The sequence below is a fragment of the Rana temporaria genome, chromosome 1 (genome assembly GCF_905171775.1).
Source record: "Rana temporaria chromosome 1, aRanTem1.1, whole genome shotgun sequence".
Lineage (NCBI taxonomy): Eukaryota > Metazoa > Chordata > Amphibia > Anura > Ranidae > Rana > Rana temporaria.
Window position 1 is genome coordinate 86,280,674 of NC_053489.1, and position 288,358 is coordinate 86,569,031.

Here is a 288,358-nt window from a genome sequence, read left to right on the forward strand (position 1 = left end):
TTTTTTCTGAGAGTAATCTCATGTTGTGCAGGGACATTTCTAAACACGTGCCACTACTATAGACACCCAGCAGATACGATATTTAAAGGAATTTTTATTTTCTTTTTTCTCTTTAAGCATCATTAAAATCGCTGCTACAGAAAAAAATACAGTTTTTAACATTTTTTTTTCCATTGATACATATTCCCTGGGGCAAGACCCGGGTTCTCAAAGACATTTTCCAACAATAACTTGAATATTGGGCTTTAAAATTAGCACTTTTGAATTCGAACGTTCGAGTCCCATAGACTTCAATGGGGTTCTAAATGTTCGTGCGAACGTTCGGTCTGTTCGAACGTTCTGGTGCGAACCGAACGCGGGGGTGTTTGGCTCATCCCTATTGCTGACCATGTCCATCACTTTATGACTACAGTGTACCCATCTTCTGATGGCTCTTTCCAGCAGGATAATGCACCATGTCACAAAGCTCAAATCCTCTCACCACTGGTTTCTTGAACATGACATTGAGTTCACTGTACTCCAATGGCCTCCACAGTCACCAGATCTCAATCCAATAGAGCACCTTTGGGAAGTGGTGGAACGGGAGATTGGCATCATGCATGTGCAGCTGACAAATCTGCAGCAACTGTGTGATGCTATCATGTCAATATGGACCAAAATCTCTGAGGGATGTTTTCAACACCGTGTTGAATCTATGCCACAAAGAATTAAGGCAGTTCTGAAGGCAAAAGGAGATCCAACCCAGTAATATAATTGCTCCATGCACATCAAGTGTGTGTAATTGGGGGAATCGAGTACCGTATTTGCGGGCGTATAAGACGACCCCCTAATTTTCCAGAAAAAAAATTGGTTTTGGGATATACTCACCGTATAAGACGACCCCCTTCCTACTAGTCTGTCTGGAAGCTGAGCAGTAGCCGGAACCGCTGACAGAAACAGGCTTTTTTCAAATCTCACTGTGCCATTACATTACATGCCTCACTGTGCCATTACATTACATGCCCCACTGTGCCATCACTTGCCCCCACCGTGCCATCACTTGCCCCCACTGTGCCATCACTTGCCCCCACCGTGCCATCACTTTCCCCCACTGTGCCATCACTTGCCCCCACTGTGCCGTCACTTGCCCCCACTGTGCCATCACTTGCCCCCACTGTGCCGTCACTTGCCTACACTGTGCCGTCACTTGCCCCCACTGTGCCGTCACTTGCCTACACTGTGCCGTCACTTGCCCCCACTGTGCCATCACTTTCCCCCACTGTGCCAACAGTGCCATCACTCACGGTTTGCTGATTTGTTTCCAGGCCGGTGACAGTCTCCGTGCTGCGAGCGTCCATGATTTGAAAGCGGCGCCTTCTTCTCAGCGTGTCCTGTGATAGGCGGAACACAAATTTTCCCAGCAGCGCCTCTGTTCTGTGTTCCGCCTATCACGGACATCCTCTCGCCCGAGGATGAGAAGGCATCTGTGATAGGAGGAACACAGAACAGAGGCACTGCTGGGAAGATTTGTGTTCCGCCTATCACAGGACACGCTGAGAAGAAGGAGCGGCTTTTAAATCATGGACGCTCGCAGCACGGAGACTGTCACCAGCGTATAAGACGACCCCCGACTTTGGATGCATTTTTTTGCATCCAAAAAGGCGTCTTATACGCCGGAAAATACGGTCATTTTCTTTAGTTCAACTAGCAAGTTAAGCAAAAAAAAATAACTTGTGTTGTGTATGGCCAGCCTAAGTGGTCAATGGACAGAGACAGCATCAGGGAAAGATATGTAGGCAATCTTTGGAGACCAATATAACCAGACAGGTGTGTTGCCATTGCTATTTGTAGCGATTTTATAGCACTAATATGGATTTAGGTTTTAAGACCATGTGCTGTTTTAAAAGCAAAGCCTCCCACATTGATATGCAAATGAAACAGTCGGATTGGTTTAAGTCAGGTTACAGGAAGTATGGGGGAGGAGAGTAGGGCTTTTGAACAAGTAAGTGGTCAGACAAAGGACAAAGTTGTTTTGGAACACAAAGGAGTAACGTGTGCTGGAAGACTTCGAAGGAAACAGATGTTTGGTGTTGGACTCCAGGAGATTATGTCATCATAAAGAAGATGAGTACAGTAAAACCTTGGATTGCGAGCATAATTCGTTCCAGAAACATGCTTGTAATCTAAAGCACTTGTATATCAAAGCAAATTTCCCCATAAGAAATAATAGAAACTCAAATGATTCGTTCCACAACCACTTATTCATAGGTCCTTCAGTTTATAGTCCATATAAAAAGATTATAGCAATGTGATAGGTTGTGTAACCATAAAATGTCCATCCACAAATGGAAGCCTCCACAAGGGGATTAGAAGCAAAATCCAGCAGGAGCTACAGAGTATAAAGAGAAGTGAGGTGTCCTGTACACATGATCGGTTCATCCGATGAAGGTCTGATGGATTTTTTCATCGGATATCCGATGAAGCTGACTTTCATCAGTCTTGCCTACACACCATCAGTTAAAAAAACGATTGTGTCAGAACAGGTGACGTAAAACACAACGACGTGCTGAGAAAAATGAAGTTCAATGGTTCCAAGCATGCGTCCACTTGATTCTGAGCATGCGTGGATTTTTAAACGATGGACGTGGCCACAGACGATCGTTTTTTTTCTATCGTTTTTTTTAACCATCAGATAATTTTAAAACAAGTTCCTAGTTTTTTCACCGATGGATAAAAAACCGATGGGGCCCACACACGATCGGTTCGTTTTCATCAGACGAACCGATCGTGTGTACGCTGCATAAGTGTAGCAATATGTTACTAAATGTTGTACCTTCATTAAATGTAACCATATTGCTACACTTAGAGGCGCCTCTCTTCTCTTTCATACTCAGTTGTGACATGACGCTACTCTTATATCAAGACATCGCTTGTATATCAAGTCAAAATCTATTTAAAAATGTTGCTTGTCTTGCAAAACACTCTCAAACCAAGGTTTTACTGTAAGGCCCCGTACACGCGGTCGGACAAAACTGATGAGAATGGTCCGACGGACCGTTTTCATCGGTTCACCGCTGAAGTGGCCTGATGCGTGTACACACCATCATTCCAAAAACCGATCGGGTCAGAACGCGGTGACGTCAAACACACGACGTGCTGAAAAAAACAAATTTCAATGCTTCCAAGCATGTGTCGCCTTGATTCTGAGCATGCGCGGGTTTTGAACCGATGCTTATCTGTACTAACCATCGGTTTGGACCGATGGGGCAGTGGTCCATCGGTTCGGTTTTGAAGCATGTTTTAAAATTTTGGACCGAAGGAAAACAGACCGATGGGCTATACACACCGTCGGTTTGGACCGATGAAACTGAACCTCGGTCCATTCTCATCGGTTTTGTCCGACCATGTGTACGGGGCCTAACTGTTAAGTTTACTTATTGCATACATATTTGTACATGCTTATTTTTCTAGAAAGGATAATTGGCTTGTGCATGTTGAAGGCATATTTTGCAATACTTTGCATGCTATAAATTGTGTATCCTGCAGTTGTATGTGCAGCTTTTCTGTTTAGTAAAAGTATTAATACACTATAGAGGCTTAAGCTTTCTTGGCTTATACCAAAAATACCCTTTAAGAAAAACAATTGGGGCTCGTCCGGGATTTGCGCTAAGGCTCATTAAAGCAGATCTGTTTTGTGTGGTGTGTTCTGTTGCATGTGCTGCATATACTGTTTAGGAAGAGTAAAGCCTCGTACACACGGTCGGACATCCAACAAACTTTCCCTTGGATTTTTGTCCGAAGGGAGTTGTCCAGTCACACCCATAGCATACACACGCTCGGACTTTTCTGCAAACTTTTCTAAAACTTTCCCAACATCACGTGTTTTTTCTGCTCTTTTCTGCTCTTTACCGCCACCCTTTGGTTAACTTCTGCTATTGTTGGTTGATTTTAACATTGGTTCTGAGCATGCGTATTTGCACTTTGTACAAAAGTCCAATGGCTTGCTGTACACACGGTCGGAATAGGCACCATCGGACTTTTGTTGCCGAAAAGTTTGTCCGTTTGCAGACCGAACTTTTTGTCCGATGAAACCCGAAAAAGTTGATCCGATGGAGCGTACACGCGATCGGACAAATTTGAAAACCTGTTGATTTTGAAGTTTGTTGGCCGAAAGTCCGACCGTGTGTACAGGCCTTTAGGCTAAAAAGGTCTCTACTGCCCAGGAGGAGAAGGCATGCACCCTTCTTACCTGGGCCAGAGATAGTCAGTGAATGTCTGTTGCAATTTCTAATGCCGCGTACACACGATCGGTTAAACCGATTAGAATGGTCTGATGGACTGTTTTCATTGGTCAAAACCGATCATGTGTGGGCCCCATCGGTTATTTATCCATAGGTTAAAAAAAGCAATCTTGTTTTAAATTTAACCGATGGATTCCTAACCGATGGGAAAAAAACGATCGTTAGTAGGCACAACCGTCGGTTAAAAATCCATGCATGCTCAGAATCAAGTCGACGCATGCTTGGAAGCATTGAACTTAATTTTTTTCAGCACGTCGGTGTGTTTTAAGTCACCGCGTTCTGACACGATCGTTTTTTTAACCGATGGTGTGTAGGCGCGACGGACCATCAGTCAGCTTCATCGGTTAACTGATAAAAACGGTCCATTGGTCCGTTCTCATCGGATGGACCGATCGTGTGTACGCGGCATAAGTTTTCCTTGCTTTAGTGCAACGTGACCTTACTAGACGCAACCAAAACAACAGGTTATGGTGAGGGTAATAACAGGTCAATGAGCAGACAGGATTTGAGATGGATATACAGTCAGGATATAAAGAGATACTAAACCCAATATAAAAAATGGAATATATTGCAGCTCACCAATCATTAATTGTGGTGGCTGCATTTGTTTTGTATTTTTTAGCATTTTTCCTTTATTTTCACCTGATCTGACCAGCAACACACTTCCTGTCTTAGGGTGGGTCCACTCTATTGAGGAGCAATGTAGAAACCTTTGGTCAACAGCATTGTCAGTCTGGGGGGAGAGTAGAGTTAATCCTCATACACACGATCGTACTTCCATCTGACTTTTCCTTGGATTTTTGTCCGAAGGAGCGTTGGCCATAAACTTGGTATGCATACACACGGCAGAACTTTTTCAGGCAACTTTCACCAAATCATGTGGTTTTTCAGCTCTTTACCGCTCTTTACCGCAACTTCTGCTATTGTTGGCTGATCTTTAGCATTGGTTCGGAGCATGCGTGTTTGTACTTTGGACTTTAGTCTGATGGACTTGTGTACACACGATCGGATGATGCTCCATCAGATATTTGTTGTCAGAAAGTTTGAAAGCACGCACAGCGAACATTTGTCCATTGAAAAACCGAAAACAATTGTCTGATGAAACATACAGACGGTCGGATTGTCCGATAAAACACGACCGTCGGATGGTTGTTGGCGAAAAATCTGATCGTGTGTATGGGCCTTTAGATACACCAGCAACTCTGCAAAGGACCTGACTAACAAAATTAAAGCTCCATACTCCATAAATATAAAACTTACCGGCTGGATGACTAGGAAAACATCATGGAAAAAGCCTTGTAACGGAATGACCCGGGACACCCAGAGACTTTGTGAGGATGGGGGATACTCCTGTGTCAGCGTCACTGATAACTCTTGGGTCTGAGTCCACCCTGTGCTGTTTGGGCATGGGGTGGCAAGTGAATCATAATTCATGTATTACATGAGATAGGACATCACTGATAGTTTGTATTGTAGGATTTTGAGATACTGCAAGATGTTGGCCCAACCAGTCAATAGTGACTCATTCTATGCTTAGCCCTGACTAGTGACATGCTAATTGAGTCAGGGCTCCTGGAAGACATTCCATTGTCCTTGTGTAAAGGTGTTAACCCAGGTCTGCTCCCAGAACTCTAATTATGCATGCTAAATACTGTTTATGTGTGATAACACTGTCTACAGCCTAGTGATGCTCAGAGGTGTGAATAGGTGTCAAGCTGTATGCGGAGATGAAACGTCTGCCTAGGGAATTCAGTGTGTGAAGGTGTTTTGTTGTTATGCTGTTAATTAAGGAATGTTTAGTAATTAGCCTTAGTGTGTGATTAGGGGGGTGGAGATCTCATTGTTGCTTTAATGCCTTGTACTGTATAAAAAGCTGAGAAGAAACCATTAAAGTATCATTACATTTGGAACAAGCACAGAGCTGTGTCTCGTCTTGATTCTGGGCAAATGAAATGGGATCGGGTCCTGTCGGTTGGAGTGTCGATAAGCTGTCTTGGATGTGATGGAAGGTCGTAAACGGTGGTGACCGTTACAAGCCTTATAGAAGAAAACGAATGCAGTCACTACATTTAAGGATTAGTAAGCTGCAATGGTGCCTGATAACAGTCAGTACTATCAGTGCCTAATGGATTAAAACCAGTACCAGCCTAAAGGCTTATTCACACTTTCAGGCTACTTAGCTATCATCAGTCCAATGTATGGTAAAAATGGGGTCTATGGAGTAAGGCTTGGCTGACCAATACGGTGACAGGCTATGGTGATTGGAGTAAGAGTCCAATGGGCAGAGACAACATAAGGAATAGATATACAGAAAATACTTATTTTCCACCATAATTTGCAAATAAATTCTTTCCAAATCAGACAATGTGATTGTCTGGATTTCTTTCCACATTTTGTCTCTCATAGTTGAGGTATACCTATGGTGACAATTACAGGCCTCTCTCATCTTTTTAAGTGGGAGAACTTGCAGAATTGGTGGCTGACTAAATACTTTTTTTGTCCCACTGTGTATAGTCAGGATTAAAGCAATATGAAACCCAAAATTGTAAAGCATTGCAGCTTACTGACACATAATTTTGGCTGCATTCATTTTCAATTCTTTTTCCTTTGTTTCCTCCTGGTGATTTGGCTAGTAACACACATCCTGTCTTTGAGTGGCTCCATTTGGGATGAGGAGAATTGGAGCCACCCTTGGGCAGCAGCATTGTCTATCTGGAGAGAAGGTAGTTTTAGATGCATTAGCAGATTTAGATGGACTTGACTAATGTAGCCGGGTGCTGGGCTACAACAACATGGCGACATTGCTCTTTATTTGTCTCTCACCCTCTACTGTGATATTAATGTTATGCTGCACCATCCTCCTCCAGTCAGCAGGGGGAGAGCTAGGGCCAAGCAAGCCTATAGACTTCTATACAGAGCGATAAGAATGCTGGGAGTTGTAGTTTGAGACAGCAGCCATATAATTGCTACAATATAATGGTTACATTACAGATCCCAGTGTGTATTGTTGAACAGGAGGAGTGGGAAGGGGATTTTTATTAAACTGCTCAGGAAAGTTCTTCCTCTTGGTATTGAGGGAGCAACTCTGTCTGGATATTTGCCTGCCAGCATGAGACCATACCAGCAGAGATCTGAGCCTGACATTGGGAGTGAGGACACTCGGGGGATGAGCGACATCGCCCACATCACAGCACCTGCACCGCTGCAGCAGGGAGACTGACTGACTTGCCTCACCCTCTGCTTCCCACCGCTGATCACCAGAGGCTTTCTGGGAGAGGGTTGATACTGCTTGCAGGGACTGAGCCATTGAAAGCAGGACACCAATTGTACCCAATCAACACGGCACTTATTCAGAACCAAGACCTCACCTATACCGCATTATACAGAACCTTTGCCCCATCAGAACCACATCTACTTTGCACCCAAGATTATACCGTTCCTATACTGTACTTTTACTGCATGCAGGTAAACTGCTCTTAAAGGGACCCCAAGATAGCCAACAAAAGAACATTTCAAATAACTGCTCCTCCCATTAAAATTATTTAAGGCTGTTACTGATTAAAATTTTTGTGTTTGATTAATCGATTTTTTTTTTAATCAATTAGTCGACTAATTTCGATTAATTATAACGCACACACAGATCCAACTACTTTTAGCTGATCTCCTTGCAGGCTGATTCCCAGTGCAGGTACCAACCACTGGAAAAATGGATAGCAGGATACAAAAAACACAAAGGCAGCGCTCGATGGGAATAGCATTAAAACTTTTATAGTCTTCAAGTAGGTAACCAAATAAATATCGCACTGGAGATAAAATCGATGTAGCTACATAAACTGTAAAAATGGTGCGAGCAATACCAAACGGTAGCAAAAGCCAGTGTCATCTTAGGAGCATTATAGGCCCCCGGGCAATAGAGTACACCGGGGCCCTGTCTACACAATTAAGCACGAGAATTTACTGACAAAAATCATGAAATTTACTGGCAGAACCACATTTTTTTACTTTCACTGCAAAAAAGTACCTAAAATTACAGTTTTCAGTGCCAAACAATGAAAATGTCAGTATTTAAACTATAAACACATAGCTAGTGCTATTAGCATGAAGGTCAGGTTACTATAACCCAGCCTGCATAGAGTTTCCTCTTACATCAGAGTCTGCAGGATTCCCCCTTACAGTGAAAGGGAACTCTTATGTAAAGGGGAACGCTGCAGATCATGATCTAAGGGGGAACTCTGATGTGGAGGGGGGCTCTGGTGACAAGAGACCACCTTATATCAGAGTTCCCACTTACATCAGGGTCCTCAGACTAAGTTCCCCCTTGCATTGTAAGGAGGAATCCTGCAGACTCTGATTTAAAGGGGAACACCAGGAACTCTGATGTGGGGGGCACTCTGGTGACCAGAGACCACCTTCCGTAGAGTAAATACACTAAGGTAAGGGGGGGTCACTATTTTTGTATTCACTCCCTCCTTACATCACTGACCTCCTCTCAGGTGCACCGTGCAAGGCTCAGTCAGATGGCTCCAGCTTGGCTGCTCTGATTTTATCCTACAGTCTCCCCATGTCTGACTTCTCCCGTGACCCCCGTCTCGTCGGCACTCCCACTCCTGACTCCTCTCCAGACTCTCCCTCAGAGACTGTAGACACGATACAGTTCTACAGTTCTGACCTTCCGCTCTCCACCATTTTTTACTGGGGTCGCTGGGCAGCTGATGGGGCCCCCAGGCAAGTGAGGCCCCCGGGCAACTGCCCAGCGTGCCCAATGGAAAAGACAGCCCTGGCAAAAGCAGTCATAAAAACATGTAGCTAAGTATGATACTGGTATAAAAATGTGTACGATACCACTGCTGAATCCAGATGAGGAGGGCTTAAAGCGGGGGTTCACCCTATTAAAAAAAAAATAGGACTAGACATAAGATGACATTTGCCACCCAGATCAGCATAAACAGTAGCAAAGCCGTCTCAAATGCAGCAGTGAGCAGTAGTAAAGTTTAACCTACTAAGTGCTAAAATTATACTGCCAAAGCGCATTTATGGCAGTGATGCTAGTCTTACACCAACTGGGTATGCCCTGTCCAAAAGAAAAGGAGGATGGCAGCGGAAAGGACAGGGGAACAAAAGGGCCTTAAATAATAATTTTAGGGCTGTGGAAATTAACTATTAATTCCTCGATTAATCTTGAATCTTTTTGATCGATCAGAATGTTTTTGATCGATCAGAATGTTTTTGATCGATCAGAATGTTTTTGATCGATCAAAATGTTTTTGATCAATCAAAATTCTTTTGATTGGTACTCACCTCTCCGCCGGATTCCGGGCCTTCAGGGAGTTCCGTCGGAGATCCGGTGACATCGCGGACACCGGCGGGGCTTGCCGTGTCCATCTGAAGGGCTCTTTTGCTGTGCCTTCATATCTGCATGCCGGCGGGCCCTTACTATCTGCCACACGCATGGGCTGTTACACTTCCCTCTATCACTTTCATCTATCAACCTGGGATTCTACAGCCATCCACTGGGAGTTCTGATAGTTCCCTTCAGGGGACATCTACATGTCGACGGACTGATGTTAAAGCGGTGGTTCACCCTCCTTAACATCATTCTAGCATTACATTCGGCATTGTAGCGCGAGCTACAGTATGCCGGTCTTACATTTTTTATCCCCGTACTTACTGTGCTATTGTACATTGAAGATTCCGGGGAATGGGCGTTCCTATGGTGAGAGAAGGTGATTGACGGCCGGCCCTGGCACGTCACGCTTCTCCGGAAATAGCCCAAATAGGCTTGGATCTTCACGGCGCCTGCGCATAGCCTGTGCGCAGGCGCCGTGAAGAGCCGAGACCTACTCCGGCTGTCTTCGGGGAGCGTGACGTGCCAGAGCCGGCCGTCAATCATCCTCCCTCTCCATAGGCACGCCCATTCCCCGCGGGAGTCGGAATCTTCAATGTGCAATAGCACAGTGAGTACGGGGATAAAAAATGTAAGACCGGCATACTGTAGCTCGCGCTACGATGCCGAATGTAATGCTAGAATGATGTTAAGGAGGGTGAACCACCGCTTTAACATCAGTCCGTCGACATGTAGATGTCCCCTGAAGGGAACTATCAGAACTCCCAGTGGATGACTGTAGAATCCCAGGTTGATAGATGAAAGTGATAGAGGGAAGTGTAACAGCCCATGCGTGTGGCAGATAGTAAGGTCCCGCCGGCATGCAGATATGAAGGCACAGCAAAAGAGCCCTTCAGATGGACACGGCAAGCCCCGCCGGTGTCCGCGATGTCACCGGATCTCCGACGGAACTCCCTGAAGGCCCGGAATCCGGCGGAGAGGTGAGTACCAATCAAAAGAATTTTGATCGATCAAAAACATTTTGATCGATCAAAAACATTCTGATCGATCAAAAACATTCTGATCGATCAAAAACATTCTGATCGATCAAAAAAATTCAAGATTAATCGAGGAATTAATAGTTAATTTCCACAGCCCTAAAATTATTATTTAAGGCCCTTTTGTTCCCCTGTCCTTTCCGCTGCCATCCTCCTTTTCTTTTGGACAGGGCATACCCAGTTGGTGTAAGACTAGCATCACTGCCATAAATGCGCTTTGGCAGTATAATTTTAGCACTTAGTAGGTTAAACTTTACTACTGCTCACTGCTGCATTTGAGACGGCTTTGCTACTGTTTATGCTGATCTGGGTGGCAAATGTCATCTTATGTCTAGTCCTGACTGTTAATCACCGTTGGTAATTAATTTTATGTTTGCCCAGTTACCAACCATATTGGGTGATAATATATTAAGTTTGCCTTTTACTACCTGGTTTGATGACTGTTTTCTTTAAAATAGCACTACTATTACTTTCAGTATTTTCCTGTGATATTATATATTTGTATATTCAACGTCGTGTGTTAGAGGGGCTAAGGTTTTTGAGAAGGTCGAGGAAAAGAACAGAGGACCCATCCGATCCAGTGCCTTCTACGGGGGTAGTGCTACACTGACAAATGAAAGCAGAACTCAAAAAAAAAAAGGAATAATAATACATTTTGAGTGACAGCACATAAACAATGATTAAATACACACAAAATAGGGAAAAAACATAAATACAACAAACAATATATAAAATACCGTATTTTTTGCACCATAAGACACACTTTCCCCGCCCCAAAAAATGGAGGGAAATGCCTGTGCGTCTTATAGAGCGAATATAGACCAGTTCTTGTTTTTTTTCCTCCAAAGCTTGGGTGCATCTTAGGCACCGTACACACGACCGAACATGTCTGCTGAAACGGGTCCGCGGACCGGTTTCAGCAGACATGTTCGGTCGTGTATACGGCCGACCAGACAGGTTTCCAGCGGACATTTGTCCAGCCGACCGCTTTGCAGCGGACAAATGTTTCTTAGCATGCTAAGAAACATGTCCGCTGGAAGCCTGTGCGTCGGACATGTTCAGTCGTCTGTACAGACTCACCGTACATGTCCGCTCGGCCGCCATCCCTCGCATGCGTCGAAGTGATTCGATGCATGCGTGAAAGCATTGACCTTCCAGGGCCGCGCACGTCGCCGCGACGGCGCGGCCACGTCACCTCGGATCGTGTACGCACGGATTTCTGTCTGATGGTGTGTACAACCATCAGACAGAAATCTCCGGGGGGAAATGTCCGCTGAAAACGGTCCGGCGGACCGATTTCAGCGGACAGTCCGTCCTTCTGTACGAGGCCTTATGGAGCGAAATATACAGTAACCAAAGCACAAAAATATACTCCCAAAAACAGAACCTCGGTTTTCAGCAAATCTGACAATTTTCGATGATGAAAATAAATTTGCCAAGATCACTCATTGTATCCCTATGTAAAGGAGAAGTAGGTTCTGTTCCTGAGTGAGCACTTGGATGCCCTATAATTAGCCTAGGATTATAGATAAGGGGTGTTCTGGGTGTACAGGTGTTAGGTATGTAATTTGTAACTGTACAGTTATTATAACACCGGGACATGTGATAACATTGCACAAATATGAACAATTTATTTTTATTACCTAGACAGTTCTTTATTTATTAAATAACATTTGCTGTACTTTATTAATGAGATTGTAATTAATTTTCACAATGACACCAATTTATTTGTCTTGTTGCACACAGAGTAATGTATCACCCAGAAAACCATATCCACCCCCACACACATTTTCGCTACAGCGGTATTTAGTATATGCCAGTGCATTTTGTTGCTGTAAAGTGCAGTAAAATGTGTTTTTTCTATAAGGCCCCTTTCACATTGGGGCGTTTTTCATGCGGTACAGCGCTAAAAATAGCGCTGCTATACCGCATGAAAAATCATGCCCTGTAGTGTTCAATGTGAAAGCCCGAAGGCTTTCACACTGAAGCGGTGCGCTAGCAGGAGCGCTCCAAAAGTCCTGCTAGCCGCATCTTTACCGCGGTATAGGAGCGGTGTGTTCACCGCTCCTATACCGTGCCTTCCCATTGAAATCAATGGGAAAGCGCGGTAATACCGCGGTATTAACCCTTTTTCGGCCGCTAGCGGGGATTAAAACCTCACCGCTAGCGCCCGAATATCGCGGTAAACACGACGGTATAGCCTCGCTACAAATAGCGCGGCTATACCGTCACCGCGGCTCCACGCTGCAATGTGAAAGCAGCCTAACACTATAATGTAAATCCAGCCATACACATAGGTCTTCTATACTATAACCCTGGGCATCATATACTCTGCTACTAGATCACAATTCGCAATTTTTGCATATTTCCTGATAACATAGCAAAGGGAAACACCAAACTTTATTTTCCCTGCAGACAACCAGATCCACTTTGAGCTATAGTGATGGGCAGATCTATTGGATTTAATTGTATCCACCTAAATACCACCAAAAGAAAGCTCTATTTGTGTAAAAAATTCTAAAAATGTAATTTGTGTATAGTGTTTCATGACCGCGCAATTGCCATTTAAAGTAGCACAGTGCTAAATTAAAAAAAAAAGCTTTCAACATGAATATAGTAAAACCTTCAGGAGGTCAAGTGGTTAACCACTTGCCGCCTGCCATATAGCAATATGATGTCGACAAAGTGTTTCTGTTATCCTGACCGGACGTCATATCACGTGATCAGGATAACAAACCAGAGCGCAGCGAGACGATCGGACATGCTGTGTGTCAGTCTGACACACCGCAACTCCGATTGTGGTATGGAGCCTCTGAAAGAGGCTTCTTACCATGTGATCAGCTGTGACCAATCACAGCTGATCATCGCGTGAACCAGGAAGTGCTAGTAAACGGACGGTTCACGCTGACAGGGAGAGGGGGGGGAGGGGGTCTGGGCTGATAATCAGCACATTGATTATCTGTGCAGCCCCCATCAAAGGTGCCCATTAGCAGCCAATCAATGCCCAACAGCTGCCTGTCAGTGTCCCACAAAGAACGCCTGTCAGTGCCCACAACAGTGCCCATAAAAGTGCCAATCAGTGTCCCGTCAGTAATGCCTGTCAGTGCCGTTCAGATGCAACTCAGTAATGCCTGTCAGTAGCTCCTCATCATTGCTGCCTATCCAGTGCCGCCTATCAGTGCAGTCAGTGCTCATAGTTTTTTTTTCTCTTTTTCAAAATTATCATTTTTTTTTGTTTACAGCACAAAAAATAAAAACTGCAGGGGTGATCAAATACCACCAAAAGAAAGCTCTATTTGTGGAAAGAATTTTTGCTTGGGTACAGTGTTGTATGACCGCGCAATTGTCATTCAAGATGTGGCAGCGCTGAAAGCTGAAAATTGTCCTGGGCAGGAAAAGGGGACAGTGCCTGGTATTGAAGTGGTTAAAAAAATAATTTCAAAACTAAAATATACCCCCCCCAGCCCACAACTTTAAAAAAATATGTTTATGAAAGTTCAGTTATTTAAAAAGACATCACTTTTCCCTTGTGGATTGTTCTTGCCTAGATGTCGGAGCTTCATTTTAGTATTTCACTGGACAGCAGTTTCAGTGATTTCCTAATGCTCTTCGCATTGTGTGTTTACTTAAACCAATAAAGAATGTGATCCATGAATTAGGAAAGAATTTGTATTGGCCAGGATGTCACATCTAACCATCAGGTGAAGGACAAACTCTGGACATCCCTGCCAAACCTAACAAGAACACTGCAGTAATCTGCTTTCTCCCAGAAACGTTGTATTACAACATACTGAGATTCATTTTCTGCCATTCACTTCACAGGAAAAGTCCTTCTGAAGAGACAGACATGCCATGTCTGCAAGAATTTATCTCTTAGGCCCCATTCACACGTGAGCGCTTTGTCGCCTGAAGCGCGACGCTCCAAAACGCTAGAGGGGAAAAAATACATTATTCTCTATGGAGATGGTTCACATCTCCACTCCAAAACGCCTGACGCCGAACGCCTGAAGCTCAAACAAGTTCCGGACCCTTTTTTGTCGCGCGAATTGGGCGGGTTTTTGAGCGTTTGTATTTCCCATAGAAAGTAATGGAAACGCTCGATTCAAGCGTCTAGCGCGACAACGAGCGTTCCTACGGGCGTTTTGACGCTTTAATCAATAGAACATTTCACCCAGGCAGAAGATAAAAAAAATCTACAAACATAGCAACAAGTGATGAAAAGATGATAATTTTTCCTATTGGCTAAAATAAAAAACGTCGAAGTACAAAAACGTCGGACGACGATGTATACAAAACGCCGGAAAAAACGACCAAAAACTTGCCGCGATTGTGCAGCGTTTTTAACCGCGTTTTTTACCGCGATTTTTTGCAGCGTTTTTTCACGATTTTGGACAGGTCTAGTGTCACCAATTTTAAAAACAGAAAAATGCCCAAATCTGCCTAAAAAAAAGTCCAAGAAGTTGTTTGAGCTTCAGGCGTTTTTGAATTTCTGGCTTTAGGCGTTTTGTAGTGGAGATGTGAACCATCTCCATAGAGAATAATAGATTTTTTTTTCCCCTCCAGGCAGCGTTTTGTAGCTTCAGGCTTCAAGCTACAAAACGCCCAGGTGTGAATGGGGTCTTAGGCCCCTTTCACACATGCGGACTGTATGTCCGCTTTTTCATTCATCCGTTTACGGGTGAAAAAGGGACGTACATTAATCCCTATGAGATAGCGGGTGTCAGTGGATGAACATCCACTGACACCCGATCTCATCAGTGTCCGCAATCCTCCGATTCTGCAGATGGGGGAAAATCCTATTTTTCCACCCGTTTGCAGAGCGGATTGGGTGAACACGGACAGACGGTCCGTGTTCATCCGATCCCCCCATAGGGGAGAGCAGAGATCTGACAGGGCGGTCCCTGCACAGTGTGTGGGGACCGCCCTGTCATCTGCCGGCTCAGCGGGGATCAACGGAGCGATCCCCGCTGAGCAAGCGGATACACATGTACAGATCCTCACGGGATCCATACATGGGAAAGGGGCCTTAGCCAACAAATGAAAGAGCAGTCTTCATTTAACAACTACCAAGAAACGTATGTTCCTTGCAACTGCAGGAACTGTGTTCATTCTCTAGGTAGGAGTTTCCAGAATCCTCATTCCCCTGCTCCTGTAATTGTCACTCGGATTCTACACAGAACTTGAAGCAGACTTGAGTAGGAGAATATTTAGGATATCCTGTTTTCTTGGTTGCCTTACTGATCATGCGAATACAAAGTATACAGATCAGGAGGCCTGGCGTCAATCTTATGCTCGTCTGTAAAAGCGTTAAAACAGACAGCTGAATTACTAGCATCCTCAGAAGGAAGACAGCAATGACACATTTCCCCTCAGTGCAGGCTATCTGTTAACCACTTCAATACCAGGCACTTACACTCCCTTCCTGCCCAAGACAATTTTCAGCTTTCTGCGCTGTCGCTGTTTAACCACTTCCATACCGAGCCTATTCTGGCACTTCTCTACTTCATGTAAAAATCATATTTTTTTTCTAGAAAATTATAATATAAATTATACAATATATATATATATATATATATATATAATATATATGTTTTTTTAGCAGACACCCTAGGGAATAAAGTGGCGGTCATTGCAACTTTTTATCTAGCACGGTATTTGCGCTCTAATTTTTCGAACACCTTTTTCTGGGGAAAAAAAAAAACGGTTTCATGAATTAAAAAGTAACAAAACATTAACGTTAGCCAAATTTGTTTGTATAATGTGAAAGATGATGTTACCCCGAGTAAATAGATACCTAACTTGTCACGCTTTAAAATTGCACGCGGTGATACATCACATGTGTGCTTTGAATGGCGTTTACATATGTGGGCGGACTTACGTGGGTGTTCTCTTCTGAGTGCGAGCACACAGGGTCAGGGGCGTTTTAAATATTTTAGTTTTTTATTTTACACTTTTGTTTTTGATCACTTTTATTCCTATTACAAGGAATGTAAACATCCCTTGTAATAGGAATAGTGTGTGACAGGTCCTCTTTATGGAGAGAGGCGGGGTCAATAAGAGCCCACATCTCTCCTCCAGACTGGAAAGCATGAGATTGGGAAAAAAAATTCACGATCTCACGCTTTCAGCTGCGATTGCGGCTATGTTTACTTCCGGGTAACATTGCACCCGGGCCTCCGACGATCACCGTAAATCTCTATCCTCCTCATCCGTCGGCGGCCGATTCGTTCTCTGGGCCTTCGATTGCATGGGACAGCCCGGAGAAGCACCAGATGGCGGCTGGAAGGGGGGAACCGCCGCCATGATTGTTCTTATTGTGTGCAGAATCGCCGCCTGAATAGGATATCTGAATGATGCCTGTATCCCCCCCTAAAGTCCAGGACGTCATATGACGTCCTATGGTAGGGAAGTGGTTAAATGACAATTGTGTGGTCATGCTACACTGTACCCAAACAGAAATTGTATGGTGGTATTTGATCACCTCTGGGGTTTTTATTTTTTGCTAAACAAATAAAAAATAAAAATTTTGAAAATGTTATAACAAACAAAAGAAAAACTTTTTTTTGTTATAAAATTTTGTAAATAAGTAACTTTTCTTCTTCACTGATGGGCACTGATAAGGCAGCACCAATGAGGTGGCACTGATAGGCATCCCTGGTGGCACTTGTAGGCATTGTGGATGGGCACTGATTGTCAGCTGCCTGGGCACAGATTGGCATTTCCCTGGTGGTCCAGTGTGGTGGCCACCCCTGGTGGTCCCGGCGTCATCATGGTGGTCCTGGACAGGCATCCGAGGGGGGGGGGCTGCACTGATAAACAATCAGCACAGTCCCCCCCCCCCCCCAATCGGCTCTTCTCTACTCATGTTTGTCAGACGCGAGTGAGGAAAAGCCGATCAACGGCTCTGCCTGTTTACATCGTGATCACCACGTGATCAGCCATCAGACTGACACACCGCACCACCGAGCACCGTGATGCGCGCCCCCAAGGGCACGTGGCGGCTGTTATCCTGCTGGACGTCATATGACGTCCAGTCAGAATAACTGAACCACCACCCGGCCATTTTTCTGCTATAAGTCGGGTAGGAAGTGGTTACAGTAGAACTAGACACAATTTTTTTTTTTTGGACAGAGTAAGGGAGCGTTACAACCCCCATAAGTTTGTTTTTCCATATGTGTTCTATTGGGGAGATATACCCATAGACAAAACAGAAAGTGTCCTCATTGGAAGATTTACCATTACTTTTCTGGGGACAACCCAAAATTTGGGGCTCCCTTTACTTTCACTTTTGATAATTATGGTAAGGGAGGACAAATAGAGCTGGCGAATCTCCCTAACGGGGGAACAGACGGCCATAAAAACCTAATAGATGATCTAATCTAGGGGTGCAGTGGACGCAAAAATAACCCCCAGCATTAATTGAACAAAAGACACAGTAGGGCTTATTTTGGGGGTAGGTCTTATCATGTAATGTGCCGTCTTCTCTCCCTGCCTGACAGGAATCCCCAGTGTGAACTGAGTTAAAATGCTTGTAAAATCCTATAATCCACTCTATTACAGTATTATATAATGTACAATGTGTGTATTTCTGTAATATAATTGTATCAAATACCTTCGTTATAGCGCTGCTCTGTGCTTCTGTGACCCGCTGGAGCTCTCCTCCCTGCAATTATATTACAGAAACGCACACATTGTACATTATATACTACTGTAATAGAGTGGATTATAGGATTTTACAAGCATTTTAAACTAGGGCTTATTTTCGGGGTAGGGCTTATATTGCAGCCCTCCTGGAAAATAACACTAGGTCTTATTTTCTGGGAAACACGGTAGGCACTAGCAATGATCACTGCCTGTGTTGATGGGGAAAAATCAGGAAAGAAAATGTACATCATCTATGTCCAAACTTCGACAAATTGTATTTGGGGGGTGGGTACCTGGTTTTGACAGGTAGCCACTCCCACTTTTTACCCAGATTGCCTAGCTGATCAGGATTAGCAGGTATTTTTCTGTACTTGGTGTAAAACATATTTAGCCTGAAAATACTTGCAGGACTGGTAGGGGAGGCAGACAATTATTGAGGCAAAGAATTAGCAAAGTTACCAATCAACTGAAAAACAGGTAACACATCATGCCAATTCTGGGTGATCTGAAGTGGTCACAATGAATGACATCAGTACCGAGTTTAGAGCTACTGAGTGTAACATGACCTAAGCCACCCACACATGACTTTGAATCTGTGTGCTGCAAGTTTTGCTTTCCTAAGCTCATAGGTCAGTTTCTATTGACTTTTCCACCCATTACCCCACAGCTATTTATTCATAATTTTAGGCATGGAGTGACTTAGTGCAGCCCATTGCTTTCAATTTATATATATATATATATATATATATATATATATATATATATAGAGAGAGAGAGAGAGATACAGGCATACCCCACTTTTAAGTACACAATGGGACAAGAGCATGTATGTAAAACGAAAATGTACTTAAAGTGAAACGATACCTTTTTTCACTTATAGGGTGTAGTGGGGGGTCAGGGGGTGTAGTGGGGGTGTTAGGAGCTGTCGTTAAGGTCTCAGGGGCTGTAGTGGGGGTGTCAGGGGCACACTGTAACAGTGCAGGTATGCTCTCTGAGCTTCAGCTCCTTCTACTGCGGCTGCAAAATGTCTGTACAGTGCTTGTAAGGCACTTTACATACACTCACAGGTATGTCCTTACTCGCGAGTGTATGTAAAGTGAGTGTACTTAAAACGGGGTATGCCTGTATATATCTCAGTAAGCAAGAGCTGTGTTTAGAACAGAACACAAAAAAAAAATATATATGCGTGTAAATCATATTTTTCCTGTATTTAACATTGTGGGAGCAAGAAGAATCATTGTGTGTGATATCTGCACACTATATGGACCACCCACACTCACATTTCATTGGACAGGAACTTTGACAGGAAGATCCGGCATTAATACATTAGTACTGTACCCTTAAAGTGGTTTTAAACGCTTACACATACCCAGTGAAGTGACTGACCTTAGATAACACAGGAGATTAAACAAATCCTCCTACATAAGTTGTACCCGTTTATCTACAGTATTCTCTACATCTGTTCAACGTGCTGAAGTTTGTCTGAGGGTTCAGAGAAAAGTGGATGGAGAGCTGAAGTTACACTCTGCAGAGCTCAGCTCTGAGCTTATTGGAGGGAAGGAACACCCCCCCCCCCCCCGTCACACAGGAACAGAGCTGAGGCCATCAATCAGCTGGAGGTCCCTCCCCTCTCATTTCTCTTCAGCTCCGTTCACACATGAGCGATTAGGATCACGGGCAGAACCACCCCTATTCTGCCCACAATTCCAGTATCACGGCAGAATGCGTTTGCAATGCCATTATTTCTTAATGGCACCCCAAACAGGGGTGATTTTGCCACGATTTGTCGCTCGGTACAATCGTGGCAAAAAAAAGACACAAATGCTCCTGGCTCTGTGCCAAGATTTGATACACAAGCTTCTTTTTGAGAATTTTTGTAGCAGATGGAGGAATATTCAAATGATCAAGTAAAAAAAAAAAAACAACAAGCGGCTGCAGCTGACGCCGCTAATCGCTCAGTTGTGAATGGAGCCCAAGTGTCAGGAAAACTTGTCAGGTGATTCATGCCGACAGCAGAGGAATGAACAGCAGACAGAAATTACACTGAGTGCTCTTAACCTCATCCCATCCGACCACTGCATATATACGGACGGGTGGGTACTTCCTCTCCCTGAGTGGACTTTCAGGAACGTCCCTCAGAAGAGGGATAGCGCCGCATGATCCCGATGCGCTTGTGTCACCCGGACACAGCGCATCTCCGATCGGCAGGAGAACTCTGCGATTGGCCATCCTAAAAACAAGACGGCTGTGTCCAATCACAGCCGTCATGTGATGTAAATCGAGCCAGTTGCTAGGCGATCGGCTCTCCTCTCCTCACACGGAAGTAGTCAGTGAGGAGAGGAGAGTGGATCTCTGCAGCCGGCTGGTGATCAGTGAGTATGAGCTGTTTTTTTACACACTAATCACTGGCTCAGTGTCCCCACACAATGTCTCCAAAATAGTGTCCCCACACAGTAAAAACATATGTAACAATAAAATCACATGTCCCAGTGATCATCTGCACACATATGTCCGTGATCACCTGCACACAATCATCTGCGTTCATATGTGCGTGATCACACAAACCATTATACACTCAACTGGATTTTTTTTTACCAAAGACATGTAGCAGAATACATTTTGGCTTAAATTAAACGACAAAGTTTGATTTTATTGGATTTCTTTTACAAGAAAAAAAGTTCCCAGTATTGAAGTGGTTAATGGAGACAAGTACACACTATAGAGAGATATGCTTTGTTCATATTTCATATCTGAGGCTTACAACCACTTTAAAAAGAGGACATAACCGCCATTACAAAATAACGGGCAGACAACGTCATAGTTTTCAAAACAATCTTTATTTTGTTTGAAGGTCTAATACAATGTTTTAAAGCAACTTAAAACGAGACACAGAGCTTTATCAAAGCTATAGCTCAAAGTTTCAGAGGCACAACTTTATTAAATTGCCTTGTAAAGGCAAAGTACTACTAACCATCCTTTCCTCCCCCAAACAAAAGACCAAAGTATTAATGGTGTTTAACAAAGTTAAATTTCTTTAATGTTTTATAAACATTGAACAGAATTTCTGTTTGAAATAGGAATAATAAAAATAAAAAATAATAGCAGCACATTGGGCAGCTAATGCAGTCGTACGATGACACGTAATCATGAATTTAGTGACGTAGCAAGTCATAAAGAATAACGCATTCAGCTGTTGATATAAAATTTGGCATGTTTTGCTTCTGCCAGGAAATGAGCACAAAAACCGCTCAGTTCCAAAGAGAACCTGAACACCACATAAAAAAAAAAGATGTGACCAACACAAAATACCATGAGTACCCGGGCCTACAGGTGACAAGACAGTCGCCCAGATTTTGAAATTCATAGGAGATGTCAAGTTCAGCTCACTGTGTAATACAGAGGTGCCTTTATATGAGAGATCTTCTAGAAACATTCACAAATATAAATGTAAAACATTTTAGACATGAGTTGGAACTGGAGATATCGACGGTAGCATACAAAAAAAAAGTCACTCCACGCAACATGCTTCAAGCCAAGTTATCTCTGAAAACAGGTGCAAGCCATCTATTTAAACCATTAGCATGGTCTCTGTTACATTTTTTTTTTTAGAAAGCGAAAAATAAAAGGAGACAATAGACACATAGGTCGGTCTAAGGCTGAATTCACACCTAGGGATTTTGTTGTGCTTTTTGCAGATTTGCACTACAGCTGAACTAACATGGTTTCCTATGGAACACGTTCTGTAGAGCAGATCTGCAAAATGCCAAAAGCACTAAAATTGCATAGGTGTGAATCAAGCCTAAAGCCTCGTTCGTACACACGATCGGATTTTCCACGGACAAAGTGTAGGATATTTGACAAAAGGGCGTTGGCCGTGAACTTGTATTGCATACACACGGTAAAGAATTGTTGGCCACCCTTTGGGCAACTTCTGGTATTGTTGCGTTATGGTGAGCATGCGTGTTTGTACTTTGGATTTTTTTCGACGCCACACATTTGTTGTGGGAAAATTTTAAAGCAGGCTATCCCACATTTGTTTGGCGGAAAATTCGACAATTGTCCGATGGAGCATACAAACAGTTGGATTTTCTGACAACAGCCTGTCATCACACAATTCCCGTCGGAAAGTCTGATCGTGCGTATGAGGCTTAAGGGTGGACTTGTATTTTTTTTTTTTTCAAGAGACAACTTGGTGAAATCTGCAGTGGTGTGGGGGAAAGCTTTTAAAATATGCTTTTCTTATACAACATAAGGATAGCACACCTATCAATTCACCAGGATACAATAAAGTCACTATGTCATGAGGCAGAAAATTGCATCATATGACGGCAAGTGCATACAAGAAACAGGCCACGTTACCTAAAGTATCATCTTTACATAAAAAAAAAAAGGCCTGCTAGCACCACTTATGGCAAATCGGTATACTTTTACATTATAATGTACATTCTAATTTTGCCAAAATTACAAAAAAAGAAGGAACAGAGGAAGCAAATTCTCACGGGTAACCACAAAACGAGCAATGTGCAATACCCATAACAAATCAAAAAATCCACTTCCACAGGTCTTGAAATCCGATTGCTTGCTTTGACTTCCACTGATTTTTGCATATGAAATAAAGACCAAAGTCTTGCATTCAGCTTGCCACTTGTAATGGTACATTTAGATATCTTATGTTCCAACCCAATCTAACTTATCTCGTCATATAGTTTACCTTACATTTTAGGTACATAGCTTTAAGTGTTATTTACAATATGAAAAAAAACAAAAAAACAGTGAGCTTTGGCACTCCAGAAATTGCTTAAAACTTGAACATCAGATTTGTGTTGAGCACCGAGGGGCACGTAGCCCAGCTTATGGCTAGATTGCTGAAAACTACTCATGCATATTCACAATGATTTCATAGATTAAAAGGACTACTAAATGTAAAAACACAAGTTGTCATACAAAAAGTTTTTTTTTACATTCGTAAATACAGTTAAACTGTCTGTAAAACCACTGTATGCAGCCTCTTCTAGGCAGTAGTTCACTAATAAGAGACAGCAATAAGCTTCAAAACACATCAATAGGTTAATGATCTGACATTCTGCAACTCTGAGAATTTGGGCTGATCTGTTTCTGAATGCAAGATGTCTTAGCATAGCGTCCCAACTGGTATTTTACTTTTAGTAGCCCTTTAAAATTGCTCTCCGCCAATTGATCTCTCTATCCTTCGCAAACACATTATTCACGTCGTTTTGAAAGAAAAAAAAAAAAAGTCTCTGCTGAAACGATTGCGCATAGTGTTGTGCTTCAGAAATCAGCATGGTGTACCTTAAAAATAGAATGAACAGTGCATTTCATAAATGTGGATTTTCCTTTAAATGTAAAGAAACTTCCTTTCAGCTATTCATGTTCTATTACCGGTATGAGAGATTATAATAAAAAGGGGAAAAAATATGGCTTAAATCGGGAAAAATAAAATAAAAATCAAGTATGCTTTTCCCGGAGTCTTATTGAGAACTGCATATGAAAAATAATTGTCTTAAAACCTTAAAATTATCAAAAATGTTTATAGTTCTAGTACCAAACATCTGCTTTTATCATTGTGAACCAATGATACAGGGTTACTATCCACGCTTACACTAACCGTGCCATATGATTTCAGCACTTTACATTTCTGAAGAAATTAAAAAAATTCAGGATTTAGAGGTTTTAAAAAGTTTAACACGATGGCATTAACACGCAATTGATTTACATATTGCGGAAGCAAAAAATACGTTTGTTAACAAGAGTAGGAATTAAACAAAAAAATAAAGTCTGAAAAATCCACAGACCCCAGAGTAAAAAGTTTTTGTGTTTTTTTTTTTTTTTTTAGAATACGCCATGTAGTTCGTATAAACAAGTATGTGTCCAGGCCTCGAAAGTTTGCAAGCTATTTGTGAGTCCTAGAGCACCGACAATGCACAATAACTGAATATCGCTGTGGGGTACTATTCACCCCGGGTCTTACGTGTAAAGCAATGTACAGTGGCTAAGGTACGGTAGTCAAATAGCCAAAAAATATATTGTGTCAGTAAATACAAGGCAGGCAGTTGTAAATACTATAGAATACAAAACTTGAGCAGAGTGTACCACTGCTTGAAACAGCCACCAATCAAAACAAAAATTAAAAAAAAAAAAAAAATTGACCTGTGTCACAGCAGGGTTAAAAGTGCTAAAAATGGTAAAATGATATGGTGCAGCCAACGACACTTTGTATCCTACAGTATGTCACACTCATCTGGAAGTCATTCCATTAAAATCTTTGGATACCAAAACTGGGAGGACAGAAATTCTGATTCAGAAAAAAACAAAACAAAAACACAAATTTAAATCGAGGGCGCTGAACAAAACCAATTCGATAACCATGGGCGTCCCATAAAAAAAATTGCCCCCCCCCCTTTCCTTTTTTCCAAAACACGTTTCAAAGTTTCTTTTAAAACCATTGCAGTGACATCATCTTATGGCAGGATTAGCATGCTACACATTGAAATGATGGGTCTAATCTTTCAGAATGAACGGGAGAAGGCAGAAAGATGTTTTGTGCGTGCTTTCTACCTAGTTAGAAGCAGTAAGGACAGAGGACGAGAATGCCCTAAGCACATTACCGAAAAGAAAAAAAAAGTACCATAAATTCGAAACAAACCATTATACAACACTGTCAAACGCTGATTCTTTGTTATATATTTATATATCTTCTTTTTTTTTGTGTTTTTTTTTTTTATTTCTTCTTTATTAAGAAAGCAGCTTTGAAGCTTATTAGGCACTGCCCAACAATGCATTAAATCAAATATTTGTATTGAACTCTCAATCTTTTTTTTTTCTTCTTTAATCTTGGGCTTAAACCAAGTTCTCTATACATTGTATGGTAAAATAGCTCTTGTTTTAAAGTTCCTTGATTCTATCCACTACGACCACTCTCCTCTTTCTTTCAACATACTGCACAATTCTTTAACACGGGAAAAAAAAAAAAAAAAAAAACACACAACAAAAACTAGAACAAAAAAGGTAACATTTCACGAATAGAACGGTATGTTATTGATACGTATAAAAAAAAAAAAAAAAAAACAACAGCTTAAAGAAAAATGGATGTTGCATAGCATTAAGGATTTAGCAGTCAGCAAAATAAAAAGTAGACAGTTTGGTATTGGTAGGTTCCATTTTGATAGCTATTCCCCAGTTGCTATGTACATATATATATTTATTTATATATATACTGTTTATAGTCTTATTCCATCTTGTCATCATCCATGTTAAATAGGTTCATTTGATTCAAGACTAGTCTCAATAAAACACTTCCTGGCACTTTTCTGCATACACTTGGTGGGGCTGAATTGTGAACCAGTGTCCTTTATGCAGATTTCTCTTTAGAAAACCACGAAAGTGCCATCCGTTCTGCTACATATTTGTGTTTTCGGTTCGGAAACTGAAACAATCTGCAAGGCTGTGTGGGTAGATCAGCTGAGCGCTAGGCCACAAGTCCTCCAAAGGCTGCAATGGAACGTTGTGTGTCCCCCTCCCCGCCCCTCCCCCCAAAAAGAAATCAGTACTCTACTAACAAAAAGACACCTTGGCTTCTTGGATCTGCGGTGACCAACATTCAAGCTGGTAAAGCTTCAAAAGAATGTAAACAAGCACCATGGTGAAGGCCTCGAGGAACCTGCAGGCCTGGGAGATAGGCTTGTAATACCATATCTTTCTGTTGCTGTGCTTCTTGGGTTCTTTCAAAGCAAGCACAATAGCTTAGAAACATACATTCACAGCTTAACACTCATCTCCTGCTTCCATGGCGATAGAAAGCTCTTTTCTCATCTGAAGGTAGCTTTGATACTGCAGCTCAATCTTGTGAAGTAGGCGGACGAGGGAGCTTTAGGATTTTATTTTATCCCTTTTGCCGAAACCGGCATCAGCTTAGTTGATGAAGGAGAGTCTGTTAGGTGTTCATCGCCTTTGCTGTGCATATACTGGACATGCTAGTGTGACGTTCAGAGAGTCATTGTGCTGTACAAGTGACGTATGTTGGTAATGTAGCACCAGTTCTTTCAAAGAGTTATACAAGTTGTATGGTTCTGCAAATCCAAAGCCTGTAAGGGTCTTGTTTATGACACAGTGCTTGACCTCGCCATCCGCTCTGCAAAGGGAATAAAAAAAAAAGATCTATGAACAACCTTGATACTGAAGAAATGTAAGGCAGCACAGAGCATGATTTACATAAACTGGAAGAGACATTCGTTTATTGGGTCCCACCGCAAACTAAATCTTTGGCTCTAAAATCATACAACTTCGCTTGAACTCGGATTTGGTGTGAACAGGTGCTAAATGTTGAATCTACTTTAAAACCAAACTCTAGCCATACTGTTGTGTTCTGGACAGTTAGGAAGGGCTTAGATTAGCATTGCACCAATATAGGTGCCAATACTAAGCATTTGCATGAGTACTCATACTGGTGCAAATGCTCCGACACTAAAATCGATACCATCAGACTCGGTTCACATGAGTATTTGCAGTGTGATTTCGTTCAGCAGTTTTAAGTGCAATTCCCATGCGAATTGTAGTGTATGATATTAGAAATCCCATCTGAACCAAGCTGAAATCGCAAAGGACTCTTTCAAAATCGCACTGCGGCCGACTTGTGCATATGTGAACAGGCTGTAAAAACGTACTGAAAAATTATGTGAAACTGAGGTCTCTGCAAGTGAAATCTGTGCACTTTTCATGCATGTATGGTGTGAATGAGTCACATGACACTATAAATAGGCAATAATTGGTATCAGCGAGTACTTCAGAAAATATTGCTACTCGTACTAGTTCTCAAATGTGATACTAAAGTCTCTTTTTTTCCTTTAAAAATAAACATGTTATATTTACCTGCTCTGTGTAGGGTTTTGCACAGAGCAGCCCCAATCCTCCTCTTCCCGGGTGCCTCTTCAGTGACCCTTCCCCCTGTTGAGTGCCCCCCACAGCAAGCAGCTTGCTATAGGGGGCACACAAACCAAGATACAGCTCCCTGTGTCCATTCAGACACAGAGCCGCGACCCGATAAGTATTGGGGGGCTGAGGGGGGGAGCTGCATACAGAAGGCTTTTTATCCTAATGCATTAAGATAAGATAAACTTCTGCCTTTACAACTACTTTAAAAAAACTGGTACTGGTGCATCCATAGCTTAGATCCTCTGTCAGATCTTTATAGCTGTCTGTGTCCCCACTGAGATATCCCCTTACCTCCTGCTGACAGGGGACAGAGGAACAGGAAGTGACAAATTGTCCTGATTGGGAATAGACTGCAACAAAACTTTAGTAAATCAGGGTGTGGCTATGTAATGCTGTCTATACTTCCTATCCCAGTGTCCCCTCTCATTTTCTGTCCCAGTATCTCCAATGGAGTCCATACACTCCATTCAAATTTAAAAACTAAAAAACATTCCTAGTGCTGGACATTGATGTAAAATAAAACAATCTGAGAACTTAAACATTCAAAGTATGGTAAAATTAATAAAATATACGTACACCACAGAGCAGGCGAAGCACCCTTGTTTGCTGCTCTCCCGCACAAGGAATGTACCATCACGCTTTCCGCGTAAAAGATTCTCGGCTTGACTTCTGTTAATGTTTCCTACGTTCCATGTTCTCTCATCGTGGTGAGGCAAGTCCTCATCTTCCACTGTAGAGTACTGACTAGAATGGAGAACATTTTAAAAAGGTTAACCTAATGAAGCAGCACAAAAAAAATATATCTATGCATTAAAGTGGAACTTTAGTCCGAAAGATTGATCACGTCAGGCTGGCTCCTTTTGCTGGTATAGCCATGTAAAACATTAAAAATAAGTGTCTATGCTATTCAAAAACCCAGTAATACACAATCTCGCCCCTGCTCTGCACATGCTCAGTTGCTCTCTATTTTTGGCAATGTGGCAAAAACCAGAGCCAATAGAGGCCGATCTGCTGACCGCCTAAAGATTTACTCGGGAGCTCTGGGCTTCAGCAAAATGGCAGCCTTTAGCATGAAGAAACAGGAGCAATTCTGGAGGCAGTTTACAGGACTCACTAATTTTGGCAGCATAATTAATAATGTGGAATGTATGTTCCTTGCTGGAGGTTTTATGCTTCCGATTTGCATTTTCAAAGCAGTTTGGATTGCCTTCTTTGAATTTTGATCTAATGGAGCAGTGTTAATTTATATTGGCTGATGCGCCTCCTGTTCATCTAAGTTTGAACTGCTGTTGCTTCTCATACAAATCAACATGAATGCAATCAAAAAGTCAGAAGTATTTTAATTCCTTACTAAAGAATGTTCTCCAAAAATGAAGCATTTGACTTTGATTCTGATGCCTTTGTGCAGAAAAGTCAAAACTGCATTTCTACAAAACTGTCCTGGTTTTAAATCTATATACAAATAGGCTAATAAGATTTGTTATTCTACTTAGATCTGGCAAATAAAAATCAAACAATTCTGATAACCCTGAAGTCTAAAATAAGCTACAACATGACATTTATGCAACAGCCAAGATTTTTAATTTGTCAAAGAAACCGATAAATCTGTAAAGTGCCGATTTATACGTTTCGTCCTAGCTGTCGTAGTTAGGTCTAAGTGACTTTGTATTACTTACTCTTCTGTGTTCTCGTTGCCCAGCCACTCGTTTAGCTTCTTCTGTCGAACACCTTTTTGTGTCAGCCACCTGAAACAAAGACGCACAAAATTAGGTGAACCGGTTTTACTTTCACAGGAAAAATCATATACTTTAAGAAGAAGTGAAATGTAAATCGAAAAATAAATACAAGGTGCTCACATTAAGTACTGGTCTCTGGTCTTTCTCAACTGTATGAGATCGGGCTTAATGCTGTTCATACGTTTGTCAATCTCACGATATTCTGCAGCCTGCTTCTTTAGGTCTTCTTCGAGTCTGCGCTTACTGTCAACGATTTCACTGATTCGGGACTTCAGCTTCTCATAATTGTGTAAGATCCTGGGGGGAAAAATTAACTGGTTAAGGTCTAAACAAACAACCAAAAAAAAACAACACACACAACATCTTTGCAATACATGCACATTCCCCATCTTCTATCTATTTAAAATGCTACAAGTATTTGTTGATCTGCCAGAAAGCCTGTGTGCTCCTTACTTCCTGTTTGGACTGACAACACAGAGCCTCTGCTGCACTAAAATCCTAAGCAGTGTTGTCAGCTCTACCCGCTTTTTTCTCTGCTGAATTACAGAACTCCATCTGTCTCTGCCACTCCTTGGCCCTTTCCACATGTAGAGTGATTTACTTTCAACTTCAAGCAAACCAATCCTGCTTCTTCAGGTCACAGGGTCTGCCCACACATTGGGGTTGATTTACTAAAACTGGAGTGTGCAAAAGCTGGTGCAGCTCTGCATAGAAAACCAGTTTCCTGTTTTTTTTTTTTTTTTTCAAAGCTTAATTGAACAAGTCGAAGTTAGAAGCTGATTGGCTACCATGCACAGCTGCATCACCCACGCGCCCCCCCCCCCCCCCCCCGTGTAGGGAAAAGGCACTTTGGGAAATGTAGTTCTGGATTCATGCATGCCTGCATCAATCAGGTTCCAGCAGCCCCTGCAAGAATTTTACAAGCCTGGTAATGACATCACAGAAATGAATAAAAGCCATTTCTGGTTACAGGAATAAAGTAAAAGACAAACCTTTAGGTAGGAGGCGGGGGGGATTGTGTTGGTCGGGGTAAATTTGGGTCAAGCCTTTAGAACTGCTTTAAGATTCTCATACTCTACAATAGATGTTGCTACCCTCTAAACTAGCTAAAAACAGAGTCCTTCAAAGGGCCACATTACTCCACAGATTAGCAAACACTTGTCTTGGTTGTAAAGCCCCTCTTTCAAGGAAGAACACAATGTTCTGCATCTTTACAAGAACTTGTATCACTGGGAAAAAAACTACTCTTTTTATAAGAACGTCCATCTGTTAGAGGTCAGCTTGTTCCTGAACTTCAACTTGAAGTTCAGTCTCTTGTCAAAAGCAATCACAATACATTGCTAGGTTGGAATCGTTTGCAAATTAAAGTCCCTGTATTTGCATCCTTCAATATCCTTTATAAAAACAACAATGTCCTTCCAAAACGCAGAGATTCAGCCTTTAACACGGGAGTAAAATAAACCAGTAACTTGCTTACCTCTGTATTTCCTTCTCATTCCCCTCACGGCGAAATTTGTCTATGTACTCCTTGCTGTACTTCTCTTGCGTTTGACATTGTTCTTCAAATATTTTAATGGTTTCATTAAATGCTTCAATGGCTGTTCTTTTCATTTGAATTTCCTGAAAGAATCGAAAAAGCTTTTTGTTAAATTTGGCACAGAAAGCGAAGGCCTCACTAAGCAGTCATGAGTTTCTAGGCGCTCCTTTTCCCTATGCCATCAGGCATTTAGCAATCCTTCCAACATCTTATAAGCTCTTTTAGGGCACTAGTAAGGCAATAATTACTGTCGCATTTTACCTGAGATGTCCTGGTGTAGTCCTCGTATAGTCTATCATACTCCTGATTTTTTTCTTGGAATTGCAAGTTATACTCGTGTAACTTCTTTCCAACGGCTTCTATACTGTCTTCTTTTACTACTTGATCCTTAACGAAAAAGAAACAAGGCCATTATTGAAGGATTCCAGGCGAGAACATTTTGAGACAAAGTAATGATAAACAGCACAATTTGTGGAATGCTTATCAAGTGTTTCCTACCTGTTGTAGCCTGGATACTGGATACAGGAGCTTGACATCCAGCTTTGGGTTGTACTGGGCCAAAGACTCGTTTCGGTAATGGATGATGAGTTCGACCACAGAGTTAAACGTAAATGGTTCAGAAAAGCCATATTTTCCGTCTCGGTGAAAGATTTTAATGAGTTTGTTATTTCCCCCTTTCCTAAAAAAATAAACAAATACACTGGGGTTAAAAATCAAGTCCTGAGTAACACAGATGTGACCATAGGATAACTGACTGAGACAGTACATGCAAATCCCCCTTTCTCACCTTAGTGTAAGCGTGTAGTCGCCATGCATTTTTGTAGATGCATCTCGTACCAAAAAGGTACCATCAGTGGTATCACGTAGCTTCTCATTAACCTCCTCCCTGGCGAAAACAAAAAAAACAGTCATTTAGAAATCTTCAACTACACTTTTATTTCTGAGAACATAAATTACTAAAACAACATTTGAATCTCACAATACAGTACCTAAGACAACAAAGTGTGCAAGTCAAAATAAATCAAACTCCCACAAACATGGCTAGACATGTTGTAACCGGATATCGCCTTTTGCCGGCTAATATGCTCCATTCAAACAACTATTTTTGACTATTCATTTGATCTCAAAGTATTTGGAGCTGCAGTCAAGTAGTCTGACACTTGAATCATAAGTGGGTGTTGTGTGGAATCTGGAGTGGAGGAACAGTTGCTAGATACAAATTCTAAAATAACATGACTTGTAGGTAAAGTGGGCCTTCAAACTCAAAGACCCAAAACTGAGCACAAGGCTTCAAGTATTTAGTGTCTGTAGCCTGGTGGAAAGGGAAAGAAGGAAAAGAGAAAAGGAAAGAAGGGTAAAAAGGGAAAGGAAAGAAGGGAAAAAGGGGGAAAGGAAAGAAGGGAAAAAGGAAAGAAGAGAAAAAGGGGAAAGGAAAGAAGGGGAACGGAAAGAAGGGAAAAAGGAAAGAAGGGAAAAAGGGGAAAGGAAAGAAGGGGAAGGGGAAAAGGGGAAAGGAAAGAAGGGGAACGGAAAGAAGGGGAAAAGGGGAAAGGAAAGAAGGGGAAAAGGGGAAAGGAAAGAAGGGGAAAAGGGGAAAGGAAAGAAGGGGAAAAGGGGAAAGGAAAGAAGGGGAAAAGGGGAAAGGAAAGAAGGGGAAAAGGGGAAAGGAAAGAAGGGGAAAAGGGGAAAGGAAAGAAGGGGAAGAGGGGAAAGAAAAGAAGGGGAAAAGGGGAAAGGAAAGAAGGAGAAAAAGGGAAAAGAAAGAAGGGGAAAATGGCAAAAGCAAAGAAGGGAAAAAGGCAAAAGGAAAGAAGGGAAAGGCCAGAAGGAAAATTAAAAGAAAGGAAAAAAAAAGGAGTAGAAAAGGAAAATGAAAAGAAAGGAAAAGAGGATAAAAAGGAAAAGAAAGGAAAATAGGATAAAGGGAAAAGGGCAAAAGGGATAAGAAAAGAAAAGAGGAAAAAAAGAAAAGAAAATCATCTGCGAACAAATCTGACAACAATTGCAAATTCCACAAACAGGAAGGGCATACCTTGAAATATCGCCCCAGTACCATTCAGCATCTTGCAGAGACATATTGTGGTTAGTACCGTTGTTTATTACAGGACTGGGTTTGGGAGGTTTTGGTGGCAGTGCTGAAAGAAAAATACACAAAATTTTATTTTGTCCACTAAATGTTGCAAGTGACAAAAATTAGCAAAATCTAGAACATATTGAATAATAATTGTACATTTCTCAGAAAAAAAACCTCTGCACTGTAACTCCAATTAGCGAATCAGGAACTATACAATGCACTATGTTGCTAGGCAGAGTCAGCCTTCATTGACTTGCAAAAGAGGTGACGAAATGCAGCCTGAAGAAAGAAGTACTTTGAAGAGCAGATAAATGAATGCATGTGCTTCAAGCCCTGAATACGCCACCACGTCAAACTGCTAAAAGCATCAATCTGTGACCCAAATATGTCTGATGCTAATCTCCGAATAAAACACGACAATTTAATCTGCCTTAATATCACGCAAGCTGCCTCTGTGCCAGTGTAGCAACAATGAAAGACAATATACAATGCAGTTAAACCCACAAGAGAACCAACAAGGTGAAGATCTCATCCAGTGCCAAATCACAGAGCTACTGCTGAACAAAAGACTGCCACTGATAGAAATGTATGACAAGCGTGGACAAAGAGATACTCTGTGCATTGGATATATAGATATATCTATGTATCTTTACACACAAAGATATACATCAGTTGATCATTGAAAATAGTACTGTAAATGTAATGGCACCCTACATTTTGTGCATACCCTACATAAATCAGATTTCGTTTCAGTGCAGAAAAAGGTTGCATTGTTACCTGGTGCATCCATCTCTATATAGAAAATCAGATCAGCCTCGTAATGTATGTCTATCTTGTCATAATCCGGGTTGCCTTCATCTATACGCCACATAGTGTTGCACATAGTCCAGATAAGTATTACAGCCCAGAGCTCCTTTGAAATGCTGTCTTGGAATTAATTTTAAAACCTTTAAGGGGCTGCACAGAAACCTATTACATCATCCGAGCCGTCCAATCGAATGTACTAAAACATGGGCCACTCCTTTGTCTCTGTCCGTCTTCCACACTAACCTCACATTTGCAGTGGAGGAATGTGATTTGCATGGGATGGGAGCAGAAAATGCCAGTAATAAAAATAAAATAATAAAAAAAAAATTCATGGGGCTCCTTGCCTCGGACAGAGGAGCTGGCACAATGTGATTCCCTTTTTTTATGAGCGTGCTGAATGGTATGTTCCACTGCTGGAAGCCTGCTGAGCTGATCGGCTGCAGCACGTACCACCGACAATCTTCTCTTGTGTGAAGAGCAGGCACAGCGACATGCAGCAACGTCTCACTAACATGATGTCATGCAAATAGCCAGACAGCTGACCAGACGAGCTAGAACTTGGCATTCCTGATACAAAAACGCATGGATATTCATATAATGGTAAGGCATGATCTCCACCACAAGCCGTGTCATTTCCTCAAGGTGCAATGACTAACATGTCAAACAAAGCTTGAAAAATTCCCACGCCAACACTGTATGAAAAGCACCTTGCTGATAATTTTTGTATTGACCAGCCAGGTAAGGAAGTCAAGCCCTCAAAGATAAACGCAATTTACAGCAGATGCTAACCTCCATGGGTGAAGTTTCATCATTTTGTGGCAGGAGATTAACCTCTTTTTGGGGGGGAAACCTCATTGCCATCACATTGATCATTACTACCAAGTCAAATCCCAATCCCCTGTGTGGTTTAGACCTGCTTGGCTCAAACAATGTATTTCAATCACACAGACAGGGTGGGAAAACTTACAGAAACAAAGGGTTGAAAACCCACCCTGAACATTCAACTCCAAGGGTGGCCATTACATTATACAAGTTTCTTGCACAACTTTCATTTAGATTTACCAAAACCATATAATAGGAGGTCAAACCTAAAATTGTATGCAATCAGGTAAGACTTGCACTACATAGTTAATGGGAAATATAAATGAAAAAAAAAAAAAGAAAAAAACGTATGATGTGTAGCCAGCTATACAATTTTACTTTATATTTACCGAAACCATACAAAGGGAGGTCAAAACTAAACAAGCTTCATTTTGGATGCAGTCAGGTAGGCCCTTGCAACGCATTGTATAAATGTAAGGCCACATTATACAATTTTCTTATTCAATTTCCTTTAGATTTTCCATCAACTATGCGATGCAAGGGCCTGCCTGACTGCATACAAAATGAAAATTGTTTCGTTTTGACCTCCTTTTGTATGGTTTCGGTAAAAAATAAAAGGAAACTACTGAATTCTCCACAAATCCATACAATGAAACTATCCTGAGCTACACTTTGTCACTGCCTACATGTAACGTGTCCTTTGACAAACCGTATATAGCAGCCACGCTCAACCATGAAATCTTAGGGTTCCTACAAAGCAGCCATGGTCAATCAGGGCTCAGTGGAAGTCTAGGGTTCAGAAAAAAAAGTTGCTTGCCCTGAGGCCGATTGACCTGCCATTTGATTGTGCCTACCTTGTTCTGGGGGCAATGCCGCTCGGCCAACCCAGCAGCATGACCCAATCATCTTATTTGCAGTTTTTTTTTTTTTTTTAAAGGGGGCCCATTCTGACCACCAATGTAAGGCTGGCCATACATTGTACAAAATTCCTTTACATTTATCAGAACCTACATAAAAGGAGGTCAAACCTAATCGCTTTCATTTTGTATGCAGTCAGACAGGCCCTTGCACTACATAGCGGAAGGTAAATCTAAAGAAAGTTGATGGCTAGCTTAAGGGTTCCCGCTGACCACCAATGTAACAGCATTTTCTCTCATTGATCCTCCCAATGATTTCAGTAAGGTTACCCTGTCACCTGAAAACTTATTTCTGGGGTAAAAAGGCTGCTACATAGGTTGCTAGAGCTTCTCTATAAGCAGTTTCTGCCTCCCAGTAAGCACTGAAACCAATGGATATTTTATTGCCATCTGTGAGGATGGGGGTTCTTATTACTCACCACAAATTTAGGGGTGTTCTTCCCCAATGACAATCATACTAATGTACCATAAGCTCTCACAGAGATAGATATATAGATATCTATACATCTCTACCTCCCCCATCTCTCCATCTATATATCTCTATCTCCCCCCCCCCCATCTCTCTCCCTATCTATATGGGGTTGATTTACTAAAGGGAAATCCACTCTGCACTACAAAAATGCACTTGTAAGTGCAGTCTCTGTAGATCTGAGGGGAAGCTCTGAAATGAGGGGAAGCTCTGCTGATTTACATCATCCAATCATGTGCTGTTTTTTATTTTTCTTGCATGTCCCCCTCAGATCTACAGCGACTGCACTTAAAAGTGCACTTGTAGTGCAAAGTGGGTTTGCCTTTCGTAAATAACCTCCAATATCTCTAGCTCTCTTTCTCACTCCCTCTATATCAATATCTCGCTCTATATCTATCGATCTATAGAGATAGATAGATAGATTAGTAGAGAGATAGATATATAGATATATATAAAATATATATATCTCTATCTATCCTCTATATATTATGAATTATCAAAGATTCCCTGAAACTGAAGTTATTCTAAGTGTCTTGTCATGTTAAAAAGGTTGATAAAGGCTGGTATACTGTATAAAACACTATTGAAATGTACTAAACACATCAGATGTCACAAAGGCCTGGCATTTTGGGCTATGCTTGTGAATGGAAGTAGAAAGAAGAAAATTTACAGATTTGGCACACAATTTGTAATTATAGATCTTTAACCCTATAAAAACAGGGTGACAAGACACAAAAAATAATAAAAAAAAAAAACAAAAAAAAAAAAAAAGTATACACATACGCTATAAAATAATTATTAAAATGAACTTGGACCTGCCTGTGACCCCAATGGTAGCAGTGAACATGACAAAGCAGAGCTGCCGGTTGGGCGCCAGCCTGTGCACACCAGACCTGTCTATCTGGCTGTAGCAGAATGTAGTAGGGCAGAGGCCGGTATGTTTCCAGTTTCCCTGAACAGACAGAACACATCACAATGCAGCCAACACAGGCTCAGTAAGATTAAACTCTCGAAAACCCACTCTGCAACTTGCTGGTTCCTAGTCTGTGCTGGTCGCTGAGCCTCATCTGCACAAATATAATGTGAAATCCTTTTGTGCCAGGCTCCCTTTCTAGTGCCTTTTCTGTTATTAATACACAGCTATCATTACAACTCTAGTATATTTTCACTTAATACAACAAAGTAGACGTGGGCACTAAATTATGCAAAAATGACAAATAAATAAAGAAACCAGATCAAAGTCAAGATAGTCATCAACTATCCAAAAATGACAGCCACAGGCCTGGAGTTATTAAACATCTCTAATGAAAGAACCCCGAAGAAAAAAAAAAAAAGCGTAAAAATGTACTTACTTAGAATATCGTGCATTGTCCTGTTTTAAGAATAAATCCAAAAAACGATTTCCAGTACAAATTCCGCAGTGCTGTGTTTCCCCCCCCAAAAAAGTGCTTAAAGTGAAAATTCTCCAGTGTTGAACAAAGCCTCCAGTTAGCGTTGATTAAATCCCATAACAGGTGAAATTTCGGCAGGACTGACAGAGCTGTTACTGTGCAGGGAAATCAGCCGCCAGAGGTAGTGCAGTGGAATCTAGTCCTTCATATCCAGTTAATGATTAAAAAGTGAAGGCGATTTTCAGTACAGTACTCAGAGGAGGGGAGGGAGCAAAGAGGAGGGGGGGGGGGGAGGGGGGTTGGGTGAGAGACTCTGGCTTGCACGTCTCTCCGAGATAAAGATCTCAGTTTCATGATTAACTCGAGCAGGTTCAAATATTTGCTGAGCTATGGATTTTGGGAGGGGGGGGGGGAGGGGGAGAGAAGAAGCTGTCAATCACAGTGAAAGCTGTCATCAGCTAACAAGTGGCTGATGTGGGGAGCACGCTGGTTTTAGCTCGGTAACTGAGACGGCCATTGTGCGGGGGACTTAAAATAACCTCAGTCGCTGGCTGTTCAAGAGGTGGCGAGCCGAGCCGAGCTCTGTCAGCAGCCAGATCCAGGAAGTGGCTCGCCTTACCGGCAAAAAATAGCAGCAAAGAACTGGCGTGCAAAAAAGGTTTGTGCCTCCAAGAAAGAGAGACTGACGTGTCTGTGCACAGCCCTCTTCCCTCTGCCACATCGCTGCTCCCAGCCCTAGGCACAGCAGAACAGGTACACCACGACCACAACGCCTGCTTAACCTCTGCACACAGCATGTTCCCCCGCGACCAATCGCTTTACTGCAGCGCCACACATGTGCATTATTCTGCACGTACTCCTTAGTGACACAGCGGCCAATCTGCTGCTCATCCCTGTGTGACACAAAGCTGCTCCCTACAATCTCCTGACAGCCATTCAAATTCACAGCCACGCGTACGACGTGCAGATTGATGGGAATCTGGGTAAAAGGCGTACGTTTAATGAGATCAAAGGTCTGTGTGCTGGTTCAGCGACCCAAACTGAATATACCATATAAAACCATCAATGTGCAGACACCAAATTCAAAATGACGTCACTCTTTTCAGGTCTAAATGTCTAGTACACATGATCAGAAAAAAAAAGAAAAGGAAAAAAAAAAATACCGCTTTTGGAGAGATCGTCTGGTAATCTGATCGTTTGTGCACAGCTTTCAAGAGCTGACAGTTCATGCAAAAGGGACAAGCACAAAAATGTGGTAACAGAACGAGCGATTTTTGTGCAATTAGAATGCATGAAGGTGAAAAACCCTGAGACTTTACAACGCCTATTGTTTTTTGATATGCGACTAGCCTGCGGGGGAAAAAATAAATAAAAATGGACGATCATTCGTCCAATATTCTTAGTGTGTGTATGAGGCTTAGGATTTGTAAGTCTATCACATGGGTGCTCAACCCATAGCTCCTCCAGTTGTTGTGGAACTATATGTCCCATCATGCCTCTGCTAGTCATGCTTCTACCCGTCCGCCTTGCAATGCCTCATGGGACTTGTAGTTCCGCAACAACTGGAGGGCCACAGGTTGTGCACCCATGGTCTCTCAGTTCCAACATTGCTTGTTCAGACACCAACATGTATCAATCATAGCAGATGTAACAGTAATTGGTGCAAACCTTTTTTTTATGTAGGCAAGGACTAAAGTGGAGCTTTATTGCCCACGCCCAATTTCCATAATGTTTCTCCGCCCCCCCCCCCCCCCCCAAATTTATACCTTTTCATTTTATATATGGTGTGGTGGCCAGCACTTCTGGATTTCTCGCCTGGCCAAGAATGACATAGCCCCGAAGCTGCCAACAGCTTCCCAATATATTCCCGACACGTATCACAGGAGGGTTTGGCTCAAACAACCAGAAATGTATATGCGGTTGGCTACGTTTGGGATGGGCGGCCTCCTCGGCCCCTCACCCCCAATGATGTGTGGTGCATGTGCATTATCAGGGAGAAGACTACCAGAATCCATTTTCCCTTTTAAAGTGGTTTTAAACCCTTAGGAGACCACTTGACTACAGGTAAGCCTATAAAAAGGCTTACCTGTAGGTACCTTGGATATCTCCGAAACCTGCAGTTTAGGCGACAGCCACTGTATCAGCATGTGCCAACATCATCGGCACATGTGCACTGAAGAAACTGACTGCGCGTGCCGTTTCTTCAGCTGATGTGCCGTTACCGGTCAATGCGGCTCTGGCCAATCGCATCGCCGGAGCCCGCGATACCCGGAAATAACTCCGGGAGTCATGTCGCCGACCAGAACAGTGTGCCGGGACCACTTTGATCTATGGTGAGTATTTCATAATGATCTAGTATGCTATGAATACTGGCTCATTACAACCACTTTAAGTGAAGACAAACCAAGAAAATAAATATGTGAAAGCAAGCAAAGCTGTGAAAATGACAAACCACAAGACAGCCGATTGGTCAGATTATGCTACCTCTCACTTTTTTCCTTTAGTCTCATTTCCATAATCGTTCAAGGCCGAGAACGGGGTTTGACAACTCAAGTGTGCTCAGGGGTAGTCAATACGTTAAGTGACAGCGGAGCCATTGTCCACATTAAACAGTCTTATGAAATATACAATGCTCTATATAGCTTCAACATATACTCCAGAGCTGTACAAGAAAGGAGGGGGCTGGGCGATTGTGTGCAGTACTAACACGAGACACAGACAATGAGTACCGATCTCCTCCCTGTAAAACGTGTTTGAGTGGGTGTGTCAGATTACAGGGATCCTCCGAATACACAATGGAACCGTCTTGTCATATCACTCTCGCTAATGGCATTTTAAGTGGAGGACATAAACCTATAGTTCCAGAGTCAGTCCTGGACTATATCTATTGACCTCAGGCCTCAAAAACATAAATATGGTATAGTCTGCTGACCTCAGGCCTCCAAATATAATATGGTATAGCTCCTGACTTCGGGTCTCCAGATATAATGTAGTATAGTATAGTCTGCTGAACTCAGGTCTCCAGATATAATATAGTATAGTCTGCTGACCTCAGGTCTCCAAGGTATAGCACCTGACTTCAGGTCTCCAGATATAATATGGTATAGCTTCTGACCTCAAGTCTCCAGATAGAATATGCTATAGCCCCTGATATCAGGTCTCCAGATATATGGTATAGCCCCTGATATCAGGTCTCCAGATATAATATGGTATAGCCCCTGAATATATCTGGAGACCGGAGGTCAGGGGCTAGACCATATTATATCTGGAGACCTGAGGTCAGGGGCTAGACCATATTATATCTGGAGACCTGAGGTCAGGGGCTAGACCATATTATATCTGGAGACCTGATGTCAGGGGCTAGACCATATTATATCTGGAGACCTGAGGTCAGGGGCTAGACCATATTATATCTGGAGACCTGAGGTCAGGGGCTAGACCATATTATATCTGGAGACCTGAGGTCAGGGGCTAGACCATATTATATCTGGAGACCTGATGTCAGGGGCTAGACCATATTATATCTGGAGACCTGAGGTCAGGGGCTAGACCATATTATATCTGGAGACCTGAGGTCAGGGGCTAGACCATATTATATCTGGAGACCTGAGGTCAGGGGCTAGACCATATTATATTTGGAGACCTGAGGTCAGGGGCTAGATCATATTATATCTGGAGACCTGAGGTCAGGGGCTAGACCATATTATATCTGGAGACCTGATATCACGGGCTATACCATATTATATCTGGAGACCTGATATCACGGGCTATACCATATTATATCTGGAGACCTGAGGTCAGGGTCAGGGGCTAGACCATATTATATCTGGAGACCCGATATCAGGGGCTAGACCATATTATATCTGAAGACCTGAGGTCAGGGGCTAGACCATATTATATCTGGAGACCCGATATCAGGGGCTAGACCATATTATATCTGGAGACCTGAAGTCAGGACTATGCTATATTATATTTGAAGACCCGAGGTCAGCTATATTATAATATGGAATAGCTCCTGACTTCGGGTCTCCAGATATAATATGGTATATATAGTCTACTGACCTCGGGTCTCCAAATATATGTTATAGCCCCTGACTTCAGGACTCCAAATCGAATATTTTATAGTCCAACTGCTATATCCTTTACTGCTGTACTTTTATCCTCGTCATCATCTAGTCATACATACCAACCATTTAGTCATAGCAGAAAATGGCATATAGGGAAAATATGGAACGCCATCTTGTCAGGCTAGTACAAACCAAAAAACAGGAAAGCAACAAAAAAATTAAGAGGGGAGAGCTCAAAATAATAGAAATGCCTAAAATCAAATGGAAGCAGAGTGATCAGCCATACTGGTACAACAAGAGGGTCACCCATACCATTCCAAAAATCATCATTAAAGCGAAAAACCATTAACAGGCAGCAATTCAATACATAATTGAAAAAAGGCACCCAAGCACAGCAACCAATTAACAGCCATTATTCATTGGTCAGCCAATATCTGATTGGCAGCTATGGATAACTGCTCTTTGCACATTGCAATGGCTCCTTGTGCTACTCTAGTAATGCTGCGAAGATAGGACCCTGGCTCACGGATCGGCCATACTGGTAATAAGAACCCTTATTAGCACCACTATGGCCAATCCACCAGCCTGTATTCTTTCTTTGCAGGATTACTAAATAAAGGGGCTATCCACAGCATTCCAAGATTCTAAAAACATTAAAGTGTTAGTAAACAATCACCTTGTAAAATATCCCATTTAGTTTAAAACAGAAATGAAAAGGCAAAACATGTGTGTACAAATAAAATTATCACATTCCGTCTGTTCTCAGCTGCATAAGAGCTGGGGGAGGAGAAACAGCAGTACATTGAGCTTCACAGTGAAAAAGGCTGTACAGGGAGGCATGTCAGGACATGTCTGATCATTGGAGAACAGGCTGGGTTCCCAGCATAGCTAGAGAACTGACCACAGCATGCACTTCTGCATAGTGTGGTCATTTTTCCCCCCAGAGGGACTGGCAGGAACATCAGGGATTTCACACAAAGGAAGCAATACAAAGAACAGGATACTCTCTCATACAAGTACATAGTACAGCAGGCACAGATCAAGAATATGAAATGTTTGGGTAACAAACACTTTAAGGCTGGAATCACACTGCTCCATGTGCATTGCATTACACATATAGTTATGGAAAGACCTCTATAGTCTCCCCTTTCACAGTAAACTGCAGTACATAGATGTGAACCAGACCCATAGAAAAGAATGGGATGTCTACTCCATGTGCATTTTAATGCCGCAAAATGAATGAGTTTTGCTGCATGTAAAATAGACAAGTGTGAAGAATCCCTAAAGGTAAAAAATAAATAAAAATCAACATTAACAGGCATCAACCCAATACTGTACAGTAATTAAAAAAGGGCACTCGAACACAGGAACCAATCAATAATTATTCACCGATAAGCTGAACTCTGATTGGCTGCTATGGATAACTCTTCTCTGCACATTGCCACGGCTCTTTGTGCCATTTTATTGAGCAATTCTGAAAAGGCATCACACTGATTGGTGGAGACTCGTACAAATAAAAGGGAATCTGGGAACAACTGTTGATACCTTAAATTTTCTCCATTATTTCTTTAGATCTATTAGAAGATACGGCTATCGCTGCTGTGAGCAACGCACTCAATATTCACAATGCCTTAAACAAGTCAGATGCAGCAGGTTAAACACTTGGGAAGCACATTACACGCCGGGAGCTCATCACGGCTCTGCGGCCAGCGAAATAGAACAAAACTTGCAGAATGAGGACCTCTGCTGGATAAAGTTTATACTGACCAATGAGCCAAAATAATGAGAAAATCAAAGCAAAACTCTAAAGTATATTTCACAAAGCGCTAATCACCAAGTATGGACAACAAAACACCACTAGATGAAAGTGCCGACAACGTCCGCATAGTTACCACCGGTTACCCGTTCTCAAAAATGCTTGCTGCCTGGCTGACTCTCCGGCTTCAATACTTTGAGTTACAAATGGCCAACGCCCCACCTAGAACTGTCCTTCACAGCAAGGATCACATGGAAGGGCAACGCATGCAAAACAAAAGAAAATTCCCGGCTCAACTCACCAGCCAGTCTGCTACCAACCGACATATCCGGTCTAACAGTTTGCGATATTAGAATGAGAAAGGAATGTGATGTGCAGGGGGTGATGGGCGCCCTTGCAGGTGTATGAAATGTAAGACACCAAGTTATTTCAGGAGGAGAGCATGCAAGGACACACATATAGATAACTTACACTGCGGCACAGACTGTCTCTGGATGCCAGTATAAAATATGTACAGACACATCTTGGTTTACAGCTCAATCAGACAAGTAAATGATATGCACCAAGAATATATAATTGCATGCGATGACTACAGCCCAAGGTATGAGGGCACAACAGATTTTGTGTTATCAGTAAAAACAAACAGACACGCCCCATACGCCACCGTCCAACCAACCAGAATCCAGAGGATAGGAGACCGACTGCCTAACAATTAACAAAAGATCTGAATATATATTTAGGAATTGGAGAGATGATCCTATGGGGGAATGTGTTACATGGCAACAGAAGCCACAGTGATCTTAGACATCACTGGATATCATGCTAGCACTTATAGGAAATACATGGTACTTCCGGGTATGAAGGGACATGCGACAGCGCTGGTCCACTCAAGAGTGGTCACTTAGAGGTCACACCTCTCCGTAGGTCTTCTAACCTCATTGACTTGTGGTGAAAGCTGGCCATACACGGCTCCGTTTGGCTGATAAAAAAATGGCTGAACTGGGTGAAGTTTAAGTTAGGTTAAAGTGGATGTAAACCCGATTCATGAAATTTGAGCTGGGCACATATCTGCAGTGTTTTCTTATCCCTCTTTAAAGCACTATGTCCCATTGGTTTCTCCTGCTCCATTCTTTTATTATCAACATGATAACTTCTCACAAGTTCTCTGTCAAATGTGATAAATTTGTGTCAGGGTGGGCGCTATAAATAAATTAGCAGAGAGCTGGTCTTTTCACAGCACAGCTCTGCGAGTCTTTGCCTACATGGAGATGGGGTGTGTGCTTTTCCTTCAATCAGCCGTCTCACATTGTATGGCAAGAATCCACACCCACAGGTGAATCAGGAATAGAAAATTCTAACACCATGTGCACTTTCTAAACAGTATATAAAGCTGAAGACAGCAGATATATTTATGTAAAACTTATGTAGGGAGATTTATTTTATCTCTGTGTATCATCTGAGGCCGTTCTCTTTACTGGGTATACAGTATGTGAGGGTTTACATTCACTTTAAAATGGGTGGTTGTAAACCCTCACATATACCCAGTGAACCAACTGGCCTTAGAGATAAAACAAATCCTCTTACACAAGTTGTACCAATTTATCTATAGCGGTCTTTCCCCTACAGGGTCTCTTGGCTCCGAAAAACAGGGGGCGTGGAGCTCTGAAAGCTAAGGGGAGGGAAGGGGAGGGAAGGGACCCCCCCCCCCTTCACATGGCACACAGGAACAGAGCTGAGGATGCCAACACAGACTGTTCCCTCCCCTGTCACCATTTTTCTCCTGGTGTCAGGAAAACTTGCCAGAAGGGATTAATGCTGATAGAGGAACGAAGCAGCAGACTGCAATGACACCAAGTGCTCTGGATTGAGACAAGTACACACTATAAAGAGATATGCTTTCATGTCAGACAACCAATAACTTGTCATGCTGGCAGGGCCCACCAATGGCTCAAATTTCTGCCGATTCAGCAGGAATCAGACAACATTCGAGCTGTCTATAAGTGGCAGAGGAGTGGAATGAAGGCAAATATTTCCCTCAAGGCCTGTCAATGGGCTTTTGTTCAATTCACACAGGTTTTGCCTTTCCTCTCAAGCATATGAGAATGCAAACCCGCTCGAGGCAGGTCAAGATCTGAATGAGCTCAGAAGCGTCTCCATCTGAGGTCGAGCTCATGGCATTGACACATGCCGACAGCCCATGGACACAGGCCTTTATACAGAAAAGAACAAGTGACCGCAGTACATGCATTTATGGCTGTCTTCAGGACAGGAGTGCGGCAGGCACCAGCAAAAAGGAAGGGTAGGTGTATCGCTTTTCATCTCACCTGGCCTAAAACTATTAACCAGCAAAAGACAGGCTGTGCTGCAAAGAGACATAAATCAAATCTCTTAATATATGGGTTATTTTACATGCATTCCTTTGAGGGATCAGCAGGTCTGTAGGCTTAGCGGCTCTTCTTCAAACAAGAGTAGATAATTTCCTCCTGACATGTAGGAGTGGCAGCAGCGTGTGGGCCTACCAGCGCACATCCCATTGGCTGCACAGCCCTGTCATTATGGAGGTCAAGGAGCAGCATGAATTAAACAATAAATCCTTGTGGTGCGACTAGCAGAGAAAGACACCTGGCTAACCACGACATTCCTGTGGGTGGGGCGTGCTACCGACATTGTCTGCTAATGCTCTCTAATACTTGGATGTACTCTCTGCTTCCAGCAGCTCTCAAAGTACAAGAACTTGACACGAAGCAACGTCACAGCCAAGGCTTCCAATGCTTTCCTTGGTGTACCGTCATTGCCACATTCTTACATGAGATTCTAGCAGATTCAATGATCAGCAATGATAAATAGAATGACCATCTACAACAGGGGTGTCAAACTAAATTTCATCGTGGGCCGCATCAGCATTATGATTGCCCTCAAAAGGGGCAGTTGTATCTGTAATATTAGATGTCCAGTGCATCCCCTCCCCTTTACATTCGATGTCAATAGCCCCCCCCCCCCCCCACCATCAGAAGTTGAGTCCCCCACTCTCCCTTACATCACAGTGCACCCCCTTTCCTTATGCTGCTGCTGGGAAGAAACTGGATGCATTGCTTGAAAGCAAGGGTCTAGAGTAGGAATGGAGGAGGGCTGGAGGTGCGAGGGCCACATGAAATGGCCTGGAGGGCCGTGTGTTTGCCACCTCTGATCTACGACATGGACTTAAAGTGGTCCTAAAGCCTCAAGTTTTTTTTTTTACATTAATGCACGCTATGCATCAAGGTGTAAAAAAAAAAACTTCTGTGCTGCAGGATTCCCCAGACCCCCCCCCCCATTCTTACCTGCGGTCTGATTCAGTGATGTGCATGACTGTCTTCCTCCTTATTTGGCAGATTGATAGCAGTGGGAGCTATTGGCTCTCACTGCTGTCAAATGCTCTGACGAGGAAGTAGGGGGCAGGGCCGAGTCACTTACCGGTCTGTGCCAATAGACGCAGACAGGGCGGCTTAGGAGCGAGCTCGCAAGGGGGCCCTCGTGGAAAGCGACTTCCATGGGGACACTCTCTGAAGAGGAGCCTAGAGTGCTGGCGGGGGACCCCAGAAAAAGATGATCGGGGCTGCTATGTGCAATATCATTTCACAGAGCAAGTAAGGCCTCGTACACACCATTAGATTTTCTGCAAATTTTTGTCTTCAGACCATGTAGTGCAAGGGCCTACCTGATTGCATACAAAATGAAACTCTTAAGGTTTGACCTCATATTATACGGTTTTGGTAAATATGAAGACAAAAATCTAATAGTGTGTATGGAGTGTCAAAATATGAAATTTTTAACAACAATAATAAAAAATGTAAAAAACACACCACAAAAGGGTCCCGTTTTTGTTGACAACAATGTCATACTTGCCTCCACTGTGCAGTTTGTTTTGCAGAGTGGCCCCGATCCTCCTGTTCTGGGGTCCCACTGCGGCTCTTGTGGCTTCTCCCCACATTAGATAACCCCCTCTGGGAAGCTCTGTCCCGAGGGGGTTACTTTGCAGGCGCACTCGTGTCATACACTCGGCGTCCATAGATGCAGAGTGTATGACTCGGGCCCGCCAATGATGCCCACGTAATTGGATTTGATTGGCAGCAGCCGGAGCCAATGGCTGCGCTGCTATCAATCTATCCAATCAAAGCCGGGACTCCGAGGAGAGAAGGACAGCGGGGACGCGCCAACAGAAATTCAGGGCTCAGGTAAGTAAAACGGGGGGGGGGGGTATGGACACTGCAAGGTGTTTTTTCACCTTAATGCACAGGATGTATTAAGGTGAAAAAACACGAAGGTTCAAAACCCATTTAATGTAACTCAGCCCGGTTCACACTATTTGCGATGCGGGAACCAGTGCGATTCCAGTGCCGATTCCCGCATTGCATCTCCCTCGCAGGCAGTCCACACTGCCCTCTGCAAACCGCTGTGGGCGTCAATACAAAGTTAATGACACCCCCAGATCTGTTCGCAGATCACAGTGTGAACTGTGAATTCAGACAGAAATCGGATTGCATGGGTGTGAACATGTGATCCGATCCAGTGCGGGGGAAAAAAGGTTCCTGCAGCATTTTCGTGTGAATGCAATGCGAGTTAAGCTATACAAAATCTGCACGGCTGAATTTACATTGCACAGACATCGTAGGTGGTCGGCACAGCAATGCGGTGCGAATTACATGCAATGTCTGTGCTCAGAAGTGTGAACCTAGGCTGAAACCATATGTCTTGAAAGGGACGACAAATATGCATGATCTTTCAAACACGGGTCACAATGCCTGTGCATTTTGTAGTTGCATTTTTTTTTCTTGGCCTGCAGCTGGGAGTAAAAAAAAAAAAAAAAAGGAACTACTTAAACATTGGCTTTCTGTATTAGTCCACATCTGGTTGCTCACTCAAGATTTTGCTCAGTCACAAAGGGAACTGTAAAACAATACTAAAGCTTAGCTTCCCATGCCAATATCAGATTACCATTAGGGAGAACGTGTAACCTAAAACATCAATGCTCCAAGCCGTCCGCACTTCATATCTATGAAATGAAACCGCTTACATTCATGCTCCCGCTCACATGCACAGCAACATGGGCAGGGAATTCTGCTGCAGGACAAGTCCCAGGCCATGAAAAATACACTACGCCCTACACACAGATGGTTAAGTCATACTAGATTTTTATTACCCGCATTGTATCTCTAAATCCCTAAGGCAGTCAGAGGTTTTCTGAGAAATGTACAAGCACACCAACATGCCCAAGGGGAAATGTCACTGCAACAATATTCAAAACCGAAGAAAGAAGACTGGTGTACCTGGTGCAGTTTGACGTTCACTCCATTCACTTCCTATGAGAACTTCCAGAATTTGGGCGCTGTAATCTGGACTTTCCGAGCTGCGAAATAAAGAAGAACGTGGCTTAGATAGGAACAATACTGAGGGTATCAAATATGGAGAAGGAAAATAAAAAACGTTTTAACACAGCCTAAGTGACGAAATCCATTTCTAAACTAACATTTTCTGTGAATCCCTGTAAGAGGAGATCAAGTATAGAAATATACACACACACACACACACACACACACACTATATTATAAAGGTTTATTGTATACACACACAAATATATATATATATACATACACACACTATATATATATATATATATATATATATATATATATATATATATATATATATATATATATATATATATATATATTCGATATAGAGGTGCACTAAATAGAAATTTTGGTGCCAAAACTGAAATTTCAGGATGCACTTGGCCAAAACAGAAAAAATAAGTGTGTGTGTGTTGAAGAAAGGATGAGTATGGTCTCTTTTATACTAAGAATATAAGAAGTGGGCATGTGCCTTCGTCCCAATTGATATATGAAATAAATAGACCTGATTAATTGAGACACCATTGGCTGCTTGAAACCAAAAGTTTGTCACCAAACTTAAAATAAATCTGCGTGTCGAGGCGATCAACTCCTTACACGCAGATATAGTTTGTGTTTAACTTACTGTTGTGCAATGTGGGGATTGTTTTTAAATGTTGTTTTATGATACCTGTTTTATGTTCAATAAATACTTGTTATTTTTTACGTAATTGTGTTTAACCAGTGCCGTGAATAGTCCCCCCCAAAATCCCTTTTTTCCCTTTCCCTTGACTTAGTTGGTGACAAACTTTTGGTTTCAAGCAGCCAATGGTGTCTCAATTAATCAGGTCTATTTATTTCATAAGTGTGTGTGTGTGTATATGTGTATATATATATATATATATATATATATATATATATATATATATATATATATATATTTGTATTATATTCAACTTTTTAAATATCATCATGCATGAATATGAAATTTGTTGTCGGCCACCTTTAGCGCAAGAAAAATGCATCCCTTTGTATTCTGTGCATGTCTTCACACTGGTCCATTGCGCTTCCGTTGTGGTGTTAAAAATCTTACTTGCTGCATTTTGGGTCAGTAAAAAAAAAAAAAAACACACCAAAAATGCACCACCCTATTAAAAATGCAGCAAGCACACATCAAGAACGCACCAGTGTTACATTTTCGAATCACATGACCTATGAAAAACACACCATAAGCACAGTAAAATTGTGGTAAAGTTGCGGCAAAACCGTGTACCTTTTCTGCGCTTTTTTTATTGACAAAATGGCAGAAAAAATAAAGTTGGTCGCCGAAAATTCAGTGCATTTCAAATATCCATCTAGATCTAAGCAATGGGGTTGTTGGGTCAACTCCCAACCATGGCACTACAGTGTTCGTATCCGCTGGGGTACTCTGGTTTCTCCCACACTCCAAAGAAACGCTGGTATGTTAATTGGCTCCTGTCTAAATTGGTAGTAGTTTGTGTATATATGAATGTGAGTTAGGGACCTTAGATTGTAAGCTCCTTGAGGGCAGTAAAAGATGAGAGTACACAAAATATATGTGAAGTGCTATGTATATTGACAGTGCAATATAAATATGGTATTAATAGTAATAATACCATACACAAACACACTTGAGAGAGAGAACGTGTGTGAATATATATGTGTGTGTGTGTGTGTGTGTGTGTAAAAAGTTGGCCATGATCTACAACTAAAAAGTTCATGCATGGACATTTTTAGGCACAAGGATGTTTCACACTGAGGAAATTATGTAATATGTGGGCAAAGCAAATAAAGCCATGCCCTGCTATGGCCGGCTGTACGCACCACCTGCGGCTCCTCACCCATGGGAAAACCCAGCGAGTTTTACGCCAGTGCTCCCTTGTGCTTGCATGTACCCCAACACTTTCTAAACTCCACGTACTGCCTTTATTAAAAAAAAAAGAAAGTCTACAACACACAGACATATACAACTACATCAATGTATTAATGTAGCTGCCCAAGGGAAAGGTGTAATTTTATGAAAGGTTAAATACAAATATATGCATAGACAGACAGATTGTTTAGCTGCTACTGAAGAACCACAAATCCCAGCATGCCTAGAGATGCCCCTTGGTACAAGCACCCCCCCTCTGCCCCAATAGACCAAAGCCATTTGCTCACCTTAGTATCTGGTTTCTGAAGAGAATTGGGCTGAATATTTCTGCCAACAACTTTGCATTCAGCAGGTTCCTGTTGGAGTTCTGACAGAGCTGAAAGAAGTGTCTCAGCAGGTACTGAAGAGTGAGCCAGTACTGATTAGGAACGTTTGCGGATTGGATGATCTTCCTCAGCAGTTGTGCATAGTCGTCAGAGTTTAAGGAGTCTGCAGACAGAATATGAAGAATAGATGAATATTCCACTGTGCATGTATACATTGAAGGTGTAGATCCTGAAATGACGGACAATACAGACTGCATAGGAGAACCTGCATCTACATGCAGATCAGACCACACAATCTAGGAGGTGTGATTGTTCCGGCCCCCGCAGGTCATTGGCTAGAGAACAGTAACTCCAGGTCTTGTACTTATTTGAAGGTTATCAGATCGATATCCTGTTTCTGCAGCATGTGACTGAACTTTCGGCTTGTGGGTTAATGCTGCGACGCCCTACATTTGCTCTGTATGGACTTTGTGAAAAGATAAGGCTTCCCACAGAGCAGCAGGTGCCGATTTCTGCAGAAGCTGCTCAACCTGGGAACACCATGTCCTCCCCGTAGAGCGAGCATTTGCCAGCACAGATAAAAAGGTTAACAATTACCCTGCACTGCACAGACAGGAAGGCCTTCGTATTGTTAAATATTACACATCAAACGTCTCTGAAGAGAGTGTGAAGCTCCCACTGATACAGGCATTGGAAATCTGCTATCCAGAAGGATCCAATAAACAATGCAACTACGCCGTACGCAGACACGCATTCTTATCCGTTAAGTTAGTGGAACGTGCATTAACCCACAATAGCCAATCGACTTTCATCTTGTGGCAATCAGAGATTATAATCGATTGATACTGGTTATTATAGAATACAGGTCATCACTGTGGTTTGCACAGTGTACACAGTTTTTTCATTCTGAACTGAAGAGCTCGGGAGGAGATCATGTGCCAACAATCTGATCTTAGTACAGCGATCTACCCCACTGAGCTATTGTGTTCTGATAGGGGGACACCCCCCCACCAGAACACACCGGTCAGCGCTCTCCGCCATTCGGTCGTGCTCCTCCTGCCGTGCAGATGGGCCGAATGTCGGCCGGTTTCTACTGAAACGCCCAATATTCGGCCCGTGTACAACCTGTTACTGAATGTGTGGGCTACTCCAATCATCTTGCATCTCCTAGAATATGAGAGCAGACACACTTGGGACGGACCAAACAAAGATGATGACCAATACTTAGGGGTGTGTGTAGATAGACCTATGGTTCAATCGCTATTTGAAACCGTATGAATATAATATACATTATTTTAGTCAGTATGTACATGAATCCTTTAAATCTGAACTGGGGGGGGGGGGGAGAACAATCATTGCAATTGGGCTCCCCATGGACAGTTAAAGGTTTCTTTATGCCTATGCCTAAGGTCTTATACTTATCCAATTCCCTGCTTCTACAGGCTCCCTCCATGCTATAAGACCTGTCCCTTCTCCAAGGTGCTCCACTGGCTGCAGGCACTCTGATGTCATCAATTACAATGCAGGGCCAATAGCTCTGCATGGTACATGAGGTCACAGAGGGACCACCTACAAGCTGAAGCGTCAGAAAGGGTTTAGCGCCAAGCTGCTGGGAAATGAGGGGTACAAGTTTTTTTTCCTGGTACCCTATGCATAAGTGCCAGTGAGACCCAGAAGTGAGGGGAGAGAAGAGTTGCAGATGTGTACAGCGCTGGATCGAATGAGGGCTCAAGTATAAGGGGAGTGATGGGCCAAATGTGATGTCTAAGCATTTTTTACCTTAAAGTGGTTCCATTCTGTGTGCAGTAGCCCCCCTAACACTTACCTGCGCCCCATCTCGATCCAGCGATGTTGCACATGAGCCTTGGCTGTCCAGGACTCTCCCTCCTGATTGGCTGAGATACGGCAGCGGGCGCCATTGGCTCCCACTGCTGTCGATCAAAGCCAGGGAGAGGGGCAGGGCGAAGCGGCAGCTCAGTGTCTGAATTGACACACAAAGCAGCGACTCCGCTCGGGTGCCCCCATAACAAGCTGCTTGCTGTGGGGACAGGAGGGAGGGTCAAAGAGCACCGGCGAGGTGCCCGAGAGGAGGAGGACCAGGGCTGCTCTGTGCAAAACCATTACACAGAGCAGGCAAGTATAACTTGTTTAAAGTGGTTGTAAACCCAACCAGACAACTTGCACCTACAGGTAAGCCTAGATTAAGGCTTACCTGTAGGTGCAAGAAATATCTCCTGCAAAACTCTGCACCGATGTCTACGGCGCAGGCACACTGAGTGTGCTGGTTTTAGCAACGGGATAATGCTGAAAACCCGCGCATGCGCAGGGATCACGCCGGTCCCGCGCGCATGTGCTGGAGTGTCATCGCCGCTCCGGCCAGTCACAGCGCCGATACAAGGAAGACGCTCCAAGGGGACATGGCGGCAGAGGGGAACGAGGAGCGCTTTGATCTCAGGTAAGTGCCACATAATGAGCTAGTATGCTATGCATACTAGTATATTATGTCTTTTTCTTGCATGGGTTTTTTTTTTTTTTTTTTTACTGGAATTTTTTTTGGAGGTTTACTTCCTCTTTAATATCACTTTAATGCAAGGAATGCATGAAGGTAAAACATGTTTAGGCTTTAGAACCACTTTAAGCACCAGTTAAAGGTAAAATCCCACTCTTCAAACACCAATGAATATTTTATCAATACAGATCAGAAAAGAGTCGCTTTGTTCCTCACCTCTTACAGCGGAAAGCATCTCATTGTAAGTAGCTGCTGGAATGACTGGGTTTGGGAGATCCAACAGAAACCTCTTCAAAGCGTCACCCAGAGTAGGTAAGTCGAGATGCTCAAAATCGGCTGCAGCTGAATCTGTAACATAAAAGAAAAAAAGACTTGTGATATCAAGCTTCAAAAATGCAGAATTTTGTCTTTAGCGTCCAATCCGTGTCCACACATCCCATAATACTTTCCTAACAGCCCCGCATTCACTCAGACTTGTGCTGTGTTGCTTTCACTAGACACCAGTTTTAGCTTAAAAGCCGATGCAAAAGTAACAGATTGTACAACTAAAAACTTGTTGCAAAAGTGCAAGCAGGAAGGTTAGAAAAGCCGATTTTAACAAGTCTGTGTTTTGCCTGTAAATATTATGTATAGACAGACACAACAGACTGTATTCAGGGTGGGGGAAGCTGGCTGGCAACTTCACGGAAAGACATGCAAAACATAGCTAAAGTAACAACCTTGCAGCAAAAAAAAAAAACTGACTCCAAAACATTTCTTACTTTAGTTTTGCATGGAGTTTAGTTTTGTCTGGAGTTCAAAAAATAACTAAAATAATAAAATTGTTTGGAAACAAAATATGTTCCTAGCTCATATTTGTTGAATTATGTAAACTTTAAATCATCTGATTGCATGAAAATATTCAAATCAAAAGCTCTCAAACCCTCAAAGTGCAGATTTATTCCAATCCAGTTCAGAGAGACACAACACCGATGTAAAAGGGGATTATTGGATGGTCTGCAGCGCCATCTACTGGCAGCAATGTCATTGTGCACAATTCTTGGAAGAAGAAAAAAAGGGATTTCCAGGAAGGACAGCTGGGCCCCGACTATTATGCACCAGGCAAGCTAAAACGAATACAGGTGCTGCGCACATTTACACAGCATTTCTAACACATGAACTGCTAAATGGCTTCTGCCATGAAACACCCCTTTAAATCCACAGCTCCCAAACGGTGCAAGGAAGGAATGACCTGGCCGGCAACTCATTGAAGTAGAAAATTCATCTCTGAATAAATTGTACTATTTAGCTACCATATGTGTTCCATTACAATACACATTTCACCCAACCTCCAAATTATTATTTGTCATTTGAACAGGCAGTAATCAGGAATAGTAAAGTTCTCCTTTATACCTACAAGTATTTGAAGGGCGATCATGTTTAGGAGGAGATCTTTTCTGTATCTACAGGTAAAAATCAACATCGTGACTTTACTACCACTTTAACCACTTCAGCTCCGGAAGAGTTTAACCCCCTTTCTGACCAGGTAATTTTTTTGCAATACGGCGATGCGTTGTTTTTACTGACAATTGTGCGGTCATGCACAAAATAAAATGTATGTCTTTTTTGCCCCCCACAAATAGAGCTTTTAGGTGGTATTTGGTCACCTATATATTTATAAATATATTTTTTTCCTTTCTGCTATAAAAACATCAGATTTCTTCATAAATTTAGGCCAATATGTATTCTGCTACATATTTTTGGTTATAAAAAATTCCAAGAAGCGTATATTGATTGGTTATTGCATCTACAAACTGATACATTTTACTTTTTTAATGGTGGAGGTCAGCGATTTTTAGCAGGACTGCGACATTGCAGTGAACATATCTGATGCCAAGTGACACTTTTTGGGGACCAGTGACACCAATACAATGATCAGTGCTTTAAAAAAAAAAAAAACTCTGTACAAATGACATTGGCAGGAAAGGGGTTAACACCAGGGGTGATCAAGGGGTTAAGTGTGCTCCTAGGGAGTGATTTCTAACTGTGTGGTGGACGGATGCACTTGAGGAAAAGATAGATCTGTGTTTCAGCTTAGCTGAAACACAAGATCTCTCTTTTACACTCTGACAGAACAGTGGTCTGCCCCGTTTACATAGGCAGGCCGCTGTTTGTTCTTTCAAACGATCCCGGTGGCCATCATAGTTGCCAGACCCACCAATTGGCTCTCACTATGCCCAATCAAATCGGGAGTGGCGCTCTCCCAATGGATCTCTGTGCACAAAATCAATGTACGTGATTTTGCGCAGCCGGGCCACCCTGCCGCACTATATATGCGGTGGGCGGTCCGGAACTGGTTAATATAATTCAATTCACCCTAGCATTAATGCTGGTAAATTTTGTTCATCCGCTGGTTTGCGAATGTAAGGACCTACTTACCACATTCAATGATTTGGCGGAGCTCTGGTACACTGCTGGCACTCTGGGTTCTGTACAATGATGGGGATTCCAGACCTGTAAAAGAAAACATGTTAAGTTTCCAATGTAAACTAGAACATTTCACTACCAAACAACATCCAGTGCATGAGCTTCTAACCATGACAAATTATTGGGCTGCCATACAGGCTTTCCTACACTAACTCATATCATCGAAGGGGACATACCACCCAGGACAACTGTATACATAGCAAGGATTGTTGAAAACCTTACTGTAGACCAGGGCTTCTCAACTAGGGTTTCCTCCAGAGGTTTCTAGGGGCTCCTTGAGCAATTTTTGCCTCTCAGATAAGTTCCCATTGACACCAGTGATCGATCTTTTTAGTTATCCATTAAAGGGGTAATCCTTCCAAATGATAACAAGTGTAAGGAGCATTCCTCCCAGTGATCTTCAGCCTAAGTTCACACGGATGCAATGCGGATTACAGCACTGGTTCCTGCATTGCTCCTCTCCCACAGGCAGTTCACACTTCCTTGTGCGAACAGCTGCGGGTGTCATTAAAGTTAATGACACCCCCAGTTTCGTAGACAGATCGCAGCGAACTGTGAACTCGCACAGGAATCGGATCGCATAGGTGAGAACACTCATGCGATACGATTCTAGTGCGGGGAAAAACAAGTCCTTGCACTATTTTCTGTGCGAATCTAATGCGTGTTCAGCCATACAACTGTTGTATGGCAGAACTTGCATTGCTCAGAAATTGCATGTGATCGGCACCTGCAGTGCGGGTCCGAATCACATGCGATCTTTGAGATCGCAGCAGTGTGAACCCGGACTCACACCAATATATCATGAGTTGTAACTAAAGTAATTTCTAGCAGGGTCCCCGAGAACTGGAAAGTTATTTGAAGGGTACATCTGTGCTGCTGTAGACTGTAGGTGCCCAGATGTCATGTCATTAATCTTGCTGCAACCTTGCCAAATATGTGCCAAGTTTCTTTACCATCAAATCATGTGATCAGTCTGCTCTCCTATTTAAAAAAAATTGCATCTCCATATGTTCTAAAACCCCAGGAAACTGTCAGGGTCCGTTCACACTGGGGTGACCCGTCATGCGACTTAGCCACCTGACAAGTTGCTCACCATGCATTGCAATGGAACCGTTCTAAAATCGGACTGACTCGAGTCGCTCTGACTTAGAAAAAAGTTCCTGTACTACTTGGGGGTGACTTTGGAGCAGCTTGCATTGACTTCTATTAAAGAAGTCGTTAGCAAGCTACACTGGTCGCGCTGGGCGGGGCAACTTTAGAGTCGGGCGACTTTGAAACTGCCCCAATGTGAACCGGCACCAACTATAGGCTTGGCTAGAGATGTCATGCTTCATCTAATAGGCTGCCTGTAATTTGAGTTCAGGCTCTGTTAAGATTCAGAGAGAGCCAGTTGCAAGGACATAAAGGAGAATTCTAAATTAATAACTAATAAACCCACCAACATGCATGACAAAAACACAAACACTTTGACCATTACAGCTAAATAATGGCTAGCTGAGAAATAAAATGGCAATGAATCACAAAAAACTGTTTGGAAACAGTGTATAAGATTATTAAATACAACAAAAAAACAATTGCCAAGATTGGGGGATTGTTGCATTACAAATAAATAAAAAATAATACATATATATATATATATATATATATATATATATATATATATATATATATATATATATATATAAATAAAAATGTTTTAATAAGGAACTTTGCCAAACTAATATTTTTTTTTGGAGTGATATGCAGAATTACAAAGTCAGTGTACAGGGGGGCTGCATGTGATAAATAGCTATGACTACAATTCACTATAGAAAAAGATGATCATGCAATGGGGAAGGATTACTAAATCCAGGACACTCAGAATCTGGTACAGCTCTGCATGGTAGCCAATCAGCTTCTAACGTCAGCTTGTTCAAATAAATCTCACAAAAACGTGGACGCCGATTGGTTTCTATGCAGAGCTGCACCAGATTTTGCACTCTCCCGTTTTAGTAAATCACCTCCAATTTGTTATTTAACATGCTGACACTCTAATGAGCAGGGCCACCCGATTCCTATTAGTATAAAACTGTATTATAATTGTACTGTCTGCCCTTATGATGTAAAGTGCTGTGTAAACTGTTGATGCTATATAAATCTTGTATAATAATAATCTCTAAAAAGAACATTCTTCCACAAGGAATGCTTTCAATATTGATGCAATTTCGAGCCCGGAAACCGCAAGACCATATAAATGTGTGTGCCATATCCATCAGATTTTTATTTGACTTGCAATAAAGAGGTGCAGGAATAAAAGAATACTTTGCGGCACTCCGGCTAGCAGGCCACGAATAAATCCTGAACATACCTTTTCTTTCTACAGACTCCACCAGCTTGACGATGACCAGCGGGGCAATCTCTGGTGGCGCAAACTGTTCCGTCAAATCAGGCAGTGTGAAAGCTGCAAGAGAGAAAAAAAAAATAGGAAAGTCATTAGTCCTCAGCTTGAAGCACCAGCCTACATCGAAACCACAGTGTGCGAGTTAAAGTTTAAACTCCGAGCAAACATTTGGCATTTGACATGTCTGAGCAAATGTTGCATTCATCGCTTCTGTCTACAAGGGAGGCTGAACAATTAGCATGGCATACTGCACAACGTTATCAGAAAACAAACTAGGCAAGAGCTGTGCAAACATCTACAGGTAGAGGGCGCCACAGACACACTTATGTACAGAGGGAGAGGAATCGTGGCCTGAATTTTCGGAGAGAAAGCTGTACGCGTTTTCATAGGTTAATCGCCATAAGAAAAATCCTGGATGGAACTCTATTTGAAAATAATTACCGATATGGCATTATACAGATTTTTTTTTTGACAAATAAAAAAAAATAAAGCTAAAACTATTGGCAAATATATAATAATCACCAAAATGGCATTATGATGATTTTTTTTTACATAAAAAAAAAAAAAAAAAAAGAAGAATATAAATATAATTATATAATACATTTTTTTTTTTTTTTTTTAGGTATATGCACGTACACACACACACACACACATTTATATACATGCATACACACACACACACACACATTTATATACATGCATACACACACACACACACACACACACACATTTATATACATGCATACACACACACACACACACACACACACGCAAAGTTGCGGTTCAGAGTTTGCGGCCTCAGTCATTTGCCGACTTCTTTTCCCCAGCCTAGCACTCCTGCATCAGGGTGGCCTGACAAATTGCACTTCATGCAGTACAATGGAACATTCTAATTGGAGCAACTCAAGTCACTCCGACTTAGAAAAAGGGTCCTGCACTACTCTGGCGGCGATTTCAGAGCGGCTTGCACAGACTTCAATACGGAAGTAATTTTGCAAGCCTCGCTGTACGGGGCGGCTTCAGAGTCAGGCGACTTTTCGAACCTTTTATCAACACATCTAAAATTCGAAGATTTTCACAATTCACGGGTGTTCAAAGAAGGTAACCCCCACTAACTTTGGCGGTCGTGTGTTTATATATATATATATATATAAACACACATATATATACACACACACACACACACACACACACACACACACACACACACACACACACACACACACACACACACACATATATATATATATATATATATATATGTGTATTACACACACACACACACTTTTTAAAATTATAAATATTTTTTTTTTTGACCTGCGCTGTAAGGTTTTCTTTCAGATTTCAGAAGCCCGTCACCCACCCACCACCGTATCTTCCCATACACCAGTAAAATTCCCCAGATTATCGCACATCTCAAATATTTACTTTAAAAGCAGATCACAAGGGAAGAAAATGGAGCGTCTTTTCTTCCCCCCGCGTACCAAAGGGGGCTGGTTAAAATTATTGAAAAGGATGTTTACAGAAGGGCTGATCGCTGCTGAGCAGCTGGCAAAGACATCTGTTTTCTTATAAACTCCCATTCATTCCAAGACTGTAGCAAGATGGCGGCCATGTTTGAGCAGAAAAATGTTCCAGCCGGGGCCCCGCTTCGGCAGCAAAATCCTAAAAAAAAAAAAACCTGCTGATTGTGGAGGAGCGCACCGACTGGATCCAACATAAACATGATTTGAACAGGAAAAGCTCTTACAAGCTTTCAGGCTGAAAAGATGCATTATAAGAGGAACACAGCTGTAGCAACAAGAGCCGGGGAAGGTGAAGAGCGGGATTACTGAGTCCGGCGGCTCGCACTCTGCTGTGTTTAATGGGAATCCACCCCACAGAATGCCATTCTATCCAGGCACGTATGGACGCCGTCTTTCGGGGGCTTGTAATGTGTCGTGTGCACATTTCACCATCCTCTACATTACTCTTTGCTGATCTGCACAGCGGGGGGGATTTACTAAAAATGGGCTGAGGCTGTTCACTTAGCGATGTGAATGTACAAGGTGAACTTGGACTCTGCAATCATAAGCTAGCAAAAGTATGGAGTACCAAATAACAACACATCCCGAGTCACAGGCCTGAAACCATTGTGGAGCAAGCAAAATCTGTCAAATCTGCACAGCTATTCCAGGTTACGATCGAGGGCCAATTCACAATAAGGGCGTTTCCACTCGTGCGACTTGTCATGTGACCTTTGACACAAAGTCGCATTACAAGTCACAGCCCATTGATTTCAATGGCACCCGTTCCAATCTATGCGGCTTAAAGTTGCAGCAACTTTAAAAAAAAGTGCCTGCATTATTTTGATGCGACTTTGATCCAGAGGGTGGGCTGATCAAAGTTGCACTCAAAGTAGCAGAAGTGGAAATGGAGCTAATAATCTATTGCAGTGTGTTAGTGTATGTGTGTGATTTAAAGTGTTACTGAACCCAGGACCCTGCATTCACTATATCTGGTCTCCCACAGTACACAGAGCATGGAGCTCACGTTCACATTTGGGCCAATTTAGCATGCGATTTGACATGTCAAATCGCATTGCCAAATCACCAGCTATTGTCGGCAATGGCACCATCCGAAACGGCCGATTTTGCAGCACTGCACCGATTCCCAAAAGTAATTCCTGTACTACTTTTGGCAAATTCCAGGGCGATTTGAATAGACATCTGTGCATGAACCCCCACAGATGTCTGTTAAGTTGCCCAAGAAGTCTGACTGCATTGCCAGTTTGAAATTGTGCAAACGATTTCTAACCCGTAGTCAGTGTGAACCCAAGCAGAAATGCACTCGTTTTAGTAAATACACACTGCTAAACACCTTTTCTTATTGGCGGTATATAGCAGTGCTGTGACTTCTATCAGTTCCTGGTTAAAGCTTGTAGGAGTTTTCATACTGCACTGAGCTGTCCTATCATGATCAAGGACCCCTGGCTCTCTGTCTGGACAGTGGTGATTGGCCCTGTGCTGATCAGATGCACTCTTCCAAGAAAAAAAAACACTTGCAATACACAGCAAACTGAGCATGTGCAGTCTGACTCAAGCTGCTCTGTCTTATCTGGCCTGTCCTGGAGTCAGTAGAAGAAGAGGATCTGTGCATACAGGATCAAACAGCCTTTTTACACAATACAAAGGATTAACCCCTTAATGCCCTGTACACACGATTGGATCTTTGTCTGACCAAATTCACATCGGAATTCCATTGGAGGAAAAAAAAAAAGAACATGTTCTCTATGTAATCTCCAATGGAATTTCTCCGATGGGGCATACACACGGTCAGAATTTCCGATGGAAAAGGTCCATCCGACTTTTTCCATTGGAAATTCCGATCGTGTGTACGAGACCTCGGGTTCCACAGTGAGTATAACAAACATGCTGTACTGCATATACAGACTGATTTTACTGTTGTGGGTTTAGTAACACTTTAAAGCTGATCTTCACTGCATCTGAGCATCACAAACCCAACACACTATTTATTTCATTTCTAATACTCAAAGCAAACTCTCCTATCCAACCATGTCTCCATGCTTTATTTGTTTTATTAGAAATCACTTTGAAAAGCTTCCCCTAGCATTTCCAGCCGTTGCCATCTTGAGTAAGGGCAAATGATTCACACGACCACAAGCCATACCACAGCAATCCCTGCTGAATTCTACATGAGAGAACCATGCCCCAGATAAACCTCATGCAAGCGGTCCTGATTCAGGCTGCACACACTACACAAACTAAACTAAGGTTGACCGCACATGGAGCGAATTCTTGTGGTTGCAGGAAAGAAATTAGCTCGATTCCCCCAATAACACAGTGTTGATGTGGCAATCCCTTCTGTCAGGCCATTGTCTTCTCCCGGTGGGGGTGCAGGGGAAGCCATGATTATTGCTAGAGGCTATATAAAAGGTAAAACCTGACATGCTGGTAGTACTCAAGCTGTTTGACCAACTTGGTTGATTCAGCCTGCTCATACATGGTTTGAATCTTCTGCTGAAGTTTCCTGCTGAACTGGCCGAGATTCGAACCGTGTATGGCCGGCCTAAGGTGATAAACCGCACCCAGGCAGAGTTATAGGAGAATCACAGGAAAAACTCGATTGGCTGTACTCCTCTTGTGGGTCACAGGAGTGCAGTTCGCTCTGCACTCCTGTGACCTACTTTCAGCAGACAGCGGGCTGAAGTCAGCTGGCGTCACAGAGCCGGTCCAGGCTCAGGCAAGATCACGACAATGGAGTCGGGATCTACCCACTTGCTTGGATCAACAACTGTCTCAGCCTCTTACCAAGCCGCTGAGAGCCTGAGCCAGCCGCTCCCACCTCCTCCGCAGCTCAACGCTCCAGTGAGTGTGGGGCCAGCTCTCTGCTCAAGGAGCTGAGCAATTGGCAGTGCTCGATTCTCAGTGTCAGAGGCGCTGGGGGTAATCAAGCCAATTGCTGCATCCACCTAGATAGGTACGATAAAAAAAAAAGGAAACATACATCTCTTTTAACCACTTGAGGACCGCCGCACGATATACGGCAAAATGGCACGGCTGGGCACAAGGGCGTACATGTACGTCCCCTTTAGGAGCCCAGCTGTGTGCGCTCGCGACCCGGTCCTCTTCTCAGCGGACCCGATCGCCGCCGGTGTCCCTCGATCGGGTCAGAGAGGAAGAACGGGGAGAGGAAAGTGTAAACAAACCACTCCCCGTGCTTCTTAGTGTGGCTGTCGCCGATTGTCTGTTCCCTGTGTTAGGGAACGACGATCAGTGGCGTCACACGCACAGCCACGCCCCCCACAGTAAGAACACTCCCTTAACCCCTACAGCGCCCCCTCCTGGGTTAACCCCTTCACTGCCAGTGTGATTTTTACAGTAACCAGTGCATTTTTATAACACTGTTCGCTGTAAAAATGACAATGGTCCCTAGATAGTGTCAAAAGTGTCCGATGTGTCCGCCATAATGTTGCCGTCAAAAAAAAAGTTAATAAAAATGCCATCAAACTATCCCCTATTTTGTAAACGCCCTAACTTTTGCGCAAACCAATCAATAAACGCTTATTGCAATTTTTTTTAACCAAAAATGTGTAGAATACGTATCGGCCTAAACTAAGGGAAAAAAGTTGTTTTATATATTTTTGGGGGATATTTATTATAGTAAAAATGTTTTATTTTTTTCAAAATTGGCGCTCTATTTTTGTTTTTAGTGCAAAAAATAAAAACCGCAGAGGTGATCAAATACCACCAAAAGAAAGCTCTATTTGTGTGAGAGAAAAAAAAGGACGCCAATTTTGTTTGGGAGCCACGTCGCATGACCGTGCAACTGTCAGTTAAAGCGACGCAGTGCCGAATCGCAAAAAGTGGCCCGATCCTTTACCAGCATAAGGGTCCGGGTCTTAAGTGGTTAAAGCGATTTTCAATCTTTTTTTTTTTTTTTTAAAGGAAAAAGTTCTTGATTGCACTTCCTGTTATAGAATGACAACGTTCTGTTCACATCCCAATTGTTCTTAAGTGTTGTCGTCCTGCCACATGCTCTCCCAATAGAGGATTACAAACTGAAGTAAATTGCAGTCGTGGCCTACTGTTTTCACTATTGGGAAACTTTCCCTAAGAAAAGCAATGCAGTGGAATTCATACAGGCAAGAAGTGGAAGTAAATTAGAAGCACTGTGGTAAAACAAAGGATTAAAACAAAACAAAAAAAGGGGGTCATATATATATATATATATAAATAAAAATAATAGGAACCGCTTATGATCCACAGAACTTTGGCAAGCTAAATGCCATGGAGTTACGGTTTAGATCTACTTTTACAAAACTAAACCACCTGGGAACCATATATGCCCTACGACAGGGCTCGACAAATCCCGGTCGCCAGGGCGACTAAAAATAGCCTTCTGGCGACTTGGCTTTTTTTTTTTGTGAAGTCCCCAGCTCTTCCTTGTGTGAGCGGGCGCCATCTGGTGGTGACCGTTGGTATTACAAGTTAAGCATTACAAGTTAAGCAAGTTAAGCATTACAAGTTAAACAGCAATTCTAATGTCATTTTTCACCATTTTCACTGCCATCTTCTTCCCTCTAATTAGAACCCCCAAACATTATATATATTTTTTATCCCAACACCCTAGAGAATAAAATAGCGATCATTGCAATACTTTGTCACGCCGAATTTGCGCAGCGGTCTTACAAGCGCACTTTTTTTAATTAAAAAAAATAAGACAACAGTAAAGTTATCCCCATTTTTTTTAATATTATGAAAGATAATGTTACGCCGAGTAAATTCATACCCAACATGTCACGCTTCAAAATTGCGCCCGCTCGTAGAATGCCGACAAACTTTTACTCCTTAAAATCTTCATAGGTGACGTTTAAAAAAATCTACAGGTTGCATGTTTTCAGTTACAGAGGCGGTCTAGGGCTAGAATTATTGCTCTCGCTCTACCAATCGCGGCGATACCTCACATGTCTGTTTTGAACACCGTTTACATATGCGGGCGCTATTCACATATGTGTTCGCTTCTGCGCGCAAGCTCGTCGGGACGGGGTGCGTTTTTTGGCTCCTAACTTTTTTAGCTGGTTCCTAGATTCCAAGCAAATTTGTCAAACCCTGCCCTACGAGCTACGCCACGTAGACACTCGGAAAAGTCCATTCAACTTACCACAGGCCGAAACGGAACCTAACTAAATCTGCACCAAACCTGGCCGCGTTATTAAAAATTCCAAATCGCCAGTTGCTCGAAAAGATATTTCCAAATGACTTGCTTCCTTTGTCCTGTAACCCATTTAATAACCTAGGCATCCAAACGAAACAAAACCAAAGCCCCATAAAGAAAAAAGCATTCATTATACTGTCAGGAGACAAGAGAACAATTAATCCTCTGCTTACAGGAATTAAACAATAACCCCTCTTAATCCCGTGCAATTTACAGGCAAGCAGCTACCTCGGACCATATTGCAAGCGTTTAATCTTTCTGCTCCCACAGGCCGCTGAGACTTGCATAATCAGCACTGGAGTGAAGGGCAAAGTGCACCCCGTGCTTCTCTTCAAAGGTTCATTCCTTGAAGGAGAACCGCATGCAGATATAAAAACGCGCCCACATGGCTGTCTGGAATTTCCACAGAAAAGTGGAACCTATTCAGCTTTGAAGATTACGAGGCTAAAAGCTCATATTATCAGCTAACTCAATAAATGTTCTTTTGAAAAAAACTATTTGGAACAAAAACTTTTTGTTTTGCTATAGCAAAGTTACAGATTGGTAAAAGGTGATCATATAGATATCTTTAGCAACTCACCTCCACAAAGTCATTACACAGTAAAAGAAAGGGCGGCACATATAGGGGTTAAAACTTGCATTTCTACTATATACACATGTTTCAGATCACACTGGCTAACGCAAAAAAAAAAAAAAAGAGAGAAGACTACAACAAATATTTTACAACGCTGAATTCTGAACACAATAAATTCTTGTTCTGTAACAATAGACCACCCTTAAGGGTTTGCATTCCCAAACTTGCTACATGCCAAGACATAGGGGGTTATTTACGAAAGGCAAATCCACTTTGAACTACAAGTGCAAAGTGCACTTGAAATTGCACTTGGAAGTGCAGTTGCTGTAAATCTGAGGGGTAGATCTGAAATGCGGGGAAGCTCTGCTGATTTTATCATCCAATGTGCAAGCTAAAATGCTGTTTTTTTTTTATTTTCCTTGCATGTCCCCCTCAGATCTACAATGACTGCACTTTCAATTGTAGTTTTCACTTGTAGTGCAACGTGGATTTGCCTTTCGTAAATAACCCCCATTGGGACAATATATCCATGTGCTTCAATCCACAATTCATTCTGTACCGTTAGCAGTTTGCACAGGCTAAGACAGCCTTTCTCAACTCAGAGGAACCCTTGAAATAATTTTCTAGTCTCAGGGAACCCCTGCTAAAAGTGACTATATCTAGAACTCATGATACATTAGTATGGTGGTCAGTGGGAAGAATGGTTCCTTACACTTGTAGACATTGGAAAGAATAACCCCCTTACCTAAAAAGGTCAAGGGTGTCAATGGGAACCCAAGAGGCAGAAATTGCTTAAGGAACCCCTAGCCACCTCTGGGGGAACCCTAGTATTCCATGGAACCCTGGTCTAAGATGTTGACGATTCAATTGTGCAAGCTTATATAGCACACCAATGTTCCTTAGCTCCCATTCACACTTGAGCGTTTTCAGGTGATATTGGAGCCTGTACACATGTACTTTGGGCATTTTCAGGTTGGAGCATTTTTGTTTTGGCCAATGAAAAGCTGGTTACTAGGAGAGGCTAGAAATCAAACAAAAATACATTTTCAGGCACTGCCATGGAGGAGAGCAGGGGGTCTTAAACTGGCGGCCCTCCAGCTGTTGCGCAACTACAAGTCCCATGATACATTGCTTGGCTGACTGTTACAAGCATGACTCCCACAGGCAGAGGCATAATGGGACTTCTTGTTTCGCAACAGCTGGAGGGCTGTCAGTTTGAGACCCCTGGGTCCAAAAGAATGCAACTCTGGCCAAAAGAAGTTCACGTACTTTGAGCTTCAATCAACAAGCTATAATACACACTCAGGTGGGAAGGGCACGACTAAATATAATGGGTAGCTGAAGTGCTTTGGGAAACACAATTTAAAGTAGTAGAATAATAAATAATAAACAAATCCATATTAAACCAAGATCAAAACTGCTAAACAAAACTAGATACAGTAAAACCTTGGTTTGAGAGCGTTTTGCAAGACAAGCAAAAAAAAAATCCATAAATTTTGACTTGGTATACAAGCAATGTCTTGATATAACCGAGTATAAAAGAGAAGAGAGGCTCCTCTAAGTGTAGCAATATGATTACATTTAATGAAGGTACAACAATCAGCAACATATTGCTACACAGAGCTGGTTCACACAGGGGCGACTCGTCAGACGACTCAGCCGCCTGACAAGTCGCACTCCGCTCTATTCAACAGAACCGTTCTAATAGGAGCGACGCAAGTCGCCCTCCGACTTAGAAAAAGGTCCTTGTACGACTTTGGGGGCGACTTGCATTGACTTCAATACAGAAGTCATTTTGCAAGTTGCCTCTCAAGTCTTGAGATCGCCTTGCCGAGTTGCCCCCAAAGTCGTGCCGCCCCTGTGGCACCTTTCTTCTCTTTATTCTCTGTAGCTTCTGCTGGGTTTTGCTTCCAATCCCCTTGTGGAGGCTTCCATTTGTGGATGGACATTTTATGGTTACACAACCTCACATTGCTATAATCTTTTAACATGGACTATGAACTGAAAGACCTATGAAGAAATGGCTGTGGAACAAATCATTTGAGTTTACATTATTTCTTATGGGGACATTCGCTTTGATATACAAGTGCTTTGGATTACAAGCATGTTTCTGGAACAAATTAAGCTCGCAATCCAAGGTTATACTTGTACATTCAGACAACAAAATAAACACACTTTTCAAAATTTAAGGCTTCATTTCATGGACGTTTTTACAGCCACTTTTTTTTTAGCCTTTTTTACAGCTTAAAAATGCCTGTCCATGTTTTGTTTTTTTTTGAGCTGGAGCTCAAAAACGCTGCGGTAGCGTTTTTGCGCGTTTAACGCCTGGCGTTTTTACAGCTCTAAGGCTGGAGCTTCAGAACGCACTGGTCTTGTTTTTTGTTTTTTTTGCAGCTTAAAAACGGCTCAGCCATCTACAGCTCAAAAACGTCATGGTGGGCATGATGCCATAGACCAGGGATAAGCAATTAGCGGACCTCCAGCTGTTGCCAAACTACAAGTCCCATCATGCCTCTGCCTCTGGGAGTCATGCTTGATGCTGTCAGAGTCTCGCTATGCCTCATGGGACTTGTAGTTTGGCAACATCTGGAGGTCCGCTAATTGCTTATCCCTGCCATAGACCAACATGGAAAGCCGTTTTTAAGCTGCAAAAAAAGCTCAGAAAAGTGGCTGTAAAAACGCCCAAAAACGTCCATGGAAATGAAGCCTAAATCTCATAAAAAAATGTCCTTTTTAAAGAATAAAAACATTTTTTGCATGCTCAAAATAACAGAACCAACGTCAAGCACACATGAGAAAATCGGACCAAAAATACCACTTTTGATGTGACCATGCGATAATTTGATCATTCATGCACAGCTTTCGAAAGCCGATCACGACAGCTCCTCCAAAACTGTCCAAAGGGACAAAGAGAAAAAAATAATAATCTTGTTGTGCAATTAGTATAGTATTACTACAAAAAAAATTAAAAATAATATGCGCTTGAAAACGACAGCATACATTACTTCTAAGTCGTATTCGTCATACAAGAACTTTCATAACATTAGTAACCTATTGGTTTTCGGTATGCAAAAAAAAAAAAAGGGGGACCATCATTAGTCTAAATCTTATATGTACTAGGCATAAGTAACAATTCACATCTCTGTAGTAGACTCAACCAAGACCGGCCGTTGATGAGCACGTGGCTAGCTCTCTATGCAATCTGATGAATATGAAGTGCCTGTAGTAGAGTATATGTAGAGTAGACTGCAATACTAGCTATAGAACAGACGCTATACTGTCTTGAACCCCCTTCCCCACCCCATGAAAAGCATGGAAGTGCCGGAAAAGTCTACAGGCATGAGTATGAGCTGTGAAAATAACTCCCTCTGAAGCTCATTGCTAGCTGTAAATGCTAATGCAAGATTCAGGAATGGGATTGTGAATAGTGCCTTTTCATTTAGGAAAGCAGACAGGAAATGATAATCGCTGAATTGTAAGAAGGGGGGTAGGGAACACGCTGGCAAGTCAAAAGCCAACGAAAAAAAAAAAAAAAAAAAAAGAGGAAAAGAAGGCCATTAAAATGTAGAAGTCCCCAGCATGAATAACGTGTCCGCAATGCAGGAAGAGGAAGCCGGAACTGGTTTGTAACACACAGATGACTTTTTTTGCCATTTCTTTAAGCCCCTCAGCAGTTTCCCCGCAAACACCACACCAAGCACTGGCGAAAATAATATTCTGGAAATCAAGGAAAGCGAACATCTTATACCTGCCAACAACATTTTAGCTTGCTTGGCATTTTGAAAAGCAGCCTGAAGCTTCGGAGCACCAAATCCTCCTTTGAGAAACTTTGCCACCTTGTTAATTCCTTTGCTGCAGTCCGCAATCAGCTTTTCGCTTAGGGCAATCATTTTTTCCAAAGGCCGATGGATTTCTTTAAAAGCAAGGAGACACCGCCAGCGCCCGAGCACCGTAAGGAGCTCCTGGCTCAGGACGTTGATCGGTGTGAGCCGTCTGAAGCTGCAGCAGGTAGTAGAAGAAGCCCGTCTGACATGTCATCCACGCAGCATTTTCCACTAACTCTATTTTTACTTTCATGGAGTGGCAGGGAGCAAATCAGTTGGCCTCATAGCTCAAGATGCCCTCCAATCCCCTGGCTCTTGTCTCCTGGTAACAGAGACCGGCCTGAACAGAGACAGTGGGGCCGACGGCATACCTTACATTTAGAGGCTTGCCAACATAGCTACACAGTGCAAGATGAAACCGGTTCACAGCTGCACCTTTTGGAGAGCTTCTCAGTAGAAAGAGATATTATAAAGCCAATACCTGGCACAGTCAAGTGGAAACTTAAAGCTTCTATATTTGTTTCAGACTCGCATACCTGAGCCATAGCACTAGTGCTGTCTGATGTATGGGGAGATGTCAAAGGATAAATGTAGACGTGTGTGCAAGTACAAAGCAGATCATCAGCCTAGGAAATATTACAATTAAATGCATAAACCTGCAGAGAATACCCAACAAAGGTGGCTTTGTAGACCAGAGCCCCAGTTGTTACCATGCAGCCTGCATTAGAAGACCGGACATCACCGATCACATGGGCTGTGCCATCGAGACCGACAGACTGCATTCAGTTCAAGTGTCACCGACGACACATCATAAAAAACTATCAATAAATTGTGTAGAAGACCCCTTTCACACTGGGGCGCTTTGCAGGCGCTAGAACGCTAAAAATAGTGCCTGCAGAGCGCCCTGAAACAGCCGCTGCCGTCTCTCCAGTGTGACACTGGAGCGGTGCGCTAGCAGAACGGTAAAAACAAATAAAAAAGTGTTTGGAGTGGTGAAGGAGCGGTGTGTATACCACTCATCCACCGTTCCTGCCTATTGACATCAGTGGGCACCGCCAGGGCTGTGGAGTCGGAGGAGATTTTGGGTATCTGGAGTCGGAGGAGATTTTGGGTATCTGGAGTCGGAGGAGATTTTGGGTATCTGGAGTCGGAGGAGATTTTGGGTATCTGGAGTCGGAGGAGATTTTGGGTATCTGGAGTCGGAGGAGATTTTGGGTATCTGGAGTCGGAGGAGATTTTGGGTATCTGGAGTCGGAGGAGATTTTGGGTATCTGGAGTCGGAGGAGATTTTGGGTATCTGGAGTCGGAGGAGATTTTGGGTATCTGGAGTCGGAGGAGATTTTTGGTATCTGGAGTCGGAGGAGATTTTGGGTATCTGGAGTCGGAGGAGATTTTGGGTACCTGGAGACGGAGTCTGCAAACAATGCACCGACCCCAACTCCGACTCCTACTAAATTTAGATTGTCAGAACATTTAGGAGTCAAAACATTTATCTACCGACTCCACAGCCCTGGGCACCGCGGCTATACCGCCTCTGCAGAGGCTCTTTGTGGTGGTTTTAACCCTTTCTCGGCCGCTAGTGCTGCAAAATTGACGGTACAGCTCCGATAAAAATAGCGGCGCTTTACCGCCGCCCCGGTGTGAAATGGGCCCTACATGCTGTTCATGCTCACTCAGTCACTATGAGATTTATGTTCTTCTGGGTTTGCGGCTCAGGCTGGTGCCGCAATGACGTCGCTCCCACACATACGCACGGAAGTCCTCTTTTCGGTGTCTTGTCACATTTTGGCTCCCCATCACAGATAAAAATGTGAAAGCGGGGTACACAACCGCTTTAAAAACAGTGTGGCTCCGCCCACATGGCCATTTCATTCATTTATAGAGTTCTGTAAAAAAAATTAACTACAAGTACCTACATATCTTGCAGCTGTCAGCTTGTAGCTTTCAATAAATTCCCAGGGCGCTTTCGCGCACTCTAGTAGTTTATTGATTCTTCCTGTCTTTGTGAAACTGCTTGGTCATACAAGGTACATGCAGACATTGTACACCGACAGTCTGTAGGAGACCTGCATGGCACCCGCAATCTGCTGATCACAGGTACAATGCTTTCCAGGCTCCTATGGGGGAAAAAAATACATTTTTTTTAACCTGTAAAAATGATGTGCATTTACTTTATTTTTTAAAGGTGAACTTATCCTTTAAGTCTGGGTTCACATAGATGCAAATAAAGACATTGCATGAGATCCACACCCGCACGGCTGATCGAATGCGATGTCTGTGCAAGGAGAGTTCAGCCATACAGTTGTATGGCTGAACTCGCATTGGATTTGCATAAAAAAGGTGCAGGGACTGGGTGTTCACACTCAATCGATCAGATTCCTGTCCGAATCCACAGTGCGCACTGCAATCTGTTGGCTGATCTGGGGGTGTCATTGACAGGTGTCATTGTATTGACACCCACAGAGGTTCGTAGAGGGCAGTGTGAACTGCCTGCGGGAGAGACGTGATGGGGGAACAGACGCTGGAATCACGTTGGATCACGCATCGCTGTAGTGTGAACCCAAGCTAAATACAGACTATGAAATATTTGTTGCGGTTACTTTTCCTCTGAAGTTTCACCAATGCCTACTCCTGGAAGTAAGCGTATCTTATTTCTTAGCATAGAGGAAATCTCTGCAAGCACTGAAGGAGAGCTGTGGTTTTAAAAGAGAACTTTAAAAAAGTGCAACCCACTCCATTTTTTTTTTTATATATATACTGTTTGGCCTGTAAGGGGTTGTCAAAGGTCTCAAACAACCAAGGATTGACACCTGCAGTAGAATGAAGGTTTGAGTCATCTACAGTATGGCCATTATTCCTGCCCCTGTGCACCTTGCCTTTCTTAAAAGTGGATGTAAAGGTAAATGTTTTTTCACCTTAATGCATTCTATGCATTAAGGTGAAAAACAACCGAGTATTAGCGGCCCCCCGATTACTTACCTGACCCCTCGAAAGTCCTGTGAACGTGCATGTTTCTCGGCCGTCTTCCCTACTCATTCATTGGTTGATTGATTGAAAGTAGCGCAGCCATTGGCTCGCGCTGCTGTCAATCACATCCAATAACGCGGCACAACGGGGGGCAGGGCCGAGTGATACAATGAGCGGCTATGGCCGCCGACTGTATCACGGGAGCGCGCCTGCAAGCCCTCAACGCCATACGAGCTCGCATTAAGGTGTTGAGTCCTTGCGGGGGGAGCCGAGACAGCCGCCGAGGGACCCCAGAAGACCAGGTTCAGGGCCACAAAATGAGCTGCACAGTGGAGGGAAGTATAACATGTTTGTCATTAAAAAAAAAAAAAATCTTTAGTGATCCTTTAAAAGGTGAACGCTGACATAAAAAAATGCTGCATAAATACAAGAGGCATGTGTGTTCTTGTGTATTTCTTCATTATCCATGCAGTCATTTAGGATAAAAACTCCTGTATTTTGCCTCTGTGCAGGAGTCCCGGTAATGAAGATCAGTCAGAATTGCTCTCTCTGGTGCCGGGTGACAGGTCTTACATCAGCCAGCCATAGCGCGCATCCCCCCCCGCCCCCCAAACACTTTTAGCACAGGTAGCAAAAGTTCTAAAATCTGTTCTGTAGCACCTAAAAGCAGCATAGTCTATGGGGAGTTTGAGGGACCTGTGTGTTCGGAGTGGTAGGAGTACCTGAAACACATCAGATTTTAATGAATTTTAGTGGTTTACCTACAGTTCAGAGTCACCAAAAGGAGTTGTATGAGATCTTTGTAGCTTATTTTTGCACTGTAAAACTTTAATAAACACTATTGAAACATAAAAGGAGTTTAATTCTATGCATTAAGGTAAAAATTATTGTGCTGCAGCTGCCCCCCTTTTTCTTACCTGAACCCGATCATTCCAACGACGAGCCCAGCAGCTCCAGCCACTGTCTCGGGTCCTCACTGAACAGATTGATAGCAGCAGGAGCCATTAGTTCCCTCTGTTGTCAATCAAATCCAGCAACACGGGAGCTGGGGGCCGAGTCCTGCTGTCTGTCAATGGACACAGCAGCAGGACACGGGAGCGCATCCGCACGGGTGCCGCCATGGAAAGCATCTCTCCGTGGGGGTACCCAATGAAGAGGAGGGGCCAGGAGCGCAGCCGGGGGACACTAGTAAAAGGAGGATCAGGGGCCCTTGCACCGAGCAGGTAAGTATAACATGTTTGTTAAAAGTGGAGTTCCACCCATAAATATAACATTACATCAGTAGTTTTAAAAAAATGTCATTAGTCCTTAAAGAAAAAAATATTTTTTTTAGATGCCTTCAAAGTGTTGTTGCTAGGCAGAATAGTTAATCTTCCCACTTCCTGCACCTAAGTGCTTAAGCTTCCTAACCTACACAGCACAGACTCCTGGTAATGTAGTGGGTGTAACTTTCCAGGAGTCTGTGCACTCCCCAGTCTCGAAGAATCATGTGACTTGGACAGTACAGGTGCTGAAACCTGATCTGAAACCTATTACACTGCTTGTGCAGCACTGAGCATGTGCGAGATCTGCAAGGCTGAAATCCAGGAAGTCATACAGTCTGGCTTCATGATGCCCACACTTAAGATGGCCCCAGTCAATTTCTATTTTATAAAGTGTCTAAATGCTGTAACAACCTAACAAAACGGACCTTAGTTTACAGACTAACTTTACTAGAATACATTAAGCTTGTGGTGAAAAAAACACCTTTCACTGTCCGGCCCCCCGAGCCCCCGTTTTACTTACCCGAGACCTGAACTTCCGAGGGCGCGATCCCTCGTCGTTCTCTCCACGGCTTCTCGGCTCTTCATTGGATAAATTGATAGCAGCGTAGCCATTGGCTCCCGCTGCTGTCAATCAAATCCAATGACACGGCCGCCGGGGGCAAGTCATACACTCGGTGACTATGTACGCGGAGTGTATGACACAGGAGCGCGCCTGCAAAGTAACGCTTCCCGGGGGGGGGGGGGGGTAGCTATTGTGGGGAGGAGCTGCGAGAGCTGCCGTGGGACTCCAGAACAGGAGGATCGGGGCAACTTTGGTGCAAAACGAACTGCACAGTGGAGGCAAGTATGACATGCTTGTTATTTTTTTAAACGTGAACCCATAGTATCACTTTAAGCATATGATGTTGAAAAAACTGTTAGAACATCTTCCCAATCTATGGCAAATCAAGATCTTGCTTGAACCCCAGGAAAAAATAAATAAAAAAGGGAGGGGTTCTGCTTTAACCGAATTTCAATTCCTGTTATTGTTGTATAACCGCCTATTATGCCTGGCCAATACAAGCTGTCCTTTTCTGGGCAGTAGGCACCGTCTACCTCTGATGCCAAGTCGTCAGAGAAGTACTGCTTTCCTAATCAGAATCAGAACTCAGGTCTAAAGAGCAAATGCAGGTGAATGGTCTGCGAGGTGTTGTACATCATGTTCGACAGTTGAAGCCTCAGTAAATTCATAAATTATGAGCTGTCACCCACGTTTTATCTGCTATAGAATCTACTTCTTAGAAATGGGAGCTATAAATACGAGAACAGATGGCTTTTGTTGGCTCCAATCAAAGCAGACACTTTCTGGAAGGAAGCCCCAAGGAATTAACGATGGACTTCGTTATGCTGCCCCCTACATGTGTCCTCTGGATTAAGCAGCTCACGGAACTTCAGATCAACAGCTAAAATAATGCCAAAAACAGAGATTGCTCCAATTTAGGTTTAAACCCCACACAAGCATCTTTATTCTTTAAGCAGATTTGTTGGAACAGTTAAAAGAACCACAGTTCTAAAGACACAGCAGGTCTTTGACATCAAGGATTCGGAAACCTAAAATACAGCTTGGGAAAGAAAAGTTAAGACATCTAAAGTATTTCCAATACCGGAACGTTCCATTGCGGGTCACTTGTGGGGCGTGAATAATGGGAGCATACGGAGCAGTCGTTCGATAATCTATACCTTAGTACACAGCGATCATGACAATCCATGCAAAATATCTGACGGGACAAGCACAAAAAATGTGTTCTCGCACGACGATAGAAAAAAATAAATTTTCATTTAATCAGTACTGTATTTCAAAGCCGGGCACCCCTTCCATAGACTCCCATATTAAATGTCAGTCTAGTCATGGGCACAGCGAGGCATGGGCACAGCGAGGGATGGGCACAGCGAGGGATGGGCACAGCGAGGCATGCAGATGGACACCCAAGGCTCATACTCGAGTCAATGCGTTTTCCCATTTTTTTGGTGTAAAAATTAGGTGCCTCGGCTTATATTCGGGTCGGCTTATACTCTAGTACATGGGTCTTCAAACTACGGCCCTCCAGTTGTTCAGGAACTACAATTCCCATCATGCCTAGTCATGTCTGTGAATGTCAGTGTGTTACAATGCCTCATGGGATGTGTAGTTCTACAACAGCTGGAGGGCCGTAGTTTGAGGATCCCTGCTCTAGTATATACGCTATTCTAAATAGGAAACCTTCATTTTATTTGCAAATATTAAAGTTTCTAACTACCAGCAAGAATGAGTCCTTACATTTAAAGGGCACCTGTCATTTTAGATCCATCATGTCAGCACCTGTTAGCGGGCATCCAATCACCTGCTTTACACAACAGTAAAATCAGTCTGTATATGCAGTAAAGCATGCTTGTTATACTCACTGTGGAACCCAAGGGGGTAATCCTCTGCATTGTGTAAAAAGGCTGTTTGATCCTGTCTTCTCTGATCCTCCCCTTTTCCACAGTCCCCAACCAATCTCTTCATAGTACAAAGGCTAGGGGACAAGCTGCACATGCTCAGTTTGGTGTGTATTACTAGCACTGTCCAGACTGATGGCCAGGGGTCCTGCAGCCTCATAGGGCAATTAGGGCAGAATGAAAACTCCTCCTACAAGCTTTAACCAGACACTAATAGAAGTCACAAGACTGCTCTAACTGCTGATGAGAAAAGTTATTTAGCAATTTACTTAAATTATTGCATTTCCATGATCTGTGTGAGACCAGATATAGTGAATGCAGGGTCCTGGGTTTAGTAACACTTTAATTTAAAAAAAAAAAAAAAAAAAAGCAAAATTTTGAAGCCAATTGGCTACTATGCAGAGCTGCACCACATGTCACACTCCCCAATTTTAGTGACCCCCACAGTGTGCAGGTCACCCAAATAGGAATAGAGGAATAGCCATCATTATCAGCATCTGATTGTAAAAGCCTCTTAGGTGATCTGCATAGATCAACGCAGCTCAACAGACATGGCGTTAGCGAGTCCTACAACATCCAACCTTTGTACCAATACAGACCAAAAAAAAAAAAAAATGAAAATAAGGATTAAAAAATAAAAAATAAATCCACAAACTGGGTCATTTTAAAAATTGTGAAGGACACCCAAACGATGGGTATAGTCATGTAGTAGCTGTAGGTCACCCTTGCACGTTACCCACCTTGGCGGGCAATAGGTACAATTCTTCGTTATCTTGTGCTTCCCTGGATACCAGTCCCATACTTTTATAAGCGATGACAAGAGGATGTGCTTTTTGAAAGGGCAATGCTGCAACGTAGTACTGTATCTGCGCAGGGAGAAGGTGACCCGAGCTCAGGGTAGAAAAGGAGCCCAATAAATAGATCGGGTCAAGTCAGGCTTTCTGGTGAAGTTATTTTTACACTCTGCATCAGGTTCTTCTGCACTTAGATATTTTCCATAATAAATTGTATTTATTATTGAGTGAACCATAAAGGTGAACTACCCCAAGCTTGTGTCATAGACGTCTACACTGCATGCTCTGTACAAGTCTCCCAGCAGGGTGGGCCTCAAGGCTCATTAGGAAACTTCTGTAGGATCATTAATAATTAAAATGACAAGTAATCCTAGCTAATAGCAGCTAAACTGTATCCATGCCACCTTCCGGCAGCATGTACAGAGGGCTCTGCCGGCTTCCAGGACTCCTCCACAGTACTACACAAGGAAGCCAAAAGCAGAAAAGGTTCATCGCTGGCCAAACAAAACCTTCTAACCTGCGCTTAAAGAAATAAGAGCGCCATTGCCACTGCGTCCTATGGACTGCCCAAGGCATGCCCATACATATCAACCTGACCGAAGAAGAGGCAAGCTACTCAGTATGGTGCTATGAACTATATTCTATAGCTGACCAAAGTACTAATTACTAGGGCTGTGGAAATTAAAAGATTAATTCCTCGATTAATCGTTCATTCTTTTGATTGATCAAAATTCTTTTGATCGGTACTAATGGTGCAACGGATCGTAAATGATCGTTCCGAGCCACATTCCTGTCTGAATAATGTGTCCGGGTTTCAGGTAGACTGAAACCTGGACACATGATTTAAAGCGGATGTTTCCTGGAAAAAAAATATTAAAAGCCAACAGCTACAAATACTGCAGCTGCTGACTTTTAATATTAGGACACTTACCTGTCCTGGAGTCCAACGCCGTCCGCAGCAGAGGACGAGCGATCGCTCGTCACTCTGATGCCCCCGCCATCCTCAGTGAGGGAACCAGGAAGTGAAGCGCTCCAGCTTCACTGCCCGGTTCCCTACGGCGCATGCGAGAGTCACGCTGCGCCTGCCGATTGGCTCACAGGCTGTGTACTGGGAGCCAAGTGTTCCCAGCACACAACGGGACTGGACGGGAGGTGACGTAATGTCTGCAGTCTGCCCGAGACTGTTGTGGCCGGAAGTGGGTGCAAATACCTGTCTTTTGACAGGTATCTGCACCCCCCTCCCCCCTGAAAGGTGTCAAATGTGACACCGGAGGGGGGGAGGGTTCCGATCAGCACGAGTTCCACTTTAGGGTGGAGCTCCGCTTTAAAGCCAGACTGGTGGCAACCTTAACTAGGGCCACTTACACTAGAACGCAGCTGCCGGTTTGGGGTAGGATGATGGCGGTGCCAATTCCAGTGCATCACATTTAATTTTTTTTATGCAAACTTTATTGAAATGTCACAGACATTTCAACTGCTGGCAGCTTTGCAATACAGAGGAAAAAAAAGGGGGGGGGGTCTGCATGCAATACATTAATACATTTTTTCAGCGCACACCATGACAATAGGATGGTGTGAAGTGGCCAAACCGAAAAATAAGGGCCATTCTACATGGTCTTGCAGTGGCACCACCATACTTGGTGCAAGCAAATCCTAAAATAGTAAAATAAACACTGCAAGCTCCATAAATAAAAGAACAGTCAGAACTATCGTTTCTGAAAGCCAGTGTATCCATTCTACATATTTGTAAGAATACATTGCCTAAGGCAGAGTAAGCCGACGCTTTCAATGTCCTTTACATGGAAAATAAAGCGGTCAGAACAAACTGTCATCTGTCATCTTTGTCTGCCAAGATAAGGCTTACACTATCTTGTGTGTACAGCCGCCTCCTGCCACATGGAATAATGCACACCCCCAAGCGGGGGGGACGTTATGCAAGTGGCAATATAATTGTAAAGGAGGGGTGATTGGGCTACTAGGTCATAAACAGTGGGGTGCTTGGAAAATTCACTCGAGTTCTGCGCTTACTCACACCAAGGAGGCCCGGAAATCATACTAGCCATTAGGAGGCTGCCAACAAAACTAACAGCGACTTCTTCATTTTCCACCAATCTGGAAATAAACTCGGAACATTTTTTATTACTGAAGTACTGTCATCTCAAGCCCAGAACAACAAATTGAAACCACATTCTACTCTACTGCTCTGGGAATGTTACAGTAATCCTGCTCTGCCCCAGCAGCAGACACAATGCACCCCTCTCCCCCGATAAGCCAAAAGCGGGTCCATACACACAGGCGTTCGGTCAATGCTCTCCGACATTGCCATCTTGCCAACAGACTGCCCTTTTTTATCGTTCAATGAAAAAAAAAAAAAGTCTTGCCGACTTAAACAGCAGTCTCCCCAGGCAATTAAATAATGAAACGCACATGTAGTTGCTTGCACGAATTTGACAGATGAGAACCTCTTAAACTCGGTTAAACTGTTGCGCAATTCTTGCACTGGGGGAGGAGGAGGAATGTTCTCTGCATTGTACACACTAAAAGTAGCACTGATATGCAAAGAGTAAACATAGGGAGGATACACCATTTTGAAATGTGCTTTCTGCTAGAATACCAGACTGTCCCATCGCCTCTGTTGATGGATTTGCTAAACCCTCTCCATGAAGGTTAATCCTATAGTCTTAATGTTTTCGTGAGACGGTTGTTAAATTGGATGAGACTTTATACACCCTTTGCCAGTCTCCTATACTGGAATTTATAATAACATCAGTAACACAAAAAGGTGGAACCTCCTGTTTGGAAGCAAAGTTTTACTGGTTGAGATGCTTTCATAACTATTGTACAAGTCTGCCAGAAAAAAAGGGGGGGGGGTGGTTTAGGTTTTCTCCGCAGGGCTCTAAATGTACAATATCTCAAGCCAACAATGAAATAAGTCATTATGTGCTACAGCACTGCATACCAATCCCTTTGGTTTTGCAAAGGTATTCAATGTTGGCCGGCTTTTGGTGGGGCACTTCTTTAGATGGTGCGCTATCCCTTTAAGTGTGTTAGTAGAAGACAGAGGATAAAGCCTAGGCCTGGTATTGGCCAGTTCAATAGAAGCCAGCTGCCGCCGGTCTGACAGAGGCCGGTCTAATCGGCCAGCTTCTGTCGATGGGGCATGAGCGAAAAAGGTCAGCACTCTTAGGCCTCGTACACACCAGGGCTGTGGAGTCGGTAGATAAATGTTCCGACTCCTCAGTTTTATGTACTTCCGACTCCGACTCCTCTGTATTAATATGCGAATGTATTTTATACATTCCTTGAGGGAAAGAAACGCAACCTACCACAGGACTACTGGCTGGGAAGCCAACAGTCTACTGTATTGCACAGTTTAATCAAAAGACAAACACAATGAAAACAAAGTTTTTTTATTCTAAAACATGATTTTCCTATGAGAATCCCATAGTCATGTTTAAAGTTTAGGCTAACAATCGGAGTTTACAAGTTTTTATAGCCTTAGCTAAAGGACAGCAGTTTTTCCAATGGTTTACAGCTTCAGTCTTGAACTATTGGCCCTCCATTCCCTTCACTTATACAAGTGTCTCTAGTCCTGCAAAAAACATATTTATTTAATCCCTCATCAGTGAGAGGCTAGGTTACACATGGACGCTGCGTTCCCTGTAAAAGCAGAACACAACACTATGGAAAGTATAAGTATTGCAGCTCCTAATTGTGCGTTGCGTGCCATATAGCGAAGCACATGAAAAGCATGCTTCTTCACGGTCACTTAACGTGTTCGTTTTGCGGTTACGTGAGGCACTGCATGCATTGGTCTTTATTCTTACAGTAGAGAAGTCATTAATTATAACTTTTTGTGAATTGGGACATTTAAACTTGCTTTTTTTTTTTTTTTTATTCCAATCTAAATTTAGTAGGAGTCGGAGTCGGAGCATTGTTTGCCTACTCCGACTCCAGGTACCCAAAATTTCCCCCGACTCGGACTCCTCGACTCCGACTCCACAGCCCTGGTACACACCACCGGATCTATCCGCTGGGATTTATCCGCAGATCAGTTCCAGCGGATAGATCCTGTGGTGTGTACGGCCCAGCGGATATTTATCCGCAGATATTTTTCGGGCCGATGGATTTCCAGCGGATATAAATTTCTTAGCATGCTAAGAAATCTATCCGCTGGAATCCTGTCCAGCGGATTGATCCGGTGGTCTGTACAGACTCACCGGATCAATCCGTCCGCTCCTCTCCCTCGCATGCGTCGTAATGATTCGACGCACGCGTGGAAGTCTTTATCTTCCAGCGTTGCGCACGTCATCCTCATGACGACGGCACGACACGTCACCGCGGATGGATTCCGCGCGGATTTCGATCTGATGGTTAGTACAACCATCAGATCAAAATCCGCCAGAGGATTTGTCAGCGGGAACGGTCCGGAGGACCGTTTCCAGCGGATAATCCTCTCGTGTGTACGGGGCCTTAGCCATATATACATATACACACACACACACACACACTAGTGTGTACTAGGCTTTAGCCTGCACCATTACAAAACTGACTGCTAGATTCTGGTTGGTTGCTACAAACACCTATATTTTCTTCCAGGGTTTATCACAAAAAAATACCATTGCCCAAACCTCAGTGTATTACTGGGCTGAACATCTGACCATTGACAGGACCTCCGAGTATTAGGCCAAATGTTTGACCGTTGACCAGAACTCAGTTTATTAGGCTCCCACTTTTTCGGGTGCAATGGTTCCTGTGCGTTGCGTTAAGGCAGCTTATTCAAATTAATGGCCTGGTACTGGTAAAGCACCAAAACCCGGAACTGCAGGGCGCTCAGCAAAAACACACAATTGAAATAGAATTGATGTTACTAGTTTTATCCATCACAGAATTCCAAATTTTGCCCACAAACCTCTGTAGAGCCAGAGACGGGACACCACAATGTCCTCATTGACCGTCAGGCTGTGTTGCCTGTCTGTTCATTAGCACTGGCCAAGTTATTTGAGCGAAAAAGCCAAAAATGTACATCTTTTTATCATATGCTGACCAGATTCTATGAGATATTGTCTCTATGTCTATTTAAAACCTGACAATAGGGGTGTGTCTGTACATTAGGAACTTGTTATGTAAAAGGACCAAAAGGCTACAAAACTTGTAAAAACTTCAGCCTTAAAAAAAAAAAAAAAAAAAAAAAAAAATTCATGTGCTCCTCATAGCATTTCATCACCTTCTGCTTTTTAAGCTTGTCCGTGCAAACGTGGAGAAGCTGACTGGGTGCCATGAGTAACAGTTCCCTTTTCAGAGAAAAAAACCCCAATCTAACGACCGATCTGCAAGCCTGGAAGATTCAACATCTTCATACTTACTGTGGTATTGTGTGGTAGAGTAACGGTATGGTCTAAACCAGTGGTCCCCAAACTGCAGCCCGAGGGCCAAATGTGGCCCTTGGGGGCACTACTCAATTAACTGACACCAATGATGCTGGGGCATTTTCTACTTTTACTGGCCACAGTCTGGTCCCCATAAATTCTGAAGGACAGTAAATTGGCCCTTCGTTTAGAAAGTTTGGAGACCCCCTTGAAGGCAGAGGACCGGCAGAGAAGACAGGTAAAGGCAGATAAAGTGCATCTTCCCAAGATAAATGCAGCTCCGAAGTTTGATTTGGCATGATCACTGACCAGGCAGATTCATTGTGTACAGTAAACACTGCAGCTGGTCTTTCTGGTGCGAAGTCTCATTCATTTTGCATTTCTTTATTTATTTTTTACAGCAATGGAGCTGAAGGTGAGAAGTCTTACCCTGATTGGCTAGCCCAATAATGCCTTTTCTATGAACAGTCCTAGAAAACAATTCAAACCCGATATGCTACAACCCTGCCCTACACAAGCGCATTTTTATCTCCAGCTAAATGTAAGTGCGATAGCTGCAAATAAATAATTTTAAGTTTTTTAAGACGGGATTATGCTATGTGGCCACTTTTTTCTCTTATCTCTATATATATTTGATACACTGTGAGAAAATCAGCCTGGGGACCCCATTTCCAGTACAGCTCCCAGTTTTTTCCACCCATCTATCCAATAGAAGATATGACGATCGGTTAAAAGTGCAACTCTGCTATGGATCGTTTATGACATCAGTCATTACAAGCCTTCTTTGACTTTCGGTGGCATATGTCATCCGAAGTCAACGTGCTCTGGTAAGCCTGCATTGCTTTCGGTGGCGGGATTATTGCACATTGGAGAAGTCACTTATTTCATCTGTTCACTCATTCACCTGATTGACTTTTTGATGTATGCGGACTTCACATCTAGCAGCAGTTGATTTTATTTGTTTTGTGTTGCTAGCCAATAGGTGCAACAGTCCACGTTGTATCACGTGCCTAGCGGCACATTGTTTGTTCCTTGGAATACGGACTTTCACATCATTGATGCACATTCTTAATGTTTTTAATTTTATATATTGTTATGTGTTTTTACAATTTTCACATTCACTAGTTATTGATTTTCTTCATTGAGCCCCGATTCACACTGGGCTGCGGGAGTGAAGCCGTGCGAGTTCAGCTGAACTTGCACGATTTCACTCCCGCTGGCAGTCCCGATTTTGGACGCGATTTAAGAGACATCTGTGCAGGGTTCAATGTAAATCGCGGCCCTAAATCGCAAAAAGTAGTACAGGAACTACTTTTTGAAATCGGTGCAGCGCCGCAGATGCGACGTCGCACCGATTAGGACAGTGTCATTGCCGACAATTGCTGGCAAATGCCGCCGATTTGAAATGCAATTTCACAAGTGAAATCGCATCTCAAATCAAACCAAATCTTACCCAGTGTGAACCTGGGCTCATGGTCATTTCCAAGCACTACACATTTATTTCCTTCTGCCCTACACCATCAAAAACTTTTTTCTGTTTTCTACTTTATTATATTTGCTAGTGGCAAAACTGTTCACAGAGCACAAACCAACTTCTCTCTGAAAACCTCATTTTCATGTAAATTGTGTTGTGTGTCACCTTGGTCACATGCATTCCTGTGAGAGACAATACACTGCTGCTATGATACAACCAAAAAGGGACCTGGGCCAACATTCACTGGACAGGGACCATTCACATTTATACACAAGTGAATCTCAATTCATCTGGAGACCGTTAAACCAGGTACACACAATATTATCGGACAAACAATTGTCAAGTTTTTTTGGAACGCTAATCTCATATCGAAAACAAAATCACTAAAGTTACGAAAATTCTTGTACAAAAAAAAGGGGGACAAAAACTGTATAGATTAAAACGAACGGATACATTTTCATTCTTCTCCCATCAAATAATTTCACATGACCTGTTGCGATTGGCTCTCGATAGCCATGTATGACCAGATTATTTTACAATCACTGTGAAAGCGGTATTTTTCGTACAAATTTCTGATCGTGTGTACTAGGCTCTGGCTTTCTCAATTCTGGGAAAGATAAAAAGTCACAGAAGACTCGGGCTGGGTTTGCACTAGTACAGAACTGGATGTGAGGGATTCTCCACATCCAATTCACATGACAGGAGACTGTGACCGGCTCTCTATGGGGCGGGTTTACATATCTCCATGGCGGCTGCGCAGTGGCTTGTACCGGAGTCCTGTGCGTCTTTGGCTCCGTTTCAGGGCTGAATTCAGGAAAAAAAATTGGGCTCGATTCATCCCTGAAACAGAGAACAGGGACGCGTGCAGCCATCTCCCCTGCTGTGCTTTTGTGTTTTGACTTGGGTACTGCCCCCCCACCAGAACACACTGGTCAGCGCTAACAACCATTGGCTGTCAGCGCTGATTAGATGCTGGTTTTACAGCATGCCCATTCGACAGAAGCCGATCATGAGACCGGCATCTGTGGGTCAGGGAGCTGTACACCTAACAAAAACCCAGTTCCTGCCGAACCAACCATTTTTGGCCCGTGTGTACCAGGCATACGGCTCCTTGCACACGTGGCTTCTAGCCAATGCATTCAATTTTAGGGTGCCCAAGATGCACAGGGGCAACGACTAGCCCTGCTGCCTACAGCCTTTCCAAATCTAAGACAGGCTGGATAGGCCTGAACGATGAACCGGGTGGTGCATACGTTTATGGTCCTATGCATTTAAGGACAAATGCATGGACCACAGGTCTAGCCCCATCCAGCCACAAACTTTGAAAGTCTAGAGGCAATGGGGATGGACACTGCATCTGTGTGCCTTCTGGACGCACTAAAACACCAGGACTGCACACACACACACACACACACACACACACACACGCACGCGCGCGCACAGAGGCTAGACAACCGTGCAAGGGGCCTGATCTGCATTTACAAATAAGCACGGCCTGGTCCAGTCTTGGAACCAGATGAACTACAAACGGTGCCAACATTACAGAGCAATCTACTGGATCTCAATGCAAATTTCTTGACAACATACTATAAATGTAGTTTAAAATTCATGCTCCATTTGTTGGCATTACCAAAATACATAATTTTGTGAAGAATTCTAACTTTTACTGTCATGATGTGACATGAAACCCAGACAAAAAATTAGATGGTCTTTTTTCCTCAGACAGACCCTGTTGAGTAGTCTTGCAACTAGATTAAAAGGAACAAAGTGCAATTAGTCTGAAGTAACTGATCAAAAAAAATCACAGCTTGCATATGTAATGAACAAATAGGATTGCCCCATCTATACACATTACTGAAAACTACACATAAAAGATTTAGAAAATATTAAACACTTACAGAAGAGACTTTACACAGAACTCATCACAAAAAAATCTAAGTGCAATTTCCCTTTACGCCTCCGAGGCACGATCTGTATACATAAATTGTACACCAAAGATCACAGAACAAAAGAAAAGAAAAAGAAGGAGCGGTAGACGGTATGTAAGAGGTTACAAACTGAAAGGCCATGGCTACCCCACATGTAACATTTCAATTGATTGTTGCCAAGAGATTTAGCCATTCGATGACAAGCTGTAATGTCTTGCGAAAAAAAAAAAAGCACATTATATTCTTCAGCCTAAAATATACCGTATGTACAGCTATAGTTTCACACCTTGCCCAATTTCCTCTTGTTTGCCCACCCACAGTATATTTGTTGGTGTGTGACATCAATGTGTCTCAGGCCTTACAGAAAGCTGACAAACCACACAAAACACAATAAAGCTCAACACCCGCTGTATAACTATAAAAGTAAAAGGTCATTTTTTTTTTAAGCTTTAGAATATAAAATAACTTGTGTAGCATTTCCAAGTTATGTTTCATGAAACCATGGGTTTATTTTTGAAAAATGATGCAATGGATGTATTATTTATATATAGATATTGGTCTTGGGGCCTGTACACAGAACTATGCCCACGTGATACCTGGCTCAGATGTGCTGTATTGAGCCAAGTGGCTCAGAGTCAGAACACATAGAAATAGGCTTTGCACTGTGGACCATAAATTACATGCATTTTCCTGCAGACCAGGAGCCCAAAACCCTGGGCAACTGTAACAGGCAAATTGCTTGTATTGCCATAGATCAATGGCGACCGGATGTGGCCCTTTACTTGCTTTTATCTGACCCTTGGAGCACGGTTTCATTCACTGGGCACCAACAAGGGGGAACAATTCCTCCCAGGGACGCAAGCGACAGGGCACAATTCCTTCCAGTGGCGCCAGCGACGGGGCACAATTCCTCCCAGTGGAGCCAGCGACGGGGCACAATTCCTCCCAGTGGAGCCAGCGACGGGGCACAATTCCTCCCAGTGGAGCCAGCGACGGGGCACAATTCCTCCCAGGGGCCGCCAGCGACGGGGGCACAATTCCTCCCAGTGGCGCCAGCGACGGGGCACAATTCCTCCCAGTGGCGCCAGCGACGGGGCACAATTCCTCCCAGTGGCGCCAGCGACGGGGCACAATTCCTCCCAGTGGCGCCAGCGACGGGGCACAATTCCTCCCAGTGGCGCCAGCGACGGGGCACAATTCCTCCCAGTGGCGCCAGCGACGGGGCACAATTCCTCCCAGTGGCGCCAGCGACGGGGCACAATTCCTCCCAGTGGCGCCAACGACGGGGGAACAATTCCTCCCAGTGGCGCCAGCGACGGGGCACAATTCCTCCCAGTGGCGCCAGCGACGGGGCACAATTCCTCCCAGTGGCGCCAGCGACGGGGCACAATTCCTCCCAGTGGCGCCAGCAACGGGGCACAATTCCTCCCAGTGGCGCCAGCGACGGGGCACAATTCCTCCCAGTGGCGCCAGCGACGGGGCACAATTCCTCCCAGTGGCGCCAGCGACGGGGCACAATTCCTCCCAGTGGCGCCAACGACGGGGCACAATTCCTCCCAGTGGCGCCAACGACGGGGCACAATTCCTCCCAGTGGCGCCAACGACGGGGCACAATTCCTCCCAGTGGCGCCAACGATGGGGAATGGTTTACTCCAACTGGGGCATTTTCTACTCATAATAGCCACAGTCCAGTCCCCCTCTAAAGCCTGAAGGACTGTAAACTGGCCCTTTGTTTAGAAAGTTTGGAGACCCCTGCCATAGATGGTCCCGCTTGTTGAATAACCCATATAAATTGGTCAAGCGACAGAAGTGTGCCCGCACGCATTAATCAACAAATCTGTCAATTCTGCATGATCAAACTATTGGTGCTACAGGGTCGCACATTTTTTCTGATAGCAATAAAAAAAAGTGTTCGTTAATCCATGCTAAAGATAAAGCTTTTACCGATTGGCACATGGTATAAAGTAACAAAGTGAGGTCAGGATCAAAACCTCCTCGGATCGTTAATGTAAAATGCGAACCAGATGGCTGGCATATGACACCTGATGCAAGACAGCAATTAACTTCACAATCAGTTTTCTTGGCCACTCAACTAGTAAGGCAGGTTTTGGGAGAGGATATTTTTTGACTGATGGATGCAAGCCAACGGACTAAGAAGATCATAGCTCAAAGCTGCCAGGGTCATTAAAAGAAATGTAGCCAACATCAAGGAAAATCTAAACCAACCACAAAAAGCTAAAATGACCAGAGTGGGATCTGCAAGTAAAATGAACTTTAAAAAGGCCTATACAACATGGCAGGCTCGGAGATTTTTGGCACAAGCATTCAGTGGGTGCATTGGCTTTTCATGACCTTACAAATGGGAGCTGTAAATCAGGTCACAGCATACAGAGGACGACAAGAACTTTATGCTAGAATACTATAGACATCTGGTTTTGGAATGCAGCAAAGGTTTAAAAATAAGAACACAATGTAGGTAATAGAGGGGTTAATGTTGTATAAGTGCCAGTGCACAAAATATAGATTATGCTGAATTTTGCTAAAAATTTGAACAAGGCAATCGGAAATTACACTTCAAAAATGAACCTCTGTTGAGACTTTACAGAACTAAGCACTTCACAAGCTATAGGAAACCACTAGAAAATGCGATACAACTGGGCTGTGAAAAAAAATAACTAAAAGCCCCGGTTAAAAGGCTTATTAGAAAAATCGAATTTAAAGGAGGACCCTGTTGAAAGTGCAAGGTACAATGCTGCGCAAACAGTTGGCGTTATTATAATAACAAAATATAAGCCAACTGTATAAAAATGGGGCATTTGGCTGTTATCAGGTAATCGCCTTTACTCGCATATATTTTTTAATGAAAGTTCATCAAACTACATGGCACAACACACAGGCACCCCATCTATTTGCACTGATGCCACCGCCCTAATGTATTCCAATGTTTCTAGAAAATACTCATACCACATGAGATCCGGGTTTACTGGAACATCTGATGCTTGCATGTAATGTCCAAGTCATAACAATTAGTTGACTTTACCCAAAAGGCACCAATTACAGTCAACGTCAGGTCATATTCAACTGCATCACTGGTATATCAGGTTCCTGAATGTTACTGAAGTACTTAAAGTGGAGTTCCACCCATTTTTTTATGTTTGTCTGTGCTGCATGCTCTAAACTCATAGTGTTCAGAATGGACAATTTTTATTTAATTTGTTGCTTGTAAATACCTTTATTTTGTAGTCCTTCATTACTTCCTCCTCCTTATTTGCCTAGGCTATTTGCAAGGGTTTCTGGGATAGGCATCATGTTTCCCAGTAGTCCTTGCAAACCTGACTGAAACCTATTACATTGCTTGTGCACTGAGCATGTGCGAGATATGCAAAGCTGAAATCCAGGAAGTCATACAGTCTGGCTTCATGATACCCACACCTAAGATGGCCCCAGTCAATTTCTATTTTATAAAGTGTCTAAATGCTGTAACAACCTAACAAAACGGACCTTAGTTTACAGACTAACTTTACTAGAATACATTAAGCTTGTGTATTACAGGGGTATTTATATTTAAAAAGTGAAATTGTGGGCTAAACAGGATCTGAGGTGCTATGTATGCAAGTCTGATCATATCCAATGTTTGGACCTACTCCCAATGCTGGCCAGTGAGGCTGGCCATCACAAGAATGGCAGTGAGGTGAAGGTCCAGAGCTAGACTCTTCACTATGGATGCTGGTGGAAATGCAGATACCCGAAATGCAGATACCCGAGTGCCCTGGGGTCCTGATGCACACGATCTTTTTTTTTTTTTTTTTATTCCAACCCCACCGGCTGAATGAAAAGAAACGGAAGATCTTGCTGAACTAGCGGACGTCAGCAAAGCGCTCTCCCCGCTAGCCGCCGACAGCAAAGCGCTCTCCCCGCTAGCCGACGTCAGCAAAGCGCGCTCCCCGCTAGCCGACGTCAGCAAAACGCGCTCCCCGCTAGCCGGCGTCAGCAAAACGCGCTCCCCGCTAGCCGGCGTCAGCAAAGCGCGCTCCCCGCTAGCCGGCGTCAGCAAAGCGCTCTCCCCGCTAGCCGACGTCAGCAAAGCGCTCTCCCCGGTCATCCTGGCCAACCAATTCCTCAGTCACGCGGAGGGGGGGGGGATTCAAATACTAGAAGAAACCAAAAGTAATTTTACATTCTACGTAAACCATTTTCTTCATTGTACTAGTAATAAATAGCCGCTAGATGCTCCTTACCATTTCAGTGTTCTAGCAATCCCTTTACACAAAGCAGGTAATCAATACATTAAAGTGTCATCTTTTGGGCAAGACAGGCAACATATTTGACAATCGGAAGCATGCCTGGACATGCCATAATGGAAGAGGGGGGTTCTATTTATGTGAACTGTAAGTAAGAGAACACTCCTCACTTATCTGGAACTAGAATTTCTGGTGTGGTCTCTCTAGGAAGAACGAGGCATTCTCTTGATTACAGTTCAAGAGAAAAAATGAATTTGAATGTCTCAGAGGAGATCACATGAGAACTAAATGTTCTGGTTATCTGGGCTGACCGCATTCTCAGTAGATGAAGAAAATCATTTCACTGGAAAAAAAAACACCTACTGTATATTATAAACCTATTATAGACGCCCAATCAGTACAGTGTCCGATTCATCGTGAGGGCAAAGCTGGGACAATCACACCTATTATGGTCCTGTGCGGCCTACACATAGCAGTGATAAAACCAGTCACATAATGCTCACAAGGCCCCTTGTATAGCTAAAACCGGGCCTCATGATGGAAAGTGTCTAATAAAAAAAGATGTGCAACACCTGTATACTAATTATGTTTTTTCAAGCTGCCCCAGATATATGAAGCATATTGGTTGCTGTTGGCATATTAAAACCAAAATGTTTAACTGGCAGCCACCATGGACTCCAACACAACTTAATCACTGTGTGAAGCCAGGAACTGTGTGCGATGTTTCCACAACTCCGGACCTATATTTGGGCCTTGGGTGGCATTACCCCTTGTTTACAGGGTTATCTCAGTCTAACATGACTCTGCCCGAGGACCAATCTAAATGGTGACATGTTGCAGCTGTAGAGCCAGACAAGCGTAGGCTTCGGCTCCATTTAGCGCACAGGACTGCACGAGAATTTAACAAAGACGCTCTCTGTATGTGCACAACTAAATACAGAAATGAATCCACATCTTATTTTACACAACTACGCGGGGCTTCGAGGATTAAACCGCCAGTCACGCAGAAATTCTAGAAGACTACATGCCTCTAGTCTTTTTTTTTTTAATCCAACATATAATTTGTGTATTAATTTGCACCTGTCACCCTGACAGCGGAGGCAGCCATTTTGCAGTCTGATCCAGTACTAGAGACAATTTTACAGACAAGGACAGGCAGGGCAAAAAACAAAAGCTGCATAAATTGAATTCCTGCCAAGTCTTCGAATGGCCTGCACATGTATAAAACAAGGGTATCAATGAGTAATGGACATGACAGTGCAGAATACGTGCTCTAAAAACCTACTGTCTGGAATTCACCAGACGCAAGCTGACATTTTCAAACTACAGGCACAATAACATTTGGGGGCAGCAATACACCAACAATATGCAACCTGCAAGGTGGGTATAGGTATAACAGGGTGACCAGCATAGCGCTCTGTTGACTAAAGGGCTCAAAGTATTTTTCAAGGCAAAAGCCAAGACCTCAATGGGCATAGTATGGAACATACAGTGAACACTAGCTTTTCGTCCAAGTCCATTTACCTGTTGATCCTGCCAGTTCCTTGTAATTAGGGGTGCGCCGAATGGAAATTTTGGTACAGAAAGTGAAGGATGCACTAGGCCGAAAACCAAAACCAATAGCCAAAATTACAGTTTTATAAAAAATATTAATATTTTTATATACAGTTGTATTATATTCGACTTTTTAATTAATATCAATTTAAATGAATCTGAATTTATTGTTGCCCATTATTGGCACGTTTAGTGCAAGAAAGGCTCAAGAAAAATGCAGTCTGCAGTCTCTAACCATCTGATACAGGAGGTGGCCAGAGACTGCAGACATGATACAGGTAGTGGCCAGAGACCGCAGACATGATACAGGAGGTGGCCAGAGACCGCAGACATGATACAGGAGGTGGCCAGAGACTGCAGACATGATACAGGAGTTGGCTAGATACTGCAGACATGATACAGGAGGTGGCCAGAGACTGCAGACATGATACAGGAGGTGGCCAGAGACTGCAGACATGATACAGGAGGTGGCCAGAGACTGCAGACATGATACAGGAGGTGGCCAGAGACTGCAGACATGATACAGGAGGTGGCCAGAGACTGCAGACATGATACAGGAGGTGGCCAGAGACTGCAGACCAGGGCTGTGGAGTCGGTAGATAAATGTTCCGACTCCGACTCCTCAGTTTTATGTACTTCCGACTCCTCGACTCCGACTCCTCTGTATTAATATGCAAATGTATTTTATACATTCCTTGAGTGAAAGAAACGCAACCTACCACAGGACTACTGGCTGGGAAGCCAACAGTCTACTGTATTGCACAGTTTAAGCAAAAGACAAACACAATGAAAACAAAGTTTTTTTATTCTAAAACATGATTTTCCTAGGAGAATCCCATAGTCAGGTTTAAAGTTTAGGCTAACAATCGGAGTTTACAAGTTTTTATAGCCTTAGCTAAATGACAGCAGTTTTTCCAATGGTTTACAGCTTCAGTCTTGAACTATTGGCCCTCCATTCCCTTCACTTATACAAGTGTCTCACTCTCTAGTCCTGCAAAAAAACATATTTATTTAATCCCTTATCAGTGAGAGGCTAGGTCACCCATGGACGCTGCGTTCCCTGTAAAAGCAGAACACAACACTATGGAAAGTATAAGTATTGCCGCTCCTAATTGTGCGTTGCGTGCCATATAGTGAAGCACATGAAAAGCATGCTTCTTCACGGTCACTTAACGTGTTCGTTTTGCGGTTACGTGAGGCACTGCATGCATTGGTCTTTATTCTTACAGTAGAGAAGTCATTAATTATAACTTTTTGTGAATTGGGACATTTAAACTTGCTTTTTTTTTTTTTAATTCCAATCTAAATTTAGTAGGAGTCGGAGTCGGAGTCGGTGCATTGTTTGCCGACTCTGACTCCAGGTACCCAAAATTTCCCCCGACTCCGACTCCTCGACTCCGACTCCACAGCCCTGCTGCAGACATGATACATTTTCGGCCTTTTTTTTGGCAATGTGCCGAAAATACAATTTTCGGCCAATATGTTTGTTTCGGCAGCAGAAATTTTGCTGCATCTCTACTTGTAATGCATTTGATTTCTGGTAGAGTGACAGCAACACTTGCTGACTAGCACAGACGTTTCCTCTACATTGTATGCCCTCTACCACACCTCTGCCTAATGGCAATGGGATGTCATTTGATGGTCACGGAGTGTAGAGCAGTCCCACAGCTCCTCCATCCCTTTGGCTTTTAGGAGCGGTGGGGGGGCTACAAGTCACTTCCTGCTATGACGTCAGTTCCCAAAAAGTCCACAAGTATCATCTGCAGAGGAACAGGGGGGGGGGGGGGGTATTACCTGGCGGGTTAGCATTCACTTGAATAGATAGACAGACAAAAAAAAAAAAAAATTAAAAATGTATTGCAAAAGACTAACAGAGCAATGATGGAGGCATCATTCAGCCATTTGGGATACATAGTCTTGTCTAATACTCATTGTGCCACAGAAATGTTCAGCATCGACTCAGCAGACTCCTTCTCCTGAACATTTCCTGATTGCAAGCTCTCTCGACAGCAAAAATATTCTACTCCAACAAATCCAAACTCGAACCTACAGCCTGGAATCGCACCTAACCATCAAGGTAATCGTGTTAAACAATCATTCCCACTATACACCTTTAGAAACAAGATTAAAGGACAGTGAGAAAATTATAGATTTAACTTCAGAAGGCTGAAATTGCCTAGTCATGATGCGACGCCTTACCGTTCTACTAAACCAACTGCAGACAATCTGGAAAAGACTATAATTGGATTTTCTGTCACCTTTCTGCAATCCACATTGAAGAGGCGGACAGTTCAACTTGTCTAACCTTTTTCCTCACATGGTGACGGGATAAGACAGGACTAGGGAGAATAGAGCAGAAAATAGGATCTAGAGCAGTGTTTTAGTTCCAGTCCCCAACGGGTCATGTTTTCAGGATTTCCCTCACAAGAAACAGCTGTAGTAATTACTAAAGGCAGCGACAAACTGATCAAATCACCTGTGCAAAATAATGAAAAGCCTGAAAACATGACCTGGTGGTGCGCCTTGAATTGAGAAAAACTGATCTAGAAAACTCCAAGGCCCCTTTCACACTACCACAACTTCAAAGTCACGCTTTAAGGGAGACTTGAGGTCTTCTATGAATCTGAACTTGCATCAAAGTCTGACCAAAGTAGTGCAGGGACTACTTTGAAGTCGGGGACAGCTGTTACTGCACAGTATGTAAAGTGTTGAAGCGATATAATTATCTCCGATGCCCCCGCACCTCTGGCCACATGCAGTACAGCATACACCGATGCCCCCCTCACCTCTGGCCACATGCAGTACAGCATACACCGATGCCCCTCTCATCTCTGGCCACATGCGGTACCGCATACACCGATGCCCCCGCACACCTCTGGCCACATGCGGTACCGCATACACCGATGCCCCCGCACACCTCTGGCCACATGCGGTACTGCATACACCGGTGCCCCCGCACACATGCGGTACTGCATACACCGGTGCCCCCCTCACCTCTGGCCACATGCAGTACAGCATACACCGATGCCCCTCTCATCTCTGGCCACATGCGGTACCGCATACACCGATGCCCCCGCACACCTCTGGCCACATGCGGTACCGCATACACCGATGCCCCCGCACACCTCTGGCCACATGCGGTACTGCATACACCGGTGCCCCCGCACACATGCGGTACTGCATACACCGGTGCCCCCGCAAACCTCTGGCCACATGCGGTACTGCATACACCGGTGCCCCCGCACACCTCTGGCCACATGCGGTACTGCATACACCGGTGCCCCCGCACACATGCGGTACCGCATACACCGGTGCCCCCGCACACCTCTGGCCACATGCGGTACTGCATACACCGGTGCCCCCGCACCTCTGGCCACATGCGGTACTGCATACACCGATGCCCCCGCACACCTCTGGCCACATGCGGTACTGCATACACCGGTGCCCCCGCACACATGCGGTACTGCATACACCGGTGCCCCCCCCACACCTCTGGCCACATGCGGTACCGCATACACCGGTGCCCCCGCACACCTCTGGCCACATGCGGTACTGCATACACCGGTGCCCCCGCACCTCTGGCCACATGCGGTACTGCATACACCGGTGCCCCCGCACCTCTGGCCACATGCGGTACTGCATACACCGGTGCCCCCACACCTCTGGCAACATGCGGTACTGCATACACCGGTGCCCCCGCACCTCTGGCCACATGCGGTACTGCATACACTGATGCCCCCGTACCTCTGGCCACATGCGGTACTGCATACACTGGTGCCCCTGCACCTCTGGCCACATGCGGTACCGCATACACCGATGCCCCCTCACCTCTGGCCACATGCGGTACTGCATAGACTAGCAGTGGCTGTGGAACAGATCCATCTGAGTTTCCATTATTTCCTATGGGGAAACTCGCTTTGATTTACAAGTGCTTTGGATTACAAGCATGTTTCTGGAACAAATTATGCTCGCAATCCAAGGTATTACTGCACTACCCATATCGAGTAAATCTGTATTCTAAATAACCTTCAAAGAATTTCTAAAGCTTTAAAAAGACAGAATCCAAAACATGAGGAGAGCACGTTTTCTGTTTGCACACAAGAAGATTATATAGGGATGGGTAAGACACAATGTGATAAGTAACCACAGAGCTGTTTGTTTATTCGGCAAGCCTACTGACGCAATAAACACAACATGTGCTTGACTTTGGTAGTCTCCCTTTTCTTGTTGTAGTGTGTCTCTGCAGAAATTCACGTGCGCCAGAAACGTTTGGGGTCATCCACAAAGAGAAATGACTCAGCCCGTGTTTTCTATAAAGGTTCCGTAGACTGACCCCATGGATCCCTGCCAAGAGCAGATAAGCATATGTGATTGATTCCATGGCCACCTGTACCAGAGACATCTGTTTCGGCTTTGGGAGGTCAGCACAGAAGTCACTGCATTAGAGGCGGCACCATCAGAGTTGTACTTGGAACATCAGCATTGAAAGTCCTTCAAGAAAGAACATTACAACTCTATTCTCCAGAAAGGCCATCACAAAGCATAGAGAATCAGCCCAGAATGTAGAAAAGTCAATGGGATAAACATGAGCCAAAACGTTGGCACTTTGTGACAAAGCAGTAAAAAAAAAAAAAAAAAGATATATATGTGAGAATCCCTAAAAGTTAGCACATGCTGTTCTTTTTAAGGAGCCATTTTTTTTTTTATTATTCCAAAAGGCCTATATTAAAAGAAACAAAGGAATAAAAAAAATGAAAAATAATAATAATATTTTTTTTCCCCCCAAAGAATAAAAGATGAAATCTGGTCAATAAGGGAAAGTTCTCAATTTTGTTAAAAGTTTATTTTATTACTAATTAATGTAAGGCCTAAAACAACTAATTACAGTTAAAGCGGGGGTTCACCCTGTTAAAAAAAAAAAAAAATGTTTTTTTTTATTAGACCATTACATTCGGCATCGTAGCGCGAGCTACGGTATGCCGGTCTTACATTTTTTATCCCCGTACTCACTGTGCTATGGCTCATTGAAGATTCCGGGGAATGGGCGTTCCTATGGTGAGAGAAGGTGATTGACGGCCGGCCCTGGCACGTCACGCTTCTCCGGAAATAGCCGAAATAGGCTTGGCTATTCACGGCGCCTGCGCATAGCCTGTGCGCACGCGCCGTGAAGAGCCGAGACCTACTCCGGCTGTCTTCGGGGAGCGTGACGTGCCAGAGCCGGCCGTCAATCATCCTCCCTCTCCATAGGCACGCCCATTCCCCGCGGGAGTTGGATTCTTCAATGAGCGATAGCACAGTGAGTACGGGGATTAAAAATTTAAGACCGGCATACCGTAGCTCGCGCTACGATGCCGAATGTAATGGTCTAATGATGTGAAGGAGGGTGAACCACCGCTTTAAAGTGGAACTTTACCCCGAACAACTTGATAATAATGTTCTTTAGCTACTTCCTGACCGCCCACTGCAGATATATTGCGACAGGGCGACCACTCTACCAAATCATGTACCTAGTATGTGATCTGACACTTCCAGGTCTGAGGGACCCGCTGTGATCACATACACACACAGCGGGAGCCCAGCGGCGGGTACCTTGGACGCCATGTCCGCTGGCACCCGCCGATCGCACATGACAAAGGCGCACAGCGGTCAGTAGAGAAGGTATTGAGCCTGTGTTCCTGCAAAGCAGAGACATGGATCCATGCCTTTCCCTAGGAAAAGCAACTCCCCCACAGTGAGAATGCACAAGCTAGGCACACCGTTAACCCTTTGATCACCCCCTTGGTGTTAACCCCTTCTCAGACAGTGACGGTGCATATTTTTAGCACTAGCATTAGTGTCACCGGTCCCTAAGTGTCAGTTAGGTGTCCGATTTGTCTGCCGCATATCGCAGTCCTGCTATAATTCACTGATCACCCCCATTACTAGTAAATAAATAAAAAAATATATACCATAGTTTGTAGATGCTATAACTGTTGTGCAAACCAATCAATATGCGCTTATTGGAATTTTTTAACCAAAAACATGTAGCAGAATACATATTTGCCTGAAATGAAGAAATTTGATTTTTTTTTTTTTTTGATTGGATAGGTTTTAAAGCAAAAAAATATTAATTCTAAAAAAGATAAAATAAAAATAAAATAGTTTTTCTTTTTATGTTTATAGCACTAAAAAGAAAAAAAAAAAAAAAAAAAAGGTTGAGGTGATCAAATGCCACCAAGAGAAAAGCTCCATTTGTGAAAAAAAAAAAAAAAAAAAAAAAAAGGAGAGATACATAAATTTTATTTGATCAATTGTGAGTAAGGCCTCATTTACACTTGGCGGACTCCGTCGGCTCAGCGGGAGATCAGTCCGCAGATCTCCGCTGAGCCGACGGATGACAAGCTCCTCTCTGCTCACTGAGCGGGGAGGGGCTTGTCAGGCACCGCTGTGTCCTATGGAGCGATCTGACAGCATGTCCATTTTCATCAGATCTTACCCGATCCGCACGGACGGATGGGGACGTGGCCCCCATACGTCTGTTTTTAGCGGGTCGGATGTCAGCGGAAATGTCATCCGACGCTCCATAGCAATGCATGGAGCGGCCGTTCAGGCCCAGTGTAAATGAGGCCTAAGGCTCGATTCACACCTATACATATTGCTTTTGAGCGTTTTTTGCAGAGTTTTTTGTGGTGCTTGCAGCGTTTTTCGACCACGATTGCTCCTGGTTCTTCTTGCTGGAGGCTGCCATTTTGCTGAAGCCAGGATCCCCTGAACAGTAGTAAAACTTTAGGCGGTCAGCGGATTGGCCTCTACAAATTTGTCACAGTGCCAAAAAAAAAAAAGAAGAGCAACTGAACATGTGCAGAGCAGAATAAGACATTGTATTACGGCAGTGGTTCTCAACCTTCTAGTGCCGTGACCCCTTGATAAAATTTCCCAAGTAGTGGGGACCCCCAACAGTAAAATTATTTTCATAGCGTAGGTTGAAAGCACCCAAGGCAAGACAAGTAATTTGCGCCCCTGACCCACGGACATTTAGCGCTCCCTGAGTCCCTTCCACTTGTACAATATTAAAACCCCCTACAGTACATTTTAGGATGTACCACTCTTTTTCTTGGTTCTCCTTTCTTTCCCTTTCATCTCTCTCTATCCTAATTCCTTGTCCCCCCCCCCCCCCCCAATCCCTCTCTCTAACTGTCTTTCTTACACTCTTTTTTCTTTTCTCTCCCTTTTTCTTTGTTTCTCCCCCTTTTATCATCTCCCTTCCTGGGAGAACCGTGCAGGCTTCAGGAACAGCCCAGGATTTGGTGACCCCTGGCAAATCATAATTTGACCCCCAGGTTGAGAACCAGTGTATTACGGGATTTTAAACAGTAAAAAAAAGTTCCCCTTCAAGTACGGTTTTGAATGCATTTAAATATAAATAGATTAACAAATCCAAACCTGAATGAGATATCTCTCTCTGTGTGTATTTATATATATATATATATATATATATATATATATATATATATATATACATACATACATATATATATATATATACATATATACATACATACATACATACATACATACATACACACACATATATACATACATATACACACATACATACACTTTATATTATATTATATATAGAAAAGGTTAATAGAACAGCCAACAGGGAGTCTCTAATATCATCAATACGGCACAATACAGATCCACATGAAGAGTCACTGGTTGATACTTGGAAAACATTGGACATTTCCCACCATCATCCTTTCATCTTCATATGTAGGACATCTACAGATGAAAGGATTAGCACAGCAGAAAGGACTTTTCAACTCTGCAACCAATTTTATTCCCCCCAGGAAAGAAGCATCTTTGATTTGAAGCATTCCTATGCCTGGGGAAGTTTCGTATATACAAGTTTCTCATACAGTACTTGTAGAACTCGGAGCTTCTGACTGCTAATCCAGCAAGTCTAGAAGGTCAATAAATTCTGCGTATTGCTCATTTCTTGCATACGCTTTTCTCAGGGGAAAAGTATTTCTCAGGCACAAGTCCTTTAATGTCATTGCATATTGTACAGTAAAATGCTAAATTAGACTTTAATATCCGTTTCAATGGCTGATTTCAATGTATTTTTTTTCCCATTGACCTAGTGCTGATCTATTCTGCAGAACATAACCATGAACCACATGGATCAGTCTCAGCTTAGAGATATCTTACTGTGTAATGTTACTGCTGTAGAGACACAGGCCTCATCTCATGTACACTGGCATAAAAAATGTGTCTGTGCCCAGTCTTGCCACACAGAGTTAATCCAGCTCTGAGCAATCCTCTTTTATTGTTCAGTGAAATAAAAACGGACTTACAGAGAAAAACCTTTGTCCGTTCCGCCCCCTTGCTGTGAGTGACAGGTTATTTACATATCTCATGCACTAGCCTGGAGACAGGCATTATTTTTTAATTCCCACCCCCACTCCTTTTCTGAAGTCATGTGGTTACTTTTCTGGATTTTGACTGGATGTTAGTGATCATAGCAGAATTTAGTGTAAGGAATACACAGGAAAAAATGCATGTTGGGAGTGTAGAGGAGGGCGGGGAGTCTACTGACATCACGACTCCACCCCCAGATCTCCAGACAACAGATCCACCCACAGAATCTGCAGTTTTTCAGTTCTTATAACACACAGAGATGAGACATTTGACAGGTAAGGATACATGCAGGAGGCATGTATATCCTTATGCCGCGTACACACGGTCGTTTTTTGTGATGAAATAAAACAACGTTTTTAAAAACGTCATTTAAAATGATCGTGTGTGGGCTAAAACAATGTTTTAAACCCGCGCATGCTCAGAAGCAAGTTATGAGACGGGAGCTTGAATGGAACAGAGTGCCGTCGTACGTGTTGCACGTAACCGCGCTTTGCTAGAGCATTTTCAGAAAACGATAGTGTGTGGGCAACGTCGTTTTTTTACGATGAAGTTAGAAAAACTTTTTTTTCCATGATGAAAAATGTCGTTTTATTTCATCACAAAAAACGACACAGTTTGTACGCTGCATTAGGCTGCATTAACACCTGAGCGTCGCATGAAGCTCCAAAACGCTAGAGGGGAAAAAAATGCATTGTTCTCAATTGAGATGGTTCACATCTCCACTCCAAAACGCCTGACGCCAAACGCCTGAAGCTCAAACAAGTTCTGGACCCTTTTTTGTCGCTCGAATTGAGCGCATTTGGGCGTTTTTCTGTTTTTAACATTGGTGACCCTAGACCTGTCCAAAATCGCAGTAAAAAACGCCGCAAATATCGCAGCAAAAAACTCTGCAAAATCGTGGCAAAACGCTACGCTCAGGTGTGAATGCAGCCTTATAGATCAGCACTGTAGTAGAAAGGATGAGAGTGGGTTTACATCCACTTTAAGGTTCAATGCGCACACTGGAGCTCATAAAACAGACTTTTTTTGGAGTTTGGGCGTTTTTTTAACAGCCCATAAACTCCCCTCGATGTTCCTATTTGCCCATGCACATGTGGACGTTAATCAGCAGGGGAGTTTATGGGCTGTTTTCTGAACGCGCTATAGATCGTGTTCAGGAGTCGTTTCTGACCACAAAAAATGCCAAGCACTCAAGAACGCTCAAACCCTGAAAAATGTCGATAAACGCTCAAAAATGTGGCTCACCAGCGCTTAACTTTTTGATCCATTGGGGAGAAAAACTCTTAGAACGCTAACGAGGAAAAACGCAAAAAAAATGTTATTGCAAAAACGTTAAAAAAACGTTGCAACTTGTAGAAGCAGCGGCTCAGCTGCCTGACGAGTCGAGTCGCGTCCCATTCAATGCAATAGAACCGTTCTAATAGGAGCGACGCAAGTCGCTCCGACTTAGAAAAAGGTTCTTGTACGACTTCGGGGGCGATTTGCATTGACTTCTATACAGAAGTCATTTTGCTAATCGCCTCTGAAGTCGTCTTCAGGACGACTTGCAGAGTCGCCCCCGAAGTCGTGCCGCCGCAGTGTGAACCGGCTCTTAATCCGTACAGCCGTCATCTGAAAAAAGAATACAAATACATTCCAACACATGACATCACTTCTGATTTTTTATTCTGCTGTACGAGAATTTTGGTAACTTTAGTAACCTCCATTTTTAATATGCGACTAGCATGCAAAAAAAAAAAAAAAAAGTTGATCTGCCGTCTGATTTTCGGATCATGTGTACGGGCCACAAGTCCAAAAAGAAAAAAGTTAGCAATACTTGAAGCAGGAAAATAATAAAAAAAAAGTGCGTTCCATTATTACATGAAAATATACATCTTGTGTATACGGGAAGCCATGCTGTCTTCTCGCATTATTCTCCCTGCAAAGTGGAATATCCACGTCCTTGCCTGTCTCAAACAGGACTACACCAGCTCAGACAGGATCGCTCCGGTATCGGATTACTGCGCAGCCTGTAGATTAATCCCATGACTGTGGATGGAACGGCAGCACAATGCTCTAAAGAGATCACACTATATTACTATTACTTGTAGTCTAACAAAGGACAATACCCGACCATTTACTCCACATCACAAGATTCCCCCAAGCAGAAGAACGCCACATTTCTACTCTCTATGTCAGGGGTCCTCAAACTTTTTAAACAGGGGGCCAGTTCATGGTCCCTCAGACTGTTGGGGGGCCGGACTATGGTTTAAAAAAAATATGAACCTATGCACACATCTTATTTGAAGTACAAAAAAAACAGGAAAAAACAATACAATATTTAAAATAAAGAACAATTTTAATCAACATAAACTTATTAGTATTTCACAGATTCCCCTCATCACAGAACCCCCCTATCACAGAACCCCCTCCCTATCACAGACCCCCTTATCAGGGAACCCCCCCATCACCGATTCCTCTCCATTACAGATCCCCCCATCAAAGATTCCCCCGTATTAGGTCCCCCCATCACAAACTTCTCTCCGAGCCCCCAATAACAGGCCCCCCCCATCACACAGACCCCTAACACAAAGGGAGGGGAGAGGATAGGACAGAGAAGGAACAGTCAGGTGGAGGGTAGGACAGAGTGGGAGCAGCCAGATGAAGGGGAGGACAGGGTGGATGCAGCCAGGTGGAGGGGAGGACAGGGTGGATGCAGCCAGGTGGAGGGGAGGACAGGGTGGGAGCAGCCAGGTGGAGGGTAGAATAGAGTTGGAGCAGCCAGGTGGAGGGTAGAATAGAGTTGGAGCAGCCAGGTAGAGGGTAGAACAGAGTGGGAGCAGCCAGGTGGAAGGTAGAATAGAGTTGGAGCAGCCAGGTGGAGGGTAGAACAGAGTGGGAGCAGCCAGGTGGAGGGTTGAACAGAGTGGGAGCAGCCAGGTGGAGGGTAGAATAGAGTTGGAGCAGCCAGGTGGAGGGTAGAACAGAGTGGGAGCAGCCAGGTGGAGGGTAGAACAGAGTGGGAGCAGCCAGGTGGAGGGTAGAATAGAGTTGGAGCAGCCAGGTGGAGGGTAGAACAGAGTGGGAGCAGCCAGGTGGAGGGTAGAATAGAGTTGGAGCAGCCAGGTGGAGGGTAGAACAGAGTGGGAGCAGCCAGGTGGAGGGTAGAATAGAGTTGGAGCAGCCAGGTGGAGGGTAGAATAGAGTTGGAGCAGCCAGGTGGAGGGTAGAACAGAGTGGGAGCAGCCAGGTGGAGGGTAGAATAGAGTTGGAGCAGCCAGGTGGAGGGTAGAACAGAGTGGGAGCAGCCAGGTGGAGGGTAGAATAGAGTTGGAGCAGCCAGGTGGAGGGTAGAACAGAGTGGGAGCAGCCAGGTGGAGGGTAGAATAGAGTTGGAGCAGCCAGGTGGAGGGTAGAACAGAGTGGGAGCAGCCAGGTGGAGGGTAGAACAGAGTGGGAGCAGCCAGGTGGAGGGTAGAATAGAGTGGGAGCAGCCAGGTGGAGGGTAGAACAGAGTGGGAGCAGCCAGGTGGAGGGTAGAATAGAGTTGGAGCAGCCAGGTGGAGGGTAGAACAGAGTGGGAGCAGCCAGGTGGAGGGTAGAACAGAGTGGGAGCAGCCAGGTGGAGGGTAGAATAGAGTTGGAGCAGCCAGGTGTAGGGTAGAATAGAGTGGGAGCAGCCAGGTGGAGGGTAGAATAGAGTTGGAGCAGCCAGGTGGAGGGTAGAACAGAGTGGGAGCAGCCAGGTGGAGGGTAGAATAGAGTTGGAGCAGCCAGGTGGAGGGTAGAACAGAGTGGGAGCAGCCAGGTGGAGGGTAGAACAGAGTGGGAGCAGCCAGGTGGAGGGTAGAATAGAGTTGGAGCAGCCAGGTGTAGGGTAGAACAGAGTGGGAGCAGCCAGGTGGAGGGTAGAACAGAGTGGGAGCAGCCAGGTGGAGGGTTGAACAGAGTGGGAGCAGCCAGGTGGAGGGTAGAATAGAGTTGGAGCAGCCAGGTAGAGGTAGAATAGAGTTGGAGCAGCCAGGTGGAGGGTAGAACAGAGTGGGAGCAGCCAGGTGGAAGGAAGGATAGGGTGGATGCAGCCAGGTTGAGGGGAGGACAGAGTGGGAGCAGCCAGGTGGCGGGTAGAATAGAGCTGGAGCAGCCAGGTGGAGGGTTGAACAGAGTGGGAGCAGCCAGGTGGAAGGTAGAATAGAGTTGGAGCAGCCAGGTGGAAGGTAGAATAGAGTTGGAGCAGCCAGGTGGAAGGTAGAATAGAGTTGGAGTAGCCAGGTGAAGTGGAGGACAGAGTGGGAGCAGCCAGGTGGAGGGTAGAACAGAGTGGGAGCAGCCAGGTGGAAGGTAGAACAGAGTGGGAGCAGCCAGGTGGAGGGTAGAATAGAGTTGGAGCAGCCAGGTGGAGGGTAGAATAGAGTTGGAGCAGCCAGGTGGAGGGTAGAATAGAGTTGGAGCAGCCAGGTGGAGGGTAGAATAGAGTTGGAGCAGCCAGGTGGAGGGTAGAACAGAGTGGGAGCAGCCAGGTGGAGGGTAGAACAGAGTGGGAGCAGCCAGGTGGAGGGTAGAACAGAGTGGGAGCAGCCAGGTGGAGGGTAGAACAGAGTGGGAGCAGCCAGGTGGAGGGTAGAATAGAGTTGGAGCAGCCAGGTGGAGGGTAGAATAGAGTTGGAGCAGCCAGGTGGAGGGTAGAATAGAGTTGGAGCAGCCAGGTGTAGGGTAGAACAGAGTGGGAGCAGCCAGGTGGAGGGTAGAACAGAGTGGGAGCAGCCAGGTGGAGGGTAGAATAGAGTTGGAGCAGCCAGGTGGAGGGTAGAACAGAGTGGGAGCAGCCAGGTGGAGGGTAGAATAGAGTTGGAGCAGCCAGGTGGAGGGTAGAATAGAGTTGGAGCAGCCAGGTGGAGGGTAGAATAGAGTTGGAGCAGCCAGGTGGAGGGTAGAACAGAGTGGGAGCAGCCAGGTGGAGGGTAGAATAGAGTTGGAGCAGCCAGGTGGAGGGTAGAACAGAGTGGGAGCAGCCAGGTGGAGGGTAGAATAGAGTTGGAGCAGCCAGGTGGAGGGTAGAACAGAGTGGGAGCAGCCAGGTGGAGGGTAGAACAGAGTGGGAGCAGCCAGGTGGAAGGTAGAATAGAGTTGGAGTAGCCAGGTGAAGTGGAGGACAGAGTGGGAGCAGCCAGGTGGAGGGTAGAACAGAGTGGGAGCAGCCAGGTGGAAGGTAGAACAGAGTGGGAGCAGCCAGGTGGAGGGTAGAATAGAGTTGGAGCAGCCAGGTGGAGGGTAGAACAGAGTGGGAGCAGCCAGGTGGAGGGTAGAACAGAGTGGGAGCAGCCAGGTGGAGGGTAGAACAGAGTGGGAGCAGCCAGGTGGAGGGTAGAACAGAGTGGGAGCAGCCAGGTGGAGGGTAGAACAGAGTGGGAGCAGCCAGGTGGAGGGTAGAACAGAGTTGGAGCAGCCAGGTGGAGGGTAGAATAGAGTTGGAGCAGCCAGGTGGAGGGTAGAATAGAGTTGGAGCAGCCAGGTGTAGGGTAGAACAGAGTGGGAGCAGCCAGGTGGAGGGTAGAACAGAGTGGGAGCAGCCAGGTGGAGGGTAGAATAGAGTTGGAGCAGCCAGGTGGAGGGTAGAACAGAGTGGGAGCAGCCAGGTGGAAGGTAGAACAGAGTGGGAGCAGCCAGGTGGAGGGTAGAATAGAGTTGGAGCAGCCAGGTGGAGGGTAGAATAGAGTTGGAGCAGCCAGGTGGAGGTAGAACAGAGTGGGAGCAGCCAGGTGGAGGGTAGAATAGAGTTGGAGCAGCCAGGTGGAGGGTAGAACAGAGTGGGAGCAGCCAGGTGGAGGGTAGAACAGAGTGGGAGCAGCCAGATAGATGGGAGGTAAGTTGTTACCTTGGAGGGTAATAAAAGAATCACTGACTCCCTCAATGCCTCATGGCATTTCTTCTCCTCTCTTCCTATTTCCCCTCCCACTCGGCATGTTGGGGGCTGAACTCCTCTCAGGGAATCATCATGGAGCCTGCTGGTATCCAGGACTACAATTCCCATAATGCTCTAGTTTCCCAGCTATTGGCTCTGAATGTAGCCAATAGGAGCAGGCATTGTCAGGTGAATTCTCTGCTCAAAGAGAGGGAGGGGTGGAATTCCCCCGCAGCTGCGGCTCTGCCTGTGTCCCTCCTCAGAAACTGTCAGTTTCATTGCCACTGCCCTGTCACTAGTTTCAGTCCACGGGCCGGGTAAATCACACTGGCGGGCCGGATACGGCCCGCGGGCCGTAGTTTGAGGACCCCTGCTCTATGTGCTGGACTGCGGTTTGTAGCTTTTGTTTTGCATACAAAGTAAAGTGATTTTCCACTCTTCTAAATGTGGCTTTTCAGGAACACTCCACACACACACCAACAAACGTTTGTGCACAGAGAGAGTATATACTGAAGTATATATCATCAATCTCAGCTCCAAGTATAAATGAAACCCCAATGTTACCACAAATACGTGCATTAGTGGATCCAAGCGAGCGATAACATGCATAGATTTTTCATTCTGCTGCTTTGGGACTGAACAATAGAAATCTGAGGATCTCTCCAGTCACACTAAACAGCACAGATGGATGAATCAGCTCTGCAGGCCATTGTATTCTGACAGTTGGTGCACGTGGCTGTCAGAATATCCAGTGACTGCATCTGATTGGATGCAGTCACCTTTCATACAATCTTCTACATTAATCTTCAGATCGATGTTTGTCAAGCTGGCTGGTGCCAAAAGGGCCACCTAAGAAAAGGGCCACCTGAGGCCCCTTTCACGTGGGCGGCTTCCGTTTTGATCACTAGGGGATGTCTGCAGAGCGGTTAGAGGACAGGTCCGTTTAAGCAGAGAGGACAGGGGCATAGCCCCACTCTGCTCTATGGGCGGCCGGGTGTAAACCATCCGCTTACACAGTGGAGAACCAATTCCCTTCCGTTTTAGCGGACCGGCTGTAAGTACGTTTACACCCACCGGACCATAGAGGTGAATGGAGGGTCATCAGATATCAGATTTATGACACACAATAACTACTTTAGCCCACTTCCTGACCAGGCAATTTTTTGCGATACGGCACTGATATGATTGACGAATAATTGCGCGGTCATGCGATGCTGTACCCAAACAAAATTGACGTCCTTTTTTTTCCTACAAATAGAGCTTTCTTTTAGTGGTATTTGATCACCTCTGCGTTTTATTTTATTTTTTTGCGCTATAAAGAAAAAAAGAGCAACAATTAAAAAAAAAAAAAAAAAAATTAAAATTTCTTTCTGCTATGAAAGATTTCCAAAAAAAAAAAACCCGAAATATATTTATGTTTAGGCTGATATGTATTCTGCTACGTATTTTTTTCATTTACCAAAATCACAATAAGCGCATATTGATTGGTTTGCACAAAAGCTGTCACGTCTACAAAATGAAGCATAGATTTATGGCATTTTTATTATTTATTTTACTAGTAATGGCGGCGATCAGTAATTTTTAGCTGGACTGCGACATTGCAAAGGACAGATTGGACACCAGTTTTTACACGTTTTAGGGAACCAGTGACATTATTACAGTAATCAGTGCTAAAAAATATGCACGTTATTGTACTGGCAGGGAAGAGGGTTAACATCAGGGGCGATCAAGGGGTCAAACGTTTTCCCCGTTTGTGCCTGACCGACCTCAAACAGCAGGACCGCTCCAAAAGTCCCGCTAGCCGCATTTTTTGAGTGGTGAAGGAGCGGTGTATTTACCGCTCCTTCCATTTGAAAACAATGGGAAACCGCGGCTATACCACCGGCAATGCGCCTCTGCAGAGGCGCATTGCCGGTGGTATTGACCCTTTTTCGGCCGTGAGGGACAGAACCGAACGCATCCGCACCGCATCTGCACCGCAATTCCGACGGTAAAGCGCCACTAAAAATAGTGGCGCTTTAGCGCCACCGCACCTCCCACCCCAGTGTGAAAGGGGCCCAACTGTATGGGGAACTGTATGACTGGGGAAATGCACAGATCCATCTTCCTGCAAAGGAGAAAGACAGAATCTGTGAGATCTCCCTGTCAGAAGGGAGATCTGCCTGGTTTACACAGGCAGATCCCTGTCCTGTCACTGCAGGGAACGATTGCGGGTGGCCAGTGGACATGCCGATTGGCTCCTCCCTGGCCAATGGGACTGCGTGCACGAGCCGACGTACAGCGGGATTGTGCCAATCTGCCGCAGTATAATGACAGCGGCTGGTCGGCAAGTGGTTAAAATATGGAACACTCTACCTGCATTTTTTTCTAAGCTGACTTAGGACTATTTGCACAAAACCAAACTCCCTTTCAAGCAATATATTTGCATATACAGACATCTTGGGTAACATAAGTTGCCATGCGGCACTGCCAGGCAGTGTAAATATCTCCTAAATGTGCACCGTTTAGGAGATATTTACTGTACATGCAGCCAGTGACATCACTGGAAGATGAGCTCTGAAGGAACAGCCACCCGTGCCAATCGTTCAGAGCCCTGTGCCGTGACACTGGCACATGCGCGGGAGTGACGTCATTGCAGCTCTGGCCAGTCACAGAGCTAGAGTCTGCACCCTGGAAGCAAGACGGGTAAAGATGGAAGCTGTCTCCAGCATCTCAGGAGGGCTTCATTTTCAGGTCCACTGATGCACACTAGTGATGCAAACTAGCACATTATGCCTTTGCCTTGCAGGTAAGAAAACAAAAAATAACGTGCAGCGGTTTACAACTGCTTTAAGCAAAAAAACGAATAAGCGCTCTTATGTCCACATGTGTACTACCCCCCTCCAGACATTTCCACAGGAAGACGGCTCCATTTTACCTAAATAAAGCTTTCTAAAGCTATGAGTGAGGAGCCCAATTACCAGAAAGAAGTGGAAGGAACGTTCTCTGACAATTATGGTTCTTCACCTCCAAATAGCTCAGACTTCTAGTTGGCTTTTCCAGACCTCGCCACAGCTGTGGCGGTGACACTCGGCATCCATAGGAAACTGCCAGTCACGCCTCTGACTGCCATTTAACAACGAAGCTTGCCTGACAGGAAAAAAACTGGGACCGACCAGTCTGAGGTCCATGGGGACATGACATACTAGATTGTAACCCTGCTGCCGCCTTCACATTAAATACACAAATTCCAAGGAAAACATTAATTCTGTAATCTGGACCTCTTTACCCATTTTAAAGACATTAAAAAAAAAAAAAAAAAAAAAAGGTATTGCTGCAGAAAGTTGAGGGTTAGTGACAGGAAATGAAAGCCTTCGACAACATCCTAGTTATGTGTTCTCTGGGCAAGCTAGCCATGACACAAACACAACGTAGGTCGATGTAAGCAGAGGACAGCGACTGGTTCGCCAACATTTGGGGAACTTTTTTCCTCACAAACTATCTGTTTCCAAAAAAATAAAATAAATAAACTTGCACACATTATCAAATAATGGACTTCAGCTGGTTAACTAGACAATGCAAATGTTACATAAGATGGCGTTTATACTACATCATGGGGGGGCTAAACTTACCAGAGCCAGGTAAAAACCAGCATGGAATGTTCAGTAAGGAAGGACTAGCCCTAGTAAGGAGGACTGGTACCCACTGAGGATTTCTGAGGGCCTTAGTAAGTCGCTCATTCAAGGAGGAAACCATCAGCGCCGTGTTCTTTGGTGAATGCTGCCGTTGACAATAAGAAGCTTTATTTAGGTTGAGGGTCTCATGTGGCCAATTTTCCACATCCAGCCCTAAACCGTCATGTCACATGCATATATGTTAAAGAGATGTTTACTTGCCCACCATGTGACTCTCCTGTCAGTTGGCATGTTGTTCTCACAGCTGCTTCTATTAATATTATGCTAGTTCCTCATTTTGAAGCTTTTCATACATGGAGACTCAGGGCTCAGTTTACTTTTATTAACGAATGTTGTACAGTTGTGTGTCCGTTTTTTAGTCTTTGATTAGTAACTCCACTTTTAGCGTACTTGTACATTTAAGGCCCACTTTCCTCAGCACTGTGAGGTCCAAGCTTCCCGTACTCCAGCTATCCTCGCTGTGGTCACGTTCTCTTCCATCTGCTGTGGTCATATGTTCTTCTCCTCTTCCATCTGCAATCTTCATGCTATAGTCATTGGTCGGCAATGATGATGCAACTCCCAAAGCATATTACAAAATAATATGCCGGTGATCTGCCGTGCTGGTTCCATGTATCATGGAAGTTCCAGCGCATGCGCGAACTGATGCGCAGGTATGGTTCCAGCTATCGGGACAGTTCCTTCAAGCACTGCGCAGGTGCAAACTTGCTGACGGAAATCCCTGAACGGCGGCCGGCATCCAGGGCGACGTGGACTTAGAGGAAAGTGGCCAGTCGGCCTCACGTCCTCGCTGCACTCGGACGGCTCGCTCGGCCTCCTGGCTCTTTTTTTAACATCCTCCAATCCACGGGGATGTTAAAGAATGAGCCTGGATGCCGGGCAAGGTTCGGAGATTTCCGTCGGGAAGTTTGCGCCTGCGCAGTCAGTGAAGGAACTTCCCCCATAGTGGAACATTGAGGACAAGTCACCGGGACTTTACACTATAATGCATCTGCACCAGAGCTCCACGATTCTGGATAAAATAGAGAATCGCAATTTTTTTTGCTTAGAATAAAGATCACGATTCTCTAAGGATTCGCTGCGTAACAGGTTTCAAATTATACAAAAAAAATTGGGCTAACTTCACGGTAGAGCTGCACGATTCTGGACAAAATGAGAATCACGATTTTTTTGCTTAGAATAAAGATCGCTATTCTCTCACGATTCTCGCAGCGTAAAATTTTTCACATTATATAAAAAAGTGTGGGCTAACTTTACTGGTTAGTTTTTGTTTTTTAAGTAATTTTTCTCCAAAAAAATGCAATATTTTATGTCACACTCTACTTGCGCTTTCAAATGCAACAACCACCATTTTATCATCTAGGCAGGTGGGGTGTTCCCCATGCATGAGGAGGAAGGTGGGATCTTCTCCATGCATGAGGAGGAAGGTGGGGTCTTCTCCATGCATGAGGAGGAAGGTGGGGTCTTCTCCATGCATGAGGAGGAAGGTGGGGTCTTCTCCATGCATGAGGAGGAAGGTGGGGTCTTCTCCATGCATGAGGAGGAAGGTGGGGTCTTCTCCATGCATGAGGAGGAAGGTGGGGTCTTCTCCATGCATGAGGAGGAAGGTGGGATCTTCTCCATGCATTAGGAGGAAGGTGGGATCTTCTCCATGCATGAGGAGGAAGGTGGGGTCTTCTCCATGCATGAGGAGGAAGGTGGGGTCTTCTCCATGCATGAGGAGGAAGGTGGGATCTTCTCCATGCATGAGGAGGAAGGTGGGATCTTCTCCATGCATGAGGAGGAAGGTGGGATCTTCTCCATGCATGAGGAGGAAGGTGGGATCTTCTCCATGCATGAGGAGGAAGGTGGGATCTTCTCCATGCATGAGGAGGAAGGTGGGATCTTCTCCATGCATGAAGAGGAAGGTGGGATCTTCTCCATGCATGAAGAGGAAGGTGGGATCTTCTCCATGCATGAAGAGGAAGGTGGGATCTTCTCCATGCATGAAGAGGAAGGTGGGATCTTCTCCATGCATGAAGAGGAAGGTGGGATCTTTTCAATGCAATGCATGAGGTGGAAGGTGACATTCCTCCTCATGTATGGAGTCTGGAGAAGTCCGGAGAGGCTGGCAATGAATGGGGCCCTGTGTGACTCACCGAAGTCCAGGAACTGCTTCATAGAGAGGGGTGAGGGGGAGAACTTGGAGTAGTAGTCCACCAGTCCCTGGGTGATTCTGCTGGTGAGGGAGGCCCTTCTCATGAGGGCCCTGAGCAGCCTCATAGTGTGAGCAGATGGGGCTCATCTCCAGCTACCACATTGGCACACACCACTTCCCTGCCATAGGTCACACGTCCCGGGCTCCCTCTGTGTCCGTTCTCCGTTACAAGGATGCAGCTTCTCCATTCGCACACTTTCCTCCCGCGCTATCCAATCACAGCCCACAGCAAGTTACAGCCAGGGGCCAATCGCGTTATCCAAAAGAGCTTTGTGTCTTACGTCTCTGCTAATCACAGATACTGCTGCTGACGGCTTCTCCTCCGTTCCAGGCTACATCCCGAGAGACCCATAAAATCGTGGTAGTCCAGCCTGGAGATCGCACGGGGTGGGGGGGGGGGTTGGGGTGGTGTGAATCGAGATCACGATTAATCGTGCAGCTCTACTTCACAGTTTATTTTATAATTCATTGAAGTTTATTTTTTACCAACAAAAATTGCGTTTGAAAGACGACTGCACAAAGTGTGAAATAAACCATTGCAATGACCACTATTTTATTCTCTAGGGTCTCTGCTAAAAATTATATATAATATGTTTGCAGGTTCTACGTAATTTTCTAGCAAAAAAAAAATACTGATTTTAACTTGTAAACAACAAGTGCCAGAAAAATTTAAAAAGTCAGCAGTTACAAATACTGTAGCTGTTGACTTTTAATATTAGGACTCTTACCTGTCCAGGGTTTCTGCGATGTCGGCACCCCAGCTGATTTTCAGATCGGCTGTCGGGCGCTGGTAAGGGACAGCTGGCAGTGAAGCCTTTTTGGCTTCACAGCCAGTTCCCTACTGTGCAAGCGTTGCGCTTTCCGATTCGCCCGGCGGTGGAGAAAGGAGGGTGATGCAGGGGCCGAACTTCCAAAGGACGGCGTCGTCTCCGGAAATGGGACCTGTCAAAAACCAAGTACCCGTTTCCCCTTTTCCCCAGAAAGGCGCCAAATGTGGCACCGGAGGAGGGGAGGCGACATAAGCGGAAGTTCCACTTTTGAGTGGAACTCCGCTTTAAGTGGTTAAACTGATCTCATTTGCAGACCGAAGTTCATCACTTTGATCTTTAAAAAAAAAAACAGAATGATACAAGGTTTCATTTTATCTCTCTTTCAGTGCTGAGCTGTGACAGCTGTGAGCAGAGAACGGCTTTGCACTGGTTACATGAATCATGGAAATGCTGGATTAGGAAGAGACAAATTACACAGCACAAGCACTGTGCTATGGACTATGCCTTAAAGAAATAGGGTTACAACCACGTTAAGTGCACTTTACAAGCAATTACAAAGTGGTGGATTACTTTTCAGCAGGCAAACGAGAGGCGGCTGAGAAATGACGTTTTTATACTGCCTGCTTTAAAGGGTCACTAAAGGAAATTTTTTTTTTTACTAAATAGCTTCCTTTACCTTACTGCAGTACTGGTTTAATGTTCGTTTTTGCTTTGAAGTAGCTGTAATTCTGCTGTGATCTCCACACTTCCTGGTTGCCTGTTTCCTTATAACCACAGTACTGGGAGCTTTCTCACGGTGGTCTAAGCTGTCATTACTGTGTGTCTAAAACTGCTCAGAACCAATCAGATTCATTTTAAAAACAAAACACTGCCCTGGATTTGTTGTTTTTGTTCTGTGAGTCTTCCCGACTCACCTCTCACCCGGAAATTCATGTATGTACCTTTAAAACCAAAAGTGAAACTAGAGGCACATTATATGATAGATTAAATTCAATTTTTAATCATTTTTAAAAGCAATCAGTTAACTTTTATGTCTCTATACCCAATAAACAGTCATTTCAGCAAAAAATGTTTTACCTTTAGTGACCCTTTAACCTTAAATGCTGACCCACCACACCATGCACAGTTGCAGCGTTTCCCCTTTAACTTGAATAGGATGTGGTCAGTGGTGGTCAAGGGCAACAGGAGGTTTACATTTTGGTCATCCGAGTTACACAATGAATGGTTGTTAGCCTCTTACTTACATTAGCTCTGCCACAATATCCTAAGACCCGGTTCACTGGCCTAACCAAACACGCATGTGAGAAGATGGATCATGTTTGCCAAGTATGAGCTCAGTCCGCATGGGGATTAGCAGAGTGCTAGAAATCAACCCTCATCAAGTGAAGGAGAACGCAGGATAGGTGTGCATGTTTCAACTAGTTTGCACAGCTAAGCCTTGCCAACTCTGAACTCTTAAGGAGTGGAGTCGAAATACAAATGCAACATACATAAGAAACTGTTGATTAAAATGTTTAACGTCTGTGTAGCTTAGAACTCAAGTAAGCAATTAAACACCTGTCCTATCACTTCTTATCCTCATTAGCGCTCGTTAAGGGCTCATAGGAGATTTAGCAGAGCAAGTAATCAGTGTAAGTGGGAACGATCGGATCGCTTTTATTACTGGCATGGCTGGCTCGGTAACACATTAAAGCGGGGGTTCACCCTATCGACGGGAAAAAATTTTTTTTTTTTTATTTTACCTTAAAATCAGGCATTGTAGCGCGAGCTACAGTATGCCTGTCCCGAATTTTTTACCGCCGTACTCACCTTGTAGTCGTCCATCGAAGATTCCGGGGAATGGGCGTGCCTATGGAGACGGAGGATGATTGACGGCCGGCTCTGGCGCGTCACGCTTCTCCGGAAATAGCCGAAATAGGCTTGGTCTTCACGGCGCGTGCGCATAGCCTGTGCGCAGGCGCCGTGAAGAGCCGAGACCTACTCCGGCTGTCTTCGGGGAGAGTGACGTGCCAGGGCCGGCCGTCAATCATCCTCCCTCTCCATAGGCACGCCCATTCCCCGCGGGAGACGAAATCTACGATGTCCGAGAACAAGGTGAGTACGGGGTTAAAAAAATCGGGACAGGCATACTGTAGCTCGCGCTACAATGCCTGTCTCGATGGTAAAATGTGTCGGGGGGGGGGGGGGGGAACTACCGCTTTAAGATGCAACAAATTACCTTTTAGAAGATCCGCTCAGAAGGTTTGTGAATTGTCTTCTCCAAGGACAATGCCACACAAGTGCAATGATAAAAAATAAAATAAAAAATTCAGATTGAAATCCATTTCCAAAGCTTGTGGCCGATTTCAAAAGGAAGTAAAGTCTTCCTCTTTAATTGTACCTACAGGTAAACCTATAGTAAGGCATACCTGTAGGTACTGCAAATATCTTATACTTGCACCGTTTAGGAGAAATTTAATATATACGCTGCCAACGTCATCAGCACATGCGCACTAAAGGAAAGGCCCACTCGTGCCGTTTCTTCAGTAACCGTGCCATGACTGGCAGCAACCACGCGCAGGAGTGACATCATTGCAGGTCTGGCCAATCACAGCTCCGGAGCCAGCGAACCCAGAAGTAAATCTGGGAAAGATGTCGGCCGTGGGAGTGGAATGCGACGGCACTGCAGGACATCATTCTAAGGTAAGTATTTTATAATGAGCTAGTATGCATCACTAGCTCATTATGCCTTGCTTTGTCTTGCAGGTTTGTTTCCTGGAGGTTTACAACCTCTTAAAGAATTTGGAGCACAGATCCTGCTGCAAGATCCTTGACAGATTTAAAACATTTAATGCCATATTTTTTTTGTATAATTACCTTATGAATATAATCTGCATATCATCTCAGTGTTCAAGTCAATGAGAAAGGCTATGATCCTGTCACACATGTAGCATTGTTTGGAAGAACGTTCTCCCTATGAAATGATAGGCAGGATAAGCTCATGACGCAGCCCAGTCAATGGGTGGGACAAAACATCAGTTTTTCATGGAATGAACCTTTAGAAGCTAACTGTCACTCCTGACTTTAAGGAAATTTCTGGTTTAAGGGAACATCAGCCATTCTCAATCAGAGTATGGCTCCGGATCAGCGCAAATTCGCACGGGAGCCGTAGCGAAGATATGTGAAGCGGCTCCAAAGAGAGCCGGTCACAATTTTCTACCAAGCAAACTGGATGCGGAGAAACCACATCCAATTTGCATAGGTGTGAACCCACCCTTAAACTTATTTTTTTACATTTCTTCTAGAGATCGACCAATTATTGGCCGCTGATATTCACTTTTTTAGATGTATCGGTCAAAAAACTGACCGATGATGCTTCAAGGGGTTTTACCGGGGTGATGCATGCACATGTGCTGTTCTTTAGAGCGGACGGTCGGCTTTATTGTAAGAACAACCGATGTGGCTCAGCAACCGCTCGGCTGTTATTACAAGCAACATGAAGGGATGTTCCCCCCCCACCACCGCATTCCGCCGCTTGCCCCGGCTCTCCCATCCCACCGAGAAAGCCTGAGCAACCAGCCCGACACGTCAACCGGCTGGCAGAAGACCCAAACAAAGCTGATGCTTCGTTCGGGTCTCGGATCTAGTAACTCGGAAGCAATGTCATGACATCACTTCCTGAATTACTGGCATCTTAAAAGGCGCCAGTTTTAAAAAAATAAAGTATTCAAAAACGCCGTACTTGACGTTTTGAATACTTTGAAGTGCGGAGGAGGGGTTTGGGGGTCTTACAGACCACCAATCTCTCTATAAAGAGTATGGGCTCTTTCACGTGGGCGGCCCGTTCAGGTCCGCCTGACAGTTTTTTTGGCGGACCTGAACGGGCGCTCCGTGCTCCTCTATGGAGCCGCGGATGTCAGCGGTGACATCCCCGCTGACATCCGACCAGCTCCGCCAAAGTGTGACGGAGGAAAAACCTACATTTCCATCCGTCTGGCGGATCAGATCGGATGAACATGGACAGACGGTCCGTGTTCATCTGGTCCCCCCATAGGCGAGAGCGGAGAAAAAGACAGTGCGGTCCCTGCACAGTGTGCGGGGACCACCCTGTCATCTGCCGGCTCAGCGGGGATCAACGGAGCGATCCCCGCTGAGCAAGCAGAGGTTCACGGGGGGGATCATTAGTGATCCGCCCCGTGTGAAAGGGGCCTACCCGTCACTGCCCATTACTGTCACAATTGATGTTTACATTCCTCGTGACAGCAATACAGTGATAAATAAAAAATGTACAAAATTATATATATATATATTCATTCAGCAGGAGAGATCGCCGAAATATCGTATCGACACAGAAAAAACTATATCGGTCGATCCCCAATTTCTTCTGTAACTTCCTAATTTATTGCCTAAGCAAATGTCGTCATCTCAGAGAAGCACACCCCCCCCTACAAGCATTCTTGAGCTAAGGGCAGATGGATTCCAGGAAGTAAATGCTACATGAATCATTAGCCCTTATTTAAAATGGCCACGGACAGAAATGCTAAGGGTTTTTATTTTTTTATTTTTTTTTTTAAGTAATTTCTCAACAAAATAAAGCATAGAAACATGGGTGGATGGGCAAATTTGCTTTGTTAAAAATGTATTTAAAAAAAAGTGTTAATGGTTTGTGGTGCGCAGATGCAGTGAAGATCCGCTTTCATGTATTGCGCCACGTTTCTACATACTTTTTGTGTACAGGGCACATCAAGGGTTAATACAACAAAAAATATTTAAATGGTAGTGCATTGCAAAAAAAAAAAAATGCAAATAAACTACATTTTTTTTGTAGTGCACCTATATAGCGTGAACAAGGTACATAGAAAACAATGGTGGTTTCACACGAGTCCCTTTACTTGTATTCTGTTGTGATGCTTTATTACTTTGTGTGTGGTCCGTTGGGACCGGCTTCCTGATATAAATAAGAATAAAAAAAAAACAATGGTGTGCTTGAGCTGAGCTTGCATTGAATGATGCAGATCAATAGACATGGTGTAAATGAGTGAAAAAAAAATGAACATATAGAACAAAGTTACTCCCCATGCAAAGTGATCACTAGTTCAACTCTAATATAATACAGCCTTGCATTACGGACAACCAGTAGGTGGCAGTTTTAAGCCAGGAAACCGCTTTTCTGCAGATTCTTTATAAATGATTTTAGAATATAAATAACTCAATGTCTGTATAACTGCAAAGTGAACACAAGTTAGTGACAACTATCATTCGATAATTCGAAGCCAGATATGTTGCAACATACCTACAAAATAGACATCCAAAATATTTGTTGCCAAAATACAAACTTTGTTAGATGTAATTAAGAGAGATCACGTGGCAGAACCACGCATACTTGCAACGCTTCGGTGGAAGAAACGTTTCAGTGCGTTTGTAACTAATTGGAAAGATATAAAAAGTCATCCAAGCACATCTGCTCCTTTATTATCCTCCATCATGGAGAGGACTGGACGGGTTCCTATAAAGAAAGCAGAACTAAGCAAGCATTGCATAAGAGCCGGTCCCCCCATAACGCGCCTCTTCCGTCTGACAATGCAGACAAGCTGTTCCCCTCCATATAGCAAAGACATGCATGCTGCTATTACAAAGCTGCATTCCAGTTCCTATGAAAACTTTGGATTACTGACAGCTTTTACTTTAAATCCTAGGTAGGCAACCAACAGCCTGCCAGCTGTTGTGGAACTACATTTCCCATGAGGCATTGCAAGGCTGGCAGTTACAATTACTCGGAGGCATGATAGGACTTGTAGTTCTGCAACAGCTGGCGGGCCCCCCTGCTTTAAATGAAGCGTTGAGGAGACCCAACAATCGTGTCAAACATCAAAACGGTCTACAGTCTCCAACATTGTCCAAGCCGCACATAGAGCCAGAAAGCAATGGCGCTGTCACCCGTCCACCGATAAAAGAAGAGGCCTCTGCCCCATTGTCTTCTACACAAAGCTCGGCGATCTGCATACAGCACAGGAAAAAGGAAGAGAAAACTCAATAGCCAACTACAGGAACTGGCCCTTCTTTGTGCAAAGCCAGCACATTCCACTGCTTCACAGTTCAGATAGGCTCAAGAACGTCTAGAACAAAGCCTACAGAAATATGCTTCAAATGAGAGATCGCCCAGACTGACAATTTAATAAAAAAAGAGAAGGATAGACGGGGCGTCTCACGCAGCCACAAGATTTGCATATTACATTACCAAGTAGAAACGATAATATCTCACAAATTCAATGCCCAGGGATCACCTAGAGGCAACAAAGCAGCACATAGATGGGGGGGGGGGGGGTCATGTGTCAAGGCTATTAGTTCACTCTACTGTAATAAGAGATTCACGGCAGAAACATTGAGCAACTGCTACCCAAGTCATTCTACAGTGTTTGTAAACATTGTTTCTAAATTGGTGTGCAGTGTAGAGTTTCTATAAACATAGCACAGAACGCCAGCAACACTCCCACACCAGGGCCATACATGTGCGGGTTATAGAAGATAATAGAAAGGAAGTTCTGTGGCTGTCATTAGAGAAAACTGTGCCAATGGCGAGGTTGAACTACTGCTAAAAGGGGTTTCCACCCAGAGAAGGGGGTGGGGGAGGAGAAGGGGGGGGGGGGAGAAGACAGAAAGAGTTTGAGAAGGGGGGGGGGGGACAAGAAAGATGGAGAAGGGAGAAGAAAGAGATGGAGAAGGGGAGGAGAATAAGAAAGAGATGGAGAAAGGGGGGGGAGAGAAGAAAGAGATGGAGAATAAGAAAAAATTGGAAAAGGGGAGGGGGGGAGAGATGGAAAAGGGGAGGGGGGGAGAGATGGAAAAGGGGAGGGGGGGAAGAAGAAAGAGATGGAGGGCAAAGAAGAAAGAGATGGAGGGCAAAGAAGAAAGAGATGGAGGGCAAAGAAGAAAGAGATGGAGGGCAAAGAAGAAAGAGATGGAGGGCAAAGAAGAAAGAGATGGAGGGCAAAGAAGAAAGAGATGGAGAGCAAAAAAGAAAGAGATGGAGGGCAAAAAAGAAAGAGCTGGAGAGCAAAAAAGAAAGAGATGGAGGGCAAAGAAGAAAGAGATGGAGGGCAAAGAAGAAAGAGATGGAGGGCAAAGAAGAAAGAGATGGAGGGCAAAGAAGAAAGAGATGGAGGGCAAAGAAGAAAGAGATGGAGGGCAAAGAAGAAAGAGATGGAGGGCAAAGAAGAAAGAGATGGAGGGCAAAGAAGAAAGAGATGGAGGGCAAAGAAGAAAGAGATGGAGAGCAAAAAAGAAAGAGATGGAGGGCAAAGAAGAAAGAGATGGAGGGCAAAGAAGAAAGAGATGGAGGGCAAAGAAGAAAGAGATGGAGGGCAAAGAAGAAAGAGATGGAGAGCAAAGAAGAAAGAGATGGAGAGCAAAGAAGAAAGAGATGGAGAGCAAAGAAGAAAGAGATGGAGAGCAAAGAAGAAAGAGATGGAGAGCAAAGAAGAAAGAGATGGAGAGCAAAGAAGAAAGAGATGGAGAGCAAAGAAGAAAGAGATGGAGAGCAAAGAAGAAAGAGATGGAGAGCAAAGAAGAAAGAGATGGAGAGCAAAGAAGAAAGAGATGGAGAGCAAAGAAGAAAGAGATGGAGAGGAAAGAAGAAAGAGATGGAGAGCAAAGAAGAAAGAGATGGAGAGCAAAGAAGAAAGAGATGGAGGGGAAAGAAGAAAGAGATGGAGGGGAAAGAAGAAAGAGATGGAGGGGAAAGAAGAAAGAGATGGAGAGGAAAGAAGAAAGAGATGGAGAGGAACGAAGAAAGAGATGGAGAGGAACGAAGAAAGAGATGGAGAGGAAAGAAGAAAGAGATGGAGAGGAACGAAGAAAGAGATGGAGGGGAAAGAAGAAAGAGATGGAGAGGAAAGAAAAGAAAGAAAAAAGGAGAGGAAAGAAAAAGGAGAGGAAAGAAGAACTGCAGAACGTGACCTAGAACTTCTTCCTCTTGGATGCCCCACCAATGCTTCTAGCTCCTCCTCTTCATGTGCCACCACAGGAAGTCAATTGCTATGGGGGAAAAACCTGCGGGCTCAATCCCAAGCTGCGCTGCCTGCGTCCACAGACACAAACAGTGCAGCTTGGCATCGCCCCCCACTGCCCCGACACAGGATTTGACTGACAGTAGTGGGAACCAATGCACTCCCATTGCTCTCAGCCAAGCCTGTAAGAGCAGAGAACACCTACAACTGGGCACAGCGCTGGATCGAGTGAGGACTCGGGTAAGTATAGGGGAGCTGATACTTTTACCTAAACAATTTTTACCATAATGCAGACAAGGAATTAAGGGGTAAAAAATGTTCAGGGCTTGAAAGCACTTTAGAAATCCGTCTCTAAACTGGCTGCGGTCCTCACTCCTCCAGGTGATCTCCCAGTCCTCAGACCTCTAACCATTAGATACGTCATGGAACGTCTGTGAAGTCATCAGCAAATGTTTCAATCATGGTGCAGGACGTTAGAGATGAGTGTGATGGAGCATTGCAAAAAACGGACACACAGAGTGCTCAACTCCCCGCCACCTATAGGGGGACCACCACTAACCCCAGCATGTAGGACTCCCCGCCACCTATAGGGGGACCACCACTAACCCCAGCATGTAGGACTCCCCGCCACCTATAGGGGGACCACCACTAACCCCAGCATGTAGGACTCCCCGCCACCTATAGGGGGACCACCACTAGTCCCAGCATGCAGGACTCCCCGCCACCTATAGGGGGACCACCACTAGTCCCAGCATGCAGGACTCCCCGCCACCTATAGGGGGACCACCACTAGTCCCAGCATGCAGGACTCCCCGCCACCTATAGGGGGACCACCACTAGTCCCAGCATGCAGGACTCCCACCACTAGTCCCAGCATGCAGGACTCCCACCACTAGTCTCAGCATGCAGGACTCCCCGCCACCTATAGGGGGACCACCACTAGTCCCAGCATGCAGGACTCCCAGATGTTTTCTATCTGGGAAAATTGATCAGAATAGTCAATCGATAGTGGACGATACATTCGGTGACTATCACACTCACAGGGGAGGTATGGAAGATAGGCTCATAGGTTATTGATCACACCCTGTCTTGGTGGCCATACACGCTTCAATAAACGATAAGTTATTTTTCCAATCGATCTCCCCTGATAGGAAGAATTGATCTTTAGTTGTTGACCCATTCAGTGGATACGACACACAAAAGTGAAGCGGATTCCGATTGATCCAATTATGATCTATGACCGGGTTTCACAACGTTTTTGGTGTGCTGCCATGGAACCCGATTACACTGTGGGGGAGATTTACTAAAAGTACAACTCTGAATAGTAACCAACCAGCTTCCAGGTTTTATTGTAAAGCTTCATTGAACAAGCCGACGCTAGAAGCCGATTGGCTGCCATGCACAGCTGCACCAGATTTAGTAAATCTCCCCCAGAAGTGCATCAAAGTCCTGTGAGATGGGATCAATAACTTCGAATCGTATCGTTCGATTATCAATCAGGGTCCATTTCGCGCGTGTGTCAAATACTTCCAATGGGTCATCATGTAAAGATCGATTATTCCCATCAGGGGAGATCGATTGGAAAAGACACTGACGGCTGATTGAAGGGTGTATGACCACCGATACAGGCGACACAGACATGAGAACCTGGCCTGATAAGCAAATCATCTCAGCAACACGATCGATCATTCTCCATCCTGGCCGATTAAATCCGTTCAATGCAAATCGATTGGAAGGGAAGTGATGGTTGGTTGATGCGATCATTTTAATAATAAGATCGTACGGTCACCTGGCAGCGTACACCATACAACCTTATCATCCGATTGATCAGCAAACTTGCTCAGTGCTGTCAATCGCTGCAACACGATCGATACAGGGTTGCCAATATTGGTCATTTTGGTGGATCAGATGATAAAAAAATTGTACGCCCAACTGGCAGCATACACCATACAACCTCATAATCTGATTGATCATCAAAGTGCTGCCGATCGATGCAACATGAAAGATCGCTTTTCATCCTGGCCGATCGACTCAGTTTAATGTAATTCGACTGGATGGGTTGCCGATGCGATCATTTTTGATTGCACGATCGGATAATAAAATCGTATGGGCACCCAGCACTGTACACAATACAGCCTTAAAAATCCGATTGATCGGCAAATTCTCTCAGTGCTGCCAATTGATAAATGATCCATCCTGGCCGATCGATTGGAAGGGAACTTATGGCAATTTGATGGGTGGTCGACGCGATCATTTTGGCTGCATGATCAAATCGTATGGGCACCCGACACCATACAACCTCATGAATCGGACTGATCAGCTAATCAACTCAGAGCTGCCAATCGCTGCAATACGATTGATAATTCTCCATCCTGGCTGATCAGTTAATTTAAATCAATCAGGAGGGAAGTTGTAGCAATTTGATCATCTTGATCGTACGTCTCATGGATCGCATAATAAAATCGTTCGGCCGCCCGGCAGCATCTACTCTCATAATCGGATTGATCCAAATATAATAATCGATCAGCGAATTGTCTCCATGCTGCCAATCCATGCAACACGATCGATCATGGGTTTGCCGATACGATTGTTTTGGTGGATTGCATGATAAAAATTGTATGACCACCTGGCAGCGTCCACCGTACAACCTAATTGATCAGCAAATCGTTTAAGTGCTGCCGATCGATGCAACACAATTGATAATCCTCCATCCCGGCCGATGGACTCAGTACAATGTAAAATCAATCACAAGGGAAGTTATGGCAATTTGATTGTGCCCATCACATGATCAGATAATAAAATCGTTGGTCGCCTGGCAGCATCCACCACACATACAATCTAATTGATCAGCAAATCGCTGCCAAGGGATGCAGCCTGATCAATAATCCTCCATCCCGGCCGATGGACTCGGCACAATGTAAATCTATTAGAAGGGAAGTTATGGCAATTTGATTGTGCCCATCACATGATCAGATAATAAAATCGTTCGTCCACCATACACCCTCCTAACCCGATTGCTCCAAATACAATCTAATTGATCAGCAAATCCTCTCAGTGCTGCCGATTGATGCCAGCATGATCAATAATCCTCCATCCCGGCCGATCGGAAGGGTAGTTATGGCAATTCGATTGGGCTGCCGAAACCATCGTTCCGATCAACCAGCTGGCGACATACACCATACAACCGCCTAATGCGATCGATCCAGAGAAGCGTCAGGCCCCATTCACACCTTTTTTGCACACCTTTTTCTTTTTACGCGTTTCCTTGCGTCGCAATGACAGACGCGCTGTGGCACGTCTCGGGGGGCTGATCGCCACGCGTTTCGGGGGCACTGATCGCCACGCGTTTTCGGGAAGCCTTAGCGCTTTTATTTTGCAGGTTTTGCATGCATTGGTGGAACACGGAGGTGTGAATGGGGCCTGCGATGGCAATCGTACAATCACAGCATACACACATCAGACCAGATCGGGGACTCACCCTGCGATTCTGCTCCAGCCTCGGTCCGGGGGGCCCCAGGGGCCACAGGCAGCGGTCTAGGGGGGCGTGGTTTGGGGGTCGGGGGGCTGATCTTCTTCCGGCCGATATACTCCACGTAGGTGCCCGGGAAGTCGCCCCTCTCCCCCGTACTCTCGTTGAAGCCGTTCAGCCATCCGATCTGCTCGGGCCGGGCCTCTCCGCCCTCCCCACAGCCCAGGGCCACCAGAGTCCCTCTGTTTACGGTCAGGATGTCTCCCACCCGCAGGTCAATGTCCTCCTCCCGCTCCTTCTTGTAGGCGAACAGGGCCCGGTACTGGTATCCCTCCGCGGCCATGTCTCCGGGATCTCACACACACAGCGATCGGAGTCTTCCGTGCAATGCCGAGGAGCCGATCACAGCACAGCCAACGTGCCCGGGGACTGCCTGGAGTCGGAGGCGCGGCACCGAGCTCTCATGTCTTTACTGTCCGCCCCGATCGCCCCGCTCTTCCTCCCACACTCGTTACACACAAGGCGAGGGAGACGCAGGCAGCAGCGGTGGGAGGGGACCGGGAGCGGAGGCTCCACGCGCATGCGCCACCATCGCGCAGCTGTCACTCAGAGGCCGCGGCGCGCCGCTCGGATTGGTTGTACGTCGCCACGTAGGCGGGGTTGCGAAGGGGGGGGGGCATCTTTCTGATGGGCAGTCGGCTTGTTGCCATGTGCGTGAGAGATTTTTGAGGAAGATTTCAGTTGCCGAGCCTCCCGTGTGTGTGTGTGTGGAGCTCAGGACTCCTCCCCACACGTTCATTAGCCAGTCCAATGCACGTAGTATAGGTGGCTGTACATTCATTGGAGGGCGGGGGAGTGGCTGGACAATAAAAGCCATACACACAGCGCTCAGCCCATTCATAGTACGTTCCAGGGGCAATCCTGCCGTACTCTGCAGCTCTTCAACCGTGGGGTTCATGGAAAGTTCTAATGGAGGATGCCGAACATGAACCCAGAACAGGGGGGTGCATGGAAAGTTCTAATGGAGGATGCCCATTTCTATACACACTTATTGAAAGTGGAGGTTCACTCGATTTAGTGACTTTGTCTTAAAGGGGTGGTTCACCCTAAAAACTATTTTTTTTTAATTACAATGGCCCCCCACATTACAATTTGATTAAGGCTATTATTATTTTTTTGAAGCTGTAGATACCTTTGTACAGCATATTCACCCGTTGCAAGTCCCGCGGGAGTGGGCGTTCCTCACATGTCTGTGATTGACATTTTGACCAAAAACGAGCTCCCCCCCCCGTCGCGTAAGCCGCTACACGGTTGGCGAAAGGAGCCGAACGGCGAATCGGCGCTATACTGCGCATGCGCATCGCCGTTCGGCTCCTTTCAAGAAGATCTCGGAAGATTACACAGGAGGGCTTCAGAGTGCCTGCAGTTAACATGGCAATGTCCATCACAAATTTTTATAAAATATACTTTTGGGGGGAAATTGTTCTGCTAGTGCAGTGGTTCTCAACCTGGGGGTCGGGACCCCCTTGGGGGTCAAATGACTATTTGCCCGGGGTCACCAAATCCTGGGCTGTTGCTGAAGCCCGCAGCACTCACAGCCTTTTCGCAGATGCCCAGCAGGGCAGTTTCTGGAGCCTGTGGCCGCCCATTCAGTTCACAACATGGCTGTGGGGCAGGCAGAGACTAGAGGTCAGCTGACTGGTGAGAATTGTGAAGTGGGAGGAGCTGGAGAAGACCCTATCTTCTGATTTCAGCATAGGGGTCACTGCTGCGAGACACTACAGAGCTGGAGACACAGTGGGTAACACTACCTGTGGTTAGAGTTGCCATTTAAAGTCCCTTCTGCAGTTCTCAGGTCAGCAGGTGATCTTGATCAAGAGCACCCAAGTTGGCTGATCAGAACTCCCCGCCAGCACTGCCACTCACCCCAACTCCCCCCAAGGAGTAAGAGAAGGCAAAAATAGAGAATACATAGAAGGGAGAGGGAGAGAATGAATAAGAGAAAGAACAGGAAAGACAGCTAGAGGGGATTGGGGGGGAAAAGAATTAAAAATAAATTAAGATAGAGAGATAAAAGGGAAAGAAAGGAGAACATAAAGAGAATGTAACATCCTAAAATTTACCAGAAGGGGTTTTAATATGGTACGAGTGGAAGGGACTCGGGGAGTCCTAAATGTCCGAGGGTTAGGGGCGCTGACAACCCACGCTACGAAAATTCTACCGTTGGCGGTACCAACGAGAAATGGGAATGGGAAATTTTTATCAAGGGGTCACAGCACTAGAGGGGTTGAGAAACACTGTGCTAGCGGCTGCGACAATGAGACTGGTGAGTACAATTTTCTTTGTACCATCAGCGTCACAAAAACGTATTTAAAACATATTAAAAAAGCGTATTTAAAAAAGCGTAACTCCCGCTTTAATACTCCTTACTCATACTACTACTACTAGACCTCTCAGGCCTTTCATACTGCTGAGCACCCGCTCCTTCTCAATAAACTCCATTCCCTTGGCCTTCAAGATTTGTCTTTATCCTGGTTCTCCTCCCACCTATCACAGCGCTCCTTCAGTGTTACCCACAACTCTCTCCTCCTCTCTATTGCCCCTTTCTGCGGGGGGACCCCAGAGCTCTGTTCTTGGACCCCTTCTCTTCTCTATCTACACCTTCTCCCTTGGTCACTTGATAACTGCCCACGGCTTCCAATACAAATATATGACGATGACACCCAAATCTATCTGTCTACTCCTCGCCTCACTCCTTCGGTCTACTCCTCACCTCGCTCCTTCGGTCTACTCCTCGCCTCGCTCCTTCGGTCTACTCCTCACCTCGCTCCTTCGGTCTACTCCTCACCTCGCTCCTTCGGTCTACTCCTCACCTCGCTCCTTCGGTCTACTCCTCACCTGGCTTCTTCTGTCTACTCCTCACCTCGCTCCTTCTGTCTACTCCTCACCTCGCTCCTTCTGTCTACTCCTCGCCTCGCTCCTTCTGTCTACTCCTCGCCTCGCTCCTTCGGTCTACTCCTCACCTCGCTCCTTCGGTCTACTCCTCACCTCGCTCCTTCGGTCTACTCCTCACCTCGCTCCTTCGGTCTACTCCTCACCTCGCTCCTTCTGTCTACTCCTCACCTCGCTCCTTCTGTCTACTCCTCACCTCGCTCCTTCGGTCTACTCCTCACCTCGCTCCTTCGGTCTACTCCTCACCTCGCTCCTTCGGTCTACTCCTCACCTCGCTCCTTCGGTCTACTCCTCACCTCGCTCCTTCGGTCTACTCCTCACCTCGCTCCTTCGGTCTACTCCTCACCTCGCTCCTTTGGTCTACTCCTCACCTCGCTACTTCGGCCTACTATTCACCTCGCTCCTTCGGCCTACTATTAACCTCACTCCTTCGGTCTACTCCTCACCTCACTCCTTCGGTCTACTCCTCGCCTCACTCCTTCAGTTTACTCCTCGCCTCACTCCTTCAGTCTACTCCTCACCTCACTCCTTCAATTTATTCCTCACCTCACTCCTTCAGTCTACTCCTCGCCTCACTCATTCAGTCTACTCCTCGCCTCACTCCTTCGGTTTCCAATGGCATAGTTCATACCAGTGCAGTCAGTTCCAGAGCTTTCCAGTTCCACAAAAAACAAAAAAAAAAGAGTAGAACACGCTACATTTTCCTGCACTCGACTGTACTGAAACACAGTAAAATGCATCAAAACAACACCGGAATGCACTGGAACCCAGTACGGGAAAAAGAAGAAAAAAAAGCACATGGAATGCACCTGGAAACGCATAAAAATCACACGCCGAAACATGCCCAAACGTGTGCTGGAATGCATTTGGAGTGCGTTTTTGAGGAGTAAACCAGCCCAGTAAACCAGAGTTTACTATGCTTCAGTTTTGAATGAACACAGTGAGTGATTGGACCAGGGAAGCAGGGGGGGGTGCCCAGGCAGCAGAAGGAAGGTCAACCTGGAGGGTAGGGCATTTACTGTTACCAAGCTCCTCCAGCGACTGGAGGCAGAAGAGGAGATCTATCTTTCAGTTGGTGGGGGGGGGACTATAGGGGATCGTTCCTCCTGTGCAGGTTCCCTTTCCTTCTGTTTGTCCGCTGCCTCTAGTCAACTGGTGGGGCCTGGGCCTCGCACAGGGGGATCAGTAGTACCCCCTTATTGGTGACCCTTGCCCTATATGGTGGCCACCTCACATTCCCTCATTGGCAGCACGCCCGTGTACACAAATCGCTTTTAAAGTGAGCTGACACAACAACACAGAGAACATTGGTGATTTGGCCAATGGAAAGTGCGTGATATTCACAATAAAAATGATGTATTTCCAGTTGTTAATCACCCCACAGGGTCTATGTATAAGGCCTCTTTCACATGGGAACGTAAAGCATGAACAGGACATTTTTTCAGCGTCTGTAACTCCCAGGTGATGCGTGCAGGCAGCCTATTAAAGTCTATTAGGCCTCAGAGGATGACTTTGCAAAGTGCTTCAGGAGGACACAGCGTCCAATGTTGAGTCTTAGGGCTTGTTCAAACCATAGTTCATGCCACAGCATGCACAACACACACTGGCTTGTGTTTATTAGCTTGTAATGCATTTTAACACACGTTGCATTGTGTTTTTTTTTTTTTACTTCTTTTTTTTTTTACCTAATGTATTTACCCAACTTTATTTTAAAATGTATCAACGCCATACCTTGGTGAGAACTGAAGCTCGATAGCATTTGCCTCATCCTTGCGTTTGGGCTGCTTTGGTCCACACAGCCCTATGATGTGAAGGAGCAGCCCTTACAGAGGCGGCTACACTGGATCGGAGTAAAGGTAGAAGACATGGCTGACAGAGAGGTCATTATAATGCCTCTTCTATTGCACAGAATAGCTGGAATGATTCAAGTGACTGACAGGATCTCTATAAACAGATCTAGGCAATCTATCACTATCGTGGTTTCTATACTAGATATTGATAGTAGGTTGTTTTTTTTTTTTTTTTTTAGCATTGGAAGTTGCTGAAATTGGCCAACAATTGCAGTTCACATGCAAAATTACATTTATTTATTACGTTTTCTTTGATATTTTAAAGGGTTAGTTTACCCCCATGGGAGCCGCTGGTAATGATGGGTCCTCTGTTCTGCCACAACTCTTTCAACTGCTCGGTCCGCACTGACATATACTAAAGATGTCTACACCTGTGGATGTAAGGATTTGCTGTCTACCACTCTTTTAAAATACTCAGAAATAAGGCCACAAATAGCTTAACGATAAATCAATTGAATATAATAAGGCAATTTAAAGCAACATTAAATAAATCAGTACCCAGACAATTATACCCACATAAAGGCACTGTGGTCAATTACCCACTTACTGACATTCAAAGGCTATATCCACTCATAGGTAAAAGGGTCCCTTATGCGCATGCTCTGCATGCAATCCCTAGAGCGTGTAGATGTTTGTGTCTCTAGTCAGGGCCGCCATCAGGGGGGTACAGGCAGTACATCTGTAAGGGGCCCGGAGGTCCCCAGGGACCTAGATGACACCCCCCCCCCTTATTTATTTTTATAAAAAAAAAATGTTTTAATATATTTTTATTTTATTTTTTATTAAAGGGCCATTTTTTTTTTTAGAGGTCCGGAGGGCCCCCAGGGCCCCGGATGGCAACCCTCCTTGTTTTTATTTTTTTTTATAAAAAAAAAAATCATATATTTTTTTATTTTATTTTTTATTAAAGGGCCATTTTTTTTTTTTAGGGGTCCAGAGGGCCCCAGGGGCCCGGAAATTCCCAGGGCCCCGGAGATCCCCAGGGCCCCCGGATGACAACCCCCTTTTTTGTTTATAAAAATACATATATTATTAAAGGGCCCAGAGGTCCCCAAGGCCCTGGATGGCAACCCCGCTTTTTTCTATATTTTTTTTTTATTTATTTTTTTATACAATTTTTTTTAGTTCTTTATATATATATATATATATATGTGTGTGTGTGTGTATATATATATATATATATATATATATATATATATATATATATATATATATATATATATATATTTCTTTATTAAAGGGCTCAGAGGTCCCCAGGGCCCCATGTGACAAACCCCCCCCCCCTTTTTTTTTATAAATGTTTATTTTATTTTTTTGTTTATATATATATTTTTTTTTTTTAACGTGCCCAGAGGTCCCCAGGGCCCTGGATGGAAACTCCCCTTTGTTATTTATTATTTTTTTATAAATGTTTATTTTTTTTATTTTTTTTATATATTTGTTTTTATTTATTTTTTATTAAAGGGCCCAGAGGTTTACTTTTTTTTCTTTCTTTATTAAAGGGCCCAGAGGTCCGGGATGGCAACCCCCCTTTTTTTGTAATTTCTTTTTATAAAAATTAATAATAATTTGTGTATATATATATATATATATATAGCCCAGGGCCCCAGATGGCAACCCCCCTTTTAAAAAAATAAATACTTTTTATTTCTTTTTTTTCTTTTTTTTATTAAAGGGCCCAGAGGTCCCCAAGGCCCCGGATGGCTACCCCCCTTTTTTTATATATATATTTCTTATTTCTTCTTTTTTTTGTAAAGGCCCCCCCTCACCGCTTCTCAATTTCAGGCAGTAGCACACCCCCCCCCGGTTCTCTGCAAAGCTGATGGCGGCCCTGTCTCTAGTAGGGATGAGCTTTATGTTCAAGTCGAACATGAGTTCAACTCGAACATTGCCTGTTCGGCGAACAGTGAACAATTTGGGGTGTTCGCGGCAAATTTGAAAAGCCGCGGAACACCCTTTAAAAGTCTATGGGAGAAATCAAAAGTGCTAATTTTAAAGATTAATATGCAATTTATTGTCATAAAAAGTGTTTGGGGACCTGGGTCCTGCCCCAGGGGACATGTATCAATGCAAAAAAAAACTGTGATTTTAATAATGCTTAAAGTGAAACAATGAAAGTCAAATATTCCTTTAAATTTCGTACCTGGAGGATGTATAGTATGTCTGTAAAGTAGCGCATGTTTCCCATGTTTAGCACTGTCCCTGCACAAAATGTAATTTCTAAAGGAAAAAAGGTAATTTGATTGAGTGAGTAACTTGTATAGCGCTACAAATGTGAACTAAATCGCCTCAAGGCGATTAAAACGACTTAAAACTACTCACGGCTATTCATGAATTGGCACCGCCCCCTCCTGAACCGTACCAGGCCACATGCCCTTAACATGGGGAGGATGTCCCCATGTTGATGGGGACAAGGGCCTCATACCCACAACCCTTGCACAGTGGTTGTGGGGGTCTGCGGGCTTATCAGAATCTGGAAGCCCCCTTTAACAAAGGGGACCCCCAGATCCCAGCCCCCCTATGTGAATTGGTAACAGAGTACATTGTACCCCTACCATTTCACAAAAGAAAGTGTAAAAAATATTAAAAACCACACAGACACAGTTGGGATAAGTCCTTCATTAAAAATCAAAAAACCATTCCAGCGATGTAATCCAGTCTGTCCTGCGTTGTAATCCATTCTCGATGTCCCACGGTGATCTATTCTCCAGCGATGCTCCAGGAGTGGAGTGGACACTGAAGCATCGCTGGAGAATGCATCATCCTCCCATGTTGAGGGCATGTGGCCTGGTACGAGTCAGGAGGGGGGGGGCGTTCTCTTGTCCCCCCCCCTCTTTTCCTGCGGCCTGCCAGGTTGCGTACTCAGATAAGGGTCTGGTATGGATTTTTGGGGGGAACCCCACGCCATTTTTTTTAAATAAATAGGCATGGGGTTCCCCTTAATATCCATACCAGACCTGAAGGGCCTGATATGGAATTTGGGGCAACCACACCCTTTTTTTCTTTTTTGGTTCGGGGTTCTGCCGTTTTTTTCAATGACCTTGATCTGTATTGCCGGGACCTGAAAATTCATGAATAGCCGCGAGTAGTTTTAAATGACTTTTTTTCCTTTAGAAATTACATTTTATGCAGGAACAGATCTAAACATGGGAAACATGCGTTACTTTATGGGCATACTATACACACACCCCAGGTACAAAATTTAAAGGAATATTTAACTTTTATTGTTTCAATTAAACATTATTAAAATCACTGCTTTTGAAAATGGAAGTTTTAAAACTTTTTTTGCATTGATACATGTCCCCTGGGGCAGGACGCGGGTCCCCAAACACTTTTTATGACAATAACTTTTATATTAACCTTTAAAATTAGCACTTTTGATTTTTCATGTTCGTGTCCCATAGATTTTAACGGTGTTCACGTGTTCAAACACATTTTTTGCCTGTTCGCATGTTCTGGTGCGAACCGAACAAGGGGGGTGTTCGGCTCATCCCTAGTCTCTAGTGAATGGGGTACCCCTGAACGTGTCTGGAAGTACCAGGAACCTGGTATTCAACATTGGCCAGCTTTTGGTGGGGGCCGTGGGGCATATCTGTAGATGGTGCACTGTCCCTTTAAAAGTGTTAGTAGTTGACGGAGGCTAAGCTGCTTAGCAGAGGCTGACAAAGTGTGGCGGGCAATTTCCAAGGCATAACGGTAGGAGATATGCGGCCGTTTCCTAGCTTCTCCACAAAACTTCTAGAGTGGCCAACCAACCATCCCCCTAGGTGTGGGTGCACAGCATAATCCGCAGAGGAACAAGCACTCTGGCTAGTTGAATACCTGCACATGTTTTTCTTCTTTAGCATTTTCAAGCTCAGCTGCTGCTGCAACAAAGAGGGAGAGAGCAGAGATATGATATGAGCTAGAGCAATTGGCCCAGATTCTCAAAGACTTACGACGGCGTATCTCCAGATACGCCGTCGTTAGTCCAAATGAGCGCCGTCGTATGTATGTGCCTGATTCATAGAATCAGTTACGCATACATTCTGCCAAGATACGAACGGCGTAAGTCTCCTACGCCGTCGTATCTTGGGTGCATATTTACGCTGGCCGCTAGGTGGCGCTTCCGTTAATTTCTGTGTTGTATATGCAAATGAGCTAGATACGCCAATTCACGAACGTACGTGCGCCCGTCGCATTTAGTCACACCGTTTACGTAAGACATACGCCGGCGTAAAGATAAAGCAGGTCTCTAGGTGGCGCAGCCCATGCAAAGTATGGACGTCGGAACAAGCATATCTTTTTACGTTGTTTGCATAAGTCGTACGCGAATAGGGCTGTGCGTAAGTTACGTTCACGTCGTAGGCAGTGTTCGACGTATCTTAGGCATTCTATCCGACGCATGCGCACTGGGATACGTCCATGGACGGCCATTCGTTCAAAACGTCATTTACGAGGGGTCATGCTTTATTTACATAAAACACGCCCACCTCTTCACAATTTGAATTAGGCGCGCTTACGCCGGCACATTTACACTACGCCGCCATAACTTAGGACGCAAGTGCTTTGTGAATACAGCACTTGCCTCTCTAAGTTGCGGCGGCGTATCGTAAATACGATACGCTACGCCCGCCCACACTTACGCCGCCCTACGTGAATCTAGGCCATTGTTTCTTCCCTGATAGGGACATTTAGGCTGGTCAGTGAAGGTTCCCCACTCTAGGTATTTTGTGGACAGGCTGGTGGGAGGCTGCACATTTTTTTTTTTTAAAACCTGAGGACTGCTTTTTTAATAAACTAGAAAAGCTGAAATGTTTGGGTAATTTTTTTTTAAAGTTTAGGTAAAGGCAAACTAACCCTTCAAATCATTTTGGATCATATTAGTAATAGAAGGTAGTTGAAATTGCATATTGGTATATGTATGAACTTAACCTGGTTATACACATGGCAATTATAAGTTAATTTCAACAACATCAGAGCTATAGGAAACGTTTTTTTGAGAGTAATCACCAAAAACTAATGCCTTGTACACACGATCGGAATTTCCGATGGAAAAAGTCAAACGGACTTTTTCCATCGGATATTCCGATCGTGCATAGCCCCATCAAAGTTTTTTCATTGGAAATTCCGATGAATTCCATCGGACTTTATATATAGAACATGTTCTATTTTACTCCGATGGAATTCCGATTGATTTGGCCGGGCAAAAGCCCAATCGTGTGTATGGGGGCATAAGCCGTCCACCATCCACAAGTTCGATTGACCAACAGAAATTGGTTGATTGTCAAAACTGGGCAGTACTGTATATCCACAACTATGATACATTTTATTAATAGATCAAACTGAAATGGAATCGAAACAGGAAAAAACGACTGCAATGTTATTGGAAGCGTTTTGATTTTTCCATTGAGTTTGATCAGGCAAGTTTCAAATCCATCCCCTAGCAGTTGCTTTGCAATTTTATCCAAAAATGGAATTAAAAGTTTGATTGCGCTATCAAATTCATGTCAGATGTCACACATGACCATGGACTCATTCTCATATCCATGTAACAGCGACGGGGCAATCGTAAAGCACTCAGCACTGTTACATGAGAGAGGGAGCAACTGACATGTTTACCTATACCTGGAAGTGCCATTTTGCACCCAGTTTCCAAACGGAATGGTGTATGAGTGAGAGAAGGTGAGTATATATGCTGCTGGGAAGGGGTCAAGTTAATCCTATTAGGCCCCGTACACACAACGGATTTTATCGGCAGAATTCAGCCAGAAACTCGATCGGAGCCGTATTCTGCCGAGCAGGGATGGACTGGCCATTGAGACCACAGGGAGTTTCCCGGTGGGCTGATGGCTCAGTGGGCCGGCTTCAGTGACAGTGGACTGCTGCCCCCCCCCCCCCGCTCCTCTGTCTCTCCCTCCCCGCAGCGCTCACCTGGGGGTAACAAAGAAGCAGGGGGAGAACCAGAGGAGCAGGGACGACGACAGAGGAGCATGGGGGGAGGGGACAGACAGCTGACTCAACAGCTATGGCCTGGGAGTTTCTCACTTCTGCCTAATCTTGTACCATAAGGGGGACACCGAACTGATTCGGGTGAAATAATGTCTACCTTCCCCACTGGTACTGCCTATAAGAGTACCAGTACCAGCCGTTCTACTCTAATAAAGTAGAACGGCTAGTGGCTAGTGAAGGGGGAGAGGGGGCTTGGGTGGCCGGGGGGAGGGGGGTGCATGGGAGAGACCTGTCAAAGTGGGCCAGTCTGGATGAAGTCCAGGGCCAAATTTCTGTCCCAGTCCATCCCTGCTGCCGAGAAACCCGGTCGTGTGTACACTTTTGGCCAAGGAAACCGAAGAGGAACTCGTCAAGCCAAATAGAGAACATGTTCTCTATTTCCTCGTTAGTCAATGAGGAAACTTGGCTCGCCGAGATCCTCGGCGGCTTCACAAGGAACTCGTGAGATACTTGTAAGGACTCATACGTGCAACAGTGGTTGCCTCTCCTCTGAAAAGTAATTTACAGTGTATTACTTTTCAGAGGCATTTGACAGGTGGTGGGGAGGCAATAGTCATCTCTGCACCACCTCCTTTAACCCCAACAATGCTGACCCACTGCTTTGCAACCACGGGCATTGCAAATGTAGCGCTACACCCTCAGGAGCCGCTGATTGTTTTGGGATCGGCGTATTAAGTTACCTCTATGTGTTGTCTAGGGGTGAAGGTAGTGAATAGAGCAATAAGCGAATGTCCAATCTGCAGATAAGATTTTCTGAATGCTTTATTTCTTGGCCCAACACGACCAACATCAACTTGAGGTAGACAGAAAAGGTTCATGAAGTAAAGGAACTTTGCGGTATCAGGCTTTGGATAGTAGGAAAGCAATCCTGCTTTCTGCAGTAACACAGTTCGTCGCCACTCTAGCCAGAGTGGGTAAAGTGCCCCCGGACAGACCCCTGCCACAGGCCTGGCAGCCGGAGTGCCACTTTAAGGTTGCTGGGAAGAACAGGCCTCTGCCACAGGCCTGGCTCTGATCGGATTAAGATGCCAGTTGAGGCCTCTGCCACAGGCTCAATGCTGACAGGGTGAACAGCAGAGCAAATCTTCCCAATAAGTCACGTTAGGGTCACCCAGTGGCGTCTCCAGCTTTCATATTTAGGGGGGGCACATGGGGGGACAGGGACAAAGGTAGGGGGGCCAACTATAAAATGCAATTATATATATATATCCTGGGGCCCTTTACTACGATCCCACTATGGGCCCTTTCACATGTTCTGCAGTGAGCTCCCTTCCTACTATACTGGGGCCCCCCAGGGTGGCAGAAAACAAGAGATATATGTCACCAGCACACCAAGAAAATATAAGGGTCCAAAGCAGTGGGAGAACTATCATTGTTGCAAAGGTTGTCTTGCCACCGGGCCCTGGTGTTCTGCCACAGTGGGGATCCCCATCTGTCCTGTCCCTGCTATTTACAGCGCTGGTCTGGCATCTGTCTCCTTGGCAGCGGCGGCAGTCTATTAGGACCTAGTGCTGGTGACATTATGGGTGCATGCAGGGGAAGGCTGGCACTATTGGTTATAGAGAGCTGAGCCCCCAGCTGGTCACCTAGCAGCAGTAATGCTGTATAACCTTCTCTGTTGACATGCTGATCGGCATGTGATCCAGGTGATGCTCCCAGTCAGATCTAATAAACACAGTATTAATTAGCATCAAGAGTGCAACCACATAAATATAATCAAACGTATGTTCCGCAGCCATGTGGGCTCTATGCCTGTAAAGTGTGGGCTTTGATTAATAAAATTTCTGATATTTATGACTAGGATTTGACTAAGAGCATCACCTGGATTGCATCCCGATCAGCATGTCAGAGAAGGCTCCACTGCTGCTAAGCAACCTGCAGGGAGCTCAACTGTCTACAGCCAATAGAGTAAGGTGACCAGATTTTTTAAATGAAATCCGGGGACATATTTTTTCTTTACTAGTAATGGCAACAATCAGCGACTCTCTGCCCATCGCCGCCCACCTCACAGCCTGTCAAGTCTTACTTTTCGGGCCCTGGCTACTACTGGATGGGGAGCGGAGGAAGATCGCTCCACCAGGGAAGGCAAGGAGATAGGCAGGTGGCTGGCCAGGATTTGAGCCAAGGCAGAATAACATGCGAGCGAAGCTGAATGGGCATGCGCCCGAAAACTGAAGAAATATTCCCTCCTCTCCGACCAGCACCTGATCATCAGAAAGGGGCACAGATCATGGGAAAAATACAACCCCCCTATGCTAGTAGGCACGGCGGAGCGGGGGGGGTGTAATTCTAATTTTTTTATTTTAATTCTGTACTGACTTTCTTTGAAATTGCCCCTGCCCCCTATTAAATCCAATCTGGGGACAAAACCAGGGACAGACTTGGTCCGGGGACAGTGTCCTCAATCAGGGGACTGTCCCCTGAAACTGGGGATGTCTGGTCACCCTACAATAGAGATGGGCTCAGGTGTGTTTGAAATCCCACATGCCCGATCCCGCCAGGAAGCCGACACTCCACAGTGCTAATCAATGTATGGGCTGCCTAAGAGCTAAGACCAGCCATAGACAGTTTAAATCTCAGCTGGTTCAGCAGAAACTGGCTGAGATTTGAACCATTAATGAGCAGATTCTCTTATAATTATCACTAGTGGTTGCTGTATAGCCACTGGTGATAATCACTGTTTGTCGGGAGAATACAATTGCTGGGCAGGAGGGATATTCCCCTGTCACCACTGTCTGATGATGGGGGAATCATGCAAGTTTCTTTCCTGCAATCTGTGGATGCAGGAAAGAAATTTGCACCGTATATTATCTGCCTGACTGAAAGTGAAAGTAAATTGTGAATGTTTTGAAAGAACAGGAGAGGGGGAGGGAGACAGATGGGGAGGGAGAGAAGGGATGGAGATAATGTAGTTCAGTGATTACAGTGTACTGCAGTCTGCAGTGCACACACTTAAACATGGTCCAGGCTAGAATATCTGGTTGTGTGAGCGCTCTCATTATGCAGTGTCGGCGAGCAGAGGGAGGGGGAGGAATCCCCCGCAGAGCTGACTGGGGACGCTCTCCCTCTCGGGGAGCAAAATACAAAAATTGCAAAAAAAAAATAAAAAAATTTTTTTGGGGGGGGGGGGGGCACAGCATGATGTTGGGGGGGGGGTCAGGGCCCCCTCTGGCCCCCCTAGGGACGCCTCTGGGGTCACCGTCTGACAGTTTCAGTGTACCTGTCAGTAACCGGTCACCAGATCCCCGATGGTTCGTTCAAGCCCTCTTGGATAACCTGCCTCCAGGCTCTCCTCAAGCCGATCCCCCACCGAACGGCACACAGCCTGGGATCTCCTCAGTAGAAGGGGGACCCAGTAAGTCACTGGGGCCCCTTTGTGGCATCAGTGGCTCTAGGCTAGAAGGGCACAGAGTCTGAGACTCTGCGTTGCGCGCGACCCCAGGCCAGGTAGGCCATAGTGGTGGGGCCCGCGATGTGCGCACGCCCTAAAGGTGGGTGCCGCACCTGGAACCAGGAATCCTCGAAGGACCAAGAACAACGGCTTCCGCCACAGAAATACCCCCTCCCAGCATGCACAGCGAGGTTTAACTCCTCTCATTGGCTGCTGGGAAGAAGCGGCTCCGTCTGGATCCCTCTGGCGCCACCTGCCATCCAGAGATGAGACCATATCTCTGCACACACAGACTGACCCACAGGACAATCCAGAATTTGGCGACAGCCAAATTTAACAAAATTAGGAATGAGAGCAACTTACCTCTCTCATTTTCCCACTAACTTTAGCATAGTGCCCTTACTGAAAGTAAAGGGGGCACTACATATGCCATTGCATGGGTGGTCGCAGCATGGACACAGTCGCCTTACAATTGCCACGTCACTTCGTTTTTGCTGTGGCCACAGCAAGGGTACAGCCCTGAGCAGCTGCATTGCTGTATTCTGGTTGATGGTCCAGGGGGAAACCTCAGCTCCGCCACACGCGCCACCTGTTTTTACTGCCCCTTTTTGCTGCCTGTGTGAACAAGCCCTAAAGCTGGTGGTATTGTAAGGTTTGTAAATTGTAAGGTTTCTCTTACAGGGCCGAACAAGAGAAGATAAATCACTTGATTTTCCCATCCATGCTAAAAAGCGTGGTTGGATGAATCTCCTCTGTTAGCTATTGTAATATAAAAGCTGGAACCTGGCTGCCAGAATACACAAAAGTTGGTTGCATCTGACTTGATACAGCCACTCTTTAGCTGCCAATTTTCCATCTACTCCCTTCAATTTATAAATTGAAGGATGTCAGGTGGTAGGGTGCTGGCAGGGTCACCCATAGATTTTGGCTGGTTAATCAGGAGCTGGCTAAAATTAGCTTAGTATATGGCCAGTTTAAAATGGTTCTAAAGTCAAAAAGTTGTATGGGTTAGTTTTTCTTTTTTTTTAAATAACAAAGATATTATACTTGCCTCCACTGTACAGTTTGTTTTGCACAGAGTGGCGCCGATCCTCCTGTTCTGGGGTCCAACAGCAGCTGTCTCGACTCCTCCCCGCAAGAGCTAACCCGCCTCTGGGAAGCGCTCTACCAAGGGGGTTACAATGCGGGTGCACTCCTGTGTGATACAGTCGGCGGCTATTGATTTGATTGACAGCAGTGGGAGCCAATGGCTTTGCTGCTATCAATCATCCAATGAAGAGCCGCCTCAAGCTGGGAGAAAGCATTGCGGGATCACGCCCACAGAGATTCGGGGTTCAGCTCAGTAAAACGGGGGGGGGGGGGGGGGGCGGAGAGTGCAAGGTGTTTTTTCACCTTAATGCATAGGATGCATAGGATGAAGGTGAAAAAAACTAGGGGTGTGGAAATGAAAGATTAATTCCTCGATTAATCGTTGATTTTTTTTGATCGATCAAAATTCTTTTGATCGGTACTAATGGTGCAACGGATCGTAAATGATCCGTGATCCGAACGGGTCACCATATGCTGATCGACACACCACGTGATCCGTGGAGCTCCGCTGCTGCCTCGGCCATAGGAAAGGCCGCGGCTTCGACCTAGCTCCCGGAGTGGCGGCCATCTTGGTCCACCCGGCAGAGGCCTAGGTGTGCCTAGAGTGGCGCGCTGATGTCATCTTCTCTGGTAAGACTAAGCAAGCACTAATCTTCCTATACAGTGGGGGAGATGTGGACCATATTACAGTGGGGGGAGATGCCTGTGGATATTACAGTGGGGGAGATGTCTGTGGATATTACAGTGGGGAGATGTCTGTGGATATTACAGTGGGGGAGATGTCTGTGGATATTACAGTAGGGAGATGTCTGTGGATATAACAGTGGTGGAGATGTCTGTGGATATAACAGTGGGGGAGATGTCTGTGGATATTACAGTGGGGGAGATGTCTGTGGATATTACAGTGGGGGAGATGTCTGTGGATATAACAGTGGGGGAGATGTCTGTGGATATTACAGTGGGGGAGATGTCTGTGGATATAACAGTGGGGGAGATGTCTGTGGATATAACAGTGGGGGAGATGTCTGTGGATATAACAGTGGGGGAGATGTCTGTGGATATTACAGTGGGGGAGATGTCTGTGGGTATTACAGTGGGGGATGTCTGTGGATATTACAGTGGGGACTATATATGGTGGTGATTCGAAAAATGTATGTGCGTTATAATTAATCAAAATTAGTCGATTAATCGAACACGAAAATTTTAATCAGTAACAACCCTAGAACAAACACAAAGATTTACAACCCCTTTAATGCATTCTTAAAAAAACGAAACAAAAAAAAACCCCTTCTAATTGCTGTTCCTCCCCCTCCCCTCCCGTAGAGAGGTGGAGTGGAGAGCGCTGGTAAGGGACCCCAGAAGAGGAGGTTTGGGGCCACTCTGTATAATACCCTTGCACGTCTTTTTTATTTTAGTGAAAATAAAAATTTACTTTACAACTTCTTTAAACCTTTAGTTGCTGAATTATGTAAAAAAAAATTGCATAATCTTTCTTACTAATGACCGTCTAAAATGCTAATATCCTGGTTACCATGTTGTCATGCTAATCCAGCACCTTCAATACTGTCTGAGTTATTCATCTAAAACAAGTGGCACTGGAGCTCTAAGTTCACTTGTGTAGCGCCTGTGTACTTTCAGTCCAGGTGCTATTCTAAATTTAAGGGGGATGAGAGAGTTAGTTAGCTCTCATCCAAGTGAGTTTTACAAATTAGGCCTCTGTTTTAGCTGGGCTGTACTGTCTGTTCATTCTGTGTTTCTGAGGTGCTTTTCCACCCTGGGGCGGCAGGTGGCAGCAGTGGAGTCTCGTCTGAGGTGCCTCTTGCCAGCAGTCAATCAGGAGGGGTTTTTCCTCGCGGGGCATGCTGGGAGAGGGTACTTCTGGAGCAGACGCCATTGGGCGAGGTTCTTTTTGTTCCGGGTGAGGCACCCACCTTCAGGGTGACCACACATCACGGCCCCCGGCGATGCGGGGACGCGCCTGATTTAAATAGTAAACTCCCCCTAGCCGCGGAATTTGAATTCCGCCGGGGGATTTACGATCCGCCGGCGCAACTTTAGAGGCAAGTGCTTTCTGAATACAGCACCGGCCTCAAAAACTTGCGCCGGCGGATCGTAAATCAGATAGATTACGCGGATCTAAAGATCCGCTAATCTATCTGAATCTACCCCCTGCTGTTTGGACATTCCATCATTGCTGCTCTCATCATCATCATCATCATCTACCCCTAGACACTCACAGAGGTAACATGCCATCCCTATTCTATCCAGCGGCTCCTTCGGGGGTGAGCGCTACACTTGCTTTTTACTTGTTCTGTCAGTGACACACAACGTAATAAATATTGATGACCAGCAGAGAAATAGCATTTTCAGAAGGAATTCAGTGCACATCATGAACCATGCTGTACAATAAATGCACAAATTGTTCACACTTTTAAAATGATTGGTACCAACTCTAGTAGCTCCAGGGCTTTATAACTCAAAGCCGCTGTATAGTACAAAAGGGGGCCCAAAACCCCTCATCTATCATTTCTATTGACGTATCAGAATTATAAACCGGATTTGTCCAGCTTTCCGTTGCCAGGATAAATCTTTGAAACACAGGCAAAAAATACTTTTCAATCCCAATCACACTGTACATGACCTATAATCCAAGGAGAAAGAAGAAATCTAGTTAGATCTGGAGTCCTGCAGGTAGACCTCCATCTGTCACAGCATCAGAGTTTCCAGATATGTCTGCCTGAATTTTCTGTGAACTTCACATACCACAGATTTTCCATTTTATTGGCATCCGGCATGTGCACAGTAATGTAGTTATTATGCTGGACAGAAAGGGCAAAATAGATAGTAATATTAAGTGAATACAAGGAATCCGAGCCTGAATTATATCAGGAACACATGTCTACCAATAGAGGAAAAACCAATTATGATGCAAAAAACATAATATTTGTAAATTAGCAATCAATCTTTATTAACAAGAGTTGCATGTTCACTAGTATGACTCCCCTGGGCTGGATTTTACACGTTTTCCCCAAATATCAGTAGAAATACAGCCATCCTTCATAAGGATACTATAAGCAGTTACAATATTGTAGGTTAGGTAAGGACCAGCAGAATAAGAAATGTTTTGTGCAAAGGAGGTAAACCTAACAAGGAGGGTCTGCTTGGGTTATGCTCCTTTACATTTATATGTGCGTGATTTGGGTTAGGCCTGTGTTGATGGACTTTTGTTCTGTTCAGAAATGTACCCCATAAGGCCCCGTACACACGACCGAACATGTCTGCTGAAACTGGTCCGCGGACCAGTTTCAGCAGACATGTTCGGTCGTGTGTAGGCCCGAGCGGACAGGATTCCAGCGTACATTTGCCCGCCGGGCCTTTTTCCAGCGGGCAAATATTTTCAAACTTGTTTAGAAACAGCCCGCTGGAATCCTGTCCGCTCGAACATGTTCGGTCGTCTGTACAGACCTACCGTACATGTCCGAGCGCCCGCCATCCCTCGCATGCGTCGAATGACTTCGACGCATGCGTGGAAGCATTGAACTGGCAGGGCCGCCCACGTCGCTGCGTCATCGTCGCGGCGACGGCGCGGCCACGCCCCGCGTATTGTTTACGCGCAGATTTCTGTATGATGGTGAGTACAGCCATCATACAGAAATCCCCGGGCAGACATGTACGGTGAAAACGGTCCGGCGGACCGGTTTCATCGTACATGTTTGCTCGTCTGTACGCGGCCTAAAAGTCAATGGGAATGCAAAAAGAACACAAAGCAGGTCAAATCCAAGTTGTAAGAAGGTCAAGTGCCTGTAGTCTGAATAAACAATGAAGTGATCAAGGTCTGCTTGGGTTATGTACCTTCAGGTTACAGCGGTAAAACTCCTCTGGCTACAAAAATGTAGCTCCAATGATCCAGTACATTTATATTTGTGTGATTTGGGTTAGGCCTGTGTTGATGGGCTTTTGTTCTGTTCAGAACTGTTTTCCATAAATGTGAATTAAGAGAGCGAAAGCAGCACAGAGCAGGTCAACTACAAGTCAGAAGAAGGTCAAGTGCCTGTACCAGGGGCGGCAAACAAACTGAAAAATAAAACATCAATTGCGGCTACTGTGCCCATCAATTGCCACCACTGTGCCATCAAACGCAGCCACTGTGCCATCAAACGCAGCCACTGTGCCCGTGCCATCAAACGCAGCCACTGTGTCCATCAAACACAGCCACTGTGCCATCAATTGCCTCCACTGTACCATCAAATGCAGCCACTGTGCCCATCAAACGCAGCCACTGTACCCATAAATTGCCGCCACTGTGCCAAACGCAGCTATTGTGCCCATCTATTGCTGCCACTGTGCCCATCAATTACCACTATGGTGCCCATCAATTGCTGCCAGTGTGCTCATTAATTGCCACTACTGTTCCCATCGTTTGCTGCCAGTGTGCCCATCAATTGCTGCTACTGTGCCCATCAAATGCTGCCAGTGTGCATCCCCCGCCCAGCACTTACCTGTCTCAGTGGAGCAGCAGGTCACGGCGGCGATGTCCTCCATGCTCCTCGATGTCTTCTCCTGTCCTCTCTTCCTATCCTCTGCTATGATTGGACGCCTGATAGGCGACCATAGATAGATTCATGCAATGCATGAATCTATCTATTGTAGCGCCTATGTACTTTACAGTACTGGTGCTAGTTAAATTTAAGGGTAGATCAGAGTGTAGTTAAACTCTGATCCAGATTGTTAGTAGCAAAATGTGGTCTCTGTCTCAGCTTGAGAGCTGTGCGCCCATTCTGTTGTACTGGGGTATTCTTCCAGCCCCGGTACTGCAGGTGGCAGCAGTGGAGTCAAGGTTTGGGTGCTCTTTCCCAGCAGCCAATCACGAGGGTTTGTCCTCGCTGTGCATGCTGGGGAGGGGTATTTATGAGGCAGACGGCATTGGTTCTGGGTCTTCTTCGTCCAGTGTGGCACCCACCTTTAGGGTGGCCACATCACAGTGCCCCGGCGTTATGGCCTATCTGGCCGGGGCGTGCGTGCCACGCGGTGTTTCTGGTTCCGGGGGCCCCGTTGGCCCGGAGCATCTGAACAGCGACGGGGACCCAGTGAGTGACTGGGTTTGCACTTTGAAGATCCCAAACTGTACTGCTGTTCGATGGAGAGTCAGTATGAAGAACGCCATTGAGAGGCTGGCGGTCCAAAAGGGCCTGGACAAACCACCGGGGATCGAGGTAGCCGGACACCGAGGGATTAATCACCTGTCGGTCGGTACCTGGGTGACAAGTTGAAGGAGATCCAGACGTAACTCATTTAAGAAGGCATATCTCAAAGAATTCAACCCAGAGGGGACCTGTGGCAGAAGTATCTTTCTGAGGCTCATTGAGAGGGGTCTGTGGTAGAGACTTTCTCCCAAGTTCAAGTTCATCAAGGATGGTCTGTGACAGAGACTTTATCCTACAATTGTCCGAGTGATACCCTGGCTGCCAGGTCAGTGAAAGAGGCCTGTCCGGGTACACTAACCCATTCTGGCGGGAGTGGTGATAAGAAGTGTTACGTTTGGGAGCAGGACTGTTTCCTATAAATACGCCTGAATCTGCTATTCTCCTATCTTCTCCAGCTTTACTTTCCTCACCACAAGTTTACAGTTTTTACCCGGCTGGGTAATAAAGAGCACAGGAAAGAGCATCTGTCTGGACATTACTTTACTTCTACTACATGCAATACGCATCATTCACCCCTAGGAATTTCGGAGGAGCCACAAGGTAACACGCCGCCCAAAAATCCAGCAGCTCCACTGGGGGTAATGCTACACTATGGTGATAGACAGGTTGCAGGAAAGAGGGGGTGGCACCCATGTGCCCTTTATGGATGCACCGCCACTGGCCTGTACATGATCAATGATGTGTCTTAAACTCATCAACACAAACCCAGAGCCTTTAGGTCTCTTTCAGATGGGTGGTCAGGGGGCTGTAAAAACAGGTGGCTGTTAAAAAACAACTAGAAGGAGCTGTATACAAGGGGCTGAACCGCAACTGTGCACAATGCATGTAATTACAGAGCGGTAGCAGCATTATAGGAATAAATTCACCTGTCACATGCCCTCTGAAAAGCAATCTTTAGAGGGCACCGCATTCCATTGAAAGTGTGAAAGAACCCATACTCCATTAACATACAATGATTTGAAAAAGTATTCATACCCCTTAAAATTTTCCACATTTTGTCATGTTACAACCAAAAACATAATGTATTTTATGAGATAGACCAATACAAAGTGACACATAATTGTGACGTGGAAGGAAAATGATAAATGTTTTTCAAAATTCTTTACAGATAAATATGTGAAGTGTGGCGTGCATTTGTATTCAGCACCCGAGTCAATACTTTGTAGAAACACCTTTTGCTGCAAGTCTTTTTGGGTATGTATCTACCAGCTTTGGTAGACTGGACTTTGACTGGGCCATTCTAGTACATGAATAGGCTTTGATCGAAACTAGGGGTGCAACGGATCGTCACCGATCCGTGATCCGAACGGGTCACCCCGTTCGGATCGGCACACCATGCGATCCGCGGAGCGCTCCGGAGCCTAGGCCTAGGAAAGTCCCCGGCTTCGGCCTAGCTCCGGAGCGGCGGCCATCTTGCTCCACCCAGTCTGCTTGCCAGAGCCCAGCGTGACACGCCCCCCCGGGGAGGCGTGTCACGCTGTGCACTGGACTCTGGCAAGCATACTTGGAGAGGGAATGTTAGCAGTGAAGCACTGGTGTGAGAGGAGGGGGAAAAAAGAGCACAATAGCAATTCACAGGGGTGGATTAAAGAGGAAGCAGGTGAGGCTGTTTGGACAGGACTTGTTAAAAGTACAATCTTGATGTTTTTACAGCAAGATTATTTACTACTGCATGTTATTTCCCCCCAGTTCTGACAATGACTATAACATGTGTGTGTGTGTATGTATATATATATATATATATATATATATATATATATATATATATATATATATTTGGACCGATGAAAACTGATCCTTTTTTTTTTTTTTTGCTGATCCGAAAATAATCCGATCCGTGAGTCCTGATCCGAGGATCGATCCGATCCGTGAGTTTTTTGATCCGTTGCACCCCTAATCTAAACCATGTAGCTCTAGCTGTATGTTTACGGTCATTGTCCTGCTGGAAGGTCAACCTCCGCCCCAGTCTCAAGTCTTTTGCACACTCTAAAGCCTTGTACACACGATCGGTCCATCCGATGAGAACGGTCTGATGGACCGTTTTCATCGGTTAACCGATGAAGCTGACTGATGGTCACTCGTGCCTACACACCATTGGTTACAAAAACGATCGTGTCAGAACCCGGTGACGTAAAACACAACGACGTGCTGAAAAAAACTAAGTTCAATGCTTCCAAGCATGCGTCGACTTGATTCTGAGCATGCGTGGATTTTTAACCGATGGTCGTGCCTACTAACGATCGTTTTTTTTCTATCGGTTAGGAATCCATCGGTTAAATTTAAAACAAGTTGGCTTTTTTTTAACCGATGGATAAAAAATCAATTGCGCCCACACACGATCGGTTTGGACCGATGAAAAAGGTCCATCAGACCGTTCTCATCCGTTTAACCGATCGTGTGTACGCAGCCTAACAGTTTTCTTCTAAGATTGCCGTGTATTTGGTTCCATCCATCTTCCCATCCCCTCTCTTTGAAGACTGGGTTGCAGGGCAATATTCCAACATGAAAATGACCCCAAACACACCTCCAAGACAACCACTGCCTTGCTAAAGAAGCTGAGGGTAAAGGTGATGGACTGGCCAAGGATGTCTCCAGACCTAAACCCTATGGAGCATCTTTGGGGCATCCTCAAACGGAAGGTGAGGTGCGCAAGGTCTCTAAAATCCACCAGCATCGTGATGTCGTCATGGAGGAGTGGAAGAGGAATCCAGTGGCAACCTGTTGTTCATGCCCAAGAGGGTTTAGACAGTGCTGAAAAATAATGGTGGTCACACAAAATATTGACACTTTGGGCCCAATTTGGAGATTTTCACTTAGGGGTGTACTCACTTTTGTTGTCAGTGGTTTAGACATTAATGGCTGTGTGTTGAATTATTTTGAGGGAACAGCAAATTTACAATGTTATACAAGCTTTACAATCACTACTTTACATTGTAGCAAAGTGTAATGCCGCATACACACGATCATTCTTCGGCATGAAAAAAACGTTGTTTTAAAAAAAATTCATTTAAAATGATCGTGTGTGGGCTTCACATCATTTTTTGGCTTCTGAAAAACGACAACATTTTTTTTCGAGCATGCTGCATTTTTTAACGACGTTTTAAACAATGTCGTTTTTCGGGTTGTAAAAAATGATCGTGTGTGGGCTAAAGCGACGTTAAAAACCTGCGCATGTTCAGAAGCAAGTTCTGAGACGGGAGCGCACGTTCAGGTAAAACTACCGTTCATAATGGAGTAAGCACATTCATCACGCTGTAACAGACAAAAAAGCGCGAATCGTATTTTACTAACACGGAATCAGCTAAAGCAGCCCCAAGGGTGGCGTCATCCGCATGGAACTTCCCCTTTATAGTGCCGTCGTACGTGTTGTTATAAAAAACCATGTTGTGTGGGCAACGTCGTTTTAATGATGAAGTTGGAAAAACATAGTTTTTTCTACATGCCGAAAAATGACCGTGTGTACGCGGCATAACTTCTTTATTTATTTCACATGAAAAGATATAGTGTATTTATCGGGGTATTGCGCGCTCCGGCGTATAGCGCGCACCTCTTGACCCTAAATTCCTGTAAAAAAAATGTTTTATTACATTTCACTACTTACAGTTTTGGTGTCTTGCCCGGCGTCCATCGGCGGCCTCGTCCGGTCCGGCGTCCGTCTGCGGCCTCGGTGGTGTCCTCCCGGCTTCTCCCGCGCTGTCTTCATGTCAAATCCCCGCTTCCCACGCTCTCAGTTTGAAGCCTCCGCCGACGTATACCGAGCACAGTATACTCAAGTATATTCGGCCAGGCTCGGCTTCTCACGCATAAACGTCAAAGAGCGTGACTACGAGCGAAGCCGAGCCTGGCCGAATGTACCCGAGTGTACTGCGCTCAGTATATGTCGGTGCAGGCATTCAAACACGGTGCGGGAAGCGGGTATCGGCGTATATCGCGCACCCGCGATTTTGCCTTGATTTTCAGGGCAAAAAAGTGCGCGGTATACGCCAATAAATACGATAATAAAATATTTACAAAAATGTGAGGAGTGTACTCACTTTTGTGTAATACTGTATCATTTTTATTCCACGTCACAATTATGTCCCACTTTGTGTTGGTCTATCACATAAAATACATTTATGTTTTTAGTTGTAACATGAAAAAATTTGGAAAATTTCAAGGTGTAAGAATACATTTTCAAGGCATTGTATTACTTATTTTCAAGGCTTAATAAAAACTTTCACTAAAACTGTAGCAATGAAGTATGGAGATTGTCGTTACCAACCTCTCCTTATGAAAATGCTAGTTTGATACCTTGACTGTCATGCTGCGCCAATGCTTCAGGTGAACACTACATGTACCAAAGCCAAAAACATACAAAAAAACGAAAAAATTTATAAAAAAAAATAAAACATACATGTGGCTTTAATATGCAAAAAAACAAAAATAAAAATAAAACAGCTTTTAAATTAGGCTTTGGAAATGCCCTAAAGCTGTACACTGTGTTACAAAACAGTGCTATTTTTGCAGACAGGTGGATAGAAACTGGCCAGAGGTTTTCTAAGGCTCTCAATGTTCTGCTGGCGGACAATTTCTCAATTGAATTATGTGATGCTGTCCGGCAACACAACACTTTTATTGAGGAAGACTAGGACCAAATGTACTAGAGACAAATAGCACAGGCTGGATTTTATTACACAAGTCAATAGACTAATATTCTTAAACTCTTTCTAAATAGTTGAATGGTGGGCTAGGTACACACGTAAAGTTTTTTTTTGTTCTAGCGGGCTGAACAATAAAAAAAAAATTGAGATCACCATACTAACATGAAATAGTGTAGTGATTTTCCACGCTGTGTCTTTGTGTTGTGACAGGGGGACTGTCCCCCTGCAAGAACACACTGATCGGGTCAGCTTTCGGTCATTATACCAGCTTTAGTCGGACAGGCTGCTTTACACACTGGTCGTTACCGGTCAGTATTCAGCCTGTGTGTACGTGTACCCAGCCGTAGTCCTGATGATTTTCTGATCTTCTGACCTGGAACAAGCTTGCAGCCAGTGAAGTCAGAAACCCTTATTTACATACTTGTTCAGCGATGGGGGAATATGGATTTAACCACTTACGAACCGCGGCACAGCTATACATGTCGGCTGTTTGAAGAGGGATATCTCTGTTATGGCAGCAGCTAGCTGCCATAACCCAGGTATCCATCTCTTCAGCCAGCGGTCCGGTTTCTGATAATGGTGGTCTCTACAGCGGATTCCACAAAAGATCACCGTTATCGGCGGCAGGAGAGGGGTCCCCCTCCCGCCGCTCTCCTGTGGCCCCCCGTGGAGCCGAGTGAGGGGAAGGTGGCCCCCACCCGTCTTTATACCATAGCAGGATGGAAGCAACATCAAAACGTCACTTCCGCCCATAGCTCCAGGGCCATTTTTTTTTTCAAATGACAAATTATTATTTTTTATTGCATTTTTGTGTAAATATGAGATCTGAGGTCTTTTTGACCCCAGATCTCATATTTAAAAAGGACCTGTCATGCTTGTTTCTATTACAACGGATGTTTACATTCCTTGTAATAGGAATAAAAGTGACATTTTTTTTTTAAAGAACAGTGTAAAAAATACAAATAAAAGGTAAAATAAATAAGATTTCTTTTTAAATGCGTCCCCTCCCGCCAAGCTCGCGTGCAGAAGTGAACGCATATGTGAGCAGCACCCGCATATGAAAACGTTGTTCAAACCACACATGTGAGGAATTACCGCGATCGATAGAGTGAGAGCAATAATTCTAGCCCTAGACCCCCTCTATAACTCAAAAGATGCAACCTGTAGAATTTTTTAAATGTTGCCTATGGAGATTTTTGAGAGTAAAAGTTTGTCGCCCATTCCACGAGCTGGCGCACTTTTGAAGCATGACATGTTGGGTATCAATTTACTCGGCGTAACATACTGTATCTTTCACAATATAAATAAAAATGGGCTAACTTTACTGTTGTCTTATTTTTAAATTAAAAAAAGTGTATTTTTTCCAAAAAAAGAGCGCTTTTAAGACCGCTGGGCAAATACGGTGTGACATAAAGTATTGCAACGACCGCCATTTTATTCTCTAGGGTGTAGGAAAAAAATGTATAATGTTTGGGGGTTCTAAGAGATTTTCTATCAAACAAAACTTGTTTTTAACTTGTAAACAACAAATCTCAGAAAGAGGCTCGGTCCTTAAGTGACCAGACAACTAGCAATTTTAGAAGGAGAGATCCGCAATGGGAACCTATGTATTTCTCTCAGCACAGGTTTCCTTTAAGGTAGAGAATGTGCCCAGTGAGTAATGTCTGAATGATGACGTGCGTTAATATAGAGTCATTCCTGTTGAGATCTAAATTGTCCTTTCGGCCTCCTGGTAGGATGCCAAAATGGCAGAACATCGAGGAATTCCTGGAAGTGACAAGACTATTCTGTTCTCAAATAACAAATACATCAATAAGTTAAGTACGTATTAGGGAAAGAGAATATTTGCATGCACAATGCTCTCAATATAATGTCATTAAACTGAGCTTATGCAACACCAGTAACTTGCTGTACTTGGGCACAAGACGAAGCCTTGTCTGGGGGTAGTTTTGAAGTTAACCAAATTATAGACTCTCAAAAAGAATAGAACTCTGTTCTGTATGAGCCCTGAGCTTGGTCACTGTGCTGGAAGAATGCAACAAGCATACTATCAGAACAGAAAAATAGGCCGCAATGGATGCATATGTGAAATGTGTGAATGTGAAAACGTACCCTCCCTGCCGCTGCTCATATGTGTCATATGGTCAACAAGAGGTTAAAAAGACTCCTATATTTTTTTTAGAACAAGCAGGCTGTAAAAGAAAACCTACACTGTGTTTCGTGTTAATTTTTGCTTTTAGACAGTAAAAAAATAGATACAAAGCTATATAGTACTGAGGGCCAGATCCACAAAAGGGTTACGACGGCGTATCTGCTGATACGCCGTCGTATCCCTGGGCCAGATCCACAAAAGAGATACTCCGACTTAACTGCTGTTCAGTCTGTGTGTAACTTTGGAAACGATCCTCAAAAGGCTTTTTCCAAAGTTAGGCAGAAGATCCGGCATGTGTAATTGAATTACACTGCCGAATCTTAGGATGCAGTACCGCATCCGCCGCTGGGGGCATTTCGAGTCGAAATGCCGTTTCTAGTATGCAAATTAGCACTTAGGGCGATCCACAAAGCTTTCCAGCTTCCTTTTTGCGCCGTAAGTGTTATTTTGCAAGTGTAAAATTAGGGCTGGTTCTACAAAGTGTAAACTAGTCACACCTTGTAAAAGCCCATTCCAGCGACGGCATTTGGTATGCTTTCCCGAGGGAGAACTCCACGGCAATTTGTAAAAACAAAACCGGCATGGGTTCCCCCCCAGGAGCATACCAGGCCCTTAGGTCTGGTATGGGTTGTAAGGGGACCCCCCCTACGCCGAAAAATCGACGTAGGGGGTCCCCCTACAATCCATACCAGACCCGTATCCAAAGCACGCTACCCGGCCGGTCAGGAATGGGAGTGGGGACGAGCGAGCGCCCCCCCCTCCTGAGCCGTGCCAGGCCGCATGCCCTCAACATGGGGGGGTTGGGTGCTCTGGGGCAGGGGGGCGCACTGCGGGCCCCCCCACCCCAGAGCACCCTGTCCCCATGTTGATGAGGACAGGACCTCTTCCCGACAACCCTTGCCATTGGTTGTCGGGGTCTGCGGGCGGGGGCTTATCGGAATCTGGGAGTCCCCTCAAATAAGGGGGCCCCCAGATACCGGCCCCCCACCCTAAGTGAATGGATATGGGGTACATCGTACCCCTATCCATTCACCTGTAGGCAAAAAGTTAGTTAGTAAACACACAACACAAGGCTTTTTAAAATATTTTATTATTCTGCTCCGGATGCCCCCCCTGTCTTCGTTATTAGCTCAATTACCAGGGGGGGGCTTCTTCTTCCGCTCTCCGGGGGTCTTCCACTCTCCGGGGGTCTTCTCCGCTCTCCGGGGGGGCTTCTCCGGACTCCGGGGGGGGGGCTTCTCCGGACTCCGGGGGGCTTCTTCCATCTTCTCCCCTCTTCCGCTGTTGACTCGGCGAACCCCGGTTCTTCTGCAGATGTCCGGTGCCTTCTTCTTCAGCGCTGGCTGCCTGCTATCTTTGTGTGTTAGCTCAATTAGTAACAGGCAGCCGGCGCGGTCTTCTGTGACGTCAGGGTCTCCTCTTCTGTTCTTCTCCCCTCTTCCGATGTTGCCTCGTCGCCTCTTGTCGCTGCAATGATGGAAGCGCGCCTTGCATCCCATTTATATAGGCATCACCGTCCCATCATGCTCCGGCAGGTACCCACGTGGTGGGTGCCTACCCACGTGCACCCACCACGTGGGTACCTACCGGAGCATGATGGGACGGTGATGCCTATATAAATGGGATGCAAGGCGCGCTTCCATCATTACAGCGACAACAGGCGACGAGGCAACATCGGAAGAAAGGAAGAGAAGACCCTGACGCCACAGAAGACCGCGCTGGCTGCCTGTTAGAAATTGAGCTAACACACAAACATAGCAGGCAGCCAGCGCTGAAGAAGAAGGCACCGGAGAGCTGCAGAAGAACCGGGGTTCGCCGAGTCAACAGCGGAAGAGGGGAGAAGATGGAAGAAGCCCCCCGGAGTCCGGAGAAGCCCCCCCCGGAGTCCGGAGAAGCCCCCCCGGAGAGCGGAGAAGACCCCCGGAGAGTGGAAGACCCCCGGAGAGCGGAAGAAGAAGCCCCCCCTGGTAATTGAGCTAATAACGAAGACAGGGGGGGCATCCGGAGCAGAATAATAAAATATTTTAAAAAGCCTTGTGTTGTGTGTTTACTAACTAACTTTTTGCCTACAGGTGAATGGATAGGGGTACGATGTACCCCATATCCATTCACTTAGGGTGGGGGGCCGGTATCTGGGGGCCCCCTTATTTGAGGGGACTCCCAGATTCCGATAACCCCCCGCCCGCAGACCCCGACAACCAATGGCAAGGGTTGTCGGGAAGAGGTCCTGTCCTCATCAACATGGGGACAGGGTGCTCTGGGGTGGGGGGGCCCGCAGTGCGCCCCCCTGCCCCAGAGCACCCAACCCCCCCATGTTGAGGGCATGCGGCCTGGCACGGCTCAGGAGGGGGGGGGCGCTCGCTCGTCCCCACTCCCATTCCTGACCGGCCGGGTAGCGTGCTTTGGATACGGGTCTGGTATGTATTGTAGGGGGACCCCCTACGTCGATTTTTCGGCGTAGGGGGGTCTCCTTACAACCCATACCAGACCTAAGGGCCTGGTATGCTCCTGGGGGGTGAACCCATGCCGGTTTTTTCTTTGAAAATTGGCATGGAGTTCTCCCTCTCAGGAATGCATGCCGAGCGACGCTGTCATTTTTTTTTTTTTTTCCCCGACGCAACTTTTTTAAGCCGTCGCGATCCTCAAAACTCGGCGTAACGTAACTTCGCGCATGCGCAGTACGGCCGGCGCGGGAGCGCGCCTCATTTAAATGGGACTCGCCCCATTTGAATAGGAACGCCTTGCGCCGGCGGAATTTTAGTTACACAGCCTGAAATTTCTAGATAAGTGCTTTGTGGATCAGGCACTTAGGTAGAAACTTTAAGGCAGTGTAACTTAAATGGGATTTTTTAAGTTACGCCAGGTTTTTGTGGATCTGGCCCCCTGTTTCTATCTATGCGGCTGATTCATAGAATCAGTTACGCATAGATATCCCTAAGATCCGGCAGGTGTAATAGTTTTACACTGTCGGATCTTAGGATGCAGTACCGCGGCCGCCGCTGGGGGCATTTCTCGTCGTAAACCAGCGTCGGGTATGCAAATTAGCACTTACGGAGATCCACAAAGGTTTTTCCCTTTGTGAAGTCGCCGTAAGTGCTAGTTTGCCATCGCAAAGATAGGGTACCTTTTACAAAGTGTAAAGTTAGTACACCATGTAAAAGTATACCCGTCTTTCCCGCGTCGCTGTCCAATTTTTTAAAAAAATTATATTTTTCCCGCCGCAACTCTTTTTTACCCGTCGCGATTCACAAAACCTTGGCGCAACGTAACTTCGCGCAAAGCACGTCGGGAAAATAGCATCGGGAGCATGCGCAGTACGTCTGGCGCGGGAGCGCGCCTAATTTAAATGGGACTCATCCCAATTGGAATTGGCCCGCCTTGCGCCGGACTGATTTAGGATACCCCGCCGCAAATTTCCAAGTAAGTGCTTTGTGGATCGGGCACTAACTTGGGCAATTTGCGGCGGTGTAACTTAAATCGGAAAAGTTACGTTGCGCCCGCTGTTTGTGGATCTGGCCCTGAATGTCTATGTGCACATGTCCTAAGGTACTGAATTACTGTACTTTTGGAGTCATTTTCACCCTTTGTCTGTTGGGTTGTGTTGCGTATTGCAAGCCCAATGCAATGACAAGTTGAAATTCATTGTATCCATAAATTCAAGTTGCATTGACGTGCGCTGGGTAACATGCTGCATATAAAAGCATAGCAATGCTCTATGTGCAGTGCAGCATGTGTTAAGGTAGACACAATAAAAAATGATGGATTCTGCTGTGAAAAAACACACATAAACCCAACACAATGCATTAAAAATACCGATCTCAATTCCACTTAACGTGCGTCAACGAATACTAAAGCAGCACATGAAGTGTGAATCCAGTCACTTTTCCCACATTGCTGCGCCCACGATGTGTCATAGCAATTTTAACTCAGCAGGTTGACATTGGTTAGCAGTACTGCTTGCAAAACTTACCCATTCTAATCATGCTTGGCACACAATTGCACGCAGTTACAGCACAGCATTTCAAAGTAAATTCTCCTTGGAATTGAAACAAACAGTGTTTGGCTGCAATAGCACCCCCTGAACACCTATAAACCTGCTCTAAACCCCTTCTGAAAAAGCAATCCAGTGTGAAAGACTTTTCAGAGGGGTGGTAGGGTCTGCCGTCCATGCAAAAGGGCCATATTTGCAGGGCTGCCAATAGAGGGGTAGAGCCAGCCCTCCTGAACTGGGCACAAATTCCATTAGTCCAGTAGGGGGGCCCAGGGCAGAGAGGGAACTTTTTTTCCTATTGGGTGCTGGCAGAGTAATCATAGCTCCTAACATTTATAATAAAGTTCCCTGGGCCCCATTAGTTCAGCAGGAGGGCCCGGGACAGATAGGGGACTTTTTTTTTCTTTCAGAAGCAGATAGAGTGGAGGTGGCGATATTAAGTGACTTGGTTCCTGACAGTCACTCCTGTCCTCTGCACTCTGTATGTTGCATATCCCTGATGCCTGCACTCTGTATGTTGCATATCCCTGATGCCTGCACTCTGTATGTTGCATACTCCTGTCACCTTCACTCTGTATGTTACATATCCCCCCCCGACGCCTGTTCTCTGTATGTTACATACTTCTGACACCTGCACTCTGTATGTTATATATCCCTGATGCCTGCACTCTGTATGTTGCATATCCCTGATGCCTGCACTCTGTATGTTGCATACTCCTGTCACCTTCACTCTGTATGTTACATATGCCCCCGACGCCTGTTCTCTGTATGTTACATACTTCTGACACCTGCACTCTGTATGTCACAATCTGGAGACGCTACATTTCCTCTCAGCACCCTCTCTCCTCCTGGGATGCATATCTTTTTTGACAATTCCCTTTGGCACCTACAATTGGTGTTATCACACTCTCCAGCACCCCGGCTTCTGTGTATGGTACACAATGGGAGGGGAGGCTTACGTGTATGCACCCATGTGGCACGCTGCTTCATCTCAGTTCCCGGGACGGACCATTATTCTGGCCATGGTTCCATATTCACCAATTCTCATTTCAGCGACCCTCTATATTTCTGAACATCCGCCCCTGATGAGTGTATTAAATACACGAAACGCGTCTGGCTTCCTTGGGGATGCAGATACATGTCCACACTGTGCCATCAACTCTGGAATTTACCCATTCACCATATATGATGTCAATATTTGTATATTAATGTACTCATTGTTCAATTTTCCGCATAGGCTACTTTGATGTTTCATTTATATATATGTATCATTTAATGTTTTTACTAATCAATTCAGTCCACAAGGTAACACAAGGTGGTATATACTAATATACCCTTGATGCTCATAGTCCACACACACATACATATGCCTGTGTGAACAAATATGGAAGGATGTTTACTATAATGTCTTTCTCCATGTGGTTTCCTTTATTGATTTGGTTTTTACAATTTTATGATTAATAAATATATACTTTGATTCTTATACCTCTATTCCGTCTATGGCCTCATTTAAAGTCCCAAACTTCCCGTTTATATCCACAAACAGGGATGGAGGCACATTATATATGTGTCTCATATATAGAGACACATAGAGAAGTGGCTTCTTTGCTGTCCTTTTTGACCAGGCCTCCAAAAGTCTTCACCTCACTGTATGGACAGATGCACCCACACCTGATTGCCGCAAGTCCTGAGCAAGCTCTGCACTGGTGGTGCCCCGATCCCGCAGCTAAATCAACTGTAGGAGACGGTCCTTGCTGGACTCTCTTGGGTGCCATTAAGCCTTCTTCACAAATGCAGTTGATTTTTTTTTTTAATAGGATTAAGTTATTTTCATGAGAAAGAGGGACTTTCCAATAACTTGCAATTCATCTGATCACTCTTCATAATATTCTGGAGTACAGTGGAACCTTGGATTACGTGCAAAATCCGTTCCAGGAGAATGCTCATAATCCAAAGCATATAAAAGCGAGTTTCCACATAGAAGTCAATGGAAACGAAAATAATTAGTTCTGCATTGACTTCAATACCGCATGTGACCAAAGGTGGGGGGGGCGCTGGAGAGCTTCGGAAATACTCAGATAGGCTCGGGACAGCTCGGCTGAACTCAGAAAACGTTGGAAAGGCTCGGGAACAGAGTATTTCTGAATGGCTCCGATCGGCTCTGCTCGACTCCGGCGCCCTGCATCTCTGGCCAAATGCAGTATTGCACACCGCTTTGGTTTGAATGCTGCTTGTTTTGCGAAACATCACTCGCAAACCTAGTCAGGATTTAAAAAACAAAATGCTCGTATTGCGAAACGCTCGTTAACCGCGTTACTCGCAATCCAAGGTTTCACTGTATATGCAAATTGCCATCATAAAAACTGAGGCAGCAGATTATTATTTGTGTCATTCTCAAAACTTTTGGCCACGGCTGTATACTGGTGATATTGGTAGCGTCAGCTCATGGCTTACAGCATTTTGCAAGAACAAGTATGATTCTGGAGAAGACCGCCTATAGGTAGCTTGTACAACATGCCTTCCATTGTGCTGCGGGGGACTGGAGAATAGACCTTTTGTGGGTCTGATCAAAGGAACAGCCACTGTTTATTGCCAAATTTAGTTAAGACGTTCCCTGCTGCATATGGAATGTGGGTTGAAAAAAGACAGAAAATGCTACTTAGGACACACTTAAAATTTTACATTATTTACATATATTTTCTCTTCACCTCGAGGTCATGTACCCGCTGCCAACAAAAAAAGATGAATACATCATTTCATAATTAAAGAGCATTGGCAGCAGACCAGACATTTCTGGCAGTGCGATTCAACTAAGAATGAAGCATACATTGCTGCCACCGCCTCAGGTACATTAAATAATGGCTTTTTTCCCTCCTAATATATGAACTTTTCAGGTCGCACAGCCTCTGCTTAATGAATGCTGAATCGTTTTTCATTTTGGATGAACTGGTAAGCGCCAGGGTCTTACACGCCATTGAAGTCTTTAATTAAAATGTTTCGATAACATTACAATTTTCTCTGGCGCATTGTAGTGGCCTTCTGGGCTGAGGTTTGTGGTGCGTGTGCCAGGTGAAGCGGGTGCCAAACTAAGCATGGCTTGGAGGAATTTTATGTGGCAGTTTATCTTGAGGTAATTTAATATACTCCAAGAGCTAACATTTCTACGAATATAAACAATGCACAGTGAAAAATGAAATCGCGTTATGTAAGCACTAGAATGTAACAATGACCTTTTTGTTATTTATATGTTATGTTTTTATAGCATTTAAGGCTGAGGTATGTGGTTATCGTGTAATCTCTATTAATTTCAGAAACGGGCTAGACAAGGGAAAAGTAAAATATAGGGCCAGATTCATGTAGAATTACGGTGGCGTAACGTATCCCGTTTACGTTACTCCGCCGCAAGTTTTCAGCGTGAGTGCTTGATTCACAAAGCACTTACCTGAAAACTTGCGGCGGCGTAGCGTAAAGCCGTCCCGCGCAAGCCCGCCTAATTCAAATGGGGCGTGTACCATTTAAATTAGGCGCGTTCCCACGCCGAACGTACTGCGCATGCTCCGTTTTGAAATTTCCCGCCGTACATTGTGCAAAATGACGTCACCCGACGTAATGTTTTGAACGGCGACGTGCGTTACGTACTTTCGTATTCCCGGACGACTTCCGCAAAAAATAAATAAAATTGAAATTCGACGCGGGAACGACGGCCATACTTTAACATGGGCTGTCTAATTTTACACCACCTAAATAGCAATCGCAACTTTACGACGGGAAAAGCCGACTAGCGACGACGTAAGAGAATGCGACGAACGCGCGTACCTTCGTGGATCGCCGTAAACAGCTAATTAGCATAACCGACGCGAAAAACTACGCAAACTCCACCCAGCGGGCGCCGAAGTATTGCATCCTAAGATCCGAAGGCGTAGGAAGCTGTACGCCTGTCGGATCTTAGCCAAATGCCGTCGTATCTTTGTTTGTGAATTACAAACAAAGATACGACACGGCAAATTTGAAAGTACACCGGAGTATCAGCAGATACTCCGGCGTACTTTTTCTGTGAATCTGGCCCTTAGAACGCAGAATTTAAAAAAATGTCAATTCAATATATGATCTAGCACACGCATATTCACACGCATTTTCATCGAATCCATGTGAACTTCCATTGACAACAACTGAAAAGGTACACTTTATTACCAAAAGTATTGGGACACCTGTCTTTACACGCACATGAACTTTAATGACATCCCTGTCTTAGTCCATAGAGTTCCGTATTGAGTTGGCTCACCCTTTGCAGCAATAACAGCTTCAATTCTTCTGGGAAGGCTGTCCACAAGGTTTAGGAGTGTGTCTATGGGAATGTTTGACCATTCCTCAAGAAGAGAATTTGTGAGGTTAGGCACTAATGTGGGCAAGAAGGCCTGGCTCACAGTCTCCGCTCTAATTTATCCCAAAGGTGTTGAGATCAGGCCAGTCAAGTTCCTCCACTCCAAACTCTCTCATCCATGTCCTTATGGACCTTGTTTTGTGCACTGGTCCAAATCATTTGGTGGGGGAGGGATTATGGCGTGGGGTTGTTTTTCAGGGGTTGGGCTTGGCCTCTTAGTTCCAGAGAACTCTTAAGACGTCAGCATACCAATTTTAGACAATTTCATGCTCCCAACTTTGTGGGAACAGTTCGGACGTGGCCCCTTCCTGTTCCAACATGACTGTGCACCAGTGCACAAAGCAAGGTCCATAAAGACATGGGTGAGCGAGTTTGGGATGGAGGAACTTGACTGGCCTGAAGCAGTCCTGGATCCTGACTTCAATCCGATAGAACATCTTTGGGATGAATTAGAGTGGAGACTGCGACCAGGTCTTCTCGTTCAACATCAGTGCCTGACCTCATAAATGTGCTTCTGGAAGAATACCTTGTGGACAGCCTTCCCAGAAGAGTTGAAGCTGCAAAGGGTAGGCCAACTCAATTTTGAACCCTACGGACTGAAGCCTCGTACACACGCACGGTTTTCTCAGCAAGAACCAGCAAAAAGCTGCTGGCAGAGCTTTCTTGCAGAGTATACCGTGCGTGTGTACGAGGCTTTCAGGTTTCTAGTCAGGAAAACTGTCCATAATCTCGACAAGAAAAATAGAGAACCTGCTCTCTATTTTCCTCGTCACGATTCTCGGCAGTGTTTTCCTGCCGGAAATTACGAGCGTCTGTATACTTACCTGTCTCCATGGAAACCCGCGCATGCTCGAAATGACTTTGACGCATGCGCGGTAGCTTCCAAGAGCAGTGTAGGGTGCAGCAAGATGGTGGCGACGGCATCGAATGTAAAGAGAGCATGCTAGTCGTACGCAATGACGTCACCGCGTTCTTGCCTTTCAAAAGAACGGCGGTTCTTTTCAATGGAGTGTCTGTACACTCGGGCGGCAAGAGATTCTTGCCAAGAATCTCGTCAGGAAAAACAATGTTTCTTTTTCCTGACGAGATTCTGGCCCGTGTGTACAGGGCTTCAGACTGGGATGCCATTAACCCCCTTAGCGGTAAACCCGAGCGTGACTCGGGGTGGGTTTTCCATGTTAGGATCGGTATCCCCGAGTCACGCTCGGGGTGGACGTGCAGAGTGTGCAGCGGCGCGGCTTACCTGCTCGCTGAATCCACAGGCAAGTTACTCACCTTGTCCCTGGATCCTGCGATGCATCCCCGCTGTGTGAGCGAGCGGGACCTCCTCGCTCGATTCAAATTTTTCCGTGTGTTCCGCCGATCTCCGTTCCATGCGACGTTACAACGCACGGGGGCGGAGAACGGCGCCAAATTCAAAAAAGTAAACAAACACTATACATACAGTATACTGTAATCTTATAGATTACAGTACTGTATGTAAAAAATACACCCCCCCCCCTTGTCCCTAGTGGTCTGCCCAGTGTCCTACATGTACTTTTATATAATAAAAACTGTTCTTTCTCCCTGCAAACTGTAGATTGTCCAAAAGTGTCCCTTTATGTCAAAAATGGTTTTAGATCAGCTAGAAAACAGCGATAATAAATTATAATCACTTGCAGAATTGTGCGATAGCGATTTGTGGGGAAATACGTCATAAAAAAATAAATGTAATGACAGCGACAATTCTGCAACTGAGCAAATTTCAGTGATTTTGAGTTGATTACATTATTGAATAATTTTTATTATAATTATATTATTTGTTATAATTATTTAAATGATTTATTATATTATAATTTATAATTTTGTTTTAAAAAAAAAAATCATACCCGGGATGCCTACAAGACTTTTGTTTGGTCAGATTTAAGTGAGTTATTCCTAAAAATTATAGGCCTACAGTATAAAATGCCAAATTTCCTTGCAAAATAATTGTACCGCTTTTGGTACGTAATTCCAGACAGAATCATACCGCCAGGGAGGTTAAAGTTAATGTGCGTGTAAAAGGAGGTGTCTAAATACTTTTGGTAATATAGTGTATATCCAAAGCCATTATTACACCATAAGATTTTCAAGCTACGTTAGCAACAACATGTAACAACAACAAAATGTAACAAACACAAAAAAGTAACAAAAATAGAAAAAAATATCATTTATATTGCTAAATCACCCCACTAAAAATACAGTTTTGAAAAAACCTCAAGCCTTAAAGCAGTATTAAATGCCTAAACCAAAAATGTAAAGTATTACAGCTTAGAAATCATTGTATGTGGTGGCTGCATTTGTTTTCTTTTTTCAGGCCTTTTTCCCTCAGTTTTTACCCTGTGATTTAGAGTCTAGGGGTGTCAAACTCAATTTCATCGTGGGCTGCATCAGCATTATGATTGCCCTCAAAAGGGCCAGTTGTATCTGTAAGATTAGGTGTCCAGCGCATCCCCTCCCCTTTACATTAGATGTCAAGAACCACCCCACCATCAGACCTTGAGTCCCCCACTTTCCCTTATATTACAGTGCACCCCCTTTCCTTATTCTGCTGCTGGGAAGAAGCTGGATGCATTGCTTGAAAGCGGAAAGTAAGGGTCTGGAGTAGGACCAGAGGAGGGCTGGAGCTCTCCGGCAGCTGCAGGAGAGGTGCAAGGACCACATGAAATGGCCTGGAGGGCCGGATTCGGCCCGCGGGCCTTGTGTTTGACACCTGTGATCTAGACAGTAATGCACATTTGGACAGCAACATTGTCAGTCTGGAGGTGGAGGAGTGTTAGCTGTACTAGCAAATGTAGCCTCGTGAAACAAATAGAGGCTAGGTTCACACTGCTGCGAATCCAAAATCACGGTAAAATCGCGATTTCGCGGCTGCGATTTTGCCGCGATTTTGCTGAGATTTCGCCCGCGATTTAAGAGACATCTGTGCAGGGTTCAATGTAAATCGCGGCCCGAAATCGCAAAAAGTAGTACAGAGGTCCCCAACCCCCAGGCCGCAGACCGCTGTTGGCTTGTTGGGGGCCCGGGCCGTGAGGAAAGGGATAGGCAGTGAGTGAGGCTCAATTGCCACCTGGGCTCTGTCTCTTGCTTAGTCAGCAGTGGTAAGGGCCCTGCTGTGGGCTGGGCATGCAGGGGATCCTAATCCTTGTATGGGTCTAGTGCTCTGCCATCCTCCCACCACCTGCAGGTGCCCACTCCCCTTCTCCCAGCAATGCAATGCCACACCCATCCCTCTTTGTGGTCATGTCTCTCAGTATATGTACTGTATATATATTTTAGAATCTTTATTTGTATCTACAGTATTTGGCTGGTCACATGAGCCCTATTTAATATTATTAATAATATTAAATTGAGCTCATGTAATCAACCAAACATATACAAATAAAGATTTAAAAAATTAATAATAATAATAATAATATATATATATATATATATATATATATATATATATATATATATATATATATATATTTTTTTTTTTTTGCAATAACAATAATAAAAATATATATATTTTAATAATAATATTTTTTTCTTCAATAATATTAACAACAATATTTTTCTCATATTAATAATAAATAAATACAGATACAAATAAAGATGAGAGTTTCAGGCTGCAAACCCCCAACAGATCCCCACACCGTCACCCCCCCCCCCCTCACCCCGGTCCATGAAGGGGTTGACTTGTGTCTTCCATGAGGTCAGTCCCTGGTGCTGGGGAGGTTGGGGACCACAGAATTAAAGCATAATATTTTCCTTTTGGGATAAGGTTTTTTACATGAATAAATAAAAGCTGATCATTGTAAGCAGCTCTCTCAGTGGTAAATTGTTTGTCTCATCCTTGTCACGCCGAGAAGTTAGGTAGCAGTAGAAATAACTTTTCAAGGGAAAAAAAATCAATGTCTTGATTCTGGCATTTACAGTCCTGCATTGGAGTGTCAGTGATGTGTCTGTTTGGAATTATTTGGGCATCAGGGTAGCTAAGTAGTTAAAGCGGGGGTTCACCCTAAAAACTAATTTTTAACATTAGAGCCAGCATACTAAGGACATTTACTTTCAGCAGGTCATTTTTTTTTACTCCATACATACCTTTATATTCTGATTTTGTCCAGGCTTCCGCGTTCTGATGACTGTGGCACTGGGCGTTCCTATCCCTGCCTCAGGGTTTCTGATGACTGCGGGACTGGGCGTTCCTATCCTTCGGTTCGATGATTGACGGCTTGTGAAACAGGTCCCCTGTCGCACAACGCGCGTCACCAGATTTCCGGAAATAGCCGAGCTGCGAGTCGGCACTATACGGCGCCTGCGCCTGCCGTGTAGAGCTGACTACGCAGGCGCCGTATAGTGCCGGGCAGCCAAGACTATTCTACAACATCGCTGGATCTAGAGGGGGCTCAGGTAAGTGAGGGGGGCTGAAGGGGGCTGCTGCACACAGAAGGTGTTTTATTGTAATGCATAGAGTGCATTAAGATAAAAAACTTTCTGCCTTTACAATCCCTTTAACCCATTATTCATTGCAGTGGCCCTGGATCCTCCCTCTAGGGACAATATTACTTTGGAGTTTATTTGTTCTCCTTGTCTTTGCATAGGCATCCTCTGGAGTCACCAGATTGCTTTCTAAACACCGAAATACATAATGGTAGTTTAATTGACTTCAGATAAAAAGCAAAAATGTAAGCCTATATGTATGACTGTGGCGGTGACTTTAGATTGTAAACTCTGGGGAATGAACATAGGTTCATTGACTCCAGAGTTTACAATCTAATCTCACAGCTCAATGGCTTATTGTGTTGTTTCCCTTCTATATAAATAAGGATACAGTGCCTTTATAAAGTATTCATACCCTTTGAAATTTTCCATGTTTTGTCACGTTACAACCAAAAATGTAAATTTATTTTATTTGGATTTATTGTGATAGACCAACACAATGTGGCACATTATTATGAAGTGGAAGGAAAATGATACATGTTTTTCAAGTTTTTTTTTTTACAAATAAATATCTGAAAAGTGTGATGGGCATTAATATTCAGCATCCTTTACTCTGATATCCCGAACTAACGTCTAGTGGAACCAATTACCTTCAGAAGTCACCTAATTAGTAATAGTAAATAGAGTTTACCTGTGTAAATACAGTATAAATACATATGTAAAAGTGGGGGGTGTAATGGCGCTTACTGATGCACAGCACCATGTGATAATAAATAAGTGATGAAATATAAATGTTTCACTCTAAATTCCTCACAGATTCCTTACACACCAACAACTAAGATGTAAAGGAAGGGAAATGTGAAAATAATGACATCCGGCAAATAGTGACTCAAATCGCAATTTGAGATCATAACATTGAAAAATGTGAAACAATTGTAAAAACTATTATATTGAAGTGAAAGAAATCCATGCAAACACTAATACAATAATAAAGTATATGTGAACCAAAAATGATCAATAAGTGCACTCAAATGTGCTAAAAAGATAGTTCGATCAAAGTGTTCAAAGAAAAAAATCCATGCACAAAAAGTATTCCAAGTGAATAAAAAATGAATGATGAATAAATGAAATAAAAGTGCTTTGTGCAACAATTTCCACAAGGTGCAATATATAGAACAAAGTGCTTAATGCAAAAGTTTCCACAAAGTGCGATAGTGCTTGATATAAAGGTGATGCTGCAGTCCAATGCACGATCCCTCCGTGTGGTAGTGCAGATCAAATAAAATGAAAATACCAGCCTCTCACCTCAAGAAAGGCTAGTAGAGCCTATGTATTGTAATGGAGACCAGCAGATGGGTCAGGATAATCCAGGCTATTTCCAGCATCCGTCCACAGGTCATCCAGAAACGGCTATATGCTGGTGCACTTCAGAAAATAACTTGTAATATGGTCTGGTAGAGGACCTCTACCAGACCATATTACAAGTTATTTTCTGAAGTGCACCAGCATATAGCCGTTTCTGGATGACCTGTGGACGGATGCTGGAAATAGCCTGGATTATCCTGACCCATCTGCTGGTCTCCATTACAATACATAGGCTCTACTAGCCTTTCTTGAGGTGAGAGGCTGGTATTTTCATTTTATTTGATCTGCACTACCACACGGAGGGATCGTGCATTGGACTGCAGCATCACCTTTATATCAAGCACTATCGCACTTTGTGGAAACTTTTGCATTAAGCACTTTGTTCTATATATTGCACCTTGTGGAAATTGTTGCACAAAGCACTTTTATTTCATTTATTCATCATTCATTTTTTATTCACTTGGAATACTTTTTGTGCATGGATTTTTTTCTTTGAACACTTTGATCGAACTATCTTTTTAGCACATTTGAGTGCACTTATTGATCATTTTTGGTTCACATATACTTTATTATTGTATTAGTGTTTGCATGGATTTCTTTCACTTCAATATAATAGTTTTTACAATTGTTTCACATTTTTCAATGTTATGATCTCAAATTGCGATTTGAGTCACTATTTGCCGGATGTCATTATTTTCACATTTCCCTTCCTTTACATCTTAGTTGTTGGTGTGTAAGGAATCTGTGAGGAATTTAGAGTGAAACATTTATATTTCATCACTTATTTATTATCACATGGTGCTGTGCATCAGTAAGCGCCATTACACCCCCCACTTTTACATATGTTGATTTGTGCGAGAGCACTTATACAGTAGTGGCTGCTGCTTTTAGTATTGTTCTTAATTATTATTACATTATTTATTGATTATTTGTATCATCGCCCTTGGTTAGGTGTGGTCTTGCGCATTGGTTCCCCCTCTTTTACACAGTATAAATACAGCTGTTCTGCGAAGCCCTCAGAGGTTTTTAAGAGAACCTTAGTGTGCAAACAGCCTCTTGAAGGACAAGGAACACACCAGACAGGTCAGGGATAAAGTTGTGGAGAAGTTTAAAGCAGGGTTAGGTTATAAAAAAATATCCCACGCTTTGAACATCTCATGGAGCACTGTTCAATCCATCATCCGAAAATGGAAAGAGCATGGCACAACTGCAAACCTACCAAGACATGGCCGTCCACCTAAACTTTCTGGCCGGCAGAGGAGAGCATTAATCAGAGAAGCAGCCCATAGTAACCCTGGAGGAGCTGCAGAGATCCACAGCTCAGGTGGGAGAATCTGTCCACAGGACAACTATTAGTCAGCGTTGATGGGAAGATGGATGGGGCCAAATTTAGGGCAACCTTAGAAGAAAACCTGTTAGCATCTACAAAAGACTTGAGACTGGGGCGGAGGTTCACCTTCCAGCAGGACAAGGACCCTAATCATACAGCCAGAGCTACAATGGAATGGTTTAGATCAAAGTATATTCATGTTTTAGAATGTTCTCCATCCAATCTGACAGAGCTTGAGCTATATTGCAAAGAAGAATGGGCAAAAATGTCACTCTCTAGATGTGCAAAGACATACCCAAAAAGACTTGTACCTGTAATTGCAGAGAAAGGTGGTTCTACAAAGTATTGACTCAGGGGGGCTGAATACAAATGCACACCACATTTATATATATATATATATATGGAACCAGATTAAATTCACTTAGACCCCTTTCACGGTGAGGAGTTTTTCAGGCGGTACAGCGCTAAAAATAGCGCTGCTATACCGCCTGAAAAACTCCTGCACTGCATACTCAATGTGAAAGCCCTAGGGCTTTCACACTGAGGCGATGCGCTGGCGGGAGAGAAAAAAATCTCCTGCCAGCAGCATCTTTGGAGCGGTGAGAGGAGCGGCGTGCATACCGCTCCTTCACATTTAAAACAATGGGAAACCGCGGCAATACCGCCGGCAATGCGCCTCTGTAGAGGCGCATTGCGGGCGGTTTTAACCCTTTATCGGCCGCTAGCGGGGGTTAATACCGCACCGCTAGCTGTCAAATCCCGCAGCAAATCCGACGGTATATTTTTAGCGGCGCTATACCGCCACCGCGGCTCCCTCCTCAGTGTGAAAGGGGCCTTAGTGAGTGTCAACAGCCTCCCACCTAACATCCCTTGACTGAAAAATCTGAATATTGGGGGCTTAAAAGTGTCTGCATCTGATTCAATGCAGCTGTGCTAAACAGGTAGCACTGACACCTTAATCCAATAACCATGGAAAGGCAGAAGTTATTGTCCAAAAACGGGAAGGAAGGTGTGAAAATTGCAGAAACTAGTTACGTGTACTAGTTACATGATCCCAACCTTGGTATCCGGAAGGCTTTTACGTTCCTCAGCCTCTTCTTGGACAATAGCACCTGTCCTTCCACAGTAATTGGCTCAAAGTGTTGGTGCTACCTGTGTGGATATAAATGTTGGGCTATGGTCCTGTCACTCATTAGAATTGAAGATGTGGGCTAGATAAGATTTCGAAATGTCTTCAATAGTACAGAAAATGTCCAGTTGAATGTGATTGATTACTACTAGATATACGGTACCATGACCTGGATAAACGAGAACCTTCACAGACCTGGATAACATCTTCCATCCAAATGCAATGTCTGGGGCCTGATTAACCTTTTCAGCAAGTATGATCTTGTCACTTTGAATTAGGCTGGAACATACATATGCTTATGCAAATAACAATATTCAGAAAATCGCTGTTTGCATATTAACATCAGGTGTGTTCTGGGTGCCTTTAATATTTCTAGCTTTAGATGACGAAGATGGCCTCTCTTTCTTCTCCAGAACAGGGAGTGTAGAGACAAAGGGGTGGCATGAGTGTTTTAATGCTATGGTGATGGCATTGGACATTGAAAATGATGTCTTCATATAGACTTGAATATCAGGATAGTGTGATTCAGATGAGCAGACAGGTCAAAGACACTCTAGGTCATTAACAGGAGTCAAACAGACTCAGGTTTCAGGATCACAGAATGAAGATAAACTGATGAAGACTTTTCAACACTGAGGCCTGGCAGGGCCAAGCTTTAAATAGCCTATTTGGCCTGTCTGTCAGCAGTAAGTTTTTATGCGGCTCCACACAAATGCACATCAGCATGCATCTGGCCTAACAGAGACGCATGGCTGGACCCTAGTACCTTTAGGGCCCCAGTGAAGGACCCCCCTGACCCCTCCTATCGGTCCTAGGACCCTTTCAATCAGTCCCATGGCCCTTCTCCCTGGGCCTGGAGTGCTTCCCACTGATCCCTATATTATGGTCCTGTAGTGGAACCCTTTCACATGTTCTGCAGTGGACCCCCTTCCTGCCGTCTTGGGTTCCTCCCCCCCATAGTGTCGGAAAGTGTAGCACACTAGGGAACTTCATATAAGGGTCCAAATTAGTGGCTAAACTACCAGGGTTACAAAGGTCACACTTGCGACCAGGCCCTTGTGTTCCACCATTGCGAGGGTTCCCAACTTCTTCTTGCTGTCCTGCCCTTGCTATTGACAGTGCTAGTCCAGCATTTCTGTCTCCATGGCAGCGGCAGCACATTACATTATCTAAAGTAATGGGCGGTTCACAACACTGCCTGGGAGCCCCCACAGCGGCGGAACACCAGGGCCCGGTCACAAGTGCCAACCTCTGCGACCCTGGTAGTTCTGCCACTGGCTGGTGCCAGTCCTGTGTGCAAAACTAGTGACATGCATGCACAGGTGCAATGCATACTAGCACATTATCACATTGTCTTGCAGGTTCTTTTTAAAAAAAAGCCAGCGGTTTACTACTGCTTTAAAGGGGTTGTAAAGGTAAATGTTTTTTCACCTTAATGCATCCTATGCATTAAGGTGAAAAAACATCTGACAGCACCGCCCCCCCCCGCCCCCCGAGCCCCCATTTTACTTACCTCACCCCTCGAAAGTCCCACGCGTGTCCCATCATCCTGTTCGGTTCCCAGCCTGGCCGTTGATTGGCTAGGTTGGACAGATTGATAGCAGCGCAGCCATTGGCTGGCGCTGCTGTCAATCACATCCAATGACGTGGCACACCGGGGGCGGGGCCGAGTGATACAGTAGCGGCTATGGCCGCCGCTGTATCACAGGAGCACGCTCGCAAAAGCTTTCCACCATGCAAGGGAGCTTGCATGAAGGTGGAAAGCTTTTGCGAGGAGGAGCTGAGACAGCCGCCGAGGGACCCCAGAAGACCAGGTTCAGGGACACCCTGTGCAAAACGAGCTGCACAGTCAAGGTAAGTATAACATGTTTGTTATTGTTCCCCAAAAAAATTCTGCCTTTAGTGTTCCTTTAAGCACAATTAAAATTCCTAGATGCTTTCTTATAACACAGCGAATGTTCACATTTTGAGTTCAAGATCACTATAAGATTGCATTCCGTTTAGCCTCTTGATGACTATGTGATTAGAACACGATATGTCTTTATAAAATGTTTTATATCCAAAGCTATTATAAAACAATTCATTTTTAAACTACCATCAGCAGATAGCTGTAATTATTTAATATGTTGATGCTGGAAAAGCAGTCAGCAATGAAAGAGTGAAGTTAGCACAAGCCCCATAACATTCCCTTTGTGGCAAAGCTTATTAAATTATCTTAAGCCATATAGACGCTATCCTGAGAATACCTGAATGTACATGAACACTGCGTGTTTAGACAAACGAAAAAATAATGTGATCTTGTCACACGATCTTTGGAAATGCCTGGTTGCTTGGAATCTGTGCAGTAACTCTGCAGCCTTGTCCTCACAAACACTTCACATTCCTCTATGAGAGCCTGTCATATTCGCACCAGGGAATATTTAAATAAGCATTATGGTAGGAACCGTATATCTTCTGCAAGTTTAATGTCTTTCATGTAGCTTTAGGTGTAGTTTTGAGGTGAATTGACTGTTCCTTGTCACTCATGTAAATGTATACCATGCATAGCAATGTACAGCTCCTACGGCATTCTGTAAAGAAAACCTGCCCTGTAAGAAATAGGGAGGATGCTACTGGTGACCTTTTTCTGAAACTGCTAGATTCCTGGTTGTCAAGGAGACCTTTCAATAACTTTGCAAAGTTTGCATTAATAAATGCTTGACATGTCAAAAAGCTGTACCCTTTGTCTATAAAAGCAAGCCTTCGAGTACAGGCATGCGACTTAGCCCAGGCTCAGATAAGGTCATTAGTCTGTTTGTGGGGCAGGGTGGTCATCATGTCCTCCATGTTTCCCTCCTAATTGGGTGACCAAGCAAGGGTCACATGAGAGGCCTACCTTGGGGTGGGTTCTTCTGGGCTATGCTAGGCAGGGTCCCTCACCTTACTCATTGGGTACCTTTACTTGAGCCACGCTCATGACCTTTTAGATGACAAACATGAACAAACTCTAGTAAACTCTCTGGATATTGTATACACTAACAGAGTAACTCTCAGAGCACTCTCCACCTGTTCATTATATCACCGCTGGTATACAGAATAATTCCGTGCTGCCTTAAGGGTAAACTGCTGACACACCAAGTAGACAAATTGCAACAATGTGGAAACAAAAAAAGTGTAGCGCTAATCAAAATATATAAATTAATAAATAAATAAATACGTGAAAAATTAATAAATACGTAGAAACTTGATAAATAAAGTGCTCAAATATTGATAGTGAACAATGTAAATATGTCCCCATAAGCACACTATGAAAGTCTATATGCAGGAAATTCAAAACAGGTGCAAAAATGCAGACTATCTGTCCTTAGAGTGATCAAACTTCGGTGTTGACAAAGTTCAAAATATGGTGATGACTTCAAACCATGCAGATCTGTGCAAGTGAAGAAGTGATGAAGTGAAGGGAACCACCCCACAGGTAAAAGGCTTACCAGAATGTATGGACCCTAGAGAACCTAGGGGTCAAAAAGGCTTGTGTGGTGGAACCACAATGTAATTTGGATGATCCTATGGACTTCAGGATTCTGTGCCAGAGATGACAAAACACCAGCAGGATAGAGAGAATCTCAGGGAAAGGTGACTTCCTAGTGGGTTGTCTCATAGAAATGATGGTCCAGGGAATCCCAAATAGATGTAGAAGGGTTGTGTCATATAATAGAAGAAAAAAATGGCCACATAGCGTAACTCTATATTACATATCAAAAGTTTAATGAAGTCATAACACTTACATTTGTGATGATATTCAAGAGCTTTGTATAAAATGTGGCAACAATGGAGTAGCCCGATGCGTTTCGTCTGCTAGGACATCATCTGGGGCACAGCATCCTGAAGTCCTCGCAGGCACAGCATCCTGAAGTCCATAGGATCGCCTAAATTACATTGTGGTTCCACCACGCAAGCCTTTTTGACCCAGTGAACGTAGGTTCTCTAGGGTCCATACATTCTGGTAAGCCTTTTACCTGTGGGGTGGTTCCCTTCACTTCTTCACTTGCACAGAACTGCATGGTTTGAAGTCATCACCATATTTTGAACTTTGTCAACACCGAAGTTTGATCACTCTAAGGACAGATAGTCTTTGCATTTTTGCACCTGTTTTGAATTTCCTGCATATAGACTTTCATAGTGTGCTTATGGGAACATTTCTATTTACATTGTTCACTATCAATATTTGAGCACTTTATTTATCAAGTTTTTACTTATTTATTCATTTTTCACATATTTATTTATTTATTCATTTATATATTTTGATTAGCGCTCCAGTACATCACGCTACCTCACTCCCAGTAACGGTATGGGGTCCAGCTGTGCACCTAGCACGGACTCCATACATGTACTTCACTAAACTCTTTGTCTTCTGTACCTGTATTTAGGTTGAGGGCCCTGGTGGTCCTGAACTGCTCCCTTTGCTATGGAAGATGGATTGCGGATGAAGGAGTGCTGATAACACCTCCCTCGCTGCAAGAGGCTATATCACCTGCCACATGTACACACTTACAACAGGCTGCTTGCCAAACCTTTGTTTGGCAAGCAAACTCTTGTAAATATATAAAAAAAAGGTAAGTGGCGCTGCCCATCAGCTGAAGAGCTGACCCTTAAAAGTGAATCACACTTCACACCAATATAAGGAGTGAAGGTGCCATTGTGAAACAGTGTGTATATACTGTATCCAAGACAGGTGGCCAGAGTACGTAAAAAAATCTCTTTGAGTGCAGTAGCAATAACAAACTTATTTACACTCTAAAGTGCAAGAAAATTCAATTTTAGTGTATGCCACACCTATTGGTGCACTGCAAGTGCAAAAAACACCTAAAAATTTATAAATCAAAAAAACAAAACATGTAAATAATAAAACTTCTTTAGAGAATATATATATATATATATATATATATATATATATATATATATATATATATATATAGTAAACAAATAGTTCAGTCCTGGGTGTAAAAATATATGCAATAAACAGATAATTCAGTCCTTGAGTGAAAAAATGCTTGGTGCAAGTGTATCCTTGTATGCAGTATTTCCAAGTGACTTGTGCAGGTATCCAAAGTGACTTGTGCATACACTTTATCACGGCTTCTAGTGGTGCAACGGATCACAGTTGATCCGTGATCCGAACGGGTCACCCCCTTCGGATCGGCACACACTGTGATCCGCGGATTGCCGCGGCTCCGGAGCTAGGCCGAAGCCGCGGCCTTTCCTAAGGTTATGGCCGCGACTCCGTAGCTAGGACGAAGCCACGGCCTTTCCTAATGTTGTGGCCGTGGCTTCGGCCTAGCTCCAGAGCCGCTGCCATCTTAGTACACCCGGCGGCGGCCCTCCTCTCTGTTTACACCCACAGAGGAGGAGGAGCCTGCACTCGTGGGACACACCGCTGGGAATCATACTACTGGGGGTGTCTGTCTGTACTACCTGGGGGGTGTCTTACCTGAGGGGGGTGTGTCTGTCTGTACTACCTGGGGGTGTGTGTCTGTCTGTACTACCTGGGGGTGTGTGTCTGTCTGTACTACCTGGGGGGGTTTCTGTCGGTACTACCTGGGGGGGGGTGTCTGTTGGTACTACCGGATTGGGGGGGTGTCTGTTGGTACTACCTGGGGGGGGTCTGTCAGTACTACCTGGGGGGGGTGTCTGTACTGAGAGGGTGGGTGTCTGTACTGGGGGAGGGTGTCTGCACCGAGGAGGTTCTTTACTGAGGAGAGACTATAGTTGGTGGGGGGGGGGGGGGGGTGACACCATTTTTTTCTGCACCGGGTGACACCAACCCTAGTGACGCCACTGCAGTGGGGGGAGATGTGGATATTATAGTGGGGGGGGGGGAGATGTGGATATTACAGTGGGGGGGAGATGTGGATATTACAGTGTGGGGGGGGTGATGTGGATTTTACAGTGGGGGAGAATCTTTTTTTTTTTTTTTTGCCGATCTGAAAAATGATCCAATCCGTGACTCTTGATCCGAGGAACGATCCGAACCGTGAGTTTTTTCATCCGTTGCACCCCTAGTTAACATGATGGCATTCAAAGATAACAGTTCAGAATAAAGTTCAGACATATCACCAGAATCCTTAGTCCCTAACTTCAGGCTTGTTGCTGCCCCAGCATACCTGTTCAAGATAGAGTCCATTACTGACAGAGTCCATGAACAGGAATATTAATTAAGACTATGCTCCAATACTTTTGTGGCTTCATGGAGGACTGCATGACCCAGCAATCTTCCTACATCTACAGCATTGCAATACTTACTATTAAAAGTACCCAAAAGAGACAATATTGCACTATTGGAGTTTTTTCTTTTCATATTTGCACTTCTTGGTATTGATGATATCTGACCGGATCTAATCATCGCCCAAGATCTGTGGAGGCTTCTGGTGGGAGACACTCAGGACATCCTTCCAGTGGATATCAGATCCAACAACCGTTTGTGACCCCCCTGAATAAGGGTGGTCGCTGGCTTTTTGGTAAGCCTCCTACCTCACTGTGATGATGGGTTTCACATGGTCAAGCATTTGATCCATGCTCCGTATTTCATAAGGGATCTATTTTATTGAATTCAAACCACCTATGAACTTTTTCACGTGCACGATTATTTGATTTCCCTATTTTGCACTTTATATGTCACTGGAAATGACAGTTTAATGTTTTTATGTTTGCATTATGTTGGTTTTATATGGAATATTGTTTAGCAGTCACAGTTAATTTTTGCACATTTGCACTTCATATTATCTGGTACACACATATATGTATCATTTTGATAGTCTAATTTATAGCACTGCACTTTATAGTTCTCATTTTGTCTTTGTGCCCAATATCTGGGTTATAGTGCTTAACTGCTGTTTTTGTTTGCGAATATTATTTTATATTTAATCTATAACTATTGTTTGCATTGTTTTTACAATGCTTATGTTTTAAATTGAACATATGTACAGTGACCATAGAACTAACTTAAAGCGGAGGTTAACCCAAAAAAATGTTTTTTAACATTACATTCAGCCAAATTGTCCTAATGACAATCGGCTGTTTTTTTTTTTTTTCGTACATACCGTATTTTCACCGCCGCTTCCGGGTATGTCCTCTGCGGGACTGGGCGTTCCTAATTGATTGACAGGCTTCCGACCATCGCATACTACGCGTCACAAGTTGCCGAAAGAAGCCGAACGTCGGTGCACAGGCGCCGTATAGAGCCGCACCAACGTTCGGCTTCTTTCGGCAACTCGTGACGCGCTGTATGCGACGGTCGGAAGCCTGTCAATCAATTAGGAACGCCCAGTCCCGCAGAAGACATACCCGGAAGCGGCAATGAAAATACGGTATGTACGGGGGAAAAAACACCTATTGTCATTAGGACAACTCGGCTGAATGTAATGTAAAAATTTATTTTTGGGTAAACCCCCGCTTTAAGCCCGAGTTCACACTAATGCAGTGCGGGAAACCCCGCTATCCGTGTGCGTTTCCCATACCACTTTCCAATCACATTGCCCATGCGTTCTGCAGCAGGTGTCAGTGCAAACTTAACGATACCCCAAGTGTAGGTTACAAATGAAGTTTGCCTGCATTGGATCGCATTGGTACAAAGGTACCATGTGATCCAGTTGCAGTGCAGCTCCAAAATTGGTGCATGCACAACTTGTGCGCGATGCGGTGCGATTTGAGCTTATTAAAAATGCATGGGCTCAAATCACACTGCACTGAATCGCATGTGCATTGAACAGGAATGCGATTCAGTTGCTGTCTAATTCACATGCGGTTCATAGTGTGGACCAAGGCTTATGCCCTGTACAGACGATCGGAATTTCAGATGGAAAAAGTCCGTTCATCGGAAATTCCGACCGTGTGTATGCCCCATCGGAGTAATTCCATTGGAAATTCAGATGAATTCCATCAGAGTTTAGATAGAGAACATGTTCTTTTTTTACTCCGATGGAATTCCGTCGGAAATTCCAAAGTGAATTTGGTCGGACAAAGGTCCGAACGTGTGTACGGGGCATAAGGGTAGTTGCTTTTGGGGTGAATTTGGCAATGGAATTTTAGGTCTTTTGTCTACCGCAGAAGGAATATCTTTCTCCATTCAGCAAGGAGGTTTTTCTGTGTTCTCAATAATATTAAAGAAAAAAAATCAGTGACAGCCAGATGCTTAAATCTGGACTTCAGCCAAACATTAGTTAAAAAATGTGCTGTGTAATAACAGTCATGGGGTGAATGCCTCTTACAGGAATACAGGCATGTAAATGTCTGTGAACAAGCGCCTAACATTTTTACGTAAGTAAAAATAAAAAAATTTGATTACTGGCCAGTATTTTGTGTGGATGTGTGAATAAAATACATCCCCCCAATATCTGAATATTTGGCATTTTGGGAGCTAGAACAAATGTTTAGGCACATATATGTGTATATGTGCACATACAAGTGTAAATTAATGCGCAATACAGACCATATTTGTGTTTTTGCGCAGGACCTGTCTAGCAGGAAGATTCAACACTTATGCCGCGTACACACGACCGTTTTTCACGATGTGAAAAATTACATTTTTTTTTTATGTCATTAAAAACGATTGTGTGTAGACTCCAGAGCATTTTTCGCGACGTTAAAAATGGGCATGCTCTAAGTTTTCGCGTCAATTTTCACGTTGTCGTTTTTCACGTCGTAAAAAATGCTTGTGTGTAGGCTTTAACGACATGAAAAAAACGCGCATGCTCAGAAGCAAGTTTTGAGACGGGGGCGCTCGTTCTGGTAAAACTAGCATTCGTAATGGAGATATCACATTCATCACGCTGTAACAGACTGAAGAGCACGAATCGTCTCTCACCAAACTTTTACTAACACAAAATCAGCCATCCGAAGGGTACTTCCCCGGATTTTTAACCGATGGTGTGTAGGCAAGACTGATGAAAGCCAGCTTCATCGGATATCTGATGAAAAAATCCATTGGTCCGTTTTCATCAGACGAACCGATCGTGTGTACAGGGCATAATGGAACCAATTGCCTTCAGAAGTCACCTAATTAGTAAATATAATCCACCTGTGTGTAATTGAATGCCAGTATAAATACAGCTGTTCTGTGAAGCTCTCAGAGTTTTTTTTTTTTTTTAAGATATTTTTATTAGGTTTAAGACAAACCAACAAACAGAAAAACATACAAAAAAAAACACCAGACAACCTGGTCAGAACCGTTAGGCAATACACTCAAACATAGAAAAATAAACTGACATCAGTGCAAAATATAAAGTAGGCACAGTGGTAAAAGGATCAGGTATAATACCTGAATATAGCAAAAGCGGAGGTCCAGACATCAGAGATCCGTGAGGCACGGCCCATCAATGGTCAAGCATGAGTAGTACAATCAGTGCTGGGAGAGGGATAGCGGACTAGCCAACCATCTACCCCAAATTTTGTGGAAGGTTTTGTTCTGTTTCCTGGAGTTCAAAAGTAAGTTTATATAGTGGGATAGGGTCATTAATAAGTTTTAACCAGAGGGATTTCAGAGAGGTCTGTGTGCCTGTCCAGGACAGTAAAATAGCTTTTTTAACATAGAAGAAGAGTATACGGAGCAGTCTCTTGGCATGTGATGATAGGTGTAATTCGCCAAAAATGCCTAATAGGCAGTTCTTGGGGTGGATTATGTTTGGGAGGCCTAGCGCGGATGAGATGAAAGCTCCCAGAAGTCCTGGACTACCGGGCATGTCCAGAAGCAGTGTAAGAAATCGGCCTCCCAGCCACAGCCGCGGAAACAGGCAGCTGAGGGCAGGAGACCCATCTTGTGTAACCTAGCCAGAGTGAGGTGGGTTTGATGGAAAATTTTGACCTGTTTTGACCATATTTTGACCATGTTTTATACGTATCACTAAATTCTGACCAGTCCTCATCTACCAGGGAGATGTCCAGAGAGGTCCATTTTACCTGAGCTTTGTGAAACCTGGGGTTAAAGTCAGTCATTAGGGCTGCATAATAGGTTTTTCCAATGGGGGCAGGTCAGTGGGATCATCCAGGGAGCCAAACTGGGCACGGATAGCGTGCCTGAGCTGGTAGTAATAAAATAGGTACGATCTTGGTAAATCGAAATCTAAACGTAACTGAGAAAAAGATTTAAAGCCCTGAGCATTGTACAAGTGGCATAAATATTTACCAGCGATTGGGATCAGGAAGGGAGTATAGTTCCTGCAGATTGGGGTTAAACCACAGGGGGTTGTTGGGAGATTTCAGCCAGGTGTGCCTGGATACTTTTGTGACAATATAACGAAAAGAGGAAAAAGAAGTGGAAAGTAGGGAGGTTCCGGGGCGATCGGGGACCAGGCCTCTGTAGATAATATTATGTAGGGTTTCCAGAGAAGATACAATGGCTCCCTCCGTGGAGGTACAGGCATTGGCCGGAAACGGGCACAGCCAATTGTGGATGTGCACCAACTGGGATGCCAAATAATATAGAAAGAAGTTGGGAATTGCCAGGTCTGCCAAGTGCACTGGCAACCGCAGTGTTTCAAGTGCTACCTTGGGGGAGCCACCCTTCCACAGGAAAGTAGTACATATTGAATCACTGCGTTTAAAAATAGATTTAGGTATTTTGCAAGGGGAATTGGCAAGGATATAGAGTAATCTAGGTAGGTATATCATTTTGAGGACGTTGGCCCTCCCCATAAGATCCATAGGCAGATCCATCCACTGCTTGGTCTGCTCCTGAAGGCGGACCAATAGAGGATCTAAGTTATTGGCGACATATAAAGATAAAGGGGTCTGCACCAGAACCCCAAGGTACCTAAAGGAGGATACCACTTGAAGCTTGGAATCCGGGTGAATGGGGCCCCATTTACGCTACGCTGCCGTAACTTAGGAGGCAAGTGCTTTGTGAATACAGCACTTACCTCACTGACTTACGGCGGCGTAGCATAAATATGATACGCTGCACCGCCATAACAATGCGCGCCCCTACCTGAATCCGGCCCACAGTGTGCAAATATATCCTTATTTTGCACGTAACCTAATATTTATTAAGGATATATTTGCACACTGTGCACATAGTGCCAACACTTTCACCGGATTTAATCTAATTTAACCACTTCCATACCAGGTACTTACGCAGCTTCCTGCCCAAGCCAATTTTCAGCTTTCAGCACTGTCGCACTTTGAATGGCAATTGCGCGGTCATGCTACACTGTCCCAAACAAAATTGGCGTCCTTTTTTCCCCACAAATAGAGCTTTCTTTTGGTGGTATTTGATCACCTCTGCGATTTTTTTTTTTGCGCAACAACTAAAAAAAGGCTGAAAATTTGGAAAAAAAATTACGTTTTTATTTTTTTCTGTTAATTTTTTTGTAAATAAGTTTTCTCTTTCAATTACGGGCACTGATATGGCGGCACTAATGGGCACCGATGAGATGGCACTGATGGACATCGATGAGGTAGTACTGACGGGCACAGATGAGGTGGCACTGATTGGCGGCGCTGGTATGCGACACTGATGGGCACACATAGGCGGCACTGATGGGCACACATAGGCGGCACTGATGGGCACACATAGGCGGCACTGATGGGCACACATAGGCGGCACTGATGGGCACACATAGGCGGCACTGATGGGCACTCATGGGCGGCACTGGGCACTCATAGGCGGCACAGATGGGCACTCATGGGCGGCACTGATGGATACTTATGGGTGGCACAAATGGGCACTGCTAGGTGGGCACTGGGCATGGATGGGCACTGTGGGGTGGCACTGATGGACACTGGGGTGGCGCTGATGGACACTGGGGTGGCGCTGATGGACACTGGGGTGGCGCTGATGGACACTGGGGTGGCAGCACTGATTGTTGCCAGTCAGTGCCCATTTGTGGGCACTGACTGGCATCTTTTTTCTTTATGTTTTTTTTTTTATTTATTTTTTAGACTTTTTTTTTTTTTTTTGGCTTTTTTTTTTTTTTTGCCCACCCTGGTGCTCCAGGGTGGGCATCCCTGGTGGTCCAGTGTGGCGATCCGAGGGGGGGCTGCGCTGATAAACAATCAGCGCTAACCCCCCCTGTCAGGAGAGCCGCCGATCGGCTATCCTCTACTCGCGTCTGTCAGACGCGAGTGAGGAAGAGCCATCGGCGGCTCTTCCTGTTTACATCGTGATCAGCCGTGGTTGGACACGGCTGATCACGTGGTAAAGAGTCTCCGCCGGAGGCTCTTTACCGAGATCGGAGATGCAGGGTGTCAGACTGACACCCCGCATCACCGATCGCCGCGATGCGCGCCCCCACGGGCGCGCGCGGCATGAAATCCTGCAGGACGTTCTAGAACGTCCTGTCAGGATTTCATAACCACTTCCCGGACGTAAATCGGCCATAGGCCGGGCGGGAAGTGGTTAATATATTTTACAGTATGTTTAAAAATATTTTTTGCATGAATCAGCGCAGTAAAAATTTTTGGTACATTCTTTCATTAGCAGACAGACCCCCCCCCCCCCTGCCCTCGCCCTCTATTAGTACAGAGTGACAACCCCACCCGGGCGGCAGCTGGAGAGGAGAGCCTGAGAGGAATGTGTGGAGCCGCGGCGCCCGGGTGGAGAAGAAGATCGTGACACGGCGTCGGTGAGTGGCTGGCGCAGAGAGCGGCTCGCGGTGACTGGCGCAGAGAGACGCCGACAAGGAGAGGCAGAGGAGGATGGAGGGGAGCAGTGAGCACTATGGCGCTTGAGCACTCTGTGGCGCCTGGGTAAACTGCACCCCGCGCAGACTTCTCGGATTGGCCCTGAGTTTTCCGCCCTGCTCCCCTGGCGGCCCTGGCGCCGTAAGGCAAGTGCCATTGTTGCCTTGCGCTAGCGCCCGCCCTGACTCCCTGAGTCCCTTCCATTCGTACAGTATTAAAACCCCTTATGGTAATTTTTCTAAGATGTACCACTCTTTCTCTTTGATCTCCTTTCTTTCCCTTTATCCTAGTTTCTTGTTTTTTTCCCCCATTCCTCTTTCTAGCTGTATTTCTTGTTCTTTCTCTTATTCTTTCTCTCTGTTTTTCTTTGTTCCTCCCCCTCTTTTCTTCTCTCCATGTATTTTCTATTTGTATTCCTTCTCTTACCCCTTGGGGGGGGGGGTGATGAGTGGCAGTGCTGAGGGTTGGGATTAGTGGCAGTGCTGGTGGGGGGGGGATCAACAGTGACAGTGCTGGGGGGAGTTCTGATCATCCAACTTAGGTGTTCTTGATCAAGGTAATCTGATGATCTGAGAACTGTAGTGGAGACTTTTAATGGCAACTATAATCACAGGTAGTGTTACTCACTGACTCACTGTGTCTTTGGCTTCACTGTATCTCCGACTTTGTGGTGTCTCGCAGAAGTGACATCTATGCCGAAATCAGGAGATAGGGTCTCCTTCAGCCCCTCTCACTGCACATTCCTCACCAGTCAGCTGACCACTAGTCTCTTTCCCCCAGCCATGCCACGAACTGAATGGGCAGCTGCGTAGAGGCTGAGTGGGCGGCTGCAGGCTCTAGGAACAGCCCAGCTGTGCGGCTGAGAAAAGGCTGGGAGAGCGGTGCGGGCTTCAGGAACAGCCCAGGATTTGGTGACCCCTGGCAAATTGTCATTCGACCTCCAAGTGGGTCCCGACTCCTAGGTTGAGAACCACTGCCCTAGGGGGGCGCTTTCTAACTGTGTGGGGGGGTGCTTGTACTGTAAGAAGACAGAGATCCGTGTTCCTGCTTAGCAGAAACACAAGATGTTAGTCTTTTCCTCTCACAGAATGGTAATCTGCCTTGTTTACATAGGTGGACCACCGTTCTGTCTGCCTCGGGAACATTTGGCGGGGCACTGCGGCACGCGTGCACGCTCCAAACTTGGAAGAAAAATCACGTACAGTAGAAAGGCCATGAAACACCAACAAGATGGTGATAGCAGGGTGCCAGGGACCTGAAGACCGGCTAAAAACTGGCCATGGGGATTGCAACTCTGGATACCTGGTCTGGTAAGTAAAAGTCAGCGGCTAAAGATTTTTTTTTTATAACTGACCGGAGCTCCTCTTTAAGCTTGCTATCGGCGGCTCTTCCTGTTTACATCGTGATCAGCCGTGGTTGGACACGGCTGATCACGTGGTAAAGAGTCTCCGCCGGAGGCTCTTTACCGAGATCGGAGATGCAGGGTGTCAGACTGACACCCCGCATCACCGATCGCCGCGATGCGCGCCCCCACGGGCGCGCGCGGCATGAAATCCTGCAGGACGTTCTAGAACGTCCTGTCAGGATTTCATAACCACTTCCCGGACGTAAATCGGCCATAGGCCGGGCGGGAAGTGGTTAATATATTTTACAGTATGTTTAAAAATATTTTTTGCATGAATCAGCGCAGTAAAAATTTTTGGTACATTCTTTCATTAGCAGACAGACCCCCCCCCCCCCAGCCCTCGCCCTCTATTAGTACAGAGTGACAACCCCACCCGGGCGGCAGCTGGAGAGGAGAGCCTGAGAGGAATGTGTGGAGCCGCGGCGCCCGGGTGGAGAAGAAGATCGTGACACGGCGTCGGTGAGTGGCTGGCGCAGAGAGCGGCTCACGGTGACTGGCGCAGAGAGACGCCGACAAGGAGAGGAGGAGGAGGATGGAGGGGAGCAGTGAGCACTATGGCGCTTGAGCACTCTGTGGCGCCTGGGTAAACTGCACCCCGCGCAGACTTCTCGGATTGGCCCTGAGTTTTCCGCCCTGCTCCCCTGGCGGCCCTGGCGCCGTAAGGCAAGTGCCATTGTTGCCTTGCGCTAGCGCCCGCCCTGACTCCCTGAGTCCCTTCCATTCGTACAGTATTAAAACCCCTTATGGTAATTTTTCTAAGATGTACCACTCTTTCTCTTTGATCTCCTTTCTTTCCCTTTATCCTAGTTTCTTGTTTTTTTCCCCCATTCCTCTTTCTAGCTGTATTTCTTGTTCTTTCTCTTATTCTTTCTCTCTGTTTTTCTTTGTTCCTCCCCCTCTTTTCTTCTCTCCATGTATTTTCTATTTGTATTCCTTCTCTTACCCCTTGGGGGGGGGGGGTGATGAGTGGCAGTGCTGAGGGTTGGGATTAGTGGCAGTGCTGGTGGGGGGGGGATCAACAGTGACAGTGCTGGGGGGAGTTCTGATCATCCAACTTAGGTGTTCTTGATCAAGGTAATCTGATGATCTGAGAACTGTAGTGGAGACTTTTAATGGCAACTATAATCACAGGTAGTGTTACTCACTGACTCACTGTGTCTTTGGCTTCACTGTATCTCCGACTTTGTGGTGTCTCGCAGAAGTGACATCTATGCCGAAATCAGGAGATAGGGTCTCCTTCAGCCCCTCTCACTGCACATTCCTCACCAGTCAGCTGACCACTAGTCTCTTTCCCCCAGCCATGCCACGAACTGAATGGGCAGCTGCGTAGAGGCTGAGTGGGCGGCTGCAGGCTCTAGGAACAGCCCAGCTGTGCGGCTGAGAAAAGGCTGGGAGAGCGGTGCGGGCTTCAGGAACAGCCCAGGATTTGGTGACCCCTGGCAAATTGTCATTCGACCTCCAAGTGGGTCCCGACTCCTAGGTTGAGAACCACTGCCCTAGGGGGGCGCTTTCTAACTGTGTGGGGGGGTGCTTGTACTGTAAGAAGACAGAGATCCGTGTTCCTGCTTAGCAGAAACACAAGATGTTAGTCTTTTCCTCTCACAGAATGGTAATCTGCCTTGTTTACATAGGTGGACCACCGTTCTGTCTGCCTCGGGAACATTTGGCGGGGCACTGCGGCACGCGTGCACGCTCCAAACTTGGAAGAAAAATCACGTACAGTAGAAAGGCCATGAAACACCAACAAGATGGTGATAGCAGGGTGCCAGGGACCTGAAGACCGGCTAAAAACTGGCCATGGGGATTGCAACTCTGGATACCTGGTCTGGTAAGTAAAAGTCAGCGGCTAAAGATTTTTTTTTTATAACTGACCGGAGCTCCTCTTTAAGCTTGCTTGAAGCTTTTACTGACCGCTTAGGCTCTGAAGAAAGGGGTGCGCCCCGGAAACGCATCAGCTGTTTAGCCATTTGGGGTACCATCTGATCCTCCTGTCATCAGGTCCTATTTGCAGGTGCCAAGGGATGCAGTTCGACTGATAGGAAAGACTTTACATATGCTTGTTTGTGAGTAGTACCATTGCTTTTATATATTTTTTATAAAATGTTTGTATCGATCTTTTTCTTTCTAGTTGTATGAATACCCATTGTTCTGAAGAGGGCTGCAAGACTCTAGACTTTGCCTTAACCCAAAGAGTGGATCACACCGTGTCTAGCGAAACATCAGAGCACAGGAGATTATTGTTTTGTTGAAGCTTTTACTGCCAGTATTCCTATTAGGATCTGTACTCAGCATCCAAATACTGGAAATAAAGTTGTAGAAGTGATATTCGGAGATGACAGTTAAAGCGGTGGTTCACCCTAAAAACTACATTTTCTTATTCCACTGCCCCCCCACATTACAATCCGATTAAGGCTCTTATTATTTTTTTCATGCTGTACATACCTTAGTACAGCATATTCACCCGTGCATCCGGGTTGCGAGTCCCGCGGGAGTGGGCGTTCCTCACATGTGTGTGATTGACATTTTGCCCAAAAACGAGCTCCCCCCCCCGTTGCGTAAGCCGCGTCACGATTGGCGAAAGGAGCCGAACGGCGATGCGCATGCGCAGTATAGCGCCGACTCGCCGTTCGGCTCCTTTCGCCAACCGTGACGCGGCTTACGCGACAGGGGGAGCTCGTTTTTGGGCAAAACGTCAATCACCGGCATGTGAGGAACGCCCACTCCCGCGGGACTCGCAACCCGGATGCACGGGTGAATATGCTGTACTAAGGTATGTACAGCATGAAAAAAATAATAAGAGCCTTAATCGGATTGTAATGTGGGGGGCAGTGGAATAAGAAAATGTAGTTTTTAGGGTGAACCACCCCTTTAAGCACAGCGGGCCAGATTCATGTAGAATTACGGCGGCCTAACGTATCCCGTTTAAGATACACCGCCGCAAGTTTTCAGCGTAAGTGCTTGATTCACAAAGCACTTGCCTGTAAACTTGCGGCGGCGTATCGTAAAGCCGTCCGGCGCAAGCCCGCCTAATTCAAATGGGGCGTGTACCATTTAAATTAGGCGCGTTCCCGCGGAGAACGTACTGCGCATGCTCCGTTTTGAAATTTCCCGCCGTGCTTTGCGCGAAATGACGTCGCCTCGACGTAATGTTTTGAACGGCGACGTGCGTTACGTCCTTTCGTATTCCCGGACGACTTACGCAAAAAAAATAAAAAATTTGAAATTCGACGCAGGAACGACGGCCATACTTTAACATGGGCTGTCTAATTTTATACCACCTAAATAGCAATCGCAACTTTACGACGGGAAAAGCCGACTAGCGACGACGTAAGAGAATGCGACGAACGCTCGTATCTTCGTGGATCGCCGTAAACAGCTAATTAGCATACCCGACGCGGAAAACTATGCAAACTCCACCCAGCGGGCGCCGAAGTATTGCATCCTAAGATCCGAAGGCGTACAAAGCCGTACGCCTGTCGGATCTTAGCCAAATGCCGTCGTATCTTTGTTTGTGAATACAAAATAAAGATACGACGCGGCAAATTTGAAAGTACGCCGGAGTATCAGCAGATACTCCGGCGTACTTTTTCTGTGAATCTGGCCCAGCATGTCTGCCAGAAAGTAGAGCTGCACGATTCTGGGAAGAATGAGAATCGCAATTATTTTGCTTAGAATACAGATCGCGATGTCCTCCCTGTCACCATAGTTAAACTCATCAAGAAAAAAAATGTATGGATGTGTGTGTGTACACACACCCACTCGCTCCCCAGCAGGTTCAGAGCCGTATTTAGGTACATGTCAATTTTATGGACTCCGTTCCGGATCATCCTGAATGTCGGCTGTCTGCTCACCACACATCCGCTAGACCGAGCTCCCTTCCACACACAGGCCGACACCTCTTCTCATCCTTACGGCCAGCTGGGCTCTCCGCTACGGCTTGCGGGCATAACAACACAGTCCGAGCAATCCCTAAATGTGCCGGCCAAGGATGACATCATCATTACGGGACACCTGCACTTGTGCGCTCACCCCTCCACTGTACACAAGTGATAGGGCGGCCTGAGGGGAGGACATGCCCAGGGTTTAGCGGTCACTCACTTACTGCACAGGAGGGATTGGGCTGCCTGAGGGACACACGCTGTCTGCTGAATAACGTCAGTGCATGCTGACGTACATCCCGGGGGAGACCCGACAAATAAAAAAATCAAGGTAGTCCAGGCCTGAGATCGTGGGGGTGAATCGAGATCGCGATTAATTTACGATTAATCGTGCAGCTCTACCAGAAAGTATACATTTGTACAGGAGCCAATTGGCCCACACAAGCATAGTGAGAACATGCATATACATTTTGTACATGTTTCTTTCGTATTCTATTTTAGTCGTCCTGATTGCTCCCGTGCATTTCATGTTGCATTTCTTGGGGAAACTAGTTTGCCAAGGGTGTCCCTTCTACTTTTTACTTTTTAAAGGTCTGTTTTTTTATCATTTATTTGTTTTTGTTTTTTTTACACAACAATTTTGCCATAGAATTGTTTTCCTTTTTATTTATTTTATGTTTGTTACCCAATTAAATACAATAACTAATGTACTTCTTTAGAACACACACACACTTGCCTTGTGTGGTCTGGTTGCAAATATTAGGACCCTGCACCCAAAGACTGGATGCAAAGTTATGCAGGTGATATTCAGACAGTTAAGAATGGTATGCATAGCTCCCAACTGTCCCTGATTTCAAGGGGCTGCCCCTGATTTGGAACAAAGTCCCTCTGTCCTCCTCATGTGTCCCTCATTTTGGTCTGATCTACTGTATATAGTTGTATAAAAATGCACTTTTTATCTTTTAAAGAGTGTTTGCCAGTGCTAAACCTTTCATCCATTTTCTAAATTGCTGCATTTGTAAAATTCAAAAGTAAAAATAAAGGAATAGTAGTGGTAAGAATAAGCACTTGCAGGTTTAACCAATCATTTTTTTGTATAATTCTCCTTTAAAGGGAGGCGTGGTGGGGGTGTCCTATGCTTACATACTTGCTAATAGGTGTCCTTCGTTCCCATCTCAGAAAGTTGGGAGGTATGGGTATGTGTATAAACGTATAATTTTGACATTTTCTTAATTTCTCTACAACCTATCCTAGCTACTCTAAACTGTAACATTTTAAAAGTCTGGAGGAACACTGATACTGTTTTAGCTGGAAAGCGACTAGGTCTTCCAAGCCTGCATTTTTGTGTCTGCATTCCCTCTACTTGACATGTGCCTGGTTTTATTGATAATCCTTCATAGACCGTTTATCATCTGAACATTTCCGAATTCACAGACATGGGATGGCAGACATTGCCTGTCTAGGGGCACATTTAAAGTAAGAAATAATTTCAAGCTGAACTCAAGGCAAACATCTGAATTCAGAGATAGAACTCTTTTCTCTTGCTTGAAGCCCTGATACAGAACTTTGCCACACAGCATAGTCATGTCTAGCAGGGCAGGAGACCTGTTTTTTTTCTTCCACAGCTAAAGCCAACGTTTACGTAAAAGTGAAAAAATAAAACATCTGAGACATTGCTAATCTTCATTTGAAATGTGTCCCTTGTGCTGCTATGTCTTTCTTTAGCTGAAATCGTAATCTTCTAAAGGAAAGGCATCCTTCACAGAATGCTTTGCATTTTCTTAGTGAATGCAAAGCATTCTCTGATTAGATGAGGCAGAGAGGTTGGGTGGTGATAGCACAACGTCCACCTAATCCAATCAGAGAACAACTTGTATTAATTGAGAAAAATAAATTCTCTGAATAAACCGACACCCCCTGTGGTTGCAATGCAGCAAAGCAGGTGCTGAGCAGGGGACCTGAAAGACAACAAAAATCACTCTAGCAGTGGAGGTTACTACAGTGATTCTCTTCTTCCACAGAGGTTGAGTAGGTATGCAATATGTATACTTACATTGGTTCATGCTGGACCAATGTAACTAGGTGTAGTGCTACCATCCAAGGTGCCACTGGTAGATTTGGGTCCTCTGCTCTTCTCTTGGCCCTAAACGGAGCCCCACTCCTTCTGTTACCACCAAAATACCTTGACCGGGAAGTTTCCCGACAGTTACACAAGAAAAATACACAGCAACTATGATAAAAGAAATAGCCAGGTTGTATTGGTAGCAATAAAGAACATATAGTAAAGCAATTCAACAGTTTAAAGGGTTTAAACAGTAGGCAAAGTGAATAAACACAAGAACAATACAGTACGGTCAAGTACCCTTTAAAGTGTGACCACCTGTCCTGAAGGACTGAAGGTATAAACAATAGCTCTCCAGCTGGGAGATCACTCCCCAAATGAGTGATTTTTACATGGTGCGGGAATACCTAGGGACAAGATCAGACTTGGACACCTTTCCCACCGAAAATCCTCTGGCTTACTGGGTCTTGAGGATGGATCACTGGCCAGAGCTTTCACAGTACGCAATTGAGCTACTGGCTTGTCCTGCATCCAGCGTTCTTTCAGAATGCACATTCAGTGCTGCTGGAGGCTTTGTAACTGATCACAGGGTGCGCCTCTCCACCGACTCGGTCGATCGACTGACCTTCATAAAAATGAATCAGGCTTGGATCACCACCAGCTACAAAGCACCTGATGCTGATGTAACTGAATAATTTTTTTTGAAATGTCAGATTCCTTCAAGACTATCCCTTTCCTCCTCAATGATCTTGCTGATAGCTTGTAAGAACATTTTTGGTTCTGGGCACTGCCACCAGTGCCTAAGGCCCAATTTTTCTGCCCCTGTTTAACAGGGGCGTGTAATTAAAAATTTTGATGCAATACTTTGCAGCAGGCTCATTCCTGCGCTCCAACTAGAGTATCTGTGAGGGGTTGCAGTGTTGTTGTACCAGCACCAGTGCCTAAGGCCCTATTTTCCTGCCCCTGTTTAACAGGGGCGTGTAATTACAATTTTTGATGCAATACTTTGCAGCGGGCTCATTCCTGCGCTCCAACTAGAGTATCTTTGAGGGGTTGCAGTTTTGTGGCATCAGCACCACCACCACCACCAACAAAGGCCCAATTTTTCTGCCCCTGTTCAACAGGGGCATGTAATTACAATTCTTGATCTAATATTTCACAGCAGGGCCCATTCCTGCACCCACTATGAGTATCTGTGAGGGGTTGCCGTGTTGTGGCACCAGCACCAGTGCCTAAGGCCCAATTTGTCTGCCCCTGTTCAACAGGGGTATGTAATTACAATACTTGATCTAATATTTCACTGCACCCATCAAGCGTAACTGTGAGGACTTACAGTGTTGTGGCACCAGCGCCAGCACCAAAGGCCCAATTTTTTCTACCACTGTTCAACAATGGCATGTAATTACAATTCTTGATATAATAGTTTACACAGCAGGGCATTCCAGTGCCCACCAAGACTAACTGTGAGGGCTTACAGTGTCGTGGCAACACCAACACCTAGGGCCCAAATGTATGCAGAGTATATACGGCAGGCCCCCTACTTTCAAACATCCAACTTACAAACGACTCCTACTTGCAAACAGAAGGAGACAACAGGAAGTGAGAGGAAATCTACCCCATGGGAAGGGAAATTCTCTTCTGTAAGAGGTGTCTCCTGTCCACTGATGCTTTATCACCAATCCTTGTTTCACTAAAAACTGCAAATTTTTAAAAAAATCTTTTGTCATTGGGACAGAAAGTGAATTGAAATCTTCTGAACAGATGCACACTGACAGCAAAACAAATGTTACAGGGGTGATAACCCTTCTCTATGTTTTCAGAAAAGCTTAAAAATAGATTTTTTTGGCTGGAGCTACACTTTAAAAAAGTACTAGTTCACAATTGCAAACAGATTCTACATAACAACAAACCTACAGTCCCTGTCTTGTTTGCACCACCTGTATACTGCTGTTCAAAGTATATAGGGCCAAAGGGGCTTGCAATGACCTGGGGGGAGGGGGTGAAACCCATGCTATTTTTCTCAATGATTTTCATCCATATTGCAGGGACCAGACATTACATTAAAGCCGCAAGCAGTTTTAAATTACTTTTTTCTTATAGTAATCTCATTTTGTGCAGGGACAGTTCTAAACACGTGCCACTTCACAGGCATACTATAGACACCCAGCAGGTACGATATTTAAAGGAATTTTTCATATTTTTTTTTTCATTTTAAGCATCATTAAAATCACTGCTCCAGAAAAAACGACTGTTTTTAAAACTTGTACATTGATACATGTTACCTGGGGCAAGACCCGGGTTCTCAAACCTGTTTTACGACAATAACTTGCATATTAGGCTTTAAAATGAGCACTTTTGAATTCGAACGTTCGAGTCCCATAGACTTCAATGGGGTTCTAAATGTTCACGCGAACGTTTGGTCCGTTCGAAGGTTCTGGTGCGTAACTGAACGGGAGGGGGGTCGTCTCATCCCTAGTGTTTAGCAGCAGAATCTTTCATCAGACTCATTCATTTTATTTTTTCATTGATTATTCACCTAGCGCAAATTTCTCTCCTTTTTTTGAAAGAGTAGGTAAAGGTCGAGCGATTTGCCCTCTCACTAACGACCAGATCATTCTGATGTTTTCCAGACAGGAACTCGTGTAGCAACACTCATGCAGCGGATCCGCTGTCTCATTCTCTTGATGTGAAGCTTGCCACCCACCAATACACAGGCGACCGGAGTGATGTTGGAGAGATGTCCGACAACAGACAGCAAAGTTAGGCCTCTCAGGTTACGTGTTGGAAGGTGGTATTCTGCGCTGTAGGCCGAAACCTCTCTCTCCCTGTTGCACCTCTCTCTCCTCTCTTGCGTCAGGCCCAGAAGGAAGAGAGCTCCACCAGGGCTTTTGCTTCTTTTATAGCTACTCCCAGGGTCCTCCCAACAGCAGCAAAGATCCCTGGAATATGTAGTACTGGCACATAATCGTGAAAATAAATGATCTAAAGGGAGGACTATTCATCCCACAATCCTTTTGTTTGACACACGGGTATGATGTCACCTGGTACGCTGATCACTAGAGGGACAAGCGACGCTTTGAGATACTGGAAGGTATGGCGCTTTATGCTTGTAGTCCATATTGCTACACATACTAGCTGTCACTTTTTGAAAGCAGCGCGGCCTACACGGATGTGTCATTCACACACAGAGCTCTGTGTATGAATGAACTACAAGTCCCGACATCCTTAGCGACTGCCAGCTTGTAATTCTCAATGAACTACCATGGCTTTGTGGAGCACTGTGGTAGTCAATTGAGTCCTCATGTCAGGGAGTATCAGCTTCCCTATCCAGGATGTACGGGTAAGCAGATACACTGATGGTGTGCAGGAGACCTGCATGACATCAGTGATCTGATCACTAGTGCAATGCTTTACAGTCTCCTAATACAAAAAATAATTAATGCACATTTTTTTACCTGCAAAAAGATGCGGATTTATTATTTTTGTACAAAGGTGGACTTATCCTTTAAGAACTACATCTTGTTTCTTCTCCAGCCTGTGAATGGACAGTATAAGAAGGAGCAGCAGACTGATGAGCTAATCTTTACTCTCTTCTCCAGTCAGTGGGCCAGATTCATCAATAGATACGCCGTCGTATCTGTGAGACCCGACGGTCGGATCTGTGAGATCCCACGGTCGGAGCTATGCGACTGATTCATAAGAATCAGTTCCGCATAGATCTCCCTTAGATCCGACTGGTGTAAGTGACTTACACCAGTCGAATCTTAGGCTGTAATCTCCCGCCGGCCGCTAGGTGTCGTCGCTTTGTTTTACACGTCGCATATGCAAATGAGGAAAACCGCCGATTCACGTCCGTACGCCCGCCCGTCGCTCTTTTTCGACGTCGTTTGCGTTCGGCTTTTTCCGGCGGAGAGCTACTCCTGCTATATGAGGGGTAGCTAATGTTAAGTATGGCTGCCGTTCCCGCGCCGAGATTCAAAATTTTTACGCCGTTTGTGTAAGTCGATCAGGAATCCCGATGGCCGCAATTGACGTACCCGCCGCTAACAATGACGTCCTAGCGACGTCATTTGGAGCATGCGCACTGGGCTTTTTCGCCGGCGGCGCATGCGCAGTTAAATCGGCGCGGGAACGCGCCTGATTTAAATTGTACACTCCCCCTAGCCGAGGAATTTGCATTCCGCCGGGGGGAGTTACGATCCAACGGTGCAATTTGCGAGGTAAGTGCTTTATGAATCATGCACTAGCCTCGCTAAATTGCACCGGCGGATCGTAAACCAGGTAGATCTAGCGGATCTAAAGATCCGCTGAGCTACATGAATCCGGCCCCCTATGTTCCTTTTTAACACCAAAAATCACTGCATCATGGCTGTTTGGCTTCTTAGCCAATGTCTCCCTCTCCCAGCCTGAGCTCTGTTGAAGAGATTGTAAGAGGCTTGTACCTAATCAAATACAGGTATTAACACTGCTTGCCTTTGAAAAAAAGTATTTAGTGTTAATGAACATAGAGCTGCATTAATTGGTGTCTTTAATTTCTGCCTGGAGATCCGCTTTAATTGGCTTGAACAAATTAAGTAAAAATAATATTCAAATATTCAGTTATTTCCAGAAGTGGAATTGAGACGTTGCTGAGTATGTGCTCATGCTTAAATCTAGTGATTAGGAGACTGGCAACATAAATTTACTGGAAGTGGCCTTGAGATTCTCAAGCACCAGCTCATTAAAGACACCAATTTTGTTAATCATCATGAATGCATTATCCTTCATTGCCTGAAACCTAAAACAATCTATCAAGACTTATAATATGAGACCTTCGTGTTTAACCAGTTTGTAAAATAAAAGCTTAACGTTGAACTTTAGGCGTTAGGAATTAAAAGTCTTCTTTTGAATGCAGGCTGAGTCTCACCTGAAATGAGGTTTGTCATTAAAATGGATACCTTTATTGTGAAATACAGGTATGTAGTTATTACAGGCATTTGTTCTGCACCAACAATTTATGCCGCATTTTATCCAGTAAGCTGTACATTCACATCTGTTCCTGCCCTCAAGGAGCTGAAATTCTAGGATAACTATGATATATACACATATTAGGGCCAATTTGTACAGAAGCCACGTAGCCTACCAGCATGTCTTTAGATTGTGAGAGAAGGCCCACACATGTACATTTTGTACATGTTTTTCTCAAATTCTATTTTAGTCGCCCTGATTACTTGCATTTCTTGTTGCATTCCTTGTGAAACTTGTTTGCCTAAGGGGGTCTCTTCTACTTCATACTTTTTAAAGGCCTGCTTTTTATTATTCATTAGTTTTTTTTTACACTAGAATTTAGCCATGCGTGTTTTAATTTTGTTCTTTTAGGCTTGTTACCCAAATGGAATACAAAGTCTAATGCACTAGCCTTGTGTGCTCTTTGCTGCAAATATTTGTTCCCATTAATGCTCGATTCACACCTATGCATGTTGCTTTTGAGCGTTTTTTGACATGCGTTTTTACCGCAATTTGCTTTTTTATTTTTTTTTGTCAGCAATTTTCTTTTTACATTTCCTTTAACAACCAGCTATAAACATGTAAAAAAAAAAAAAAAACGCAAATCGCGACAAAAACGCGGTAAAAACGCGGTACTTGCGTTTTGGATGCGGGTCCATTGAATTCTATTACATGCAAAACGCTGCTTTTTGCAGGAAAAAAAGTCCCCAACCCTTTCCAAAAAGCAGAGGCACAAAAAAGCATTGATGTGAACATGTTCCATAGGAAACCATATTTAAAAATTTCCCTGCATTTATGCAAAATGCATAAAAAAATAAAGAATTAGTGTGAATGGAGCCTTATAGCTAGATTCACATAGAGTTAGGCCGGCGTATCAGTAGATACGCCGACCTAACTCGGAATCTGCGCCGTCCTAAGTTTAAGTGTATTCTCAAACAGAGATACACTTAAACCTATCTAAGATACGACAGCCTGCGCCGTCGTATCTTAGGGTGCAATATTTAGGCTGGCCGCTAGGTAGCGCTTCCATTGCGCTCGGCGTAGAATATGTAAATCACTAGATACGCCTATTTACGAACGTACGCGCGCCCGTCGCAGTAAAGATACACCATTTACGTAAGGCATTTTCAGGCGTAAAGTTATTCCATCAAATAGCTGGCCTAGTCAATGTTAAGTATGGCCGTCGTTCTCGCGTCGAAATTTGAAAATTTTACGTCGTTTGCGTAAGTCATTCGTGCATAGGGCTGGACGTAATTTACGTCCACGTCGAAACCAATACGTCCTTGTGGCGTACTTTGCCGCAATGCACACTGGGATATGTACACGGACGGCGCATGCGCCGTTCTTAAAAGACGTCAATCACGTTGGGTCACAGTTAATCAACATAAAACACTCCCCCCACATCCTCATTTAAATTCGGCGCGCTTACGCCGGCCTATTCACGCTACGCCGCCGTAACTTAGCAGGCAAGTACTTTGTGAATACAGTACTTGCCTAGCTAACTTACGGCGGTGTAGTGTAAATACGATACGCTACGCCGCCGCAAAGATGCGGCGGTCTATTTAAATCCACTTATTAGTGTCATGCAGTAACAATTGCAGTTTATTGAAGTTGGCTTTTTTGAAATTTAGAGTTTTTGTCAAGCCAATATGCATCTCTTTCCTGTAACTTATGGCAAATGTGATTACGCCATGATCACGATTTCCTACTCAGGGTTCCAGAATCCCTGCTAGAACGCCAGAACTCTAATGCCGCGTACACACGATCGGAAATTCCAACAAGATAAGTTTGATGTGAGCTTTTCGTCAGAAATTCTGACCGTGTGTAGGCCTCATCTGATTTTTTTCTGTCGGAATTTCCAACAGCAAAAATTTTAGAGCTGGTTCTCAATTTTTCAGACAAGAAACTTTCTTGTCGGAAATTCCGATCGTCTGTATGCAATTCCGACACGCATGCTCAGAATCATTGAACTTAATTTTTCTCGTCTTGTTGTAGTGTTGTACGTCAGCACATTCTTGACGGTCGGAATTTTATGTGACCGTATGTATGCAACACAAGTTTGAGCCAACATTCTGTCTGAAAAAAATCCTGAATTTCTGATCGTGTGAACGGGGCATCACTCTCAGAATCCCTGCCAGGACTTTCAATAGCAGTCATTGAATCCCTTCCAGGACTTCCAATGGTGCTAGCAGAATTCCTGCCAGGACTTCCAATGATACTCCCGAAATCCCTGAAGGACTTTAAAAGTTCTATGAAGCAATGCTGGTCGTGTCCTAAGAGCCTAAAGACCTGGAATTCTGCTGTTCCCACTTTCTGAGTCCAATACTTGCTTGTCAGTTGCCTGTTTGTTGCTGACCTGGTTTGACCTGACCACTCTCTTGTGAGCTGCCTACCAAGACCCTTGTCTGGACTTGACTACTCTTTTGCTAGTTGCCTGCTTCCACCTCTGCTTGGACCCCACCTACTCATTTGCTTGCCACCTTCCTGACCTCTGTCTGGACCCTGACTATTTTTGTGCCTGCCTCCTGTCCCGACCTCTAGCCCAGACATCAATCTGCTGTCTCCTCAATATAGACACCCTGCAATCCTCTTTGTGGAACATACCCAAGGGCCACAAACTAGCGACACTTGTTGTGGGTTGTTCTTTCGAGGACCAAGCTTTGACTTTGACTCATTGGGGTAGCCTGTGTCATCTGTAACACAGAGTTTCCCATTAGGTTGTTGTAAGAAAGAAGAGCTTGTGAAGTGAGTTATATGGACTGGAAAGGTTGGAGAACACACTCAAACATAATGCCACCTGAAAGTCCAAGGAGAGGTCTTCACTCAACTGCAGCATCTGCACCAGTGGCGGCTGGTGCTCAAAATGTTTTGGGGGGGCGCAAACGGGAAAAAAAAAACAATTGCAGCCTCACTGTGCCCATCAAATGCAGCCACTGTGCCCATCAAATGCAGCCACTGTGCCCATCAAATGCAGCCACTGTGCCATTAATTGTCACCACTGTGCCATGCCATCAAACACAGCCACTGTGCCATGCCATGAAGCGCAGCCACTGTGCCATCAATTGTCACCACTGTGCCATGCCATCAAATGCAGTCACTGTGCCATGCCATCAAACGCAGCCACTGTGCAATCAATTGTCACCACTGTGCAATGCCATCAAAAGCAGCCACTTTCCCTCGCCATCAAACGCAGCCACTGTGCCATCAATTGTCACCACTGTGCCATGCCATAAAACGCAGTCACTGTGCCATGCCATCAAACACAGCCACTGTGCCATCAAGTGTTACCACTGTGCCATGCCATCAAACGCAGCCACTGTGCCATCAATTGTGACCACTGCGCCATGCCATCAAACACAGCCACTGTGCCATCAATTGTCACCACTATGCCATGCCATCAAACACAGACACTGTGCCATGCCATCAAATGCAGCCACTGTGCCCTTTGTCGCCACTGTGCCCTATAATTGTCGCCACTGTGCCCATTGTCGCCACTGTGCCCATTGATGCCACTGTGCCCATTGTCGCCACTGTGCCCTGTATAATGCCCCCCCCCCCCCGCCCGGCACTTACCTTTCTGGGGGTCAGCCATGTCCCTCGATGTCTTCTCCCGCCCTCGATGACGCTTCAGCCAATCAGGTTACCGGTAACCAGAATCGGTGAACCTGATTGGCTGAGACGCCTGTCAGTCTTATCTAAGGAACGCACCACCCGTACCTCCCTTAGATAAGTTTCCGGGAGCCGAGGGCTGTACTCGGAAAGCCTATCAGAGCCACTGGCTCTGATAGGCACTTCCGCACAGCCAACCAGCTGCAGTTATTCAGGTGGACGGCGCTTACCGTCCGGCCATCTGAATAGTCGGCGGCAGTGGCCGGTGTGTTGTCATATTCTGCTGCCTATCGTAGAATGCTGCGGAAGTCACGTGACGGCCAACTGCGCATGCGCAATGCGCTCCAACGGCAAATGCGATGCGTTCCAGGGGATTTACGACACTACCCTTCAGTGAACCCATCACAATTTGTCACGGAAGTGACGTATTACCATACACGGAGCGGGGGAGAGAAAGAGAGAGAGACACATTCAGAGCGAGAGAGAAATAGAGATATACAGATACTGAGATACATTCAGAGCGAGAGAGGGATACAGATATAGAGATACTGAGAGAGAAGCGGGGCTCAGGGAGGGGATTTCCTCCCCTATGTGCATTACTTCCCTTATATAAAATATATGTACACGATCTCTCTCTCGCTCTGAATGTATCTCAGTATCTCTATATCTCTATTTCTCTGTCGCTCTGAATGTGTCTCTCTCTCTCTCCCCCCCGCTCCCTGTATGGTAATACGTCACTTCCGTGACAAATTGTGATGGGTTCACTGAAGGGTAGTGTCGTAAATCCCGTGGAACGCATCGCATTTGCCGTTGGAGCGCATTGCGCATGCTCAGTTGCCCGCCACGTGACTTTCGCAGCATTCTGCGATAGGGAGCAGAATATGACAACATACCGGCAACAATAACATAGATTCAAGCAATGCATGAATCTATGTTATTGTATCAGTGGCGATGCGAGAGCCAGAGGGGGCGGCACTATAGACACACCGCCACTGATCTGTACAAAGTGTTTATGACATAAGATGAATTTTATAGATATCAGAAAGAACTGTTACTAGTCAAGCACTTGAGGAAATGGAGTCTAAAGAAAAACAAATTGGTTCCCGATACTCTGACATGTGTTAGAACATGATAAATGGCCTCATTCACCTCCATTATCAACAAAAGTGTTCTACACAGACAGTGAAGGTCAGTGATGCAATGCAGCTAAGGTACACCAAGATATATACCTGTATCCAGGGAATTGCATTGCTGGCTTCCAATGCTTATGCATAACACCCCCTGCCAAGTTGCCCTTTTTACTATTTATTGCTTTTTAAGAATTTACCAATTACTGGTGGATGTGAGAAATGCATTTTTTGGTTCAGTTTCTAGGGATATCTCTGCCAATTATCCAGTTATATAGTAGTACTAGCTCTTAATACTGTATGTGTGTGTTGAGTAACGGTTTTCAGACAAATGACCAGACCAGTGGTGATATGCAATTTCTACTTTACTTAACCACTTCTGCCCCGGACCATATTGCTGGTCAATGACCAGGCCCCTTTTTGCGATTCGGCACTGCGTCGCTTTAACGTGGCTCCAAAACAAAATTGGCATCCTTTTTTTTCCCACAAATAGAACTTTCTTTTGGGGGTATTTGATCACCTCTGCGGTCTTTATTTTTTGCGCTATAAACAAAAATAGAACGACAATTTTGAAAAAAAAAAATGAATATTTTTTACTTTTTGCTGTAATAAATATCCCCAAAAATATATATAAAAAAAACTATTTTTTTCCTCAGTTTAGGCAGATACGTATTCTCCTACATATTTTTCGTAAAAAAATTGCAATAAATGTTTATAGAATGGTTTGCGCAAAAGTTATAGCGTGGATAGTTTTATGGCATTCTTATTAATATAATTTTTTTACTAGTAATGGCGGTGATCAGCGATTTTTATTGGTACTGCGACATTATGGCGGACACTTCAAACACTTTTGACACATTTTTGGGACCATTGGCATTTTTATAGCGATCAGTGCTATAAAAAAGCATTGATTACTATATAAATGCCACTGGCAGGGAAGGGGTTAACACTAGGGGGCGAGGAAGGGTTTAATTATGTTCCCTGCGTGTGTTCTAACTGAAGGGGGGGTGGGACTGACTAGGGGAAATGACTGATCGTTGTTCATACATTGATACATTGTATGAACAGACGATCCGTCATTTCTCCCCCTGACAGGACCGGGAGCTGTGTGTTTACACACACAGCTCCCGGTTCTCGCTCTGTAACGAGCGATCGCGGGTGCCCGGCGGTGATCGTGCCCGCCGGGCATGCGCATCGCTGAAAATGCGAGATGACGTATAGCTACATGATCTCGCGCAGCCGAGCCGACCTGCCACCGTATAACTACGGCGGCTGGTCGGCTAGTGGTTAACAATGAAATTCAACACAAATTGTGCAGGAGATCATGTGAACACGGAGATACAGTACAAAACATTAATATGAACCGTAAAAGGAAAGGATATAACAACTATACTGTAATTCTACTAATGTCCACCAGGTGGCAGCAGCGTGTGCTGAGTTTAATCTACAGATAGAATGGAGGGGTAAAGAATCTCACTTGTCCAAGATAGTAATCATTCATTCAGCGGACTGTGAGCTGAGTGGACCTCCTGCTGGCACAGACTTCACACTGGCACTGCTTGCTACGGTCAGGAGGTTCTGGTGGCTGCAGATAGGGTCAATCCACTTCATGGACAGCTTCCCCAAATGGACTGTAACAGAGTCCTCCCCAGTGATTGGGGCTTGGAAAGATGCTGTGTGCTCTTGTGCTCACTTATGGTGGCCCACACACCAGGCTTAACAGGGGAGGGACCCAGTCACTGCTGTGCCATCAGGCCGGTGACTTGTCCTCAATGTTCCCCTAACGGGGAAGTTCCTTCACTGACTGCGCAGGCGCAAACTTCCCGACGGAAATCCCCGAACCCCGCCCGGCATCCAGGCTCATTCTTTAACATCCCTGTGGATTGGAGGATGTTAAAAAAAGAGCCAGGAGGCCGAGCGAGCGGAGCGAGCCGTCCGAGCACAGCGAGGATGTGAGGCCGACTGGCCACTTTCTTTGAAATCCACGTCGCCCTGGATGCCGGCCGTGGTTCGGGGATTTCCGTCAGCAAGTTTGCGCCGGCGCAGTCAGTGAAGGAACTTTCCCGATAGCTGGAACCGTCTCAGCACATCAGTTTGCGCATGCGTTGGAACTTCCATGATAGCTGGAACCAGCACGGCAGATCACCGGATCTCTCTCAGCACAGGAAGCTGGGTGGAGCTGACATTTATATCCCCTGGGCGTGTCCAGGAGCTAGGAGGATTGTGGGGAGTTGAGTTAAAGGGACCTGCACCAGACTCTGGACAAAAAGGCATCCCACTACATGTGTATGTCAGGGCAAATAAAAAATCTGTATAGTTCTGCTACAAACGCATGTTTTCCTAAGTGTATCCTTTTAAAAATGATGAAGTTCAGAAAAAATACAATACCTGTTGATTCGACATTGACTTCCTGTTTGAGCTGACAACATAGTGCCTCTGCTAAACTGAGATCCCCAGCAGCCCTGCCTGCTGGGATACAGAACATGGCCTATACCTCAACCTTCTCTCTCCCATTCCACAAGGAAGCAATGAGGGGATCAGACTGTAACATTGTTTCTTTGTAGCAAGCAACGTGGCAGGGGGTGATTTGTGCCAGATAATTATTTACAACTCGAAGGCCCCGTCCACACATATCGATTTGGACGTGAGGGCAGAGTTGGCGTGAATCTGCACATAATTCCAAATTGAGCAAAAATTGGGGCAAAACGTGCGATGTGCATTTTGGTGCAATTCGTTCATGCCCCTCAAACGCACTGTGATTTTGCTGTGATTGTTGCGCAAAACATGTCTCCCAAAGGGGTTCATGAGCTTCTTTTGATGGATGGGCACAGGCTGTGTTGTGAACACAGGCTGCATAGTGGACACAGGCTGCATAGATGGGCACAGGCTGCATTGATGGGCACAGGCTGCATTGATGGACATAGGCTGCATGGTGGGCACAGACTGCATTGATGGACACAGGCTGCATCGATGGACACAGGCTGCATCGATGGACACAGGCTGCATCGATGGACACAGGCTGCATCGATGGACGCAGGCTGCATCGATGGACGCAGGCTGCATCGATGGACACAGGCTGCATTGATGGACACAGGCTGCATTGATGGACACAGGCTGCAATGGTGGACACAGGCTGTATGGTGGACACAGGCTGCATGGTGGACACAGGCTGCATGGTTGAAATAGGCTGAATTGTTGAAACAGGGTGCATTGATGGACACAGGCTGCACTGGTGGTGACAGGCTGCATGATGGGCACAGGCTGAATGGTGGGCACAGGCTACATTGGTGGGCACAGACGGCATTGATAGACACAGACTGCATTGTTAGACACAGGCTGCTTTGGTGGGCATAAGCTTCATTGATGGGCACAGGCTGTATGATGGGCACAGGCTGCAACTGGTGGCAAGTAACCCTTGATGCCTGGCTAGTAGCCCAGGACTTGAAATTTTGAGCCTTGCTAGAGACCAAATGAAAAGCAATAATATTTATAATTGTATGTGTGCGCACTGCACTAATGAATAACACCTGTCTGTGCTGCCATTTACTATTCAATAAACATGCAAATGAGGTGAAACAAATGTCAATTTAAAAAAGAGAGAGAGGCAAATAATTCCACAGTAGCGCACTGAACAAATCTACAAAACTTTTCTTGACTTTGGACTTCGTTACAGGGGGTGGCCTTGACGAAGTCCGAAGTAACGGAACGCGTTGGCACATAGCTACATGGCAATGCTGAGACGGTGACTCCATGTGTATGAAGGAAGCTATGAGGAATTTGCAACACTAAGTCACCTGACATGTTTGGAATTTTAACAAGGCGATTTTACATTTTTTATGATGTAGGTGCATTGATTTTAATAAACCCATTACCTTAAGGTGTTTTTACACTATTGGAGGCTCTGTCTCAATTTCTACCCCCACATGTGGAGAGTGTCTTTATTTACCTGGATGGAGATTGGCGTGTAAAAGTGGCTATTCAATGACATCTAATAAGGCGATATTTGCCACACATGAGAGTGAACGGCAACAGCATCTGGTGAGTTTAAGGGAGTGGAATTGGCACACATCACTTTGGTGAATGATTTTGGCGGATCAACAAGATTATGCACACTTTTCCTTATGTATGGGTGTTTTATGTTGATCATTTCACAATGTTAATATTTAGGAGTTTTGTAGATATATTTAGTGCGCTACTGTGGAATTATTTGTCTCTCTCTCTCTCTTTTTCACATTCAAATTTGTTTCACCTCATTTGAATATTTATAATTGGATTTATCCAATTGTTTAATTAAAAGTATTTTTCTCATAGAAGGATCAGAACGTTGATATACAAATAACTTCCGCAACCTCTCCTGGCTCATAAATACACATCAAACCCGATCTACAGGGTGTTTCACTAAGATCCCAAGAGCATGCTCTTAATAAACAAAACTAGCTCTATCTCTTCATTTCAAAGCATTGTCTCTGAATCTAGGTTTAACAGAAGAATGGTAGAAATTGTGACTCCCCCAAGCAGTCCCTTGTGGAAATATCAGCAGACCTCTAAGGCCGCGTACACACGGTCGATCCATCCAATGAGAATGGTCCGACGGTCCGTTTTCATCGGTTCACCGATAAAGCAGACTGATGGTCTGATGTGCGTACACACCATCAGTTCAAAAACCGATCGGGTCAGAACGCGGTGACGTAAAACACACGACGTGCTGAAAAAAACGAAGTTCAATGCTTCCAAGCATGCGTCGACTTGATTCTGAGCATGCGCGGGTTTTAAACCGATGCTTTTGTGTACTAACCATCGGTTTTGACCGACGGTCAGGCGTCCATCAGTCCGATTTTAAAGCAAGTTCTAAAACTTAACCCAAGGCCGCGTACACACGGTCGAACCAAACCGGTGAAAACGGACTGAGGTTCAGTTTCATCGGTCCAAACCGACCGTGTGTACGGCCCATCAGACTTTTGTCCTTCAGACCAAAGTTTTAGAACTTGCTTTAAAGTCGGACTGATGGACGCCTGACCGTCGGTCAAAACCGATGGTTAGTACACAAAAGCATCGGTTCAAAACCCGCGCATGCTCAGAATCAAGTCGACGCATGCTTGGAAGCATTGAACTTCATTTTTTCAGCACGTCGTGTGTTTTACGTCACCGCGTTCTGACCCGATCGTTTTTTGAACTGATGGTGTGTACACACATCAGACCATCAGTCTGCTTCAGAGGTGAACTGGATGGATCGACCGTGTGTACGTGGCCTAAGACTAGTACTTACAGTATGTCACAATCACTTACAAAAGGTCTTATTGTGATAGAAAAATTAAATACACAGCTAAAATATTTCCAACAATCTGGCCTATATTTAATATTCCAAGAGTTCTCATTAAAATATTTATTCACTCTCTATGGGCTGCTATATAAAACAGAACATACGGCCACTAGAAAAATATAGCAGGTAGAGAGGAAACTCTCTTTATTGTAGGTTAGCAATTAAAAAAAATATATATCATGAACTTTATGATGCAGAGTTCAGCCAAATACTGGGACAAAGAAACTCCAGTGTGCATATGCTGTAAGTACACCATCAGTGGCCACCCAATGAGGAAAGAAAGTCTGAAAAAAGAATCTGATATCAGCATCAGCAATGGGAGAAGGTACATTGCATGCTAGAGGAGAACAAACTAAGAGGTAAGTCAGCCTGTTGAACATACTTGCAAAAATTCATTGGGATCTGCGGCAGTCAGTGGCGACTGGTGGGTTTTTCTTTTGGGGGGGGGGTGGCACTACTCCCCCCCCCCGCAGCGCGTCACTACCACCCCCCGGGCGTCTGGTCCGGCACTTACCCGATCTATGTGGTGGGCTGTGGCGTCTTCCCTTGCGGGTGGTGGGGTGCAGGCAGTGGCTCCGGTCTCCCCTCCTTTACCGCCTTTCTCCACTGTGTGTCTCCTCTCTTCTGTCTATGCGCTAGGCATCCAATAGGATCGCCTGATGCTTTGGCCAATCAGGAAACAGGTCTCACGACCTACCTCCTGATTGGCGGGGAAAAACTTTAGTGTGAAAATAGCGTAAATGTATTTGCTATCGTCACACAACTTGGTGGGCTTGGAGCGCAGGGCTCTGCTCTCTGAGCCCATCCTCTTTTTGAAGCCTATTAAACCCTCTGGCTCTAATCAGGTGCTTCAAAAAAACAACCCCCCCCCATTGGAACCCATAGTCCGGTGCTCTGATATGTATATCAGGGGGCTGGATACATGGATAGGGCAGGCGGCACCCATGTGCCCTCTATTGACGGGCCGCCAGTGCAGTTCACCTCTGCTTTAAGAGGTCATCAAAGTACTATTTGCATTGTGTTGTGCCTGGTGCAGCTGAAGAAGTCCAGAAATAATAAAAAAATAAAAGGTTCTACTGTTGACCAAGAAATTAATTGCGCAAGTGGACAAGTACTTACAACCTGAAGGTTAAAAATAAGCATGAATCCAGCAACAGTTTAAAAAACTCGTGGATTCGGATGCGGATATTACGTTAATGCATTTCTCCCTCCTACAGGGCGTCTTCAAAGGATCTCTAAACCTAGTCCTAACCCCATTCGAAGCCTAATTTATGTAGCTCTGTTAAAGTTTGCGATCCTTACCTATTCTGAAGCCACTTCAGTTCGGTCTCCAGCGGCGCCTTCTGTGTGCAGGAGAAAACGGCTGGGAAATGCCTGCTTCCATTGTCGAATGCTTCTCCTACACACTGAAGCCACCACTGACAGCTCAGCCTGGGAGCAGACCAGACTTCGTTATAGGTAAGTATATATATCTTTTCTTTACAGGGTTATATAGATTGGGTTTAGAATCGGGTGGAAGCAGGTTTAGAGTTATGCCGCGTACACACGGTCGTTTTTTGTGATAAAAAAAAAAAAAATTATTTCTTAGCATGAAAAAAAACGACGTTTCCTGACTGGCTCCATGGCAGCATACGTGTGGGTTAGCCCCGCCTCCATAACTACCCAATAGGACCCCTCCCCTATAAATCTTAGCTGTGGGCTCTCAGCCTTGTTCCTTTTTTGTCCTCCTCCGTAGGACCATGTGTTTGGTTCTTCTACCCAAAAAAAAAAAAAAAAAATATATATATATAACATATACACAACTCATCCCTTGATCAAGCTCGGCCAATGAATTCTCCAATAAGCCTTGTCTGTTAAGCAGGGTATGGAATGCATGGAATAGCGCTGAAGTTATGGAGTCTATTGCGCAAGAGTGGTATGCCTAGCGGTGCAGGTAGCCTTCTTTTATCTAAAAGACCGGTGTGTGTCCCTGGCCGAACGGATCATGGTGGTGATGGTGAGCAGTATCGTTTCTTTTTTCATGGCAGCAGTGTTTATGTTTGTGGTTTGTTTTTCCTTGTTTGTTAAGTCTTACTTGCCCTGTGAGCGTCTGGTTCCCTTGCGTTCCAGCCGCCGCTCCCTCTGACTTCCGGGTTCTGTCTGCATTCTACACAGACAGAACAGGACTGAAAGCGAGGCCTGGCTCACACGCGAGCGAGGCCTGGCTAGCGCATGCGCGAGACTCGACTCGCGCATGCGCACTGGTTACGGCTGACGCGGTCATGGCGTTATACGCCCAGCCTTTAAAACAGAGCGAGAGACATGTGTACACCGGGGGCGTGCGTTCGTACGGCGGTTCCCGGTGTACTGTCCTGTCCACATCTAGGTAAGTGTTCTGGTGCGGTTTTGGACTAAAAACCTTCCTCATGTTTCTACTTGACAGCTTGTCACTTTCCTGTTACAGTGTCTATCCAAGGCTACATGGACATCTCTTTGCCTCTCAGTGGCCAGCCCTCCCTCAACAGGTATGGCTAAGGGGAAAACTATGTTTTTCTGCACCTGCTGGGGGGGAAGAGAGTGGAGTATAGGGACATAGTGTGAGTATAGTGTGACTATTTGTGTTTCTTCTTCTCTTTATCTCAGCCCTTCTAGGTCTGACCAGCAGCATAATGAGTCCCACGGTCACAGCAGGTCTTCTAGGTCACATCACCGGCACTCATCCTCCAGACACCATAGTTCATCCAGAACGGGTCATGCTAGTAGGAGTACTCCTCATCTCTCCCCCCATGATGAAAGATTGGAAAATTCTTGCTGGGGGTGCAAGGCTTCGTTATCTATTAACAAATCCCTTTGTGATCATTGTTTCTCTAAAGTAGCCAATGAAAGGGGAGGTGTAGATAAACACCTGGAAGCTCTTGTCAAAAGGGTCGTGGATAAATCCCTGCAGGAGAGAGATACTATAATACAGCAGGACTCTCCTATAGACCCAATGATTCCCTTATTGGATCAGGGACATTTACATGAGGTCTTCGCAGCCACTCAGGCCAGCCAGTCGGCTGCTTCTCCTTCAGAAAGTGGTTCAGAATTGGAGGATACAGTAATAGACTTTGATTATGCCTTAGTCCCTGCCTTAGTGAAAGCTATTAAGGAAACCCTGAATTTGGAGGATCCAGCTACTTCTCCCCCTAAACAGAGAAAACTCTTTAAACAGCTCAACAAGGAGCGACATTATTTCCCGTTTATTACGGAGATAGGCGCCATTATTTCCAATGAGTGGAGTAAACCTGATAAAAAAGGCTCTATGCAGTCGAAGATAACAAAATTATATCCCTTCAAACAAGAAGACGTGACCCATCTTGAAGCTGCCCCGTCAGTGGACGCAGCGTTGATGCGTTTGGTGAAGTATGTGACCCTTCCCTTGGAAGATACAGTTTCTTTTAAAGATCCTTTGGAAAGACGGATCGATTCGGACCTAAAGAGAATCTACTTGACAGCAGGGTCCGCTTGTAAACCCATTCTGGCTATAGCAGCTACCTCAAAAGCCTTAGAAGCCTGGTCTGACAGTGTTAATGATTCCTTGAGAAGCATTTCTGAGGACACAGCTAAGAACTCTCCTATCCAGGAAATTAGGCTAGCGTCCGCTTTCTTGGGGGAGGCCTCTATTGATATTACTCGCCTAGTGGCCAGGGTGATGTTGTCGGCAGTCACTGCCCGCCGTGCTTTGTGGCTCCGTCCATGGTCTGCGGATGCAGCCTCAAAGCAGGCTTGGTGCCGTATTCCCTTTGAGGGCGGGTCCCTCTTTGGCAATAAACTCGATAGTGCCATCTCTCGGGCCACGGGAGGTAAGTCGGGGTTTCTCCCTCAAGACAGGCGTTTACAGAATCAAAAACGCACCTTCTTCAGACCACAGAATACAGATCGCTGGAGGGATGCACGCAACTATAGACCCGGTCGTGAATTCTCTAGACCATGGAGGTCCAGACAACCTCCCTTTAAGAAGCAAACTAAAGGCACTACTTCTAACAGCCAGGAATCTACGAAGTCTTTTTGAGGTTGGGCCCGCCCAAGCATTTCAGGTGGGGGCTCGCCTTTCCCACTTTCGGCATGTTTGGGCGGCCTCTATTCAGGACTTCTGGACCATCAAGACGGTCTCGTCGGGCCACACTTGGATCTTCAACAGCGTCCCCAGGCTCAGGTTTGTTCCCACGAACCTTCCAGGCACAGAAGAGAAAAGACAAATCCTTTTGGCCTACGTGAACTCTTTATTAATTCAAGGCGCAGCTGTCAGTGTACCAAGAACAGAACGAGGCGAAGGCATGTATTCCCCTTTATTTCTAGTGCAGAAAAAGAACGGTACTTGGAGACCAGTAATAGACCTAACTCATCTCAACCGGTTTATTCGGAAAGAAAAATTCAAGATGGAATCTCTGTTAACCATTCAACAGTCGATCCATCCAGGGGATTGGTTAGTGTCAATAGATTTGAAAGATGCTTATTTTCATGTTCCGGTGGCAATAGGTTTTCAAAAATACCTCCGCTTCTCGGTAGGCGACCAGCACCTACAGTTCACCTGCCTACCCTTTGGCCTCACAACCTCACCCCGGGTGTTCTCCAAGGTCCTGCTAGCTGTCGTAGCCCTTCTGCGGGTGAAAGGAGTTCGTCTTCATCATTATTTAGACGATCTATTGCTACTAGCCCAAGACAGAAATCAACTGATAGAACAGAGAGATCTAGTAATTACCACTCTGCAAGAGTTCGGATGGCTAATAAATGTGGAGAAAAGTCATCTAGTCCCATCACAGACCCTAGTGTTTTTGGGTGCCCTCTTCAACACATCAATAGGCACCATCTCATTACCGGAGGAAAAAGTTACCACGATCAGAGGCAGGATCCGCAAAGCATTCGCTGCTCCTCAGCTATCTGCCCTTCATTGTCTGAAGTTAATCGGTACCATGTCAGCCACAATTCCAATGGTGAAATGGGCCCAGTGGCATACTCGTCCATTCCAGAAAGGATTTCTCCAACAATGGGTCTCCTCCAGGAAGAGTCAGCGCATCACGATCACTCAATCTATGAGAGGATCTCTTCTATGGTGGCTTCAGGGGAAGAATCTCCGCAACTGCCATTCAATTCGTCCCATCACTTGGGTTACAATAACATCAGATGCCAGCAATCTGGGCTGGGGCGCCCATTGCCTTTCAGAGATAGCTCAAGGCAGATGGAGCACACCCTCTCACGGAATTGTTTCCAACATACTGGAACTACGAGCCGCCTTTCAAGCACTCCTGTCCTTCAGCCATATATTAACAAAATGTTCAGTGATGCTCAGGCTGGACAATACGACTGCAGTGGCCTACATAAGGAAACAGGGTGGAACTCGCAGTTGGACCCTACTTCGAGAAGTAGAACCAATTATGAACTGGGCCCAGAAGAATCTGGCCAACATCTCGGCAGTATACATTCCGGGGATTCAGAATGTTCAAGCGGACTTCTTATCTCGAGTCCAGTTGCACAACAACGAATGGTCCCTACACACAGATGTGTTCAATTGGCTTCTAACCTTGGGAATATCCCCAGAAGTGGATCTATTTGCGTCCCCGCGCAACCACAAGTTGATGAAGTATTATGCGAGGGGCAGGGATCCCCAAGCCTATGGGATAGACGCTCTCACGGATCAATGGAGATTTCAAAAAGCTTACGCCTTTCCACCAGTCCCTGTGATCTTTCGGTTCCTTCACCGGCTCAAATCAGAGAATGCGGAAATCCTCGCAGTGATCCCCTTTTGGCCAAACAGGCCCTGGTTCTCTCTCCTATCGCTCCTCAGCTATCGGGACCCAATTCCTCTCCCCCCCAAACCAGATCTTCTCTCCCAAGGCTCAATATGGCACCCATGTCCAGCTCGTCTGCACCTCAGGGCGTGGTTCTTGAGAGGGGAAGGCTTAAAGCACTAGGTTGTCCAGAAGAAGTCATGTCAACCCTGCTTAACGCCAGAAGAAATAGTACTAACAGAGTGTATGAACGTATTTGGTCAAAATTTTCAGACCATATGTCGTCGAGGTCCAACCCTCCTAGCTCTCCAGAGGTTCAAGATATCCTTAGCTTCCTACAAACGGGCTTGGTCTTACCTTTAGCAGTCAGTTCTCTCCGAGTGCAAGTCTCAGCCATCTCTGCGTTTACAGGGATCTCTTGGGCTAACCATTCCCTGGTTCGCCAGTTTTTCAAAGGTGCCATTCGGCTCAGGCCCCAAAGAAAACCGAGGTTCCCCAAATGGGATCTACCTCTTGTTCTGGACTATCTTACCTCGATCAGCTCTAATCCGGATAAACCTCTTTCAGCTAGAGACCTTACTCTCAAAACCATCTTTTTAGTTGCAGTCACTTCAGCTAAGAGGATCTCCGACATAAGAAATCTGGGTTCAAAAGAACCATTCCTGACCTTCTTTCCTGACAGAGCAGTATTAATTCCTATGCTGGGCTCAAATCCTAAAGTGACATCCATTTTTCATGAAAATCAGGAAATTGTCCTGCCCACCTTTGGGTTGTCTGAAGATCAAAGTGTTCATCCCCTTGATGTAGGACGCACATTAAATCTATATCTAGAAATGACAAGTTCTTTCAGGCAAACAGACTTTCTTTTCGTCCTTCTCCATGGGAAGAATAGAGGGAAGCGGGCATCAATCAGACACATCTCAACTTGGATAGTTCAGACCATCCAGAGGGCATATAAGGAGAAGGGCCTGGCTCCTCCAGAGGCAGTAACTGCACATTCAACTAGGAGCATCTCGACTTCTTGGGCAGCCTCACGACATGTCGCACCTGAAGTTATATGCAGAGCGGCTTCGTGGTCTTCAATTAATACCTTTGTCTCTCACTACTGTATTGAACCGGCTGCTTTGTCTTCCTTAAATTTTGGTTTACAAGTGCTGTCGGTGGACAGTGTTAAATAAATTTATGTTCTCAGCATTTTTTTGCCCACCCGGGTTTCTTTTTGTGAGTTATTTCCCACACGTATGCTGCCATGGAGCCAGTCAGGAAAAAGGAAAATTTATTACCAAATACTTACCGTAATTTTCCTTTCCTGATAGGCTCCATGGCAGCAGGAGTCCCTCCCAAAATGCGTGGAGTAGGATAGTTACGGAACAAGGCTGAGAGCCCACAGCTAAGATTTATAGGGGAGGGGTCCTATTGGGTAGTTATGGAGGCGGGGCTAACCCACACGTATGCTGCCATGGAGCCTATCAGGAAAGGAAAATTACGGTAAGTATTTGGTAATAAATTTTCCTTTTTTTCAAACTTCATTTTAAAAAACGAGGAAGCATACACACCATCGTTTTTTCAAAGAGCTCTAGCAAAGCGCGGTTACGTTCAGCACGTACGGCGGCACTCTGTTCCATTCAAGCTCACGTCATAACTTGCTTCTGAGCATGCGCGGGTTTAAAAACGTTGTTTTAAACGTCGTTTTAGCTACACACGGTCATTTTTTATGACACAAAAAACGACGTTTTGAAAAACGACATAACAAATTGAAGCATGCTCGAATTTTTTTTTTGTCGTTTTTCAGAAGACATAAAACAACATTTTCCCCACACACGGTCATTTTAAATTACGTTTTAAAAAATTTCGTTTTTTTTTTTATCACAAAAAACGACCGCGGCATTAGTTTTGGCTGAGCTTCCACTTTAAGCTTCAAAAGCATTTCCTTAAATTAACAGGGAATATAATTTACCATGATAAGCTGTAGCCAAAAATATATAATCCTCTATATCTCAAAGCAACTGGTAGGTAGTCAGATGAACAAGCGTCATCCCCCCTGAAGTGTAATGGCGTACACGCCGTACAGAGCATGCATTGCCATTGGGGCACAAGTCACAGCAGTGTTTACTAATGACAGTACAATAAATTGTAAAGGCTCATCACTACATGGAGATATAAATGAATAATGAGACTTAAAAGACTCCTAATCATCTGCACAACCAGCTACATTCCATGGACCATTATGGCAAAGACATTTTCACTTTGCCTTGCTGTGATGTTGATTCTTAGTTATCAGGCATCTTTCCTCTGCATCCCTGTGGTACGTGAAATACCTTTTAGAGATGAAATGGGAAAATTCTTATTTACTGGGTATTCCTGAGAAATTATACTGCAGAGCATTTCATGGAACAGAAAAAGGTCAGGACAGCTACTTTTTTAAAGCTGAAGTTTAATCTATCTTTCCTACCTTGGTTCATGCTTTCCCCCGCATCAACTTACTAATTACATTTTTATATAAAACCTTTCCCTTTTCATAACATAGTATAATTTAGACTCAGTGAAATAAATACTGGATTTCCATGCTTCTCAATGCAATGCAGGCAGATCATGGCTAGTGGGTGGTGCTGACATGGTGCTTTATATATAGCTTCTTGAAAACATCAGAGCACTCTATCTCAGTACTTCTCTGCCCTAATGCAATGAGGAGCTTTGCAATTACAGTAAAACCTTGGATTGCGAGCATAATTCCGAAAACATGCTTGTAATCCAAAGCAAATTTTCCCATAAGAAATAATGGAAACTCAGATGATTTGTTCCACAACCATTTATTCATAAGTCCTTCAGTTTATAGTCCACTAGCTGAATACCCGGCGTTGCCCGGTCTTCCTATCTTAACCTTTTGGGGAGGAAAATCATAGTAATATAAATATACCCATCTTTTATATAAGGGTGTAGGTAAGGGTTAATTTAACTGTCATATATTTTTATTTGGCATATAAGTAATATGTGTACCAGGTATTATTGAAATATCTCCAGGCGTACAGAAGTTATGTGGGAACATACATTTCCCATTGATTTGCATGGGACTTTAAACAAAAACCCCGACCCTCACAAATGGGGGTAGTTAAGGGATAAATTAACTATCCTATAGTTTAAGTGGACATATAAGTAACATGTGACCAAGTGTTATTGAAATATCTACAGCTGTTTGGAAGTTATGAAGTAACATGTATTTCCCATAGAGTTTAATGGGACTTTAAAGGAAAACCCCGACCATGGCAAATGGGGGTGGGTAAGGGTTAAACCACCTATCCTATGTTTGTTGCTGACATATAAGTAACATGTGTGCCAAGTTTCATGTTAATATCTTTAGCCGTTTGGACGTGATGCTGGAACATACATACACACACGCACGTTGAGTTTTATATATATAGATATAAAAAGATTATAGCAATATGATTAGGTTGTGTAACCATAAAATGGCCATCCACAAATGGAAGCCTCCACACAGGGATTAGAAGCAGCTTCTTAGGGAGTCGTTACTACACTTCTTATATTCCTTGGGAACTCCTATAGTGAGATTTCCCTGCGATAGTCCCCCTTTATGTTTACACTTTCTCCCTTGTACTACTTCTTTAAGGAAATCCTTAACCACTTGCCCACTGGGCACTTCCTGCCCAGGCCATTTTTTCAGCTTTCAGTGCTGTCGCACTTTGACAATTGCGCAGTCATGCTCCTCTGTACCCAAATTAAATTTGTATAATTTTCTTCACACAAATAGAGCTTTGTTTTGGTGGTATTTAATCACTGCTGTTTTTTAAATTTTTGACAGAAAAAGACCAAACATTTTGTAAATTTTGTAAATAAGTAAATTTTCTCCTTCACTGATGTGTGCTGATGAGGCAACACTGATGGGCACTGATAGGCTGAACTGGTGGGCATTGATAAGGTGGCACTTATGGGCACTGATGACGCGGCACTTATGCACACTGATTATGTGGCACTGATGAGGAGGAACTAATATGCCGCACTTATGGGCACTGATAGGTGGCACTGATGAGCACTGATAGGTGGAATTGGTGGGCACTGATAGGCAGCACTGATGGGCATTGATGGGTGGCACTGATGGTCATTGATGGACAGCAGTAATGGGCATTGATGGGCAGCACTGATAGGCATTATATGACAGCGTCCCAGAATGAGAGCCGCACTGCCCGTCATCATATGAGGGTGGGCGGGAAGTGTATAAAATCATGCTTACCTAGGTGGATGCAGCATCGATCCGATACTGCATCTGTCTCCCTGCGCCTCTAACACTGAGAACCAAGCGATTGAACACCGCCATTCTCACAACTTCCTGAGCAGAGAGCTGCTGACTGTCAGTTACCGTTCTCTGCTCTGCCCCCCCTGCACTCACTGGGCTGTGGAGGGGGATGGGAGCGGATGACTCAGGCTCTCAGCGACTCAATGAGAAGCTGAGCCGGGTGCCAGTCCAGGCATGTGGGCAGATCCCGACTCCATTGTCGCGATTTTGCCTGAACCTGGACCGGCTCTGTGACGTTAGCCAACAGCGGGATTCAGCCCGCTGTCTGCTGAAAACGGGTCACAGGAGTGTAGAACAAACTGCACTCCTGTGATCCACAGGAGAAGTACAGCCAAACAAGCTTTGGCTGTACTTGTCCTTTAATAATATGCTGTATAATACAGTAAAAATTCACATAGAATGTTGTATGAATATCCATACAAGCATGTCTGTCACTATCATTATAGTTACTTAAATGCCAACAGCCAGAGCTGTCAGAGTTTTCAGAGATAATGTATTCTGTAAGCATAAATATTGTTATGTTGAAGGTCTTTTTTCTTGCTAATTCCATTAGGAAAAGACTTCCTACGCTGATCCTCTGACATGAAAGTCAATGCCAATAGTTCTTCTCAAAGGGCTGAGAAACATTCTGATCATTATTAACAGGATGTTACAGTTCCAGCACAAAATGAAAATGGAAAAAGAAAGACGATTGCTGGCTGAGACTTGGGAGAAAGAGTCAAATACTCAATGAACAATTTCTAAGTCAGATTCACTACTTACGAAAACCTTTTGATGCAAACTAGTGTTTTAAGGCTCTGTTCATCTAGACGGTGCTATTTTACAGGCGTTTTTTCTGCGTTTTTACAGCGTTTTTCTACAGGTGTTTTGAAGTTCAAAAGTATTTAGTCAGGGTTGCTATTACATTTATCTGCTAAGTGAAAGTTGATTTGGCTAATTGTGAGGAGATCAATTGATTTCATCCTAACTCTGAAATTGCTGCACTTCTCTCTTCTGTTGCTAGGTGTCCAGGTACCTGGTGACATTGGACCAGACAAGGGCGTTGCAAGGACACTAGGAATGAATGGGGTGTCTCAGCCAATGGGCAGGGATTTTCTTGATCCCTTGGCCTGCTTGGAAAACCTATTTATTTAGGTGTATACTAAAAGATAGAAGATTGACAGTGTGTGTATGGCCTGATCTGGCCAATCCAATGAACGAAAAGACAAGCCTAGTGCTCATAGGCACAGCATAACCCCTCAGGATTTTTGGCTACATTTAGGCCAATCCTATACTGACAGGAGTTCTCGCAGTCACACTGAGCATATCTATCTCCTGCCCTTTGTTGTTTGGTGCCTTGTTATCTCAGAGCTTACCATCTGTCCCACCGTGTAACAACCACAGTGCAGGCAAATTCCATTCCTGCCAAGTCCCCCTGATGGTTCATTGGTGATCGGCTTATGTAAGTGAGTATCAACCTTCCATGCCTATTTTTTGTACTTGCATGGATATTTAATTCCATGCAATAGGTTGATCAATGTTAAAATTGTACTATTATACTAATGTTTAAACATGTTCACTTTATAGATGTATGTATGCTTTAGATGACATTTAGCCTATGAAGAAGGACCTAGGGGTCTGAATCATGTCAGGCGTCATCTCCTACAGCTACGTGCAAAAGCCCTTCATACCGAATGGCATTTATATTCATGCCTGTATTTTTGTACTGCAATTGATTTTATTCTTCTACTGTATAGACTACTAAATGTTTTCAATAAACAATACTTTTTAAATACTCACCTGGTCTGTTCTAAAAATCCTGAGTGGTCATGCTGTGCTTATGAGCACTAGGCTTGTCTATTTATTTAGGTGGAGTCAGGTGATCAGGGTTCTGTGCAACCTGGAAGGCTGTCTGGGTGGTCGTGTGTTGTAATGCCCCGGGCTGCTAGTCCGTAAGCATTGGGCCTATCCTGGGACATCTGGCTGCTAGGCTGTCTGAGGGCCTATTCAGAAGTAAGAGAGCAGTGTAGGTTTGGGACTGTGGCTTGCAGTCCAACCAGAAACAATGGTTCTGCTGGTCGGAGGACCTAGCTGTGGTCAGAGGTAGAGGGGGAAGCTGTCTCCATTAAGGGACCATCCACTTTTCTACCGGAGACCACTGTGAGACATGTACATGAGCAGTACTCTCACCAACTGGGGACGGTGAAGAATTGGGAAAACTTCAGCAGGTGCAAAGCCAGGGACCCAGCCAGTGGAGGTGATGCTTGCAGAGCATTATTGTGTGCCAAGCCAGGGACCAAGCAAGTCAGTGGGGTGACACTTGAGGAGTATCTGAGTGCCAAGCTAGGGACCCAGCAGGGATGCAGGGGTGACACTTGAGGAAGACACTAAGTGAGAAGATTGGAAGAGCTTGGAAGAGCTCAGGAGATCCAGTGACAGTGGATCTGTTAGTCTAGTGGAAGACTGGGCGCTCAGCTGAGTGAAGTTTTACAATAGAAGATTGTAGAAGAAGTGGAGGAGTTCATTGCAACCATGTTAGAAATTGTTACAAGATTGTTTCCATAGGAGACAGCGGCCCTACTCATGCAGATGTGGTGTCTAGCTGGATGCCTTTCCCTGCATGGCTGTCTGCCTATAGAAGTCTCATGCCGCGTACACACGATCATTTTTCGGCATGAAAAAAACATTGTTTTTCCCAACTTCATCATTAACCCTTTCACGCCGAGCGTACGCATATATGCGTCCTCGGCTTTCAGGGGTTATAGCGGGATGATGCCTGCAGCCGCAGGCATCATCCCGGTACCGTTGTTTAGAGCCGGCGATCGGCTTTCCAAACATAACAACCGATGCGGCTAAAATCCCCCCCCTTCCGCCGCCTCTCGCCGCTCTGACCGGGCCTCCCGTCCCACCGGGAGACCCGATCCACGATCCGGCGCCTCCAGCGTCTCGGCGCGCTCTGAAACAAAGCCGTAAACGGCTTTGATTCAGTGTCCGCATTGAAACCACGGAAGCGGCGTCATGACGTCACTTCCGGGTTTCTCAGATGCCAATGGCGCCGGATTTAAAAAAGTATACAGTATTCAGAATCGCCGTTTTTGGCGATCTGAATACTTTGAAGTGCAAAGGAGGGCTCGGAGGTCTTTTAGACCCCCGATCCCTCCATAAAGAGTACCTGTCACCACCTATTGCTGTCACAAGGGATGTTTACATTCCTTGTGACAGCAATAAAAGTGATCAAAATGTAAAAAAAAAAAAAAAAAAAAAATTAATATTAGAAAAAATAAATAAATAAATAAGAAAACAAAAAAAAAATTTTTTTAAAGCGCCCCCCTCCCCGCGAGCTTGCGCAGCAAAGAAAGCGCATACGGAAGTCGCGCCCGCATATGAAAACGGTGTTCAAATAACACATGTGATGTATCCCTGCGATCGTAAGAGCGAGAGCAATAATTATAGCACTAGGCCTACTCTGTAACTCTAACCTGGTAACCGTAAAAAAAGTTTAAAGCGTCGCCTATGGAGATTTTTAGTTACCGTAGTTTGTCGCCTTTCCACGAGTGCGTGCAATTATAAAGCGTGTCATGCTTGGTATCTATTTACTCGGCATAACATCATCTTTCACATTATGCTAAAAAATTGGGCTAATTTTACTTTTTCATTTTTTTAAAATTCATGAAAGTAAATTTTTCCCAAAAAGTTGTGTTTAAAACACCGCCGCACAAATACCGTATGACATAAAATATTGCAACAATCGCCATTTTATTCTCTAGATTCTCTGCTAAAAATATATATATATAATGTTTGGGGGTTCTAAGTAATTTTCTAGCCAAAAATATGGATTTTAACTTGTAAACACCAAATGTCATACATAGGCATAGGCATGAAAGGGTTAAAACGACGTTGCCCACACACTATCGTTTTTAAAAAATGCTCTAGCAAAGCGCGGTGACGTACAACACTATAGAGGGAAAGTTCCATGCGGATGACGCCACCCTTTGGGCTGCTTTAGCTGATTTCCTGTTAGTAAAAGACGATTCACGCTTTTCTGTCTGTTACAGCGTGATGAATGTGCTTACTCCATTACGAATGGTAGTTTTACCAGAACGAGCGCTCCCGTCTCATAACTTGCTTCGGAGCATGCACAGGTTTTTAACGTCGTTTTAGCCCACACACGATCATTTTTTACAACCCGAAAAACGATGTTAAAAAATGTAGCATTTTCGAAAAAAAAAAATTTGTTTTTCAGAACCCGAAAAATGATGTGAAGCCCACACACGATCATTTTAAATGACATTTTTAAAAAACGTTTTTTTTTTATGCCAAAAAATGATCGTGTGTACGCGGCATTAGAGTCTGCCAATTAACATTGCATCTACTAAAGGGTGTGCTGACACTAACCCTCTCTCCCACAGTTCTGTTTAAGAGACAATAAATCTCTTTGCATTCAAGAAGTGTCTGGCGCCCATCAATCTACCTTGCATTACACCCACTATGCCTTGAAACCCGCTCATGCTCGAAATGACTTTGACGCATGCGCGGTAGCTTCCTAGGCATTGGTAGGGTGCAGCAAGATGGCGGCGACGGCATCGAATGTGACAATCGCATGCTCGTCGTACGCGATGACGTCCCCGCGTTCTTGCCTTACAAAAGAACCGTGTTTCTTTTGGAAGGAGTGTCTGTACACTCGGGCGGCAAGAGATTCTTGCCAAGAATCTCATCAGGGAAAACAACGTTTTTTTTCCAGACGAGATTCTGGCCTGTGTGTACAGGGCTTGAGACTTCACATATACTTCAAGGCTTTCACAAACAATACATCCTATTTAAAAATAATTATACATTTTTTTTTTTTTGCAAGGACAACTGAATAGGGTTTAAAGCGGTAGTAAACCACATCCAAAAAAGAAATAAAAATCAAGCCCCAGGCAGTTTAAGTCGTAAAGTACTAGTATGACTTTAATATCACTTTAAATGTTTTATTTATTATAGAAGCTTACACATCTGTCCAAAATGAAGGAGAACTGAGGCTGTACAAGGGACACAGGGATTTATTTCACAACGAGGGACAGTCGCTCCAAATGAGGGACAGTTAGTTGGTTTTATAATAGTGAGGAAGTTGCTTTTAGGCCTCGTACACACGATAGGTTAACCAGAGGACAGCGGTCTGAAGGACCGTTTTCATCGGTCCAAACTGATCGTGTGTGGGCCCCATAGGTTATTTAACCTTTGGATAAAAAAATGTCAACTTGCTTTAAAATTTAACCGATGGATTGCTAACCGATAGGTCAAAACCGATCGTTAGTACGCACAACCATCGGTTAAAACTCCATTCATGCTCAGAATCAAGTCGACGCATGCTTGGAAGCATTGAACTTTGTTTTTTTCAGCACGTCGTTGTGTTTTACGTCACCACGTTCTGACACGATCGTTTTTTTAACTGATGGTGTGTACGCACGACAGACCATCAGTCAGCTTCATAGGTTAACCTAAGACAACAGTCCTTCAGAACCTTGTCCTCTGGTTAACCTATCGTGTGTACGAGGCTTAACTCACCTAAAGAATGTTTAGGAAGAGTCATGTTGGAGGTTCAATTTTAGGAATCCCTATGAAATGCCCTACTTGAGTAGCTCTGTTAAGAGTGGTTGTCATCAGTTTCCGGATCCTAATTGCTCTTGTAGCTTGCAGTGCCTTCCCTGTATTTTTATTAGGACATTATTTGCTCTACAGTACCTTCCTTTGAGGCTAAGCAGTTATTAGTCTTAAATTGTTCATGAACAATGCTCCGATTTCTTATTTAGGACTTTGCTGCATAATTATCAGGAGTGGATCCAATGTTTGCATAGGCTTGCGCCTGCTCCCTTGTTAGTCACTAAACAACCATATTATTGCAAACAGAGGGAAATAGAGGGATTTAATGCAGCAGATGGACAGAATTTAAAAGGGACACATTTAAAACAAGGGAAAAGCCTTGGAAATCAGGAACATTTAAAAAGCTTTACACTTTTATGGCTTAACAGCATTATAGCAAAACTTTGACCAAAATAAAAAAATACATATATGACACAGTTACTCAATAGCAATATTACAGATGTTCCTATTCCCTTCATCCCTATCACTCGTAAATTTACCGTCACTACATGTTGATATTGCCAGTAGATAAATTGGGGTGGTTGCCATCTTTTTTTATAGATTGTTCGCTTGATTTGGTGCGGGAATACACTGGATGCCTTCAGCTGCCATTGTGCTCATGCTGGGCGTCCAATGTATCCCTGTGCCTATAAGGAGGAGTGGGCTTCCTCGAGGCGTACCTGCCCTTAATTTATCCACTGCTATATATGCTCCAACTTGGAGACTCTAAAATATAGAGTTAGTACCTTCCTAGGCAGAGGAGCCATGGTGAGGCAGTGCAGCTTTCACATATATTTGCAAATGTGTGCAACTAAACCCTCTGTTTTTAATGTGAATTGTAATACATGGTCAATTTAGTTTTTTTTGCAGTCTAGCGGGTACTGTAATGCCGCGTACACACAAAAAATGTTCGATGTGAGCTTTTGGTCGGATATTCCGACCGTGTGTAGGCTCCATTGGACATTTGCTGTCCGAATTTGAGAGCTGGTTCTCAATTTTTCCGACAACAAAAGTTCTTGTCGGAAGAACTCCGAACGTCTGTATGCAATCGTCGCAGTGTTGTACGTGACCGCGTTCTTGACGTTCGGAATTTCTAAAAACATTTGTGTGACCGCGTCGGATTGTCCGATTGTGTGTACGCGGCAATAGTATGCTGGGAAACCTCCTGTTTATTTGTAATTTGTTGCTTTTCTCCTTTTTAAAAAAAAAATAGGTGACAGCCCTGCTCATTCTGTAGTGAAATGACTTCAGCACTGTCACCTTAGGCAAAGTATAAGTTCACCTTTAGGCGCATGTTACACCCATTTTTAGTATGTAACATGCTCCTATGCACCTGCCTCCCACTGCCAGAGCTTCCCTTTCTGTGACAGCGGGCAGGGTTTTTTCCAGCACCCACTGTTACTCTTTGAAAACAGAGTGGCTGTGTGGGGCTCTGCCCACACGGCCGTGCCATTTATTCGCAGAGATCTGTGAATGAAAAAAAAGTACTATCTACCAGCGTAGCAGACATACTTGTAGTTTGAATGGGTTGCGAGTGCGCTGCTCAGCATGCTAATAGTTTATTTATTCTTCCTGTAGCTGTGTACCAGAAAGCTGGTAAGGGGTAAGGGTCTATGGGAACAAAGCTAGAAGACTGTGCAGGAGTATGACATTGCACCCGCGATCTGCTATTTGAGGGTGCAAAGCCCTGCATGCTCCAGTAAAAAAATAATTAATGCACATTTTTTTTTATCTGCAAAAATATGTGCATTTATAAAAAAAAATTAAGGTGAACTTGGACTTTAAATTGATATGTAGTTTAAAATGAACATTGAAATGACAAATTAAAGCCCAACTCTAGCTAACACTTTTTAAGCAGTTACACAATAGGATTTTTCTTCTTTTGAAAAAAAGGTTCGGAATTACACACCTGAGTTTTGGTAATGTGCCAGTGTAAGTTATGAAGGGGGGCTGGTAAGCACCTCCGATTGGTATTACAAGAGAGCTGACCTCCGACTCTAAAAACCGATTCCGGGGTGATGCCAGCAGCTGCAGGCAGTATTCTGGTACAACCACTGAAAGGACGGGAAGTGGTTAAAGAGCCAACTCTGCCTAGGGAAAAATGTTTGCCCTGCAGTATATACGCCCCTGAGTATTGCATATATCTGAACAAGTGTGTAGAAACAATATAGTAAACTGAGTATATCTTAGCAAACCCCAAATTAGCAGTTAGCACAGGCAGGAAGGAGATAAGGTCTCGTAACTGATGATTCTGTCGTGACACCTTCTTTAGATAGGATCTCTGGTTATTGTATCCTACTCTATTGCCAGGGTCACTGCACAAAAACAGGCAGAAGCAAACAATAACAATGAGCTTAGGGAAAACCTTAGAAAAGCAGAACCGCCAATCCAAGCTGAGGCTGTCTACAGCCATGAAGCACTAAATTTAGGCTACACACATGACTATTGAGGGCAGAGTCCCTACAGTATCATTACAGGTATTATTCAACTACCATTTTTATTATGGTGGTCCTTTTCGACAAAAAACTGTGAATATTTTGCTTGTGTTGCAGAAACAATACAGGCCCACTTGAACCTGGGGCCCACCAAAGATCTTGCGATAAGGTTAGCCTGACACTGTGTGTATGCACTGTGATGAGGGGATGACTGTGCTTACATAAAGGTTATGGAAGAAGAGAAACAGATTTGGTCTCCATGACTGTACTCTTCGCTGGTTTTCTTCCTACTTATCCAACCACACCTTTAGCGTTACTTACAATTCTACTTCCTCATCTTCCTTTGTCTGTTGGGGTGCCCCAAGGTTCTGTTCTTGGACCTCTCCTATTTTCAATCTACACCTCCTCCCTGGGTCAGCTGATAGCCTCCCATGACATCCAATACCACCTCTACGATGACGACACCCAAATCTATTTTTCTGTTTCAATGATTTTTATTCGTTTTTCAAGTAAAGAATATATGCGCCAACAAAGAGAGCAGCGAACAATCCTCGCATGCTCTGCACATATTAAGTCGTAAAAAAAAGGGAAAAGAAAATAAAACAAAAAAGGGAAAACAAGCAGAGGAAAAAAAAAGAGGGATACATACATTTTTTAAATAATCAAACATAACATAACAAAAGTAAAAGGTGAAATGATACTGGTTAACATAGGAGCAGGTATCCAAGCATAGAGGCAATACAACAATGCAACAAATGATTGCTATGCTAAATATAACACCAATATGGACCCAACTTGTGGGATGGATCCTGAATTGCGGCCCCTCTACATAATATATCTAATGCTGAAGGCCAATCCGTGACCGATATTGAGATATTGAAGTTCCTCGGAACCTAGCAATGTTCGAAACCAAAAACTCTCCAAAAGGCAACACATTTTACAGATAGTTAAGATAGCTGGGTCATTTCCTAGGATTCCGGTTCGAGCAATCTCACAACGAGAGGATCTGGGCAGCTCGAAATCATAACAAGTAAGATACTTTCAGCATTTATTAAACCTAAATGTCCCCGATAGGGGAGCCATTAGTCCCCAACACTACAGAAGAGGTTCAGGTTAACCAAAAAAAAAAAAAGGGGGGAGGGAAATTCAGAGACAAATCTATTTTTCTACCCCTCAGCTCACTCCCTCCATCTCCTCCCGTATCACTAATTTACTTACAGATATATCAGTCTGGAGTCGTCACACCACTTCCTCGAACTCAATCTATCTAAAACCAAACTTCTAATTCCCACCCCCTCCCATGTGCCCCTTCCCCTGATCTCTCTTTAAGCCACAGATCCAATCACTGTCCATATCTTGCCGCCTCAATCTTAAGCAAAATCTCCAAAATATGCCCCTTTCTTACCAATGACAAAACAAAGCTATTAATTTACTCCACGGTCATCTCTCGCCTTGACTACTGCAACTCCCTTCTCATTGGCTTACCTCTACATAGTCTATCCCCCCTTCAATTCATCATAAATGCTGCTGCCAGACTCATCCACCTTACCAATTGCTCCGTGTCTGCTACTCCTCTCTGTCAATCCCTCCACAGGCTTCTGGTCACTGAACAAATTAAATTCAAATTACTAACTACTTACAAAGCCATCTACAACTTAGCCTCCAGCTACATCACTAGCTTAGTCTCTAAATACCAACCTATTCGTTCTCATTGTACCTCTCAAGATCTCCTGCTCCCTAGCTCCCTCGTCACCTCCTCCCATGCTCACCCCCAGGACTTTTCCAGAGCCTCTCCAATCCTATGGAATGCCTTACCCCAATCTGTCTAATTATCTCCTACTCTATTAGCTTTTAGCCGATCCCTGAAAACGCTTCTCTAGCCTATACTACCCACACCTAGCAACTATATTTTCATTTTCTCCATCATCTCATCCCCCACAGTTATTACCTTTTGTTCCACTTGACCCTCCCTTCTAGATTGTAAGCTCTAACAAGCAGGACCCTCTGATCCCTCCTGTATTGACTTGTATTGTAACTGTACTGTCTGTCCCCATGTTGTAAAGCGATACGCAAAATGTTGGCGCTATATAAATCCCGTATAATAATAATAATAGCTCTCTTTAACTAACTTGTATATCTGTCCATGTCAGTTTACATCGGCAATCTGCCTCATCTGCATTTCTCCACATAAAATACAATCCCCAGAACATAAAAGTTCTGTTTATTGTCTTTAATTACTGCTTCTGATTTAAGGTCACATTCAATGCTTTTAGAGCTTTCTCTTGCACAAAATAAAAGCCATCCTTAAAATATTGGCATTGACTCTGAAAGTACAAACGCTGATGTTTTTGTATGAGATCTGGCAAGGAGCACAGGACATGGTAAATCAGAGACGATACACAATTACAGTTTATTGGCGTGGTAATGAACTTCATGCTGGTGAATTTTTATTATCTTAACAAAAGCTCATGAATCACATTTAATTTAGAATGTTGGCTGACTTTGATCCGGGTTTTAGGTCTACTTAGCTTGCAGAAAGGCAATGCATTCTCTAACATGCCCAAGACTGAAACCCAAGCCAAGGTCAAATTGAAAAGCGAAGGCTTAACAATCGAGTGTTTTTATTTGCTTGCAAAATAAGCACCCTTGGACGTGATCCCTAGTCTGTGAAGTAAGACGGCTTCAAATTCTAGGAAATGCAGAAGTACAAACTGATACAACACGTTCTTTCTTAACACTTCCAAACCCAGCAACACAAACCCAAGCACACAGTGCAGCAAGCAACAATTTATTATGTTAGGGGAATCATTCTATATTTTTACTTACAAAAGTTTCTTCTGTTACCACAGAAATGCTACACAAGACTACTTCTAGTTTTTTTTTTTTTTTTTTTTTTTAATCCAAGTTCTAAAGCAAAACCAGGCATAGTGTCATATGGGTCTTGTTTATCATTAGGCACAACAGATGCCACGTGTAAAAAGCTAATTCGAACTCTCCTGAAAAATGCTGTGAATACATTCCAGGTGCAATAATATAGCAAGTGATCACAGCGTTATTGTTCTTTCTAGCTAGTAAAACAGCCACAGTAAAATATTGTATTGCTTGCCTTCAATCTGCAAAGAAGAACTGCTCCTCTGTGTGTAGAAGCAGTGGCCTCTCTGCAGTGATCCAGATCTGACATACCCCCTGTCGGCGAGAGCTAGAGATCTCCACTTTGCACAGAGTGTTAACTTTGCTGGGTGGAGTGTTCAAGCTCTGACTCACGTGGGACATATTGGATCACTTCAGAGAGTTTGCTGCTATCACACAAAGCTACCATGCCTCCCAACTTTTTGAGATGGGAATGAGGGACACCTATAAGAAAAAGTATGCAGGCATAAAACACACCCCTTGTCACGCCCCCTTAAAGGAGAATTGTACAAAAAAACTAAATTGGTTAAACCAACAAGTGATTTTTTTACCACTACTATTCCTTTATATTGGCTTTTGGAATTTACAAATGCAGGAATTTAGAAATCAGATGAAAGGGTTAGCACTGGAAAATATTTTTTGATAGATAAAAAGTGCATTTTATATACAGCTATATAGATCAGACCAAAATGAGGGACAAATTAGGAGAATCAGGGACAGTTGGGAGCTATGAGCTAATGTACTTCTTTGCAGCATGATGGTGGGGTTTTAATACAGAAATGGTTGCTTTACCAGCAAATAAGGGATAAGCATGGATTTTTTTCAGCTGGAACTTGGTGGAACTCAGTTCCACCATCTCTGGCTCAGGCCCTCTGCTTCCCACTCACCACTGTCACTTGTAAAAACAGAAGTCTGGCTTCTGTGTTTAAAAGTGACAGCTTGTTTCACAGATCTGATCTCCTGAGTGGCTCCCACTGATTGAAGGATGAGGACAAGGGAGATGCAGGTGCCCAGGGTGCAGTGAAGATGCCGAAACCCCACTGGATGATCTCACTGCACGTGAGAAGGCGGAGCCAACTACAGGGAGGTACTAAAGCTGACTGGGTGCCTTAGGTTAATACAGCAACAAAGGTAAGACATGTAGAAGATGGTGGAGCTTTAAAGGAGGTGGTAAGAAGATGGCAGCAGTGGAGGGGGGCTGCATGCAGAGGTCAGAGCTGAAGAGTAGTGAAAGTGAGATGTGCATGAGGGATGCAGAGGTAAGCCGCAGTGGAAAAAGGCTGAGCTCTGCACCCTCTGTAGGCAGTGCACCCCTGAACTCTGCATGCTGTGCACACCTGAAATCTGCATGCTGTGCAACCCTGGCACTTCTAGTATTTTGTTGCCCCTTTAAGACCCTCCCACTGTTAGTGAAATTTGACATCACCCACTATTTGATGCGGTTTGGAGGGTGTGTGTGTGGGGGTTGGTCTTCGTTGAGTTCATGTACCTATTTTCTGAGAAAAAAAAGGCCAGATTGTTTTTACTGCACCTGGGATATATTTGTAGCATTTTACAAGAGCGTTCAACTGAGGATTAGGAGAACACTATTCCAATGAATTCCCTGGTCTAAACAGAAAGCTGCTCTGCATATCCTCAAGGTAGGAGAACATACACACAGGCAGCTCTGCTCAAACACATATTTTCCCATAAAACCTGAGCAATATCAAAGACAAAACAACTATATCTAGTATCTTATGCCTATTATAGCTTACAGCATGTTCTTCGTACTCAAGGACTTTGGTTTTGTTAGATGAGAAAAGTCACACAGCTGAAGAACGAAGAAAAGGGGTCCCTACACACAAAGGGTATCATTACTGCAATGCATCTTCTTAAAGCGGAGGTTCACCCATGGCGTACACATTTTCCCCATAGCTGGATGCTCGTTTTGTCTAGGGGAATCGGCTATTTGTTTTAAAATATGATCCGTACTTACCGTTTACGAGATGCATCTTCTCCGTCGCTTCCGGGTATGGGCTGCGGGACTGGGCGTTCCTTCTTGATTGACAGTCTTCCGAGAGGCTTCCGACGGTCGCATCCATCGCGTCACGATTTTCCGAAAGAAGCCGAACGTCGGTGCGCAGGCGCAGTATAGAGCCGCACCGACGTTCGGCTTCTTTCGGCTACTAGTGACGCGATGGATGCGACCATCGGAAGCCTCTCGGAAGACTGTCAATCAAGAAGGAACGCCCGCTCCCGAAGACCCATACTGGGAAGCGACGGAGAGGATGCATCTCGAAAACGGGTAAGTACTGCTCATATTTTAAAACAAATAGCCGATTCCCCTAGACACAACGAGCATCCAGCTATGGGGAAAAGAGGAAAAAAAACAGAAATGGGTGAACTCCCGCTTTAAGTCCTCATGCCTGGAGAGGACACTAGTTAATAAAATGTACAACCTTCCCTCCAGTGTCTTCACCAGGCACCTAGGGTGCTGCTGTCCATCATGTATGCTTCACAGACACAAAGAAGCAACTTTCACTTCAATATACAGGTCAGGCAGAAGTTCGGGGCGTGTGTACAAGTGGAAAGGTTTATGGTCACACACTGCAAGTGGTAAAAGAGTTAACTTGGCTGCTGGGAGGAAGAATACAGCTGGGGAGAATGAAACGGATGAGGACTACAGAGGTAAGCCATGAAGAACCGTAAGCTTTGGATGGGGTATGGAGAGATGTGGGTGTAGAGATGAGCTATGAAGGGGGGTTCAGACATGAGCTGTGTACAGGGGTGCAGAGGTGAACTCTGGACAGGGGTTGCAGACTTAAGCTGTGAATAGGTGTGCAGAGGTGAGGTGTACGAGGTGCAGGAGTGAACTGTGGACAGGGGGTGTAGTGGTGAGCATGTGGATGACAGTGCAGAGATCATCTGTTGGTGGGCAGGGGGTGTGGGGGCGGGGCTCAGAAGTGAGCTGTGGGTGGGGGGTACAGAGGTGAGTTTTGGATGGGGAGAAGGGGTGAGCTATGGATGGGGGAGCAGAGGAGAGCTATGGAGGGGGGGGTGCATAAATGAGCTAAGGACAGGGGTGCAAAGGTCAGCTGTGAACGGGGGGGGGTGCAGATTTGAGTTGTGGATAGGGTGAAGAGGTAAGCTATGGAAAGGGTGCAGAAGTGAGTTGGGGATGGGGGCTGCAAAGGTAAGTGTACATGTGGTGTGCAGAGGTAAACTGTGGATGAGGGGGTGCAGAAGTGAGCTGTGGGTGGGGGGTACAGAAGTGAGCTATGGAGGAAAGTGGCAAATAGAGGTGAACTATAGTTCTGTGTGCAGTAAACATATGTATTGGAAACGTTTACATTTAAGAAAATGATTGGGCTGAGGTTTGTATATATCTGATAGACTCTTGCTTTTCATTTACACAGATTTTAGGTAAGGATATGTTACTGTGTACACAATGAATATACAAAGTTTTAATTGTGCAATTTTGCCACACCTACAAGTTGCGTGCTGTCACGGAAATATTTATACTGCACTTAAATAATAAAAATAAGCGATTAAAACCTTTTTGTCTATATAAAAATTAACACAAAGAATAGCGGTGCAAAAAAAAGAAAATGATTACATTTATTGATACAGAAAAGAAACTTGTATTAATCTGATATTCGTAACCATAACATGAATGATATCATCTTTAACCACTTAACGACCGCCGCATGTAAATATACGTCGGCAGAATGGCACGTTCAGGCAGATGGACGTGCCTATATGTCCCTGCCTAGACGTGGTCGGGGGTCCGATCGGGACCCCCCCCCCCCGCTACATGCGGCAGTCGGTAATCGTCTGGAAGTGATCCGGGATGAGGGGGCGGCTATTCGTTTCTAGCCACCCCGCCCCCGCGATCGCTCCGCGGAGCTGAAGAACGGGGAGAGCCGTGTGTAAACACGGCTTCCCCGTGCTTCACTGTGGCGGCTGCATCAAATGTGTCATCCCTTTTATAGGGAGACACAATCGATGACATCAGACCTACAGCCACACCCCCCTACAGTTCTAAACACACACTAGGTGAAACATAACCCCTTCAGCGCCCCCTGTGGTTAACTCCCAAACTGCAACTGTCATTTTCACAATAAACAATGCAATTTAAATGCATTTTTTGCTGTGAAAATTACAATGGTCCCAAAAATGTGTCAAAAGTGTCCGATGTGTCCGCCATAATGTCGCAGTCACGAAAAAAATCGCTGATCGCCGCCATTAGTAGTAAAAAAAATAAAATAATAAAAATACAATAAAACGATATTTTGTAAACGATATAAATTTTGCGCAAACCAACCGATAAACGCTTATTGCAATTTTTTTTACCAAAAATAGGTAGAAGAATACGTATCGGCCTAAACTGAGGAAATTTTTTTTTTATATATATTTTTGGGGGATATTTATTATAGAAAAAAGTAAAAGATATTGCATTTTTTTCAAAACTGTCGCTCTATTTTTGTTTATAGCGCAAAAAATAAAAACCGCAGAGGTGATCAAATACCACCAAAAGAAAGCTCTATTTGTGGGAAAAAAAGGACGTCAATTTTGTTTGGGAGCCACGTCGCACGACCGAGCAATTGTCTGTTAAAGCGACGCAGTGCCGAATCGCAAAACCTGGCCTGGTCCTTGAGCTGCATTTTGGTCCGGGGCTTAAGTGGTTAAAACAAAGATGATACCGAATAATACACAATAATACAAATAGGAATATGGCTATAATGGACACAGCAGTAAATAATGACAAGTTGTAGTTAAATGAATATATGAGGAAAGCAAAAGAGAAGTGAGATTAATTTCTGAAATTTTCTGACACTATAGAGTCATTGAAAGATACATTTAAGTCACATTAATAATAAAGTCTTGTAAAAAAAACATATACATCTTCTTTTTATAAATATGGATTTGAAAATCTCCACCACAGTGCACCACCTCATTCTTCTCCTCTGGGGCTAGATTATTGGACCTTGTTTTTAGCTTTAACCTTTCCAAGAAATAAGTAACCCGATTATAGACCTGTTCACACTGGTGTGTTAGACATGAACACCGACTATAATAGCATATTGAATGTGTTTCTGCTTCAAGGAAAATTCTTTGTGTGCTCCACAGGTCAACACAGTACAGTGTAACCAGTATAACAAAGCAGAAGATAAGTACATGCATGAAAAAGTGATACAATTGTCATTGTTAATGGAGAGTAGAAGACAAATTACTAGCAAAAGTGTGCTCCTTCATTGAACGGTATGGTAAAAGGCCATATATCAGTGTTAATTTTGGCAGCAAATTTCAATTTAGTTTAACCACTTACCCCCCGGACCATATTGCTGGTCAAAGACCAGAGCACATTTTGCGATTCGGGACTGCGTCGCTTTAACTGACAATTGCGCGGTCGTGCGACGTGGCTCCCAAACAAAATTGGCGTCCTTTTTTTCCCACAAATAGAGCTTTCTTTTGGTGGTATTTGATCACCTTTGCGGTTTTTATTTTTTGCGCTATAAACAAAAATAGAGCGACAATTTTGAAAAAAAATAATATTTTTTACTTTTTGCTGTAATAAATATCCCCCAAAAATATATAAAAAAACATTTTTTTTCCTCAGTTTAGGCCGAGACGTATTCTTCTACGTATTTTTCGTAAAAAATCGCAATAAGCGTTTATTGATTGGTTTGCGCAAAAGTTATAGCGTTTACAAAATAGGGGGTATTTTTATGTCATTTTTATTAATATATTTTTTTTTACTAGTAATGGCGGCGAACAGCGTTTTTTTTTCGGTACTGCGACATTATGGTGGACACTTCGGACACTTTTGACACATCTTTGGGACCAGTGGCATTTTTATAGCGATCCGTGCTATAAAAATGCATTGGATTACTATAAAAATGCCACTGGCAATGAAGGGGTTAACACTAGGGGGCGGGGAAGGGGTTAAGTATGTCCCTGGGTGTGTTCTTACTGTGGGGGGGGGGGGGTGGCCTCACTAGGGGAAACACTGATCCTCTGTTCATACATTGTATGAACAGAAGATCAGCATTTCCCCGCTGACAGGAACGAGAGCTGTGTGTTTACACACACAGCTCCCGGTCCCCGCTCTGTAATGAGCGATCGCGTGTGCCCGCCCCTAGTGGCCTCTCTAAGAGCTGACGTTATACTACGTGCTCTCGCCCAGGAGAGCCGACCTGCCACCGTAGAATGACGGCGGCTGGTCGGCAAGTAGTTAAGACCCCTTTCACACTGGGGCGGGAGGCGCGGTGGCTGTATAGCGCCGCTAAAAATAGTGGCACTATACTGTCGGAATTGCCGCGGGATTTGGCCGCTAGCGGTGCGGTATTAACCTCCGCTAGCGGCCGATAAAGGTTTAATACCGCCCGCAATGCGCCTCTGCAGAGGCGCATTGCGGGCGGTATTATCCCAGTTTCCCATTGTTTTAAATGGGAAGGAGCGGTATACATACCGCTCCTCTCACCGCTCCAAAGATGCTGCTTGCAGGAGATTTTTTTTCTCTCCATGCCAGTGCATCGCCTCAGTGTGAAAGCCCTCGTGCTTTCACATTGAGAAGGATGGGCAGGAGTTTTTCAGGCGGTATTTATGGGCTATTTTTAGCGCTGTACCGCCTGAAAAACTCCTCAGTGTGAAAGGGGCCTTAGTCTAAAGCCTCGTACACACGATACGATTGTTGGCAGGGGATTGTCTGTTGGCAGACTGTTGTCCTAAAATCTTACCATTAGTACGCTCCTTTTGACAATTGTTGTTCAACTTTCGGTCAACAAATGTTGGATGACATGCTAGTAAATTTTTGGCAGACAACGGGTTGTCGTCAGATTTTCTGATAGTCAGTACACAAACCCGTCACACAAAAGTCGAAATTACAAACACGCATGCTTGGAATCAATACTCACCAAACATGAAATTAGCAGAAGGGGCCCAAAGAGTAGCGCTTAAGAGCTGAAATTCTTCGTAATTCATTCCATTCCGTGCTGTAATTCATGTGCCGGCTTCCTGAAAGGGGCCGGACGCATGAATAGGGGGTAGCGGCATGTGGATCATAGGGCATTAATTAGGAAGTGGTGACCGTGGATAGAGGGGGCGGTGCCCGGGCACCCCTAGTGGATGGGACACCACTGCACTGCACAGTCCATTAAGTCAAATACTTGCACAAGTGGGAAGATCCTAAGGCCCCGTACACACCATAGAATCCATCCGCAGATAAATCCCAGCAAATGGGTTTCAGCGGATAGATCCAGCGGATCTGTTTGCCCATGCAAAAGGGGACTAAGGGGTAGATCCACATATAAATAGATGGGCGCAGCGTATGTGAGATACGCTACGCCGCTGTAACTTACTTTTGGCCGGTTCGAATCCCCAAAGAATTTGCGCCGTAAGTTACGGCGGCGTAGTGTATCTCAAGCGGTGTAACGGCGCGGAATTCAAATCGGCGATTAGGGGGCGTGTTTAATTTAAATGAAGCGTGTCCCCGCGCCGAATGATCTGCGCATGCGCCGTCCCTAAATTTCCCGCCATGCATTGAGCAAAATGACGTCGCAAGGACGTAATTTTTTTTAACATAGACGTGACTTACGTTCCTTTCCGATTCACGGACGACTTACGCAAACTAAAAAAAAACAAACAAATTAAACGCGGGAACGACGGCCATACTTAACATGGCAAGTCTAACTATACGCGACAAAATACCAGCTTTAACTATACGCCGGAAAAAGCCGACTAGAGACGACGTAAAGGAATTCGCCGGCCGCTCGTACGTTCGTGGATCGTCGGAAATAGCTAATTTGCATACCCGACGCAGAAAACGACGTGAACGCCACCCAGCGGACGCCGAAGTATTGCATCTTAGATCCGAAAGCGTACGAAGACGTACACCTGTTGAAACTAACACAGAAGCCGTCGTATCTTGTTTTGAGGATTCAAAACAACGATATGACGCGGGAAATTTGAAAGTACGCCGACGTATCAGTAGATACACCGGCGTATTCGCTCTGTGGATCTGCCCCTAAAAGTGTAAATGAAGGCAGAGATGGATTATACCATCTGGCAAGTTTTTATTGCGGTCTATGCTCCTGCTTGAATTTTTCAAAAAGGATGCAAGGATGCCATAAAATGTATTGGTATCTTACTGCAGATGTTTGGGAAAATCAGTGAATGTGTATACAGAACACCTCCAGATGCATTTCATTTTACAGAAAATGACAGTGCTGCCGATTGAAAAGGAAAGGTCATTTTTGATAAATTATAATATGGTTTGTGTCGCAATTGTATATGATATCTATATAGTGTATATTTTTAGCACTGATAACTGTATTAATGGCAGTGGTGATGTCAATGGCAGTAAGTCAGTTCCCCTCCAACATCAGGTAGCGTAAGATTGTCCGCCACATTATCGCAGTCCCATTCTAAGTCATTGATTGGCGCCATTAGTAGTATATATATCATAGTTTGTATGCGCTATAACTTTTAAACAAACCAATCAATATACCCTTATTGGTATTTTTTTAATCAAAGACATGTAGCAGAATACATTTTGGCCAACATTTATGAAGAAATTTGATATTTTTTTTCTATTGTATATGTTTAATAGCAGAAAGTAAAAAGTATTGTTTTTTTCCTGAAATGTTTGGTCTTTTTTTGTTTATATTGCAAAAAAACAAAACAAAAATTAAAACCCAGAGGTGATCAAATACCACAAAAAGAAAGCTCTATTTGTGTTAAAAACTGTTATAAATTTAGTTTGGGTACAGTGTTGCATGACCATGCAATTACCATTTAAAGTAGCACAGTGTTAAATGTCAAAAAATGGCCTGGTCATGAAGGGGTTAAAATCTTTCAGAGCTGAAGTGGTTAAAGTGATTGTAAAGGCAGAAGGTTTTTTTAACCACTCCTGGACCGCCTGCCATCGTTTTTTTTACATATTTTTTAGGGATATTTATTATAGCAAAAAGTATTCTTTGTATCGCTCTGTTTTTGGTTAAAGCGCAACCCCCCCCCCCCCCCCGCAGAGGTGATCAAATACCACCAAAAGAAAGCTCTATTTGTGGGAAAAAAAGGACGTCCATTTTTTTTGGGAGCCACGTCGCACGACCGTGCAATTGTCAGTTAAAGTGACGCAGTGCCTAATCGCAAAAAGTGGCCTGGTCTTTGGCCAACCAAATGCTCCGGGGCTTAAGTGGTTAAAGTGGATACGAGCCCTCCAAGTGAAGTGAACATCCTCAGATGTTACACAGGGATGTACCAAATCTCTCTATATAAGTTTTACATTTATATCTGCTGTCTTCACATTTATATACTGTTTAGAAAGTTCAGATCGTGTTAGGAAATGTTTTCTTCCTGTTTAACACAGAGTGTGATGTCTGGGCATACAGCCAAGATAGCTAAAATTGCTGATTGAGGAAAGGCACACACCCCCTCTCATCATAGGCCGAGACTCTAATGCCGCGTACACACCATCACTTTATGTGATGAAAAAAAATGACGTTTTTAAAAACGTCACTTTAATTGACCGTGTGTGGGGGAAAACGTTGTTTTATGTCTTGTAAAAAACGACCAAAAAAAATTGAAGCATGCTTCAATTTTATGTGTCGTTTTTCAAAAGTGCACTTTTTACTTCACAGAAATTGACCGTGTGTAGCAAAAAACGTCGTTTTCTAAGACGTTTTTTCATCCACGCATGCCCAGAAGCTACTTATGAAGTAAGCTTCAATGGTAAAACGTGGTGGAACGCAACCTCACTTTGCAAGATCATTGTGAGAAAACGATGGTGTGTAGGCAACTTCGTCTTTGAAAATTGAAGTTTCAAAAACGACGTTTTTTACTTCACAGAAAATGTCGTTTTTTTTTAATCACATAAAGTGATGGTGTGTATGCGGCATTATGCCGCGTACACACAATCATTTTTCAGCTTGTAAAAAACAACGTTTTTTCCAACGTCATCATTAAAACAACGTTGCCACACACGATCGTTAAAAAAAAAATGCTCTAGCAAAGCACGGTGACGTACAACACGTACGACGGCACTATAAAGGGTAAGTTCCATTGAAACGGTGCCACCCTTTGGGCTGCTTTAGCTGATTTTGTGTTAGTAAAAGACGATTTGCGCTTTTCTGTCTGTTACAGCGTGATGAATGTTTGTGGAAAAGTGTAGCGCTAACAGTGAGTAAATTGTAATAAAACAATCTAAAAGCTTAATATACAACACCACATGTGACCTGATAGTGATAAATTATATTAAATATAGTCCATAAATCCTTAAATGGATAAGTGACAATAGAAATAAGATCCGACCAGCGTCAGAAATAATGTGTTGACAAAAGGAAAAGTCCAGTGACTGAATAAGTGAACAGAATCCAACGCTGAAAAATAGAAGATCCTCCACCACTTATGACAAGGGGCTTACCGGATGGATTGGACCCAGAAGGGCATATACCCACTATATGATGATACACTGGAAAGGGTACACCGTAGATGTCTCACGATCTGGTATTTTTGATAAAGACCTCTGGCAGACAATTCAGAAGTGGGTCATGCCAGACAATGGTATACAGCAAATCCCAAAGGGGGGCATATCAATTATCCAAATGATGGGTATGAAAAAGAAGAAATGTAAGTGCACATAGCATAATTCCGTGTAAATAACACAAAATTTATTTAAAAGAGAAAAACTCACATTTTGCAGAGATAAAACAAGCTCATAAAATTAGGGTAGCAATGATGACAGCAGTCCTTCCCGACATGTTTCGTTACAAAGAGAACTTCATCTTTATCAAAAATACCAGATCGTGAGACATCTACGGTGTACCCTTTACAGTGTATCATCTATACAAGCTTGATTGGCCTAGTGGGTATATGCCCTTCTGGGTCCAATCCATCCATCCGGTAAGCCCCTTGTCATAAGTGGTGGTGGATCTTCTATTTTTCACCGTTGGATTCTGTTCACTTATTCAGTCACTGGACTTTTCCCTTTGTCAACACATTATTTCTGGTCGGATCTTATTTCTATTGTCACTTATCCATTTAAGGATTTATGGACTATATTTAATATAATTTATCACTATCAGTTCACATGTGGTGTTGTATATTAAGCTTTTAGATGGTTTTATTACAATTTACTCACTGTTAGCGCTACAAATGTTTTTCTAGCAAATTTTGATCTCTCTTGCTGTGTTAGCTGCTCCATTTATTTATCACTAGATAGCACGGTATTTTTTCTTCTGTAAGCGTGATGAATGTGCTTACTTCATTACGAATGGTAGTTTTACCAGAACGAGCGCTCCCGTCTCATAACTTGCTTCTGAGCATGCGCAGGTTTTTAACGTAATTTAAGCCCACACACAATCATTTTTTACAACCCGAAAAACGACATAGTTTAAAACGTTGTTAAAAAATGCAGCATGTTCGAATTTTTTTTTTGTCGTTTTTCAGAACCCGAAAAATGATGTGAACCCACACACAATCATTTTAACCACTTTAGACCCGGACCATTACGCAGGAAAAGGACCTGACCAGTTTTTGTGATTCAGCACTGCGTCGCTTTAACTGACAATTGCGCGGTCGTGCGATGTGGCTCCCAAACAAAATTGGCGTCCTTTTTTTCCCACAAATAGAGCTTTCTTTTGGTGGCATTTCATCACCTCTGCGTTTTTTTTTTTTTTTTTTGCGTTATAAACAAAAAAGATATACTGTAAAAAAAACCTATTTTTTTCTCAGTTTAGGCCGATACGTATTCTTGTACATATTTTTGGTAAAAAAAAAATCGCAATAAGCATTTATCGATTGGTTTGCGCAAAATTTATAGCGTTTACAAAATAGGGGATAGTTTTATTGCATTTCTATTAATATTTTTTTTTTACCACTAATACGATCAGCGTTTTTTTTTTCATGACTGCGGCATTATGGTGGATACATCGGACAATTTAGACAAATTTTTGGGACCATTGTCATTTTCACAGCAAAAAATGCTATACAAATGCATTGTTTACTGTGAAAATGACAATTGCAGTTTGGGAGTTAACCACTAGGGGGCGCTGAAGGGGTTAAGTGTGACCTCATATGTGTTTCTAACTGTAGGAGGGCGGGGCTGGACGTGTGACGTCATTGATCGCCTGTCCCTATATCAGGGAACAGACGATCAATGACAGCGCCACAGTGAAGAACGGGGAAGCTGTGTTTACACTCCGGGGACCAATCGCGGGACTCCGGCGGCGATCGGGTCCGCGGATCCCGCGGTCACGGAGTTTCGGGACGCGGGAGCACGCCGCGGGTGTGCGCCCACGACCCACGGCTAGGCACTTAAAGGTACGTGCTTGTGCCCAGCCGTGCCATTCTGCCGACGTATATGTGCAGGAGGCGGTCCTTAAGTGGTTGAATGACATTTTTTTTAAACGTCGTTTTTTACATGCCGAAAAATGATCGTGTGTATGCGGCATTAGAGGTGATTTGCTCCCTGCTAGACTATGTGATCAGTTGCCCACAAAATGATTTGATCCATAATATTAAATAGAACAGCGTTTAGTGCAATGGGCAGCTGACTTATACCTGAAGCTCCGACCCCTTGCTTGACAGTGTCCCAGATTCTGCCAGTGTAATTCTGACCCCCCTGTACACAGCTTTACATACACAGTATGTGGGAAAGTCTGGAAGTTTAGAATACTTCATCAGCCAAATGAACGTTTCCTGTGCATATTTTCCAGTGGAACATTCCCACATTTAGCTGACAGATGTATGCACAGTTTTCCTTTACGCTTGCTGACTAACTTCAAGCACAGTCCTGACTCTGAGAAATTGCTTGATATAAAATAAATGACTTTGTGACCAATGCAAAATTGAGGATTATCTATAAAAGTGGAACACAACCCTGAAGACAAATGTTTGACTTATATTTGCTGAGCAGTGCATGCTATTGCTTTCATAATCTTGTCAGTTCTCGACCAGAACTATGCTTGGTGAAAACGGCCATGTTTGTATATTTAACTAGAGCTGGCCATCTAAAAATGATTTAGTCTCACGCCAAAAATTCTAACAGCTTGCAGAAAAGATTTACAGTGTATGTGAAGCGAGTGATCATCACAGATGTATTTTGGCATTGTGTTCCCTATTTTCATTGTTCAGTAAACCCGAGAATCATACATTTATTCTGATGAAATGTTTGTTTCATGTTACCAAGTAATTAAAATCTAATGTGCCATTTAGCCCTTGGGAAGCTTTAAGTCCCATTGACACTTCATCTGAAAAACGACCAATGCCAGGAAAAAGTCATCCAGTGCCCAGAGCACAGATGCCAAACTGTGCCCCCAGTGTGGGGAGGAGGTGACCGCAGGGGTGGAAGATAACAGAAAAAACAGCCCCGGCTGTCAGGACACCTGCATGCAGGTGTCCTCCACTCCTGGCTCTCTCCTGGACATTTCTCAGCTGTGAACTGTGCTCTTTTTTCCCTCCTGCCAGTGCAATGCTCCTATGTGTCTGTGATTACCACTGCCAGCTCCTGAATACAGGAGTGCTACACTGGCAAGAAGGAAAATGGGCAGAGAGAACACAGCCTGCACCACTACCCAGCTCTCTCCTTCTCTCCTCGCCTCTCCCAGCGCTGGGCAAACAGGAGCAGTGATGACGCTGTTGCTACTCCTGTCAGCCTTGTAACAGAAGGAAGGTGCCCCCATCCCTACAGTAAACCATTGCGCCCAGGGCAGCCACCCCTCACACCTACCCATTGTCCGGCCCTGAAATCGACCCTATCTGTACCTGCAGGGGTTATCCGTATTTAGCCTAATTGGCTGAAGGCACAGGTGCTCCGATTGGTCGCCTAGCAGAAAGGAATCATAGATAAATGGAGGACACAGGAGCTGCCGCCTGACCCACTGCTCATCCCACCATCCCACAGCTCGCCGCCGTCACCCATTGTCTGATCCCAAGATGGGGTAAGTTCCGGGCAGTCAGCGAGCGGGGGGGGGGTTTGCGGTCACACTGGCTGCATTTGATGGGCACAGTGATGGCCAGGGATGGACTGGGACATAAATTTGGCCCTGGACTTCATCCAGACTGGCCCACTTTGACAGGTCTCTCCCATGGCGGCCGGACAACTCCCACACCCCCCCACCCCCGGCCACCCCCTCTTTATTAGAGTAGAACGGCTGGTACTGGTACTCTTATAGGCATAGGCAGTACCAGTGGGGAAGCTAGACATTATTTCACCCGAATCAGTTCGGTGCCCCCCTTATGGTACAAGATTAGGCAGAAGTGAGAAACTCCCAGGCCATAGCTGTTGAGTCAGCTGTCTGTCCCCTCCCCCCATGCTCCTCTGTCGTCCCCCCTGCTCCTCTGGTCCTCCCCCTGCTTCTCTGTTCCCCCAAGGTGAGCACTGCGGGGAGGGAGAGACAGAGGAGCGGAGGGGGGCAGCAGTCCGCTGTCACTGAAGCCGGCCCACTGAACCATCGGCCCACCGGGAAACTCCCTGTAGTCCCAATGGCCAGTCCATCCCTGGTGATGGCATTTTATGGGCACAGTGGCTGCATTTGATGTTTCAGTATTTTTTAGTTTGTTTGCGCCTCCCCAAAAATGTTGAGCACCAGCCGCCAATGCTCCCTACACGGTCATGGAGGGCTGTCACATCTGCACTGGGTTTTGACACTCTTGTAAGCCTGCGTGTGCATTTTATCATTATCTTATAAGTTTATAATTATAATTTTAATGTATGAAGCTTACGTGTGCCTTGTTTTCTTTAATACGTGGATCTTCCATGCCCAATTGTGTTATTAAGGGGCTGTATAACCAGTGCCCTTTAAGACCCTGACTTAAACCTGCATTACCTAGAAACCTTAAAGTGCAATTTGCTTTTGATCTTCATTATTAGTCGCATTCCTACAGTGAAATTCATGGTCCGCAGAAAGCTTCCAAAGCACCAGAGGGATCTCATTGTTAAAAGGTATCAGTCAGGAGAAGGGTACAAAAGAATTTCCATGGAACACAGTGAAAACGGTCATCATCAAGTGGAGAAAATATGGCACAACATTGACATTACCAAGAACTGGACGTCTGTCCAAAATTGATAAAAAGACGAGAAGAAAACTGGTCAGGGAGGCTGCCAAGAAGCCTACAGCAACATTAAAGAAGCTGCAGGAATATCTGGCAAGTACTGGCTTTGTGGTACATGTTACAACAATTTCCCGTATTCTTCATATGTTTTGGCTGTGGGGTAGAGTGGCAAGACGGAAGCCTTATCTTACAAAAGCATGTGGGAAAATGTGTTAGGGTCTGATGAAACCAAGGCTGAACCTTTGGGCCATAATAATAAAAACAGCACAAAAACAGGACTGCACATCACCAAAAGAACACCATACCTACTAGGAAGCATAATGGTGGCAGCATCATGCTTTGGGGCTTTTTTTCTTCAGCTGGAACAGGGATTTTAGTCAAGGTAGAGGGAATTATGAACAGTTCCAAATACCAGTCAATATTGGCACAAAACCCTCAGGCTTCTGCTAGAAAACTGTACATCGAAGAGAAGCTTCATCTTTCAGCATGACAATGACCCAAAGCATACATTCAAATCAACAAAGGAATGGCTTCACCAGAAGAAGATTAAAGTTTTGGAATGGCCCAGCCAGAGCCCAGACCTGAATCCCATTGAAAAACTGTGGGGTGATCTGAAGAGGGTTGTTCACAGGAGATGTCCTCGCAATCTGACAGATTTGGAGTGTTTTTGCAAAGAAGAGTGGGCAAATATTGCCAAGTCAAGATGTGCCATGCTAATAAACGCATACCCAAAAACCCACTGAGTGCTGTAATAAAATCAAAAGGTTATTCAACAAAGTATAAGTTTAAGGGTATGCACACTTATGCAACCATATTATTAAAAACATTTTTTATATTTACTTCCTTCCACATCTAAAAAATATCAGTTTGTTGTTCAATTGAGTTGTACAGTTTATAGGTCACATTAAAGGTGGAACAAGTTCTGAAATCATTTGTCTGTCTAATTTTTTTACATCACAGAAACCTGACATTTTAACAGGGGTGTGTAGACTTTTTATATCCACTGTAATTGTAAAAAGCGAAGTCTTTACTAAGGGTAGGCATTAGACAACATAGCAACTGCTAATGTACAGTTTAGTGTCACATAACATAGTCCTCCCCTCAGTTTTCACATGTCTAGCTCGTGTAAACATGTGGTTTTATCTTCAGACCACATAGGCTCAAAATATCTAAAATTTTTGGCCTCCCTTGTTTCACATAAACGTAGCATTTTCACGGCTCCACAATGAAGGCAACAGCCTCTAGGATGTGAGGTATCTGAGGTAATCCTGCAGCTGACTCAAGTGTTTAACTTTTTTGGGCTTGAAATGGAGTTTGGCAGGTGCCAAGCATATCTAGCTAGAATGGATAAAAGTCAGAATATGTGTGAGGGGATGGGCTGGCAGACAAAAACAAGAGCAAATAAATAAGTGTTGAAAACAGTTATTAGATCTGAGCAACTTTGAATGTATGACATTCGGTGGGTTATAATCCTTAAAGTGGGGGTTCACCCTAAAACGAATTTCTAATATTAGAGCCAGCATACGAAGGACATTTACGTTCGGCAGGTCATTTTTTTTTCTCTGTACATACCTTTATATTCTGATTTTGTCCAGGGCTTCCACGTTCTGATGACTGTGGCACTGGGCGTTCCTATCCCTGCCTCAGGGTTCCGATGACTGCGGGACTGGGCGTTCCTATCCTTCGGTTCGATGATTGATGGCTTGTGAAACAGGTCCCCTGTCGCACAACGCGCGTCACCAGATTTCCGGAAATAGCCGAGCTGCGAGTCGGCACTATACGGTGCCTGCGCCCGCCGTGTAGAGCTGACTGTGTAGGCGCCGTATAGTGCCGACTCGCAGCTCGGCTATTTCCGGAAATCTGGTGATGCGCGTTGTGCGACAGGGGACCTGTTTCACAAGCCGTCAATCATCGAACCGAAGGATAGGAACGCCCAGTCCCGCAGTCATCGGAACCCAGAAGCCCTGGACAAAATCAGAATATAAAGGTATGTACGGAGAAAAAAAATTACCTGCCGAAAGTAAATGTCCTTAGTATGCTTAGTATGCTAGATGTAATGTTAAAATTTATTTTTTTGGGTGAACCCCCGCTTTAATAAGGTGACCAGATTTTTTAAATGAAATCCGGGGACATTTACTAGTTTTTCTACTAGTGATGCGGCAATCAGCAACTCTCTGCCCATCGCCGCTGCTGCCCGCCTCACACCCTGTCAAGTCTTATTTTCCAGGCCCCGGCTACTACTGGGTGGGGAGCGGAGGAAGATCACTCCATCAGGGAAGGCAAGGAGATAAACAGGCAGGTGGCTGGTCGGGACTTGAGCCAAAGCAAAAGGACATATTAGCAGAGCTGGATGGGCATGCATTCGAAAATAAAGAAATATTCCCTCCACTCCGACCAGCACATGATCATCAGAAAGGGGAACAGATAATGAAAAAAAATAGACCCCCCTAAGCCAGTGGGAGCGGGGGTGTGTAATTCAGAATTTCTTTATTAATTCTGCACTGACTGTCTTTGAAATTGCCTCAGCCCCTGTTCAAATCCAATCCGGGGTCAAAACCGGGGACAGACTGTCCCCGGAAACTGGGGATGTCTGGTCACCCTACACTAGAACTCACTTTCCTGGTAAAAGTAGTACTAACAAGCAGGGTTGCCAACCTCCTGTGGCATTTTTTACTGACAAAGCATTGGGGGATTTACTGACGATGAACATTTTTTTGCTGACAACCTGAAAATTGACAGAAAATTTACAGAACTTCTATTAAAAACTAAGACAATCAATATAGTATAAACATGATATGGAAACATTGACAATATACATAACACGTAATTTGCCACTTTCAAAAGTCAACACAGCATGACAAATTATCAGCCCCTGATATGTACGGACAGTTGTAAAGGTCACTGATTTTTACAAACTGTCAGTAAATTTACTGAGGTTTGGCAACTTCACTAGTAATTTTATTCAAATGATACACCAGTTTATATCTACTGGTATTTGCAAAAGAAAAAAACTGCAGAAAAATAGGCTGCATTGAGAACCAGCATGGATTTACATTAGGTCAAAATTTTCCGTAAAATCATCACAAATAGTTTTCTCTTTAAATAACAATTAAAAAAAGTGTTTCAGTGCTCAAATAATCAAATCAAAACCAATTCAATCGCATAGATGTTCAGAAATAAACACATACATACATACATATATATATATATAAATAATAATTCATGTGTATAATCACATATAAACAATTCATAAATAAATACATATCACATGATATTAAATGGCTAAAGTACTCTTTTACCTAAAGAATTATAATTACTGTGCCAACTAATTCATATAGAAATCATGTGCACAACAGTTCATGTAGTCCATGATGGAATATTAGTGTGATCCTTTATTCCAGTACATTTGCCACTAACACTCTAATGCCGCGTATACACTGTTGAAATTTTCGATAACAAATGATTGAAGGGGGCTTGTTGTTGGAAATTCCGACCGAGTGTAGGCTCCATCGGACATTTGCTGTCGGAATTTTCAACAAAAAAAATTTGAGAGCTGATTCACAAATTTTCCGACAACAAAATTCATTCTCGTAAATTCCGATCGGGTGTGGACAATTTTGACGCATAAAATTCCACGCATGCTCTAAATCAAGTACGAGACGGAAGCGCTCGGTCTGGTAAAACTAGCGTTTGTAATGGAGATAGCACATTCGTCACACTGTAACGGACTGCAAAGCATGAGGCTGAAAAGCACAAATCGTCTCTCATCAAACTTCTACTAACACGACTGGTATTGAACTTCCCTTTAATAGTGCCGTCGTATGTCTTGTACATCACCGTGTTCTTGGCATTCGGAATTTCCGACAACATTTGTGCGACTGTGTGTATGCAAGACAAGTTTTAGCCAACATCCGTCGGAAAAAAATCCACGCGGTCTGTACGCGGTCACAAAACCCCTTTTCCAGTGTGGCTCCACCATCACCTATACTCCTTACCAGAAGTTGTTCACCTCCAGGTCATAAGAGGTTAGAAGTAGTATAAGAAAAGAGGCTTTCCCAGTTCATAGAGGTAATCACGGCTTTTTTTTTTGTCAACATGCACGGTTTACAACCTCTTTAATGCAGGTAATGCATTAAGGTGAAACATGTATTGACTGTAAAGCCACTTAATGCACAGCATTTACTTGTTGCAGGCTATCTGTTCTTGGAGATGCCTTTTATTTGCAACATGCTACCACAATTCTTTGTGGTAACTACTGGAAAATATGTATAGTAATTGCGCAGATGAAAAGGTTTGATAATAAAAAAAACAGCATCTGGCAATCACACAACAGAACATAAGTGTATAAATAGTAAAAACTCAAGATTGCCGCGCTAAAAAGAGTGTTATGACCAAAACACAAAACATAAATGTATATATGTGTATATAGTGATCAGTCTATGAAGACTTCCAAAGTACAAGTGATCAGTTAATAAAGGAATCCAAAATGAATGAAATGTCCTTGAATATTTGTGTCTTAGTGGTAATAAACGGTTAAACACCAGAAGTGCACCTTCCACCATGATAAAAAGAAAAGCTGTGCCCTTACCAGGTGACTAGACTCCACATTATAGGAGCCTAGTAAAGCGTGGGCTCATAAATACATAAGATCCATCCTCTGGATATAGGCAGGATGATGAGGATATCAGTTCAAATGGCTGCTCTCTCTGTCTCTCGCTCCCAGGTGAGGTGTAAAAAAAAAAAAAGGAGAACGCCAACATAGCATAAAACTGTGATGGTTTATTGACATAATACAAGTACATTCAGACAGGAATAAAAAGTTTCAGGATGAAAAACAATCTGCAGATCATATAAGAACTAGCGTGGTGAGACTGAGCATAGACCTCACCCTACTAGTTTTGTCATTACTGACGTCATCGGGGGTAACTGTGGTAACTATTACAAATCAAACCACCACACAGTTAGCCTCCTATTACCTTATTAGCATACATAAAAGCTATGTATTCAATTTGCCTCTAAAAAATACTACAATGACTAACAGGCTTAAAATGACAAGATTTTTTTTTTTAACCTTTTAAGATGGCGTAGTGTGGTGCTGAAATGAAAACTATACCATCAGACTATTGTGCCACTGGACAATTTTTACCAAGGTATTTTTAAGATTACACCCTCCTATGGCTTTAAGATTACACCCTCCTATGGCTACGTTTGCCAGTCAAACCAGATCTTTAAGCACAGAGGTCACATTTGAATATGTTTTAAAATTAAAATTATGTTTTAACTTTTTAACCACTTCAATAAAATTCACTTCCTGCCCAGGCCATTTTTCAGCTTTCAGCGCTGTCGCACTCTCAGTCTCCCAAACAAAATTTTATATCATGTTTCGAAACCCTAACTCAGCGAGTGACCTTGGAAATTATTTTAGAATGTTCGCAACAGTTGATTGTGTCCTAAACACATCTGTTTGGCTCCGGAATCTGTTTAGGGCCAGTTCACATCATATGCAGTCCAGTGATTTTTTTTCCTATATCAAAAACACATGGAAAGTGCACAGTTCACACCAGTGTTGGAAGTTCCAGTGCGTTCCAGAAATAAAATTAAAACATGCTGAATTTTTCCTGCACTAGACTGTACTGGAAGGCTGTAAAAACGCATAAAAAATGCACCAGAATGCACCAAAAAAACACACTGAAACACACATGTCCTTATTTAAGGTTAATAAAAAAGAGGGGGTAAAAATGCACTGGAACGCATCAAAAACTTAGCAAAAACATGAATGCAGAAAAGCATCTGGAACGCATCCGGACTACGTTTCTATGGTGTGAACTGGCCCTTATTGTGTTTGGTGTTGTTGACCCAGGTTCCACCATGACTTATATCCTGCAACCATTACCTCTTTTGACACCCCCTGTTTTGCCTATGGCTGCCCATAGGCATGAGAGGGGGGGGGGGGGTCATTTGAGCAGGATCTGAATGCTTTAGGGCAAGTTCTCGTATTTTTAAATATACAAGTCAAGATTTTCTTTATCACAATACAGAAAATACCTCCAAGCTGGAAAATAAAAAGCAAAATTTATTTTGGCAATGTTTGAGTCTTATTGTTGTAAAAAGGTCATCAAGAGTCATATGTTTTAAAGAACTTGTCTTTGAAGTAAGCCCTTTATTAGATTTACTAGATGTGTTTATTTACTTTACTGATTAGTACCTACTGAGAACCAAAAGAAAATCCTAATTCACCCAAGCAATAAAATAAAATGCTTTCCTCATTATCCAGCAGAGAAGCCCAGCTTGTGGTTAACTGGAGCTCCAGTTGTCTTTTTTGGATGGAGTGGGGGAAACAGTTAGAACATTTTGTATTGCTGTTCTTAAAGGTTAAGTTCACCTTTATTCACCTCTTTTCTTCTAATTTCCAGCTCCCGTATGTGCCAATATAGCATTACTGTACTTCTTTTGCAAAAATAAAACAGCCTTTCAAATTCTGCACACGCTTACCTGACTCTCTTCATGGATGTTTAAAAACCTTTCTCCATTACTTCTGCCTTACTTCCTGAACAGACTTTAGGTCATGGCACAGGAAGGAGTTGACCAGTAGATGTTGCAGGGTGTGCGCTAAAAAGATCCGCTGGTCAACTCCTTCCTGTGAAAATCAAAAAAAAGGTTTTGATTAAGTAATAGAGGGGGAAATTTCCAATGGGGACTCTAGTTCTGGTGACCTGGGGGACTCCAAGGGATTTATTTAAAGCAGAACTTAACGCTCTCAATTAACATCGACTATTTTTAATCCTTATGTTGGTAGCATTGGTAAATAGAAGGAAGTATATTATATTTACTTGTTTTAAACTTACATTTCTTCAGTTGCTTCCTGGTCTCCAGGCCTAGGCAAGTGATATCATACATACCAGAAGTCTTCAGGAGGGGTTTTCTCAGCTAAGCACACCTTCCTGCCTGCATGCCTGAGCTAAGGGCAGATGGATTCCAGTAAACGTTAGATGAATCATTACTTAAGATGGCCGCTGCCAGAAATGCTAGTTATTTTTATTGATATCTCAGCAAAAAAAAGCAATTGAGAGATAGATACATGGGCGAGTTAGCTTCAAATATAAAAAAATATTAAAATTACATGTTTGGTTTGCGGTGCTCAGATGCAGTGTAGTTCACCTTTAATTTACAAGGATTTCCTTTAACTTTTTTGGCTATGAGAAACAAAGTGAAGGTAAATATTCCCAATGGTGCACAGATGGCGACGGCCACGCTGTGTCCTAGAAACACAGGGCGGCCGTCACCATCTGTGCACCGTTGGGGATATTTACCTTCACTTTGTTTCCCTGATCTATGTAAAGAGCTGATGATGTGGCTCTTTACCATGCGATCAGTGTCCAATCACAGCCGGTAGTGCCGGTAATTGTCTCTAATCGCCTTACACTGACAGAGTGTGCGGCGAGTAGAGCCAATCACTGGCATCTCCTTTTAGGGGACACCTGGACAGGTGATGATCAGTGTCCTGATTAAAGTAAAACCCCCCAGTGCCCATCGGTGCCACCAATCAGTCCCCATTAGTGATGCCAGTCAGTGCTGCCTTTTAGTGCCCATCACTGTGCCCATCAGTGCCCATCAGTACCGCCTATCCATGCCGCCTATGAGTGCCCACCAGTGCTGCCTAACAGTGCCCATCAGTGCCATCTATCAGTGCCACCTATCAATGCCCATCAGTGCGGCATATTACTGCCTCCCCATCAGTGCCCATCAGTGCAGCCTATCAGTGCCCATCAGTGCAGCCTCATCAGTGAAGGAGAAAAATTATTTATTTACAAACTTTATTAACAGAAACTAAGAAAAAAAATTTTTTCAATATTTTCGGTCTTTTTACTTTTTTAAATTCAGCAGTGATTACGTACCACCAAAAGAATGCTATATTTGTGTGAAGAAATATGTATTAAAAAAGTATTTGGATACAGTGTTGCATGATTGCTCAATTTTCATTCAAAGTGCGACAGGACGGCCTGGGCAGAAAGTGAATTGTATTAAAGTGGTTAAAAAGTCAAAACATAATTTTATTTTTAAAACATATCCAAATGTGACCTCCGTGCTTAAAGAACAATCCATACATTTTGGAAATCCTTACCATTTTGGAGAAAAGTCTAATTACCGGTACATTTTCATGACCTGATCTTTGCAATTCAAAAGATAATGGCATCTGCTCTGCCAAGGAGGAGGTGTAACAGCAGGGATTACATCATCTCCTCTCTCTCTCTGCAGTAAAAAGAAACTACAGTTCCCATCAACCATAGGGAATTGTCGTGAATGTGGGTGGGAACAATAGGACTGTACATGTTGAATGAGTCTTGGTCTGCCCACCACTGCAAATAGGGATGAAATACATCACTGCTTCCTGGAGTAAGAACTTCAGAAGGGATGTGCCAAGACCAGTGGTTTGGGGAATAGGAGGCATAGCAGCCACTGGTCCTAAAAAACAGGAAACCAAAGAGAATTAACAGTTCGATTTGAAAATAAATAGGCTTTCAGAGCAACTACTGAGTGAACCAGAAGACGGATGACCTATTCAGTGAAGGTAGGAAATCAGCAACAAGGGGGTAGATTCACGTATGTCCGCGCAATGATACGCCGGCGCAGCGTATCGCATATACGCTACGCCGCCGTAACTTACAGGAGCAAGTGCTGTATTCACAAAGCACTTGCTCCGTAAGTTACGGCGGCGTAGCATAAAAGGGTCCGGCGTAAGCGCGCGGAATTCAAATGTGGAAGGGGGGGCGTGTTTTATTTAAATTTATGATGACCTGACGCGATTGCCGTCCGTGTACATATCCCAGTGTGCATTGCTTCCAAGTACGGCGCAACGACGTATTGGTTTTGACGTGAACGTAAATTACGTCCAGCCCTATTCGCGAACGACTTACGCAAACGACGTAAAAAATTCAAATTTCAAAACGGGAACGACGTCCATACTTAACATTGGCTGCGCCTCCTGATAGCAGGAGCAACGTTACGCCTAAAAAGCCTTAACGCAAACGACGTAAAAAACGTGTTACAAGGTCTCAGGTGTGGATGGGGAGCAGGTGTGTTAAATTTGGTGTTATCGCTCTCACTCTCTCAGGCCGGGTTCACACTTGTCAGACAAACGCTCCGACACTGGGAGCTCATGTCGCATGACGTGTGAAAAATCAATGTTTCCCTTTGAGAGCCGTCTTGTCGTCCCAGAAGGAATCCTCTTTTAAAGATGATGTACAAGAAAGCCTGCAAACAGTTTGTTGAAGACAAACAGACTAAGGACATGGATTACTGGAACCATGTCTCGTGGTCTGATGAGACCAAGATAAAGTTATTTGGTTTAGATGGTGTCAAGCGTGTGTGGCGGCAACTAGGTGAGGAGTACTTTCGCAAATGTCCGCGAACCACAAGTTTGCGGCGGGCTCCATTGACTTTAATGGCAGGTGAATATTAAAAACCTGCAGGTCATATTTGCAGCCACAAAATACTTACTAGCTGTGCACAAATAGTCCCACAACATCGACACTGACCTACCAGAAGTATTAAGTGAAAAACCAGATACAGAAGTAAGTGTCGGCCATTACAGGCCCCAAAAATTAGCCCGCAGGCGTTCACCTGACAGCAAACAACTTTGTATTCTGTGGCTGGTGGTACATTAGGCATTCACCGGATACAGAAGTAAGTGCCGGCCATTACAGGCCCCAAAAATTTGCCCACGGCCACAGGCGTTCACCGGACAGCAAACAACTTTGTATTCTGTGGCTGGTGGTACATTAGGCATTCACCGGATACAGAAGTAAGTGTAAGCCATTACAGGCCTCAAAAATTAGCCCATGGCCACAGGTGTTCACCTGACAGCAAACAAACTTGTATTCTGTGGCTGGTGATACATTAGGCATTCACCGGATACAGAAAAAAGTGTCGGCCAGTACAGGCCCAAAATATTAGCCCACAGGTGTTCACCTGAATTTGAATGAAACATGGTCTACTGGTCACATGTGTTGAATTCCTCAGAGATCCATGCTTCATTCATTTTTTATAAATGTGAGGTAGTCAACACTGTTGTGAGCTAGGTGAGTGCGCTTATCGGTCACGACCCCCCCCCCTGCTGCACTGAACATCCTTTCCGACAGGACACTGGATGAGGGGCAAGCCAACAGTTCCATTGCAAATTGTGCAAGCACTGGCCAGAGGTCAAGCCTGCCCACTCAGTAGTCCAGGGGTTCATCACTTCTTAGTGCGTCCACATAGGCCGTTAACCCGATGTAGTCAGACATATGTCGGTCTAGGCATTCCCTGATGCTGGATCTGGAGGAAAGCTGTCGATGGGTCGGCTGAAAGAATGATCTCATATCATTTGTGACCAAGACATCTTCAAACTGCCCTCTTCTTGCAGGCGCTGTTGGATTGTTACCCAAAACTGTTTCTCTGTGAGTGGAAATTCCTCTGCCAGCGGACTCAAAAGCAGAATGCAGCATTTCTCGAAGCAAGGCCTGGAAGTGCTGCATTCTGATAGCCCTCTGTGATAGTGGTAACATTTCCGCCATGCTTTGTTTGTGCCGGGGGTCTAAGTACGTTGCCACCCAGTACTAGTCCTTGTCCTTTATGCTTTTTATACGGGGGTCCCTCTTAAAACACTGGAGCATGAAGGCCTCCATTTGCACTAAACTGGAAGCGCTGTACTGGCCTGGCTCCTGCTCATCATCCAGGATAATGTCGTCCTTTTTCTCCTCCCCCCATCCACGGACAACACCAGGGATCCCAGAAAGGTTTAAAGCATGCTCTTCTTGCTTCTCCTCCTCCACCCTGGCACCATCCTCCTCTGACTCCTCTTCAGACTCCCATTGTTGACTTGTCTCAGGTGGAGTAGCCCCCCCTGGGAATTCATCCAGCATTGCGACTTCCTCATCTTCCTGCTCCTGCTCCTCGACGGCTTGATCAATGACACAACGCAATGCACGCTCCAGAAAGAAGGCTTAAGGTACGATGTCACTGATGGCGCCCTGGCTGTGACTGACAAGTTTGGTGATCTCATCAAAGTCTGCATGAGTCGCGCATGAGCAGCCACTGGTGCGGTGCAAAAAAACCAAGCTCCCCAGAACCTGTCCTGCCACAGAGTTCGTACAGGTAGTCGTTAACTGCACGTTTCTGCTGGAGCAGCCTATCAAGCATATACAATGTTGAGTTCCATCGTGTTGGGCAGTCACAAATAAGACGTCTGACGGGCAGGTTGTGTCGCCACTGAATGTTAGCAAGGCGAGCCATGGCCGTGTAAGATCTTCTGAAATGGGTCGAGATTATCCTGGCCTGCCACAAGACGTCCTGGAGTCCAGGGTATTTGGCAACGAATCGCTGCACGACCAAGTTCAGGACGTGTGCCATGCATGGCACGTGTGTAATTTTGCCCTGTTTCAGCTCGCTCAGCAGATTGGCACCGTTGTCGCACACCACTTTACCAACTGTCAAATTGAGCGGTGTTAGCCACTGATCTGCATGTGAACGCAAAGCTGAAAGGAGTGCAGGACCAGTGTGGCTCTTGTCTTCCAGGCACAACAGATGCAGCACAGCATGGCAACGTCTCATCTGGCATGTCAAATAGGTTCTGGGGATCTTGAGCGGCGCAGCGGAAGAGACGGTAGCATCGGAAAATGAGGAGTCAGTCGATGAGGAGAGGGAGGATGGAGTAGGAGGATGAGAAGAGGCAGGCCTGCATGTAATCCGTGGCGGTAAAACCAAATCTACATGGGAGCCACGGGTTACATGCTTGACGGCCATCAGAAGCTTTATCCAGTGGGCAGTGAAAGTTATATACCTTCCCTGCCCGTGTTTGCTAGACCACGTGTCTGTGGTCAGATGTATCTTGGCACCGCCAGAGATACATTCACTTGCCACTGAACATGGCCATATAGCTCTGGGATGCCCTTCTGTGAAAAAAATTTCCTTCCTGGGACCTTCCATTGTGGTGTTCCAATGGCCAGAAATTTTCAAAAGGTCTCTGAGTCCACCAGTTTATATGGCAGTAGTTGGCGGGCTATCAGTTCTGACAAGCCAGCGGTCAACCGTTGGGCAAGAGGGTTATCCGACGTCATCGTTTTTTTTACGATCGAACATTTGGGCCACGGAAGCCTGCCTTTTTGCAGAAAAACGTGAGGAAGGCATGATAGAAGGCGGAATGGAGGACAATTGTGAGCATAGAAGGGAAGGAGAAGGAGAAGAGGCTGGACGGTGAGAGCCTGGTTGATGGCCCGCTCCTGATACATTAGGAGTCTGGTTTGTCCCTCCTGTGCAATGTAAGTTCGGCCTGTTTCTCCTACCTATCTGCTGGTCCATCTCTCCCTCTGAACTCCCCTCCTCTTCCTCACTTGTGGGCACCCACGTGACGTCTGTAGACACGTCAGCATCGACGTCACCTTCCCCATCACTAACGGTAGAATTCTCGGAGTAGGCAGGAACAGTGGACACCAACCTCCTTGGGCTGATCTAAATACTGTCGTCAGACTGCTGAGTGCCGGCTGTTGCTACCTCCTGTTCCTGATCCAATGTCAAGAATGGCTGCGCATCTGAAATGTCTTCTGATGGATCGGAAAATAATTGATGTGACTCAAGCGGAGGGTATATGGTGGTGGTGGTGGTGTTGGTGGCAAGCCACTCAACCAAGTCTGGTGCGTCCTTTGACGTAATCGAACAAACATTGTGCCACTTCCCACTTTGGCTTCGGCCTGGTGCTCCTGCCCTACCCCTACCACCCCTGCGGAATTTTTAAATGACCCTGTGACAACAAAAGTCTCTAGCCACTTACCCCCCGGACCATATTGCTGCCCAAAGACCAGAGTACTTTTTGCGATTCGGGACTGCGTCGCTTTAACAGACAATTGCGCGGTCGTGCGACGTGGCTCCCAAACAAAATTGGCGTCCTTTTTTTCCCACAAATAGAGCTTTCTTTTGGTGGTATTTGATCACCTCTGCGTTTTTTTTTTTTTTGCGCTATAAACAAAAATAGAACGACAATTTTGAAAAAAATGAATATTTTTTACTTTTTGCTGTAATAAATATCCCCCAAAAATATATAAAAAAACATTTTTTTTCCTCAGTTTAGGCCGATACGTATTCTTCTACATATTTTTCGTAAAAAAAATCGCAATAAGCGTTTATTGATTGGTTTGCGCAAAAGTTATAGCGTTTACAAAATAGGGGGTATTTTTATGGCATTTTTATTAATATTTTTTTTACTAGTAATGGCGGCGATCAGCGATTTTTTTTTCGGTATTGCGACATTATGGCGGACACTTCGGACATTTTTGACACATTTTTGGGACCATTGGCATTTTTATAGCGATCAGTGCTATAAAAATGCATTAGATTACTATAAAAATGCCACTGGCAGTGAAGGGGTTAACACTAGGGGGCGGGGAAGGGGTTAAGTATGCCTGGGTGTGTTCTTACTGTGGGGGGGGGGGTGGCCTCACTTGGGGAAACACTGATTTTCTGTTCATACATTGTATGAACAGAAAATCAGCATTTCCCCTGCTGACAGGAACGAGAGCTGTGTGTTTACACACACAGCTCCCGTTCCCCGCTCTGTACCGAGCGATCGCGTGTGCCCGGCGGCGATCGCGCCCGCCGGGCACACGCACGGGAGTCGGGGGCGAGCGGGGGGCGCGCGCGCGCGCCTCCGGCGGCGCGCGTGCGCCCCTAGTGGCGGCTAAAGGGTAGGACGTCCATTTACGTGGTCTCGCCTAGGAGAGCCACCTTGTGGACGTAAAATGACGGTGCGGCGACGGCAAGTAGCTAGAGAAACGCAGTATATGTGGAAGAAGGTATATAACAAAATCTGTCGTTTTGGGGGGCCACTGGTTTATCGCACCATTTATGAAATACGAAATATTTAAGTATATTATAAGTGTACATTACACCTATATACTGCAGAGCAAGTAGCACACCTATACCAGTGCTTGAAAGGACTTTTGTGGAGCTGTTAGGTAGCGGTTTGTGTCGCTAAAGTCTGTCCCTGCTGGAAACGCCAACCACTCCCTACACTGACAAAAATATATGAATGTATTAGACGCCTATATACTGCACAGCAAGGAGCACACCTATACCAGTCCTTAAAAGGACTTTTGTGGACCTTTTAGATAGCTATTTGATAGAATACAGTCTTTCCCTGCTCCAAACAGCACCCTGTCCCTACACTGACAAAAAGCAGAATGTAAGATGGCCACCAAATCAGGTCTATTTATAAGGTAGGGGGTATGTCCATGTGCTGAAATGTCTCAATTGACTGTCCTACACCACCTGATGGATGTGTCATAGGTGAATTTTTAATGCATACAGCTTGACAGATTAATTTGGTTTAGTGCTTTTTTGGTTGGTAACTTTGAGCCTGGCTATTTTTGAAACATTTTTTATTTTCCATATATATATATTTAATCTCATACTGCTAAAAACGCATCTCATTTAAAGTCCCAAAACCTCCCCCCCTTCTATCCATTTACAGGGATGGAGGCCTGTGGTAGTTCTATCATAGGCCTCATCTAAAGTCCCAACCCTATCCCCCCTTTTTTTAACATTATCCAGGGATGGAGATGCGTTTCAGGAGTGGAATAAAGTGCCTCCACAGATCTACCACTGACAGTTAATTAATCATTGTCATTTTTTGACCCAGGTTGATGAGGTCTGCCTTTAGTTTGGTGGTATTTTGGTTTGGTAAGCATGTTTGGTTCCACTCTTGCATTTCTTTTGTTTTTCCAGGGCTCTTTTTTGCTAGACCAACTATAGGTAGGGGCGGGTTTAGGTGATCACCTGCCCCCTATCTATTGATTAGCACTCCTGTGCTCCTTTTTAGGAGACTTTAAAATTCATAGTTAGGACTGCAGTACACGGAGTGCCTTGACGGGACCTGCAGCTCACACAGGTATTTGAAAATACATGCAACTAAACCTCTGTTTGTAATGCATACAGCTAGACAGATTAATTTGGTTTAGTGCTTTTTTGGTTGGTAACTTTTAGCGTGGCTATTATGGAAACATTTTTTATTTTCCATATATATATATTTAATCGCATACTGCTAAAAACGCATCTCATTTAAAGTCCCAAAACCTCCCCCCGTTCTAATGTTTTTTTTTCTTTGTCTGAATTTCTCACTTCCTGTTTCTCCTTAGTAAGCTTGCCCCCATCATCCGAGCCGTTCTGGCTAGGGGTTAGTCAGCATGCTCGCTGCCTCCCTTGGGACTACATCCCTGCGGGGAGACGCTGTGAACGTTCACAGCGTCTCCCCGTTAGGGATGTAGTCCCAAAGGAGGGGGCGAGCACGCTGACTAACCCCCAGCCAGAACAGTTCAGATGATGGGGGCAAGCTTACTGAGGAGGAACAGAAAGTGAGAAATTCAGACAAAGAAAAAAAACATTTAGAAAGGAAATCGAAGGAAAAGATAAGTGAACCAACAATGTACTAGCCTATTTAGAAAATACAAAACAAACCTTTACAACCCCTTTAATGAAAAATAAATGACAGGGCCATTAAGTAGTAGAAAGTAATGGATGGGTATAAATTAATTTATAGAGAATAAGGATTGTGTGTCACTTTAATATTTTTTCTTTTTTTCTAGGTTGATTTTGAGATTTATTTTAGATTTTTTTCTTGTTGGAATATCCAGCAACTTTTAATTTTACAGTTTCGCTGACTGTGAGAGAATAACCTCTAGGGTTTGTTGATGCTTAATAAAATCTACTCATCCGTCAACCTGCGCAATATTTTCTGAGCCATTGGCTACTGTACAGTATTGAAGCATAATAAATCAACCACATGTTTAGTATTTGGCAAAGTTTTGTTGGCCTCAACTACTTTGTTTCCAAAATATATCTTGGTTACTTCGGCCAATTGTTTTTTTCTCATCAGACCAGAGCACAGGGTTCCGTACTGCCTCAGGCTTATCTAAGTGTTGTGTTATATACTTCGGTTGACTTTCTGGTGAGATCACAGGTAAGGTTTTCTCCTGATGACTCTTCCATGTAGATCATTTCTGTGCAATCAACAGAGAAGTGTTTACCAGTGTAGCACTACCCTTGTGGCAGATAATCCACCCTCCAAAAACTTTGCAGTGAGTTGGGAACTTTTTCATAAGTGGCCAGTCTACATGTAGGTCTACAGATTTTTTTTTTGTTTTAGTCTTTCGGATCAGGTCCTCATAACTACTGTTACTAAACCCAGGAGCCTGCATCCACTATATCTGGTCTCCCACAGTACACACAACATGGAAATGCAATTATTTTTAGTAAATTTAAACTGCTAAATACCTTTTCTCATCAGCAGTATATAGCAGTCTTGTGACTTCTATTGGTGCCTGGTTAAAGCTTGTATGAGGATTTTTCATACAACACTGCCTGTCCTATCATGATGCAGGACCATTGACCCTCTGTCTGGCCCTGTGCTGATCACATGCACCCTCCCAAGAAAAAAAAAGAAAAAAACTATGCCTTCTATCTATTGATTAGCACTCCTGTGCTCCTTTTTAGGAGACTTTAAAATTCATAGTTAGGACTGCAGTACACAGAGTGCCTTGACGGGTCCTGCAGCTCACACAGGTATTTGCAAATACATGCAACTAAAACTCTGTTTTTAATGCATACAGCTAGACAGAATGCATACACACCAAACAGAGCATGTGCAGAGCGACTCCACTAACTCTGTCTTATCCAGACATGTTTTGGGGGCAATGCAAGAAGGGGAGGATCAGAAAAGACAGGATCAAACAGCCATTTTACACAATGTACAGGATTAACCCCTTAGGTTCCACAATGAGTATAACAAGCATGCTTTACTGCATATACAGACTTATTTTACTGTTGTGGGTTTAGTAACACTTTTTTTGCATGTGTAAATTGTAATAATGAAGTGGTTAAACATTTTTGTAAGAGTCATCCATTTTAATTTTAGATCCTCACCTATTTACATAATGTATTTTTCAAGTACTAGAAAATGTATGATGCTTTTGAATTGTGTTCATTCAGCTAGCAGTAAGGCCTCTTGGTTAAAGTTCATCTCTTGCCAAAACTTAAAGGGGTTGTAAAGACAAAAATATTTTCCTCTTAAAAGTCTGACAGTAGCTAATAAAGTAAAAAGTAATGTTTTGCATTATAACTAGTTTGATACCTGTTGAAATCGAGCCGTTTTATTCACCTCCGTCACTCCTGAATCACTATTCTCACTGACTTCCTGGTTTGCGGTGCGCATTCATTCTTGCTACATCACGGCCTAATGGGAACTACATTTCCCATTAGGCTTAGCCTCAATGTCTGTGAGGGATAAGAGAGCATCTTCACGCAGGGCTGTAGTCATAGGGAGGGGGTGAGCACATTCTGCTTTCCACCATGAAAAACCGCTCAGATGCTGGTGGAAAGCAAGAAAAGGAGAGACAGGAAATGGCATTTTCAAACCTGGATTACTGTATTTTAGAGGTCAAAAGGAAAAACGAGGTAAGTGATATTTAAATGCTCTAGCTTACAGCAATCAATTGATCTAAGAAAAAACGAACCTTTAGTGTTCCTTTAAAGAGGATCTTCACCCTAGAACAAAAAAATGTAAGTCAGCAGCTACAAATACTGTAACAAACATAAATAATAAATATATGTGTAGCGGCATGCTGCTTTCTAGCCGGCACTGCTTTAAAATTTAGAGGGTAGTATGAGAGTTAGTTGACTCAGACCGTATGATTCTTTCCAAATTTGGGTCTCTGTTCCAGCCATGGCTGTACTGTGAGTGACCACTATTGTTGTCTGGGGTGCCGTTACCACCCCAGGCCAAGGGTGGCAGCAGTCAGGTCAAGGTGTTTTGGGTGTTCCCCTTCGACAGCCAATCGGTGGGAGTTTATCATCCCGCTGTGCATGCTGGGAGGAGTACTTAAGGGACAGATGCCATTGGACCTGGTCTGTCGTCCCATCACCCGCCGTGTGTAGCCCTCCTGGCCGGGGGTGCGTGTTCATGTGTTCCTGGCTCCAGGACCCTGTTGGTCTGGGGGTTGTGATCTACTAAGTAGGCCCGGTAGTCAGACTGGGTCTACGTTTGCAGAGTGGTCCTGTGCTGTCTGTCCTGAGGGAGGAAGCCACTTGATGAAGAACCTGTCTTGGAGAGCACCGAGCACGAGGCTGGTATCTCAGGAGAGGCCTTGAACTTCATCGAAGGACGCACCATTACTGAAAGGCTGAATGATGGTCGCCTGTCAGTTCTAAGTTTACAAGAACTCAATCGGGAGAGATCCGGGTGCTGAATCCTGCGTTGATCGGATTTTGGACCGAACATACCTCCATCTTTGGGAAGGTCTGTGGCAGAGACTTTATCAAATTTTCCATGCGTAATCTCGGCTGCTGGGCTAGTGAGAGAGGCCTATCCGAGTGCGCAATACCCACTCTGGCTAGAGTGGCGACGAAAGCTGTGTTACTGGAAGCAGGAGTGTTTCCGGACAGAAGTTGTGCACCTGAACCTATTATCTGTTACCCTTCCACCTCTTCAACTACTTCCTCCAGTAGCTCTTTCGGGGGTAGTACTACATACAGGACCACCATCAGGGGGTATAGGCATTACACCTGTAAGGGGCTAGATGGTCCCCAGGGCCCCTTACAGGCCCGGCCAGCCCCCCTACCATTTTATTTTTTTTGCATTTCACCTGTAAAGGGCCCGATAGTCCCCAGGGCCCTTTAATGTGTGAAAAAATTTGTGAAAAAATGTGTGAAAAAAATTATATAAATTTTGTTGGGTACATTGTTGCATGACAGTGCAATTACCAGTTAAAGTAGCGCAGTGCAGAATAGCAAGTATGGCCTGGTCATGAAGAGGGTGAAATCTTCCAATGGTTAAAGATTGGGGTGTGAAAAAAAACAAAACACACATACTCACCTATGGTGTGATGCTGCAGCTGTCCCACGTCGGCTCCAAACCCAAGAACTGAGTTATTACATGACCATTGATCACTCCAGCTCTAACTGGAGCTTCGGGCAGGGCATGGGCGCAGCTGGCTTCAGATCTCAGCCACGTGATGAGAGATGGAGCCAGCTGGCAGCTAGGTAGCTGGGTGGATCCTGACAATATTTTTGGGATCTTTTCAGAGCCTGGAGTGGCACTGCCATGTTAGCTGATACAGGGCAATATCCCACAATCAGCTAATGCTGAGATTCATTTACTAAAGCTGGAGCACTCAGAATCTGGTACAGCTGTGCATGGTAGCCAATCATCTTCTAACTTCAGCTTGTTCAATTAACAAGCCTAGGTTCACATTGTCCAAATCAGTGCGATGCCGACTTTGCGGCGCCGCACTGATTCCCAAAAGTAATTTCTGTACTACTTTTGGCGACTTTGGGGTGCGATTTGTATAGACATCTGTACAGCAACCCGCACAGATGTCTCTGAAATCGCCCCCATAGACAGGACTGAAATGGAGGATTGAAATAGTGCTAGTTCAGCTGAACTCGCACAATTTCATTCCCGCTATTAGTGTGAACCAGGGCTAAAACCTGGAAGCTGATTTTGCACTCTCCATGTTTAGTAAATCCCCCCCTTGTGTCACAGGAGAACACTCCTGTGACCCACAAAAGATGTATGGGCAAAGAAATCTATGGCCATTGTTCTCCTTTTAAAAAAAGTGGCATGTTCTAAACCAGTTTTTTATTGCTATTGGGGAGATTTCACTTTCTTTCTTTCAGGACAGGACATTAAGTGATAAGTAACCACTTTGAAGGGACACAAACATATACATACAGTATTTTAGTACTGTAGGGACCCAGATAGCAAGGATAACTTGCCACAAATTTGTGTCAGTGTTGAATTGTAAAGTCTGGTGCACACTATGGCCCAGATTCACAGAGAGCAAGGCACACATTACGCCACCGTAGAGCAAACACCGTACGCCACGCCAACGTAGAGCAGAGAGGCAAGCATTGCATTCAGCAAGCCAGTGCTCCCAACGCTGCGCCAGCGTGGCGTGGGTTTTCGAAGGCGCACGCCGGCGTAGGTGGAGGTGGGCTTGACCCCATGCAAATGAGGCGTGACCCAATGCAAATGAGGCGTGACCCCATGCAAATGATGGGCCGAGCGCCAGACAGGTACGTATCACGAACTGCGCATGCGCCGTGACGTGGACGCATGCACAGCACCCCCCTGCGCCTGCTCACAACCACGCCGGCACAACTGCCTAAGCTACGCAGGATCACCGCGTATGCCGTGAACATAACGTACGCCCAGCCAGACACACATCGGCCCAGATACGACGGCGCACATTTGCACTAATGTCGGCGTAACGTGTTATAAGTCGGCGTAAGTGCTTTGTGAATCTGGGCCTATGAGTTTAAAAAAATAAAATATTTTTTTTAGCTGCAGTTGAGCTGCTGTACTAACTATGCAAAGTAAGTACATCGATCTCCCCTGCTAAGCTGTTATGGTCTGGCAGGGGAACAGAGCCTCCTGGCAGAACACTCCAATCAGTGCTCTCCCCCATTTGCGGAGAGCACTGTTTGGGAGTCGGTCGACTGTTTGGTTTTCCAAACAACTGGGTTCTGTCGGACAGGGTGGCATACACACGGGTCGAAAGTTGGCCGTTTTTTTTCCTGAACCAGCCCAACATTCAGCCCATGTGCACGGAGCTTTAAACTTGTTAACCTGCTGCCCATTTTCCCTTGCAGAGCACTTGAAACACAAGTTCTAGTTGACACTTTTCCAATTTGTAGCAAATTTGCGTGGCAAGTCTATAGCAAGAACATAGTTGCAATGGTGAGTCTACAGCAAGAGCTACATGTCTACATCGACCCCTGTGGTGGGAGGACTATTGCACAACAGAACCATATTGAACCAGAACTTGCAGCAGACTTGCAGAATGTTTGCAAAGAAAGTTGATCTGAAGTCATGCAATGCGGACTTGCTGCAATTGTGCAATAAACTTGTGAAGCTTGGCGAGTCTAGCAATAGCTTAGCAAGTCATTTTCAAACTTGAAGCTCAGTTACTTGCTATCTGGGGAAGTGTTAGAATATCTGTACTTTTATTGCAATCTGTGCCTTCCTGACACATTGGCAATTCATTCCTTGTTTGGATGACACAGGGAAAGGAATAGAACTAAATTCTCCCCAGTGGAGTCACAAACAGAAGTAAAAGTCACCCTGTCAACAGTTACTCCATGTTGTCCATGTCATTACTATATTTCATAATGGGTGGAGATCACCGGTAGAAACTAGTAATATCCAGGACACAGGAGATTGACACTACAGGAAGTTTCAATTTCTCAGCAAACTTCAGGGGATGATTCCACAGCAATGAAGCAGAGTTTGGTAGCATGTGTGGCAGGAGAGGTAAGTATTTCATTTCATCTTCAGGCCCCGTACACACGACCGGTTTTCTCGGCAGAATTCAGCAAGAAACTCGATGGGAGACGTATTCTGCCGAGAAAACCGGTCGTGTGTACACTTTTCGCCGAGAAACCCGTCGGGAAACTCGTCGAGCCAAAAAGAGAGCATGTTCTCTATTTCCTCGTTGGGCAATGGGAACATTTGGCTCGACGAGTTTTCTGACAGCCGAACAAGGAACTCGACGAGCAAAACGATGTGTTTTGCCCGTCGAGTTTCTCGGTCTTGTGTACGGGGCCTTACAGGTATGTGCCTTATTTTAGATATTTGTAAAATTGATGCTTCAAAACCTTGCCGAAATGTTTAAACTTACCCACTTTGCCACTCTAAGAAATGATCTAGACTTATCCTTTAAGTCAGCGGTCCCCTGTGAAGGAATGTAATGAGCATAATGATAAATTAGAAAATGTCTATTCTCTATGCATCTTTACTATACTATAAAGTCTATATTGCTTTTGTCATGTACACCACTGCTGTAATCCTTCCTTACTCAAATCAGCCTCTAATAACACCCCCTCCCACCGAAAAGACTGGAGAAGACAGAAAAGGCGGATACCCCCTTCTCCCACGCATCCTTATGAATGCGGAATTGAAGACAGATCAGAGGGACAACCAGGCTTGACATCACATTTTTGTACTCTTTTTGTATTTCAGCCTATCAGATGTGCTTTCCAGATACACATTAACATAATAGTGACGTATCATGCTGTGTGTAAAAAGTTTAGTACTGCCTGTAATAAAGCAGAGATAATGGTGAAGATCAACTGAGACGGATGTGTCAGTGAGTTATTCCCTAGCTGTGCACGCAATGTTATCTGAACTCCAGAATTCGGAACAGCAGTAGAATCCATATTAACCCCTTTGTGGTTCACCCACCATCACACCCCAACCTTTTTGACACTGGGGACCGGCTGCGTGAAAAAAATTATGCCAAGGCCCGCGGGAGTTAAGCGATATTTTGCACGCGATTTGTTAAAGCAATGGCTGGTGTTTGCACTTCAATCATCCTGACACCATATCAACCATGGTGCCAGGATGGTTGAAGCGCATAATTTCCATTATTATATTGTAATAAAAAAATAAATGTAATTTGCCACCGACACCTGCCAACAGATGCAGCTTGTCACCTGCCAACAGATGCAGATTGTCACTTACTGCTGTCACCTGCCAACAGATGCAGTTTGGCACCTGCCAACAGATGCAGCTTGTCACCTGCCAACAGATGCAGATTGTCACTTACCGCTGTCACCTGCCAACAGATGCAGCTTGGCACCTGCCAACAGATGCAGCTTGTCACCTGCCAACAGATGCAGCTTGTCACTTGCTAGATGCGGCTTGTCACATGCCAGATGCAGCTTGTCACTTTCCAGGTGCGGATTGTCATTTGCCAAATGTAGCTTGTCACTTGCCAGGTGTGGATTGCCACTTGCCAGGTGCAAATTATCACTTGCCAAGTGTGGAATGGCCAAAACTTAGTGTAAAGTTTGTGGCTGGCTGTGAGGACTGGGCGGTGGTGATGCAGGGCGTGCGGTGAGAGATGACGTTTTTTTCACACATAGAAGTGCATGCAAAACTTGACATGTGACACACAAGAGGGATAAACACAGCAACATGAAAGAATTGTGCACTGTGTAGATTTTTACACTCTGTTAAGTATTGATTCTTATTCTTTGAATCAAAGGACTCATCGCTAATCGCTTTATGTCATGTGTGACTCAAATCTCTATGACAAAACATGTGACTGAGGCAGATTATGTGACCAGAAAACTGTTTAGCATCCAACAATATATATTTTCCAGTAATGTTTTTAAACTGTGATTGGCTACATTTACCCAGCACATTCTTGGCATTTGTCATTCAGAGCTTTACTAATTATAACAATAGTTTTTTCCAACTGCAAGAGGGAAGTTGCTACAGGAACATTAAAAAACACTGTGAAAACAATTTACGTGGACAGTATAGACTGACTGGGTAAATATTATAGCACTTAATCATTTCATTTTAAACATTAAACTAACTTTATATAATTTCATAGCATACACCCCTCTATGAATGCTTATGTTACCATTATGGTCTCCACCTTTGTCTGCAATAAACACAGAATTCTAATTAGTTAAGAACAAGGACTTTATGATGTTTGTATATTCATTGGAAGAAATACTTCTAATGCCTCATACACACGATCTGAGTTTTCGTCGGAATAACCTCGGATGGGTTTTTCCGACGGAATTCTATTCAAGTTGTCTTTCATACACACGGACACACCAAATTCCGACCGTCTAAAACGCGGTGACGTTCAATGCTTCCGAGCATGCATCGAATTGTTTCCGAGCATGCATGTTTTTTTTCTCAGACGGAATTCCATACAGACGAACGGAATTTCCGACAGAAAACATGTTCTCTTTCTTAGGCCCCGTACACACGAACAAGTTTCTCGGCAGAATTCAGCCAGAAACTTGGTCGGAGCTGAATTCTGCCGAGAAACCCGGCCGTGTGTACACTTTCGGCCGAGGAAGCCGATGAGGACCTCGGCGAGGAAATAGAGAACATGTTCTCTATTTCCTCGTTGTTCAATGGGAAATTTCGGCTCGCCGAGATCCTCGGCGGCTTCACAAGGAACTCGACGGGCAAAACAATGTGTTTTGCCCGTCGAGTTCCTCGGACGTGTGTACGGGGCCTTAGGCCCCGTACACACGACCGAGTTTCTCGGCAGAATTCAGCCAGAAACTCGGTCGGAGCTGAATTCTGCCGAGAAACCCGGTGGTGTGTACACTTTCGGCCGAGGAAGCCGGCGAGGAAATAGAGAACATGTTCTCTATTTCCTCGTTGTTCAATGGGAAATTTCGGCTCGCCGAGATCCTCGGCGGCTTCACAAGGAACTCGACGGGCAAAATGATGTGTTTTGCCCGTCGAGTTCCTCGGACGTGTGTACGGGGCCTAACTCAGTCGGAATTTCAGACAGAAAAAGTCCAATGGGGCATACACACGGTCAGAATATCCGATGAAAAAATTCCGTCTGACTTTTTCCATCGGAAATTCCGATCGTGTGTACAAGGCATTAGGGTCTGGTTCAGCCAACGCCTGTCTGTTATGGAAAAACGATCCATGTGGCTGTAGGGCCACCTGATCCCTTTATGGTACAGTGAAGTGCGGCCCCTCCCCTCTGCACCCCCATGACAAACAGTTTCCTGATGACAAGCAAGCGCAGTTGTTCCCTCACCTTTTTTGCTATCAATAAACCCACAAGTGCTCAGCCGATCAAGCACAGTGGAATGCAGAGGAGACATTAATGGAGTTCTCCAAGCTAAAACTTTTAACCCCCGCTGTGCCCGGGCTGTAAAACTATACAAAATAAACTTTCACTTACCTGCCTACGATCCCCCGTTGTTCCGATATCGCCGTCCCGGTCTCTTCCACTTCCTGCGGGTCGGTGACTCACAGTGCGCTCAGCCTATCAGCGGCCGCAGAATGTCCCGTCGCGGCCGCTGATAGGCTAAGCGCACTGTGAGTCACCGACCCGCAGGAAGTGGAAGAGACCGGGACCGGAGAACGGGACGGCGATATCGGAACAACGGGGGATCGTAGGCAGGTAAGTGAAAGTTTATTTTGTATAGTTTTACAGCCCGGGCACAGCGGGGGTTAAAAGTTTTAGCTTGGAGAACTCCTTTAAGGCTGGATTCACACCTATGCAGTTTTAGTGCTTTTTGCATTTTGCAGATTTGCTGTTCAGACCATTTAACATGGTTTCTTATGGAACACGTTCTGTAGTACAAATCTGCAAAATGCAAAAAGCACTAAAAATGCATAGGTGTGAATCCAGCCTACAGTATAACTAAAGACAAGACCTTTTTTAGATTTGTATAGAATGGAGAGGGATTAACACACCTGTCAGGTGACAGGAAGTGAAGGGAAATCTACCCAGTGGGACACAGAAGGCAAAAATAAACCTTACAGCAGGGTTATAACCATCCATTACTCCAGCTAAAATGAAAACAAAAAAATACTTTTAATGTTACTTTAATAGTCTCCAAAAAGAGAACTTGTCACCTGCAAAAATAAAAAAACTAATTATAATAAAAATAAATTGGGCCACATGTGTTAGGTATCAAAGTGAACAGCATAGTGAGAGCAATAATCTAGATTTATCATTACTGTTAACTATAAATTCACGTAAGGGCATTGTTTATAGACACTTTTAGGTACCGTAATGTTACTCCTTTTCACGAGCATGCACATTTTAAGGCTTGACATGTTTGGTATGTAAGTACTGAATACAATCCCATATTTAGAATTTAATTAAAAAATACAAGTGACTTGGAAATATGGTTTACTATGTTTTCCAACTTTGCAGTTAAAGTAGATGTAAACCCACTCTCATCCTTTCTAAACTACTGCAATAGTGCTGGTCTATAAGGATATAAATGCCTCCTGCATGTATCCTTACCTGTCAAATGTTTCCCCTCTGTCTGTTATAAGAACTGAAAAACTGCAGATTCTGTGGGTGGATCTGTTGTCTGGAGCTCTGTGGGTGGAGTCATGATGTCAGTAGACTCCCCACACTCCACCTTGTCAACATGCATTTTCTCTTGTGTATTCCTTACACTAAATTCTGCTATGATCACTAACATCCAGTCAAAATCCAGAAAAGTAACCACATGACTTCAGAAAAGGAGTGGGGGGTGGGAATTGAAAAATAATGCCTGTCTCCAGGCTAGTGCATGAGATATGGAAATAACCTGTCATTCACAGCAAGGGGGCGGAACGGACTAAGTTTTTTTCTCTGTAAGTCCGTTTTATTTCACTGAACAATGAAAGAGGATTGCTTAGAGCTGGATTAACTCTGTGTGGCAAGACTGGGCACAGATGATAGGAAATCTTATACTCTACATTGTGACATAAAAAAAAAAAAAGTTCGGGTATACATCCACTTTAAGATAGAACAGTCCATTCCCTTAACCACTTCAGACCCAAGGACGTCCCTGGGACGTCCTCCACTTTGAGTGGTGATATCTGAATGATGCCTGCAGCTGCAGGCATCATTCAGATATCGCCGTCTTCAGCCGGCGATTCTGTGCACCAGAAGAATGATCAAAGTTGTGGTTCCACCGCTCGATCGTTCTTCTAGGCAGCGGGAGGGGACGTCCCCCCTCCCGCCGCCATCCAGTGCTTCTCCGGGCTCTCCCGTGCCATCGGGGGCCTGGAGAGCGAATCGGCCGGCGCTCGTTGGTGAAGCATAGAGATGACTGGTGATCAGATGGTCACAGTCATCTCTATGACCGTCGGAGGATCGGGCGCGACGATAATGACGTCACGCTCGGTACCAGGAAGTGAACAAAGCCGCTATCGCGGCCGTCGGCATGTAATCGGTGATTTTTTTTCACTGATTTCATGCTTGTAAGCCGCCTGTAGGAGAGATGTGGGGTCTTATTGACCCCACATCTCTCCATAAAGAGGACCTGTCACAGTGATTCCTATTACAAGGGATGTTTACATTCCTTGTAATAGGAATAAAAGTGATCAAAAAAAAAAATGTAAAAAAGTGTAAAAATAAAAAAATGAAATAAAAAAAATAAATCTTTTAAAACGCCCCTGTCCCGGTCGCTCGCGTGCAGAAGCGAACGCGCATGCAAGTCCCGCCCACATATGTAAACACCGCTCAAACCCCACATGTGAGGTATCATCGCGTGCGTTAGAGCGTGTGCAACAATTATAGCACTAGACCTCCTCTGTAACTCAAAAATAGTAACCTGTAAACAAATTTAAAGTGTCGCCTATGGAGATTTTTAAGTACCGAAGTTTGGCGCCATTCCATGAGTGTGCGCAATTTTAAAGCGTGATATGTTAGCTATCTATTTACTCGGCGTAACACCGTCTTTCACATTATACAAAAAAATTGGGCTAACTTTACTGTTTTGTTATTTTTTAATTCATCAAACTGTTTTTTTCCCTAAAAAAAGGCGTTTGAAAAATTATTGCGTAAATACTGTGTGAGAAAAAAAGTTGCAATGACCGCCATTTTATTCCCTAGGGTGTCTGCTAAAAAAAATATATAATGTTTGGGGGTTCTGATTAATTTTCTAGCAAAAAAATTTAGATTTTTACATAAAGGAGAAAAGTGCCAAAATAGGCCCGGTAACGAAGTGGTTAAATAATTCTGACTTGTTTTTCTATAGTTTCTATCTTTCCATTTTAACAACACAACCGTGTAGAACTTGTTGTACTCTGAGCCCTGCCATCAGTGTGATAATGGAGGGAATGTACATTGTTGAGGAATAAGAGAATAACGCACTCTGTGAAAGATGGTGGAAAAGTATAGGACTCTCGCACATAGAAAAGACATGACTGTTTTTCTATGTCTGTGGGAGTATATTGTTTAGGAACATGGATTCCTCTATCTAGGAACATTATTGCAGTCAAATTATTAACTTGCTGAACATCCAAATTGGACAGTTTGTTTTTGTTATTTTCAATGTACCCTCAGCTTTGTCAAAACTATGCATTGCTTAGTCTCCTAGCTTAAAGGAAAAGTCCAACCTGAACTTTTTAGGCTGGGCTTCTCCTCTGGGTCACAGGAGTGCAATTAGTTTTGCACTCCTGTGACCAGTTTTCAGCGGAGAGAGCGGTCTGAAGTCCACACTCTCCTGACATCACTGCTATCGGTCTGGGCAGCGAGTCATCCCAACTTCCCAAGTCTGGACCTGCCAGCTGCCTTGATTGTTGGCAGTCTCAGCGTTTCAGCAAGTCAGTGAGACGGCCACTTCCCGCCCCTCCACTGCTCATCGCTCCAATGAGCGTGGGGGATCAGAGCAAGAGTGATGCTGACTGAGAGTCAGCATCGCTCTGCTCGGGGAGGAGTGAGAGCCGAGCCATCAGCGGTGTTCGGTGGCTCGGTTCTCAGTACAGAGACCCCGTCGGACAGCTGCAGCATCGGCCTGATGCTCTATCCACCGAGGTAAGTATGATTATCAAAAAAAACAACAACATACTTCTCTTTTAATGAGGTATTGTGTACAACTGTAAACTATTGCTATATTGTGAAAAAAATACATAACAATAAGTTTATAAAAATATTAATTTAGTCCCTATATAAAAAGTGTAGCGCACCCCTAAGCAGCCGCAAGTAGAACTGGGACCCCTCATCCTGCACAGCCAGGCACATCAAATCTTCACAGGTACGCTAGAGTCAGAGAACAGTACAGTACCTTGTTTTTTTGCTTTACTGGGGGGAATAAACTTTGATGGTGATAGGGGTATTGGGATGCATTTGACTTCAAAACAACTTCACGGACAACTTCTCCTATATACAGTCTATTTACACTCCTTCTCTTCCTCCAGCACCAGCTTTCTTACAGAGCTTCAGCTGGCACACTGTTTGGTGACTCTGACAAAAAGTCTCTCAGTCAGATTTTAAGAGCAATAACCCATTACAGGAAGGAACCTGAGGCCCCTTTGAGTGTGTAGCAAAATTCAGTGTCCAGCATTAATCCCTGACAGCCTCCTCTCCATCTTCCATCCAACTGCCCCTGCTGGCAGGACCCACTAGTATTTATGAGGTTCCCTGCCCCCTGCCAGCCCATTCTGCTGGGGGCCTTCATCAATACTCAAAGCAGCTCCTCCTAGCTTCTGCCCACTACTTCAAGAAGCTTCTCGAAGGTTCTAGAGAGCAGGAGGAGGCACCAGAGATGCTACTTGCTGAGTGATCCATCTTACCTGAGTCACTCAACCTTGACCCAGATTCACCCCAGGCCTGAATCTCAGCCAAGCCAAAATGTACCTATACTAAACACTAACTATTTACAGCTAGCACACTAGAGGATGCTACACAATTATATAAAAAGAATGGACCGAGAAAGAAAGATAGATAGATAGATAGATAGATAGATAGATAGATAGATAGATAGATAGATAGATAGATAGATAGATATGAGTTAGCTGGAATACATGCTGCCAGCTTCAAGGCCTTCGAGAGCTGCCTGGTTGTAGGCGACCTAGTAGCACAACTAACTTATCTCACTTTATACTTGTGAAATTCACATACCCAGGTACTAGTTCAAGGGGATTGCACTACTTTTCCTCAGAACAACCTACACAGTACATAAGATCTTTTACATGGCTCCCCGTACACTAACAAAGACTTGGTGGGGCCCTTGGCACCCAGAATAGAGTCCTTCATACTTTAAAAAAACAAAAAACAGACTAGTAGAAGAACAAGCAACATTCTAACTTTGCCATGGAGGATCATGAGACAGACATTGGCTTGCAGGTCTGATCTGTTAAATATACCATTGAAATCTTCTTGCTGTATCTATTTTACAAAAATAAGTGCAAAAATACCTGTTGATTTTGTCAATAATCTTGTTCGCTGAGAACTTCCTGTGATCTCTGCCTGTGTATAAGGAATGGTTATAGAGATGAGGAGAAACTGATTTGTATTGCATTAAAGTAGGCAGGGCTGACAACATGTGTTTTTTTTTTTAATTCATAGCCACAAAAACATTGTTCTGTCAAGTCAAAGTGGAAGGTAGGAGCACGCACTATATTTCTGTAGTTTGGTTTCTGTGTTTACAAGTGACAGCTCTGCACTCTGTGTGTAACCCCCTGAACTCTGTATTCTGTATGTAATGCAATCCTGATATTTAATGCCCCTTTAAGACCCTTCTACTGTTTGTGAAATCTGAACGGGGTTGTGGTTGAGTTCCTGCACCTATTTTCTGAGAAAAAAAGCTCTGGGCACATCAACAGTTATTATATTGTAAGTGCAGCGTGTTTAAAGTGATAAAACATAGGTAAATGTGCATGTATTGCATAGACTTACAAATTATGTATTTTATTAAAATTGTGCCTAGGTGCATACTTTAACTTCTTCTGGCAATATATTTAAATGGCGGTCAGGCAGGAGTGCTCTCGTTTTGGAAGGACGTCATATGACATCCCCCCATTCTTGCCCCTCAGACACAGCTCATCACCGATCACGGTAAAGAGCCTATGATGTAGGCTCTCTACCATGTAATCAGCTGTGTCCAATCACAGCTAATCACAGTGTACATAGGAAATGCCAGTTATCAGCATTCCTTTCCTCACGCTGACAGCGCAAGAGGAGAGCCAGTAAGCGGCATTCCTCAGTGTGGACATCTGCACTGGCAATCAGGTCACTGATCATCAGTGCCCTGATGATCAGTGCAGCCCCATCAGTGCCCTCCAGTGTTGCCAAACAGTGTCCACCAGTGATGCCTGTCAGTGCCCATCAGTGATGCCTCTCAGTGCCCATCAGTGATGCCAATCAGTGTCCATTAGTGATACTTGTCAGTGCCCACCAGCGCTGCCAGTGTCCATCAGTGATGCCGGTCAGTGCCCATCAGTAAAGCCTTTCAGTGCCCATGAGTGATGCCTCTCAGTGCCCATCGGTGCTGTCAATCAGTGTCCATCATTGATGCTTGTCAGTGTCAACCAGTGCTGCTTTTCAGTGCCACAAATTTTCAGTCTTTTTTCGTTTGTTTAGAAAAAAATGAAAAAACACAGTGGTGATTAAATACTACCACAGTGGTGAATATAATACTAAAAAATGTCATTTGGGTGCAGCGTTGCATGACCGTGTGATCGCCATTTAAAGTGCAACAGCACTGAAAGCTATAAATTGGCCTGGGCAGAAAGGAGGTAAAAGTGCCCTGTAGGCCAGAAGTTAGGGTTACTTCAAATGCCAAAGATGTGCTAAAAAAGAAACAACATGGTGTTCTGCATTTCCAACAATAAAAATAAGTTACACTATATCAACATCTGTCAATGAAAGGTTTAAATCATATGTGGAAACAGAGTACCCTTATAAGAGCCCTTTTACTTGTGCACTTTTTACAGAATAGTAAGGTTGTTGAGGGAACAGAGAAAATAAATGAAATAAATATATGATTTCTTAAATGTTATGGTAAAAACACATGCAAAAAAATATTCTCTGAATTTTTACACTGACGTTTAAACCGTTTAATATTGTAGATTTTTTCTCTTTTAACAAAGTTTACATTTTGTGAAGTAACAGTAATTGCAAAATACTACATATATTTAGCAACAGGAAACACAAGCAGAAGTAGAGTAAAAAAGAACAATGACAGGAATTTCAGGGTATTTGACTAGAGTTTCTCACAGTATATAAGAAATTAGTGGGAGGGGTATATACTTTCATTATGAATATTGCACACCGATTTCAGTGTTCAGAAATCACGTCTTTGTACAATGCACTTTCCCGCACTATAATGTTCATTTTGTTGTGTAATATACATTTTTTTTAAATGGTTAATCTACAAAAATCAATGCTTTGGCAGTGGGCGAGGGCTGTGGTAAGAGCACTGTATCCGGTCCAATTCACCTATAGCAGGCAACAAGAAGGTCAAAGGTCAGAGGACACCAAAGATCAGAAGCTGAATGGAATGCATTAGTACCAGGGATGAGGTCATAGCAATGGACAGGGGTCAAGAGCCAGAATGACAGTCTAGCAGAGCAAGACAGACAACTGTGGAGCAAAGATTAGGTCAAAGGAAGCAAAAGGTCAAGGCTGGTGGCAAGATCAAGTTTGGACAAAGCAGAGAAGTCAACAACAGAAAAAGCACCTGTGGAGTAAACTAGGGGATCTCTACAATAGGCTGCATGCATAGGACCCCTAAAAAGCTGCAACAGCCAATCAGTGGGCCACCTCGCATGTAGCAGCACACAGATATGTGCAGTAAAATGCAAAACTAAAGAGAACAAGCGCAGACACACACACACACGGTTGCTAGGATATGTGTCTGGTTTTGGTCAGGATAGTCACATTCATAGGGAAAGTAGACAAGATTAGTGCAGGAGTTGACACAGGAACATGGACACAGGGCCATAAAAAGGATGGGCCCCAGAAGGATTTGCCCTCTTAATGACCAGGCCACTTTTTGCAATACAGCACTGCGTCGCTTTAACTGACAATTGCGGGGTCGTGAGAAGCAGTACCCACATTTTTTTTCCACAAATAGAGCTTTCTTTTGGTGGTATTTGATCACCTCTATGGTTTTTATTTGAAAAAGAATGTCAATTTTGGAAAAAAAAAATATATATTTTTGCTGTAATAAATATCCCCCCAAAAAATATATAAAAAAATAAAATAATTTCTTCCTCAGTTTAGGCTGTATTCGTCTACATATTTTTGGTAAAAAAAAAATCGCAATAAGCGTATATTGATTGGTTTGCCAAAGTTATAGCGTCTACAAATTAGGGGATATATTTATGGCATTTTTATTATTTTTTTTTCTACTAGTAACGGCAGGGATCTGTGATTTTTAGCAGGACTGCCATATTGCGGCGGACAGATCGGACACGTTTGATACTTTTTTGGGACCATTGACACTTATACAGCTAAAAATAGCCACCAATTACTGTATAAATGTCATTGGCAGGGAAGGGGTTAACACTATGGGGTGATAAAAGGGGTTCAATGTGTGTCTTAGAGAGTGATTCTAATTGTGGAGGGATGGGACTGCCTGGAGGAGACTGATTGCTGTTCATACTTTGTATGAACAACAGATCTGTCGCTTCTCTCCTGACAGAATGGAGATCTGTCTGTTGACATGACGGATCTCCATTCTATCTCTCTCAGGAGCGATTGCGGGTGGACTTTGCGGCAGCCGGGCATGCACATCGCTCCTTAGTGGTCTTAAAGCAGCCAACGTTCAGCTAGGGCAATTTGCCCATGGGAGCCAACCTGCTGCAGTATAACTGCGACAGTTGGTCCTCTTGTGGTTAAAAGGGTTTATTTACTAAAGGAAAATAGGTTTACTTTGAAAAGGAATTTATCCTCACCTTGAAAGTTAAAGGGGTGAAGCTCTACTGACTTCCATCATCCAATCGTGAGCAAGCAAAATTAATGTTATTTTTTTTCTTGTACATAATTGGGTATTCTTTGCAAAGTAAACTTTAACCTAGTGTTGCTCACGAATATTCGCATTGCGAATATTCGTTACAAATATGGCATATTCGAATATTCGCGAATAACTCGAATTTCGCGGCCAAAATTCGCTATTCCGAATATTCGTATTTTTTCAAATTTATTTTTAAAACAGATCACATCCTAGTGATCTCCATCGACGTCTAAAAGCATTGCTGGTATGATTAGAGACCCTGGGCCGAGTAGCTAAGCTGAGGCGATCCTTTTATGTTGCCGAATATTCGCAATCGCGAATATTCGTATTACGAATATTCGCGAATACTTTCTCCGCCCTTCTTTTGCATCAGAGCCAATCAGAGTTCTCCTACAACAGTTGTCATAGGAGAGAGTGGAGTGTTTCTGTGCGTTTTTCCAGTGTATCACATCTTCAAAGAATTTTCCATCTTTTGTCCCGTGTCATCATTTGCATTTCACCTCTTTAATGAGAATAATAACTGTTTAACATAAAGACATTTAAGAGATGTCAACTTAAACGGTTTACTTGGCTTTTTTTTAACTCAACAGAATCAGGTTGTGCGGTTGATCTTTACCTAACTCAATACAGGTCAGTCTAGAGGAGAGATCTGTATTTTCCAAATCTATGGTTATTCAATATTTATTAAACTAATCAATATACAAATTGGTCAAAGTAAACCCTCAAATCTATATAATAATGTATTTATTTTATTAATACCTTGTTGTTAGTTGCAGGGTCCATTACGTAAAACCACACTTTTTCCAAAGGGCAGGTGAAATTGAATGTTTCAAAATTTCGCAATCAATTTCGCATTAGCGAAATTTCGCAATCAATTTCGCATTCGCATTAGCGAAGTTTCGCAAAAAATTTTTTTTGGATAAAATATCACGAATATTCGATTTTAGCGAATATTTCACGAATATTCGTCTATATATTCGTGATATATTGCGAAATCGAATATGGCGTATTCCGCTCAACACTACTTTAACCACATTCACTAAGCAAAAAAATGAAAATCTTCCAAAGTTAACAGTCTTTTTGCCATTAGAAAATTTACCCCAGATTATGTATAAACCAAAGTTAAAATAGCTGCTTTTTGCTTGCAAACGTAGATGTGCACTTTTTTATATTTGTATAAGTAAATGTTTAAAAAATTACCCCTAATTCTTCTGATCTGTTTCTGATCTTTTTTAGGTCTTTTTATCATCATAGTAGCCCACTGGCTGCCAATGCTGCATGAGCGTTGTCACCCACTTGTGTGAATTGCAGGCGGTTGCGCTTTCATCCAATCTGCTGTAGTCAACAAACCCCACTGGTTGACTGACAGCTGCTTTGGCAATTTAGCAAACTGGGACTTCCTGCTTTAGTGATGTCACTGACAACCTCATGCATCCTCTCCTTTCCCACATCCCTGTTCTGTGGGGACAGAATTACTAAAATATCTTTCACATGAATGATTCAAATGCAAGAGAAAAAAGGTATTTAATTGTTTTTTTTTTTATTACAAAATCTACATAAGAATGAGGTAGATCTTGAACAAAAAAAGCAAATTCTGCTTATTTTTACAATCCTGTAAAATTACGCAAGCTTAAATTTTTTGTGCAAGATCTACTTAAATCTTTTGTAGGTTTTGTAATAAAAAAAACCAAAAAAAAAACCCGATTAAAATACTTTTCCCTATATCCTTATGGGGAAAAAAGTTAGCAATAATGCTTACCGTACACCTGGCATCTGTCTGTGTTGTCTATGCAAAAGTGATGTGGAATCCAGGGGAATGCAGAGTAACCCAAATATCATCAAATTGCATAGTACTGGACCATCTCCTTGCAAGATTTGAGGTACCTAGTGTAGCACTACTCCTGCAAGGGATGCTGGATTTTGGGCTTTTCCGCCACAAAACTTTCACTTGTAAAAAGATAGATACAGTTCTTGAGCTTTCCTAAAGTAGGCAACTAGTGTTGCAATGACTCCTCCTACCGCTCTAAAAACAACCAATCCCCATTGCTTCCGTCCCAACAAACCAAGAGGGTGCTGGCTGTGCTCAATTACCATGAGATGAAAGAAAAATCCTGGATCGCCGCACTCCTCAAAAAACGATGTCTTTATTCAAAACATGAAAAAACAACAAAAATCCTCCTTGCTCCAGATAGTTTTAGCAGAGTAATGCCGCGTACAGACAGTCGTTTTTTGTGATGAAAAAAAACGACGTTTTAAATCATGAAATAAAACGACGTTTTTGAAACATCATTTTCAAAAACGATGTTGCCTACACACCATCGTTTTTTCACAATGCTCTAGCAAAGCGAGGTTACGTTTCACCACTTTTTTCCATTGAAGCTCGCTTCATAACTAGCTTCTGGGCATGCGCGGGTTGAAAAACGTCGTTTTAAACGATGTTTTTTGCTACACACGGTCAATTTCTGGGAAGTAAAAAACGAAGTTTTGAAAAACGACACAAAAAATTCAAGCATGTTCGAATTTTTTTGGGTCGTTTTTTTGAAGACATAAAACAACGTTTTTGCCCACACACGATCATTTTAAATGACGTTTTTGAAAACGTCGTTTTTTTTTCATCACAAAAAATGACCGTCTGTACGCGGCATAACAGTTCTTAGAACACTGTGCTTACTCCCGGCTGCTATGGACAACAGCTGTGCAATTTTAGGGGGATAACCCGGATGAGCCCCCACATGTAGCGCTACCCTCGCAAGGGCCTCTGGATTTTATGCTTTTCCCCCACACAGCTAGGCAATGAGAATTTTTCACACTCTCTACAGAGGCACAATAATCAGTCCAGGGGATTTGGTTTTGTTTTGTTTATTTGGAAAAAGGCTGAACTTGGATGGTGAATAGGGTAACATGAGTTACCCAAACTGAAGATCATTAAGCAAACAATTTAAGACCTGCTAATGTCTCTGGACTAACTCCAACTCTACTGCCCCCCCGTGGGATTGATAGTGCAGCTAGAATGACAAGAAAAGTTGTCTTCTTGGCTCTTCATTGTATAGATTGATAGCAGTGCAGCCATTGGCTCGCGCTGCTGTCAATTAAATCCAATGACGCGGGTGCTGGGAGGCGGGGAGATTTCTGCATTTGTGTCTATGGACGCAAATGCAAGACTCGGGAGCGTGCCTGCAAAGTAACCCCCTTGGGAAAGCGCTTCCCAGGGGGTTAGCTGATGCGGGGACGAGTCGCAACAGCCGCCGGGGACCCCAGAAGATGAGGATCGGGGCTACTCTGTGCAAAAAGAGCTGCACACTGGAGGTAAGTATAACATGTTTGTTATTTTTTTTTAAAACATTTGAACCTTTACTACCGCTTTAACTCCTTTACTCTTCTGTGCCATGCAGCTAAGCTATGGGTCGCCATAACGTGGGTTCGGTCCCAGATACTCCTGAGGGAACCAACCACTCGGGAGAGAGATATATCACTGGCCTCTTCACTACCAGAAGACTCATCACCATGCCAGGTACGACGCTTAATGACCAGCTGGTTACCCATAGCAACTGCATTCCTCCTCCACTTGTCTTGAGTTAACCCTTTGGTAATGACCTTGCTTCATACCCCACATGTGCTTCACTGACCCTGTTCTTTAATATTTCAGAAACCATTGTGCACCCCTTTAAATAACTTTTCAAACCAGACTTTAAACAATTATTGACATTTTACTGAAAATTTGTGGCAAAAATCCAACAAGTACGCTTCCAGTGCGACATAAACCTAACTAACTAAACTAGGCTGCCCAGGCATACCTCAACAAGGTGGTAGTCCATGACCAGCAGTGCTCTAGTCTTCTGGTGTCTTCCAACAGCCTACTAGACGCAGCAGTCCCTTTCAGTGTTCCATGTTGGTCACAGCATGTCTAGGAGTGTGCTCCGGAAACCCGGCCTTCCACCTCCATTTATATCACAGGGTGGACAGGCAGGGCCCAAAAAGTCCAAGAACTGAGGTGCTAGCAGTTAACCCCTGCCTTGGCAGCCACCTACCTAACTAATACACTGTAGGCAACCTGCTTACATACCATATAAACATGCATTATGCAAGAATTGCCTTCCACTTATTTCAGCTAAAGAGATGTTCATAAGGGAATTGGGAAAACCTATGGGTAGAGTAGAGAACCCTCCAGCATTCTGACAAGAGAACTTAAGCGGTTCCAGTTCAAGCAGCGGGATAATGACAGGCAGATGTCTCATCTCAGTCCCCTGCCAGCAATTAAAGTTCTGCCTGTCTATAGAAAATGTCAAATCTTTTTTGTCTGATGTGCCAGACAAGACAGATAAACAAGTGATACTCCAAAAAAAAAAAATGTACTAAAGTAAAATGCAAATATATCTTTTTGACTACATATAAAAAAGTAACTCCCATGTAACAGACACATAGGAAAAATATCATTCCAGACCATGAAGTTACAAGGAATCCATTAGGGAGTTAAAGATAATATACATTTTATGGTAGGAAATAGAAACCACAAATGTACACAAAAAATAACATAGCCAGTTTTGTAAGTATCAGCAAGTGTTTATATACGGGTCCCTTCATGGAAAGCTGATTGGTGAGATGTGCGGTTTTTCATTCGCATCCATGTGAGAAAACCAACATAGGATTTCCTCGAAGAGGGAATGACACAATGCACTGGAAGTCAATGGCTAGTGCAAAGCCTCAATGTATTAGACAGACAGGGCTTTTGTCAGGTGGGGCTTCTCAAGGTCACTGTGCAATTGTAACAGGCTGCAGAGGAATTTCTGATCTCGGGTGTGACCTCAGTAAATAGAGAGGGATCTGTGCAGCCTAAACACTGTTATACTGTGCTGCCAGCCATGATCCCAGTTTAAAATAATTGCCTCATACTTTCACAACAACTTCATTTAAAATCATCTTTAAGGGATACCACATATAAAACAGAACAATGGTACACCTTTCATCACCTTGGAACCCTGGTGCCCATCCTGTGGCCCTTTAGCATTTGTTGCGTGGACCTCAAGGCCACTGTAGACAGTAGTCTATGTTTTCCTTAGATAGGTTCTAATTCAGGGCAGTGAAGGAAAAACATTATTGGGGCTGCTGAGTCAACCAAAATTTGAACCATGGATGGCCGTGTTAGCACCAGCTTTCTCACCAAAAGTCGATTTCAAAATCAAAGGAGCCTTGTGGAAAACTGTCAGCCAAACAGTAACTGCATTACATCAGATGCAGTCTCTGTTCATGTATACAGGCAGCTTCTGAATCTGTGACTGTCTAAATATAATAGGTGGCAGAGGAGATACCCCATTCACATTCTATGGTAAATTGATTTTTCACCGGGATAAATGAGATAGGGGTTATTTACTTTAACTGGAGCATGCAAAATCTGGTGAAGCTCTGTATAGAAACCAATCAGCTTCCAGGTTTTATGATCAAACCTTAATTGAACAAGCAGAAGTTATAAGCCAATTGGCTAACATGCACAGCTGCAGTAGATTCTGATTGCACCAGGTTTAGTAAATCTCCCCCAAAGTGTCATTAAACCCAGATTATGAAAAACTCTCCTTAAATGCTATAACAGAGCGTGCATACTCTTAAAGCCACTAAATCATTTGTTTTGTGTAGAGTGAAATTGACCTGGCTGATTATGTCTTAAACGGTCCCTCCCATCTTCTCTGTGTCCCCACTGCAGCCTTAGATTGTGCAGACAAGCTGTTGTCATTCGCTGAGCATGCTCCATTTTCAGTTCCCTTCTAAGCTTTTAATTTCCTCCTTTTTCTTATCCGTACAACCCACATGAGTATAGAGTAACATGTGTGGGCATATATACAGTGTGTAAGGGGTTAGCTCGGTAGCGGGGGTGTGTGACCACCTGGATGGGTTCACTACACACTGAACGATACAGAGAAACAGCCGAAGACGGTTGAAAACAAAGAATTTGGTTTATTCTTCCATCTTGCTGGAAACAAGTGCAAGCATCCAAACAGCATAAACAAAATCAAACATAAAATAAACCCTGGCCACTTGGGGCGTCTACCTTCGCCACACAGGAACCTATCTATGGAGTCTGGCACAGCCTAGTGCTGGGCAGACACTGCTGATCCTACAGCAGAAAAACAATAGTCTTTTGATTTTGTTTTCACACAGAAAAATCAACAGCACCTCACCTCTTCTGAAGTATTTCTACTCACTGCTCTCCTTCACTCAAAAGCCTCAGGATGCAGCAATCAGTAGTAATCCTCTGGATTACTTATAGAGGCCTTAATTGCCTCATTCTGAACAGCTGAAGTTTTCCAACGCCCTTAAACCTTTCTGGCCACTTCTGCAGCCGACACCTGATAATAATTGGTGTATTGTCTAAACAAGGCAGAAATGTATCTCCCGTCTGTGATAACACCCACAGATTTACCTGACTTCCTGTCACAAGTGGTAAAAGGCACTCCCCACCCTCTCTCCTCCTCCTCGCCGTCCTATTGCTAAACACTATTGGGGCAGAATATAGTATGCTGATTGATTACATTCACTAAGAAACCCACAAAAAAGCTTAGTTTTAATATAACTCAGTATTAAATATATCTAATGTAATTGCTAATACCTGTAAAGTAAAAAAAGAGCCTTGGATGCAGATACCATCTGAACAAAATGAAAGCTAATGGCAAATATCTTTGACTCCACCTACACCATATTAACGGGAAAAAAAATACACATTTGATGTTCATTAAAGATTTAAAGGGAGCTGTTAAACAGTAATTTGATAGTTATATAATTTGTTTGCTCTTCTAAAACAGATTTTTTTTAATCATGTGATTGGCACAGCACCAATCAGAACTGTGCAGACATATGCCGCGTACACACGACCGTTTTTCATGATGAGAAAAATGCAATTTTTTAAATTGGTCGTGAAAAAGGGTTGTGTGTATGCCCAATAAAAATTTAGAATCTGCTCTATTTTTTCTCGTAATTTTTCACATCGTGAAAAATGGTCGTATGTACGCTTTAACAGGGGGGGGGGACGTGCATGCTCAGAAGCAAGTTATGAGACAGGGAAATTAGCATAAGCAGTCCAAAGGGTGGCGCCATTCGAATGGAACTTCCCCTTTATAGTGCCGTCGTACGTGTTGTACGTCACCGTGCTTTGCTCGAGCATTTTTTTTCACGAACGTGTGTATGCAAGGCAGGCTTGAGAGGAATCACGTCGAGAAAAACTTTGTTTTTTTCCATGACATGAATAACTGTCGTGTGTACGCAATAGACTCACTCGACACAGTAATAGAAGCCTCTCCCAAAGTAGGAGACAAAGATCAGCAGACAACTGTGGCTCCTGTGAGCCTGTGTATGGATTGTAGCCTCTGTCCGCGCCTATTCTTTTCTACTTGACAGTGTGAAAGACGCATTGCTTACTAATATGTTCTTCCAATGAGTAAATTAATTACTATGCCACTCTATTATTTGTTACCCCCATTTTAACCCTGGATGAAGAAGAGGTATTGCTAACTTTAAGGCCTTGTACACACGACCGAACATGTCCGCTGAAACTGGTCCGTCGGACCAGTTTCCGCGGACATGTTCGACCGTGTGTAGGGCCTACCGGAAAGTTTTCCGGCCTAGCGGACAGGTTTCCAGCGGACAAAAGATTCTTAGCATGCTAAGAAACTTGTCTGCTGGAAGCCTGTCCGTCGGACATGTCCGATGGTTAGTACGACTCATCGGACATGTCCGCTGGCCCGAAATCCCGCGCATGTGTCGAAGTGATTAGACGCATGCGTGGAAGCATTGAACTTCCTTGTTCGCGCACGTCGCCGCGTCATCGTCGCCGCCACGTCACCGCGTTTTCTGTCCGCAGGGAATTTGGTCTGATGGTGTGTACACACATCAGACCAAAATCTCCCAGCAGACATGTCCGATGAAAACGGTCCGCGGACCGTTTTCATCGGACATGTTCGGTTGTGTGTACAAGGCCTAAGGGCAAAAGACCTAGGAATACATTTTTTTTTCAATCAGTAGATTTTACTGGTAATTTTGTGTAGTTTCTGATAAGCCAAACAGTGTGTTAAATAGTACTTGGTCTTAAAGCACAATGGAAAGCAGACAGTACAGTTACAATATGGTATTGACGTAAATATATATATATATATATATATATATATATATATATATATATATAGGCACAAAAATGTGTTACAGCAGGTTACGAAAATCTGCATTCTCTTAAAGAAAAGGGTGGACTGACTGCAGTATTATAATAATTATAGTGTAGATATAGGCACTTGATATTTGTTATAAATCCCATATTTTATGAAAAGCCCATGGAGTTGATTTTCTAAAACTCAGACCCCTTTCACACTGAGGCATTTTTCAGGCGCTTTTGGGATAAAAATAGCGCCTATAAAGCACCTGAAAAACGCCTCCCCTGCAGTCCCAGTGTGAAATCTAGAGTCCTTTCACACTGGAGCGGTTTGCTGGCAAGAACGTTAAAAAAAGTCATGCAGGCAGCATCCTCCACTGCTCCTGCCCATCTAAATGAATCACTGCTGAAGCGCCTGCAAAGCACTTCGGCAGCGGCGCTACATGGGCACATTTAACCCTTTATTCGGGTGGAGGTTAAAAGTGACCTGCTAGTGGCCCTAAAACTAGCAGTGTTTACCGCCAACGCCCACCCCAGTGTGAAAGCAGCCTAAAGGTTTTACTAAACCTAGTAATATGAAAATAGTTCATCTGCCCCCCCCCCCCCCACCACAGTGACCACAGCTCATAAATCGTCTTTTAACATTAAAATATTGCCACTATATACCTTTTTGGCTGATCTATATACCACAGTCAGTGATAAACTGCACAGTTCAGGTAGGAGGAGATTTCCACTACAGCCTGTATACACGCCCACATGTGTGATGCCAATATCACAAGTAAATGTTCTCTCCAGCTTAAAAAAGACACAACTAAGCATGTGCAGGTTGGCTACCCTGCCTGTGTTAGCTGGCTTTCCCCAGATAGGCAGTGCAGGAGGGAAGGATCTGTGCATAAAACAGCCTTTTTACACAATGCAGCGGTATAACAAGCATGCTGTGCTGCATATACAGACTGATTTTACTGTTGTGTGTTTAGTAACACTTTGAGGCCGCGTACACACCATCAGTCCAAACCGATGAAAACAGACTGAAGTTCAGTTTCATCGGTCCAAACCGACCGTGTGTACGGCCCATGGGTCTTTTGTCCTTCGGACAAAAATTTGAGAACTTGCTTTAAAATCGAACCTATGGACTGCTGACCGATAGGTCCAAACCGATGGTTAGTACACAAAAGCATCGGTTCAAAACCCGCACATGCTCAGAATCAAGTCGATGCATGCTTGGAAGCACTGAACTTTTTTTCAGCACGTTGTGTGTTTTACGTCACCGCGTTCTGACCCGATCAGTTTTTGGAACAATGGTGTGTACGCACATCAGACCACCAGTCTGCTTCAGCGGTGAACCGATGAAAGCGGTCCGTCGGGCAATTCTCATCGGATGGATCGACCGTGTGTACGCGGCCTGAGAGTGCAAAATCTGGTGTAGCTGTGCATAGCCTATCAGCTTCTACTGTAACTACAACTTGTTGGTTGGTTTCTATGTAGAGCTGCACCAGATTTTGCACTCTGCAGTTTTAGTAAATCTCTCCCTATGTTTTCCTCTGCGATTATATATGTATTCGCCAAGCAGTACAAGAGAATTTACTGTGACAACCTGGTTTGGATTGTTGGGGAAAGGGTGAGATCCACATCTTGTACAGTATTTCCTTTCTGCCAAAATAGAATAAATGATATAGAATAAGAATAAATGATTTTTAGCAGTATTTTTTCCTGGGATAACTGAGATCTTCTACATGACCAAGAATACATTAGTATTGGTTTAAAAAAGAGATGCAAGTTCCCAAACAATATTTTAACAATACTGGACAAGCTTGGAACACCTCAGGCATTAGAATGAAATCATCAGTGTATAGGTGGCACTTGGGGCATCTAAATGATATCCAATTTTAGCTTTTAAATGGTATTTTTTTATGGTGTATAATATACTCTGTTTATCCAATACAGTTGGGAAACTTGGTGTGGTGAGTTTAAGGAAATCTGAATTTCTAATTTTATCCAGGAAATCTTTCATTATTTCACTTACAGAATGTCTTTAACCTCCCTGGCGGTATGATTCTTTCAGATTTTAGGTGCTGAAAGTACCATTATTTTGCATGGAAATTTGGCGTTTTAGATTGCAGGCCTGTAATTCTTAGGAATAACTCAGCTAAATATGTCCAAACCAGAGTCTAGTAGATGTCTTGTGTATGATAAAGTTTGAAACACAAAATCATAAATTATAATATAATAAATAATAACCAATAATAATTTAATAATAACAATACTTTTTATTTAATACATTTTAGTAAATAATATAATCAAAAACTCAGATTTTTTGGGGGGGCCAAACAAAGGTGCAATATTATTAGTCAGTAAACGTCTCGGTTATAGAAAATTTTAAAACAAGGTACAGAACAAAGTCCAAGTCACAGTCGGGACAATATAAACGGATTTTTCTTCCGGTGTCATCATGCTTGGAGCAGCAAACCACACACATCCTTGTGGGTGCTGTCTTCTTTTCAGTGGGTGAAATGTGGTCCATAAAGTGACGATCAGTCAGTCGTTCCGGGTTCACAACACCAGCAGCCCGACATCCAGATCGGTTTACAGCCAGTGGTGTCTGGTACTTTAGAAAGATGAGTTCTGCAACCTTCCACACATTGGCTTACCTTTTCCTCTTCAGTCCATTATGAATGCTGCTGCCAGGCTCATTCACCTTACAAACCGTTCAGCATCTACCATCCCTTTGCCAATTCCTCCACTGGCTGCCACTCACCCAACAAATGAATTTCAAAATACTAATAACTTGCAAAGCCATCCACAACTCTGCCCCCAGCTACATCACTAACCTATGGGACTGTAGTCATAACCATTTAAAACCAATATAATATTACTATGGATAAATAAATAAATAATACTACAAATTATACCTGCGGTATGAAATGACCATGGCCTTTATTATAGGTATAAAGGAATTGTATTTTATCAAACAATTCTTAAATCAAAATTAAATAATCGATTTAAATATATTAACTCATTTTATTAGCATATAACCATATATATATATATATATATATATATATATATATATATATATATATATATATATATATCCTATAATAATAAAAATAGCTTAGCCATTTAAGCTCAAGCTAAATAAAATGAAAATATCATCCCACACGCCAGGCCCAAATTTAAGGGGCATGGCACCCCACCAAGGCGACAGCCAATTCCACACAGGTTTGAAAGTCTAAATTCAAAATGTCAATGGCGGGGGGGGCGTGTCCGACGGCGAGGGAAGAAGGACGCTCTTTTGATGAGCTCTGCGAGCCCGGACTTAATCCTGAGCCATCCGCCACTACAAATCAAGTTTTGGGGCACAAAAATATTCCCACCAGCCTCCTAGACTATCCTAATCGCCCGGCTACCAAAGTTGTGAAGCGGACGGAGCGGCATCGGCCACGTCCAGGCCCCCGGCCTGCACCCTCCACTACAGCCCGGCCGCCATCTTGGGCCTACGAAGTCTCCGGATCCTCCCGGACAATCGAATAAGATCCCCCCATCAGGATCCCCCAGGTCAGTGCCCGGCCATCATCCACGGACCCATCTCGACATCTACACGGTGGTCACCCCCCCCCCCCCCCCGTCGGCACCTACACTCTCTTTGCTCCGCTCCCCGGCCGCCATATTGAGGCCTACCTGGCTGGTGGAGCCCGCCGCTCGCGTGGACTGCGTCCCCGGGCCTCCGGACTCCCCCGGATCGGAACCTACCTTCCACCTTCGGCCCAGTCAGGGGAGTTTTGCCGGACTCCGTGCCCCCCTCCGGCCTAGCCTGCCACTGCCCGATCGCCATCTTGCGGCCTGCGTTCCATCCGTTCCATCCGGATCCTTGCCCCGCGATTCGTGGCTTCCCATCAAGCCCTCCGGTGTCCTCTCATAGAAGCCCCCACTGTCCGGAGGGGAACGGTGTGCACACCTCTGCCTGAGGAGCTTCAACCACAGGGGTGTACGGCGGCCATCTTGCTCCACCCTAGGCCTAGCTGCAGCCTCCTCAACCACCTAATCCGGACTAGTCCATCTTTTGTCCCTGAGAAGCAGGCCTCAAGTGAGGGGTTTGTCCCTGGAGTCAGTTTGGAGCAGCAGTCCATCTGACTGCGTGAACATCACAGGCATAAGTGCAATAACTCACTCTAGCCCCTCACAACAGCACCAGAGCAGTGATAACACAATCCCTGGTAAAACAATTCACTACCAGTGTTTGCAGAGTCTCAATACATTTTCTACACCCTGCTATTGCTGCCAAAGCATCGGTCTTCAGATCCCCTCCTGCTCAGTGAGGACACCCCCGCTCCCCCACAGTGCCACCTGCTATCACATAAAAGAGATAACAGCAAAACTCTCATCTTAAAATAGAAATGTCAGCATGATCTAGAAGACACAATCTTAACTTGGGGGGGGTCACTTGCGAGATGTAGCATACCACAGTGACTCTATGTAAAAGTTTCACCGGTCAAGTAGAAATGTAGCTGATTCGTGGAGTCCAATCACTGCAGAACCTTCATCATCCATCTATAACGCCTAAATACCACCTTCTCACCCACAATATTCCTCTGTGCATGCCTGGAAACTACAGGACCCGTGGTCGCCGATCAAAATATTCCCCTTCCAACATCTTGCTCCGCTCCAAATCGAAAGGCAAGATGTCCCAGAATGGCTCCCAACCCTCCCCTCAGGCCTCTCCGGCATTCTCACATGCTTCTCGGGATGCGGCTCAGTATAAACAAGTAAGTGAACCCTCTTCGCAGCTCACTAAATCTGATCTGGACGCTAGTCTCACCATTATGTACGAAAAACTAGCAAACAAGTTCCACTCAGAACTGAAAACATCCACTAGCACATTGCAACAGGAAATAGCATCTTTGGGCGGGCGCACAGACTTGTTAGAAACCAAGCACGATGAGTTGTCACTAGCACACAATGACCTAAAGAAGGATTTTGAGTTGCTGGCGGACAACTTCTCCTATCTCCAGGCTCACGTTGAAGACCTGGACAACAGAAATCGAAGGAACAATCTGAGGGTGCGCGGAGTTCCGGAGTCGGTGACGGACCTGATGCCGGCTGTCTCAAAGCTGTTCCATTCTCTTCTTCCAGACACCCCAACACAGTCCTTCACCTGCGACAGAATCCACAGGGCTCTCCGACCTAAACCTCCTATAGACAAACCCCCTCGCGACATTATCCTCTGCATGAAGGACTTTCTCACCAAGGAGAATATACTAAGAGCTGCAAGGAATTCGCGCAATATCGAGTTTGAAGGCACGAGGATTCAATTATACCCTGACATCTCACAAGCCACCCTTGAAAGAAGGCGCAAGATGAGGGAAGTAACATCTATCCTTCAATCGGCCCGCATCAGATATAGATGGGGTTTTCCATTCAGACTAACCGTACCTCATAATGGAACTGTCTACTCTGTTGTCAATGTCACAGAGGGCAAGGAGCTCTTAATTAAATTGGGTTTGCTGGAACCTGAAGCTAGCCCGAGACCACCTTCTACCCCACACCCATCTCCCATTTGGGCCACTCCCTCCTCAAGACACGATCATAGAAGGATGAGATCATCTCTGCGTTTCGTAAATCCATGATAGTCACTAATAACTGATGGGTTCTCTATTTTCTCTTATCTATACTTTTACTGACCCACGAGGGCTACCACGACACCACCTCAGGCCTCTTCATTTAGTGTGGCATTGTTTTTTTTCTTCCCTCCCCCACTCAGGATTCAAGCTGTGGCTCTCCTATTCATCGTATAACCCTAGACAAATCGCACCTAAGTGACAGCTACGTATTGAACTATCAGTGCGATCAAAGGAAGAGGATTCACATTTTAGCTGAAACTGCTGCTCGAGGCCATGGGTTTAACTAGCACCTGGAAGTCACCTCAACCACACTCCCTCTATCTGGGGATTCCTGCTGAGATCCCTCTCCCCTACTCCCCCAATGTAGCTGAATGTTTGTGGGTGGGGAGAGAAATGTGGAAGTTTTTTTTTTTTTTTTTTTTTTTTTTTTTTTTTTCTTTGCACCCATGTAATTGCTCTCGCCACAAAAGAAAAACACGTAGAGAGGTTTGGTGTTCCCGCCCTCGCTTGTATGACCCCCCTCTCACTTTCGGAGTCTTGGTATGATTCTTATGGCACACTTTCTTGTGCATTTGATCATACTCTCTGCAGCCCTTTTTAGCAGGACTCCGGAGGTGAGTTTTGGACTCTCAGGTCCAATGGTTACCATTTTTTGTCAAACCGTTCTCTTCTGTTTGACCCCATTTTCTGGTTTACTTATTTTTCACAGTTTTATAACATGTTTAGTTGCTTTAAACTTTTTGAAACAAAGTTCGCACAGTTTATTTTGTGATGCTTTTATTCACCTAAGTCTCGCATTGAAAACAAGATGTTTAGTTATAGATTTGGCAAGAATTCCTTTCTCAAGGTCAACGCCACACTGTCATATGTTCCTATGTACTTTTTTTATACATGCAATACAATTGTGGGACGGGACACTTGGAGTACAGCTAATCAGTCACAGTTTTGGGTTTCCACACCTTATGACTCAGAGTGCCAGTGGCTATCACTATATATCATCTTTTAGTACATTTCTATACACTATAAATGGAATTGAAGGTAATCTCACATAATGCCAATGGTATAAACTCTCCCCAAAAAAGAAAAAAAGCCTTCCGACATTATAAAAGACTGGGAGCTGACATAATATTAGTGCAGGAGACCCACTTCGCGGAATCCAAGCATCCCAAATTCTTTGATAAAACATATAGTCAATTTTATTACACAACATTCGAGTCTAAGAAAAGAGGAACTGCCATTTTTATCAAAAACTCAGTAATGTTTGAAACCCAAAGCGTCTTCAGAGATCCAGAGAGTCGATTTCTGATTATAAAAGGCTCTATAGGAGGACGTCTGGTCACCATAGCCTCAGTATATGCTCCTAATGAAGCGCATGCATCATTTTTTTCAGCTTTTTTTGACATTTTGGATAAATACTCCTCCCCCCATTTAATTGTGGGCGGAGACTTTAATTTGGCCGCTCACTCTTCCCTAGATAGAAGCAAAGTGGCTCCCACATCCAAAGCCTTCCCTAAAACATTAAATCGCACACTACTAAACCACCAACTCATTGACACATGGAGGGCACACAACGTTGGCATCAAAAATTACACCTTTTATTCACATCCTCACGACTGCTCCGCTAGGCTAGATTACATCTTTTGCACCCCGATTCTAGTCGCTAATTCATCAAAAGCTGACATCCATCCCTGCCCTTGGTCAGATCACCAGATCGTATCTTTTTCCACATCAAAAATAGGTCTTGCTGACACACCTCACAGATGGCGCATCAACGATGCACTACTAACAGACCATCTGAATATCCAACAGCTAACTTCCAGCATGGAAGAATACTTTACACTCAACTCTTCCCCAGACGTTCCTCCCACGTCTCTATGGATGGCCCACAAGGCGGTCATGAGGGGCCATCTAATCAAGTTGGCTTCTACCAAAAACAGGATTAAACTGACCGATATAAAAACACTAACTAGAGATCTGGACAAATTATATCATAAACATAATCAATCCCCCTCCAGTGATACCCTCAAGCAAATCCAAGAAAAACGTACAGCCCTAGATACTCTATTAACCTCAGACGCAGAAAAAGCCCTTAGATGGTCAAAAGCAAGATTCTTATTACATAGTAATTCTACTTCCACTATGTTCGCCAGAAAACTGAACCAATCCATGAAACCCCCACATACCTATAAGCTAAGAGACTCTGCTGGCCACTTAATCTCCCATCCGAAGGGAGTCATGGAGGTTTTTCTGAAATTTTATAGGAAGCTTCTATCGTCTCCCCAAACCACGCCGAGGCAATCCTCGACGCAATGGCTAGATGAAATCCAGCTTCCCTCTCTATCATCCCAACAGTGTGAGGCATTAAACGCACCCTGCACAGAAATAGAGGTAATCAAGATTATAGGTTCTCTAAAGACCTCCACAGCCCCAGGCCCCGACGGTTTTTCTTCATCATACTACAAAAAGTTTGCATCAGTGTTAATCCCACATCTGGTGAAACTTTTTAACCACGTTCTACAAGGCAACCAATTCCCCTCCGAAATGCTCCTAGCGAATATGTCTCTCCTACCCAAACCAAACAAAGACCACTCATCCCCACAGAACTTTCGCCCGATATCAGTCATAGACAATGACCTAAAGGTTTTTGGTAAAATATTAGCAGACAGATTAGCCTCAGTCATCTCACCCCTTATCCACCCAGACCAAACAGGTTTTATTCCAGACAGGCAGATTACAGATAATATAAGATTAGCAACAAACATCATCCAAGACTCCAACCTTCATGCAAGATCAACACTTCTTCTTAGTTTAGATATTCACAAAGCTTTCGATAGCGTCAGCTGGTCCTACTTAGACTCGCTACTCCCTAGATACGGCATAGGAGATGAATTTCTACACGGATTTAAAGCCTTGTACCACGATCCACATACTCGTATTAAGCTCCCTGGCCATAACTCTGATTTTTTCCCATTAAGCAGGGGCACAAGACAGGGCTGCCCCTTATCCCCTCTCCTGTTTGCTCTTGCTATTGAGCCTCTTGCCTGCGCTAT

At 44.3% G+C, this 288,358-nt stretch overlaps 1 protein-coding gene across 4 annotated transcripts; it reads right to left on the bottom strand.

Moving 5' to 3' along the window:
- Positions 1–22,470: 22,470 nt before the first annotated feature.
- PIK3R1 (phosphoinositide-3-kinase regulatory subunit 1) lies at positions 22,471–123,849 on the bottom strand. 4 transcript variants are annotated; one of them, XM_040339889.1, is made up of 15 exons: positions 123,327–123,849; positions 57,742–57,834; positions 55,347–55,421; positions 53,145–53,276; positions 50,381–50,582; positions 48,137–48,216; positions 32,560–32,662; positions 31,315–31,413; positions 31,026–31,206; positions 30,789–30,914; positions 30,468–30,610; positions 29,111–29,287; positions 28,931–28,999; positions 27,831–27,998; positions 22,471–26,454 (listed from the first exon to the last, which is right to left on the bottom strand). In XM_040339889.1, exons 1-15 carry the CDS (start codon positions 123,658–123,660, stop codon positions 26,265–26,267), a joined length of 2,172 nt encoding a protein of 723 aa, XP_040195823.1. In that variant the 5' UTR covers positions 123,661–123,849; the 3' UTR covers positions 22,471–26,264. The 4 variants fall into 4 exon arrangements, with proteins under 4 accessions (XP_040195823.1, XP_040195834.1, XP_040195851.1 ...); XM_040339900.1 differs by lacking the exon at positions 123,327–123,849 and adding an exon at positions 68,814–68,973; XM_040339917.1 differs by lacking the exons at positions 48,137–48,216; positions 50,381–50,582; positions 53,145–53,276; ... (1 more) ...; positions 57,742–57,834; positions 123,327–123,849 and adding an exon at positions 36,969–37,222.
- Between the last annotated feature and the right edge of the window lie 164,509 nt (positions 123,850–288,358).

Excerpts from the sequence above, each read along its gene's own strand:
- PIK3R1 (XM_040339889.1), bottom strand. The coding sequence starts at position 123,660 with ATGGCCGCGGAGGGATACCAGTACCGGGCCCTGTTCGCCTACAAGAAG. Across the intron at positions 55,422-57,741 it reads GGAGTCTGTAGAAAGAAAAG|GTCTGGAATCCCCATCATTG; the intron begins GTATGTTCAGGA and ends TTTCTTTTACAG. Across the intron at positions 30,611-30,788 it reads ACTACACCAGGACATCTCAG|GAAATTCAAATGAAAAGAAC; the intron begins GTAAAATGCGAC and ends CGATTCTTTCAG.